At 52.0% G+C, this 248208-nt stretch overlaps 11 protein-coding genes, 3 long non-coding RNA genes and 1 other non-coding gene across 23 annotated transcripts; 13 read left to right on the top strand and 2 right to left on the bottom strand.

Moving 5' to 3' along the window:
* Nucleotides 1-8444: 8444 nt before the first annotated feature.
* On the top strand, nucleotides 8445-27810 carry GGA1 (golgi associated, gamma adaptin ear containing, ARF binding protein 1). 3 transcript variants are annotated; one of them, XM_065943550.1, is made up of 17 exons: nucleotides 8445-8862; nucleotides 12685-12797; nucleotides 14086-14161; nucleotides 15066-15164; nucleotides 16168-16291; nucleotides 16704-16804; nucleotides 17646-17726; nucleotides 18789-18929; nucleotides 19009-19090; nucleotides 20155-20262; nucleotides 20911-21063; nucleotides 23829-23887; nucleotides 24351-24517; nucleotides 24992-25185; nucleotides 26223-26392; nucleotides 26633-26743; nucleotides 26834-27810. In XM_065943550.1, exons 1-17 carry the CDS (start codon nucleotides 8689-8691, stop codon nucleotides 26942-26944), a joined length of 2064 nt encoding a protein of 687 aa, XP_065799622.1. In that variant the 5' UTR covers nucleotides 8445-8688; the 3' UTR covers nucleotides 26945-27810. The 3 variants fall into 3 exon arrangements, with proteins under 3 accessions (XP_065799622.1, XP_065799636.1, XP_065799628.1); XM_065943564.1 differs by having other exon boundaries at nucleotides 8708-8862; nucleotides 12713-12797; XM_065943556.1 differs by lacking the exon at nucleotides 8445-8862 and adding an exon at nucleotides 8988-9402 and having other exon boundaries at nucleotides 12713-12797.
* Nucleotides 27811-33520: 5710 nt separating this feature from the next.
* Nucleotides 33521-46104, top strand: SH3BP1 (SH3 domain binding protein 1). Of its 2 annotated transcripts, none has more exons than XM_065943587.1 (18): nucleotides 33521-33806; nucleotides 34888-34930; nucleotides 35162-35266; nucleotides 36199-36275; nucleotides 36722-36833; nucleotides 36934-37010; nucleotides 37497-37635; nucleotides 38172-38240; nucleotides 38379-38469; nucleotides 38848-38993; nucleotides 39784-39895; nucleotides 40537-40618; nucleotides 40705-40785; nucleotides 41333-41449; nucleotides 41998-42095; nucleotides 42410-42551; nucleotides 43734-43836; nucleotides 45917-46104. In XM_065943587.1, the coding sequence occupies exons 1-18, from the start codon at nucleotides 33748-33750 to the stop codon at nucleotides 46058-46060; spliced, it is 1797 nt and encodes a 598-aa protein (XP_065799659.1). In that variant the 5' UTR covers nucleotides 33521-33747; the 3' UTR covers nucleotides 46061-46104. The 2 variants fall into 2 exon arrangements, with proteins under 2 accessions (XP_065799659.1, XP_065799649.1); XM_065943577.1 differs by lacking the exon at nucleotides 45917-46104 and adding an exon at nucleotides 45261-45820 and having other exon boundaries at nucleotides 33548-33806; nucleotides 43734-43828.
* Nucleotides 46105-47992: 1888 nt separating this feature from the next.
* PDXP (pyridoxal phosphatase) lies at nucleotides 47993-53762 on the top strand. The gene is made up of 2 exons (XM_065943598.1): nucleotides 47993-48612; nucleotides 52454-53762. The coding sequence occupies exons 1-2, from the start codon at nucleotides 48039-48041 to the stop codon at nucleotides 52768-52770; spliced, it is 891 nt and encodes a 296-aa protein (XP_065799670.1). The 5' UTR covers nucleotides 47993-48038; the 3' UTR covers nucleotides 52771-53762.
* A 2260-nt stretch (nucleotides 53763-56022) lies between these two features.
* Nucleotides 56023-62642, bottom strand: LOC136173746 (uncharacterized). Its single transcript, XR_010664279.1, has 4 exons — nucleotides 62335-62642; nucleotides 60093-61565; nucleotides 59309-59478; nucleotides 56023-56184 (listed from the first exon to the last, which is right to left on the bottom strand). It is a non-coding gene; the product is annotated as an uncharacterized lncRNA (long non-coding RNA).
* On the top strand, nucleotides 61286-64645 carry LGALS1 (galectin 1). The gene is made up of 4 exons (XM_065943609.1): nucleotides 61286-61420; nucleotides 62729-62808; nucleotides 63930-64101; nucleotides 64441-64645. The coding sequence occupies exons 1-4, from the start codon at nucleotides 61412-61414 to the stop codon at nucleotides 64585-64587; spliced, it is 408 nt and encodes a 135-aa protein (XP_065799681.1). The 5' UTR covers nucleotides 61286-61411; the 3' UTR covers nucleotides 64588-64645.
* A 3806-nt stretch (nucleotides 64646-68451) lies between these two features.
* Nucleotides 68452-75035, top strand: NOL12 (nucleolar protein 12). Of its 2 annotated transcripts, none has more exons than XM_065943632.1 (6): nucleotides 68452-68641; nucleotides 69945-70050; nucleotides 70295-70343; nucleotides 70879-71021; nucleotides 72338-72435; nucleotides 72742-75035. In XM_065943632.1, exons 1-6 carry the CDS (start codon nucleotides 68559-68561, stop codon nucleotides 72905-72907), a joined length of 645 nt encoding a protein of 214 aa, XP_065799704.1. In that variant the 5' UTR covers nucleotides 68452-68558; the 3' UTR covers nucleotides 72908-75035. The 2 variants fall into 2 exon arrangements, with proteins under 2 accessions (XP_065799704.1, XP_065799714.1); XM_065943642.1 differs by lacking the exon at nucleotides 68452-68641 and adding an exon at nucleotides 68763-69852.
* Nucleotides 75036-83089: 8054 nt separating this feature from the next.
* On the top strand, nucleotides 83090-140263 carry TRIOBP (TRIO and F-actin binding protein). Its single transcript, XM_065943655.1, is given in 22 exon segments — nucleotides 83090-83218; nucleotides 88364-88503; nucleotides 89829-90018; nucleotides 91093-91264; nucleotides 96930-99300; nucleotides 103714-103828; nucleotides 104524-105654; nucleotides 108866-108943; nucleotides 111287-111424; nucleotides 120777-120834; nucleotides 123433-123539; nucleotides 123654-123743; nucleotides 124129-124238; nucleotides 125850-126375; nucleotides 127014-127124; nucleotides 132727-132874; nucleotides 134574-134676; nucleotides 135473-135632; nucleotides 135709-135822; nucleotides 136815-136901; nucleotides 137731-137894; nucleotides 139565-140263. Coding segments are annotated over 21 exon segments (6225 nt in total). The 5' UTR covers nucleotides 83090-83104; the 3' UTR covers nucleotides 137893-137894; nucleotides 139565-140263.
* TRNAG-CCC (transfer RNA glycine (anticodon CCC)) lies at nucleotides 99840-99912 on the top strand. The gene has a single exon. It is a non-coding gene; the product is annotated as a tRNA-Gly (tRNA).
* Nucleotides 116241-117673, top strand: LOC136160269 (uncharacterized). Its single transcript, XR_010661592.1, has 3 exons — nucleotides 116241-116260; nucleotides 117071-117184; nucleotides 117658-117673. It is a non-coding gene; the product is annotated as an uncharacterized lncRNA (long non-coding RNA).
* Nucleotides 140264-166120: 25857 nt separating the features above from the next.
* H1-0 (H1.0 linker histone) lies at nucleotides 166121-168418 on the top strand. Its single transcript, XM_065943667.1, has one exon. It carries the CDS (start codon nucleotides 166498-166500, stop codon nucleotides 167080-167082), a length of 585 nt encoding a protein of 194 aa, XP_065799739.1. The 5' UTR covers nucleotides 166121-166497; the 3' UTR covers nucleotides 167083-168418.
* A 466-nt stretch (nucleotides 168419-168884) lies between these two features.
* GCAT (glycine C-acetyltransferase) lies at nucleotides 168885-175567 on the top strand. Of its 2 annotated transcripts, none has more exons than XR_010661593.1 (9): nucleotides 168885-169145; nucleotides 170615-170745; nucleotides 172246-172347; nucleotides 172793-172939; nucleotides 173522-173676; nucleotides 173813-173895; nucleotides 174071-174242; nucleotides 174516-174967; nucleotides 175249-175276. XR_010661593.1 is itself a non-coding variant. In XM_065923724.1 (9 exons), exons 1-9 carry the CDS (start codon nucleotides 168950-168952, stop codon nucleotides 175398-175400), a joined length of 1260 nt encoding a protein of 419 aa, XP_065779796.1. In that variant the 5' UTR covers nucleotides 168885-168949; the 3' UTR covers nucleotides 175401-175567. The 2 variants fall into 2 exon arrangements, 1 of the variants encoding a protein (XP_065779796.1); XM_065923724.1 differs by having other exon boundaries at nucleotides 174846-174967; nucleotides 175249-175567.
* Nucleotides 175568-180154: 4587 nt separating this feature from the next.
* On the top strand, nucleotides 180155-181955 carry GALR3 (galanin receptor 3). Its single transcript, XM_065937048.1, has 2 exons — nucleotides 180155-180559; nucleotides 181175-181955. The coding sequence occupies exons 1-2, from the start codon at nucleotides 180201-180203 to the stop codon at nucleotides 181953-181955; spliced, it is 1140 nt and encodes a 379-aa protein (XP_065793120.1). The 5' UTR covers nucleotides 180155-180200.
* Nucleotides 181956-190571: 8616 nt separating this feature from the next.
* Nucleotides 190572-200632, bottom strand: ANKRD54 (ankyrin repeat domain 54). Of its 3 annotated transcripts, none has more exons than XM_065943688.1 (8): nucleotides 200180-200632; nucleotides 198304-198351; nucleotides 193931-194029; nucleotides 193177-193248; nucleotides 192650-192697; nucleotides 192459-192506; nucleotides 192197-192304; nucleotides 190572-191887 (listed from the first exon to the last, which is right to left on the bottom strand). In XM_065943688.1, the coding sequence occupies exons 1-8, from the start codon at nucleotides 200502-200504 to the stop codon at nucleotides 191880-191882; spliced, it is 756 nt and encodes a 251-aa protein (XP_065799760.1). In that variant the 5' UTR covers nucleotides 200505-200632; the 3' UTR covers nucleotides 190572-191879. The 3 variants fall into 3 exon arrangements, with proteins under 3 accessions (XP_065799760.1, XP_065799752.1, XP_065799768.1); XM_065943680.1 differs by having other exon boundaries at nucleotides 192459-192583; XM_065943696.1 differs by having other exon boundaries at nucleotides 192459-192583; nucleotides 193931-194024; nucleotides 200180-200318.
* A 122-nt stretch (nucleotides 200633-200754) lies between these two features.
* LOC136160280 (uncharacterized) lies at nucleotides 200755-206090 on the top strand. Its single transcript, XR_010661595.1, has 3 exons — nucleotides 200755-201512; nucleotides 204252-204371; nucleotides 204989-206090. It is a non-coding gene; the product is annotated as an uncharacterized lncRNA (long non-coding RNA).
* Nucleotides 206091-207272: 1182 nt separating this feature from the next.
* On the top strand, nucleotides 207273-227594 carry EIF3L (eukaryotic translation initiation factor 3 subunit L). 2 transcript variants are annotated; one of them, XM_065943710.1, is made up of 13 exons: nucleotides 207273-207382; nucleotides 209530-209578; nucleotides 210270-210480; nucleotides 211678-211757; nucleotides 213190-213251; nucleotides 214386-214455; nucleotides 214650-214723; nucleotides 217326-217497; nucleotides 219374-219528; nucleotides 220255-220425; nucleotides 221504-222001; nucleotides 226438-226518; nucleotides 227383-227594. In XM_065943710.1, the coding sequence occupies exons 1-13, from the start codon at nucleotides 207350-207352 to the stop codon at nucleotides 227419-227421; spliced, it is 1695 nt and encodes a 564-aa protein (XP_065799782.1). In that variant the 5' UTR covers nucleotides 207273-207349; the 3' UTR covers nucleotides 227422-227594. The 2 variants fall into 2 exon arrangements, with proteins under 2 accessions (XP_065799782.1, XP_065799789.1); XM_065943717.1 differs by lacking the exons at nucleotides 207273-207382; nucleotides 209530-209578; nucleotides 211678-211757 and having other exon boundaries at nucleotides 210272-210480.
* The last annotated feature ends 20614 nt before the right edge of the window (nucleotides 227595-248208 follow it).

Here is a 248208-nt window from a genome sequence, read left to right on the forward strand (position 1 = left end):
GGTGTTTCCTTTTTTATTTTATTTTTTAATTTTAATTGGAGGATAATTACTTTGCAATATTGTGATGGTTTTGGACACGGTATTTTCTGAAGATTGTAGAAGAGGAAACCTCTCCCCAAGAGAGAGAAAGCATTTGCCTCCACCTCCTGGCCACTAGGAGAATAGTCTAAATTAGGAAGAAAACTAGCTTGTCAAGTGCTATAAACATTTATCTCAGAAAAGAAAGAAAAGAAAAATTGACACGTATGTGATTTAAAAAGCACTTCATAAAGCTTAAAAGGGTTTTACTGGGAAAAGCAAGTTCCTCATCCACTCCAGTCTCCACAGCCACTCAGAGGCAAATACCCTTCTCCTGCTTACTTCCAGAGATACCCCACACACCACACAGGTAAAAGTGTGTTCTGCTCACTGTCTAGTATCGTGGTTTTATTCTCTTAATGTATCTGGGAGATTGTTCCACATCAGTAAGACGTTTTTGTCTTTCCAAAGGCTGTGTCTGACTAGTGAGAGATGCAACTAATGGGAAACTGAGCTGGACATACATTTAGTTTGAGCTTACTGGGTTACAAATATAAGGTTCACAGACAACTTCTAGAATATTTAGATGATTGCTAGCATCCTAGTGTAGGGAATGGTTCCCAGAAACACTCCAGTTACCCATACCCACTCACCATGCCGATTTACCTGGTGCCCTGACCTAAAGGTGGAGGGACACAGGTCAATCACTATGTCACCATGATGTAGGTCTTAGGCACCGGCCTGGGAAGATGTGGGCAGTGGAGGAGGACCAAGATCTGCATTGTACAGAGCCAGCAGCTCGTCTGTGGAAAACTCTTCCAATCCTCAGATGTATAAAATTACACGTGGAAGATTTAATTCCCACTGATCTAGTTATAGCAGATGTCCATGCCACTGGGGATACAATTAATGACACAGCATACTTAATTATAAATGTGCCATATGCTATTTTCTTTTTTTGGAAGGTGTTGGGGATCATATGCAATAGAACTGATCAGGACACTTCTGTTGTAGGACGCCAACTCCTAACAGTACTGAAATAGCAAGAACATCTGTGTATAACTTTGAATGTTTCATATATCACGACACATGGAGTTCTATCTCACATGCAACACGTTTTATTCTGACAAAATCTGCCATTCTTGGTGAAACAACACAGAAAATTTGTCTTTCTCAGATCTGACAAAATTAAACATTTCGGGTTTACATGACGTCACCGATAACAGATTGTGAAGCTGAGAAAAACTTTTCTAAAATAACAAAATAAAAAATATTTTTGATCAAACCTGCTACAAGGCTGACTTTGCTTTCTCCTTACAGAAAAGAATAGAAGAAACTCACTGCTGTATGAAAATCATGCAGCCTAAAATTACCTTAAAAATTACAAATAAAGGTATTAAAGTGACATGTCAGGTAGTTAAGTAAAAATTTCTTGTTGTCCTGACTTTATGATTATGGTATTTGTCAGATTTTGAAGTTTGTAATTTATGGGAATTAATTTTCTAACACTAAATAAATACCTGATTTTGCCTACAAAATATTATACATATATTTTTAAGAAGTCCCCAAATTTTACAAACTGCAGCCTCCACAAAACTTGAGTTCACCTGGTCCTGGTGTAAAACACATTTCTTACATTGTATCTCTGTCCCCTCTTCCCAAATAAAAAAGGTTGAAAAGCTCTGGACTTTATTTGTTATCACGAAGCTTTCTTCCAGCTCTGGAATTTTCTAAATCAGTGGGAAGTGTATCCAGTTCCCTTCCCCCAGCAGCTGCAACTCTGACAGAAAGACAAGGAAGTCCTTTCTTGGAGTTTATCCAAATCTTTCCTGCTGTGGTTGGAGTCCTTGTCCCCTGAGGCAGGGAGTCAAAATGCCAGTGTGCAAAGCTCCAAGGGAGAGTAGGGAAGACCGAAAGTCTGAAGCTATAAGCTTTGGGGGAAAGGGAAGAGAGAGGTGTAGGACCAAAATTCTAAATCTAGGGAACAGAATTGAGGGACTCTCCCAATACGACAATAGTGGTCACCACTTGGAACTTCCTTCAGCATTTACTGAGTGCACGTATATGCAGTCTTTCCCAGTGGCAAAAGTGGTAAAGAACCCGCCTGCCAATGCAGGAGACACATGAGACGCGGATTCAATCCCTGGGTCTGGAAGATCCCCTGGAGGAGGAAATGGCAACCCACTCCAGTATTCTTGCCTGGAGAATTCTGACAGAGGAGCCAGGCGGTTTACCATCCATGGGGTGGCAGAGTCAGACAGGACTGAGCGACTAACACACGTTAGTTTACTAGAATGTAAGCGCCACAAGGGCGGTGCCTTGCCCCTCTTATTCGCCCCTGTATTCCCTGACTCAGGACTTGGCACAACAAGGTGGGAGCTCAATAATTGCTTCCATGTGTAACCTCTACCTCAAAGTTGGGCTCCAAGCCGCGTCTCAGAACTCAAGAATGAACGGTACGCATCTGTCCATCAACCAATTAAGGCAGGGCAATATTTGCATATTGCCTCCCTATTGGTGAAATCCACGGTCCCTAGTTTCCTTCCAGCCAGTGGAGGGAGGGTCATAATATCGGCCTCTGTGGCCACAGTTCAGTTGCGACCCCAGGGACTGCAGCACGCCAGGCTTCCCTGTCCATCGCCAACTCTCGGAGTTTACTCAAACTCATGTCCATTGAGTCGGTGATGCCATCCAGCCATCTCATCTTCTGTCGTCCCCTTCTCCTGCCTTCAATATTTCCCAGCATCAGGGTCTTTTCCAGTGAATCAGTTCTTCGCATCAGGTGGCCAAAGTATTAGAGTTTCAGCTTCAACATCAGTCCTTCCAATGAACACCCAGGACTGATTTCCTTTAGGATGGACTGGTTGGGTCTCCTTGCAGTCCAAGGGACTCTCAAGAGTCTTCTCCGACATCACAGTTCAAAGGCATCAATTCTTCAGCGCTCAGCTTTCTTTATAGTCCAACTCTCATCCATACATGACTACTGGAAAAACCATAGCTTTGACTAGATGGAACTTTGTTGGCAAAGTAATGTCTCTGCTTTTTAATATGCTGTCTAGGTTGGTCATAACTTCTTCCAAGGAGCAAGTGTCTTTTAATTTCTTAGCTGCAGTCACCATCTGCAGTGATTTTGGAGCCCCTCAAAATAAAGTCTGCCATTGTTTTCACTGTTTCCCCATCTATTTGCCATGAAGTGATGGAACCAGATGCCATGATCTTAGTTTTCTGAATGTTGAGCTTTAAGCCAACTTTTTCACTCTCCTCTTTTACTTTCATCAAGAGGCTCTTTACTTCTTCACTTACTGCCATAAGGGTGGTGTCATCTGCATATCTGAGGTTATTGATATTCCTCCCAACAATCTTGATTTCAGTTTGTGCTTCATCAAGCCTAGCATTTTCATGATGTACCCTGCATATAAGTTAAATAAGCAGGGTGACAATATACAGCCTTGAAGTATTCCTTTTCTTATTTGGAACCAGTCTGTTGTTCCATATCCAGTTCTAACTGTTGCTTCCTGACCTGCATACAGATTTCTCAGGAGGCAGGTCAGGTGATCTGGTATTCCCATCTCTTTCAGAACTTTTCACAGTTTGTTGTGGTCCACACAGTCAAAGGCTTTGGCGTAGTCAATAAAATAGAAGTAGATGTTTTTCTGGAACTCTCTTGCTTTTTCAATGATCCAACAGATGTTGGCAATTTGATCTCTGGTTCCTCTGCCTTTTCTAAATCCAGCTTGGTCATCTGGAAGTTCACGGTTCACATACTGTTAAAGCCTGGCTTGGATAATTTTGAGCATTACTTTACTAGCGTGTGAGATGAGTGCAATTGTGCGGTAGTTTGAATATTCTTTGCCATTGCCTTTCTTTGGGATTGGAATGAAAACTGACCTTTTCCAGTTCTGTGGCCACTGCTGAGTTTTCCAAATTTGCTGGCATATTGAGTGCAGCATTTTCACAGCATCATCTTTTAGGATTTGAAATAGCTCAACTGGAATTCCATCTCCTCCACTAGCTTTGTTCGTAGTGATGCTTCTAAGGCCCACTTGACTTCACATTCCAGGATGTCTGGCTCTAGGCTGATGATCACACTATTGTGATTATCTGGGTCATGAAGATCTTTTTTGTATAGTTCTCTGTGTGTTCTTGCCGCATCTTCTCAATATCTCCTGCTTCTGTTAGGTCTATACCATTTCTGTCCTTTATTGAGCCTATCTTTGCATGAAATGTTCCCTTAGTATCTCTAATTTTCTTGAAGAGATCTCTAGACTTTCCCATTCTGTTGTTTCCCTCTATTTCTTTGCATTGATCACTGAGGAAAGCTTTCTTATCTCTCCTTGCTATTCTTTGGAACTCTGCGTTCAAATGGGAATATCTTTCCTTTTTTCTTTGCCTTTCACTTCTCTTCTATTCACAGCTATTTGTAAGCTGAAGGAGTCTTTTGGGCCTAGAAAAGAGAACAACAGTCTCAAAGGCCCCTTGCTGAATCATCTAACTTCGGAGAAAACAAAGTATATCTTTAGTTCCATCCTGATGCTCCAGGCCAGTTGCATCTATCTGGGACTTATCACCCCCTGTCCGGAAATCTACCACCCCCTACACCCGCCCAGAAGACTTATCACCCCCTGCCCAACTACAAGTGTCATCTCAACAAAAGAATACTCAAAATATCCCGCCTGATTGACATTTCCCTTATCGCTTCCACAAACCTCCCTATAAGTATGAAACCTCCCTGATTCCTTTCGGCGCTCAGCCTGGTCTTTAGGCCGACTGTCGCCCCTCCTTGCCTGAATAAAGGTAACCTACTTCTGTTGAGGTCGTCTTTCCTTTTCTGCCTTGCCGGAACTGTACCTTACATAAGCCCTCCTCAGACAACCATTTTGCTTTTTTGCATTTCTTTTCCTTGGTTATGGTCTTGATCCTTGCCTCCTGTACAATGTCTCAAACCTCTGTCCATAGTTCTCCAGGCACTCTGTCTATCAGATCTAATCCCTTGAATCTATTTATCACTTCCACTGTATAATTGTAAGGGATTTGATTTAGATCATACCTGAATGGTCTAGTGGTTTTCCCTACTTTTTTCAATTTAAGTCTGAATTTGGCAATAAGGAGTTCATGGTCTGTACCACAGTCAGCTCCCAGTCTTGTTTTTGCTGACTGTATAGAACTTCTTCATCTTTGGCTGCAAAGAATATAATCAATCTGATTTCGGTATTGACCATCTGGTGATGTCTATGTGTAGAGTCTTCTTTTGTGTTGTTGGAAGAGGGTGTTTACTCTGACCAGTGCGTTCTCTTGGCAAAATTCTATTAGCCTTTGCTGTGCTTCATTCTGTACTCCAAGGCCAAATTTGCCTATTATTCCAGGTATTTCTTGACTTCCTACTTTTGCATTCCAGTCCCCTATAATGAAAAGGACATCTTTTCATTAGTTCTAGTTCTAGTTCTAGTTCTAGAAGGTCTTGTAGGTCTTCATAGAACCGTTCAACTTCAGCTTCTTCAGCATAGACTGGTTGGGGCATAGACTTGTATTACTGTGATATTGAATGGTTTGCCTTGGAAATGAACAGAGATCCTTCTGTTGTTTTTGAGATTGCGTCCAAGTACTGCATTTCGGACTCTTTTGTTGACTATGATGGCTACTCCATTTCTTCTAAGGGATTCTTGCCCACAGTAGTAAATATAATGGTCATCTGAGTTAAATTCACCCATTCCACACCCTCCTGTAAAAACCAGTTCTTCCTACCCGCTAGTAAAGGATTTGGCTTAGAGGGATGGGAGCCGGGATGGGGTTGCTCAGACCTGTCAGTTCCCAGTCCCTTATTCTCCAATCTTGTTGGCCCACAACTCAGCCACACAGCAAGTGTGACCCTATCTGGTATATCTGAGCTCCGCTGGGAGAGGCTGATGTTACCAAGAGCTGGGGCAGGGGGCTGTAGGGGACCAGAGTCTCACTAAGTTGCAGCTGATTGTCCACACTGCAAAGTCAGACCATCGGGCTGGGTCTGTGTTACCCTAGATGGGCACACCTTGGATCTAAGGTCCTTGAGGAACCAGAGCAGGCAAACGGAGTTCAAGGAACAGGGGGTGAACTGAGCATATGATAAGGCTAACTTTGGACTGCAAATTCCTGGGCCATACACCCAGAGTCCTACTTAAACTGCCCAGGAGCCTGAATTCTACATTAGCTCCTCAGGGGATTTTGACACAGGTAGTCACTTCAGAGAAAACCACAGTTGGGTTAGTTGATTATAGCTGCTTCATGGACAACTCAGGTTTTCTTGCCCATCCCCTCCTAGGGGTTCCCCAAGTCACTTAGAGGAACACATTTGCAAAGGGTGAAGAGAACAGCTGCCAAAGGCCCAATTCCTGCATTTCCTGTGTCCTGTGTTGGTCCTCCTTCCTTTCACCATCCTCGCCATCCTCACCTTCCACACCTTCTATGCTGGCCCCCAGTCTGGGCCCAGGTCTTACCTTCACAGTCACTTCCTATCTCCCTTGCCAATCCTTGTTCTCCAGGACTTAGTGAGGCAAGCCTAGAGCTTTCATTAAAAGTAGGATCTGGCTCCCCTCACACACACACACACACACACACACACACACAACACACACTCCATGGGCAATGTAGAGCACATTCCTTCATCCTTCCATCCATAAACCTTATGAATAATAGTTTCAACTCATTCACCTATTCAATGTGTGTTGATTGAACACCTATGTGTCAGCTACTCTTTCAAGCCTTGAGGATACATGGGTGAACCACATAGCTGAGATTCCTCATTCTCACAGAGCTTACATTCCAGTGGGGGAGAAAGATAGAAAACACAACGGAAAGAAAAGAAATAGACAGTGGAAATAAGTGCTAAGGAGAAAAGTTCAGCAGAGAAAGTGAGTGAAGAGTATGTACTGGGGATTCACTTTGCAGACACCCATCCATTGAATTCTCACACCAAGTTTCAGATGAGAAGCCTGAGATCTAGGGGGTCTATGTGACTTGTCCTAGGTTACGCAGTTTAAAGAGCAATCAAGTCAGAATCTGAACCTTGGTCAGATCTATGCCATCTTTAAAAAGTGAGTCTTGACAGCGTGTATGTACCCTTAAATCAATGTGGTGAGTGCGGCTGCATTTTATTTCTGTAATAATTCATTTCAGTAATAAAAGAAACAAAGGAAAAGAGCTCTAAGCACATTTTATGTTACAGCTTTTATTGAGGAATGCAATAAACACACGTATCATTTTCCTGTACAATTTTAATGGCTGTGGGGGAGAATCTTAAAAAACATCCCAGTCTGCTGAATGGTTGAGTTTAGGGGAAAAACTGACCCAGCACATGCCTCGCAACTCCCTGATGAGGTCACCGTGGTTCTGCAAGGTGAATCGAGGTCGCTAGCTAGGGCGACGGCCAAGCAGAACCGGAATCGCCAGATTCCGTTTTGGTCTCCGCTTTAACCCTCCGGGAGACGGGGAGGTTTGAGAGGACACCATGGGTCAGTTCCCCGAAGGGCCACCAGGAGGCGACGGATCCGGGTGACCCTGGAAACCGGGCTCCCTCTGGCCGCGGGTGGGAAAAAGCAGATGAAGAGGGTCTGTGATGGAGAAATGGCAGAAAAGGCACCGAGCCTAGGAAGTCTGTTCATTCCGCCCTCCTTGATTTCAGTCACTGTCTTTCGCTCACTGTTGCCGCCTGGACCTCTCTAAAACAAAAGCCTGACTTTGTCATCACCACTCGTTGAAACTCTTTAACGACACCCCCAGCATAGTTTACAAGAAAAAAAAGCTAAACGCAGGACCTGTGTGATCTTGCCCCAGCCTATTTCCAGGCCAACATCCTCTGGAGCCGTATTAAAATATTTTTAATTATTTAACCTCGTCATCCTCTTTCTGCCCTGTGAGTCCTGAAACGTCTGGGTCCCCCCACCTGGAATACCTTTCTACATCAGGTTTACTGGGAGAATTCTGTCTTTCAGCTAAATATCACCTTCTCTGTGAAACCTCCTGACAAGACACCCCGTCCCCCAATCCCCGCCCCAGTTTGGGGTAAGGGGGTCCTTCCTGTGTTGCCATTACCCTGGGCTTCCCCCATCACGTTGTGTAATATCTGGCCTTGTCTTTCTGTTTCAGCGCCTGTCCCAGAGCAAGGCGAATACAGACTGCATGAACTGATTGCAGAATGAATGCAGGAGATAGTATAGGGTTCAGGCTCTGCCACTTGTGTGATCTCAGACAAACTATCTGGTTCATGTCGTGAGAAATAGCAAATCATTAAACAGTACTTAAAAACAGTGCTTGGAACACTGTAAGCACTCAAACGTCATTTTCACAGCGGCCAAGACGCCATTGCCCTTTTAAGGACGCCCCTCCCCACTTTTGCAGCTAAGCGGAATATCCGTTCAGGGACCCGGAAGTGACCTCAGAGCCCCTCAGAAACATGGCCCCGGAACGTTCTTCCGGAAGCGGTCATAGGCATCTCCGTGACGCACAGCGATTTAGAGCGTCCCGCAGGGTTTCCATGGTGCAACCCTCAGCCCCGAGTCCTTCGGCTTTCTCTCGTTCCCGAGCGCTCTGAACAAGGCAGGAGGCCAGTCGCTCTCGCGACATTGACGCTGCTTGGGGGAGGGGTTGGGAGAACAGGTGACGCTCTAGGCAAGTCCGTCTTCATCTCTATGGTGCCGAATGCTCCTGCGCCCCGGTCCAGCGCGTCGGGACGAACGTTGCCCCTTTAATCGGCGGAGGGCGGTGCCGAGGAGGTCCCGCGAGAGCGGCGGGGGGCGGGGGGCGGTGCCGAGGCTGGGGGCCCGTGGCCGATGGAGCCCGCGATGGAGCCGGAGACTCTGGAGGCGCGAATCAGTGAGTGTCCGGGAGGGGCGCGGGCCGGACCGGAACCGGAACCGGGGGCATTAGGCGGTCCCCTTCCCGACGGGGGCGGGGTACAGGGCGCCCCCTCCTCACGCTCCGCCCCCGGCCCGGTAAGGGGCGGTGTCCCAAAACCCATACCTCAGACCCTGGGGTGAAGAAGGGAGACCCCCACCAGCTGCATGGACCCGCAGTGGGAGCGAGTGCTACCCATCCTTCCGATTCCTGGGCCGCGACCCCCGGGGCGGAGTGAGCTGCCTCCAGCTCGGCGCCCAGAACTCCCGGGATGGAGAGCGCAGCCTACAATCTCCTCGGGCCCAGACTTATCCGCGAAGCGAACACCCAAGTCATTCCCTGGACCCTGGGAGGGAGCAGGCGAGCGTCGCCGAGGGCTGCACCACACACCCAGGAGGGAGAGACCCTGTTCCCCTTAAAGCCCCGAATCCTCCACTTTCTGGCGGTGCCTGATGGGACTCCCTTCTGTCTGTTCCTTGAACTTGCAACTCAGATTCGGTTCTTTCCCCACCCAGGAAGGTAGGACCCACTAACCCATGGAATCCCCCCAAGTTCTGGCCACATAGAACCCCCTAAACTCCACAGGCTTGGGAGGGTCCCGCCTCAGACTCAAGAAGTAATTTCAAGTTCTCTATCACTACCCTTAGTTCAGTCCCTCAGATTTCTGCACCCCCACCACAGATTCCTTTCCTGCCTCTCATCGAGTTTTCTCCAAAGCCCCGTGCAACCCTTCCTGTGTCTCCTCAGACCCAGCTTCCCATTCGTTAGGCTTCCGAGTGCTGACCCCCTCGCATGGTCCACCTGACCTCCCTATCCCACACTGCAGAAGATCCTCGCCTCTCATAACCCACTCTGGACTCTGCTCCTGAGAGCACAGCTTGCTTCTCCCTGGCCTAGTGACAGCTCTTTCTTTCCGCTCACATCTGCACCAGGGTCTCAGGGAAGCCTCTGGGTCCACCCTCAGCTTAGCCCCTTGGTCCCAGACACACCAGGGAGCCGCACAGGGTGATTTGGGATTATGGGCAACCCCTTTTAAGCCAGTCTTCTGCAGCGTTGAATCTCAGAACCAGACCATCTCCAGGGATGTTTCACAGTCAGTCTGGCCAGTGGAGGGGGAGGGCATGGAAAGGAAGCACTCAGCAGCCGTCGAGACTGTTCTGGAATGCCACAAGTGTCCAGGTCTCCACAGTCACTTGGGGGTGGGGGATGGGCAGGGCCCTGACTGACAGATCTGACTGGATGCAGGCCTTGAGCCATGGGTGGTACAGAATGGTGTCAGGTTTAGCAACAGTGGATGTTTTCTGAGAGGCCAGGGAGTTTGATCTGAGCAGCAGACAGGAGGCTGGTCTCTGATGGACTGGAGCTGAGGGTGTTTTTTTCTTCCTGTTGGTACCCTAGCAAAATTGTAAGCGCTTCCCTTGCAGTGATTGGGGGTGAAGAGTAGCTTTTGTTGGGTGAAATATGACATTGTCACCACTGTAGAGTGACAAAGTGGAGTCACACCCTGTTGTGAAACACCTCCTTCCCTGGGTGTTCTGCCCTGAGGCCTGCTGGGGGAAGTGGTCCCCCCAGGACGAGCTAAGAGGGCTGGGAGTTGAGGGCCAGCCCCAAAGAGGTTGGTCAGATCTCTTGGACCCAGAGGCCCTTGCTCTGAACCAGATGCAGAGAAGATGTCCCGTGATGCCACTGCTTCATCCCCCCTGGCTTCCGACTTAGGAGCAACTCTGGAACCAGTTACTATGTCCTCACTCAGACTCACGTGTCTCTTGACACTTTTAGGGACTTCCTGTTTTAGGTTCCCCCAGCTGGGTGTCACTGAGTGGGCAATATCCAGCCCCATGCTGTCTTTCTAACTGCAGACTGATGTTCCCCAGGCTCTCTCCATGTTGTAAGACTGGAAGGCAGAGTTGATGGGGAGGGGGGGCAGCTATTTCTGGTATTCCTGAGTGGTCAGCAGGGGCTTCATTTCTCCCAGGCACCAGAGGGCTCTGCAGGACTCCCAGAACACAGACATGTGCACAGGGAAAATGCTCCATTCAGGTCTCCGCTCAGCTGGACCTCTGAGGGCCCTCCCAGAGAGCAGCAACCCCCACAAACACACACTGTCTATACCGTCTCTCTGCTCTGAGTTTCTTTTCCTTTTTTTTTTTTTTTTAATGCTCTGTTTTTCTTAACAGCACTCTGCAGCAGTGTACAGCACCATGTTTGGTTGCTTGTCTGAGCAGTCAGTGTTTCCTATGCTGGGCTGTTGAGTTCCAGGAGGATGGGGGTTTTGTTCACTGTCGCAGGCCCACACTCAAAATATTTATTGAATAAATATGAATTGAATGATTGGTTGCCATGCTCTGAGACCCTAGGGCACCAGGCCTCCCACCACAGCACAGGACCCCCAAATAGGCAGGCAGCACATGCCGAGTCCCCAACCCACCCCTGGCCACAGGTCCCTCTGCGTCCCACCTCCTGGGCTGTTCTTCCACGGCCCCCGCTCCGTCCTCAGGCTGGGGCGGAACTGACGGGACAGGCTGGGAGGTGACGGAGAGCCAGCTCTGGCTGCCCCCGTCGTTCTCCCTGGACAGAGTATGTTGTCATCCCAAATCATTCCTGATTTCACCGTAACTTCACAAATGGGAAACGGACGTTCGGGAAGGTTCTGTGACCTACTTAATAGTTTTTTGTGTGTTTTTTTGGTGGGCTTTTTCATTTTATTGAAGTATAGTTGGTTTACGGCTGTACGGCAGCCGTTTCTGCTGTACGGCACAGTGACTCGGTTCTACACATATGTACATTCTTTTTTATGTTCCTTTTCATTATGGTTTATCCCAGGATATTGAATATGGTTTCCTGTGCTCTATAGTAGGATCTGTTGTTTATATTTAATTGTTGTTTGACCGACACTGGGGGGGGTCAGGCGGTTCTGTCTGGCCTTGTTTACCACCCCTTCCTGTTGGCCCTTTCCTAGCCACTAGCCATTCTGGATTTGAATGCCCCCAGAACCTCCCCCTGCCAGCCTGCCGCCGAGCCCGCGTCCATTCACTCATTTACTGGGGGGAGACCGACGTGTACATAAACGGCTGGGATGCGATGCAGTAGCAGACTTGGGCTCACGATGAGAGGCAGGTCTGGGGGGACACAGGAGCAAGCTGTCCTGGCAGTGCTGCCCCCAGGCAGGTATGACCTTAGATAAGGAGGAGGCATACCTGAGCTGTGCTCCTTATCACGCCCCTCACGCCCTGCCCTGCGCTGTTATCCACAGCTCTTCTCACAGGCAGCCCTTGAGTCATGTCATCCCCAGCCTGGTACTCCCTCTCGTGTTGCCCCTTCTGGGCAGCCTCCCCTGAATCCCCTCCCCCGGTTCCCAATTCCCGTGACCCTTTTGCCTCCCTCTGTCACCTTGTATTGAGAACCTAACTGCCCTTGGCCCACTTCCCAGCTGCGAAGCTCCTTGTGTTTGGAACTATGGCTTTTTTCCCCTTACCTCTGAGATCTCCTCTGAGAGTGAATTCTGTGAGAATTACAGGGACATTTTAGGAGCAGAGGAGGTGTGGTTAGACAGGCGGAGAGGCTTACAGCAGAAGTGACAGTAAGGGAACAGCCCCTGAGCACTCTCTCTGGACGTGGGGCCCTTTGGGGAGAAGCTGCGAGGGGAAGCCGGTGGCCAGCAGGTCCTCTGTGCTCTGACCTGACGGACGTCAGCGCTGGGATCTTGGGGCCGTAGGGCAGGGAGTCAAGGAGAGGCCTTTCCTTGTACTCAGTCGTACCCCAGGGCAGGAACTGAAAGAGGCAGGGGTATCCTTTCACCAGGTCGCACTAGCCCTCTCGTCTCCTCCAGACAGAGCCACAAACCCCCTGAACAAGGAGCTGAACTGGGCCAGCATCAACGGCTTCTGTGAGCAGCTCAACGAGGACTTTGAGGGGTAGGTGACTTCCCTGTCCTTTGCTCACGTGCTCAGCACCTGCCGTGCACACTCCAGACCTGGCCTTGGGCAGGGACAAGGGTGGGTTGAGACCCAGTTTGCGTTCTTAATAAGTTCCCAGATTAATGATGGCAGCAGGCACTCTGTGCCACCCTCTGAGGTGGGCCTTGCTGGACCCATTTTACAGGTGAAGAAACTGAGGCTTGGGGGACTCAGCAGTTGCCCTAAGATCTCACAGACCTGATGAGGCTCAGGGCTGCCTGACCCGTGCCGAGGCTTGCTTGGGGAGGACCTGCCGGAGAACTGCATGCTCCCCAGCTGGGGTACCCTCTGCTCAAGGCAGAACCTGAACTGCCTGCATGAGACCCACACGGTGTGCTTGTCAAAACTGTCCATTGGTGGTGCATCCAGGCTTGGACTAGACCACTCGGCAGGGAGCTTGAGGGGGCCGTTGTTAGCGGGCTCCCAGGTAGTGCTGAAGTTCGGGGAGTGCAGCCCAGTGTGCTTCACCTCCGCTGCACCCCCACAAGGATGCACCCCACCTCAGGATGCCATGGGGACAGCGTGATGTGCGTGCTCCCCAGACCAGCTGCCCAAATCCTGTCCCTTCAGTTAGGGGGTTGCCTGGGCGAGTACTGGATACCTCCAGCCCTCCATCTCTGCCACTCTAAAGTGGGGGTGATAGTGCTGCCTGCCTCAGGGGGCTCTTAGGAGCTTAGGCAGGAAAATGGAGGTGAGTCGCCTCGCACATGAAGCACTCAGTACGTGTTATCTGTTGCTGTCACTGGTGACAGGATCTGCTAGGTGATATCACCATTCTCCCAGCAGAATGTTCTGGGCACATTGTCATATTCTGCTCCCAGGCTGGGCCCCTGTAGACCGTGGGCATGTCTCTGTTACGATCTGGTAGGTGATGTCACCATTCTCCCAGCAGAATGTTCTGGGCATATTGTCATTCCTGCTCCCAGGCTGGGCCCCTGTAGACCGTGGGCACGTCTCGGTACTTGTCTCTACAGCAACCCGAGGATACAGCAGGTCATAGTTCTCAGTAAAGCCAGCCAAGGAGCTGAGCGCGTGCCTTTTCAAAGGTTGCTGGCCTGCGCTCCTGCCTGGCCCTGCCCTGTTGAGCCAGAGTCTCTGGCCCCAGTGAGTCCGAAGAGGGAGCTGGGCCTTTGCACATGCCCTGCAGGAGCGTCTGCGGACCACAGGTCCGGGGGAGGAGTGGCAGCACTCTGGGGTGCCCGGGGCTCTGTGGCTAGTCTGGCTCCTTGCTCTTCCTCTCCCCCAGGCCTCCACTTGCCACCCGGCTGTTGGCCCACAAGATCCAGTCCCCGCAGGAGTGGGAGGCAGTCCAGGCCCTGACGGTGAGAAGGAGAAACGGTGCCGACTGTTGCCTGACCGTGTGGATGGCACCAGGGGTCGGGGGGAAGACTGAGGTTTTTAGGGTCCCATCAGGCTCCTCTTTAGAGCCCAAGGGAATTATGCCAAGATGGCCTAGAATAAGGGTGTCTGCCAACCTTTGAAGGCCCCATGGCAACCAGTGAACCAATGGGCTGGCCTCCCACCCCAGACCCTGCACAGTTAGGCCTCTTGCAGGGAGGAAGCCCTTGGTCATCTGGTCCAGGGATTCCCAGCTCCAGCTGTCCCTCAGATCTTCTGGAGGCTGAATCAGGGCCCCACTCCAGCCTTTTGACCAGAACACCTGTAGTGTGTGCGTCCAGGAATCTTCATGTTTATAGAGCTCCTGGATGCATTGTGGAGCCCGACAAGGCCAGCCTGTCGATGGCCTCCAGACACAGGACAACACCAGGCACCCTTTTAGTAGTTATGTGTTTGTTTTAACGTGTTAGGGTTTGGGTGGGGTTTTTTTTTTGTCTCCTCACATAATAGTCCTGTGATTTCACATACATATAGCTTAGGATAAGGCTGAGGTTGATGGTGCCTATTTATGTTTCAAAAAAACCATCAAAGGAAAATAGTAAGAAAGTAATTTACAAGTGGTACTCAGATGTGGCCAAGCCACGGAGGGACTAGGTTGGTGATGTGAGTTGGGTGTCACCAGGCTCTCAGAGTGGCCTGGCCCTGTCTTCCGGGGGTGGTGATAAATCTCAGGGGTCTGTGAACCTCAGAATCCTTTTTTTTCTCAAGTCATTTTCTCCCTTCTCACTGCTGGTCTCTGGACTTCTGGTCCCTGGCTGAGGTGTGGGAGGGAGGCTGCCTCCTCTGACCCACCCAGGGGCCCCCGTACCTCACACCTTCCCTCCCCAGGTGCTGGAAACATGCATGAAGAGCTGTGGCAAGAGGTTCCACGACGAGGTGGGCAAGTTCCGCTTCCTCAATGAGCTCATCAAGGTCGTGTCTCCCAAGGTGGGTGCCTCTATTATATGCTCAGAACTCTGCTGTCATGGGGGGTTGAGCAGCGAGGATCCCAGATCGAGAGAGGAGGGTGACTGTCTTCCTCCTGACCTGGCACAAGCACAGACCCTTTCTCAAGGTCCCCTTCACACAGCTGGATCCAGGACAGCTGGGCTTCTAGGAAGAAGGTTCCAGGCTGCCCGATGGCTGGCTGACTCTGGAGCAGCTCGGCACTTAGGGAGGAATGACTGTAATGAAAGAACAGCTTCCCCAATGAGGGCTGCTCAGGTCTGAGCTCTCTCCCTGCAGACCTGGCCATAGCAGGTCTGGGCACCAGGGAGGGGTGCTCTGGCGCCCCACCTAGGTGTCTAGTGGAGGGTCTCCCTATCCCCACTCACAAGAGTGGCCTCCTTCAGGCCTCGGACCTGAGGCCCCAGAGTCCTCCCCTAGGTCAGGAACAGGTTTGGTGCCCCTTGTTGGGTAGGTGAGAACCCACCCCTTTCGCCCATCCTCGATCAGGCCCATCACTTGACCCAAGCAGCTGAATGACCCAGCAGCTCTTCTCAGGAGTTGACCAGTGTAAGACCTAGTTCCCTCAGCCGAGCGTGCTGCTGGGAGACTGAATGGAGCCTGGGGCCAAACGGCCCCATGCCTGCTCCTTCCCTAGTCAGCCAGGAGCCTGGTGGCTCCCCCTTCCTGAGCTCACCAGGTTAAGGCTTCCATGAGCCGACTGTGAGTGGGTGCTGGGCTCTGGGCCTTTCAGCTCTGCATCCCCAGCATGGTCCCGCTACTGTTGCCTTACTGAACAGGTGGGGGACTGGGACGCCCAGGGCCGGCTCAGCTTGGGAGCGGCAGGGCCTGGAGCTCTGCCAGGCTGGTCAGGTGGGACATGAGGGTCCTGTAGGCTGAGGTTTCTGAGGGAGTCCTGGGGAGGCAGCCAGGTTTGGGCTGGGGTCGGGGTTGCAGTGAGTAAGGCCAACCAGTGCGAAGCCTCCTCTCCCCTCGGTCCCTGAAGTACCTGGGCTCTCGGACATCAGAGAAGGTGAAGAACAAGATCCTGGAGCTTCTCTACAGCTGGACAATCGGCCTCCCCGAGGAGGTGAAGATTGCAGAGGCATACCAGATGCTGAAGAAGCAAGGTGAGGCACCAGAGTTGGGGGTGAGTGCCCCCTCTCCTCTGCCCTGGGGCTCCAGCAGCTTCAGGGCCCTGGCAGCAAGATCATGGGTGTGCCCTTTAACTGCTCAAGACCACAGAGTCAATGGGGCCTCTTTATGGCTCTGCCTGAGGCCAGATGAGCTGGAGAGAAGATGGGTTTAAGTCAGTCTTCCCCTCAGAGAGTGGCCCCCCCATGGAATGGTCTCAAAATAGAGGCTCCTAACTACGCCCTCTGCCGGCTGCTATTTGGCATGGTAGTTCAGGAGCAGGTCTTGACCCCTGAAAGCCAGCACCAGCATGCTAGAGAAACCCTGCCCTCCACTTTCCCTCCTACCCTTGCCCGCCCCGCCCCACCCCAGTCCCTGAGACAGTCTCCCCACCGCCCTCTGCTGCAGGGATCGTGAAGGCCGACCCCAAGCTGCCAGATGATGCCGCCTTTCCCGTTCCTCCACCACGGCCGAAGAATGTGATCTTTGAAGATGAGGAGAAATCCAAGGTGAGGCTTCAGGGAGCGCTGGAGGAGGACCCCAGGCCCCTTGAGGGTCAGCGGATTCCAGCCCCTGGCGGCGCTGTCCCTGGGTCAGAGGCTCACACTGAGCACGGCTGCGTGGTGGGGGTGGGCGCCAGATGGTGAGCCCTTACACACGCTGATGCTGCCCGCATGGTGCCCCGCACTTCGTACACGCAGGCCTGCGCCTGGTGGCCCTGGGGTTGGTCTGAGGGTATTTCATAGGTTGATCAGCAGGTTGCCTGTCTTTATGTCTGTGACTCTCTCAGCAGTAATTTCGTTAGTTTTTTGTTAAAGAAGCAGTGCTCATGGGCAAAAACTTAAAACAGCCCAGAGGTAAGATAAAAACCTCCTCTCTACCCAGTCAAGTCCCAGAGGGTAACTGCTGTTGAGTGTCCTGTACCTCCTTCCAGAATTCTCTTGCAATATTAATGTAATTTTTCACACCATTTGTGGAGAATTTATTTCTGCCGGGCACTGTGGAAAACACTTATGTGCAGTATGTCACTTGTCCCAGAGCCACCACATAAGATCAAGACGTCAGTAGATTCTTTTTTTTAAAAAAACATAGGATTCATTTATTTTATTTCATTGGCCTCTCAGCATGTGGCATCTTAGTTCCCTGACCAGGGATCGAACCCACACCCCATGCAATGGAAGAGTGGAGTCTTAACCCCTGGACTTCCAGGGAAGTCCCCCCTGTCAGTAGATCCTTGCCACCCCATGGAGAGCTTAGTGACTTATTTATGTCCCACCTCCAGGAAAAGGAACCAGCACAGGATGCCAGACCCAGAGAATGCCGTCACAGCGTGTCCCTCTGTCTCCACAGATGCTGGCCCGCCTGCTGAAGAGCTCCCACCCTGAGGACCTCCGAGCAGCCAACAAACTCATCAAGGAGATGGTGCAGGAGGTGATAGTTGAGCCCAGAGCTCAAGGAGGTGGCGGGAGGGGATGTTGAGCTGGGCCACCGAGGAGGGGTTGTGTGTATGTGTGGACCCACCTAAAGGGCTGTGGCAGCAGAGAAAGAGGGACTGAGTCAGGGGACCCTGTGGGCAGAGCTGGGGTCAATAAGTGCAGAAGAAAGCATTTCCCAGCAGCCGAGCTGACCTGCGCTGGCTTCTGTGAGACTGAGTACCTCTTCTATAAAAGTGAGAAGGAAGTTAGCCCTTATTGTACTTAGACAGAGTATGTATACAGAGAAGGAAGAACATAAGTGTATTTCATAAGAATGTATACCTGTGTTGGGGGTGCATGCTGAAATCTTTTTTATTGATAAGGTAAGTCATCAAAAGAATGCAGTCCAGACACCCAGAGACAGATGTTCTGGGCTATCTTAGTGTAAGCTGTGTGCTCTGACAACCCAGAGAAAGGGCAGCCCTTTTCAAGGAGGGTGACTGTATCAGACAGCACAGTACAAGCCCGCCTTTCATTCCACAAGGGAGAAGCGTGCGGGGTGAGCAGAGAGGGTGTGGGATAGCACGGTCCCTTGTGCGGCAGCCTTTCAAGGCCATGAGCTCCCTGCCACTTGCTACACACTGACAGACACCTCACGGGGTTCCGACACTAGTTTCTTTGTTGGTGACCACTCAGGTTCCCTTTCTGTCTCAAGTACAGGTACCTCCTTTCAAGGCACAGACGAGCGGGAGGGTTGTGTAGAACCACAGGTGTAGATCTAGGTCCCAGGCCTCCAGCATCAGCTGGCAAATGTGTTGGACTCACAGATTCCTGGGTCACCCCTGGAGATTCTAATGAGCTTGTGCATCCAGGGCATTGGCGAGAGGAGAGGAAGAGTGAACGCAGGGCTGGCCAAGGGCTTCTTGGACCAGAGTACCCTGTCTGGGGCCCGAGGGGCTCTTCGCCGGAGCTGATCCCACACCCAGCAGGCGCCCTCCAGGGTGGTGGGGGGCAGCATCCTGGCTCACGTCCGGGCCTGACCCGGGCTCTCTGGGGCTGTTTGCCAATGCCTCCCCAGGACCAGAAGCGAATGGAGAAGATCTCGAAGCGGGCAAGCGCCATCGAGGAGGTGAACAACAACGTGAAGCTGCTGACGGAGATGGTGATGAACCACAGCCAGGGCGGCGCGGTGGCCCGAAGCAGTGAAGACCTCATGAAGGTGCGCCCGCCCCCACCCGGCCTCCCCAGCCGCCCCAGTGCCCCCGCCGGCCCTGACCTGCTTGTCCTGCTGCCCCCAGGAACTGTACCAGCGCTGTGAGCGCATGCGGCCCACGCTATTCCGACTGGCCAGTGACACGGAGGACAATGATGAGGCCTTAGGTGAGCTGCTCTTAGAAGGAGCTACCACTAGGGGGCCCCCCTTCTCCAGCAGTGATCCTGGGCTTCTCCACTTTGAGGAAGAAGGAAGCGAAGCTGAGGGGCTGACCCTGAGACACTATGCGCCAAGCCCCCCCCCTTTGCAGACATCTCGTTTACTGCCTGTAAGCTGCACAGGAGGGAGAAGTGCTCCTTTTTCACAGTTGGGGTTCAGGGAGGGAAGTGGCCTGTCCAGATCAGAGAGCAGAGTGGTGGCAGAGCCAGGGAGGACCGGAGGCTCTCCCTCCAGACGCTGCCTCCTGGTAAGGGTGAGCTCAAAACCAAGAGCAAGTCCCTGAGGCCTGAGCGCCTGCAGAGCTGGGCCCCGTGGCCACGCGTAAGGGTCTCCCCCTTGTGCTGTGGCAGCACACGAGCCACGGCCTCCCCGGCAGCGGTCTAGGTACCATCTCAGCCTCCTGTCGTGGAGTTCCCTGAGCGCCTCCCGCGTGCCAAGTAGGCAGTGCACCCAGGAGGCTTGCCCCTCAGCTCCCTCTCAGCCCTGGCCCCCGGAGGACCTGGTTTGTGCCAGACACTGTTCTCAACCCCGGGGCCATGGCAGTGATCAAAATAAACAGAGCCAAATCCCCCAGGAGCTTTTATCCCGATGAGAGGAGACAGGAAACTGAGGGTGTGAGCCTGGCAGTTTGTTGGGCGGTGGTAAGGGGCATGGAGAAAAGCAGGGGAGGAACTGGGGGTGTGGGGCCAGAGTGAGGGAAGGCCTCCCTGAGGTGACGTGGGTAAAGACTGGAAAGCAGGAAAGGGTGAAGTTGTGTGGAGATCCAGGGGTCTCCAGACAGCAGGGCCAGTGTGGGGGCCTGGAGGGCCCGCGTCTGTGTTGAGGGGCTGGCAGGGGGCAGCGAGGAGACTGGGTGAGGGTGGGTCACGAAGTGCCTGAGGCAGAGGAGTCAGGATGGGCTGCCCCCAAGCCCCGCCCCCTCACACAAGGCTTGGGATGGATGTGGGCACTCCTCTCCCCCCGGAGGCCCCCACAGTCCTTCAGCCCAGCCCCTCCCTCCTGCCTGTTCCAGCGGAGATCCTGCAAGCCAACGACAACCTTACCCAGGTCATCAACTTGTACAAGCAGCTGGTGCGGGGCGAGGAGGTCAACGGTGATGCCACCACCGCCTCCATCCCCGGTGAGGAGGTGGCGGGAGAGCTGGGAGGGCCCACCGGCCAGAGTCCGGGGTGGGGCGCTGGTCCCAGAGCTCAGTGGCCCCTTAAGATGGGGGAGGCCCCCACTGGGAGAGCTGGGGGAGGAGTCTGTGCCAAGCCTGCAGCTGCAGGGGAGGAAGTCTGGATGCGGGGCAGAGGGAAGGGGGCTGAGGGTCTGGCAAGGACAGGCTGGAGAAAGAGGGCCTCTCTTTCATTTGACAAATCTGACGCCTGTTGTACGGACCTGGATGACATCCTGAGGCTTAGTTTAATCATCAGAAGTGCACAGGGGGGGCTTGATCCATAAACATTACAGCTCAGCTCCACTCTGGGTAGAGCAACAGCCAGGAGAGGCTAGAATGGGCCCTGTTGGGAGAGGTTGGGGGGGGGGCACTACCCGGAAACAGCAGAGTCTAAGAGGGGCCTTAAAGGACGAGAGGCAATCCGCCAAGTACTAGGGAAGCAAGAAGTATGTTCTGTGCAGAAGGGACAACATGTGCCAAAGAAGGGGCCTGGAGAGCAGGTCCCAGGCAAGGGCAGTGTGGCCAGGAGGGGGAGCTGGCTGCTCCCCAACACCCAGACTCTGTGTGTCCTCCGCCCAGGGCTGGCCTGACTCTCCTTTCCCACCCCAGGGAGCACCTCGGCCCTTTTGGACCTCTCAGGGCTGGATCTTCCTCCGACAGGCACCACCTACCCAGCTGTGCCCCCCCGCCCTGGCAACCAGGCCAGCCCGGAGCAGCCCAGCACCTCGGTTTCCCTGCTGGATGATGAGCTCATGTCTCTGGGTGAGGAAGGGGCTGGGGCTGGGGCCCGGAGCAGGGCAGGCTCAACTGCAGGTGGGGGCACATAAGGGAGCTTTCAGAATATGGTCAGGTCAGCTTGTTCCTCCTCTTCCTCCTCCTGTGAGTCCTGTGGCGAATCGGGGATGGGCATCAGGCCCATTTCACAACTGAGGAGGCTGAGGCTCAGAGAAAGGAAGGAGATCGTGCCAGGTCCTACTGTCAGGGGTGAGGCTGGCCCCACCTCTGATAAGCCAGCCACACCTAGGATCTGGCGGCCTAAGGGAAAACAAAGGGACTTCCCTATAGCAGGTTAGAGCTTAGAATTGGGAGCTACCCAGGCGAAAATCAGCAATCTCCTCGCCCTTGAGAGGAAGAGAAGGGGAGCTCTAGGCTCTGAGCACCAGAAGCTCCAGGAAAGCTGAGCTCTGTGACCTGCGCTGGTCCCAGACCAGGCCTGCAGTCACTACAGGCAAGGTCGGGGCTCCTGAGCCTGGCGGGGAAACGGGCTCACCCCTGGGGCAGAGCAGGGGTACCCACCCGGGCACACAGTTTTCGAGTTCCCAACTTTCAGGGACAGCCGCCCCATCTGAGAGCGTCGAAGCAAGAGAGCCTAGTAGCCACCTCCTCACAGTGGCCCTGAAGCTGTGACAAAATAGAGGTAGGTGGTCAGGCTCTGTCACAGGAAGCCTAACCCTGTCAGGCGTCTCAGAGGATATGTTAGGAAAGTGACTTGGAAGCCGAGTCAGACTGAGTTCTCCCAAGTTGGTTCTGGTAAAACCCACACCTAATGGACTCCAAGAAGCGATGGAGGGCCGGGTTCCCAGCGGGGCCACCATGCTGCTGTCTTAGCCCTGCTCCCTTCAGCCCAGGACACAGTGAGGCCAGCGCCCCTGGTTTACAGGTGCCAGAGCCAGGCTCCGAAAAGCTGAGCTACTTGCCCAGAGGGCCACAAGCTTTGGGTGAGACCCTCCGATTCTGAAGCCTCCCTGGGATCCTCTCTGCTGCTCTGACTCGGCCGTCAGCCAGGACAGGGAAGTGAGGGCTTGGAGTGCGGAGAGGAGACGAGGGAGACAGCGGACCAGGTCGAGGTCCCGTCTGCGGGCAGCTTCCCTGGGAGGCCCTGACCGCAGGGCATCCCGAGGCCTGCATCGGAATCCCTCCACCCGCCCCCTTTGCCTTCCCAGCCGGCGCTGGGCCGCAGCTACCTGACCTGGCGGCGGGTGTGTGAGCCCAGCCCCCACCCCACCGCCAGTCCGCGGCTGCGGCGAAGCCACCTCCCCGAGAGAGGCTCTGTGTGCTCTGCACTTCCTGTCCCCATGGTGCTTCAGCAGAGCCCTGAGCCTCCAGCTTCCTCTGCTTGCTGCTCAAAGTGAAGAAAATGTGGGAACCAGAACCCGAAGTGGCAGGGCAGGAGCCGCCCAGCTCCCCAGCTCGGGGCAGTGGAGGAAGCCTGGGACCACAAAGGGGCTCGTCCTGAACGGTTCTCTGTGGCAGGAAGGGTGCGGGGTGGGGGTGGGGCAGGCCGCCCAGGCTTCCCGTCTGCCAGAGAGGGCGTCCGGGCGCCTCTGCGTCTGAATTGTCCGATTCATTAGCAGCAGCAGTCCTCTGAGGCAGATGCTGCTGTTGTCTCGTCCTACAGACGAGGCGCAGGAAGGTTGTCACCAGCCCGGGGTCACAGCTGAGTGGCAGAGCTGTGTTTGAACGCCAGTCTTCGGGCCTTTCACTGCTCACGTCCAGACACTGGGCTTTCCAGTGGTGTGACCGTGGGCAGGTTGCTTAACTCGGAGCGCCTGCTTCCTCATCCCTAAGGGAGGCGTGAGAAGCCCACACCCTCCTTTTAAGGTTGCCTGAGGATTGAGGCCCGTGTCTGCAGTGCCTGCCCCAGGGGTGTGGGAGCTGATAGTCTCCATTGTTCGCCTTGGTCTCAGGCATGTCCGGATGAGGAGGCCCAGCAGTTGCAGCCTCCCTCACCTCTGCCCGTCAGGTAGCACGTCAGCTTGTTGTTCTGTCAGTAAGTTGTGTCTAACTCTGTGACCGCCCATGGATTGCAGCACGCCCGGCCTCCCTGTCCCTCACTGTCTTATTCAGGCTTTGCTACAAACAAGACAGAGGTCAGACTGGCTGGTGACCCACCCCCCTCTACTGACCAGCAGGCAATGAGCAGCCCCTTCCAGAGGGGCCACTGCCCTCTTTGCCCCCGTCAGTCAACCTTTTGGCACATGCCAGGGTAGACGAGGCCTTTTATATCTGCCCCGGCCATCATCCGCATGGTGTGCTCAGGGCCCCTGCGGCCCAGCCCAGGGTTGATCAGAGTCTAGGTCAGGCCTGGGCCCAGCGCCCCTCTGATGCTCAGAGGTTATCCCTCGAGTCAGTCATTGGGCGGGCACGGGATGCTGACTCCTGCAGCCTGGATCTGTGAGTCTACAGACCTCACATAGTGTCCCCCACCCCCCGCGCCAGCTCCCACCTGCCCTCTGTCGAACGAAGGCGACCTCAACCCTGACCTCAGTGGTTGAGTTGGCCTCTGAGCAGCGGGAGAGGAAGCATGTTTGGGCCGGTGAATGGGCCATTGAGATCAGTTTCTACTTCTCTCTGCTGGTTCCCTCTGAGACAGGGAGGGGGTTTGTCCCCTTTGAGCTGAACCTCTTGGAAGAGGGGGCTCAGGGGGAGGGTGGAAGCCAGGAAACCCTGACCTGACAGAGCCCCCCCTGCTGTCTTGCCTCTGCTCACAAATCCAGCTCCTTTCCCTCTGTCTCGCTTCCTTGTAGGCCTCGGCGACCCCACACCCCTCTCTGGCTTGGATGGTGCTGGGTGGAACAGCTTCCAGGTAGGAGCGGCCCTTCCAGAGGTGGGGCAGAGCAGTTGGGACAGGCAGCCTGAGGGGGCCGGGATGGAAGAGGTGGGCAGGAGGGCCCAGGGCAGGGGCGGTGGGGCTGGGGGGGCACCCATCCCAGGATGGGGGAAGGTGGGCGGGCCTCTCCTCACTTCCAACGCTTTTTGCTGAGGTCTCAGCCTTGGGTTTCCTTGGGTTGAGCTGGGGGCTCCCTGTTCCTTTCTTGTGACTCTGAGGTCCTTGAAATGGGATGGTTTCTCGAGTAGAACCCCAGATCAGACTTGGCCACCAGTGGCCCTGGAGTGAGGGGTGCAGGCCCGCGGATACATTGTCTGCACCTCTGCCGCTTCCCCAGACGTCGCCCGCCAGGAGGGGAGGGGACCTCAGGGCTGCACTGGGTGACCCAACACCTTTTCAGCGCAGCCTCACCCCCCTGCATCCTTTGTACACCCAACAGTCGTCTGATGGCATGGAAGCCCCAGCCCTGACTCCAGCCCCCAGTGTGGACAGTGGGCCCCCAGCGCAGACATCCCCACCCGCGAACAGTGGTCTGGATGACCTTGACCTCCTGGGGAAGACCCTCCTGCAGCAGTCGCTGCCCCCGGAGTCACAGCAAGTGCGATGGTGAGGGCCCACCCTGCCCAGACCCTCCCCTGCCCCGGGCCCAGCAGAAAGGGCCCTGGTGCTGGTTTGCTCAGCGAACGGCATGGCCAGAGCACCACCGCGTGCCAAGTGCTGCCCAGGGCTCGAGGGACACAGCAGTGACCAGGGCAGGCGCAGGGCCCGTCCACCAGGGCATGGACCGTATGAGACACAGGTCCGTGCCCCACTCACATGCCCTCCCCCAGGCCTGTCGGGGGAAAGACCTGTCAGGTCTTTCCCTGAGAAAGACCCAGAGGGCTGCCAGGAAGGAGGGCGCTGAATCCCCAAGTGGGTGGGGGGAGCACGAGCTGCCTGCTCCAAAGTGAGGAGACCACAGCCAGAGAGACAGGGTGTCTGAGCCAGCCATCAGGGACCGCAAGGACCCCAGCCATTCCTGTGCCCCTCATCTTCTGGCCATTGAAGACTTACCACTCGATGCACCATCCCCCCAATAAGGGAGAAGCAGCAGCCAGCCCCCCGGCTCACTCTCCGGGACCTGCAGAATAAAAGTAGCTGCAGCTTGCCCAGCTCCAGTGCCACCGGCCTGCTCCACTCTGTGTCCCCTGAGCCCCCCGGGCCTCCGCAGCAGCCCACGCCCACCGAGCTCTCGCTGGCCAACATCACTGTGCCTCTGGAGTCCATCAAACCCAGTGAGTAGGGCAGTGGCGCGGCAGGGGCCGGCCCAGCTGGGGCAGCTCCCTGCCTGCGCCCCCTTCCTCCCCCCACCTTGTGCTGTCGGGAGCTAGATCGGGGGTAGCAAGTGGGAAGATGGGCTCCCCTCCTAACCCTGCCCAGCTTGGTGGGGACTCTGGGTAAGATCTTCCCCTTCCTAGGACTTAGTTTCCTCACCGGTTCTGGAGTCACAGAACTGTATTTGAAACTCCAGGATGGAGAATTCCTTGGCAGTCCAGTGGTTAGGGCTTGGCACTTTGACTGCTAAGGGCCCAGGTTTGATCGAAGATCCCACCAGCCATGCAGCATGGCCAAAAGAATAAATAAACTCCAGGGTGACTCCAGGCGACTTCTTATGGGTGGCCCCTGCATCGCTCCCTGGGAAGGGCAGGGCCAGGACACAGGGAGGTCTGGGGGGGCTCTCTCCAAGACCACAGGGATAAAAACCCAGGTCTGAGCCTGTGCTTCTGCCCAGGAGCAAAAGAGGGGCCACTTACTGTACCAGACTATGACAAGACAGGAAGACTGGCCAGTCTTCTCGGCGCTCACCATCTTGTGAGCTCACGATGACAAGGGCAGTCCTTGGGAGCTGGTTAGTGGTCTTACACTGTCTTAGCAGCCTGGAGGACCCTGAGCTCAGAGAAACAGAGTGACTGTACCTGGGTCACACAGCGAGAGCGTGCCCACAGCTCATGCACAGCCTTCTACTCCAGCATGCCAGGAGCAGCCACACGGCACTGCATGAGCCCGACTAGGACTCAATTCCAGGGTGGGCGTCCTGCCCCCACCATCATGCTAGAAGTCCACCTGCCCATCTTGGCCCCAGATTATACCCCTGACTGCACCGCTGCCCAGGGTCAAGGCAGTATGCTGGGTCTGGGTCTTCTCATTCATTCCCAGCAGAGCAGTGAGCCCTGGGGTCAGCCGGGTATGAAGGACTGATTGGATGTGCTTGGACTCAGGCTTGGCACCCCGCCCTCTGCCCCCATCCACCTCTCCCCATCTCCCCTGCCAGGCAGCATCTTGCCGGTGACCGTGTATGACCAGCATGGCTTCCGGGTCCTCTTCCACTTCGCGCGAGACCCACTGCCTGGGCGCTCCGACGTGCTGGTGGTGGTGGTTTCCATGCTGAGCACCGCCCCCCAGCCCATCCGCAACATCGTTTTCCAGTCAGCTGTCCCCAAGGTGACATGGGTGTGCCTCCCTCCTCACAGCAGGGTGATTTGGGGCTAGATGGGGAGCCAGCTCTCCAGAGCAGGGGGTAGGGTCTCTGTCTCACTCAGGGAGTCGGGGTAGGAGGGAACCCAAGGGCAGAGCCCTAGGGCCCTCAGGATGGAGCTGACAGGAGGCTGGCCTTGTTCCTGAGGGACTGGGGACAAGGAGCCAGGGTTGGCTGTCCCCTATCTGTCCTCTGACCCTCCACAGGTCATGAAGGTGAAACTTCAGCCACCCTCAGGCACGGAGCTGCCAGCGTTTAACCCCATCGTCCACCCCTCAGCCATCACACAGGTCCTGCTCCTTGCCAACCCCCAGAAGGTGAGGGGCCCAGCTTTGACGGCGTGGCCATGGGGTGGGGACAGCCTCTTCTCCCGCTCTGACCCTCTGCCTTCGCCATCTCTGCTTCAGGAGAAGGTTCGCCTCCGCTACAAGCTCCTCTTCACCATGGGCGACCAGACCTACAATGAGATGGGCGACGTGGACCAGTTCCCCCCACCAGAGACCTGGGGGAGCCTCTAGAACCGAGAGGGCTGGGGAGAGGAGGGGCCACAGGACTGGCTGCTGCCAAGCCTAGGTGGAGGCCGTGGTGCCCTGGGACACCCTGTGTTCCCACAGCCATATTCCCCTGGGCCTGGTGCTTCTCCCTCACCCCTGCAGCCCCTGCCATCCTTGCCCCCTCCCCTACGGAGCCAAACCCAGCAGGAGGCTGGGCCTGGGTTTGCACTGGTGGGGACCGTCATCACAGGTGGGAGCCTGGAGCAGGGAGGGGCCGCACGGCCCCGGAAGGACTTGGGGTCGTGGGGGAGAAGCATGGCTGTCGGGCAAGGGTCAGGGCCTCAGGCCTAGCCCAGACCCCAGCCTGGGGAGGGGTCCTCCCTGCCTGTCTCTTATGCCTTATGGGAAGGCCCAGCCATAACTCGGGGCTGTGCTGGAGCCGGGACCAGCTCAGGCCTCCTCCATAGGAACCGGGTGACTGTGGGGGTGACGCCTGCACCCCCAGCCCTTTGCACTCTTGGGTTTGTGGTTTGATTCTCTTAGCTTTTCTCTCTGAGTGGCCCTGTGGTCACCGTCTCAGGGGGCCCAGTGCGGGGAGCCCCCCACCTGTTCCCCACTCCTCCTGGGGATCTCTACCTGCCTGGCCCCTTTGCTGTCAGGCCTCTGGGTGGGGAGACTATGGGGGTCATGTGACTGCTGGCCCAAAGGTAATGCCCCAGGGGGTGGCCCCAGCAGGGGGCTCCTGGGCAAGGGAGGTCCTACACTGGAGTTCTTGCGTGTCTCTTTCATTCATTGGGCTTTGTTCACCCATCTATCCATGGGCAGAAGTGGGGTCGGTGTGTGAGTGAGAGCAGGAGTATTTATGGAAATAAAACGTCCTTTTTCCTGGACCAGCTGCTCTTTTGGCCCTTCTGAGAGGGAGTCAGGAAGGATCCAGGCGTGCAAGGTCCCTGGGGGCTGCCCCGCAAACTTCTCTGCCTCTCCTGGGAGATCAGACCACAGTTCCCCTCCTCGTTGCTCCCGATCCCGGCACCGGAAGAGGCCCTGCTCAGGGGCCTGTGGCCACTGCTGAGTCACCAGAGAGGACCCGGGGGGCTGTGGGGGGCCCAGAGCCATCCCAGCTGGAAGTGAGTGGCTGCTTGGGCCTGCCAGGAGCCCCAGCTGCCGCAGACACTGAAGGGGAGGCCCCTGGCCACTCACTACTTCCTCTTGCTGCGCTCAGCCCGAAAACACAACTGCAGTGCAGCATCATCCGAGGCCCCTGCCTCAGCTTCTCCTTGCCAGAGGCTGCTCCCAAGGCGCAGGCACCACCAACCGCAGCCTGTTTCTGCAGAGGCCCAGGGACCTCGTGCAGGGCCCCCTGCCATTCCCAGGGACAGCACACTCCCCCTGTGTTTTCGGGGTGTTTCTCTTCACTGGGAGGCTGGGGTCCTGGCCTGAGGCGTGGCCTAGAGACTGGCAGCTGAGGGAGCCAACCAACGTGCAGCAGAGCCGTTGAAAGGCGTGGCCGGGGGCCTGCCCTGTGGCAGGGAGCCGGCTCTCCGTTCCTTCTGCGCTCTGGGGAAGCCTGCCCGCCACTTCTCTTTCCTAGAAGATGGTGGGAGTTCTGCTTTGAAGAGTTTTCACTTTTGTCTAACCCAGTGTTTCCCAAGTCTGAATTTGGGCGCTGAACACCGCCATGTACATACTGCTGGGAAGGGCTGGAGGCCAGCCCGGCCTGTGTGCTCTCCATTCAGCAAATGAGGCTGTGCCAGCCAACACTGGACGCACAGGGCAAGGGCTTCTCCACGGGAAGGGCGTGCTGTCGAGGGCACAGGAGAGGGAGCAAGGCCTCTGAGTCGGCATCTCCAGCTCCTCACAATCGGAGCCTCCTGTCAGATCCGCCTGGTGTGACCACCATCCCACATCTGGGCCTGCAGACACCCTGACCTCAGGCTCCTGGCCTCCTTCCTGTTCGCCGCCCTACTCTCTGGGCAGGAGTCTGCCTAACATTTAAACGATGCCTCAGAAAGATAATCTCTCCTTGGAATGTCCTTTTAAGAAGCATGTTATTTTACATGAGGCAAAACCCTGCTCCCTGTAGCATGCCCCTAGGGCCCCAGAAACTCCCTTCAGAGCATGTGTTCCACAGGCCATGGAAGGGTGCTTGTGGCCCTGGGCGCCAGCGTGACTGCCAGCCTGGGACCTCTGGCTGGCTGTGTGGCTTTGAAGAAGGTGCTTCCTTCTCTGACTTTTAGGTTCCTTGTTTGAAAAGGTGGGAGGGACCCAGTGAGCTGTAAGTCCCCTCTGAAGAATCCTTGGGCCAAAGGGCCCCCCCACCGTCGACTTCCAGTGACCACAGGGACAAGGAGATCTGTCCAGTCTTTTGGACCACCCTTCCCTGATCCAGTCTACCCATCAGCTGTCTGCCTGTCCGTTCCGCCAAGTGCCTCCTGAGCGACCCTGTCATGTCAGACCCCTGAGCCAGGAGCATGGCCACCGGGAGCTGGAGGTGGACTGGAGGTGTCCCATGAGCCTGCATCTGTCTGAGGGGCCAGCTGGGGTGCTCTAATCAGAGGAGGGGGCCCTTTGCCTCCACCATCTGTTGCATCATCCCCAAATACAGGGTGTCAATCTAGACCGGTTCAGAGCCTCTGGAGCCCTCAGGCTGGGAGAGGGGGACACAAGAAAGTATTTTCTGCCTTGTCAGGGGTGACCCCCACCTCCACCCCAGGAGCAGTGGGACTTCCCAGGCCTCAAAGCCACACTTCCACTTCTTTTTGTGCGGCTGAAGGCAGCTGCTTTCCTAAGAGCAAGCACAGGACACTGCTCATCCCTTCATAGCAGCCAAGAGAGCCAGAGGCCACCGCTCACCCAGAGGCTGTCTCTGCTGTTCCCTGATGCCCCTGCCCGCATCCTCCACAGGCCCCCTGGCAGGGTTCCAGGCCAGCAAGGTAGATAAGAGGGAAGCCGGCCTAACCTGGTGCCTCGCTAGGCCTGGAGCAAGCAGCCCCTCCCTCCAGCCCAGTGAAAGTAAGAAACTTGAGGCTTGGGGAGCTTATCCAGTGCACGAGGGCACATGTTAGGGCCCAAATGTGACCAGCAGTCCTGGGAGGTGACCACCCTGACTGCACATCACCACCTTCCTCACCACTGGCAAGTGCTGTCCCCCAGGGCCAGGGTTGAGGGCACACGCTCTCCAGGGCTGTCGGGACTGTGGTGTGTCCCTGACCCAGCTCCACCCAGGATTTCCTGGGAAGTCCTTTTGGCTTGAGGACATTTCTGGAGCCGCAGAAATGATGGCCACCCGCTTAGCTGCTCTAGGCAAAAGCCTCCACATGGAGGGCAGCACCGATCCAGCCACAAACACTTTGTCAAGTGTCTAAAAGGGGATGTTTTTGCTCGGTTCTGTGGCCCCACCGCTGACCCCTGCTACAGCACACCACCTCGACGCCAGCCACTGGCCTCCCTGCCCACATCCTGCTGGAGCTTCAGCAGCGGGCGCTTCCCAGGCCGTCGCAGGTTTTTGCAGACAATCTGCACTGAAGCTGCTGAGCCTTCTGAAGCAGCCACGGGAATTAAGGCGGGAGGCGGGGGCGGGCAGGGACCAGCATTTCTGGAGTCTCCAGGCAGTGCCATCTGGCGCAGCAGGAGAGCACGTGGCTGTTTTGGAGCCTGTCGAATCTGCTTCCTAACTTGGCTTCTACCATTTAGCCGGCCAGGGACGTGGGCCAGGAGCCTGGGTCTACTCACCTATAAAACCCCATGATCCCAACCTCACTGGAGAAGGTGCTAGAAGTATCTGACAATAAGTGCCATTGTTCCCACCTAGCAGGACACAGAGGGCATGGGGGCAACTGAGGCAGGAATGGGGGTTAAAGGATCTTTCCGTTCCTGACTTTGCAGGCTGAATAATAAACAGGGTCAGGAACTGTCTTATGCATTTTACATATCAATTTATTTAACACAACACCCTATCAGGTAGATGCGATTATTACCCTCAAGTGAGCAAAGGCTCAAGAAGGTGAACTGCCTCAGCTCAGGTCACCCTGCTAGTGAGAGGCTGAGCCCAGCTATCCAGCTCTGTCCACACCAGTAAGCTCTGTTCCTGCCATCTCTGGGCTGGAAATAAATGTCCATTGATGCAGTGTCTTCACTTGCCATTCAAGTTGACTGTTTGTTGAGCTCCTGTGACTGTGGCACGTTGTTCAGCCCCTGAATTCAGTGTGAGCCAGACAAGACGCAGGCCCTGGTCAGGAGGACACTCCAGCAAGTCATTGGCTGGTGACCTCTGTGGTCCCACGTATGCAGTTCTAAAACTATGATCTCAAAATTCACAGATTGAAACCTCTGTGTCTGAAAGCCTCTGATGACAATATCCTTTGAAGGAACAGCTTATGCTCCAACTATAAGGGCTTCAAATCTTTATTTGATTGTTGATGATCTGAGTGTGCTCGAGCTTAAATATACCCTAAAATATACCCCTTACCCAGCTAAAAGGTATGTCAGTGCCACCCAGGCTGGACACAGAAGAGCCAGGTGCCCTTCCTGCAAAGGCTCTTGGCTTTGGTTGGAGGGGAGTCTGAAGCCCAGAGGGGAGGCTCAGAGTTCAGGTGGCCTGGTTATACGGCTCAGTTGTTTCCACAGCAGCTGCTGCTACAGTCCACAGGGACTGAACCCTCCTCAAGCTGGAGCTGGGGGCTCAGGCTCAGGCAAAACTAGGAAGGACAGAGGTACAAGCCAGGACTTGCCCTCAAGGCCCTTCAGAACAGCTGGGGAAGTGATCAAGTCCAGGCCAGTATGGTCCGGGCCAAAGGCAAGGCTGGAACAGGGTGGGGACCCCACGTAGCCTGGAAGTTTCCCAGATGCCAGGACAGTGGCACCTGGTGTCAAGTTGCTGTCTCGGGAGTCTTCTGTTTCCTAATTCTGCACATAGCTGGTTGCAACCACTGCAGAGACAGGGGAAACTGAGTCACCATGAAGTCCAGTGGTGAAGGTGGAGAGGCTAGAACTAGAACCCAGACATTGCAAAGAGCAACCCCACATCTTAAGAAGCCAAGTCTACATTGGACTCTGATGTCTCTTTCTATCAAGGCATTTGTCAAGCCCTGCCTTCCTCGGGAATCCCCTCCTGGGGGGCCTTCCAGCTGGGAGAAGGGAAGTGGGCAAGGAAACCTAGCCTGGGATTGATCCCCTCATCCTGGCCTGAGCCTTTGATCCAACAACCTCCCAACTTCCGGCCAGGATTCCACATTCAGCTTCCCTTCGCAGCCCGTCCCCACCTTGCTAGGGCCTGCCTGCTCTCCCTCTGGAGAGTGGAGGGGCAGCCAGTGTCCAGCGCATGCCCACTGTGTGCCAGGGCCCATGCTGGGAACTGGGAATGTGTCAAGATGTGCAAATCGGAGGCTCTCCTCTCAGAAGTCCCCAGTCTGCCCTCTCACACACAGTAGTAGGTGCTTGAATAACCCTCAAAGTGAACGGAAGCTCTAACAAGACAGAGAGCAGTGAGTCAACCAGTCTACCTCAGGCCCCCCGCCCCCCACCCTCGGAGCTCTTGATGCCCAACGGGTGCAGAGGTGCAGAGTAGGGAGAGCCTAGTGCTTCCCAAAGGCGCTCATCTTGAGTTTACTAGCAGTTATGGAGCATCTCCCTGGAGAAGGACATGGCAACCCACTCCAGTATTCTTGCCTGGAGAATCCCATGCACAGAGGAGCCTGCTGGGCTACAGCCCATTGGGTCGCAAGCAGTTGGACATGACTGAAAAGTGACTGAGTCCACATGCATGGAGCATCTACTGTACGTCCAAGTCTGTTTTGGGTGGAGGGTCAAAGAAATAACTACTACTGAGTTTGGGGAGGTCAGAGCATCAGCCAAATCACTGCCTCACAAGAAGTCAGGGCTGAGGAAGTCCTCCCAAAGAAGGGACTTCATAGATGGAGGAAACTCCATGTTGAGGCCAGAAGAGAGCAGGGTGGTAGCGAGCTGCTCTGAGAGGGTCTGCCGTGGCTGAAGGAAGGTGGGCACCCCCATGAAGGGGGCGATGGGAGCAGAAACATGGGTGCTGCAGGAGCAGGCAGGGGTATCTCGTCCACCTTTCCAGGTGGGCAGGGTCTGAACAGCTGGCCCACAGGCCATTAGAGGCAGTGAGGCCAGAGATCCATGGACTGGTCCGAAGGCACACCACGGCCGGGTGGCCCCAGGACGCCAAAGCTCCAATCATCTTCCAGCAGGGGAGAGGAGGCTGACCTTTGGCTCCAGGTGGCTAGGGAGTCCTTTGGGAAATGAGTGGTAGGACAGCATCCTTTTGGGAAGCCCGGATGGACCTGTTCTTGGCCTCTGACTCCTAAGCATGGAACCCTGTGTCTCTTTTTAAGAGGGTGCCGAGGTTATTTATACCTTGGCCCGCAGGCCAGTGGGTGGGGCAGGAACCCAGGAAGCCAAGCCGAGCAGGCGCGGTGGCAGGCACGGGCTTACCTGCTTCCCGCCACCGGGGCTGGGCGGGGCGGAGCGGGGAGGAGGGGCCGCGTACACAACCTGTGGATCGCCGGACGGCCGGCGGACCCACACTCGCCGGGACCGGCGAGGGGGTGGCCTGGAGGGGCCCGGAAGACGCGAAAAGAGCGAGAAAACAAACTTGGGAGAGAGGAGTGACCTGGGGGCCGGGGGCGGAGTCGCCAGCGGGGGAGGAGAGAGCGAGCCGCAGCGAGAGCGCGGCTGGCCCAGGAAGCGAGGAGCGCCGCCCACCCATCCGGGGCGAGAGAGGCGCCGCGGGCCGAGGCAGGCTGGGCCGGGGGCTGCCGGGCCCTCGACCCCCACCGTGACCCCGCGGCCTCCAGCCCGCCCCCAAGATGATGAAGAGGCAGCTGCATCGCATGCGGCAACTGGCCCACACGGGCAGCCTGGGACGGTGAGTGTCAACTCCTTCCTCCCAGCCCCATCCTCGCCCCGGCAGGACTCCGGGGAGGCCGAGGAGAACTGGACAGCCACCACCAGCTGGACTGGCCACCTCTCCTCCTTCCTCCGAAAGCCACCCCCACCTCCAGAGCAGGAGGAGCAGGCCCTGGCCTTTGGGGCAGGGGAACCCCCAGCTCTCATTGGAGGGTGGGTGGAGGATCAAGGATGTTGGGTCTTCTCTGTCTCTAGGAGCCCCCAAGTGGATGGTCCTCCCTGACCTCACTTGTCCCCTCTGTACAAAGGGGATGTTAACCATCTCTGGTTGCCTGGGGGAGGTGAGGGTTGCTCAGGGTGAAGCAGAAGGCACAGGGTCCAGGCAGCAATGGAAGGAGGGGCTTGCCCCTGTCCTGCCCTGCGCCTCTTCCTGCCACCTCCAACCCGGAGGCCTCCTGTTTCTCTGTCTTGCTTCTGCTTTTCATAGCCTCAGGTGGAAACATCCCCAAGTCCACAAACCTCTGGGCTGGTGGGGTGGAGGCCAGAAATATAGGGAGCCCCCAGAGCTTGCCTTCTCTCCTCTTACCCCTGCACTGGGCAGGGGTCGCCCCAGGGGAGGGGACCGGGTATCCACAGACCCGCACAGATGCCTGTGCAAGCGTGGGCAGCTAGGCCACCTTTCTCTGAGCCGCAGTGTGCGCAAATGTCCTGGGCCCCTGCCGGCCACCACAGTCCAGAGTCCTGTGTGACCAGCAGCTCGGGAGTCTGAGCTTGCACACTTCCCGTTCTTGGGGCCAGCCCAACCCTCCTCTCCCCGGGTCAGCAGAAGAGAGAGACTCTTCCAGTCCCCGCTTCAGTTTCGTCCGCCCTGTCTCAGGACACAGCCCTGGGTGGAGGAGGAAAAAGCCCAGTATCCCATTCCCGCCCCCACGGAATGTGTTCAGACTGGGATTGAGCAGGCGGGCCACCCAGGGCGGGCTGACTGGGAGGGACACTGGGAGGAACTGGGGTTTAGGTGCCCTGATTGGGGAGGGGGGCAGGAGGAGGCAGGGGGTTTCCTAACTTGGGCCCGCTCAGCAGAAGCTCTCTCCCCACCGCAGCACCCCGGAGACTGCAGAGTTCCTGGGTGAGGACCTGCAGCAGGTACGTGCCTGGGCCGGCAGCGGGTGGCAGGGCAGGTCCATACAGGCTGTCTGCGGAGGCCCGGGCGGGGATGCCAGTGGGGGCCCCGAGTTGAGTCATTCCCACGCTATTGGCCATGGGGTCCCCAAGAGGAGCGAGAGAAAGATAGTTTCTGCTCTGGGGGAGAAGAGGGCAGTGGGGCATGGGGGATGACAGCCCCCCATGATCTGTAACCCCCGGACCTCCTCCCAGGTGGAGCAGCGGCTGGAGCCAGCTAAGCGAGCAGCCCACAGTGTCCACAAACGGCTGCAGGCCTGTCTGCAGGGCCAGAGTGGGGCGGAAATGGACAAGCGGGTGGTAAGTGGGGGTCCCAGCGAGGAGGGGCCTGGGCAGGACATCTCGGTCCAGTGGGACAGTGAGGTCGGGGCTGGGTTCTCCCTGCTAGTCTGAGTCTCTGGCACCAAGGGGGTGGAGGTTGCTCTGTCCCAAGGCCCTTCCGGCCCCTCACTCATGAGGTCCTATTTCTTCCCCTCCCCTTCTTGACCCCGCCTCCTCAGCGCCAATCCTCTGCACCAAAGCCAGGCCCCTGACCACCTGAACTTCTCTGTCCAGTCAGCACCGAGCAGGTGCTTTCCACTGGGCAGCCTGTGAGGGCTTCCCGAAGGAAGCGGCATTTGAACTGGATTTTGTGTTACTCACTAGTATTAATCAGCAGCCAGTATTTATGGACTGATCACGGCTAGTCTGTTGCTAAGATATGTCCGTGCCTTGCCTCACTGAATGCCGACAGCAGCCATGGGAGGAAGCTGCCTTTATTAGCACTGTCTGCAGGAGGAAATGGAGATGGAGAGGTAGAGTGACTCGTTTAAGGTCACACAGCTAGTACGTGGCGAAACGGAGATTTGAACTCTGGTCTCCCTGACCTAAACTGGTGGTGCTCCCCACAACACTAGCTAGGGACGTGGGAGGCATGTTTTATAATCAGACAACCATTCAGTATGGCCAGAGCAATAGGGAGCCATGGAGAGTTTTGAATTCCTCAGAAGCTAAGTCAGCAACAGAGGCCCTGCGGCAGAGATAAGGGTTCACTCCGAGGCTGTGTTCCTGGCTCCCCACTCCCCCTCTAACTGTGCATGGACCTCAGGCGAGCTCCATGTGCCCTGTCTTTAGTGTTCCATCCAGTGACAGGACTCGGGCTTTCCTTCCTGCCCATTCAAGTGACTTCTGGGAGGGGGCAGCCAGCAAGCATGTGCACTCGTGCTCACAGCCATCCCTGCCCCTCCCTGCAGAAGAAGCTTCCCCTTATGGCTCTGTCCACCACGATGGCCGAGAGCTTCAAGGAGTTGGACCCCGATTCCAGCATGGGGTGAGCACGGACAGGGCCCTCAGCCCTCAGCTGGAGATGCCGAGGAGGGATCTGGGCTGGGAGAAGGTCCCGATCAGAGAGGGCACCCGCCGTGGATGGATGACCAGGCTGGGGAGCAGTCCTGGGCTGGGAAGTGTCCAGGGCAGTGAGGGCAGCCAGGTCTGGAAGGGCATTGGGTTCGGTGAAGATGAAGGAGAGACAGAACAGACAGGAGGTCAGGACTTCCCTGATAGTCCAGTGGTTAAGACTCCACACTGCCCCATGTAGGAGCTGCAGGTTCGAGCCCTGGTCTGAGAACTAAGATCCCACATGCCATGCACATGGTCAAAAGAATTTTGAAAAAAAGAAGAGACAGGAGGTGATAGGGAGGGAGGAGGCCCTCAGTCTCTCCAGAGAGGGGGTGAGGAGCTGTGGGAGCCCAGGCCCATTGGGTTCTGTATCCACAGGAAGGCCTTGGAGATGAGCTGTGTCATTCAGAACCAGCTGGCCCGCATCCTGGCCGAGTTTGAGATGACCCTGGAGAGGGACGTACTGCAGCCACTTAGCCGGCTGAGCGAGGTGACCCCCCCTCCCCACCTTCTGCCCCCAGCTCCCCCAGCCCCCACCTCTGCAGCCTGCTGAACCCCCACCCCCACCTCCTACCCACACCTGCCCCCAGGAGGAGCTGCCAGCTATCCTCAAGCACAAGAAAAGCCTGCAGAAGCTGGTGTCCGACTGGAACACACTCAAGAGCAGGTGGGAGCCACAGCCTCAAGGGGGGTGGTTCACACCTAGGTCAGCCTACAGATGTGGCCACAGAGGTTCGAGACCCCTCCCCCATTAGGAGGACACTGCAGGGTCCTTAGGGGTACAGTGAGTGTCCTTGTGCACACACCTGGGGCTTAGGAAGACATATGGTGATGGTGCATGCCAGGGGCCCTCTGTGCTGCTTGTGCCTGCTGGAGGTAACCCCAAAACCTGGGACAGCCATCAACAACCCTCCAAGAACCCTGGAGGGCCCCCACCCTCCACTCTGGAGGTGTGTGGCTAGGATCACCGAGCCCACCACCAGGGGGGCGCCCCAAAGCTGTGCCCGCGCCAAGCCGAGACCCCAGACTTCTGCCGCCCTGGGATTTATGTCTATCAACCCCCAGAATCCTGTGGGGTCGGGCCGATGGAGGGGCACTTGGCTCTGGACATGCCATGGGGACAGTGACCATCCCACCTTGGGATGCTCCTCAGGCTCAGTCAGGCGGCTAAGAACTCTGGCAGCGGTCAGGGCCTGGGCAGTGGCCCGGGCAGCCACACCACCACAGCCAACAAGGTGGAGACGCTGAAGGAGGAGGAGGAGGAGCTGAAGAGGAAGGTGGAGCAGTGCAAGGTGAGGGGCACTGGCGGCTTCCTGGATGTGCGGGTGGCGGGGGTGGGTGCCGTCCCCACTTCACAGGTGACGAGAGGTGACGCGACTTGCCCCAGGCCACGTGGCTAGGAAGCAGCCGAGCCAGGATTTGGATCTGGGCTGCCAGGCTCCGGGGTCTGTGTACTCAGCCGTGACCTGGTAGCTGCTTCTGTCCGTATCATGCCTGTAACACCTGGGCAGGAGGGGACGGGGAGGAGGGCGGGAGGGGAGAATCTTGGCATGTTGGCTAAGTGAATGAATGAAGGGTGAGTGAATGAAAGAGTGGTGAGTGATACAGAGCACTGGGTTGAGGATATGTGGACACAGAAGAGGAACAGAAGAGCCCCTCAAGGGTTCGGAGGGGTTCCCGTGGACTGGCCCAGGAGCAAACCTTGGCAGAGCGAGAGCAGAGTGGACTCCGACCTTCCCGTACAACTTGGGCAAACCTCTACCCGCACCAAGCTTCCCCAGCAGGCCCCAGCCTCCCTGGTACAAGCCCTGCTCTCTTTGTCCCCAAGGACGAGTACTTGGCCGACCTGTACCACTTTGCCACTAAGGAGGACACCTATGCCAACTACTTCATCCACGTGAGTCCAAGACCAGGCTCCAGCCACCCGGAGCTCAGGGGCCACTGAGATCTCCCACGAGGTGGTGGGAGGGAAAGGTCTGCATTTGTGGCCCCTGGGGAAGACTGAGCTTCACTCAGTTCCCCCTTGTCCCCACAGCTCATGGAGATTCAGGCAGATTACCATCGCAAGTCTCTGAGCTCACTGGACACGGCCCTGGCTGAGCTGAAGGAGAACCACAGCCAAACAGGTGGGGACCTGACCCCCACCCCTGTCCCCCACCCTGCTCAGGGCCTGTTAAGAAGCTTGCACTCCATCCCGAAAGGCACTGGAGAGCCTAGGATGAGTTCTGTCCAGGGGAGGGCTCAGTGAGAGTTGTGATGGAGAGATTGCTCTGGCGGCTGCATGCAGGATAGAATGAAGGGGCAGGATGGAGACCTGTAGGCAGAAGGGAAGTGACGGAGGTCTGGGCTGGGGTGGAGGCAGTGGAGGTGGGCAGATTGGAGAGATGTGTGGGATGGTTTCAGGATGTGTCCTGTGGGTGGTCAGGAGGGAGGTGGAAGCCCCCTTGACCTGGCTGCTCAGAGGTGGGAGGACCCTGGGCCGCTGATCTATCTCGTCCCTGCAGACCCCTCCCCCTCGATGACGGCCGCCCCCTTCTCCAGGGTGTACGGGGTGCCTCTGGGAACCCACCTCCGAGAGCTGGGCCGGGACATCGCCCTGCCCATCGAGGCCTGCGTCATGATGCTGCTCTCTGAGGGCATGAAGGAAGAGGTGGGGCTCGCTGGGGCAGGTGGGGAAGGAGCATGGGCCCCTCATCCGGTCCTACCCCTCCCACACGATGCCTGGGCCCACACCTCCCACCCATGCCTGTGCTGGGGTGTAATCCCACCATTAGCGCCCAGGTGCCAAGAAAAGGCGTGGCCTCCTGCGGTTGAACTGATGCCACCTTCCCCTTAGTGATGCTCACATGGACTGGGCCCTGTGCTGTCAACCCTTTGCACTCCTTGCTCCGTTGCATTACCCCAGTAAACCTTGCAGGGAGCCCTCCATTTTTGCAAGCCCTACCTCTTGCAAAATTGGCTCCATTTTGCAAGAGGTAGACAGAGGCCAGTGGGTAGGCGTGCCCAGTGGCAGGTGAGAAGGTTGGTAGAGAAGCTGGGGAAGCCACGTGAGTCACAGCCCCATACTGCCCTTATCCATCCTATGCATCTCGGTCCTGCTAGCACATCGGCTGCTTTCCTGAGGACAGACCTTTAGGAGGTGGATCACACTTCAAAGTCAGACCTAGGCTTCAGGACAGTCCTGCAGAGCCTCTTGTCCCTCCACTTCTGTCTAGACTCCAGTCTCCTCATCACTTCCCAGCTCCTCCCAGGCTTCTCGTTTTGTTCAGAATCCTAGACCTTGAGAGTCGAGAGGAGCCACAGACACGGTGGTGTTCGCTCTGCCCACCAGCCCAGGGGGCCCCCGAGGCCTTTCCCTGGGCCGTGAGTGGGCCAGGGCCTCCCAGGCAGGGGTTCCTGCCCCCACCCCAACCCCTCCGTGACCCCCACTCGCCCCCCAGGGCCTCTTCCGTCTGGCCGCCGGAGCGTCGGTGCTGAAGCGCCTCAAGCAGACCATGGCCTCGGACCCCCGCAGCCTGCAGGAGTTCTGCTCTGACCCCCACGCTGTGGCAGGTACCTGCACCGAGGAGCCCTGGGTAGAGGGTCTTCCCCCAGGGCCCTCCCCTGAAGCTGCCTGAGATGGTCCCATGATAGTTTAGCTTAAGGCCTGATCCTCTGCCAAGAAGACACCTGAGCAGGCATAGGGATCCTTAACATGGGGTCCATCGTCAACCCCCTGAAACGTGTGTATGTTTTTCTGGGGACAAGATAACTAGGCTTCATCATTTTTTCAAGAGCGCTTGTGACCCAAAGAAACGATTCAGTTCAGTTCGGTTCAGTTCAGTCGCTCAGTCACGTCCGACTCTTTGCGACCCCATGGACTGCAGCACGCCAGGCCTCCCTATCCATTGCCAACTCCCGGAGTTTACTCAAACTCATGTCCATTGAGTCGGTGGTGCCATCCAGCCGTCTCATCCTCTGTCGTCCCCTTCTCCTCCTGCCTTCAATCTTTCCCAGCATCAGGGTCTTTTCAAATGAGTCAGTTCTCCACATCAGGTGGCCAAAGTATTGGAATTTCAGCTTTAGCATCAGGGTTAGACCTAGACATGTTAGTATGAACAAGAGCTACAGGTTCCTAACATGGAGAGAGCCAGGCACTGGGGGTAAAGGTGGGGGCTTTGGGGGCTGAGTCTGAGTCCCTGCCACCACTCCAGGTGCCCTTAAGTCCTACCTGCGGGAGCTGCCAGAGCCCCTGATGACCTTTGACCTCTATGATGATTGGATGAGGGCAGCCAGGTGAGGATGAGGGGCGTGTGCTGGGGAAGACTAGGCTGCAGATAGGCCATTCAGGACAGGCTCACCCGGTCTTTCCTCCTCCCCAGCCTGAAGGAGCCGGGAGCCCGACTGGAGGCCCTCCAGGAAGTGTGCAGCCGTCTGCCCCACGAGAACCTCAGCAACCTCAGGTAGTCCCACCCCCCACCCCACCACCCCTACCACCCCCCTCCTCCCTGGCCTCCCCAGCCAAAGCCCAGCTGGCCCTTCAGGGCTCTGGGCTGGAGTCCTCCCCCCTTGTACTAGGCAATATTTCTGAAAATACAGCTTTGATGTATTAACCATGTGTTTTTAATACTAGACGTAGAACTGAACATATAGCTTGAACCCTGAAGCCACCCCACCCGATGGCTTTAAATCGTTCTTCTGCCACCCTGTGGTCCTGGGCTAGCAATTTAACTATCTGTGCCTTGGCGCCCTCACGTGGAAGACATGGAGCATAACAGTCCCAGCTCTGTAGGGCGGCGGCGGGGTTTGCAACTTAGTGCCAGCAATGGAGGTGGTGTTCAGTAGGTCGGCTGGTGTAACTAGTAAAAAAATGTTTAAATGTCCCACGTGGTGTCTTTGCTGCTCTTTGGAAATTCTGGGCTGAGAAGGTCTCAAATCTTGGGGGCATCCATGGGTATTCATGGCCTAAGATATCTGGCCACGGGTCCAAGCCTCCTTCCCACCCCCCAGGTATCTGATGAAGTTCCTAGCGCAGCTGGCCGAGGAGCAGGAGGTGAACAAGATGACACCCAGCAACATCGCCATTGTCCTGGGGCCCAACCTGCTGTGGCCCCCTGAGAAAGAAGGGTGAGGGGCTGTGGATTGGGGGAAGGTAGCACTCTTGCCCCCCCGTTTCAACATCTGCTTATTTTTCCCCTGGGCCCCAGTTTCTCCATCCTTGGAGTGGGTTGAGCAACTTCTATTGTCAAGGCTGCTGTGAGGATCATGGGATCATGGACCCCACAGGGCTTCAGAGATAGACATTCTGGGTAATGGCTTTAATGGGATGCTTGGTGGCCTGTTGCAGGAGCCAGAGATCTGGTTCTAGCCTCACCCCCTTCAACCTTCCAGGGATGAACCTTATAAAGTCACTCTGGACCTTCATTTCTTTATTTGTAAGTTGGAGAGAAACTAGACAAACATTGAGAATTTTTTCTTTGGGAATTTGATGAGATAATAAATAGAGAAATGTATTTTAAACTGTAAAGTGTGATATGTGAGGGGTTGTAATTCACCTGGCCACGGATGGCGAAAGGATTGATCCTTGTGTCCCCAGCACCCAGCACAGGCCCAGAGAGTTGGGGTCACTAGACTTTGCTAAATGATGACTCACTTTGGCTCTCTTTTTATCCCAGGGACCTGGCCCAGCTGGATGCGGCCTCGGTCTCATCCATCCAGGTGGTAGGCGTGGTCGAGGCTCTGATACAGAACACCAACACCCTCTTTCCTGGAGGTAAAGCTCCTGTCTTTGTGAACGATCCACCCAACTTGGCGCCCTCCAGACTCCGTTTCAGTCCCTGGCAGCCCTGCAAACTCACCAGGAGGCCTGGAGGAAATGGCTTCTCCCCGCCGAGCCTCAGTTTCTCATCTGTAAAATGGGGATGATTGTGCGTGCTTTGTGGGATTGCTGTGAGGCCCACCTGGGAGTAGGAAGGCGAAACACAGTCTAGATAACATCAGGAGAAAGGGAAAGTGGTTCTGATGCCTGCCGGAGTGGAGAGGCCGGTGGAAGCTATGAAAGTTCAGACCTGCCCCCTCTGTCTGCAGATATCAACTTCAATGTGTCGGGCCTGTTCTCAGCACCTGCCCCCCAGGACAAGGTCAGCGACATGACGGCTTCTGAGGAGCTTCCGTCGATTCCCACACCCACCCCGGCCGCTGTCCCAGCCTCAGTGGCTACCAAGGAAAGGTAAGGACTGACGGGTACGAAGGGCCCTGTCCTGGCCCGAAGATGCCCAGCTAGAGGCACTATCTCTCAGGGCATCCAAGAACATTTTAGGAAATAGCATTATATTTTCCTCCCAAAGACCAGATTTCCCAGTTTGGAGTGGGTAGGACTCAGGCATATTCTTCTCAGCCTCTGATGTGTTCCCTGCTCTTTACCGAATACCTACTCTGTGCCAGGCACTTTTTCAGGTCCTGGAGATTTAGAGAACTGGGCCTTTTGGAATTTGTAAATACCATACTTTCCAGTCTTCTCTTTGATCCTTTAAACCGGAAGAAGGGCTGCGTGGTGGCATGCTGCCTCCTTAGCCAGTGGGTATTGTTCAGTTATCACAGACTGCTGGGGCCCAGAACGTGAATTTCCTTAGATGAAGAAGACAGACACAGGCTGCCCTCAGTGCTTGCACTCCAGGGGGTGGGAGACAGAATCAACCAGAATGCCGATATAACGTCAGCCCGTTACGCGTGCTACGAGGAACAGTAGAACAGGGCCGGGTGTCAAGTAGGGAACAGGGACCAAGAAAGCAGCGGTCAGGAAGGGCCTCCCCGAGGAGTAGCCAATAAAGCAGAGCCAGGAATGAGCCATGGCTTCCTCCTCTGCTTCTCATCCACTCTGCGGCTTCTAGTGGTCAAAACATCCCATGAAGATCACATGGAGGCTGGGACTTCCCTAGTAGTCCAGTAGTTAAGAATCCACCTTGCAATGCAGGTCGCATGGGTTCAATCCCTGGTTGGGGAACTAAGATCCCACATGCCCCAGAGTTGACTGAGCCTGTGAGCCGCAACTCAAGAGTGCGTGCACCTTAACGAAAGGTCCCGAGTGCCACAACTAAGATCCAACCTGGCCAAATTAATTACTTTTAAGAGCAGGTCGCATGGAGGCTGAGAGCTGAGACTTTCTGCCCCCATCCTGGCCACATGGGGGACTGTGGATACTGTCACAGTAGCACACAGCAGCCAGGGCTCAGTGGATGCAAACTCTGGCCAATGCTAGAGGATCTTATCAGACCCCAGGCCCGGCCACAGGGTGGTGGGGAACAGCTCCAGGAGGACCCAGACTCAGCCTGTTGGCTGGGAGACACCCCCGGATGCCTGGAGACCTCTGGGAGATGCCATGGCTGATCCTGACCCTCTCCTTCCCTTGCAGGGCAGAGTCCGAGGCGCCCCACAGACCAACCTCCCCCAAGGTCAGTCGGAGCCCCCCAGAGGCGGCCACCCCAGCAGAGGAGATGGCTCGGAGGAGTGAGTTGGCCATGGGAGGAGAAGGGGCAGAGGGTGGGCAGTGAGAGGGATCAACAATCTCATACTGTCCCATGTTTTCAGACAGCCAGGGGAGGCATGGAATCCAGGGGGCTAAGGGCCTGGGTTTGCTGCCTGACACTCTGGGATCAGATCACTCTGTGACCTTGAACAGGTGACTTCACCTGTCTGTGCCTCAGCTTCTTCCTCTGTGTAATGGGACAATAACCACTCCTACCTTGAAGCTGTTTAGATAATTAAATGGGGCTGCCTGGCCCATACTCAGCACCCAGTAAATGCTCCATAAGTAGTGACCGTGAGTGTTGAGGGCAGTTGAGTCCAGTCCCTCAAGAAGCCCTGGGACCACGGAGTGCAGAGGGAAGTGGGGTCTTCAAAGCACAGTGAATGAAGGGGTGGCAGTGGTGGTGGTTAGGTGGTCTCCTTCTGTGCCTCTTTGGTGCAATTACATGTTGAAGTGGCCTAAAGCCAGGCAGGTGAGAAGGTCAGGGGTTCAAGTGGAGAATCTGCCAGGGTGACTAGGACACTTGAAAGGTCCGGCCCAGGAGGCGCTAGAGTTTTCTACCTGGATGGCAGTGGATGGAGCAGGAAGCTCTGGACCGGCCGGAGCTAGCAGGTCACACAGGGACCTTCTTACAGGAGGGGGCTTCTAGCCACCTTTCCTAGTGGAATAGGTGGGGACAGATGAGATGTTAGCTCACCAGAGGACAAGATAAAGGACTGTCATAGCATCACCTGGGCTCATCCTCACAGCAGCCCTGGGAAGTCAAAGCTGTCACCCCATCTCAGCGATGAAGAAACTGAGGCTCCAGGGGGCAAGTCCCCCAGTGGGTAGACGCAGAGCTTGGAGCAGAGCCTAGCTGTCCTGGCCCCACCCAGCCCCTTGGCTGCCTTGTGAGATTGGACCATGCAGACACCTCTGAGGTGGGGCAGCCCTACCCCCACTTCTGAGCGGGGCTCAGAAGCCCTGCTTCTGAGCAAGGGGTGAGGAGGACCCAGCTGGCCGGTGGGACAGGTGGCATTTCTTTATTCAACAAATATGTACCGAACACCTACTCTGTGCCACCCATGTGCTGTGCCAGCCAGCTGGACAGAAGATGGCCTCACTTAGTCTGCATTTTAGTCAGGGAGACAAGAAGGAAGGGAGCAAAATTAAAACTGACAAGATCATTTCAGAGGACATGAAGTCCCCCATGAAGAAAATATGACTGGAAGACATGACAGTAACTGGGGCTGGGTCGGGGAGGGGCCCTCAAGCTGAGGACAGATATGGACAGAGGCCTGAGTGATGAGCAGCCAGTGTGGACCCTGTTCCCGGCAGAAGGGACAGCAGATAAAAGTTCTTGCAGTGGCATCAAGCTTGGGGGTTTGCCCCAGGCAGTATAGACGCCTAACCACCCCTTTCCTTCCTCCACAGCCAAGCGCCCAGCACCCGCCAGGCCCACCATGCCGCCGCCCCAGGTCTCTGGCACCCGCAGCTCCCCTCCAGCACCACCCCTGCCCCCTGGCTCTGGCAGCCCTGTGACCCCTCGGGCTCTGCCCCGCCGTCTGGTTGGCAGCAGCCTCCGGGCCCCCACGGTGCCACCCCCGTTACCTCCCACTGCCCCCCAGCCTGCCCAGCGTCAGAGCCGGCGCTCACCAGCTTCCCCCAGCCCGGCCTCCCCAGGTCCGGCCTCTCTCAGCCCAGTCAGCCTGAGCTCGCCTGCACATGTGGACCTGGGGGTGGCCGCTGAGGAGGGAGAGGCCCCTGAGGCTGCAGGCAGGGCCCCCACTGCCCCAGTCATGCCCCCTCAGGCCCGGCCCAGGAGCCTCGCCTCAGAGACCAACTGAGCCCACAGCTCCCCCACGACACCCCTCAGCACCCCTTCCCTCCCACCTCATCCTCCCAGGACACAGCCCTCACCCCTCCCAAGGGGGCGGGAGCCTCCAGCCTTTGCCTAAAGTGCCTTGGTGCCCGCTGGGTCGGCCCCCACGGCAAGAAGGACTCAGGACAGTCCTCCACTTCCAGACCTTTTCCTCTTGGATCACCCTGGGCCTCAAGGGCCCCTCAGTCACCTCCCTACTTTCTGGCAGGGTCCCAGGGGAGCCGCCGGAAGGAAGCAGAGGCTTGCCTGCTCCCACAGGACATTTTTTTTTCCTCTTGCCAACATATTGTTTTTTTTTGTAAGGCTGGCAAATAAATTATTTTGGACAAAACTGGAGCAGCTACCCAAATGATAGTTTTATTTTCTGTCCTTGAAATAAAGAAGCCACTTTGATAAAAGGGGAAAAAATTACTTATTCTTTGCCTCCTTTCTTTTTTCTTGTCTGAAATGGTAACAGCCAACATTTTTAGCGTTTACTCTTTGCTACACATTGTTCTTTTCTATGCATGAGTTCCATCTAATCCTCTTTTGGGGAAGTAAATCCCATTACCTCTTACAGGTGAGGAGACTGAAACTCAGAAAGTGACCAAGGTCACATGGCAAGTGAGGCATAGACCTGGCCCAGGTCTGCTTGATTCCAGAGCCTGTCCCTCATATCCTGAGCAATTGGAGTTTCCTTTTCTTCATATGTGAAATCACTTTAACAACTTCCACCACAGAAATGTTGTGAGGATTAAATGAGACACTTGTAAAGACCAAAGCACTGCCTTTGCACACAGAAGTGCCCTGTAAGTCATGGCTGCCGTCACTGTTTTCCCGCACCTGTGGTGGTCTCTGTTCCCAGGGAAGGCTCCCCGGGGAGCAAGGATGAACCTGTCTTCAAACATTCCCTGACCATGCTCTGTGCCAGACTCTGGGCTAGGCCCCAACTCATCCCTATGCCCAGGGAGCTCCTGGGAACGGGCAGAACTGACAATTAGAATCATGTGTCATGGCCGTTTCCTGGTCCAGTGGTCAGGACTCCGACCTCACTACCAAGGGTGCAGGTTCCACCCCTGGTCAGGGAACTAAGATCTTGCAAGTTGTATGGCAGGGCAAAAAAAAAAAAAATCAAGTGTCATGGCACCAGGAGCCCATGAGAGCCCACTTAGGAGCAAGCCATTTAACCCACACTGTGTGTGTGTGTGTGTGTGTGTGTGTGTGTGTGTGTGTGTGTGTGCTGGCCAGGTAGAGGAAGAAGAAAGAACATTTTAAGTGAAGGAGACCACCTATGCAAAAGGTCAGGAGCAAAAGCCCAGGGCAATGAGAAACAGAAAATATAAGCCCCGGAGGCTGATGGTGTGCCTTTTCTCGGGTCTTTGAAGCTCCAGTTGCTCCTGGGGGTCAGACCAGTCTTCAGTCTTCTCAGAGGTTGGCAGACAGCCTTAGCATTGTGACACATTCCTCATCAAGTAGGGACCAAGCTGCCTCTAGCCCAGTGCCTCTCCATTCTGGCCTCACAGTAGAATCCCTGGGTGATTAAAAAACAAATTAAAAAAAGCCAGGGCTCACCCAAAGGAATTAAAACCAGAATTTCTGGGGTCCTATCACACGTTTTAAAAAACGTTTATCAAAAGTCATCGAACTATATATACACTTAAGATCCACACATCTTACTGTATGTAAATTATATAATAAAAAAAAAATCCGTTTCCTTGGGAACTCTATGCGCAGTGTGGGAAACCACTGGTCTAGGCCAAGGGCTCCAGCGGCTGAGGGGACAGCATGTGCCTCTCTCCCCAGTCACAACCACACTCTGCATCCCAGGACTTCTTCCCGGGATTCCGCTCGGAACTGGAAGGCAGTGAGAGTTGACCTAAAGATAACATCTCCGTTAGCATTTGTTTTCCTCCTAGCAACCATCTGTCTTAAGCTTGTGATTGGCTGGGGAACGAGGAGCCGGCCTTATTTTTCTATTCGTAACTCCTTATTGGTCAAAAAGGTCAGTCCCTCTCCCGGCAGGCGGCGAGTCGGGGCTGAAGCTCTGCGGCTATTGGTCCAGAGGAGCTAAGAGGCGGGACGAAGGACCAGGCTAGGTCTTCATTGGTCCCCCTTCCCTCGGTGGAGCTCGAGATTCCGCCCTTTTCTCCAAGCTCCTGTAGCTCGCAACACCCTCGCCGCTCCTCTCCGAGACTCTCCCTCCCATTGGCTGCAGGTCAGGCCATGGCCCCGCCCCCTGGCCCTTCCGGCGCGCCGATTGGCGGGTGCCAGCAGGCCTTCTGAGGGCGAGCGCGCTGTGCCCGCGGGAAGAGAGCGGCGCGGCTCCGGTGTGCGGGCAGCCAGGCTGCTGCATGGCGCGCTGCGAAAGGCTGCGCGGCGCGGCCCTGCGCGACGTGGTGGGCCGGGCGCAGGGGGTACTGTTCGACTGCGACGGGGTGCTGTGGAACGGCGAGCGCGCAGTGCCGGGCGCCCCCGAGCTGCTGGAGAGACTGGCTCGGGCTGGCAAGGCGACGCTCTTCGTAAGCAACAACAGCCGGCGCGCGCGGCCAGAGCTGGCCCTCCGCTTCGCACGTCTCGGCTTCGGGGGGCTGCGCTCCGAGCAGCTCTTCAGCTCCGCGCTGTGCGCCGCGCGCTTGCTGCGCCAGCGCCTTCTCGGACCCCCGGACACTCAGGGCGCGGTGTTCGTGCTGGGCGGTGAAGGGCTGCGGGCCGAGTTGCGCGCCGCCGGGCTGCGCCTGGCGGGGGACCCCAGCGAGGACCCGGGCGCGGCCCCGCGCGTGCGCGCCGTGCTTGTGGGCTACGACGAGCACTTCTCCTTCGCCAAGCTGAGCGAGGCCTGCGCGCATTTGCGCGACCCCGACTGCCTGCTGGTGGCCACCGACCGCGACCCGTGGCACCCGCTCAGCGACGGCAGCCGGACCCCCGGTGAGCGCGGGGAAACAGCTGGGGGGCGGCCCGCGCTTTCAGCTCCGTGCCTGGGGGTGAGGGCTGGGGAAGGGGCGTCTCCAGGCGATAGGAGGGGGCCTGGAGGGATGTGCGGGCGGTCCCCACCCAGCAACAGCCCTGCATGTCTTCATGGCCGCATCTAGTATTTCTTGCAGCTTTCTCGCAGCTGCCATGCTGTGAGGGGCAGAAGTGGGGTCCGGTTGGACAGATGAGGACACTGTGGCTCGGGGAGTCACGGGTGCAATCCTGGGCCCCGACTCTCAACCCTAGCCTTCCTGAACCAGCCTCCATGACTCCTGTCATTTTCCCCACCCGCCATCGAAGTGAGGTGGGAGAGTTGGGGACAAAGCCCGCCATCCCCCTGCCCTCCCCCCCCGCCCCCCTCCGCGCCCCGAGAGTTGGAACAGGCGTTTCTGGCGGCAGATTGAAGGCAGGTGTGCGGAGAGAACGGGCGGTGGATGGAGTTTGACCTGAGTTCCAGCTGCAGGGCTCTGTAATCTTGTTAAATTACATAACCGTGGAGCATCTCCTCCCTGGGGGTAGAATGGGAATACTAACATGTCAGTTTTAGTTTCGCTGAGGAGAGAGTGATCAGGGCAAGTGCTTGCTCTGTAATAGGTGTTCAGATGATGTCAATTGTATCTGAGCCCTCTCCTGTTACAGAGCTTTATGAAGCACCTTGGTGTCTGTTAGTTTCAGAATTACTCTGGAGATGGAAGTTATTGTTCCATTTTCCAGTTAAAGAAACTGAGGCTAAGAGAAGGGATGTGAGCTACCCAAAAGCAAGAGGACCTGAACTTGGTGCTTGAGGCCACCTTATCTCCAGCCTCTAAACCCCACCCCCGCCATCCAGGGCACTCTTTGCTGCTGTCATCTGGGAATTTCACATCTGCAGAGGAGGCGGGAGCAAAAGAGGCTTCTACATCTTGGAGGGTTCACGTTAAACAAGAGCAGAGGGTAGCAAAGGCTAACTGACAGCAGGGACAACCAGTCAGTCGGCCGAGGGAGGGACAGACATCCATCACTTTCTCCCTGCTGGCCACTGACTTGATTGATTCCAGATCCTGGGAGGGCAGGGTGAATTTGATGGAGTAGATAGAGTATTATGATGGGTGGCAGGGAGGGCCTAGAGCTGAGGAGACCTGGGAAGGCTTCCTAGAGGAGGCATCTTGCAGGACAGGGCTCTCAGGAATGGAACAGGGCTTGGGCCATGGCAGAATCAGTTCCAAGCTGGGAATCTTAATAGTTCTAGGCCTATCTTGGTTTTGCCGCAGACCTACTTGCTGCATGACCACTTTAGTGTCCCCATAAATCCAAGGGGAGAGCACTGCTCAGGGCTTCCAGCTGCCAGCAGCTCCTGCCTGCCTGAGGCTGTGCTGTGAAAAGTGAGTTTCTCCAGAGGCCTCAAAGCTCAGGTGAAGGCTGTGGGTTCAGAAGTTCGCCTAAGGGCTCAGGAGGGTTGGTGTGGAGGTGCTGGGGAGAGACCAGGCCCTGCCCACGTGTGCCCCTTGAATCTCAGCACCCACCTGGCTGTGCCCGCCAACTGTGCTGGTCATTCCCACAGCCAAGAGGGGGAGACAGAGCTCAGGAAATACACCACTGCTATCCTGTTTGAGCATGACTGAATTGTGCAGCTTTGTGAGTGGAATAACATTTTAAATAAAGACCCCAATATGCATAAAATCTGAAATAATGTGAATTTCACCCCAGTTCCCCCTCCCATCCCTATGGGTCTGCTTAATTGTGCATTTATCTTGTTACCATGTGGCAGCCAGTTGAGCTGGCAAATAGAAAAGCCTGCTGCCTTAGGAATACGTCACCAGCAGAATATACAGGACTCTTGGATGACAGGATGTTGAGAAGACTGGGATGTGATGGTCTGAGGGCGGAGTTGCGTTCAGGCTCTCCTGCTGGGATGAGCTCCCCCAGAATGCGGATCTCAGTTTCCTTCACTGCTGTATCCCTGGTGCCCGACACAGTTGGGCCTCAGTAATACTGACTGAGGTGGGACACAAAGGGCCGAGAGTGATAGGCTCAGACCTGGTAGGAAAGGAAGACACCAATAGAGCGATGGTCCTGGAGCCAAGAAAATCCCTTTGGGATGACTCAGTTGAGCCTTTCCCATTCTGGAAGGAATTTCTAACCAAAGAGCAAATGACTTTTCCTCCTGACTCAGTTCTTAGGAAACCGAGTGGGCAAGTTCTAGGTCAGAGGTCAGGGAGACCTGCCCCACAGGGTCACTCTGGGCCAGCTCTGCCCTGATCCCAAGGAAGTTCTTCCTCCTCATCTGGGGGCCGCAGGGCTGAAGACACTTGCTGTTTGTGCACCTTCTGTGCCTTTGGCTTAATCACGTTGAATGTCATTCATTGTGAGAAGGGAGACAGGAGGCCCAGAGTGTTTGGGATCAGACTAGCGATGTACTGATAAATCTTTAAGAACCGGAAGAACCTTGATTTACACTTTTGCCAATTTCTGTGGTGTTAGTACTCCCCCCGGTGGCCGATTTCAGCCTACCAATGTGAGGTCACGTCCCATCGTGGGCTTGGGAAGGAAGGTAAGTACACACCATTCTGTAATATTTCCATCATTACGGATGTAAATAACCTCAAGAGCATAGATAATGGTGATATAATTAGGCAGTGATGAGTTTTGAGAATGTATTACCTTTGTTTTAAACATTTTATTTAAGTTCATATAAGTTGACTTTAAACAGTAGTTTTGTTTAACTACCAACTCACAGAATTCCTGAAAAGGAAACATTCAGCACTCTGGAGCCGGTACAGGCCAGCCCTCGTGTGTCTGAGTCAGACTTACCTGAATGCATATCCTTTGTCTGCCACTTACTAAGCTGTGCAACCCTGGACAAGTTACTTAACAACACTGAACATCAGCTTTGTCATCTGTAAAATGGGTGTTCATGAACTCCCGCACAACCCCTGGCACTTTAGAATGTGCTTAGTAAATTGTGATTATCATCATCATTTGTTCAGGGACATTAGTGTGAAGGTAGAACATTCTGGCACAAAGATGTACCGCTGGGACGGGCACAGTGGACTCATTGTATGGGGCAGGATGGTACTGGGCTGAGAATCAGAACCGTCCTTTTCTCAACAGCCCTCCTATTGTTCAATACTTGGGTGCGTTCCACAATTCTGCTTATTATAGTTACTGCAGCCACGGACATCTTCAAGCATGTAGCTTTTGTCTCCAGTCTGAATTCTCGCCTTGTGATCACTCCCAGCGGAGGCAGACTGGGTCAGAGGTGCAAACATTTCTGTGCCCTGCTGTTCCAAAAGAGCTGGTGCCAATTTCCGATGCCAGAACATATTCTTGTAGCAATAACCACAACTGCTGTTGGTTAAGTGCTTTTCCATTTCCAAAGCACTTGCCCCTGTGGTACCCACAGCACCTCTTTGAAGGCAAGCATCACTTGGATCCCCCTTTCCAGTGAATCCAAGAAAACTGAGAGATTGGCTTGCCCAGAGATGTACGACTGCCAGGGTAAAATAGTGAACCACAGGCAGGATTGACTGAGCCAGACCTGGTTATGTGCAGTGGCTCCATATTCGAGATGGGAAAACTGAGGCACAGGGAGGTTAATAGCTTGCCAAAGAAAAGTGGAGATGGGATGTGAACGCAGGCAGCTGGTTGCAGAATCTATGCCCTTAACCCCCACACTAAAACTGGGAAGCAGGCAGCCTTTTCACTCATTTCAGCCTGCTTTAACCCCCACGCCAAGCTGCTGCTGAGGATTCCAGTTCCCAGGCCTGGATGCCTTCCCACTGCCGCCCACGCTGACCAAGTGTCCGTGTCCCTGCAGGCACTGGGAGCTTGGCTGCCGCCGTGGAGACAGCCTCGGGTCGCCAGGCCCTGGTGGTGGGCAAGCCCAGCCCCTACATGTTCGAGTGCATCACAGAGCACTTCAGCGTGGACCCCGGCCGCACGCTGATGGTGGGCGACCGCCTGGAGACCGACATCCTCTTCGGCCACCGCTGCGGCATGACCACCGTGCTCACACTCACGGGCGTCTCCCGCCTGGAGGAGGCCCAGGCCTACCTGGCGGCCGGCCAGCACGACCTCGTGCCCCATTACTACGTGGAGAGCATCGCGGACTTGATGGAGGGGTTGGAGGACTGAGCCCACTGACGCAAGTGCAGCCGCAACCCTCCCTTACCCTGTTCCCGTAGGTGGAGGTGATGGGCCAAGAGCTGCATTAAGGGCTACCGGCTCCCGCACCCCAGTTTCTACCCGGTGGGACTGGAACCCAGGGAAGGAGTCGAGGTCCCCACACCCGCTCCCGACAGTGGCTGGGCACTCTTTGCTATCCCGGAAGCTGCCCCCTCCCCTCTTACTGGTTCACCCCGGCCTGACCCAGCCAGGTGGCCTTATATCCTGCCCTGTGACCTCCCCTTGTTTCAATCTGGGCCTTGCTGCCTTGTGAGGATCTCCCCAACCCTGAGCACCTAATTCCCCAGTTCTGCCTTGGGGCCTCTCGAGCTCTTCCTGGATCCTGGCCTGGGGTGTTGACCAATCAGAGGTCTAGGTAACCAGGAATCATTACCCTGAATGGACCAATCAGAAGGCTAAGTGATAGTGACGCATTGCTGTTGGGTCCTGAGGGGACCGGTTGGGAGCCTAAGTGACAGTGACCCTCTCGGGTCCTAGGTCCTGGGTAGACCAATCAGGACCCCAGGTAGTAATGAGCCGTTAGTCTCTTGGATCCTGGATAGAACAATCTAGAAGTCTCAGAGACCTTGGCCTCTCGACTATCTGGGTCTGACTGGACCAGCCAGGGGCCCAGATTTCTTTTCATAAATGAGGGTCCAAGTGCTGAAGACACCTCTCCTCCACAGAGGGGGCCCTTAGTGGCTCTGGAGGCTTCTGTAGTGAGGGCCCCACCCCTCCCTGATCATGGTATCAGGCCAGCGCTGATGGCGGCCACAGCGTGGCAGTGGGGCGTTTGTGCCTCTGCTGTGCTATCAGGGCTTATTGTGCCACCCCTCTCCCGTGCCCACCCCAGTTATTTATTATCGTGTGCCACTGATGGTGGGGGTGGGGGCTGAGCCTTCCCCCGCCACCTCCACCCCTGTTGTAACTAGTCCTCCGTACTTAATAAAGTGCGAGCAGGAGTGTCTGTGTGGGTTCATGTCTGTGTCCAGGGTGGGACCGGGGGAGGAGCCCCTGCCTGAGCCTGCTCTCCGGAAAACTGGCCCATTCCCTCTATGAAATGGTCCACCCCAGTTCCAGCATGTTCTCTGTGTAGAGTGGTACCTTAGCTTAATAGCACTTTATGCCTCACGGAGTCTTTTTATTTTTTAAAAAAATTTTTGGCCATGCCACATGGCATGTGGAATCTAGTTCCCTGACCAGAGGTTGAACCTCTGCCTCCTGTACTGGAAGTACAGAATCTTAACCACTGGACCACCAGGGAGGGTCCCCCTCAGTGAGTCTTTATATAACAATATGTTTCAGTCCAGAAAATTCAGCAAGCTTGCATTACTCATTCCACTTTACTCCTTGGGGAACGAGGGTCAAAAAGGTGATGTTGGCTTACACAAGGGCACACACCTAGGAAGTGTGACCACCTGAGGGGGCCGGAACTTGTGTTGGCTGACTCTGGGAGGCTGCAGCCCTGCTCTGCAGAGACTGAAGGGGGAGACAGGTCCTCGCCCTCCTCCAGGAGCTCAGGGGGAATGCAGTGCACACCCCTCCACGGGATTTCAGGCATCCTTCACACCTGGGCTGCTGCTGTGACTGTCTGCCCTGCTGGCCTTGAGCTTCCCAGGGCCTCCTGCAGAGCAGGTGCCCAGCTGGAAGCTGGCTGACAGGCAGGCCTGTCACTGATGCACTTGTCATTTGAGCTTGCACAAGCCCCCTTCCTGCTCAGCCTGTTTCCTCATCTGTAAAGTGAGGGATGGGACTTCGAGGTCTGGAAAATTCTCTTCAGTGTGGTTCTTCTTGGGAGGACAGAGTGCTTGACTGAGTCTGGCTGCATCAGGAGGTGGGCACAAATGTGCTCTTCTGGTAACTTTTGGTTAAGGCTTAAAGGAGTCTATTGGCTGCCCCAGGAGGTGGTCCAATACCCTCCAGGTGCATCCCTCTCATCCTCTCACTCTTATGGGCTTTGGATGTGGAAGCGGTTGCATCCATTATGTGATCACAAGGCATGACCTGGTATATTTCTCTGCTCTGTGACTCTGCTTCAGAAAAATGGGAAGCACTTGGGGGTATTTTCCCTAGACCTCTAAAAGTTGCAAACCATCAGAAAAAGTCTAACAGCACAATGAATACCACATGGTCTTCACGAGATTCCTAGCTAATATTTCAGGAAACCGATGACACCAACTGACGAAACAACTTCACATTATACCCCCTGGTTTCAATAGTTTCCTAGTTTTGCCTCACCCCACCCCCACCCCTGTCTGCTGACTACTTTCTTGGTGAACAGAAGCCTGAGAGATACTTTCTGTTATTCCTGCCATAATTTTTCCCTCTGGCAGTGGCTTTGAGTTAGTGGCCGAAGCTCAGACTCGCTGAAATAAATCTGAGCTTGGTCTAGCATCAGAATCCCACCCAGCATTCCCTTTTGATTTCATTTTATCTCTTACAGATAACCATAACTACAGGTCTGTAAGTTTTACTTTTTTCACAATTCCTTATGCATCCATTTAGCCGACTCCCCAGGACTTGGAGCCATGTCTAAATTCCACTGGTGACATTTACCTTTATTTATTTAATTAAAAAAATTTTTTTTAAGAATGCGCATAATTTTTTTTTTTTGCCAAGCTGCATGGCTTGCAGGACCTTAGTTACCCAATCAATCAGGGACTGAATCCAGGCCCTGGGCCATGAAATCGCTAGTCCCAGGTTTACCTTTAGAGCCATGCAGCACTGCTGCTCGGACCATGGGTGACCACGTGACCACCTAGGAATCAAAGGTTTCTCACCCCTGCCCTTTCATGCTCTCTTTTCAACCCACACATTCCTATGAGCCAGGGTCTTTGTAGCAAATCCCACTTCTCTGACACCAACTGAAAGGGAAAACTGTTTACCCACAGGATATGGTACTTCTGACATGAAAATGTGCAAGGTTTCTACATCAGGCAATTCTCCAGTTTTCTGTGAACACCACCTGGTACAACCTAATTCAATTTCGACACTACCTGGAGTCAGTGTAGACCCCACAGGTTAAGGGCTCAGCCCCCCTAGGCTTTCCCCTACTTCAATGCCAGGTCCAAGTGCCAGGTTGTTACCTATACTCTGATCAACTGGCTATAAATCAGAGGTTCCCACAGCCCGCTTCTCAGGTTGGATCATTTGTTACAACGGTTCACAAAACTCAGGGAAACTATGATTATGGGTTTATTCTATAACAAAGGATATGACAGAGCATACCGGTGAACAGTGAGATGAAGACACACACAGGGCAAGGTCCTGGAGGGCACCAAGAGAAGAGCTGCTGTCCCGGTGGGGTTAGGGTGTGTGACCCTCCCAACATGTGGGCATGTTCACCAACCTAGAAGCTCTCCACACTGTGTAGCTTGGGGATTCCTATGGAGGGGGTTTATCACGTTGGCATGATAGATCATTAGTCTCTAGCTCCTCTCCCCTTCTCGGAAGATGGGTGGCGAAGCTGAAAGTTCCAAGCTTCTGATCACTGCTTGGTCTTTCTGGTGACCAGCCCCCACCTTGAAGCCATCCAAGTGCCCACCAAGAGTCACCTCATCAGAACAAAAAATGCTCCTATCACCCAGGAAATTCCACAGGATTTAGGAGCTCTATGCCAGGAACCAGGGTCATTAACCAAATACACATTTCTTACTATGGCACACTCCCTCAGTTATTTATTTATTTTTTGACTGCACCAGCTCTTACTTGCGGCATGCAGGATCTTAAATTGCAGCATGCGAACTCTTAGTTGTGGCATGTGGGATCTAGTTCCCTGACCAGGGATAGAACCCAGGCTCCCTGCATTGGGAGTGCAGAGTCTTAGCCACTGGGCCACCAGGAAAGTCCCTAATTTACAAAAGTTTCACACCAACAGAAAAGGTGTAAGAATGGCACAATGAACACTCACGCCCTTCATCTATGTTTCCAGTTGTTTTCTATTTGTCCAAGTTGCTTAGTTGCTCTGTACGTATATTGACATTTTTAAACTGGCTTGTTCAAGAGTATGTTACAAGTATGAAGACAGTTCATCTCAAATCTTTTACATTGTCTCTCCTAAAAGCAGGGGCTAAGTGTGGATTGTGGTTGTGCAGAAGAGTGAAGACTGTCTATATGGCCATAATCCATGATCATACAGGAACCCAGATCTTTTATGATTTCACTGAGCCACTGAATTAATCTGCCCTGGAAACCTAGCTCCAGACGGCTTGTAAATTTTTCTTAATTTTAAAGTGGTTTTTATTGAGTTTTCTGTTACTTACAGCTCCAAACTCTCCTAATACACAGGTCCCAAGCATATTATAGAAAACATTAAAATGCATCCACAGCCCCCATTAAATATATTTATGGGGGGGTTACTATACATAGCTCCAAGGATTTTTATACTCTCTTTTAGACATTATTTGGCTATGGGGATCTAATGTAAGAGTGACCAATCTCTAGGAAAACTTGGACATGCTTTTGAAGAAGAAAATTCCACCCACAAAATTGTTTTCAAAGGCAATACAGTTTTTATGACTAGCAAGGGTTAGGTTTGACCAAAGTAAACATTTATTAAGTTCAGCTCTGCAGTCTTAGTATTTGGGGGCCAACACGTTTTTTTTTCTTCAAGTCTCAAATATTTTCTAAGCTCTTAAAAAGCTCTTAGCTTCCTGCGAGTCTATAATTATGTCACCCACACCCACACACACACACCAAAGAATCATTAAAAAAAAATAAAAAAGACTCATGCCTGAGCCCTGGAGGATAATGAAGGACAGGGTCTGGACCTCACCTAAACCTCATATGAGAGGAGAGGTGATTCTCCAAAGGCAAGCTGGGGCCTGTGTTCAGAGGGGGACAAACACTAGGTGGGAAGGCAAAGTGACAGAGCCCCCTGTGTTTGGGGAGATGGCTGTCTGAGCACGTGGAGCAGCACAAGCAAAGGCAGAGAGGTGAGAAAGGATGAGCAGGTAAGTGAGGAGGTGGGCTCCAGCACAATCTGCTTGGAAAAGTATCTGAAGTTGGGGGCACACCCCCCCCCCAACTAGTCCTTCTGACCCTTCATGGAACAGGAGGAAAAGATCACTTTTGAGGTCCAAGAATCCCAGCATCATGCTGTTCTTTCCTTGGCTCAGCAGATGAAAGCACTGAGCCCGAGCTCCTCCTGTGACCCTGGTCAAGCGGCCACCCTCTCTGGGTGGTCTCTGCATCATTAAATGTAGGAGCTCTGGAGCTGGCTCTGGTCACGCCCACCCTCCTCAGCTGGGCTGGTATCTCAGGGGGTCTGGCAGCCCTCCCCACCACGGCCAGCTGGAGGAGCCACAGCCTTCCTGGGGGCTGGGCGGGAGCCAGCAGTCTGGGAAGAACCATGCTGGCCTGGATCGCCTGTCTGGACAAACTCAACTCATTTCTCATAGCAGCAGCCAAGGTCCAGCCGGTAAGGCCAGCCTGCAGGATGGAGGAATTCCAGAGAACTGGCTGCCTCCACTGCGGTGAGGCAGAGGAGAATCTCTGGTGGGGGTGGGGGGGCTTGACCTTGGGGAGTGCAGGAGAGACCGTTCATTTTCAGCGCCTCTCACATCACTCCTATAACCCTCCAGGCAGATAGGTAACATTTCCACTTTCCAGGCCTGGATACAGGTTCAGGGAGGACAAGGACCTTGGCTGGAGTTACAGCCCGGTAGCCCCCAAATTAGGACTTGCCCCTCCTCTCCGATTCTGATGTCAGCTTCGCTTCAGGGCCCCAGAGCAGCTTCCCTGTGCAGAAGTTTGACCCAGGTGGCTGCTTCAGGAGGGAGGTGAGAATGAAATGAGATAATGTATGAAAGCGAGGCGCCGGGCACAGGGCCTGACAGATAAGTGGGCGCTACCAGCAGGAGGCCCTGAGACTGGGGGTGGGGGTATAATGCAGCTTGTCTCTGCCCCCCACCCCCCAGAAAACCACGGTCCCTCTTATTTATAGGTGACACTGGACTCTGTAGAGACTCCCCACCACAGCCTGGGGCAGGGGGGAATACCTAGGGATGACGTGGGGGTGAGAGGGCAGCCTCCCAGAAGTGCTGACCCAGGAAGGTGAACTCAGCCTGGGAGAAGATACAAGAAGGCAAAAACCTTCTGAGACTCTATTAACAAAAGAATCATCTATTAAGGATGTACAACAGATCTGAACTCTACCTTGAGCTAATCTTGTGCAAGAGAGCAGGGCTGCTCATGCCCAATTCACAGACAGGCAGACTGAGGCAAGCAGGGAGAAGCAACTTGCCAGGATGTCCTGGGAGGGCACCAGAACCCGAGTCTCCAGACTCCCAGAGGGGTCTTTCTGGGGCCCTACACCCCATGTCACCATCCCGCTTTTTCTCCCTACCAGCCCTCGGCAGGCCAAATGCCACAGAGGAGTAAAGCAGCCCTCATCCAACAACAAACACTTCCTGGTGCCAAACCCCATCTTCCAGGATGGGGGGAAGTGAAGGAGCAGCTCCTGAGGCCCTAAGAGCCCCACCACTGGGGAGCAGCCAGCCAGGCCCACCTGATGGCTATCACAGCAGGGACTGCATCTGAAGCATCTCTGGTTTTGGTCCAGGGCTCCTCCTGAAATACCCTCATTCCTTGTCCAGGCAGAGAGGGTGTCTGTGGGCCTCAGAGGGGAAGCAGAGGAGCTGGGCACCCCTCCCGAATGTGGAGGTTTGGAGGGAGGCCCTGGAGGAAAAAGTGAAGCACAAAAGTGGTTGGTTTCTGAGGCAGTTGGCTTGGTCTAGGAGGAGGGGTGAGGGGCTCACAGGGGGTGCCACCCAACCTCTCTGGGTCTGCCTCTCAGCCCCGTGCCCTCCCCTCTCCTCCTGTGCCAGCGTGGGCATCAGTCTCTGGAGGAAGATGGGGGCTGGGGAGGCAGCGAGCTCGGGGCAGGGCCTCCAGATGTGAGTCACCCCTGGTCCACATCTTAGCTCTTCACTGCTGGTGATTTCAGAAGGACAGTGATGTGAAGGAGGCTGATACCTCTCTTAGCAAGCCCCCCACCCCACCCACCCAGGGCTCCCCATGCTCCTCTCTCTACTTGGTTTCTGAATGTGAAGTGAGCACCCCTTGAACCCACCCTCAAGTCTGTTGCTACATTGATTTTTCCTGCAGTCTAAATCTGGTCTTACTACTCAATCTTCATATAACTTTCTGTGGCCTCCCCAGCACCCTCAGATAAAACAATGCCCAAACCCTTCCATGAGGCCCTTCATGATCCAGGTACCATTGGCCTCCCAGCCTCATAACCCCACCTTTCCCCAGCAACCCCTAAACTCCAGCCATGCCCAGGTGCTCACAGTTGCCCAGATGCTCACGGTTCCCCAGACGTGTGCTGTCTCAATTCTGTGCCCATGCTGGAATGCCAGTCCCTGCTTCTTCACCCATCCTTGAAGACCCACCTTCTGGAACTTCCCTGGCAGTCCAGTGGTTAAGACTCTGCCCATTCACTGCAGTTGGCACGGGTTCAATCCTTGGTCAGGGAACTAAGATCCCGCATGTCACGTGGAATGGCCAAAAAAAGAAAAGACCCACATTCTTCCCATTCTGGACCACCCCACCACAGTGCTTGCTCATGACTTCTCTCAGAGCCAGCATCATGCTACTTCCTAATTAGGCTCACAGTCAAATTCTGCCCCCAACATAGAGCTACTTGAGAGCAGGGACTGAGGGCTTTAACTTTGAATCCTCTGAGGCCAACTCAGGGTCAGGCACATGATAGGTGCTAGGTAAAACACCGGCTAAACGGATGGGGGGAAAAAGTTGTGCCTGGCGTCAGAGGGAGAAAGAGTAGAGGCGGGTGCACAGACCGGGGATCCCAACCCTTTATGGTCTGGCTCACCCTGGGCCTCCTTCCAGGACTGATCCTCTTGGACAGGCCAGAAGCTGTTAGGCAGGGGCTCCTGGAAGATCCACAGCAGGGCCCTCGGGAGGGCCAAAGCCCGCGGCCTGAGTCCTGAGCCTGGGCGGCAGCCTCAACCCTGGCACCGGCCCAGCCTTTCTTTAGCGCTAGTGAAGAGCTGAGCAGCAGCCGCAATCCCTGTTTCCGGGGGAGGCAGGGCTTTGTGGTTAATGGGTCCTGGGCCCTCTGCAGAGGCGCCCAGAGTGGGCCACGCCCTGGCCCCTGCCAAGGAACAGAGCCTCTTGAACCCCAGATCTAATTCTCGAGGGACGCTGCACCCCTTCAGCTGTCTTCTCTGGGTATCCCCCCAGCTCAGCCAGCTAGCCCTGGCCCTCTTCTCACTAACTCTTGGACCTAACTCATCCTCAAACTATTTTCCACTGCCTTCCCCCAATCCTTGCCACAGAACAATTTTGGGAAGGGGTAGGAGAATTGGGAGGTGGAGCCTGGACCTTGCGGGAATGGCTTAGAAGGAATGGGGGGAGGTCTCCACTCTGATTGGTCATCTCTGCTCCAGAACAGGCTTCAAAATTCCATTAACTCCGCCTCCTGTGGCCCCCATCCCCTTCCTGAGTTACAATTGGCTCAGCATCCAGGGGGCGGGACTCACCGGGGTCTGGTCCAGTTAAAAGGGTGGGAGCGGCCCGAAGCCCATTTCTCCTGCAGTCTTCAGACAGCTGGTGCCCAAGTTCCAGGAACATCCTCCTCTCTTCAATCATGGCTTGTGTGAGTATGGGGGGTCCCCCCACCCTAAGGCCCAGAGATGCTCTGGGGGTTCAGCCGGGGAGAGCGAGGGTAGATCAGGATCTGGGTTCTAGTTCCCGCGGTGCGGCCTTGAACAAGTGTCTTTTCTGGGCCTCAGTGGCCGTGTCTGTAAAATAAGGGTAGGGCCATGGTCCCCCAAGTCCTTCTCTGGCTTAAGAAATTTCTGGATTCCTCCAGGATCTGATAGCACAATTATTTCTGCCAAGGTCTGACTTTCTGCAGCTCTCTTGAGAAGTGGGAGTGGAAAGGGTGTGGCCGGCTGGACATGGCGGGGCGTGGGGGGGGGTGCATTTTCATAGGGCCCAGGACACTGTCCCTCCCCCCTCCTCCACCCCACAGAAACTCCTGTCCCCTCCCCCTCTGCAGCTGTCCCCAGTCCCTGGGCCAGGGCAGAGTCACCCTGTGCTCCAGAGAGCTCTGAAAAGTCGCCAGGATCTGAGCCACACTGCCTTGAGCCTGCTTAGGTTAGCCAGCGGCAGTGGGTGATTCTGTCCAGACTAGTCAGGCGGGGGTTGGGGGGGGTGCCGGATGGCCCATTCCTCCAAGCTAGGAGGGGTGTATGTGTGATAAGGGATATCCAAGAGGAAGCTAGAATCTTCTGCAGGCCCCTAGTGACAGGATTCAAGTTTCTGGCAGGAGGAACCACTCATACCAGTTAAGCTTTGCACTTGAATTTGTTAACCCTGAACCAGCTAGGGTGCAGGCTCCTGCCCCGGGGGCCATTCTCCCTTCTTAGAGGGGTCTAACTGTGCTCCTTGGGGGACTCCTCTCCAGCCCCTGTCCCTCTCTGCACAGAGAGGCTTGAAGGGGATGGTGGACACTGTCCTGCCCCAGGCCTCTTCCTCGCCAGCAGATGGACAGACAGCCTCACTTACCTTCCTTTGCCCCCAACTCGCAGAGACCCATGTGGAGGCTGGCTCTCTCCATCTATTCAGTGAGGCAGGCAGCACCCCACGTCCCAGGCTGCAATGCATCTAAAATCCCCAGGCTGAATGGCAGAAACTTCTAGATCCTGTCTTCTTAGAACCTCAGTGATGTTTCAGACAAGAAATGGACCCAGCTGGGAGTAGGGACTTGCCCAGGATCACGCAAAGAAGGAGAGTCTAGATATTGCAGCCGGGTTCCTCAGGCTTCAGGTCGGCCTGGTCGGAGCACCCTGAAAAGGGGACGACCCCACCCCTTCACCCCCACCCACCCCTCCTGACCACCCCCCCCCCCGCCCCCGCCCCTGCGTCCTCTAACCCGGTTGGGCGGGTCTCGTCTCCGCAGGGTCTGGTCGCCAGTAACCTGAATCTCAAACCTGGGGAGTGCCTCAGAGTGCGGGGCGAGGTGGCCGCAGACGCCAAGAGGTGAGGGGGGCGAGGCGGCGGGCGGCAAGGGGCGGGGGCTCGGCTCGAGGGAGGAGCCGGCCCGGCCAGGGGCGTGGCTGACCGGGCCCGGCCCCTCCCTCCGGCGGGGGCTGGTTTCAGGTCCTCAACGGCCGCGTCTTCTGGATGAGTCACTTCCTCCGCGGGGTCTGGACACCCGCACCACTGTCGCCCCCTTAAACTGAACCAGCTGCGGCCGCGTCATCTACCTCAGCGGGCCTTCCCCTCGCCCCTTGCTGTGGGCGGGGCCTGAGGGGGCGGGGAGAAGGGATGGAAGGGCGTCACCCTTGCTGCCCGCCTTCCGAGATCCGTTTTTTTCCCCCTCCGCTCTTCGCTTTTCTTTCTCGACCTTTCACTCCTTCATGAACTCATCATTCATTCGGCCAGTTGGCCTAGTTTCTCCAGAGTCTTGTGACCTTGGATCAGTCAACCCACCGCCTTGAGCCTTATTTGTTAATCAGTTCATGGAGGAGGGGGGTTGCTGTGTGAAGGTGCAATGCTGGATCTCTCGGTGACGATGATGACCAGCTGAGCCGCAGGTTTCATGCGCACCGCTTGTGCCATTCTTTCCAAACCCTCAGAGGTAGGCATTGCTGTTAGCTCCACTCAGCAAATGTATCATTATTATTCGTTCATGAGCCCCGCAGTTCTTGAGCATCTACCTGCTGGGTGTCACGCATCTCGCTGGGCACCAGGGCTCGAGACAGACAAGACAGATAGGACACTTGCCCTTGCAGAGGTCACCATCTGGAGGGAGTCTCTGACCTTGACCAAAGGGGCTGGGACACAAATTCATGTCTGCAAGAGTCCTGGCTGTCAGCACAGCAAGACCCTTAGGATATCCCCTTTGTGCAGCCCCCACTGTGTAGATATGGATGCTGAGATCCAGAGAGGGGCCGGGACTTGCTCAGGGGCACACAGCAAGGAGGAGGCAGGGACACAGCTAGAATCCAGGTTTCCTGCCTCTCGGCTTAGTGAGTTTCCCCAGGGAGGTGCTTTCACGTGGAGTGGGTGGCATAGACGAGAGGATCTGAGGGGGCTGTAGCCGGTAGTTGTAGCTGTAGCTTGAGGGGGCGGCCTCAAGCCCACCTGTTACCTCCTAGCTTCTCGCTGAACCTGGGCAAAGACGATAACAATCTGTGCCTGCACTTCAACCCTCGTTTCGACGCGCATGGGGACATCAACACCATTGTGTGTAATAGCAAGGACGCCGGGGCCTGGGGGGCCGAGCAGCGGGAATCTGCCTTCCCCTTCCAGCCTGGAAGTGTTGCGGAGGTGGGCTGGGGCCTGGGGGCGGGGGTTGGGATCAGGGCACTGGGTGGGCTGGGGCAGAGCTGGGTTGAGTGGCTAGAGATCTAGGTCCCACCCCTCCAGCCCCGGTCCCCCTTCCTCTCCCTTCCCATCTCCCTGCCCTTCCCTCACCAGCTGTGTGTTCCTCGGTGAGCAGTATCCCCTTCTCCCATCCTCAGGGCCTCACCCATGAAGCAGGGCTGTTGTCAGGGCTAGGTGAGGAAAGGGCTCTGGGAGGGCCTAGGACCTGCGTGCTGCAGGTGTGGCCTCGGAGTCGAGGGTCCCTGTGGGGTCCAGGTGCTCACTGCCCTTCTGCATCCCCAGGTATGCGTCTCTTTCAACCAGACGGACCTAACCATCAAGCTGCCTGATGGGTACGAATTCAAGTTCCCCAACCGCCTCAACCTGGAGGCCATCAACTACCTGGCTGCAGGTGGTGACTTCAAGATCAAGTGTGTGGCCTTTGAGTGACACATGGGCCAGCCAGCTCATGGCCCCCAATAAAGGCAGCTGCCTCTACTCCCCCTGATCCAGCCTCCTGTGTGTGTGCGTGTGAAAGAGGAGGGTTCCGCCAACTCCCCCAAGCCGTCTCTGCCCTCTCCTTCACTTTCATTCACTACCTTGATGCATACCTTTTTGGGGGGTGGAGCTCCCTGACCAGGGATGGACCCAGGACCTGGGATGGCAGTGAAAGCATCTAACCATTGGACCTGCCAGGGAACTCCCTTGATGTTATACCTCTTAAGTGGGCTTCTAACCCACTCCAGTATTCTTGCCTGGAAAATCCCGTGGACAGAGGAACCTGGCAGACTATAGTCCATAGGGTCGCAAAGAGTTAAACACGACTGAAGTGCAGGCATACCTCTTACGTGCCACTGACATCTTCTTCCCCTGGGTCCCCTGGGCTGAACAGAAAGCTCAGTACACAGTAGGGAGCTCAATACTAAATAAGCCCCAGTCACTGCCCTCAAACAGTTCCCAGCTCAGTGGACTCCTGCACACAGTAGATGCTCAAAAGGTGTTTAATAAATGAAAACAGGGAGAGAGGCAAGAACAGGCTGATTCATGCCATGGTATCGGGCAGCACAGAGGGAGGTAGAGGGAAGAATACCTGGGGCCCCCTCATTTGTCTTCATGAGCTAGGAAGCCGTCTGATTTCAGACAGTGCAGGGAAACCAGCTGTGTGCCCTTCTGGGCCTTAATTGACCTCGCTGAGCCTGTTTATTCATTTATATGATGGTGAGGATAGCACGGAGCCTCTCGTGGGATTGTTGTGAGGATGAAATGAGGTGTGTGAAGGAGGACAAGCGTAGGGCTGGCACGTGGCAAACACACAGTGGATGGTATATCCATCCCTACCCCACTATCGCTTGAGATCTTATCTCCTGAATCTGAAAGGGAGGAAACAGGCTCTGGGAGGTGACCCCCTTGTCTGTACTAGGCCCAGCTGAGCCTTCTGGGGCTCCCCAAGCACCCCAGGTTTGTGGTGCCAGACCACACCCCTGAATGCTGGAGTGTAAGGGCAACCAGGGTGCCAGTCTGGAAACTCAGGACCCTTAACCCAACAATGGGAAGATGGACTTGGGCGATGGCCCTGGCACCACCTGCTGGCCCATTTCTGATAGGAGGAATGGGGGAGGAGGAATGCTAGCCCCTGCGGAGAGCCTAGACATAGAGGCAGGTGGGCCTCCTGCTGCACACAGCCTCTTCCCTGCAGAGCAGAGGAGTGCAGGGGACTCACGCAGCTTGTGATGAGGCCTCCATGAGCCCCTCTTCTGGTTTCCAGAGGATGTGCTTTCCAAGGCAGCCAGGTTGTGTTACCTTGGAGGGCAAGGCTTCACCCAGCTCCGTCATGCTCATTTGTCACAAGGGAAGGAACAGGAGCTGATGGCTGGGCAACCCTGCACACTAACTACGCCTCTGCCTCCTTTCCTTTCTGCTCCCTGCTGTAGGGCCCCTACCTCCCTGGGAAACAGCCCCTGGGAACTGAGCCAGTGTTCCAAAAAGGCTTAGAATCAGAACCTCAGTGGGCAACCCCCAAACCCCAGGGCAGCCTCTTGAGGTGTGTGTGGGGTGGGAGCTTGGCTAATTTCAGTCTCCAGAACAGCTAGCATCAGCTGTGAAATACTGGATAGGTCTCTTTCCCCCAGCCTTAGTTTTTTCACCTGTAAAATGGGGGCTATTATTTTCAACTGGCCCCTTTGGGCGGATGACTCCCATCTCAGTGGGTCCGCTGCAGGACACATCTCTATGTGGACCACGGAGGATGGAGCGTACAGGCTGGGAGCGGCCTTGAGCCACACCCAATCTCCAGACTCTCCTGGGGCACCCAAGTGGCCACCCAGAGAGAGACAGCTTTGGAAGGCTGGCTGTGGGTGGGGCGCCCTCTGCTGGACATTAGAGAAAGTGTCTTCTTGACCGCCTTTTTCTCGCCCTACTTACTCTCCCTACACTAGCTGAACACACAATATACCAGGACTGGGACTACAGCCAGGCAGAGGACAGCTCCTGGGGAGGATTAGGAGAGAGATCACTGACTGTGGGGGAAATAAACTGGGCTTGGAGTCAGACAGACCTGTGTTCAAACCCTAGTTCCATCACTGTGTGCCCTTGGACCAGTTACATAACCCCTCTGAACCTGTTTCCTCACCGATCAAATTGCATTAATACTAGTACCCATCTTGTGTGACTGTTGCAAGGATTAGCTGAGATAATGTGGAGAACTGCATTGTGCCTAGCACATAGTAGGGGCTCTGTAAACACTGATTCCCTTCACCTCTTTTCAGACCCCGTGTGTCCCAAGAGCCTATGAAACTGGGTCCAGAGAAACAATAAGTAGAGTTCTCTGTTTAGATGACAGGGCTCTACTCAGCACCTGCTCTTCTTGTCTGTGTGACCTTGGGTAAGTGACCACACCTCTCTGAGCCTCATTAAAATGGGACTCATATCTCAGAAAAGATAATCATTTAGGGAACATGGAGGTCCAGTGGTTAAGACTCCACACTTTCACTCTAGGGGACATGGGTTCCATCTCGGGTTGGAGGACTAAAGATCCCACATGCTACATGGCACAGCCAAAAAAGAAAAAAAAAAAAAAGAAAAGAAAAGATAATCGTGCAAAGAACTAAATGGTAGCTGCTGTTATTCTTTGGCTTATCACCTTCATCATCATTTCTATTAAGAAAATGTGCCATCTCTTGCTGTGCCTGAACATAAAAATATGCTCAATGAACATAAAAATAATTTCAAGGAGAAAGTGATCCAAAAGGGAAGTGTGTTAGACTGTGAGCTCACCGCAGCAAAGGGCTCTCAAGCTTTTGGAGTCTGGGTGGGGTTGTCAGTCCCACATCTATTTTCCTGGAGTAAAGGGGACCTGGAACTCCCAGGGAAGAGTTTGAAAAAGGGCACCTGCCCGAGGTGGCGTACTTCACTCTGCGCTGGGAACTTTCGCAGATGTGGCCTCCCTGAGCCCCTCGTGGGCTGACAGCTCCAACTGGGTGGGCTCCGAGGGCCGACTGCACAGAGATCCCCACAGAGCAGCTGTCTTCTTATTCGGTTCAAGTCTCTGCAACTGACAGGAGGTTCCAGGAGGGCAGAACCATTCCATACACAGAGCAGCAATCGGGGATGACGCTGCACACCACTTAAGAATGAGCTAACTTTGTTTAAGTTACTTCCCCTCTCAGCCTCCACGGGAGCATCTTGCTGGGAGTAAGGCGGGGCGCACCACTGCAGCCAAGGCAATGCTTCTACCCAGGAGGGTGCCATGGATGGCAAGAGGCATGGCCACTAGTGGCAGTGCAGGGCCAGAGAGACAGTTGTTCATCACCCTGTTGTTCAGCTGCGGAGAGTGGGGAGCGTGGGGGCGGGGGTACAGATCCCGCCTGTTATACGGGAAGTAGAGAGGGACGGGAGGAACGCAGGGCGGCCCCTTTATTTTTTATTTTTTTAAAAGGTGTTTATTTTAAAAAAAAATAAAAAAAAAATAAAGGTGCTTTTGCTTTGTTTTGTTTTTTGTTTTATTTGTTTTGTTTTGGCCATGCTATATGGCATGTGGGATCTTAGTTCCCCGACCAGGGTTTGAACCCGTGTCTCCTGCATTGAGAGCATGGAGTCTTAACCACTGGACTACCAGGGAAGCCCCAGGGCGGCCCCCCCCCTTTTTTTAAACTTATTTTTATTTATTTGGCTGCATAGAGTCTTAGTTGTGGCATGTGGGATCTAGTTCCCTGACCAGAGATCGAACCCAGCCCCCCTGCATCAGGAGCACAGAGTCTTAGCCACTGGACTACCAGGGAAGACCCAGGGCGGCCCCTTTAAAAGGCGGGGTCCGGCGAGCGGAACGGCCGAGCGTCGCTGCGGAGCACTTCCGGAAGGTTAGCCGTCCTACAACCGGAACTGTCTTTGGTGCGCCGGATCGGCGCCGCAGAAGCGTTCCGGCTATGGGCCGCAACAAGAAGAAGAAGCGAGATGGCGACGACCGGCGGCAGCGACTCATCCTGAGCTTCGATGAGGAGAAGCGGCGGTGAGTGCCAAGGCTGAGCGGATCCCGTTCGGGCCGCCGGGCAAGGCCGAGGCCGGGTCTGTTCGCACACGCTGACGCGGAGGGCCCTTCCGGTCCCGCCCTCTCGGCGTGGTGCCGGGCCCTGGCGGGTGGAAGCCGCGCTCTGGGCCCCCAAGGCTGGAGGGATGGACTAGCCCGCCCCGCCCTCGCGTCGCTCCTCTGCCCCCTAAGCCGCCTTGTGGTGCTGTGTGCGCGGCCCGAGAGCGGGCTTCACCCTCCCCAGCCTGGCGGTCTCGCTCGCAGTTGTGTTGTTCAGTCTCTCAGACCTGTCTGACTCTGCGATCCCACGTGCTCACATTAGACTCAGCGGTTTTGGATGAATGATTAGTAAATGAAACAAAGGTCTCCGGAACTTTGAGTCGGTCCTCTAAGCCTTAGCGTCTGGCCTAGCACCCACTCAGAGTGCCACCTGGACCTATGGTAGTGGGTCAGTGAAAAGCCTGGTATTGGGCCCCAGAACAGATAGGAATGGTGCGGCCAGAACTAGGGAGATGAGAGGAGCTGAGATAAGATGGAGCGTGGGTAAGGAAGTGCTGGGGCATCGTCAGGAAACTCAGGGAGGCATCAACAAGACCTACAGACGAGTCGAGGGGCAGAGTCCTGGGGAAATGGGTATTGGCCCAATGGACAGTTTGTGGAGATCTGGGTGAGGGTGGCCTTGAAAGCCCCACTTGAAGCGGCCTAATTTACTGAGGAATAGAGTTTGCCAATGAAGAAGGGACCCTCACCTGGTCTAGGTTCAAAGGCTCTCAGCCTATGCCCACCACCTGGCCCTGTTGCTGGCAGCTGAGAGCCCAGGAGGGTAGTGAGTGGGAAGAGGCAGCACCTCCCTCTCTTTCCCTAACCTTACACTCTGACCCCCTTGGGCAAGTCATCTTACCTTTCTCTGCCTCAATGTCTTCCATCTGTAAATTGGGAATGGGTACCTGATTGAGGACAGGAGGAAAAGGGGGTGACAGAGGATGAGATGGTTGGATGACATCATCGACTCAATGGATCTGAGTTTGAGCAAACTCCAGGAGATAGTGAAGGACAGGGCATGCTGCAGTTCATGGGGTCACAAAGAGTCAGACGTGACTGAGCAACTGAACAACAATAACCACCCAATATGCATGCTGTTAAGATTACATGAGTTAATACGTTTATGTTTTTGGAATGGTGTTTAGCACATGGTGAGTGCAGTATTAGCTTTTTTCCCCCCTCTTCCTGGAGTGAGCCCTTCTTTCCTTGTGTCCTGATTGTCTCTCTTGCCTCTCTGCTGTAGGGAGTACCTGACAGGCTTCCACAAGAGGAAGGTGGAGCGGAAGAAGGCAGCCATTGAGGAGATCAAGCAGCGGCTGAAGGAGGAGCAGAAGAAGCTCCGGGAAGAGGTGCAGAGAGAGAGGGCAGGAGAGTGTCTCTAACTCCCAGGAGACCTGCAGGGCTGAGGGGAGGGGGCAGGCAGGCCTGGGGTGCAGTTTATGCAGATAGAGGTGCTGTGATCCAGGTGTGGGGAAGGTTTAGGGTGAGATCTCTTGATCTTTCCCTCCAAGCCATGGTCTTACTCATCCTGGAGGGGAGCAGTGTCTGGGCTGAGAGGCCATACTCACCATGTTGCCTTCCCTTTGGTTTCAGCGCCACCAGGAATACTTGAAGATGCTGGCAGAGAGAGAGGAGGCTCTGGGTAAGTCCAGTCCTTGACCTGACCTGGAGAATAGCCAGTCGGTTGAGTTTATTTATCCCTTGATGGGTGGAAGGGAAGGGATATAAGGGCTGCAGAGAAGCTGACATCTCTAGCTCTCGGGTTCTTGGTGGTACCCTAGGAGCCAGGGGTATCCTCAGGGACCTCTAAATGTCAGTGGATCAGAGGCGACCCAGACCTCTTGGCAAATGGATCCTGAGCAAAAAGCCCAGTTTCTGAGGCCTGGAGGGGCTGGGGGGTCGCAGCAGCTCCTGGGGTCCAGGTGGGGACCAGGGGGTCACAGCAGTTGCTGGGGTCCAGGTGGGGCCAGGTGGTCTGGAGCATGGAGGGAGGAGTTGGGTCATTTCCAGCACCTGTCTGCAGGCCAGGCTCTGGAGCCAGTGACTTCCTGGGTGCCGCTCTATAGAGTAGAGGGAGCCATTACACTCCAGGGCTGGAGTCAGGGCTGGGGTGTGTGCTGGAGCCTGCTTGCTTGCGTCCTGGGGCTGAGGCCTGGTCCTGTATCCATCCTGCACAGAGGAGGCCGACGAGCTAGACCGGCTGGTGACAGCAAAGACAGAGTCGGTGCAGTATGACCACCCCAACCACACAGTCACCGTGACCACCATCAGTGACCTGGACCTCTCAGGGGCCCGGCTGCTCGGCCTGCCCCCGCCTGAGGTGGGTCTCCCTCCCAGCCTGGGGGAAGAAGGGACACAGGGTCAGCCTGGCTTATCAAGGGGGTCAGTAAGCGCTGGTCCATTTCAAGGGGCTGGTCCATGTCAAGGATTCCAGTGCAAGGGGCTCTTTCCTCTGGGTAACCCTCCAGGGCCTGGACCAAAGCCCTGAACACTGGGGCTTCAGAGGCCAGCTCCACCACGAGCAGCTGTGGGAGCTTGGGCAGGTTTCTCTGCCTCGCCTGCTTCTTTCCTTCACCGGTACATTGGGGGTCACTGATGATAGCAGCTGCCTTGCCGGGTTTCTGTGAGGATAAAGGTGGTCAGTCCACTAGAAGCACTCAAGAGCGGCTGATTGTGCTCACTACCCCTGCAAGACAGGTCTCTCTGTTCTGACCTGTGGGGTGTGAGTCATAGCAAGTTCCAACTAGCATTTAAAAAAAAAAAGGAAACAATATCAAAAGTATCAGAAAGCATCCCAGCAAATGGTGTTTTATGAAACATTTGTTTCAGTTAAGCTTGTGTCTGGGTTGTGTAGGGATTTATGCACATGTATGTGTATAATTTGGAGAAGGAAATGGCAACCCACTCCAGTATTCTTGCCTGGAAAATCACATGGACGGAGGAGCCTGGTGGGCTACACCCCATGGGGTTGCAAAGTCGGACACGACTGAGCAACTGACAAACATGTATAGTTAGTTGCCAGGTAAACCACATCCCCTTGCGTGGGTTACAGTGTCCTTAGGTTCTAGAGCTGCTGCTTTAATCACATCCTTCCTGAGCTCACAGTCGCCTTGTGTTTGATGCTCGTTCTTCTGTTCGTTATGTGTGTGTGAAAGTCGATCAGTCGTGTCTGACTCTTTGTGACCCCATGGACTCTAGCCTGCCAGGCTCTTCTGTCCATGGGATTCTCCAGGCAAGAATACTGGAATGGGTAGCCATTCCCTTTTCCAGGAGGATCTTCCCAACCCAGGGATCGAACCCAGGTCTCCCACACTGCGGGCAGATTCTTTACCATCTGAGCCACCAGGGAAGCCCTTTCTTCCGTCTGGTCTGATGCAAAGGCTAGTCTTATCCCCATTTTAGAATTCTTTCATTTGCAAGTGTTGGAGTGTGCCCACTGTGGGCCGTGGTGGTGGAGGACTTCAGAACCCACCTCTGCCCCTGTCATTCCCGCTTCAGGGCACTTATGACTCCCACAGCCTTCTCTGAGCCCCAAGTGGGTGTGGGAGCCAGCAGAGTAGTGACTGCTCGAGAGGTAGTGACTGCTCAGGAGGCCCAGGCCTGTTGATCCGCCACTCTTGTTCTGTGCTTTTTTAGCAAGGGGCCGGGTCTGGGCCTGAAGAGGAAGCGTCATCCGTGGAGAAGCCGACCAGAGCTTTACCCAAGAAGTCCAGAGACCCTCTGCTGTCCCAGCGGTGAGCCCTGGCCTGTCCTCCCCTGTGGGCCTGCTCCTATGGCTGGAGTTGTGACAGTCACCTCCCGCTGGCCCATGGCGGGTGGTGTGGGGCAGAGTGCCTAGGGTAAAGGGCCTTTGTTGCTGTGAGCTGAGGAGCTGGCAGGCCCTCTGGGACAGAGCATGCTGCCTTTGGAATGGCATTTGGGGCCTGTCCTGACTTTCCCTGCATGAACTGGGCTCAGGCACCCCCCAACCCAACCTTCCACCCATACCTTATTCCCCAGGGTAAACCGAGGCCCAAGCCTCACCAGCCTTCCTCCCATAGGATCTCCTCTCTCACGGCCTCACTGCATGCACACAGTCGCAAAAAGGTCAAGAGGAAACGTCTCCGCCGGGCCCAGGATACCACCAAGAAGCCCCCGAGTGCCACTCGTACCAGCAAGACCCAGCGCCGCCGGCTGACAGGCAAAGCCCGGCACAGCGGGGAGTGAGCTCTGAGACCCCGGCCAGGCACCAGCCTTGTCAGCAAGGACCTGTCCTGTCTCATAATCCAGCCTCTACCCAGGCAGTGACTACAGCCCAAGCTTGGGAGACCAGCACCCCTCCAGCCTGGGGTTTGGACTCCAGAAGGTGCAGGCAGCTGAGAGCCGGCCTCCCCCAGGAGAAGCCTCCGGGGGCCAAGTTTAGGGCGTCTGCCCAAATGTGTACCTCCCTGGACCTTCATCAGATTTGTGAAACTATGCACACGTGTGGTTGGTTTGTCCCTGACCCTGATGCCACACACCAAGGGCAGGCGTTTGGGGAGGTGGAAACTGTTGGGCATGGGTCACCCTCGCTGTCCAACAGCTCTCCCTCTGGGTATGTAAAGGTGGTGCTACGCCTGGGCCCCCTGATGGGATGAAGACCAGCGCCACCCCTGGCAGACCCAGAGTCTGCCTGCTGCTCTGGAACGCCGGCCGGAGGGTGAGCAGAGATGGGCTCTGCCTTCTCCTAGCTGGGACATTGGGCCTGTCCTTCCCCTTGGCCTTTCTGATTTCCTCAGCTGACATCAAAGGAGTGAAGATGGGGAGTCCTGGAGTATTCTCACCCCCAACTTGGGCGGCTTCCGTAGGCTTCCAGCAGCTCCCAGACAGCCCAACAGAGAAAGAGTGATTAGTCATTTGTAAAAAAAAAAAAAATCTCACTGAAATCGTGGCTGGCGGGTGCTCGGTGAGGGCTGCCGATTCTTCACACTTCTTCCAGGTGCGGCTTCAGAGCCGATGGAAACCAGCCTTGTTGCAGCAGGTGAGTGACCTGTGTCACTCATACTCCACTTTTCTGATGGAGCTGGGCTGGTGGCAGGGTGTAGGTCCGTCTGCCGCAGGTGGGTGTGGTGTGAGGGTGGGCAGCCAGAGCACCTGTTCTGGAGATGCGGACCCTGCTTGTGCCGACTGGTTCCTGTGGTTGTGGACCAGAGCCCAGGAATTTTGGGTGCCACCCTGCTGAGGGGAGCTGTGTCCGGCCCTGACACTAGGACTGCAGAGGAGAGAAGGGTGAGCTTTCAGCCCCTGTGAAGCTGGTGGGCTATTGAGTGTGTGTGAAGGGGATGCAGGTTCCGCTCCTGCACCCGGCGGGGCTCCTGGAGGAAAGGGGGCAGGATCTGGGGTCTGCAGGGCAGGTCTTCCCCTTCGCTCACCATGGAGGGCCTGCCGGGTACAGTCCTGGCCCTGCACTGGGCAGGCGCTCTCCCATCACCATCAAAACCCGCCATCTGGGGCTTCCCTGGTGGCTCAGGGGTAAAGAATCCACCTGCCAGTGCTGGGGACATATGTTCGATTCCTGATCGGGGAAGATCACACGTGCCACAGAGCAAGTAAGCCTGCGTGCCACAACTACTGAGCCCCTGCTCTAGAGCCCTCTTGCTGCAACTTAAAAGCCCACGCAGCAGTGAAGACCAGTAGAGCCCCAAAAAAACCACACATCTGGTGCTGGCTGTGCATGTCTGAAGGCCACACCTGGCCGTGGGAACATGAAGCTCAGGGTTTATGGCTGGGCGGCCTGGTGACCTGGCTTCTCTGGCTCCTTCCACCTGATCTCTCTGCTGCCTTCCTGTTGTCCTCCCCACATGACTTAGGGTGGGGCCACTCGCCTCACTTGGCTGCTTCCGTCCATGGCAGAGGGCGGGGTCTGTTACTAGGCCATCTAGATGATTCTGGTACTTGACCCAGGGCAGTGAGTTTCCTCCTCACAGGCCCTCATGAGCAGGAGCAGAGATGAGCCTGGGGGCTTTGCACACATGACCAGGCTGGGATTTGACTGCTAGTTCTACTGCTGGCCCACTGTGTGATCTCCATGCTGCTGACCTCCCTGGAACTGTTACCCCCACGTGTAAGGTGTCATAAGACACCTACCTCGCAAGCCTGCCTGGAGACTGAAGTGAGACCACGTGCATGAACCACTTCCCATGGCTCCTGACGCTCCTGGGTGCACCTTCCGTGTACGCAGCTGCTGCTCAGACACCTGACCCCGCTGTCCATCCCCAGTGCCATAGGGTCTTTTCACAATTTACAATCTACATTTGTAACGTTGATCTGTATTAAATTTTCATCTGTCTCTCTCCCACCTGTGCCCTTTTTTCATCCAGCAGACCGAGGAAGTTGAATCATGGTGATCTTTGCGAATCCTATAATCGAAAGTGGTGGAGTGAGAACCGTCTGGAGAACTTTCCGTGGTCTACCTGAATTCTTTCTGTCGCTGTCCATCCATCAGGCCTTGCAGTTTGGGAGCTTTAGGAGCTTAATCAGGAAAGATTAGATTTAGCTACATATAATATGAAACAAGATTTAAAAACAACTGGCTTATGTAAAACTAGAGTTTTCAGGTTAATAGGGATGGAAGGCAGCAAGCCTGGAGCTGAGAGGGTAGACTTTTAGCTTTTGGTTTTGTGCTGTTTTCAACACGGGTTCTACCTTACGGCCTAAGATGGCTGCCTGAGCTTCAGCCATCATATCTGCCTCTCAGCTACAGAAAGGAAGAAGGAATGAAAGTCAGGTCCCTCCTAGAAACACATGATTCTTGTGTTATTAGGCAGGCAGCAAAGGCTTTAGGGCAGGAGGAGGAGGGAGCTTGTAGCCGCCAGGAAGGCCGAAGAGCATGGCTTGTTCTGGAGAACCATGTATCCACCTAAGAATTGGGGACTGTGTTGCTGAAGGGAGAATCAGTATTGGGGTGCAAACAGCAGATTCTCCCACAGGAGCCAGAAATGTAAAGGGCTGTTTGGAGGGGATCCGACTGTGGAACTAAAGCCATAGCAGAGGCTTATCTGTCCCTGTTACTACACTGAAGTTTCCTGATGGGTCAGGCCTGTGCTAGTAAAACAACGCCATGGCCATAGTTACCGGGAACCAGGCCTCAGCTCAGTAGTAGGATCTGGTTTTGGGGTGGCCTGATTCTCCCTGGGAGCTTAGGGTGAGGAGGCCAGGTGGAGCCGCCCTGTGGGTCTGGAACTAAGGAGGAGAGGGGTCGGATGTCAGGGAAGCCTTAGCTTCCTGTTCCAAAATCCTCTAGATCCTGGGACTTCCCTGGAGGTCCAGTGGCTAAGGCTCCTTGACACAAATCCAGGGGGCCCAGGTTCAATCCCTGGTCAGGGAACTAGATCCTGCGTGCTGTAACCAAGACCCCCAAGCAGCCAACTAAATAAATATGAAAAGAAAAAGGTCCCCTTGACCTTGATGTTCCCTAGACTTGAGCTGTTGGCCTCCCTTTGGCTGTGTGGATGGTTCTGGGGAGAGGTTCCCAATTCATCCTAGTGTGGGGTGCTCACTCCCTGCCCTTGTCTTAGCAAAGTCCTGTTCTGAACAAGCATCTGCCTCCTCCAGATGCTATAGAAGCGCTTTCTTTAGATGTTCACAGGCTGCCCTCAGCCTGTCCCGCTCTCCTCGGTTCTGAGTTGCCTCCTCTGGGAAGACTTCCCCGACCCCTGGGAATTAGTCATTTGTCCATCCGGGCTCCAGGCACACTTTGTGTTTCTTCCTTTTAAACACTGAGCATGTTCTAACTGGGTTCCCTCTCTCCCTGAGCCAGGCCCTGGGAAGTTTGTGTGGTCATTTCTGTGTGTCTAGCCCCGGCACAGGATCGGAACCCCTACGTTTTCAGTCGGTCTTGGCTGGATTACATTGAACTCAGTCCCCCTCCCCACCAGTGTTCTCATATAATCCTTGAAATAATCTTTTTGAGAATTTTGTTGGCCCTTGTGCCATGCTTGCCTGTCTGCAAGTTTCTAAATCTAGGTTTTTTCTCCTCTTCACCACAGTCATCTCCCTCAGGCCTTTGCTGAAACCTTCACTGTCCAGTGAACTTTGCTCTCTCCCTTCCCTCTTAGTCACCATGACTGGCAAATAATCAAAAGGAGGATAGGAAACAAATTTATCAAGCGCCTCCAATGTGCTAGTGACATTATCAACTCACAACAGTACTGTGAAACGGATACTAGCTCCATTTGACAGATGAGAAAACTGAGTCTCAAGTTACATCAAAAGTTATCCTTGTTACAACTAATAAGACATGACCCTCACATCTCATGGGGGAGACAGACACATGGAGTTCACCCTGGAGGTCAGGGTTCAACATATAGGCCCAGGGGTGGGGCACAGAACAGTGAAGAGGTGACACTGGCATGAGTCTTGAAAGATGGTTCAGCCAGGTGGATGGGAAACGGGATGGACAGGCAGGCAGAGAGCCCTTGGGAGAGGAGAGGTTGGGGAGGGGTGATGAGAGGAGAAATCTGCAGAGGCTTGAAGGGACCAGACCCTTAAGGGTTTTAGATGCTGAGCTAATGATCTGGACCCTTATCCTGTGGCCAGCGGGAGCCTGTGAGTGGGGGAGGGGGTTTAGCCTGGGGAGAGTCAAAGTCAGGGTCAGGGATGACTTTGGGGGTGACCCTGATGGCAGGGTCAGGGAACACCGGGGTTGCAAGGGAGCCTGGAAGTTCCAAGACCTTCCAGCAATAATCCAGGGGAGAGGAAATTCCCTGGTGGTTCAGTGCTTATGGCTATGCATTTCCCTGAAGGGTTCGATTCTGGCCGGGGAACTAGGATCCCACAAGCTGTACAGTGTGGCCAAAAAAAAAAATCAAGGGAAAGGTGGGCAGACCCTCCTCTCACTCACCACTCACTCTCAAACCCAGAATTTACTAAGCGCCAGTAGGGAAGTGCTTAGTTAAGCAGTATTAGGTGCTTGCTACTGCTAAGTCACTTCAGTCGTGTCTGACTCTGTGAGACCCCATCCCTGGGATTCTCCAGGCAAGAACACTGGAGTGGGTTGCCATTTCCTTCTCCAATGCAGAAAAGTGAAAGTGAAGTCGCTCAGTCATGTCTGACTCTTCTCGACCCCATGGACTGCAGCCTACCAGGCTCCTCCATCCATGGGATTTTCCAGGCAAGAGTACTGGAGTGGGTTGCCATTGTCTTCTCCAGTATTAGGTCCTTAGCACTGAGCAAAACAGAGTGGTCCCTGCCCTCCAGGGACTTACATTCCCCAAACTCTATATATGGGAATGGAGAGGAAGAGACTGGAGAAGAGAGAATACTAATAACATTTATTGAGTACTCACTGTTTCCCAGTCCCCCTTTACCTGGTTTAACTCCCTGAGTTCTCAGGGTAACCCCACAGGGCAGGCAATCACATTGAGCCCATTTTGCAGGTGAGGCACACTGAGGTGAGCGCCCCCACTCCACCCTGATATATGACAGGACAGGGCTTTAGCTGAATTCTAGCTATTCGCTGTCTCTCTGTTGGAGCTGGGATTTAAGCTGTAGGTAGTCTCTGGCTGGACACATGTACATCTCCAGGGAAAGCCCCAGAACATAAGTATGCCCAAATTGTGGGTCCTTCCTCACATAAGTCACACCCTAGATACATACGCTAACACTGCCAGACAGCTGAAGCAGGCCTGAGAAATGGGAGAGGGAGATCCAGGATCTTACCTCCAGGGGGCGCCACTCACGAGGTTGACAATGTGAAAGACACCCTAGGAGCAATGGGAGTCATGCGCAAGATCCCAGGGGAGGGAGCCCTCCCTCAAGTCTGGGGTAACTAAGGATGGCTTCCTGGAGGGGATGGCATTTAAATTATCACTTGTTGTTTAGTCGTTAGGCCGTGTCTGACTCGTTTGAGACCCCATGGACTGTAACCCACCAGGCTCCTCTGTCCATGAGATTTCCCAGGCAAGAATATTGGAGTGGGTAGCCATTTCCTTCTCCAGTGGATCTTCCCAACCCAGGAATTGAACCCACTCTCTTGCATTGCCCAGTACATCCTGAGCCAGGATGACCTGTTCAGGGGATCTTTACTGCTGAGGTACCAGGGAAGTCCTAAGTCATTGCTAATGGATGACAACCTGTGATTTACCATTCCAGAAACACTGCGTGAAAGAGAAGTCCTGAAGATTCATTTGGTGACTCACAGAGCGTTTAAAAGCAATTTGACTTAGCCATATTTTAAAAATTTGAGGTTTCATCTAAATGTTCAGATTTTCAGCTTCCAGTAAAAACAAGCCTGGTGACTTTGGATCACCACTTATTTCACAGGGTTGCGCTGGGCTGGAGCCTGCCCTGAAGACCCCTTCAGAGATTTGTGCCTTCCTGCCCCTGCTCAGTTGGGTCACAGCCCCCTTCACCTCTATCTTGCCTGTTCAGACCACATGATTCTACTACAGGCTGGTGAGCCGGGAGGCCTGGGATGACCATTCCTGCTTGAACAGTGAGGAAACTGAGGCTCAGAGGGATAGAAGAGATTAGAATTGTCACTTATTGTTCTGCTTCCCCAGATCTCTGAAGAGGTTATCTGGGCCCAGGGGAATGGTGTGAACAGAGGCGAGCAGGCATAGACTCTTTAGGGATCTGAAAGAGGAATGGGAGACTGGGGCGAAATGGTGACAAGAAGTGATGCTGCCTGGCTGCCACCATTATGCCCTGAGCCACCCCACAGAACTCAGAGTATGTTTTTAGACCAGGCACTGTCATCGAGGCACTGAGTCTGAGTTTCCCATCTATATAATGGGGCTGCAGCTGGCCTTCCCATATCAGGCCTGAAACTACCACTGTCCCCTACAGCAGGGGGCTTCCTCAAACAGCCCCCTTTGCTCCTCCCAATACACCCTTGGCTCCTCAGCCCCCTCCTCCTGCCTCCTTCCAACCATCTCTCCTTCAGGACCCTGACTGCTGACCTGACCCCCCATAGTTTCCCCTGCCTTGGAGAAGTACAACCAGGCAGGCTCCAGAGATACAGAGAGCCCCTCAGAACAGCCCACCAACCCTGCCCACTGATTCTCCCCCTCACCCCCTAATTCTTTCCACTCCAGCCTCACTGCTTCTGTCCCCTCAGCCTGAAACACTCTTCCCTGGGACCTGCAGGTCCACTCTGCCTTGTCTTCTCCAGGTCTTAGCTAAAAGGTCACTGTCTCAGAGAGGCCTTCCACGACCACCTTATCTAAGAAGTGATGCCTGTGTGGGAGGGAAGTTCAAGAGGAAGGAGATGTGTATATCTATGGCTGATTCATGTTAATGTATGGCAGAAACCAATACACTATAAAGCAATTATCCTCCAGTTAAAAAAAAAAAAGGAATAAAAATAAAAGCCCTTCCCCCAAAAAAGAAGTGACTCCCTCCCCACACCAGCCACTTCCCACCCCACCTCCACTCCAGCTTCATTTTTCTCCTTAACACTACCACAAGCCAGTACACTCCATATATTGCTTATTTATCTTGTTTGAGATCTGTTTGTCTCCACTAGAATGTAATTGCCCTGAAAACATGAGATTTGCACTTTTGTACACTGATGAGTCCTCAGCATATACAACTGACAACGCAGGGGCTCCATAAGTATTGAATGAACTGAAGTGTCAGTAGTGCTACCCTGAGTTGGCTCCTGATTTTACTGCTTAATGGTGGGTAGAGGGCCATACCTGAGCTTCAAACTCAAACCAAGCACCCACCTCAGCCCCAGCTCAGAGAGGTCAAGTAACTGTCTCAAGGTCACACAGCCAAGAAGTGCTAAAGGCCGACTACTCCCTGTTTTGCTTACAGTAATTGGGGCTGAGCAGAAAGATCATTATCCTAGTTATGAGATGTGCTTTCACCCACTCCATCCTGAGCCAGGATGACCTGTTCAGAGGTCCGTCTCTCCCACTAGTCAGTGAGTATGCCCTTTCAGAAGGAGCCACACTTTGTTCACGTTACCATTTCCCTGGTGCCCAGCACAGGCCTAGCATGTACCAGGTACCTGTAAGTGTCTGAAAGAATTAGTGACTGAAGATGCTCTGTAGTAACCAGTAGAGTCCAGACACACCAGGATTTTAGTCTTGGCTCTGCCACTTACTAGCTGGGTGACGCTGATGAGGTAATTTCTCTGATCCTAGTTGCTGTGAAATGAGGATCTTGGTACTGAATCCTTCAGGTTGTTACATCCTCACAGATGTAGAGATTTTGGAATAGGAGCTGGCACACAGTGCAGTGTCAGCTTAAAAAAGAAGGCATATTTTTTAAAAAGGAGGAGCTGGGCATTTTATGAGTGAGCTCCACATCGATGGAAGTGTGCAAATGAATGTGCAAATAGTTGAAAACTCCTGGGGTTTTCATTTCGTCCTCAACAGTTACTACTTCCACTTTATAGATTAGAAAATTGAGGCACAGAGAGATTAAGTCTCTAGCCCAAGGTATGGGCTAAAGCCAGACTAGGGAACTGCGGCGGGAATGAACCGAAGGGAAAGAGATTAGAAAGATCTAGACTCGCCAGTGCCAGCCGCCCCGAGATCCCCCTGGGAACCCTGACGCGACTGCTCCGGCTAAACGTGCGGCGGGTCCCGCACTCGGAGACATCTGGGCTCCGCCCGCCTCCGCCCCGCCTCCGCCCCGCCCCCTGCCGTCGGGTTGTCCAATCCCACACCATTTATGTAAATGAAGCACCTAGGGAGAACCTATGCGAGAGCGGCAGAGGCGTGGTCTTCGCCCACCTCCCGGGCAACGTTCTGATTCATTGTTAATATAGAGAGGCTGTGACCCTTGGCACCCCACCCCAGCACCCACTGTGTGTGGAAACCCGAGCCGAGGTTAGTACCGCGAGCGGAAAGGTGGGAAGGGAGGGGAGGCTAGTGAGGAAAGGTAGAGGAGTGAGGGACTCGGGGAGGGACTGTCTGACTAGCTGGATGGAGAGAGGTCCAGGGATCCATTCTCCGGGTGGGGCATGCATGTCCGCTGAAGGTTTCTCATTGTATCCACACCTAAAGTGCATTTTAGAGAAGGGTTCTTAACTGGTTGGGGGTGGGAGGAGGAAGCAGGATCGGTGAAGGGCACGTGTAGTTGAGCACCCCACACTCGCCCGCAGGGAAATAAGCAGCGTTCTCGTCTGAGGCTCCTTTATGTGGCGGGATCAGGAAGGAACCGCCCAGACTGGGCAAGACCGATGCGTCCCCCGCCACCCCCCACCACTGGAAGCAGGGAAGGACAAGGAGAGAGAACGGCCCTGGGTGGATTAGAGACCCCGGGGCTACCGGAGGGTCAGTGGGTGCTCCCTAGCCCCCTCAGTGCCCGTCTACTTCCCCACGTCTGATGGTCAAGGAGCCAGGAATCTTCTCCCTGGTTGCCCCAGGGGAGGATGTGAAATCCTCCAGCTCTCCGCTGAGATTGGCAACTAAGGCCAGATCCCCTGGGACACTTTGGAGGAAACTTGACAGGTATGAGCTGCTGACCTGGGGGCATGGTAAGGTGCATGTGTGCTTGGGGATATGGATTACTCTCACTCCACCCCCCTTGATGGGGGTGAGAAGAGCATCTTCAAGTCACACTGTTCTAGTGGGGCTCCCCTGGCCACCCCAGGACATGGGGTTGGAACCCTCAGTGGGGCCCAAAGGGGAAAGCCCGATGCTCCTCACAACACCAGGGTTTCTCTTTGGCTGAGCTCTGCCCGGCTTGCTGTGTGACCTAATGTTTTTCAATTTCATCCATGATTTTGTCCTCAATTCTGAAAATACCTGGCTGGCCACTTGCCTCTCTTCCCAGGGTTTCCCAGGGAATCTGTGTGAGTGGACAGTGTGATCCAGTGTCCCTCATGCCCACCTCTGAGAATGCGGGGAGACACAGCCTGGGTTTGAATCCAGTTCAGCCAATGGAACTTTCAGTGAGTTATGGAATCTCTGTGAGACTTAGCTGCCTCATCTGAAATTGGCATTCATTTTATCTACAACACATGTTAACTGTAAGGCAAGGGCACTGAAACTTTGGGGTGCATTGGAATCACCTGGGAGACTTGTATACAATGCATTGTATAAATGCCCGTGTAAGTGCCTTATCTCCAGAGATTCTGAATGGGTGGATCAGGGAAGGAATTGGGAATATGCATTTTATAAGCAGCTCAGCTGAGTCTAACGCAGGGTCCTCAAAATACACTTCGAGCAACACTGCAGTAATGAGTAGAAATCACATGTCAAATGCTTGGCAGAGTGCCTGGTGCTTAGGAGGTGCTTAATGAGTGTTTGTTGAGTGAATAAACGAACAGATGAAAGAATTGATGGATAACCTCATTTCCTTGGTCCTTGGCTGTCTGGGATTAAACCGGGGCTGGAGTTCAGGTCAGCTGGTCTTTGTCTCCCCCTGCCATTCTTCCCAGGCCCCACCATCAGACTGAAGGAGCTGCCTTGGCCTGACTCGACTGATATGGAGGGGGTGGCTGGAAATGCCTCCTGCGAACACTTTGAAGCTGATGTGCTGGCCCAGAGCTGCTGTCAGGACTGTTGCCAACCTGAGGAGGCCCACAGAGCAAGGCACCAGGTAGGTAGGCTTCCTAGAGTGGTTGGGATGCTTTGGGACAAAGGAGTCTGTGATGTGGGTGCTTGGCCAGGCCACTAACTTGCAGCTGAACCCAGACACTGACCTTCCTTGTGGTCAGAACCTCACTTTTCCCAATCTGTGCAGTGAGGCGGTGGAACCATGGTAGTGTTTCCCGAGTGCCAGTCATTCTCCTCCTGCTTTTATCATTTTTTGCTAAGCCTCATATAACCTATTTCTTGCTGTGCATTTATGTTAAGTCGCTTCAGTCATGTCCAACTTTTTGCAACTCTGCGGGCTGTGGCCCTCCAGGCTCCTCTGTCCGTGGGGATTCTCCAGGCAAGAATACTGGAGTGGGTTGCCATGCTCTCCTCTTGGGGATCTTCCTGACCCAGGAATCAAGTCTGCATCTTTTATGTCTCCTGCATTAGCAGGCGTGTTCTTTACCACTAACGCTACCTGGGAAGCCCATTACTTGCTGTATTAGTCTTTAAATCCGTACCCTTTTTAAACTTATACTATAACAAAAGTTTACATCACCACCACAAATAGAAAACTAGGATCATGTCCTTCATATAGAAGCTTAAAAGGAAAGAAAGGAAAAGGAAAAAGAAAGTCAGAAATGTCATTAAATTCTAACCAGGAAGTATTGTCATAGGCTAAAGGCTCTGAGCTTGGGACTTCCCCAGCAGCCCTGTGGTTAAGACTCTGTGCTTCTACTGCAGAGGGTACTGGTTTGATCTCTGGTCAGGGGACTAAGATCCTACATGCCAAGTAGGGTGACCAAAAAAAATTTTTTTAAAGGGATTCTGAGCCTGGGTCCTGCTGTCTGTCTGTTAAAAAGGGAGATTGCTAGGTGTTAGGCATTATAGATACCCCATACCCACTGGGGACTTTCTCCTTGAAGGTACTGGAGGAGTGAAAGGGGATGGATGGATGTGATGGATGAAGTTTTAGGCTCAGCCCTGGTCTATGTAAGCCTGGGGCTATGAGAAGCATGGGACCGTGACTCTTCAAGAGTGCTTGCCTGACCTCCTAACGACTCTGCCATTCCCAGTGCCCCTCTTGAGCCTGGTGGCCGTCTCCATGCAAGCGTTAGGCTCTGAGAAGTGGTCATTATAAGGGAGTTGCTATTCAGCTTTGGAGCCAGGCAGACCAGAGTTCCAGGCCTAGTTTCCATTCACCTGCTGTGTGACCATGAGTCATTGACCTCTCTGGTTTCACTCTCCTGATGGGTAAAGTGGGGCAACAAATCCTCACCCTCAGGGCATCCGGCCCTGCGTAGCCCAAGTCACACGTGGCTAGGTCAGTACACACTAGTTTCCTTTCTTCCATCTTCCCAACCAGAAAAATAAACCTGGGAGATTCTTTTCTACCTGTCCTGATACTGCCAAAAATAGCTCCCCAGCCCTCAACCCCAAGTTCAGGAAGCAGATGCTTGAAAGCCCTGTGAGTCCATCTCCCCTGCAGATGACCTTCTCCCAGTGGGTGGGGGGATGGCAAACTTGGAACAGGAGAAGGAACCTGGGTTCAGAACCTGAGTGCTAGTCTCAGTCCCACCCCTTCTCAGATGAGATCTTGGGCCACCTCGTGTGTTCACATGTATTGAAGAGGTGCTTTTTTCCTTCTTTTTCTTTTTTAATTTTATGGTTGTACCACATGGCATGAGGGATCTTAGTTCCCTGACCAGGAATCAAACCCTTGCCTCCTGCAGTGAAAGCAAGGAGTCTTAACCACTATACTGTCAGGAAAGTCCTGAAGAGGTGCTTAAAATGTGTCAGGCATTATGCTAGATTTGGGGAAACAGTGCTAAATAGAACAGACAGAGTTTCTAGTTCATGAGGTTTGGTGTCAAGCAAGAGAAATGGAGGCAAAGTAATCAGGCAAATAGTTGATGACGGTTGCGTGAGGGTAAATGGTAGGGCACTGGGGAATGGTACTCCAAGTAAATGGTATTTTAGCTGCCTGGTGAGGACTATGAGGGCATGGCCAGTGAAGCTGGGGGAAGGGGAGGGAAACAGTATGTGCAAAGGCCCTGAGGCAGAAAGTAGGAGGCACACTTGAGAAGGGAGAGAAGCCAAGGATGGAGAATGGGGTGGGGAAGTAGGTCTCACCAGCCTTGTGGGGACGTTAGATGTTTCCCTGAGAGGCACGGGGAACCACTAAGGATTTTAAACACAGGAGTGATGTGATCAGATTTGCATTTTCAAAAGTCACTCTGACTGCAGGACAGTGAATGGACAGCAGAGAGTGTGAATGAACCAGGTGACCAAAGCAGAAAAGGTGCAATTACTCATATCAGAGATGATGGGATGTAGGCAAATGAACACATTTCAAAACTAACTGAATAGGAGAATGGAAAGGATTTGGTCACTGAGTAAGGTGAGGGGCCAGAACATGACTGACTGCTAAGTTATTTCCTGAGGCAGGGTTCCTGGGATAAGAGGTTTGTTTGGAGTTGTTTGGGGTGGTGAGTGCGAGGTGCCTGGGGGACACAGTGAGGATGAGGGGGGTTTACTTACTATAACGAGCTCCGGAGCCAGACTCGGTAGAAGATAGAGGCTTTCAAGTCATCAGGATCTAGCACTGATGACAGCCTTGCTCACAGATGAACAGGTTCAAACATGTGGAGTCACAAAATCTGTGTGTTAAAAAAGCACCCCCCCGGCATGGATGGAGCTGTGCATTTCCCAGCTGGATCCTTAATTACACTGCAGAGCAAACTCATCCCTGAGGGGCCTGATAAATGTATCCCTTGGGGTTAGAGCCAGTTCTGACGTCTTCACCTATGTTAGAAAATGCAGGGACTCCCCTGAAATCTAGTGGTTAAGACACCGAGCTTCCAAGGCAGGAGGCATGGGGTCTGAGCCCTGGTGGGAAACTAAAGATCCCATTTGCCATGGGGCATGGCCAAAAATAGATACATTAAAATAAAATAGAGAAGTTTTTTTTTTTTTTTTTAAAAAGGAAAAGCAGAAATGGCCCCAGGTCCCAGAGCATCCCTTTCCCAGAAGCTTACTTCAGCTCCCCTAGGCTCCTAGGCTCTCTGGATGCATCTCTGCTCTGCTTCAGCTGAGTCTCCCAGGTTGAGAGGTGTGGGAGGTCTTATCCCTGGAAATCACACAGTCTTGACCAGGTCATGGCCAGGTTCTGGATGGAGGAGTGAGGGGCTAAGTGGGAGGGTCTTGCTGTGTGTCAGACTCCACACATTCCTTTTCAATGCATCTCTTCTTAAGTTTATTTAACATATCATTGATTTAACACTAATAAAATTCCATTGAATGTTTTTACATTGTTTATGATATTTAATATGTGCAGATCAGGCAGTGTTATAAGCCTTTTACACAGATTAACTGATTTAATTCTCATAACACCCCTAGGAGGTGGGTCCATTAATTACCTCCACTTTATAGATGAGCAAACTAGGCTCAGAGAGGAAAGTCACTAGGCCGAGGTCACTCAGCTGGGAAGTGGAGGCGCCAGGATTGGGCCTGCTGGCTGTCTGAGGCCAGAGCCCGTGCTGACCCGCCAGACAGGAAATCAGAGCTGGGGACTAGCTGCTGGGCCTACTCGTGCGGGTGAGGGGTACTGATGGGGCTGGAGGTAAAAGCAGGGAGCAGGCACCATGACAAAGTGGGGGTCCTGGTGGCCCCAGGTGGGCTGGGACCCCTTGACGATTCCCTGAGAGCCGCTCCCTCTTCATTCACGTGGCAAGGTCCCCAGGGCAGCCAAGGCGCCAGGCTGGGCTGCAGTTCTGACACCTCCCGCCACCGGGTGCTGATCAGAATCAGGCTCCGGGGCAGGGGGTGAAACTGAAGCCAGCTGGGCGTTCTCTGGCTCAGCTTGGCTCAGCAGACACTCCAGCCCACTCCTTGGCACTGCCCAGGTCCCCGAGGGGTGGCCTCCCTGGAACCCGGAGACTCTGTGCCCACCCTGGGGCTGCGGCCAGGCTGTGGCCTCCGCCCTGGTTCTGGGCTCCAGGGTCCCCAGGGAGCCCGTGCCCAGGCCCCCCCGCCCGGCCCGATCTCAGGTGAGCCGCGAGGATCGGGTTCCTGCGGTTTCATGTCCTGCATTGTTCTTGGCTGGGCCCCGGCTTATGAAACAGTAATGAGGGGCCCCTGCTCCCGCAGCCGGGCCCTCTAAGGTTTCCGCTGCCTCGGCCGCCGCTGCCACGGCCCAGAGTCGGGGCCTGGGAGGGAGGCAGCGTGGGGGCCTGAGCCGGAGCCCCCCGGGGACGAAGGTGCTGACAGCCGACAGCCGCCACTGCGGAGCCCGCTGCCCAGGTAACCTGAGAGGAGGCGGGGTGCAGAGTGCCGCGGCCGCTGTCCCCCCTACCGAGGGAGGGCCCTGCCACCCCAGGAGATGGGGAGAAATGGAGGGGGGCGTCCCAGAGGTGAGCAGCCGTTCCCCCCGGGTGAGCCCAGCACCTGCCTTCGCAGGTGTGGCCCTGCTCAAGGCTGGAGGCAGCGAGGAGCCGGCAGTCGGCTCAGGGGCCCCGTCCCCACTCCTGGGACCTTGACCTTCCAGCCCTGGAGCCCCAGACTCTCCTTTTGGAGGGCGTATCTTTCCTTTTCTCCAAGGTCTCCTTTCCATCTCTTCCTCCCTTAGACATTTTCCTACATTCTCTGTGCCAACTTGATCCTCCCCCTCCCCCGTAGTCCTCATCCATGTCTCTTGGTGATAGAAGACCCTTTGGGATCCTTTTGTGCACTTCACATCCTCAGGCACACACACATGTGTACCAACACACACAGGCTTGCTTGTGTACACAAATTGAGTGAGTATGTTGATGCATGTATTTATAAACACATATAAACAAACGTATATGCACTCTGCAAACAGACGCACCAGCGTACCCACCGGCCATGCACACATACATGCACATGTGAATCCTTGCACACACCGCAGGAATTTACACGAACACATATCTATACACGTGTGCGCATGCACACACCCTGTACCTCTGCCAGTCCCCAGCTCGGGTCCCCAGGGGCGCTTCCAGTCTGATGGACAGCTCTTCTTGAGAAGCGGAGATCCCCGAGGAGCTGTCTGGAGACTTCCACACCGCCTGGTGGGGGGAGGGGCTGCTCAGGGGGAGGGGAGCCCCCACGTGGGCCGTGAGCTGCCTCCTCTCCAACTCTGTCTTAGGAGCCTGGAAGGCCTGCGAGCGCTGAGGTGCCCTACTGCGACCTGCCCCGCTGCCGGCCTGCCCCTGAGGACCCGCTCAGCACCCCGACCTCCAGCTGCCAGTCTGTGGTGGGTCCAGGCCGTGGCCCAGAGCCTGAGAGGTGGGTAGGAGGACCCTGGGGCCTGAGGAGGGTTTCCTGGGGTAGGATGCCCTCACCCATCCCACCCCACGCCCCTTCCTGATAGCAGCCTCTGCCTGTGATGGCTGCTGGCGTGGGTCACATGGTCTGTCCACCTGGCCTGGGCACAGGAGCAGTGGGCATGTTCCATGGGCCCTTACTTGGGGGATGGAGCAGCCATGTACCCACCCTGCATGGGCATGGGCCAGAGTCTGCTCACATTTCCCGGGTCCCTTTGCTTTAAAAGATTAAACAGTCTCGCACCAAGGGGCACTTGTTATCACGCACCTACCTGACCATGCACTGCTCCGGGCCGTCTCCACTCTGGGGCCTCAGTTGGACTGAAGTCCCTCTTTGGGGCCATAGTGCCTTGGAGGGCATGGCTGAGAGTCTAGAAACCTGAGGTCTAGCTTTAGTTCCCTCCCCGATGGGGTGAGGGAACTTAAAAGCAAGTTTTGGCCTCTTTTTATACCTCAGTTTCCCTGTTTGTTTGTTTGTTTGTTTTTAAAGAGTTATTGAATCACATTAGCATTGTTTTGGGACTGTGTGTTCCTCTTTGTTTAAAAACAAAACAGCTCTGAATTCAAACGTTTCAGAAAGTCTGGGATAAACAAATTTGAATATCTTTTTTTTGCCGGGCTTAGAGATTTTAGTTTGCTAGCATGCGTTGTGCTTTTGGGTGGGGAAGGTAGGAGAAATATGTAATATATCTCAAACTTAGTTGATCACAGGCCTCTTTTAATGGTCGTCACCCTTTTCTATCTCGCAGGCTGATCTGTGGGTCACTCACTGGGGATAAAGCCAGCTCTAACCTACTGGCTTCTTTAAAGCAAGGCTTTCTTTACAGCCCCCTCCCTGGCATCGTGACTGGTGGCCCTGTCACTGCCCCTGGCGCCCTGCTGCCTCTCAAACCCCCCCATTAGCCCAGCACTCATCTGCCTTCTTAGTCTTACCGAGCTTGGGGTTCTCTCTTCTGCTCCAGGGACATGGTTGGGGCTGGGGCCACAGCCCTGAGTCACAATGCTTTTCTGCCTTTTCCTAGCTCTGTGACCTTGTCTGGTCCCTTGACTTCTGTGAGCCTCAGTTTCTTCATCTGTAAAATGGGAATCATTGCACTCACTTAAAAGGGAGACTTTTGGAGCTAAACGAGATAGGCCCTGTGAAGGGCGGAGCACAGACAGCTGTTGGTGTTAACTCCCTCCTCTGCCCAAACATGGGCTGTGTGTGTACCTGAGCGGTGGTGGGGTGTTACTCCTTAATTCCTATTACTTTGAGGGAAAAAGTCATGAGTCTGTCTCCTCTCCCAGGGGCCCGCCAGCAGGGCTTCTGGCAGAGGGCTTCACAGCTGCCTCCAGGAGCCGGGAACCTGAGGCAGCTCCCTACCTGGAGGGCCTGGCCTCCTCCCCATGTGGCAGCTTCAACGAGAGCCCCGACTCTGGCCCCAGCGCCAGCCCTGACTGCGAAGCCCCTGATGATACCAGCGACTCATCATTGGTGGTGAGATGGGGGCGGGAGGCCAGGGCAAGAGCAGGTGTCAGCCCCGGGCCAGCCCTGGCATCCCGCCCAAACCTCCAGACAGGGCTGAGCGTCTCACACCCGGGAAGGGAGCCCAGGTCCCCTGCAGACTTAGCCAGCATTTTGGGCTGCCCATGGAGGGGCGAGGACTCTCCAGGGTCAGTCCAGGGGGGCTGAAGGTCTGGCTATGACAAGATGGAAGCAGGCATTCCTGCTCCCGGTGAGTCACCAAAGGGCTCTGGCTGCCAAAATCTCTCAGTTCACAGAGGCTGGGATGTTGGGTGTGGTGCCCAGAGCAAGAGTGAGACTGGTCCAAGGCCCTGCCCTGGTCACACACTGCTCAGCCCCATAACCAGCCCTGGCATAGATCTCCGAGGATCAGAGGAAAGGGAGCAGGCTGGGGGGCCTGGCAAGGGTGGGGGGTCGGGGTGTGATTTAGCCGGGAAAAGGGGAGACTCAGAGGAGCTTCCTGGGACATTCAACCCTCAAAGGTCTGTCCTGGGCCACAAGAGGCAAACTATCCATGAGAACCTAAGGGAAAGTGATAAGATTCAGAATAAAATATCCCAGCCCGTGGGCAGTATCTTGGGAAGTCTTACCACCCCACTCTGAGGTAGAGACTTGCATGACCCTGACTTGGGGCAGGAAATCTGAGTCTCAGAGAAGAGAATTGTGTTACTTGAGGCCATACATCTGGGAAGCAGTGGGGCTAGATTTTGAACACACCTACTTCTCTGGGGACTCTGGAATGTCTCTGGGGTGGGGCCCCTTTACCAATGCCCTCCAATCACATGGAGTCCAACTGCCCTGGGTACGAGTCTCCTCCCATATAAACCACTTCCCAGCTGTGTGACTTTGGGCAAAGTCTTAGCGCCAGTGGACGTACCTACTGCACAGGGTCGATTGAAGATCCCAGCACAGTCCTGAGTATGCAGCAGGTGCTCTTTCAGTGTCAGTTTCTTTCCCTTCCATCTACCCATCTCACGCAGGGAGTGCTGGCCCTGGGCTCTCTCTTTTTGCTCTCCAAACAGACTTTCTCCTCCCCTTCTCTGGCAGGACTGGGACACTGTTGAGAGACGGGAGGAGGCCCCCAGTGGGGACAACTTCACCGTGATGATCCCACGGAAGTCGCAGGAGGTGCCAAGGGCTGACAGTGCCCGCAAGGCTCCTCCTCTCCTCACCCAGTCCCCTGTGGGAGGAGGAGACACTGCAGGCCAGAAAAAGGAGGGTAAGTACCTTCTGCCAGGCCAGCTTGGTCCCTGTGACCACAGGTGTGGTGATGTCCTGGGAACTGGGAGCCAGATGGCCAGGTTTCTGGTCACATGGGCCCCTGGTTACATCTTATTTTGACAGCTTGGATGAATAACAGTTAACAGTTCCCATATACTTATGGAGCAGACATAATGTGCCCTGCAACTTGCTTTAAATACATCATCTCACAACTGGTGGGTCAGGATCTTCAGGTTGCAAGTGACAGAAATTGACTGAGTGAAAGTCTAGGAGAATGACTTCAGGTTTGGCTGGATCCAGGTGTTCAGACAGCATCAGAAATCTGGTCTCTGCTCTGCTTACTTCTTTGTTGGCTTCATTCTCAGCCAGATCCTCCCCTGATGATGACATGCTGAGCAGCAGGAGTGGCAGGCTGTAGCCTACCTAATTTTCAACTCCCACAGTAAAAGGGTACAATCTTCCCTATAGATGTAGCTGTGGTCCCAGGAAGGGTTCTCCCTGGAACCCAGCATGGTTTTGTGCCCAAACTGGTGACCAGGGATGGGATCGGCCCCCTGTGCAAACCTCTGAGAGTCTGGGAGAGGAGATGGCTCAGAAGAAATTAAGGTGATGTTTCCAGAGAAAAACAAAAGACGCTGATCAGGCCAAGTCCACTGATGCCTGTTACACTGGTCAGCATCTCGCTGGTATGTGAACCCAGGATGCTGGGTCCTCCATCACCACTGCACTGTGTTGCCTCTGGGCCTGTGTCTTCAGCATCCTTCAGAGGATTGAGATGTGAGATGGGGCATCCATGTCCTAACCCCACGGGGCAGTCTGGGCTTCCCATGGCCTCTGTAGCATTCAGACATCAAACACACGAGCACTAACTGTGTGTAAGACCTTATGCTAGACACCTTGGGTGTTCAGGGGGAGATAGACATGGTCCCTGTCCCAGAAAGCTCATCATTCAGTAATGCAAACAGACAGGAGATGACGAACAGAAGCCTAGGACACAGGAAGAGCAGAAACAGCTGCGGGGATGGAGGCAGGGCAGAAAGAGCTTCATTCCAGCCCGGGAAGGACTCAGAGGAATGCCTTCTGAACATGGTGCTCTAGTTGAGAAAACTGCTGAGTACAGGCTAGGAGTGTGATGAGGGAGTATCCTGGTATGTACAGCTTCAGCAAAGAGTGGGGTGTATAGTTAGGCCAAACCATGAGGGGCCTCGAGTCGAGCCAAGGGGTTTGGACTTTCTTCTTCTCTCTCTCTCTTTTTTAAAGTGTCTCTATGTCCTTCTTTCTTTTTTCTTTCTTTTTTATTTATCTGACTGTGTCAGGTCTTAGTTGCAGCACCTGGGTGCTTCGTCGTGTTGTCATGCAGGATCTTTCATTGTGGTGCATGGACTCTCTAGTTGTGGCAGGCAGCTTCAGGAGTTGCAGCATGCAAGCTTAGTTACTCCAAAGCATGTGGGGTATCAGTTGCCTGAGCAGGGATCGATCCCACATCTCCTGCATTGCAAGGCAGATTCTTAACCATTGGATCACCAGAAAAATCCCTGGACTTTCTCCTTTAAGTAGTAGGGAGCCACGGAAGGTTTTTGAGAAGGGGAGTGATGTCATTGGTTCCGAGCCTTAAAAGAGTTTCACTAGGGCAAGGATGCAAAGGATGCAGGGTGAGACTGCAGGATGAGAAACCAATTAAAGAGACTACCGCAGCCACCATAGTAATAACTGGTTCAGGCACAAATCACTGGCTGATGCTTAATTCCTGCATGGAGGGTTGTTAGGAAACAGGATATTTACATGGCCTCAAAGTGTCACCCCTCAGATTACACATTGATTACAGAGGGAAAAGGCGCCCTTAGAATGAGGAGATCTGGCAGACACCAGCTTAACCAAGTGGTTGGTCAGCATCCTAGCATGGGGCAAACTGGCTGGGTGCTCCCGCGTGGTGCACAGGGGAGGACACAGCATCTTTTCCCAATTTGGCTGCTTAAACAAAAATCCATCACCTGTCTCTAATCCCAACAGAACATCAGACAAACCCACACTGAGGGATATTCTGCAAAGTAACTGACAGGACTCTTCATGAAAGACCAAAAAGGACTGGGGAGCTGTTCTTGAATAAAAGAGGCTACAGAGTGGGGAAAGCAAAATGCCATGTGTATCCGGGCTTGGATTCAGAATAGGAAAATAAAGAGCTATGAGAGGCATTATTGAGATAGCGAGGCAGTTTGAATGTGGACTGTGTGTATTGTATCCATGCTTTACTTCCTGAGTGTGATAACAGAAGCAGATCATCCTCACTCGTAGGAGGTACACGTGGAGGGGTTCCTTGGTGGCTCAGACAGTAAAGAATCTGCCTGCAATGCAGGAGACCCAGGTTCGATCCCTGGGTTGGGAAGATTCCCTGGAGAAGGGAATGGCTACCCACTCCAGTATTCTTGACTGGAGAATTCCATGGACAGAGGAGCGTGGTGGGCTAAAGTCCATGAGGTCGCAAAGAGTTGGATGTGACTGAGTGACTAACACTTTTCATGGACGGCTTAGAGGTGAATTGTCATGAGGTCTGTTTTTAAAAATTATTTATATATTTGGCTATGTGGGTCTTGCAGCACAGAGGATCTTCAGTCTTCACTGCAGCAAGCAGGATCCTTCAGTTACGGCATATGGGACCTAGTTCCCTGATCAGGGATCGAACTCGGACCCCCTGCACTGGGAGCTCAGAGTCTTAGCCACTGGACCACCACAGAAATCCCTCCTTACGCTTTCTGTCCAGTCAGCAGCAGTTCTGGTCAGCACCTCCAAAACACACCCAAAAATATGTCTCCTTTTTGCCGTCTCTGCCACAGCTCCCTGATCAAACTAGGGGTTATTGCCGGAGCCTCCTTCAGTCTCCGGTTCTGCCAGGCCCCTTCAGTCCATTCTCCCTCCAGCAGCTGAGCCATCTTTTAAAAACATTCATCAGATCTTGTCAACACCCCACCCCCACTGCCCTGCCCTCTCAGCCCCTGGGGAGAGGGCGTGTGGGAAGAAGTGCCTCCCCAGTGTGAACGGCCTGATCGTGGTGGGATTTTGTACTAGACATCTGCTTTCTTGCTCTTAAACACAGGGTAGTGGGGTTGGGGGGAACCCTCACCATGTGACCGGCTTGATCAAAGGCGGTCACCTCTGTCCACCTGGTGGCATGCTCCCAAATCACAGCAGGAGGCCACCACCTGGGAGGGATCAGCCAGGTGCGAGATGCTGGGAACACTTTGACATCCCCCTAGGGCTCCTCCCAGTTTGCAAACACTGGATGGAGCAGGCTGTGCTGAGCCTGGCTGGCTGAGGGACAGAACACAGATGCCCTGAGCATCTGCAAAGTCTGCCCCGTGTGCTCATAAAGGGGCTGCAGGGGTGAAGTCAGATCCTGGTTGGGCCAGGCTCAAAGGATGCGCTGATCAGGGGAAAGGGAAGGAACTGGGGCTGGGGTGCTGAACCAGCTGTGAGCCTCTGGGAGGGGCGGGAAATGCCATCTCAACCAGCACCCAGGCTCACGGGGCGGGAAGACTCCAGGACAAGGCAGAGCTCAGAGCTCACTTATGGTGTGCTAGGCACAGGAGACACAGCTGTGAGTGAGAAGGCGAGGCCCCTGCCCACAGGGACCTCAGAGGCCAGCGGGGGCGAGCAGAGCCTTGCTGGCCATGGGAAATGCCTGGGTTTTATTCCAAGTGCAGTTGGGAGCCCCAACAGTGGTTTGTGTGCTTGTTTTTAAATCTTTTAGAATAGTTGCAAAGATCGTATAGAGAGTTTCAATTATACCCTTCACTTGGGTTCTTCCAATGTTGACATCTTACATAATTATAGCCCAATTATCAAAATTAAGAAATTAACACTGGTAACAATACTGTTAACTAAACTACAGACTGTCTTTGTTGTTTTTAATGTTTATGTGTTTGACTGTTCTGGGTCTTAGTTGCTGCATGTGGAATCTTTTAGTTGAGGCTTGTGAACTCTTAGCCACAGCACATGGGATTTAGTTCCCTGACCAAGGATCGAACCTGGGTCCTCTGCGTTGGGAGTGTGGAGTCTTAGCCACTGGACTGCCAGGGAATTCCCACTACAGACTTTCTTTGAATTCACCTTTTTCCCCACAAATGTCTCTTTTCTGTTGCAGGACCAAATCCAGAATCCCACATTGCATTTAATCAACATGTCTTCTGAACTTTCTCCCATCTGAGATAGCTGAGTCTCCTTGTAAGCTGGGGTGGTCTAGCTAGGTTTGCTTTTCGAAAGGATCTCCCTGGGTAGATAATGACCTTGTGCCCGGAGTGTACATGTTGGAGGGCTATGGTAACCCTCCAGGTGAGACAGGAGGGAGACTGAGAGCGGGGAGGTGGGAAGAGGTAGATGAGAGGAGCTGGCGGATTTGGAATGTCATGGGACATCAGTTCATCAGGCAACAACCGGCAAAATAATTTTCTCCTTGGGGGCAGTGCTATGCCTGCTTCCGGGATCCTAGTTTCCCGACCAAGGGGGGGAACCCGGGCCCTGACAGTGAAAATGCCGAGTCCCAACCACAGGGCCACCAGGGAATTCCCAATGATGAAAACTTTAAGTGCCGCTCTGTGCGTGGTTCCAGTCCCCTGAAGGGTACTAGAGACTTAGGGTTCAGTGATACCATCTCAGAGAGCTTAGAGGAGGCGGAAGTTTCAAAGTAGGAGAAGAGGGATTCCTTTTTTGTTTTTTGGCCAAGCCATGCGGCTTGTGGGATCTCGGTTCCCCCACCAGAGACTGAACCCTGGGCCAAGGCAGTAAGTCCCAGCCACTGGGCCACCAGGGAACTTCCCAGAGAAGAGGGACTATGAAGCATGGCCTTTAATGAAGGTGGTCATGGCCCCGTCAAGATAGGCCACACTAGCCTTTACTTCTCTTCTGAAGCACCAACCCAGGGACATACGTGCACCGGACTGGTGGCTACCACATGCCTGGGACCAAGGAACTGAGGGGGGTGGAGCGTGACGCCACCATCATGCTGCCCCTTCGTGGGGATGGGTGTCCCTCGCTGAATAGGGAAGTTATGCGAATCCCGTAGATCAAGGCTTCTTCAACTGTGGCGTGTGTGCAGATGGCCTGGGAATCTTACTAAAACGTGGATTCTGATGCAGTGTGCCCAGTGGGGGTGGGGGTGCTGAGACCCTGCATTTCTAGCAACCCCCCCAGGTGAGGCCATTGCTGCCGGTTCATAAAAGGAAATTTCTAGACCTGTCACACAGGAGTCTCACTGGAAGGGAGGGAGGGAGTCCTGGGAATCCAATTGCAGGAAGTAGAACAGAAATGGAAAGTTGTTGGTAGCTGCTATGAGATCCAGCTCTTCCTCTCTGGGCTCACAGAGGCGGTTTTCAAAACTGCTGTTGAAGAGTGCTTCTTTTCTGAAGGTCACTATATGACCTTTGGCTCTACCACCCACCCCACTTTGACCGAGTCTGCCTGGTTTTCAATTTCAAACTCCTGACTTCAGCCTGAGGGGGTACCTAAGCCCTCCTGCAGTCTGCTTGCTCCTAGGGGCAGAGGTGTGTGAGCGCCTCCAAGGAGATGGTATGGGGTCTTCCCCAGTCATCCGTCCCAGGGGGCCAGGAAAGGTAGGCTGTGGGAGCCGCCTGGACCTCTCCACTTGCCTTGAAGCTGCCTCCTCTCTCTAGGCTCCGGAGGTGGGAACCGAAGCGCCGGACAGCACTGGGCCAAGCTCCGGGGAGAAAGCGGGTACTTCTCCTTGGAGCGATCCGGGTCGGGGCCGACCCCGGCCTCCCCCGCGACACCACAGAGCGGTCCTCGAAGTGCCACCTCCCAGGCTTCCTCTGTCCATCGCTCTGCCCCAAGGAACGCAGTCCAGGATGCTTCCCCACGACGCGGGACCTCCCGAGCCTCCTCTCCCCCCCGAATCACCCAACGGGACAACGCTGGAACCTCATCTACTCAACAGGATGCCCCCAAGACCTCTTCCACACAGCGGAACACCCCCAGAGCAACTTCTCCTTCAAGAGCTGCCCCACGAGACAGCCTCAGAACCTCGTCTGCCCAACATGATGCCTCCAAGACTTCTTCCACACAGCGGGACGCCCCCAGAGCAACCTCCCCCTCAAGAGCTGCCCCACGAGACAGCCCCAGAACCTCGTCCACCCAACAGAATGCCCCAAAGACCTCTTCCACACAGCGGGACACCCCCAGAGCAAACTCCCCCTCTAGAGCTGCCCCACGAGACAACCTCAGAACCTCGTCTGCCCAACACGATGCCTCCAAGACCTCTTCCACACAGCGGGACGCCCCCAGAGCAACCTCCCCCTCAAGAGCTGCCCCACGAGACAACCTCAGAACTTCGTCCGCCCAACAGGACGCCTCCAAGACTTCTTCCACACAGCGGGACACCCCCAGAGCAACCTCTCCTTCAAGAGTTGTCCCACGAGACAGCCCCAGAACCTCATCGACCCAACGAAATAATCCTCGGGTTTCCTCTCCCCCCAGAGCCACCCAACAAGACAACTCCAGAGCCTCTTACACCCAACAGGACAACCCTCAAGCTCCTGTTCCGACTTGTACTCCCCAGCGGGGCACCCCCAGACCTTGTGTTCCACAGAACACACCTAGAAGCTCTTCTGCCCAAAGGGACAACCCTAAAACCTCTTGTACCCAACAGGACAATCCCAAATCCTCTTCCTCACGGCGGGAAAACCCCGGAAGCACCTGTCAGGGCTGCACCCAACAAGACAATCCCAGAGCATCCTCTCCCCATCGCTCCTCTCAGTGGAACAATCCCCGGAACGTCTCTCCCCACCGTACTAACAAAGACATCCCATGGGCCTCCTTTCCCCTCCGGCCAACGCAGAGCGATGGCCCCCGGACCTCCTCCCCATCTCGCTCCAAGCAAAGTGAGGTTCCCTGGGCATCCATTGCCCTCCGGCCAACCCAGAGCGACCGGCCTCAGACCTCATCTCCTGCTAGACCAGCTCAGCGGGACTCACACCAGTCCTCCTCTGGACCCACCCAGCACAACTCACCATTCCGGGCCACTGCCACCTCCCATAACCCAGGCCACCACGGTGCCTCCAGGACGTCCTCGCCTCTGCACCCCACTCCCCATCGTGCACCCCAGACCTCTTCCGAGCCCCCCCAGCCTCCATGTGCTGTGTGCATTGGGCACCGGGACGCCCCTAGGGCCTCCTCGCCTCCTCGCTATTTACAGCATGACCCTTTCCCCTTCTTCCCAGACCTCCATGCATCTGAGAGTGAATCGCCCCACCATGATCCCCCCTATATGCCCCCAGCTGTATGCATTGGACACCGGGATGCCCCCCGGGCTTCCTCACCTCCCCGCCACACCCAGTTTGACCCCTTCCCCTTCCTCCCGGACACATTGGATACTGAGAACCAGTCCCCCCAGCATGACCCTCCTCAGTTCCCCCCACCTGTGTGCATTGGGTACCGCGATGCACCCCAGGCCTCCTCCCCGCCCCGCCATGCCCCCGAGCCCTCCCTCTTGTTCCCGGATCTCCCCAGAGCCAGCACAGAGAGCCTCATCCCCTCCATGGACTCTTTGCATGAGCCTCCTGCCATCCCCGCACCAGTATGCATTGGGCACCGCGACGCACCCTCCTTCTCGTCCCCTCCACGCCAGCCCCCCGAGCCCTCCCTCTTCTTCCAGGACCCCCCTGGGACAAGTATGGAGAGCCTGGCCCCCTCCACCGACTCTCTGCGTGGCTCCCCAATGCTGCCCCCTCAGGTGTGCATCGGGCACCGGGATGCCCCTCGCGCCTCCTCCCCACCCCGCCACCCGCCCAGTGACCTAGCACTCCTGGCACCCTCACCTCCTCCGGGCAGCTCGGGGGGCTCCTGGGGCTCGGCACCCCTGGGGGAGATCAGGCACAACTTGGAGAGGGAGGAGTACACCGTGCTGGCCGATCTGCCCCCCGCCAGGAGGCTGGTGCAGAGGGAGCCCGGGCCCCAGGGCAGCAACGGGGGCCGTACCCGCAGCCCTGGCCGCGCAGAGGTGGAGCGCCTCTTCGGGCAAGAGCGCAGGTGAGCCCAGGGCGGGGTCCAGGTGGGCTGGGGAGGAGGCTTGGCAACAGGTCAGGTGGAAAGTCCACAGGCCTAGGTTCCAGATGAGGAAAGGGTTTAGACCCTCCGCCTGCCCCTTACTGGCTGTGTGACCTTGGGCACGTCACTCCACCTCTCTGTTTCCACATGTCAAGAGTTGTTTTTGACAATTAGATGATAATGCACATAGCCTAGTAGTTAAGAGCAAAGACGAGGGTCAGGCAGGCTGGGTTCAAATCCTGGGTTAAAGCCATTCCCCAACCTATGTGATTCAGTAAAGTGATTTAACCTACTTGAGCCTCAGTTTCCTCATCTGTAAAATTGGAACTTTAATACATTAATTTAAATGAGGTCAAACTCTTCGTTGGAGAGTCACAGGTTTATTTACTTACTTTTTCCACCTTATGTGAGGGGAGAAGAAAAGAGTCCATGTTTTTTTTTCTCCCTTGGCAAACAAAACTCATGGGTCCCATACATTTCAGAAAACAGAGATGTCAATTTAAAAGTATGGCCAGGGGACTTCCCTGGTGGTCCAGTGGCCAAGACTCTGTGCTCCCAATGCAGGGGACCTGGGTTCGATCCCTGGTCAGGGAACTAGATTCCACATGCTGCAACTGAGTTCACATGCCACAACCAAGACTTGGCACAGCCAAATAAATAAATAAAAATAAATTTATTGAAAATAATATAGCCAGAGCCATATATCTTAAATAAGAGAACCCACAGGATGGCAGACTTTTTGGAAATTCAAGGTACCTTTTCTGGGACACGGTGATAGCACCTGAAGTCCAAGCCTCACACGAATCTCCTTGGTCATCGGCTCCATTCACCTGGGTGTTTAAGACCCAGCAGAGAATCTGCTTTTCCACAACCTCAGGGAGGAGAAACATTTCCTCCAGACCCGGCTGAGATTTTCATCAGCAGTTCCAGCCTCATAGTCTTTAAGGCTCAAGGCTGGAATTAATTAGTTAGGGACCCAACCCCCAGTTAGGGTCAAGAGAACCAAAAACATGTAGGTCTGAAAGTCTCAAAACTTTCGGTTGTAGAAGTCAATAGATTACAGCGTATTTACCGAGACCAAGTTGTACAACCATCAGCACAACCTAATTTTAGAACATTTCTATCACTGTAAGGAGCGGGTAATGTTTTGCAGCCACAATTCCTCTCTTTGTTGTCCCTTAGACAACATTCTCTCTTAGATTTGAATCTGCATGAAAAATCTAATCTCTTCTTCAGATTTCCTTTCCCAAAAAGTTTTATCCATTTACTACCCAGGCGACAACCTTTGTGGGCTCCAGCATCAGTGTAAAATACAACTTTTGTTAGTTTTTTATTTTTTCTAGAGAAGTTTTAAGGGTCACAACAAAATTGAGTGGAAAGAACAGAGATTTCCTGTGTAGACCCTGTTCCCACAGGTGCAGAGCTGCCTCTGCTATCAGCATCCCCTGCCAGGGTGGTCCACTTGTTACCATCCATAGGCTTATACTGACACATTATCTCCCAGAGTCCATAGTTCACAGCGGGGTTTACTCTGGCGATGCACATTCTGAGTTCAGACAAATGTTTAATGATATGTGTCTACCAGCAGCGTATCACGGAGTAGTCTCACTGCCCTGCAAACCCCCTTTGTCTTTGACCTTTTAATATGACTCTTTTTTTAAAAAAAAAAAAGATATTTACTTATTTTTAATCATTTGGCCACGCCTTATGGCATATGGGATCTTAGTTCCCCCACCAGGGATCAAACCCAGTCCCCTGCAATGGAAGGGTAGAGTCTTAACCACTGGACCACCAGGGAAGTTCCATAACTCTTTTTGGTCTAATGTCAGTTAGCATACGTTTGACTTTATCTGGTAACTCAGCAGGGTCTTTAAACCAAAAGTGAATTTTCTTTTTTTTTTCCTACTGTGATAACTTTTAGAGAGATAAAAGATTTGTTGCAGAAGTCTGGACTATGTTTATAGTTTGATTAACCATTTAATTGTTTTTACACAGATTCTTCATTTTGTTTTGCTCCCTTTGAAGTAGATTATCTTTTTTAAAAGCTTTATTGAGGTGTGATTGATATATAAAAGTTGTATATATAACATATATGTTTTGCTAAAGTAGATTATTTACCTTTTAACCAAGGTTTTACAACTCTACTAAGTAATTAACATTTTCCCTCATGTATGGTATTTTTTCCAAGTAGGAAACCATTTGTCCTCTGAAGATAAAATTTGAAAACCTATTTAAGTATCTGTAAGGGACAGGCTGAAATTCATGAACGGGTGGCTATAAAGCAATTCATTTCTTTTCTCCCATTTATTCATTCAACATACTTATCCAGCATCTACTCTAAGCATCATTCTCACTGAGCCTGGAAATTTTTCTTTAAAGGGCTATCACATTGAAACATTAGGAATTTTGGCTTGACATCTTCACTTTCTACCCTCTTAATGCCTTTGGAATCTTTTTTTTTTTTAAATTGAAGTATAGTTGCTTTACAATATGGAATCTCTTGTCTTAGAATCGTAAGGATTTCCTAGTCTCTTAAATTCAAAACAGAGCCTTCACGGAATTTGCTAGACTTGACAGCTGTTGTCCTTTAATATACTCTGCAAGTGGAAGAGCCCATCCAAGCTTTCAAAGGAAACGCATTTCCTCTGTCGCTCTTGGTGCAGCCACACCAACCCTGAGGAACAGGTGGCCCAGGGAGACACTGTTGTTTCTGCATCAGAAAGGCTGGGTCTCAGCCGAAGACTCAGAATCTTCTTGACACTTCACTCCTTTCTCCATCCCACATGGGGGGAACATCTCAGAAGGAATACTCATTTAACATGCTGAAGTTTATATGGAAAATGAACACACATTTGCCTCGCCAGCCGCACAGGGTCTTTTCTGCCATTCTCCCCACCTAGTCAGTGTTGGAGTTTCTACTTCACAGAGGCTCCTGGTGCTAAGAGAAACTCATTCTATGGTTCAGATCTCACAGAGCAAGGAACCTCTCTCACTTCAAATTGGATTAAAAAATCAAACCTGATTAGGCAGCCTTCAAGCTCAGAAACACTCCAGAGTAGGGAACTTCAGTCCCCTGTGAGTCACATGCTAAGAAGTGCTACAACAGCAAATTAGTTTATGGATCTGATTCTAATGACATTGACAAAAGCCATAACGCAAGAACAAAGCCCAAGCCCATAATTGTTTTATTCTCCAGACCTCTATAGAGTTTCAGCCTAGTCTCCAAACTAGAGGCAGACTTCAGAGCACAGGTCCTTGCTCAAACCTGAGCAGAGATTCCTCTTCCTGTTTTGATGGCTTGGTCAAGGTCAGCACCTGTCATCTTTCCCAGGCTCCTCCTGGTGTGGTTTAGCCACCAGAGACACAGTTTCATTTGTCAATTTAAATGAAGTCTGACTCTCAAACCCTCTTGCAATAAATATCCTAAATGTCCCGTGGAGTGGTTTAGGTCTTATATATGGGAGGGGAGAGATGTGCCCAGATTCTGTTCAGTGTTCCTACACTTCAACAGAGATGTCACGTTAAATATTAATAGCCGATGGCTACCAACTATTAAGCAAGACAACTAGCTGAAACTAGGGACTTAGGGGTGTTATCTTTGTTATCTTTGTTGGGTGTGGCGACAATGCCTAAAGTCTGGGTGTCTTAGAAATGACATTTGCTTGAATGGTTTTATGTTGGCCTTTCTGGAGTTGTGGAGAAGAGGAGATATTTCATTCTTCTGATCTTGCTAAGAGCACTTTTACTGATAGCTAGGATGGCTGCAAACCTGTTAGTAGTAGGGGGAAAACAGGTGGGCCTCAGAAGTCCAAAATTTACCACATGGGCAGGAAGAGGGCAAAAAGAATGGGACAAGGCTGCATATGATATTATGCATCTCTGATTGCCACCGCGTGGCTTGCAGAAGATGAGGTGAGATAGCACAAGAGCCTGGAACCCAGGAAATGCTCCATGAATGTTTGCCATTAGATCATGTGTGCACAGTGCCTGTACACAGTAGTTGCTGAATAAATCTTCATTCCCACAAGGACCAGCTGAGACTGTCTGTGGGTGAGCTGTGGGCCACTCATGGGGTCGTGGCCAGAAAGGAAGTACTCAGCGAGACAGGAGGTGGTCAAGGCCAGGGTGGAGCCCCCTACTTTTGCTCACCCCTTTTCTCACTTCATCTTCACAACAGCCCCATGAGGCAGGTAGAATAGGGCGGTGTCGACTACTATCCCCATTTTGCAGAAGGGGAAACTGAGGCCCTGAGAGGCTTCTCCCTCACTCCGGACCCTTCATCTAGCTTGCAGTGGGTCCCTGAATCTGCCACTGGGGGTGGGAACAGAGGAGCTGGGGTTCCGGGAGTGGGACAGACCCAAGGGCCCTCAGAGGGGCGGCTGCATTTGCTCATAGGAAGTCCGAGGCACCGGGGGCCTTCCAGGCCCGGGACGAGGGGCGGTCGCAGCGGCCCAGCCAAGGTCAGAGCCAACTTCTCCGAAGACAGTCCAGCCCTGCCCTCAGCAGGGAGGTGAGCACAGCCAGCCTGCTGGGGCGCCCCTCTACCCCCAAGGGGTGGGCCATTGCTTCTCCCCCTCCCCCAGATGCTGGGTGGGGGTTCTGGGAGGGAGGTTCTTTATGAAAGGGTCAAAGTCCCAATCATGGGTGTCCGGCTCCTCTCTCTCCCAAAGAGTCGGCAAAAATGAGGCAGACCCCAGTTCATCCATCTTGAAGATGGCCGTTCCTCGCTGCCCTCTTCCTTCATTAGGCATCTACCAAGTTGGGAAGTTTTCAGGGAAACCTCGCATGGGTCAGTCAAGCTCTACAGGCTATCTCTTTCAGGGTGGGGATTTGTGTGTTTAAAGTAGCTCTTAGACGGCAAGGCCCACCCAGGGGATGGGGTGTTGGTGGTGGAGATTCTGGCCCCTGAGAGCCCAGGTTGGAATCAGTATCTTGGGCAGGGGGGTTGCGGGGGAAGTTGGAAAGTGAGCAGCTCTTTGTGGAACTGAGGAAGGTGGGTGAGAGGGAAGGGCTGACACCCCCAGGAAGGGAATTCAGGGGTCCTGGGTACTCTCTGACCTGCTTTAATCCAGCCTGCTCTGAGGAGAGAGTTGCCTGCTGCAACTCCCCTGAGGCCTGGCTAGGACCCCAGCTGCCTGTCCTCCTAGACAGACCCCACCCAGCCAGGGGCCTGGAGCCTCACCCACCCCCTCACCTCATCCTCAGGTAACCAAGCCCCCCACGAAGCAGGCGGAACCAGCCCGACGTAGCTGCACAGAAGCCCATTCCAGGAGCCCAGAGAGGCGGCCTGAGGGGGACCGGTGGCTCCAGGGGTCCTCGCCGCCCCCGAGGACGTCAGCCAGAACTCCTGAGAGGGAACAGCAGACACAGAGACCTCTGGAACGTGGCCAGGCGGGCCCAAGACAGCCCGCGGGAGGGTGGCGGAGTCAGGAGGAGCCACCAGGATCCCGGAGCCCGCACAGACGCCTGGAGAGAGGCTGGTGCAGCCAGGAGGAGGGCCCAGGCCTGGGAGGCTGGCAAGGACTCGGGGAGTCCAGCCGGGGAGCTGCCAGAGCCCCAGAGGGAATGTGGAGGGGCCCTCCCAGGGAGTCTGAGGAGAGCTGGAGCCTGCTGGGTGGCCTCTCTGGCCACAGGTGGCAGTCAGAGACCTTGGAGGAGCCCCGGCACAGGTCAGCTCAGCGGGGCTGGGGCAGCCTTCAGGAGCTGTCCAGTCCTCGCCAGCCTGTGAGCCCCACAGAGAACTCCGGGGCAGGCCCAAGGGAGTTCTCGAAATCCCAGAGGCCTGAGACATCACCAGCCGTGGGCAGGGGCGCTGAGGGAGCCTGCCCACACTTGCACGACCCCGAGAGGCGACCTGAGCTTGACTGGAGGGACCTGGTGAGCCTTCTCGGGGTACCCAGGGAGGGGACATGGACCCGCTCAGAGCAGGTCACCTGCTCACCTCCCGTGAGCTCCCCGACGCTCACCTCCCGTCTTCCAAGGCTGGACTGGGAGGGCCTCCTGGAGCTCCTGCAGGCCCAGTTGCTCCACAAGGACCCAGCGAGACACTGGGTTGGCCCTGGCCAGGCTTTCCCAGGCACCAAGGGTACCCTGGAGCTGGAGCAAGATCGACAAAGCCAGCCTGAAGGAGGGGCAGGGGCTGCCCTAGTCAATGGATACGACCCCGGGCAGTGGCCCCAGAGCTCCGCCCAGCCGTCCAGCCCCGCCAGCATCTCCACCCAGTGGCCAAAGACCAAAGTGTCAAGCGAACCAGAATCCTCAGCTACGACTGGTCTGGAGGAGGGCCAGTTGGGGAGCAGGAGCCCTGCAGAGGGCCCCAGCTCGCCACAGCGGGAGGTAAGTCAGTCTCATTTCCAAGGGACAGCCGGAAAGTCAGCCCTACCCGACACAAGTGTCCTGAAAGGTCACCCCTCAGCTCTTGCATATCGTCTCCCTCCTGACCAAAACCTGTCCCTACCACCAAACTGCAGCGATAATACCCAGCCCTTTCTTTGAGCATTTACCACATGCTAAATCTTGATCTGAATGCTTTATGGTATTTTCCTCATTTATTCTCCACGACAATCTGATGAGAAAGGCAATATTTACAGATAGGGAGCCTGAGACACAGAGGTTAAGCCACTCACCCAAGATCACACAGCTAGTAAGGGCTGGGGTAGGGGTGGCCCTCTGGGCTGCTCTGTGCAGATCACCCTGAGGCCTCCCACAAGAGGCACTGACCAGGGCCTTCTCTGCTTCTGGCCCTATAATACTTGGGTTGTGTTGCGTTCTGGTGTCCTCTACCTGGCCCTGTCTGGGACTGCAGCCAATGTGGTCACGTCCCCTCCCCATGGCAGTATTCCAAGTTCCTTAAAGTCCAGGACGGCTTCACTTACCCCTCTCTGGCCCCTGCAGCACCTCTCAGGCACAGGGAAGGAGTTGTATAAATGCTTATTGGTCTGAGCTCACTGCTGAGACAGCTGCTTCCATGGGGGCCCGTATGGAAAACAGGCCCAGTGCCTGGCACATAGTAGGTACCCACCAAGTCCCTGCCTTACCTCTTTGGCCCAGGGCCAGGGTCACAGAGGCAGCGCTGCCCAGAGCGTTTATCTGAAGATGGGAAGTGTCCTAGAGACCAGAACCCCGCAACCTGGTCTCAGCTCTCCAGGGACGCAGCATATTTTGACACCCAGCTTCTCTTGGTCCTGGTCATCGGCAGTGTGGGACAGGCAGCACTGGGGCAATGTGGAGGTTCCTGCTCCTTCATACAAACGCTCCTCATCTCCATGATGTGCAGCCCCACGCTGCCTCCCCCGTGGATGACAGGGGAGGGTTCACTCCCCGGGCTGGGGGCTTTACACACTTAGCCATATGTGCCTCAGCTAGATACAGTGCCAGACGCATGCAGCCTTTGCCGTGGCTCACACATGTATGTGCTTAGTTGCTTAGTCGTGTCTGACTCTTTATGACTCCATGGACTGCAGCCCGCCAGGCTCCTCTGTCCATGTGGATTCCAGGCAAGAATACTGGAGTGGGTTGCCATGCCCTCCTCCAGGGGATCTTCCCAACTCAGGGATTGAACCAGGTCTCCCGCAGTGCAGGCAGATTCTTTATCGTCTGAGCCACCAGGGAAGCTCATGTATAAGTCAAGAGAAACGAGACCAAAGTATTGACTCCAAAGCCCAAGGTTGGTTGTTTGTTTTTTTATAGTTGTTTTACAGTGTTGTGTTAATTTCTACTGTACAACAAAGTAACATAGTTATACTCTTTTTAAAAAACAAACAACTCACTTGAAAATAATTTTTATTTGTTTCTTTTTTTTTTTTGGCTATGCTGAGGCTTTGTTGCTGCATGGGCTTTTCTCCAGTTGCAGAGAGTGGGGGCTAATCTCTAGTTGCAGTGTGCAGGCTTCTCATCGCGGTGGCATCTCTTGTTGTGGAACATGGGCTCCAGGACACGTGGGCTTCAGTAGTTTCAGCATGTGGGCTCAGAAGTTGTGGCTCCCGGGCTCTGGAGCACAAGCCCAATAGTTGTGGTGCACAGGCTTAGTTGCCCTGCAACATGTGGGATCTTCCCAGATCAGGGATCGAATCCATGTCTCCTGCATTGGCAGTAGATTCTTTACCATTGAACCACCAGGGAAGCCCTCCCTACATATATATTTTCATATTCTTTTCCATTCTGGCTCATCAAAAGATAATCAATACAGTTTTTTGTGCTATACAGTAGGACCTTGTTGTTTATCTATTCTATATATAATAGTTTGCATCTGCTAATTCCAAACTCCCAATCCTTCCCTCCCCACCTCCCTCTCCCCTTGGCAACCACAAATCATGCCTGTGAGTCTGTTTCTGTTTTGCAGATATGTTCATTTGTGTCATATTTTAGATTCCACATATAAATGATATCATGTATTGTCTTTTTCTTTCTGATCTACTTTGCCTAGTACGCTAATGACTAGTTCTATCCACGTTGCTGTAAGTGGCATTATTTCATTCTTTTTTAATGGCTGAGTAATATTCCATTGTGTGTATGTATGTGTATGTTCTTTGTTCAAGTCTCAGACCAGGTGCTCTGTCTGAGATGCCTTCCCTGCATACTCACCCCACCCCTGGGTTAGTGATATTTCCATTCTGGGCTTGGTAGTTCTGCTTCTCTTCATCTGGTCATGCTCAGTTGTTGCCATTTTTCCTTAAAAAAACATGAGCTTCATGTGGCCAGGAGCTGCACCTACTTTATCTCCATCCGCCCAGCCCCTAGCCCAGGGCCTGACACAAAGGAGGAGCTCAGCTCAGTGGCTGGTTGACCAGTGAATATATGGATGCTTGAGGGCCTACAAGAAACAGATGGAGGGTGGGTAGGTCAGTGGGTAGATGATGAATGAATGATAGATGACAGATGTGTCAATGGGTGATGGATAAATTACATGTGTTGGACAAATGAGAAAGAGATGTCAGATGGATGACAGATGGGCATGTGGATGGATGGGTGATAAATGGAACAGATGATGGGCATTGGATAGATAGATATTGCATAGATGGGTAAATGTTGTAGAATATGCATATTGGATGGTTAATGAATGTTGGTAGGATGGGTAGATGGATGTTGGATGGATTAAGGAAGGATACATGGATATAGGATGGATGAATAGATGAGGGGCTTCCCTGGTGGCTCAGAGGTTAAAGCATCTTCCTGCAATGCGGGAGACCTGGGTTCGATCCCTGGGTTGGGAAGATCCCCTGGAGAAGGAAATGGCAACCCACTCCAGTATTCTTGCCTGGAGAATCCCATGGACGGAGAAGTCTGGTGGGCTACAGTCCATGGGGTTGTAAAGCGTCAGACACGACTGAGCGACTTCACTTTATATTGGGATAATAAATGTTGGATAGATGAGTAGGTAGATGATGTAGGGTAGATTTTGGATGGTGGATGGATATATGGACTAACTGATGTTGTTTTCCAGATGGAAGTTAGATGGATGGATGATGAATGGATGGATAAGAAGTTGGATAGATGGATAGAACCTGGGAAATAGCCTAATCTAAGCTGTATTCTTTCTTATCTCCAGTTACAATCAAAGGAGCCTGAGGAATCAGAACGAAGCAGAGGCCAAGACTCACTGACTGATCAGAAGCAGGCCGACTCGGTAGTTGGGTCATTGGGTCATGGGTGTGGGTCACAGGGCGGGGAAGGGAAGGGAAATCAGGTAGGAGGTGGGCTGAGGTCCTGAGATGAGCTCTGGAGTCATCCAGACCAATGCTGGCTCTGTCATGGGGTCACTGAGAAGAGGGGCTCTAGAGGAGCTGGGCAGCAGGGCCACCTTCTGGCTTGGAGACCTGGGTGGGTGGACAGTCCTGGGGTGAGAAGCCCAGGGCTCTGCTTTCAACTTGCTAGGATGCCCTGAAAAGGTCACTGCCCTTCTCTGGGCAAATGGCAGTTTGACTCTGATAGTCTCGGAAGGCAAGGTCCACCTGGGTCTGAAGGGCTGGCCACCCTGGGAGAAAGGGTAGGCTTCCAGGAGCTGGAGCCAGAGAGGCACTGAAGAGGGCCAGGGAGGTACAGAAGTCAGCTGGGCCTGGAGCATCTCCAGGGTCCCGGGCGGGAGAGATGTGTGCAAGGGGTGGGACCCGCCAAGGCTGCTGGGAAGCCTGGCTGCAGCTGGAGCACGTGCCCTGCCCCGCCCCTCCCCACGACCTGCCAAACAGACTGTTCTCATCACCCTCAGCCTCCAGAGAGGTGAGGTCAGAGCCGAGGGCCTGGGGCAGCGGGAGGCGGGAGAGGGAGACCAGGCTGCTTGGGGCCAGTGCTTCTCTAATCCTGTGGTTCTGCAGTTTCTCCTGCTGGCTCCTGAAAAGCCGGGTGTCACGGGGTGAGGGGGTGTCTGTCTGGCCTTGCTCCTGGCCTGAGCTGGGGGGATTCTGCCCGACCCCTGACTGTTGGGCAGAGGAGGAAACGAGGGGCAGGGCAGTCATCCTGGATCATACAGCCCGTCAGTGGCGGAGCTCAAATCAGGACCCGGGACTCAGAACCCCTCACCCAGCCCTCTTGCTGCTCCCCCCGCAACACCGCTTCCTGGCTGTGACCTGAATTGCCTTGGTGGCCTCGCAGAGTAGAAGCAACATGCTAACTGCTTTGGGCCATCTGTGAAATGGGAGGTGATGGGGACTGGTCACTAAAGGGGCTTCCAGCTCTCACAGGGACCCCGGCAGCTTTGCTCTTCCTCTTTCTGTGTTATTTCTTCACACTTCCTGGGGCTGGAGTTTTGCGAACAAAGAGGAAATAGCAATACAGGGGTCCCCCTCTAGTCTCCATGAAATGGGCCTGCCCCAGCAACCCAGAAAACCTCTCAGCCCACGCCCAGGAAGCTGGACAGAATGGACAACTGCCTCATTCATTCATTTACTTACATACTTAGTGAGCATCTTCTGTATACTTGGGTGTGGGCCAGAGGCCAACTGGAGTGCCATCACGGAGCCCATGGTCTAGTGGTCAGGGCTGTGATGGGGATGTGGTGCATGGTCGGGGCCGTCCTTCCCCCCAGTGTCCTCTGGACCTGTGCTTTAATGCTTCGTGTCCCACATCCGGAGAATCTCTGGATGCTGGGGACTTGGGACACCTGGGTTCTGTCCTGCCTGTGCCAGTAGCCTCCTCTGTGACTTTGGGCAAATGCCTCTGCTTCACGGGGGCCTCAGTTTCCCCAACAAGTGAAGGTGAAAGTCGCTCAGTCGTGTCTGACTCTTTGAGACCCCCATGGACTATACAGTCCATGGAATTCTCCAGGCCAGAATACTGGAGTGGGTAGCCATTCCCTTCTCCAGGGGATCTTCCCAACCCAGCGATCGAACCCAGGTCTCCTGCATTGCTGGTGGATTCTTTACCAGCTGAGCCACCAGGGAATCCCCAAACAAGGATGACTCCAAAGGGGGTGCACATGGGGGCTCTGCTGGGTATGACTGTAGATGTCTGGGACTCATTCCTTTCACAAAGGTGAGGAGAGCAGGCAGATGGGGGACTCGGGATTAGGGGACACTTGGGTGACCTCTTGGCTCCAGAGGATTGTTGCCATGGGGAAGAGGGACCCAGAGTTTCTCCATCTTTAGATATTTCAAAAGAAGCTGGAAATATGTAGTTATGTGTTAACCTCTTGATTATTTAACACTGGAACCTAATGCAAAATAATCTGAAAACCCTATGTGGACTGAACACACATCTGTGGTCTGCATTCCCCTTCCGCTGGCTCCTTGGGGTCCAACTTGAGGGTGGAAAAGTGCACATTCCCAAGGGTGCTGAGCCCCCAGAGCCCTACCAACCAACACCATACGGGTGAATGAGTTCACAAGCTCTTTTCTTGGCAGTTCTGGGATGGAGGAAGATGGCAACTCTGGGCCTTTGAGGTGGGCGTGGCAGCATGGGCAGGGGAGGCTGTCATCAGGGACTCCCCCATCCCACCAAAGGGACCTGGGGGCCAACACTGGACCCTGTTTGACAGGCAGACAAGAGTCCAGCGGAGGGCAAGGCTGGGAGCCCACTCAAGGGCCGACTGGTGACCTCATGGCGGATGCCCGGGGACCGTCCCACGCTGTTCAATCCGTTCCTGCTGTCTCTGGGGGTCCTCAGGTGGCAAAGGGTAGGCTGGCTCCAGTGGGATGGGAGGGGCAAGGGTGGGAGAGAGAGGGGGAGGGGAGGGAGGAGGCTGGTGTTAGGCAGAGGAAAACCATAGGGGCTGAGAGGGAGAGATGTGGGACCCACACGTGAGAAAGGAGGGCTGGAAGCAGAGCCCTGGGCTCCCTTGGTCTCTGCGGTGAGGGGCCTGTCCCACCTGCAGGACCGGGCTGGGGCCGCTTTCAGCTTGCAGGGTGAAGGGTGATGGAATAATCCACACAGCTGAAAGCTCCCAATCAGCATATAGGCCAAGGGGAGCCAGGCTGGGGGGAAGGGGGAGAGGCAGAGAGGGCCTGCGAGGGGCTCTGGGATTGCAAAGTGTGTCTCAGACCTGGGCCTGAGCCAGTTGCACAAACATCTGGCATTACGTAACCCATCCTTTACCCAGAGAGGGCTGTAAACACTCAGGCCTCTGGTTCGGGGTTTCCTCAAGAGTGGGGAGAGGGGAGGAAAGGCAGCTGAGACTTGCTCTCTCTGGCCCCCGCTTCACGGTGGAGGGAGCAGGCCTGGCCACCTCCAGGGGCCACAGGCTGGCTCGTGGGCTCTCTTCTCTCAGTGACAGGCTAGTTCTTGTACTCTGATAAGCTGGGGGTCCAGCTCTAAGCTGGGCACATTAGATGCTGTAATTAGACACAGTGTACACTCAGGGAGGTGAGGTGGACTTGCCCAAGGGTGCATGGCTAGGGTTTAGAGGAACCAGCCACTTGCTGATTTTCCTCATTGATGAGATCTCTTGATGAGATTATGGCTGCAGTCAAACTCACCAAGCCTCAGTTGCCACATCTGTCTAACGGGATAAAATATATATATGCCGATGATCAGGGCTGTAGGGAGGACTGGCTCAGAGAGATCAGGATGTACAGAGATGTGAGGGGGTGGGGGACAGCATTCAAACACTAACTTTCCCATCTGCTTCTTTTCTTTTTAGTATTTAAAAAATATATCTCTTGGCTCAGTTTATTTATTTTTGTTTATTTTTTGGCCACGTGGCACATGGGATCTTAGTTCCCCAACCAGGGATCAAACCTCTGCCCCCTGCAGGGGAATCGTGGAGTCATAACTACTGGACCGCTGGGGAAGTCCCCCATCCACTTCTTAATTTCCTCTCTGCTGCTCTATGGGGGTTAAGGCACAAGGATAACCAAGCAAACACGGTTATCTAGGCAGGGTGGTATCTTTAAGTCAGGGGCGGGAGTTACCTTATCAGGTAACTAAAGGTCACTAACACACAGTAGTTCTGGCAGGAGGGAGCAGGTAAGTCCTTGGTGGGAGAGAAAGGGAAGAGAAATGGGGAAATGGACTCTGGGAAGCTGCTGCTGGTGATGATAACCAGCATTTATTGTACACCTACTATGTGCTTGGCTCTGTGTTCAGTGAGTGGCACACCTGATTGCATTGAATCCTCGCCCTTGGTGTATCAGGTATGGTTCACATTGTCCATTTAATAGATAAAAGAATGAAATTCACTTGTTCTAGGTCACACAAAGGGGAGAGCTAGGATTTGAAGCCTACTCTAGCCAACCTCAGAGCCCACCCTGTCCCCACCACCTCCGTGCATCCGTGTCTCCTTGCAGAGTCCTCCTTGCAGCCCTGAGAGTCTCTGCAGATTTTCCCCATTGGACAGATATGGCAACTGAGGCTCAATGAACTGGCGACTCTTCTCTCACCTGATGATGAGGAAAATCAGGAGCTGAGAGACAGAACTGCTAGTGGAACCACCCAGACAGTTACTTAGAGCAGTTTTAAACATTTCTCAGGCTGGATAGTGAAGTTAGTCCAAGGTCAAGAGCCAGGAAACCTAAGGCTTGAGTTCTGTCTCTGCCCCTAATTGTCTCCCTTCTCTGAGCCTCACACTGTTATCCTCAATAGAGGAACAGTCTGAAACCGGATAACCCCAAAGTTTGGTGGCTCTGTTTAAGAAGTCTTTCCTGGGTCCCTGAAGCTGTGCCATCCCTCTTACCAGGGCAAGTTGCAGTAAGGGAGTCATCGCTTCACTTGTGCATTCACTCACTGGACCAGCATTTGTGAAAAACCTGATATGGGCTGAGGCCCTGGGCTTTACATGATATAGACAGAAACCACCCTTCCTACCCACAGGGAGCTCACAGTTTGTGCTGACACTGACATAGAACTGGCCAGGACACAGCGTGGTCATCACTTGAGTTGTAGAGTGTACAGATGCAGGGAGCTCTGGACAAGGAGATTCTAAGTCTGTGCTGGGGGCACTCTGGCTTCCTTTGGACTGAGACTTGAAGGGTGAGGAGGAATTTTCCAGGCAAACAAACATTTGGAGGGAGGGGAGGGAGAGAGTAAGTGTGTGTGTGTTGAGGCATAAGAGGACAGGAAGGGAAGTGTTCCAGACACAGCACAGAACAATATGTGCCACTAGGGAGCTACAGGGGACCTGGCTTATTCTGGGACGTCCTGGTGCTTGTGCAGCCCAAGCACGTGAAATGTGTGTGTGTGTAATGATGACGGACAGCAGGCAGGGGCCATATGATAATGAACCCTGACTACTGGCACAAGAATGTACCTCTCAGCAGTGGAGAAGTGTTGAAGAACTCTGGGCAGGGGAGTGTTCTAGTCACTGTGTTGAGGGTGCTGGAAGAGAGTCCAGGGGGGCCAGGAAACCAGCAAAGAGGCTGGTGCTATCACGTGCGTGCCCCTGCCACTGTGCCAGGGTGGGAGCTGAGGTCTTCTGTTTGTTCACTCACTCTCCCAAGGACCAAATAAATGCCTGAGTGAGGTACAGGGGTAGGGTGAGAACACTGCTCAGCAAGGCCAGAAGGCCAGCGTCTAGGAGGATTTATCTGCACTCTTATTCCTCAGGCTGGAGAGAATTCCAGTGGGAAATGCTGGAAAAACTTCAGCTCCCTGGGCCTCCACTTCTTTATCTGTGAAATGGGGATAGTAATTATAATCATGACAGCAATAATTTCTGAACCCCAAAGTGAGATGGCAGAATCACTGAAATGATAATTATTCCAATCCCCCTGTGCCCCTACCTAAGGAGAACTAACTAGGGATAAAGGGGGTGTTCTAGGTGCTTTACTTAAATAAACAATCCTTACAGCAGCCTGTGAGATCATAGCATCATCTCATTTTACAGAAGGTGAAGTTGAGGCACAGAGAAGTTAAGTACTTTGCTTAAGGTAATACAGGGCTTGAGTCACAATGCTCCATAGGCCATTCCATGCACTTAGCAACAAATTCCATCACAGTCCCTCCTCAACTGTGGGTTTAGAGGAGCTCCTGCAGGCAAAGAACCTCTTAAAAACCACCAAGTGCTTTGGGAAAGAGAAACAGTATAGTCCACACCCAAGAACACAAAATGAGGTTCTTAAGCAGAGAATGACTCCCTGTGAGGAGGGGGCATTAAAATGGGAAGGCCCTATGATTCCATAACTCACTTTGTGCTTAGAGCTAAGTCGCTTGACTCTTTGCGACCCTATGGACTGTAACCCTCCAGGCTCCTCTCTTCATGGAATTCTCCAGGCAAGAACACTGGAGTGGGTGGCCATGCCCTCCTCCAGGGGATCTTCCCAACCCAGGGATGGAACCCGTGTCTCTTGTGTCTCCTGCATTGGCAGGCGGGTTCTTTACCACTAGCGCTGACCCTTACTTGTTAGGAATCCCCGTCTCTTCTTCCTGTGTGATCTTGGGCAAGTTGGCTCACCTCTCTGAGCCTTCATTTTCTCATTAGTAAAGTGGAGGCAAAGACACCCCCTGTCGGGTCTGTGGTTAAGGACGAAAGTCCACTACACAGGTAATGAAGGGGGCTGGGCGAGTGGGACGCGCTGAGTTTGTAGTATTGGGTGCTTTGCCGGCGTCGTCATCAAACCGGGGAGGCAGAGCCCTAATGGACCCATCGCTCCCGTCTGGCGGCTGGCGACTGGGTCGGGGGGAACCGTTGCTGGGCGACGAGGGTGCCACACCCCGCTGCCCCCACCCCGCACTCCCGCGCAGCGGCCCGACGGAGTCACCTGCACGCTGGGCCCTTCCTTCCTCCCAGCGCGCCTCCGGGGCCAGAGCCCGGCCCGCCCTCCGTTCCCTCCGCCCCCATCCGCCGCGCCGGGGACCGCCCCCGCTCGCCCGTCCCGTCGCAAGAGGCCCTGCCTACGGGCCTCTCCCGCGCTCCCATTGGCCCGCCCGCGGCCCCCGCCACTGTTTGTCCCGGCTACCCTGCCGCCCATTGGCCATCCCGGATCCTCCCAGGAAGTTTGAAAAAAAAAAAGTTTTATGGGCGGATGGAAGGGGCCGGGGCAGCGGCGGGGAAGGGAAGGGCCGGGAGGAGCGGCGGCTGGCGGCCGAGAGGGGCGGCGGCGGCGGCGGGATTCCCGCTCCGCTGAGCCCAGCCCGAGAGCCCTTTCCACCTTCCTGCCTCCTGCTCTCGCCGCCCCGGGTTGCCAACATGACGGTGAGTGCTCCCCGCACCGGGGGTGCAGCCCTTCTGCACCCCCAGGCCGGGAGGAGAGCGACAGCCGGAGCCAGAGCCGCGCCGCTCCCCTCTGGGCAACCCCCTCCTCACTTCCCGGAGGCGAGAAGAGGTCTCGGCCGGAAGAAGGGCGACCCCGGCCGCACTGGCCGGCTGTCCTGCCTCACCTTCCCCCGGCCTCACCTTTCCGAGCCAGGAGCCCGGGCAACCCCCACCCCGAGAAGATGGGAACTCTCGCTCTCAGGCACCACCCCCTAACTTTTGCCGGTCCAATCATGGACAGATTCGGGGTGGCCCTTTCCCCTTCTCTTCTCCAGCTCCCCTTAGTGAAAACCTGATCTGATCCCCCCAAGTTGCGCCAGATCCGTAAGGGTCTCCCAGGGTTCTGAGTCGCGGGAGGAGCGGAGATGGGCCTGGCCCGGGTCTGGGTCTCGCCAGGGGCGGGAGAGAGGCGCTCCCTTGGTTGAAATGGGTCTCGCTGGTGCGGGTCTGGGAAGCCTGTCCGCCCGTGTGGGCGCTGGGCTCAGGCCTCTGGAGCCCATCCTGGGGCTTCTGAAGCAGCAGGATACCGTGCTCTCCCGGGCTTGCCACTTCCCAGTGGCTCTGGGACCTTGGGTGGGGCAGGCCCGCGATTGGGAGTGAGGAACACGGTGGCAGGGATTTGTCTTTCTCTTGGGGATGAGCCATACCCAACCTCTATGAGAACTTGTGCCTTAATTATCATATTGCGTCCCATAGCTGAGTTCACCAATAGCCCCGTTTCACAGTGTAATAAACTGAGGCTTGGGGAGGGGTGTAGGTGAGTTGCCGGAGGTTACCCTGGGTGTAAGGGAAGGAGTAGCCCTTTTCCAGGTCACTCTGGCCCCTTGACTGTGATGGTCTGGAAGGGAGGGGCAGGATTGCTTTTGGTTTCTGGCAGGCGCCTTAGGGAGACTCTGACAGCCTGGAGAGGAGGGTTGGGGGGAGTTGAGCAGCGTGGGTGTGCGCCGGGCCCCCGCCTCCTAAGTGCGATGACCTGCTCACTGCCTGGACTTCCTCAGCCTCTGCACATCCTGCTACCTCTGCTGGCCCTTCCTGTTGTCAGCAGCCTCCCCTCCCCTGTCAGGGAGTAGAGAGGGATGTGGGGGGAGGAGCTGAGTCAGTGTCTTCCACCCCACCCCCCCATCCCTGCCTTAGGCTAGTGGAGAGTGGTTGCATCGCCTACGGGGTGCCTGCCAGGCCCTGAAGCTGGGTGCTGTCACATTACCAGCTTGGATCCCTGCAGGTTGATGGTAACTCCCCGTCTAACCGGTGAGGACACCGATGAGTTCACACTGTAGGTAGTGAACTTACATGCCCTGGGTGACATGGCCCGGCCCTGACTGAGCCAGAATTTGTAACTTGGTCTGCCCGAGTTTTGTCTCAGGATCAGATAAATGTACATAGTTGCCTTTCCTGGGGGAAGCACATGCTGAACTTGGGTAAGACGGCTGGAAGCAGCTTGTGGGGACTCATCCCTGCTGGTGGGAGGAGGCTCCCCTAGGGAAATGACCCCCTGGGACTACACGACTTTGTCAAATGGAGAGGGATGGGGGGTTGGGTAGGGGTACAGTGTGGACCAAGGCTGGTGGCCGTATTTGGGGAATGAAGTGGTGAAACGTAGAAAAAGGACTTGGAATGGAGGGCCTCAGAGGCCAGGAAGAGCAGCGTGGGCTTGTTCAGGGGCACTGGGGAGCCATGAAAGGTTATGGAGCAGAGAGGAGGCTCGTATTGACCTTTGACAGTGTTTACCGGATTCATCCTGGCTGCTCTCAGACCTGAGCCCACTCCAGGCTGGTGTCCTGCCCATTGCTTCCTCACATCCTCTTCCTCTCTCCTGGCCCCATCTCCCTGACTTCGACCTCAGAAATCTGAACGAGTAAGTGGCAAAGGTGCTATGAACGTGTAAATGCTTAGAGGCTTCAGGAAGCTGGGCCTGGAGTCAGGCTCTGGTCCACCTCCTTTTGCCTTAACCTGGTGCAGCCTTGCCCCTGGAGCTTCATCCCCAGCCGACTGCCTGGCATCAAATTATATACCTGCTCACTTGTTTATTGTCTGTCTCTCTCCAGAGTTCCACCAGGGCAGGGGCCACATCTCTTATTCACCACTGATTTCCTGGTGTAGAACAGGGCCTGGTTCAAAAAAATAAGAGAGATGAAAAGAAAGAAGGGAAGAAAGAAACTTGTATGAATGTCCTGAGTCCTAAGATCTTGGTGGGGGTGGTGAACAGCGTGTGTCCCTGATGGAGCTGCTTCTGGTCTAGCCTGTGAGGGATAAGTGAGTGGCTTCAGGACGATCACAGATGCCACAGAGGCCCTGGGAAGTCATCTGGTGTGGTGTGTACCAGAAAAGGTGCCTCTGAGGTGACGATGAAGCCAGGTCTCAAGGCATGAGAAGGGGTTTGTCTGGTTGAAGGAGGTGGAGCAGGCCTTGTGTTTCAAGCAGAGGACATAGGTGTGTGTGGAGGGCCCCAGTCCTGGTGTGTTGAGGATCGGAGAGGAAGTGTGATGACGTAAAACATGGGGCCCCCTAAGCAGGGGTGAGGCTGAGGCTTTCGGGCTGTCCTGAGGCAGCCGGACCTTGTTCTGATTCGCCCCTGAGGGTTTGAAGCGGGCCTGTGACACTAGGCCTTTTGGAGCGAGTCCTCTGCCAGAGTGTGCATACAGGGGGCGGTGTCCATGGTCCAGGCTGGCTTGAGGCAGAGTTGACCTGTGGTCAAAGGAGGGAGGGCTGCTGTGAAGTCCTATCAGTGCTCTGGAAGGAAAGGGGAAAGGGAGCTTCCTGCAGGTGGAGGGAAGGTGTCTGGGGCTGAGGAGCCATGTGTGAAGTTACAGGGGGCAGAGAGTTAAGTTCTCTGACCTTTTGACCCTTGGGGGCTTCCCAGGTAATTGCAGGACCTCGCCCGCCAGCAGGTTTAAAAACTCACACTGGTGGCCTTCTCTCCCCAAGGTCACCATGCCATCTCATGCCTGACAGCGTGTGTGTGATATGTGGGTACCAGTGTCTCTGTGTGTAGCCCATTCAGTTCTCTCATGGAACTTGGGGGAGGGCAGGACCCACCCCCCCATCATTTGCCACATCAAGCATCTGGGCTCAGGGAGGGGATGTGACTTAGGAAGGCCACTCTGCTTCCCAGGCAGCCCTCAGGGTCCCAGCCTGTCATTTCTGCCCTTCCTCAGCCTCTGGAAGCCCATGACTCTCCCAACCCCAGCTTGGCTGTCTTGATTGGCTGGGTGGTCAGCTGGTCCTTCCCAGGGGGCTCTCCCCAGGTCTGCACAGTGATGCCAGCTCTGTGGTCCATCCTAAAAAGCCTGGCTCTTCAGCCGCCAGGAGGTGGGGTGGGAACGGCCCCCAAAGCACAGGAATTTAGATCAGGGACGTAGAGGAGGGTGGATATTTAATCAGCAGGTTTCCCCTGGGGTCATAGCATGCCAGGCCCTGAGGCCACGGGAGGCCCCTGTCTGCACGTGGACCCAGATGACTTGGTGGCCCTGAGCATGGCTATTGGTCTGCAGTCTGAGCTTGGAACCACCCTGGGCAGCTTCCGGCCCACGTGGGGAATAGGGCGGGGAAGAAGAGAAAGCAGACAGGGCGTACACAGCCTGGGGTTTCCCAGGTCTGAGCAGGGCCTGTGTCCCTTCCGTCAGACAGATCTGCAGGGAGGGGCTTGATGCAGGGGTTGGGCCGCTGGCCTGCCGAGGTCCAGGGGCCCTGGTCCCAAGGCCATGGCTGGGGATGGCTCAGGATGTTCAGACTGCTGGCTCAAGCCCCTCTCAGGCCTCTTCCTCCGGTGGAGGAAGAGGAGAATGGCGCTTCCTCCAAGGAAGGCGGGTCAAGGCAGGTGGCCAGGTCAGGTGGCTCCAGTTTCCAGGTTTCCAACCATTGTCGCCGCCCACCCTGCTGAGCCATGCCACCCGCTCCCTCCACGCAACCAGACACCTTGGCCCGGTGGAGCTGTGATGCAGGTACTGATAGGTGGGCTCAGAGCCATGGCAACAGGTGGCAGCCTCCTCCCTGCCGGCCAGCTTGGCCCACCAGCAAGCAGGAGCTGAGACCCTGCAGGGGGACCGGGACTTAGACGAGAGAGAGAGGTCTCCCCAGCAGGCCTTGGGGTCTGTGGATCGGCCTGGCCAGAGAAAATGCCCAGACGAGCAGTTTTGTCCTCTAGGGGCTAGGCAGGGGGCACCTAGCTCCAGGTCCCTGTGGAACATGCTACAGCTGGGAGCCCCCAGACCCCGGGGCCGCGCCCCCCTCGGCAGCACTCGGCAGGTAGGACTTGCCAGAACTGAGGTAACATCTCCCCAGCTCTTCCAAAGAGCTAGGGGGGCCCCAGGGGTCTCAGACCACACCTGGGCCTGGCTCCATTTTTCAAGGTCTCCAGGAGACGAGGAAGGGCAGGGCTGGTTGGACCATGGGAGGCTTATTGGGTTGGGGGTGGGTAAGATCATTAGAACATTATCTGCCTGGGCCTCATCAGCGAAAGGAACTGGACAGTTCGCCCAGCCCTGCTGGCCTGGCCTGTCCACTGCGCTCTGTAAGGGTCCCTTGTTCCAGGCAGAGTTCTCTCCCTTCTTTCTCTCCCTCTCCTCCACACTCAGGTGAGGAAGCAGGCTGGTGGGAGGGGAGCTCAGAGGTCTGTGGTGGATGGCCAGTCACCCGGCCCACCTCTCAGAGGTTGCCGGGTGTTCAGGAAAGGGACCGAGGCTGCTTCAGTGGCTGGGAGCCTGCCTGGATTTGGGGGGTTATCTGGGTCCTGAACCCTCCCTTCTGGCTTCCCAGTACTCTTATAGGACTTAGAGCAGGTAGGATGAGCCCCTTTGGTTCTCGCTGAGCCTGACTCACCTGCCACCCCCTCTCCCCATAGCCTGATCTGCTAAACTTCAAGAAGGGATGGATGTCTATCTTGGACGAGCCTGGAGAGGTAGGAGGGCTGCGGTGAGGGTGGGGGGGCGGTGAGGGGTAGGGGGTGGGAAGTGGGGTTGTTGCAGGGCCCTGTAGGGTCCTGGGGGCTGCCCAGGTGGCTAAGCAGCTTCACTGGCCTGTCTAGCCATCTAGAGACCCTGGCTTCTGGGTGGAGGGGTTGGAGGGTGAAGGCCAGAGGGGGAACCCTGAGGGGGATGTTTCCTGTTGGAAAGAAGGCCCTGGGCTGCGGGGTGGAAGGGCAGAGGCTGCTAGTCATCTCAGCTTTGTGAGGCAGCCTGCCTTATGTAAAGGTCTCCAGGATGGCGGCCTCCTGGCTCTTCACCCTCCACCCCTGTCCTCTCTTCTCACCAGGAGCCCCTCGGCCATCCCACCTCTTGATGACCCTGGCTGGGTGTCTGAGGGTCTGGGATGGAGGGGTTCGCAGAGATCATCCTGTCTGAGATTATACAAATTCCCAAAGGCTCAGCCATGCAACAGCTCCCCCCAACCTTGGGGTGGGGGCTCAGAGCACATTCCTTGAAGTCTCACCAACCTGGGGCCCCATTGAGCGAGTCACAGCTTCTTCCGGCCTCAGAGGCTTCATCTGTGAAATGGGCATGCTGGGTAGTGAGAATTCTTTCCAGGCTGGATAACAGAGTCATAGAGGTCAAGCACATAAAATGTTCCACAGAGCCCTCAGTGCCTGCTTGGGCCTCAGCTAATCACCCTTCCCTTTCTCTACTGTGTGCATCCTTAGAGCCAGAAGGGACAGTAGCTTTTCACCATTCTACCCTTCTGGCTGCCAGGCTGGAGGTGGAGCTGGCCTCCTGCCCACCCAGCCTGGGAGGGGACGTCTCCCTGCCCGGGTCCTGCATGCGCCCGCGGCTTGGGTCTGCGTGCAGCCCGCATGCCACGGAGGGCTTGGAGCCAAAGGGAATCTCATTGTGTTCTTTATTCCCTCTATCTAGCCCACAACCTTCCGAACCCGCTGCCTGCTTGCCAGCCCCCTGGTGGCTGGGCTCCAGGCTCACACAAGGCCGGGCATCCCGCCAGTGACCCTTCCCAGCCTCCCCACCCAGGGTCTCTGGAGGGCAGAGATTATGAGCCCCACCCAGAACTGGCCATTACTCATTCTCTTTCACAGGGTTTTGGAATGTCCGAGCTGGAAGGGCCCTGGGAGTTCAGCTAGCCCAACCCCTTGGTGCACAGACAGGAGACAGGCCCAAAGGGCTTTGATCTCTTCCAGGCCCAGCAGCACCTTGGACAAACGCAGGCCTAGAACTTGGGGCTCCTGAGGCCCACAGAATCCAGCCAGCTGCCATCGCAGGCAGTCATAGACCAGGCCTGGAAGGGCCTAAGAGATCTTTTGGCCCAGAACCCCTGCCCCACTTTACAGAGGAACAGTTGTCCTGTCCAGCAGCTCGGGTCACCCAGAAGAGCAGCGTGGTTCTAAGAGGGCCAGTCTCTCTGAACAGTCCCCAACGTCCTTGTGCCTGACCATGTGCCAAGTGCCATGAGAGACACTCCGGGGAGGGTTAGGAATTTCTGACCTCACCAGGAGGCTTAGGGACTACTTAGCCCTACTTTACAAGTCAGAAAACTGAAGCTCAGAGAGGTTGAGACACATGACTAAAGACACACAGCTAGCAAGGGATAAAATAGTTGTTACCCTGGTCTCTTGGATGCTAAAGTCCTATTTCTCAGGGGAGGCAGTGTGGAAAGAAGTAGAAAGTATCATCCTGGCATATCCTTGAAAACTTACCATCTTCTTGAAGAAAGAAAACTAAGTACTTGAAGTATTAACCAGAGCTTGGTGATGCGGGGGAGCTGCAGAGGACATGGGCTGACCCTGGCAGTGGGTGGATCTTGACTGGCATTCTAGTGAGTGGCCGGAAGCCCGGATGTGAGCTGAGCTTGGCACTTTCATATCAGGCTGTTCTGATGCCCCCACCCCTCTCCCATGTGTTCTGCCAACCTAACCCCATCTGCAGCAGAGAGAAGCATTGCATAAAGGTGCCCACATCGTAAATGTACAGATAATGTATTCTCATAGCTGCATGTATATGTAACCAGCACCCAGATCAAGAAACAGAATATGACCAGCTCTCAGACACTTCTCCCTGGGCCGCTTTCTGGTCCTGCTCTCTGGGAGACTTGTCCTCGGCTGTTGGGGTGATCAATCTGGGAGTAGCATAAGGAAGAAGACTTTGAAGTCCTGACCCCTGGCTTGCTAGGCAAATGCCCTTACACAGGTCACAACCCCTTCCTAGATTGCACTGGGCAGGATTTGCATACAGGACCTTCGATGATCTTGGTGGAAAGGATCAGGAGGCCTATGGAATTGTCAACAAATCAGGGAAGGGCTCTCAGAAAGAAAGGGAGGATGAGGTTAGTGAGGAGAAGCCAACCCATTTCACAGATGCTGCTACTGAGGCTCAGAGAGGGAATGGAGGGGCTAACTGCAAATGTGGATTTTGTGACTCTGCACTGTCCCCTGCCCCCCGCACCTCAGCCCAGCTGGTGAGAGTGCCAGGCACCTGCTGCAAGCAGAACAGTTGACCTGGCAGCACCCAAGATGCCTGTGGAATGACGCGCACACACACACACACTCATTCCATGCCCCTGACCCTTACTCACTGCCATCTCTCCTTTGCAGTGGAAGAAGCACTGGTTTGTGCTGACCGACTCAAGCCTTAAGTACTACCGGGATTCCACCGCTGAGGAGGTGAGACAATGAAGTGGGAGCGCTCCTTCCCCCATCAGGTTCCAGGGGACCCCTGGAAGGGGTTCGGGGGGGATCACTGTAGTCCATGGACCATCATGAGTCCTCCTGCTGCAGGCGGATGAGCTGGACGGTGAGATTGACCTGCGCTCCTGCATGGATGTCACCGAGTACGCAGTGCAGCGCAACTATGGCTTCCAGATCCACGTGAGCCTGCGGGCAGCTGGGAGCTGTATCCCTGGAGGGCCCCCAGAGGAGGTTTGGGGGTGGAGCGTGGCTCCCCAGACTGGCTCCCATCACTCATTTCCCCAGAGACCTTGTCCTCGGAGCCAGCGAGAAGCTCTGCTGCCAACACTGAGCTTGTCTGGGGCAAGCCCGGGTATCACTGGCAAGCCGATTCGAGTGTTGGAGAGACTGTGGAGGCGACGGGGCTCTTCCGAGGCTAGGAGGGGAGGGTGTGCATCCTCTGCCCGCCTCCAGGCTTAAGACCTGAGATGCCACCCCCTGGGAGGGAAGGGCACCTCCCTGGGGGAGTGGGGAGGGAGCAAGGAAGCTGGTCAGGTGGCAACCTACCTGTGGGGTGGACTTGCAGACCAAAGATGCTATCTATACCTTGTCGGCCATGACCTCGGGCATCCGGAGGAACTGGATCGAGGCTCTGAGGAAGACTGTGCGTCCCACCTCAGCCCCAGATGTCACCAAGTATGTGCTGGGCTGGACCGGGGCCTTCGGGGAGGCTCTTACCACCCCCTGCGCCCCGCATCCTGAATGGGTATCTGGTGCTCACCTGAGGGCCCTGGGCCTCAGTTTCTCTACCAACAAAACAGGGAGAGGGAGGGGGCAGTGGGTATCTGTGGCACTCATCCAGAAATACCTTGAGGTTTGGAGGTTGACTCTCATCCCATCCTGAAAGGGTGGGGAGAGGCCTCGGCTCTTTGGAGGTGTGGCCGATTGTGTGCTGAGGGGCCTGGTCTGAGCCTGTGTCAGGGAGAGGGGATGGCTACTTAGTCTGGGTGGGGGACTCACTCCCTGTGGAGGTCACTGTGGGGAGAGGGCCGGGAGGGTCGAGTGATCTGGTGGTAGAGCCCCCACACAGTATAAACCCCAGATGTGGGACTTGCCTGGCAGTCCAGTGGTTAGGACTCTGGGCTTCCACTGCAGGGGGCCATGGGTTCGATCCCTGGTGAAGGAGCTAAAAATCTCCCATGCCACACAGCACGGCCATAAAGTAAATAAAAATAAATTTAAGTAAGCATCTTTTTAAAGAAACAAATACAAAAAGCCCAGATACCCGTGAGGGTTGGAACAATGGCTGTTGGGTGACAGAAACTGAAGTGTGGTGTTGAGGGGGCACGGACTGTGTGTCCGTCTGCCTGGCCACTCCCTGACTGTCAGCCTTAGGCCAGTTGCTGTCTGGACTGAGTTTCAGATTCCTCACCTGTCATGCCAGGTATCGTGTGAGGATATGCACAGAGGCACTTTATAAACTCTTGCCTACTATGCAGCTGGACTATGATTTACTGTATAGGCTTCGCTGCTATAGCAAAGAAACCCCAAACACGGGTTCACACAAGGCAGAGGTTTATTTCTCACTCCAGCCCGGACCTGGCGGGACTGCTGTGTGGCCCCTAGCCCCCAGCCTTGCCTCTGGGCCAAAGCACTGCTCACATTCTCACGGGTCCAAGCCAGGAGGCAGGCCAGGGCACACCTGTCCTTTGAAGGGTGCCGCCTCTCACTTGCACTGGGCAGAGTAGTCACACGGCCACTTGTAGCGGAAAGGGACACTTTAGTTTTTGGCCAGGTGACCACATACCCAGTGTTGCTATGGAAGCAGAGGGGAGCTGACAGTTGTTCTGAGTCTCCACAGTTTGTGCCTATGCAGCCAGAGGCCACTGTTCACCTCACTTGCAGTGACCCTGGGCATCTCCCCTGTTCCACTATGAGCCTCTTGAACCCAGGGCCTTGTCTCCCACCACACCCTTAACACTAATGCTGCCATCACCATTCGCAAAGGCCTTCCTGGTTGCTTTGAACACATTAAGTCATCTAGTCCTCACGTCCCTCCTGTAAGAGGCATTGTTGTCCCATGTTGTAGATGAGATGACTGAGGCTTAGAGAGGGTGGCCAGGTTCCCTGGAAGCGGTGGAGCTGGGATGGTTTCCAGGATCTGTTCATGATGGAGCTGTAGTTCTAACTTGCTTCCCCCACTGGGGTCTGTCCCCAGGCCCCCGCACACGGGTCACACTCCAGAAGTGCTTGTTTTGGGACTGTGCAGGCCAGGTCCTGCCTGACGTGGCTCTGCTGGCCCCCTAGGCTCTCGGACTGCAACAAGGAGAACACGCTACATGGCTACGGCACCCCGAAGGGCTCCCTGAAGGCGGGGGAGCAGCGGGTGGGCTCTGAGGTCATCAGCCGGAGCGGCCCCCGGAAGGCAGACGGGCAGCGGCAGTCGCTGGACTACGTGGAGCTCTCCCCGCTGACTCAGGGCTCCCCGCAGCGGGCCCGCACCCCGGCCCGCACCCTCGACCGCCCGGCCAAGCAGGAGGAGCTGGAGCGGGACCTGGCCCAACGCTCCGAGGAGCGACGCAAGTGGTTTGAGGCCACAGACACCCGGGCCGCAGAGACACCGGCAGGCGAGGGTCCGCGCCGGGTCCTGGGCGCCCCGCTGACCGAGGACCAGCAGAGCCGGCTCAGCGAGGAGATCGAGAAGAAGTGGCAGGAGCTGGAGAAGCTGCCCCTTCGGGAGAACAAGCGGGTGCCTCTCACCGCCCTGCTCAATCAAGGCCGCGGGGAGCGCCGGGGGGCCCCGAGCGACAGCCACGAGGCGCTGGAGAAGGAGGTAGGTGGGCAGGGCTGGCCTCTGGGAGCGTCCTCACCCCACCAGCGCCCTTGACATCCCTGCAGTCACGCTGTAGCGTTAGTTCTTGCATACCTACAGTGACAGGGAGCTCACCCCCGAGCCACTGACACTTCAGATGCCTTGTGAACTGGAGACTGCTTTCCTGGACCTTGGGGATCTTTTGTTTTTGTTTGTTTTTCCCCATCTTTGTTCTGTCCTCAGCAGTCCCAAAGAAGGGAAGGGGGAAGAGAAGGGAGAGACCATTTATTGAGCAACTTCTGTATACCAACCCTTGTGTTAGGCCCTCCTTACTTACATGCAGGCTCATGCAGTCCTCACCTGGTCACATGGCAGTTTCATGGTCCCTTAGGGTAGACCGCCTCACTGTTTTACTGATGGGAAACTGAGGCTCCAAGAAGTTTCCTCCTACCTATATAATAGGTAAATATCTCTGACTGTGGTGTCCTGCTCCCAACCCTGTTGAACCTTCTTCTCTGGGCCAGCACTCTCCTCTGGCCATCCAGGAAGCATCTGGAACGTGCCCCTTGCTCACGTTACCACACCAGGGCCACTTCATCCCGCCAGCTCCATTCCCCCTTTGAGGCCCTCAGTGACCTCGCCTCCTCCTATCCCCTTAGGTCCAGTCCCTTCGTGCCCAGCTGGAGGCATGGCGTCTCCAAGGGGAGGCTCCTCAAGGTGCACCCAAGTCCCAGGAGGACGGCCACATACCCCCCGGCTATATCTCACAGGTAAGACCATGGAGCTGTTGTGTGGGGGCTGGGGACAGGTTTCTGGTTGCCATGTTTTGAGAAAACAGCTGATATTCTGGGAGTCCTTCTTGTACCAGAGTGGAACCTGGGTGAGGCCTTTGATGTGTACCATCTCACTTAATCTCCCCAGAGGGTGGACGTGAGCACTGTGTCCATTTTGCAGACAGGGCCACTGAGCTGTGAGAGGGTATGTGACTTGCCTGAGGTCAGCTGGCCTGCAGATGTCAGAGGTGGGATTTGAACTCGGGTCCAGCCGACCGCAGAGCCCATGCGTGAGCCCCCATGTGACCTTATGTATGTAGACCCCGTTTCCCTGTACTGCTCTGGGGAAGAAGGGCCTGATGGAGCATGGGACCCTCAGTGGGCAGGCCTCTGGGAGAGTGAAAGTTGCTCAGTCATGTCCGACTCTTGGCGACCCTGTGGACTATACAGTCTGTGGAATTCTTCAGGCCAGAATACTGGAGTGGGTAGCCATTCCTTTCTCCAGGGGATCTTCCCAACCCAGGGATCGAACCCAGGTCTTCCACATTGCAGGCGGATTCTTTACCAGCTGAGCCATCAGGGAAGCCTAGGCCCCTGGGAGTCACTCCCTAAACACTGGGAAATCATGCCAGGCGGAGGCCCTGCGCAAGGTGGTCTGCAGGACATGGGTGCCTCCAGTGGCCCTCGGGGGACGCACGGCCTGCCTAGGACAGCGACTCTCAACAAGGGTTGATTTTGTTCCCCTGGGGACATTTTGGCCGTGTCCAGAGACAGTTTTGATTGTCATGTCTGGGACAACTAGTTCTCCAGAAAAAATACATGTGCATATACACACTGACACACTTATATGTGTTTATTGTAAATTTTACCGATATAGAACATGTTTAGTGTGCAACTTACAAATAAAAAAATATGTCATGCTTCTATTGTGAATTCCATATTGCAAACTGATGTTTCTCAGAGTACTCTCACTGATTTCTCCAAATGCTCGTATCCACACCAAACTGACAAACGAGTGTCATTCTAACGTGAATGTTGGTTGGCATTTTTTTGTGTGTGAATGAGTAAGACAGCCAGAGATATGCCTAAACTTTACTTGGTCAATGTCATGAGCAACTTCTTTGCTGAACTGGAAAATACTTTACTGTTGAGACTATTTGAAAATATTCTTTTAAGGACATTTCTTGGGTTTTTGTTCTGTGTACAATGTGGCAGTCAGAGCTGGCACACACTTTGAAGTTTAATCTGTACTGTGAGCGTTAATAGCTTTTTCTCATCATTTGGTTAAGTCTGAACAATCAACAAAACAGTAAATCAAGCTCTGATTTGTAATGTTTACCAGTTTCCATGGTGTAAATATTCCTGCTATGGCCACTGTCCCTGAACAGAGTTGGGAAGCTATGCGCCGACCATCATGTGGCATTTCCACCCTGCAGATACAGGACATGTAAATAACCTCAGAGCGTAGCTAATAATAAAATGCAGTGAAATAATTAGGAGGTAATGAATCTTGAGTATCAGCTTTGTTTTTTTAACACTTATTTGCTTTTGGCTGCGCGGGTCTTAGTTGCTGCTTTCAGTCTCTTCATTTCTGTGTGCCGGCTTCTCGTTGCAGCTCACAGCTTAGCTGTCCCTCAGCATGTAGGATCTTAGTTCCCCTACCAGGGACCAAATCCATGTTCCCTGCATTGGAGGGCAGATTCCCTGGACTGCCAGGGAAGTCTGTCACCCCTTTTTTTTTAATGTAACTAATTATAAGTTTATATAATTTCTAATAACAGCTATGCTAAGTAACTGCACCACAGAATTCCTAAAAATTTGACATTGCTGTTCCCCAGCTAGCACACCCTTGCCTGAAGCAAAAAAAAAAAAAAGAAGGCTGGGGTCCCAGGCTCTGGGCAAGGAGGCCTTCTAGAAGTTCCAAGGGAGCGTGGGGCTCTCATGAAGTGTTCCTGGAGCTGGGGGTGGGAGCGGGGGCTGAGGCAGGAGGGGGAGGGCCACTGGGTGTTTATCAAGGAGACGCCCACTGCCAAGCTGAGGAGCTGGGATGGCAACCCACACACCTGAGGAAGTTTGGGGTCTGGGACTCGACATCAGGAAGGTGGGGTTGGCGTGCAGGGGGCCTGGGAGGGATCACGGCCAGCACCAGCACCAAGAGCTATGACGATGCTGAAGGAGCGGGGAGGGAAGAGGGTGTGGAGGGGAGGGGAGCTTCATGGCCGGGAGCTGGGGCTGCCGTGCAAGGCTAGGGGCCATCTGGGGCTGAATGGTTCTGTAACATTCAGCTGAAGGGAGACCAGGGCTGAGGGGAGTTGGGGGTGTATTGTGGAGGGTGAGCTTGGGGATCACCTGACGTGGGGAAGGGGAAAGGGAGGGCCCAGTTGTTGTCAGGGCTCCCTCGAGGCCAGAGGAAGGTGAGGCATCTCTAGACAGGGTGGGGTCCAGCACCATCACCTGAGGCCTCAGGGAACCTCAGAGATGCCCCCAACTACCCACCCCAGAGGGCTTCAGACTGAGCTTGGTGGACCCCTTGGACACCCCAGAGGCTGCATTTTTTGGGTGGGTCCATCCACAGCTGTTGGTCCTGAAGCAGCACCGTCTTTGACTATTAGAACCTGCATTAGTTTCCCTTTGCAGGAAGGTTTCTGTCACTAAAATGAAGTTGGAAAAGCACTGCTCTGACTTCTCAGGGTACAGATGGGGAAACGGAGACCCAGAGAGGAGGCGAGTCCTCTAAGCTGGCGGCAGACCTGTGTCTGCAGTCCTGGCTTCCTGGTCCCCAGGCGCCTGCTGGGCTCCCCAAGGCTGTCAGCGTTTCATCCTGTTAGATCGGGGTGGGCAGGGGTAGCAGGTGGAATGGGGGGTGAGAAGGGCATAAAGGGGAAACAGCCCAAGACAGGGTGGGGGAGGGTACCCGAGAAGAGGAGCTGAACCATCTGTGTCCCCTCCGGCCCCGGGGGAGGCAGCTGGAGAGTCAGTGGACCCTGGTGAGGTGACGGCAGGTCAGGGATTCCCAAGCCTGCTGTCTCAGGCTGAGGGGGTGCCCCCCTTCCAGCTTGTGGGGTTTGCCAGCACAGGACAGCAGCCAGGGGCCTGGGGCCACAGTGCCTCTGCAGGAGGGGCCATAGGCACTTCTTTACCTACTTGGATCCACGTCAGTGGTGGCAGCCGACACACTGGGCCCTCAGGAAGGCAGGTCAGAGCGCCTGGCCTTCTAGGAGCCCCTCCTTGTGGGCTAGTGCCCACGTCCTGACATCAGCTCCTGGATGCCCTATTGGCTGCCGGGTCTGCCGGCCTGATGGGGCCCTATAAGAACAGCAGTCCCATCTCCTGTAGGCTCCTGTCTTTCCAGGTGGGTGATCTCTACAGTGAACGCTGACTTAGCTCAGGGAGCCTTGTGAGTTGGTCTTATGGGGTCTGTATTACAGATGAGGAGATTGAGGCTGAGAGGGGAACGGGCTCGTTCGGGTTCACTCCACTCCATGGTACAGCCAGGACTAGGACCCAGTCTGTGGAACTCCCAAGGCCATGTTCTGTTGCCCCACATGAGGGGACACACAGAGGACAGGCACAGAGGCTCAGTGAGACAGGTGTCCCCTGCCCACTGCTCAGGACACCTGGATCCAGGGGACCTGGCCCGTGCAGTCCCCCAGATCTGGCTGCTGGTGAGGCGGGGGTCATCCTCCCTCCCCAGCCATGAGGTGCCCTGTGCCTTGGGGGAGGGCTCAGCCTCTTATCTGCATTGGGTCTCTTATCCGCGCCTCCCTTTCTTCCCCTTCCCTTGGCTCTTCCCCTTCTCTTTTGAATGATCTTAAACATATTTTAATCATGTAAGAAATTTGTTTACATTTTCAAAAATAATTTCAAACAAATCTAAAGGTTAGAAACAAATGTGTAAACTCTCCTTCCCCTGCCTGCTTCCAGCCCCAGGGGTCACCTGGGTTACCTTTTAAGCATATCTGTATAGTCTCCTATTACAGCTATAATGAATTGCCAGAAACATAAGTAACACACATTGATCATCTCACAGTTCTGTAGAGTAGAAGTCTAACGTGGGTCTCCCCAGGCTGTTAATAAAATCCAGGCATCCACGGGATCTCGTTCCTTTCCGTAGGCTCTGGGGAGGCTCCATCTCCTCACCTTTTCTAGCGTCCAGCAGTCGCCTGCGTTCCTTGGCTCGTGGCCCCTTCCATCATCTTCAGAACTCATACAGGAGAGTCCGGTCCTTCTTACTTCCCACTGGGCTCCTGCCTTAGTCCCTTCTCCCTCTTTCTGCTCTGCTGCTCCTCTTCCACATCCAAGGACCCTGTGATTACTTTCAGCCAAGAGGATAATCTAGGATAATCTCCCTATTTTAAGGTCAGCTGATTAGCAATCTCTAGTCCCGCAGGCTGTGTTAAGGTAACTCATTTGCTGGTTCTTGGAGTAGGGCATGGACATCTTCTGAGGGTCATCCACTCTACTTTCCAGGGTAGCCTTCCACACCTTTTACTATGTCGTTACACAAAGGTACTCAGACCTACAGCTCTTAAGTGTTTTTGGTCCATGACTGGGGTCACACCATGTGTTTTGTCAGAAACCAGCTTTCATGCCCTAACTTTCGAGACACCTTTCCATAGCAGTCTGCGTGGGCAGCTCTGTCTTTTAACAGCTGCCCGGATCCTTTGTAAAGTGCATTCCCATAACTTATTTAAGGGCTTCCCTTTTAGGTACTTAGCTTGTTTCCAGTTTTCATCTGTTACCAACCTGCCCTCAGGCAATACTCTTGTCTAAGAGTCTTTGTACATGCGTGACTTTCTGTGGGGTCATTCCTAGGAGTGGACCTGCCAGGTTAAAGGGTCATTAAAATTTGATGACGCCACCAAACTGCCCTCCACACACCCGGTTGCAGCTGACTCTCTCAGCAGTGGGTATTATCAGTCATTTAAAAACTTGCCGGTCTTGTCTCCACAGCCCCATTTTGTGCTAAGTCATCAATTTCAGTTTGCTTACTCAGCATCTGCCACAAGTCAGGCCTGGCCTAGACCCCAGGGACTCTGAGCTATATCAGATCTTCTTTGTTTGGGGGTGAAATTTATAATCTGGCAGAAGCAGAGCCTTTAAAAGCAAGGAAGAGGCTGACCAGTGTCAGAGCTCGGAGGATATTTAAGCCAGGCTACAGGCCAAGTGGATTACCCAGGAAGGGAAAGTTGTAAAAGAATGTTCCAGGCAGTGGGAATAACATGAACTAAAGCTCAGAGGTGTGAACATGCCATGAGCTGTTTTGTTTTGTTCTTTTTTAAATAACTGTGATGTTCCTTGGTTGGGGAGGGCTTAGGTGGAGACCATCAGGGTTGGCAGACACTGGAGCAGGGACTTGCTCTGTGGGATGGGAAGCCCAGAAGGGTTTGAAGCTGGGGGAGGTCTTCAGACAGGCTGGGGGTTGTGGGTGGCAGGGAGCAGGGGCAGATACAGGCTGATGATGCCAGGGTCTTGGGGGGGAGGCAGTGAAACCTGGACCAGGGTAGGCCTGCCCCCGAGGCTTCTTGCCTCAGGCTGGGAAAGGGGCATCGCCCAGGCCATGGGGGCAGCCCGTGACAGCCTGGCCTCCCACCTGCAGGAGGCATGCGAGCGCAGCCTGGCAGAGATGGAGTCTTCGCACCAGCAGGTGATGCAGGAGCTACAGCGGCACCACGAGCGGGAACTACAGCGGCTGCAACAGGAGAAGGAGTGGCTCCTGGCTGAGGAGACGGCGGCCACGGCCTCGGGTGAGGACCCCGGGCAGGAACGACACAGCATGGCCTGGCCCCATGACCCTCCCAAGCTCTGGCTCCTCCTGACTGGAGGTCTTTAAATAAGAGATGAGGGTCTGGTGCCAGACTTGGGGTGGGGAGTCAGGAGCTCCTAGATATGGCCTCTAACCCTACTTGCAAAGGGGAAACCGAGGCAGTAATAGATTTCCCCTTACATACAGACCATGGGTTAGTGTTAGAGTCGTCTCTCTCAGGGGCCTGTGGCTTGGAGGCCCACGTCAAGCCACATACACACACACACTGAGCTGCAATTCCACAGCCAAAAATCCATGCCATGTACTGCAGAGAGACTGGTCAGCGACAGACTCTGCTCTCATATGAGTGCCGTCTCACTGGGCCAGTGGGCTGGACCCAGGGGAGAGCAAGGAAAGGTGTGAGCATTTAACCAAACCCTGTTACACACATGAGCAACCTTAGCCCTTGCAGTGCGCCAGGAAGTGAACCCATTTCACAGATGAGGAAACTGGGGCTCAGAAGGTAGCAACTTATCCCAGATGACATAGCTTGGAGGTATCAGAAGATGGAGCTGGAGCGCAGAGCACTCTGACTACAAAGCCCTTCCCTCTGCTCTTCCAAATCGGGAATAGGTATACCCAAGATTCTGGCCAGCTCTCCCTCTCTGTCCTCTGCAGACCTGCTGTGTGTGTCTGGCACAGCCTAGACACTTCCCTGGGGTTTGCAGAATAATAGAAAGAGGTCACGTGATTTGGAACTTGCCACCTGCCAGTGTTCAAGCACTCAAACTGAAGGCCCCTCGCCCCAAACCCTGGGGTCAATGTGTTTTGCATTTTAGGATGATAACCCAGGATATCCTCCCCCAGCAGGGTCTGGGTTTCACCCTGAAATCTAGCACTAAGATTTTGCAGTGAAATTTCTGGGTTGCTCTTAAGTGGGATAATAATGACCAGAAATAGCCTTGGGTCTGTTCAGGTTGGGGATTGCACCAAGAGAGTTATGAAACACTTTCAGTGTTCAGAGCTTTTGGATTTTGGAATTATGGATAAGACTATGAATGAGGACTTGTTTAATCCTCACAACAACACCGTGTGAGTGTGAAAAGAGACTCAGTCCTTGGGGGCTTGCAGACTGAAAATAAACCAGTGGGGACCAGTGTCTGAGTACTGCCTCTGTACCAGGCATTGTTCTGTTCTGCATGCTCTATGCACATCTCCCAGTAACCCAAGAGAAAAGGCATTTTTGTTATCCCTGTTTTCTAGATAAGGATTCAAGGCCCAGAGGGGTTAGGTCCCTTGCACAAAGTCACACAGATTTGTACCAGCCACAGAGCCAGTGTTCTTGACTACTTGGCTGGGCCAGGCAGATGGACCTTGTTAAAGAACCTCCCAGGCTCTGCAGGGAGGACTGTGTGGAGTCTTATCCAGAAATCATGAATAAAAAGAGGTACTGGTGGTCAGACACTGAGGTGTCTCCGCAGCAGAGTCCTTCAGACAGATTCTGTCATCCTCCCGTGGTAGACAGGCTCAGAGAGGTTGAGCAGCTTACCCAAAGCCACTCAGTCCATGACACAGCCCAGCCCAGTGCTCTTTACTTACCATTCTCTGCTCCTGTCTCCATGCGGAGTCCCAGAGGAAGTGGAACTCAATGCTTGTGACCCCTCCCCAATCTCCCTTCTACCTCTCTGCCCTGCTTCCAGCCATTGAAGCCATGAAGAAAGCCTACCAGGAGGAGCTGAGCCGGGAGCTGAACAAGACACGAACTCTCCAGCAGGGTCCAGACGGCCTCCGGAAGCAGCACCAGTAAGAGGGCGATGGGGCCCTGCAGCCTGGGGGCAGGGGCCCCCTCTGAGCCAGGGGACACAGCTGTCCACCCTGCTGGTTATGAGTGAGGGACCTGTGCTGAGACCCCTGGGCAGGGGTCCATGTCTGTTTGCCCCCAGTTGAGATTCCTGTTCCAGTCATGTGTCACAGGGAACAGATGCAGTAGGACCCCCCACACCAGTGCACACAACTGTTCTCAGGCCCCTTCTTGTCTATACAATCTCAGTCTCCACCCTCTCTTCTCCTCTTTAGTGTCCGCTAGAGCTGGGCTTAGGGTCTTCCCTGGTGGCTCAGATAGTAAAGAATCTGCCTGCAATACTGGAGACCTATGTTTAGTTCTTGGGTCAGGAAGATCTCCTGGGGGAGGGCATGGCAACCCATTCCAGTATTCTTGCCTGGAGAATCCCATGGACAGAGAAGCCCGGCAGGCTACAGTCTGTGGGGTCGACAAGAGTTGCCCACGACTGAGTGACTAATACACACACAGAGCGGTGCTCCAGTAGAAGCCTGTAGGTGTCCCTCCCTGTCAGAGCACACTCTGGAATGCTGGGGCTACGGAGGCGTTAAGAGATGGGCTCCTCCAACCCACCCCCCTCACAGAGGAGGTGCCTGCAACCCAGAGAGGCTGACACCAGTTCACAGCCCCACAGTGGGCCGAAGGCAAAACTAGGGCAAGAATCAGGAGTCCTGAACTGCTTCAAGTCTGCATGACCTGACCCGGCTTGGCCCGAGGGCCAGAGAACCCGGGCCATCCTCCCCGACTCTATCCTGGCAGGTCAGACGTGGAGGCGCTGAAGCGGGAGCTGCAGGTGCTATCAGAGCAGTACTCGCAGAAGTGCCTGGAGATCGGGGCCCTGACGCGGCAGGCCGAGGAGCGCGAGCACACACTGAGGCGCTGCCAGCAGGAGGGCCAGGAGCTGCTGCGCCACAACCAGGTGGGCCTTGGCCCCCCCCCCGGGGATGGGGGCGGGCATCCCAGCACCCCCGCACTGACCATCCCACCCCTTCCAGGAGCTGCACACCCGCCTGTCCGAGGAGATTGACCGGCTTCGCAGTTTCATCGCCTCTCAGGGGACGGGCAACAGCTGTGGTCGCAGCAGCGAGCGGAGCTCCTGTGAGCTGGAGGTGCGCCTGCACCCCCCACCCCGTGCCAGGCCTCCTAGCTGGGGCGTGGGGCCTGAGCCTGGGGAGGGTACCTGGACAGGCTGGGCCTGCCCTGCAGTGGGGAGAGGGCAGGGCAGCTTGGAAGGAGGCCTGCTGTGCACCCAGCACTCCTGGGCCAGCTGGGTGAAAGCTCTCCACCTGAGTCCTACCACCTACCTGCTGTGTGACCGTGGCAAGTCACCTCCCCTTTCTGAGTCCTAGTGGCTCATCTGTAAAATGGAGCTAGCCCCTCCCTTATTGAGAAAAGCCAGAATGAGAAAATGTATGTGTGATCCCAGGATCACCCTCGTCTTTGGTTGTATTTAACAAAAATTTGTACACAGCTTTACTCTCCACCTGGCATTTCTATAAGCCCTTATATCTGCTAAATCATTGAAGCTTCTGGCAGTTTTATGAAAAAGATGCTGTTGCTGTCCCCATTTTACAGTTGAGAAAACTGATACACAGGAAGTTCAAGTACCTTGCCCAGGGTCACGTGGCTTGTCAGTGTGGGAGCTGGGATTTGAACCAGGCAGCCTGGCTCCAGAGTCTTAGTCTTTTAAGTCTCCCTCGCCCTGGCTCAACCTGTCTCCTTCTCAATCAGGTCAAAATAGTACCTGCTCATCAGGGTTTGTGGAGGGGTTAATGAGGAAGCCCAGCCCTCTCTGGCTCACAGTAAGGCCACACTGTGGCTTCTTTTCATGATCTTCGCCCTCAAGTTGAGGGCCTGGTGCTGTGTTGTGATCAACAGCGGGGGTGACCATAAGATATCCACTCACATGATACAGATGGGCTGAGAGAGCAAGCAGAAATCAGAGAGGGCTTCCTGGAGGAGTCTTCCCCCAGGGACCCTGGTGCAGGTCGGGAGTTGCCTTCTAGGGGCCCAGAGCAGAGAGAAGCCAGGCTTTGGGTTGCGGTGGGCCAGGGTAGCTCTGAACTCTGGCCCCAGGTCAGCCTGGAACCTGTGACCTCAGGTGCTGCTGCGAGTGAAGGAGAACGAGTTGCAGTATCTGAAGAAGGAGGTGCAGTGCCTCCGAGATGAGCTCCAGATGATGCAGAAGGTGAGTCCCGGCCAGCTGAGGTGGGATGGCAGAGGGGTGGGGAGCCCCTGGATCCAGCTGTGCCCCCATCCTGTGAGTACCTGTTCTGTGCCGGCCACTCCTGGCCTCATCAGGCCCTCCCCGTGCCTCCCCCATGTAGGGGTCAGTATTCCCATTTACAGACAAAGAAAGTGAGGCTAAGAAAGGGTAAGTGATTTGCTCCAGGCCACCCTTGTTTTCATTGGGTTGGCCCAAAAGTTCTTTTGGGTTTTTCCATAACATCTTACGGAAGGCACCTGAATGAACTTTTTGGCCAGCCCAGTATTTAATCAGAAAATATTTATTAGTACCTACTACGTGCTCAGCACTATACTGGGTGCTGGGTGACTCACTGTGGACAAGATCAAAATGCCTGTTCTTGTGGAGTATGCATTCCAGTGTGGAGTATGCGTTCCCAGAAACCTGTGTTTCTGGGAGCTGGGGGGCTGAGATTTGGGGCCCGGTCTGACCCACCCTTGGTGCCGTGTTCATGTGTCTTTGACAACCCTTTGTGTGTTGGTGGTCCTGGGAGATTCCTGGAAGGGGCCCAAGCCCTGGGCCAGGCTGACCTGCGCTCCCAGCCACTCACTTGAGTGTGTGGCCATGGACAGAAGTTTCACCACTCTGAACCTCGGCTCTCATCTTGAATGGGATGAAAATGATGCCGAAACTTGTGTCACTGGGTGGAGCGGGGGAGCCTTCTGGGGAGGCCACCTAGGGGGGCTTGGAGAGGCCTGGCTGTTTGTGCCGGCAGGTGGGCGGGGCCAGGAGGGAGGACTCCCTGCCCTTACAGTGCCTCCCCGGCCCCCAGGACAAGCGCTTCACCTCGGGAAAGTACCAGGACGTGTACGTGGAGCTGAACCACATCAAGACGCGGTCAGAGCGGGAGATTGAGCAGCTGAAAGAGCACCTGCGCCTCGCCATGGCTGCCCTGCAGGAGAAGGAGGCTGTGCGCAACAGCCTGGCCGAGTAGAGGTGGGCGCTGCGGGGTGGGTGCTGCAGGGCGGGCAGGGGGAGGCCGTCATGGGCGCCAGGCCTGGAGGTGTGACCTTAAGGCTCACCTGCACCTGAAAACCCGCGCCACCCCCTGGCCCGGGGCACTTCCTTCTCCCAGCCTCCGTTCCCCTGTCTGGGTGGGGGGACAGTGACACTGGCAACTTGGGGCTGTCCCCGGGATCTGTCAGACTCACCCAGAGGCTGCTCTGTGACCTGGAGCACATTTTCTTCAGAGGTGGGCCAGCCAGTAAGTCTGTGATTATCGGCCCTGTCCCTGCATTGTGACAGTGGGAGCTTCTTAACACGGAGCTGCAGCTGCAGCCCTACACCATCCACGCCCCTCCTCAGGGCCGGCAGTGCCCTTGCTGATCAGCCTGGGCTTGGGTGGCAGATCTGGTGTGGGTGTGCCTACCTCCTCATCAGACCCAGAAACACAGCTCCCTCGTGTGTGTGTTAATCACCCACAGGTTCCTTCCTCTGAGCTTCAAGCCCCAGACATCACTGGAGGCTGTGTTCTGTCCCAGAAAACAAACTTATGGTTACTTAGTCTCACAGTCGTCCCTGACTTAGCAGGGTCTGAGACTTTTTTTTTTGTTGCATTGAGTCTTAGTTATAGCATGTCGGATCTAGTTCCCTGACCAGGGATTGAACCCAGGCTCCCTCCATTGGGAGCACAGACTCTTAGCCACTGGACCACCTGGGAAATCCCTCTGAGCTATTTTTATGATGCCTTTCCTCTTGCCCTATCTACCTGGAGCTTCCTCTTTCTAACACGTCCTTGGGGACTCCTAAGGCACTCGGGAGAGGCCACCCTGCGGGCCAGGCGTGGGAAGAAGCCTGGAGGAGCAGGTCTGGCCTAGCCTTTGGGGTCGAGAGGCTTTAGAAGGATCTGCTGGTCACACTTCCCTGGCCTTAGCCAGATTCCCTTGCTCTATTTATTAAATTGAAATGCAGTTTATTTACAGTGTTTACAGTGTTACAATTTACCACGTTGTTTTAGTTTCTGGTGTATAGCAGAGTGATGCAGTTATATATACTGGGTTGGCCGAAAAGTTAGCATTTTTCTATAAGGTGTTATGGAACGAACTTTTTGGCCGACCCAATAGAAATACAGATATGTTCTTTTTCAGAATTTTTTTCATTATATTTTATTATAAGATATTGAATATAGTTTCCTGTGCTATACAGTAGAACATTATTATTTATCTATTTCATATATAATAGTTTATATCTGCTAATCCCAAACTCCTAATTTATTCTTCGCCCACCCCCACTTTCCACTTCGGTAACCATAAGTTTGTTTTCTGTGTCTGTGAGTCTGTTTCTGTTTTGTAAATAAATTCATTTGTATCTCTTTTAGATTCCACATACAAGTGATATCATGTGATATTAGTCTTTCTCTATCTGACTTATTCCACTTAGTATGATAATCTCTGGGCACATCCATGTTGCTGCAAATGGCATTATTTCATTATTTTTTATGGCTGAGTGATATTCCATTGTATTAATACATGTATACTTTATCCATTCACCTGTTGAAGGACACTTGGGTTGCCTCCATGTCTTGGCTATTGTAAATAGTGTTGCTGAGAACATTGGGGTGCATGTTTTTTTCCTAATTCACAGACTCCCCCACTCTTGTCTTCTAGGTCCTCGTGGTCCAGCCCACTGCAGACCCCCCAGTCCAAGGAGACCAATCGCCTTCCTTCCCTGCTGGACGGACATCAGAAGCCAAGCTTTCTCCCCACCCTCTGTGGGCTCACACCCACGTGCACTCACACCCACCACACACATGCACACACACACACACATACACAGCAACACACACACATACACATGTACACTCTCTGCGTATCTGAGCGCGCCCCTAGCACTGGGTCTTACCTTGCACCTTCTTCAGGATTTTATATGTGAAGAGATTTTTATATAGATTTTTTTTTCCTCCAAAAACACTTTATACTTTTTAAAAAGCAATTCCTGGTGGCACGTGCCTCCAGCACCAGCCCCCACTCTGTCTCCAGCCACTGCTTGGGCTTCTGGGCCCGTCTCCCCGTCCGGAGTCTAGTGGAGGGCCAGCAGTAGCTGTGGCAGGGTGGACTCGGTGGGAGAGGCAGGGAGCCGGCCACCCTCTTCCTACCCTACCTCCCACTAACTACTCCCTGCCCTGGGGGGACCCACTCCCTGGGACTCTGGACAGAGGGACAGATGGACAGAGGGAGCCGGTAGCTGTCCCCACAGCCCCGCCCCTCCACTGAGGGGGTGCCGGGCATGGATCTGTGGGAGCCGCACCATGCAGGTTTTTCTCTCCTGCTCCATGAGCCTTCTTAACTTAATAAAATGTTCTGGCAGCTCTGCTGTCCTGGATGGCCTATACAGGGTGGGTGGCAGAGATTGGGGTTTCTTTTTTTTTTTAAATTAGAGGATTATTACTTTACAATATTGTGATGGTTTCTGCCATATATCATCATGAATCAGCCATAGGTACATGGGGATATATAGGTATATCTATCCTATATGTAGTCCGCCAGACTCCTCCATCCATGGGATTCTCTAGGCAAGAATACTGGAGTGGGTTGCCATGCCCTCCTCCGGGGGATCTTCTTGATCCAGGTATTGAACCCTTGTCTCTTACATCTCCTGCATTGGCAGGCGGGTTCTTTACTCCTAGCACTACCTGGGAAGCCCATGTAGGCATATATATATAGAGAGAGAGAGGCATCCCATAGGTCCCCTCCCTCTTGAACCCCCCTCCCACCTTCCTCCCCATCCCACCCCTCTAGGTTGTCCCAGAGCACCAGCTTTGGGTTCCTTGCATCATACAGAAGATTGTCTCTATGGTCGAGGTTTCTTAAAGTGGCTTCACCACCCACACCCTCCAGCAAGCCACCCTTCCTGAAGGAGCGGCATGTGGGCTTTGAGGGTGGGGTTGAGAATCTGGTTTCTCCACCAGGCTTTGCAGCTCTATGTGGGGTTTGCAGGCCAGCAGGAGCAGCTGTGATACCCGGGAGCTTGTGAGAAACCCCAAGTCCAGGACCCACCCTGACTTCTTAAGTCAGAATCTGCACTTTAACAGCTCCCCCCACCACTGACCCCAAGGGATCAGGGGCATCTCACTCTGAGAAGCCATGAGTGGGCGCTGAGCCAGCCTTGGAGGAAGGACCGGACCTGAGGCTTTGCCCATGACTGACCTTGGTCAAGCCATGCCTCTCTCTTAAGAGCCTTAATTTGCTTCTCCATCAAATGGGTATCTTTCAACCCCAGTCCCATGTTGACGCTGTGCCCAGAGGTTTTGTCCAGCCTGGCAGGGTTAGGGGCGGGGAAGTAGAAGCCGTCACCCCAGGCCACCACGCTGGGGCCCTCATCTCTGTTGGCTGTTGTGCTGACCATGGATGGCCCCACCTGGGGCTGGGAAGAGGCCTCCTTTCTGAGATGCCGCTAGTCCAGCCTGGGCTGTCCAATGTGCAAGGCTGTGCCAAAGGTGATGAAGATAAGCCGGCCTCACCCCCCGTAGCCATTCCCATCAACCCTTGGGGCATCTCTGTGCTGAGCACCGGGTGTGTAGAGTTGAATAAGAACTGGCCCTGCCCCTGACTGGGGCCGCAAAAACAGGTCACATAGGGTGGGTCCCTGAAGGCTGTGGGAACCCAGGGGAGACCCCCCCCCCAGCCCACAGGTGGAAGAGGGTTTTTTGGGGGTGGCTTTGGAATATAATTTTTCTAGATGGAAAAAGGGGTCCATGGAGTCACAAGAGTCGGACTTGACTGAGCGACCGAAAAGCAACAAGATGGAAAAATCAGGAAAGCTTTCCAATTCCAAGGGAAAAGCATGAGCAAATGCCCTGTGAACCTCCTTAGTGTGTTCAGGGGAGCAAGCTTGTGGGGTGTGGGGGAAATGTGCCACATTCCCTTGTAGTGATGGGTTGAGGAATGGGCATGGGATACAGCTCCAGCCAATGAGATGGCCCAGGAAAGTCTTGATTGGGGTGGAGGGCTGGAGCGGGTCATCATCAGAGGTCTTCCTTACTCTTAGAAGGGCACAAGGAAGGCAGGCCTCTCTCTCCCAACCTTTGGACAGTGCTGGGTGAAGTCCCCATGTTGCCACCATTTTGCCTCATTAATATGCTAAAGATGGTGGAGCAGAAAGAAGAACCAGGATCCCTGAGCCATCAAATCACCCAGGCTTCATGCTGCCCTGATCCAGGACTTCCAGTCTCATGGGGTAAGGAGCATGCCATGGGCAGCCCCAGCTACCAGACAGTTGAGTCCAGGGCCCTGCCCATCCTCACCAGGCCCTGTTGCCCCAGACCAGCCCCTCCTGGACATCATTCTAGTCCATCCCCTGCCTCCGTGACTCTCTCAGCCCATCTTAGGCTGCCCATGTGGCACCTGGGCTGTGGCAACACCCTCTCCGCAGGCAGGGCTTCCTAGGCAAACTAAAAAATCAGGCCAACCTATGAACAGGTGCCCCACCTCAGCCACTGCAAAACAATGAGATATCCCTCCCCACCCCACCCACTAGAATAGCTCAAATCAAAAGAACTAACGATACCAACTGTCTGAGGATCCGAAAAACTGGAATTCTCACGCAGGGCTGGTGGGAGTATTCTAGGTACCAGCACTATGAGGAACTGTTGGCAGTTTCTTATAAAGTTAAAAACACACCTACCTGTGACCTCGCATTTCCACTCCTGCGTGTACACCCAGGAGAAATGAGTGCTGACGTCTACGAAATAACTAGTACAATAATATTCATGTCAACCTTACTCATAGTCGCCCAAATCTGAAAACAGATTTTTATGTCTGTCAACAGCAGAATGGATAAATTATGGTGGCAAATTCATACATTAGAATACAATAGGGAAATAGGAAAGAATTACTGCTACATGCAACTGCACAATGAGTCTTCTAGACATAATGTTAAGTGAAAGAAGCCAGTCACAAAAAGGCCCACGTTGGAGCTTCCCTGGTGGTCCAGGAGCTAAGACTTCAAGCTCCCAAGCAGGGAGCCCAGGTTTGACCCCTGATGAGGGAACTAGATCCCACATACCACAACTTAAAAAAAGATCCCACATACTGCAATGAAGGCAGAAGATCCTGCATGCTGCACTAAGACGACGAGGTCAAATACTTTTTTCAAAGAAGGTCCATGTTGTATAAGTCCATTTATAGAAGTTCAGGAACAGGCAAAACTGTCACTATGTAGATAGTTGTCAGAACAGTGGGTACCTCTGGGTTCCAGGTATGGTAGAACACATGGACTAGTGGTTAGGCACAAGGCAAATTTCTGGGGTGCCACAAATGTTCGGTATCTTGACCAGGGAGGTCACATGTAAAAACCTACCACGTTGCACACAATGGTTTGTGCATTTGACTACATGAATTGTGTCTAATTTTTTAAAAAAATCCAAGTTTCTAGCAGGTACCCAGGTGAAGCTCCTAGGAAAACCGCAATAACCTGTCACACCAGGAATTTGGCCAAAGCCACATGGTTTGGCTGCTAGGTCTGGTCTCCTCAGGCAGCCAAGCAAGTGCTGTGGAAAGAGCACAGGGCAGGGTATCAGACACACCTGTCTGGGTTCAAACCCCAATTGCTACCTCCAGCAGGTTACGCTACATGAACCTCACGAAGTCACGTCCCTCTCTGGGTTTATTTCCCCATCTCTCTCTTTTTCCCCTTAGAACAGGGGTCCCCACCTCCTAGGCCATGGACCTTTTAGGAATGTGGCTGCACACCAGGAGGTGAGTGGCAGGAAAGCCAGCGAAGCTTCCATCTGTGTTTACAGCCACTCACCATCGCTTGCATTACCACCTGAACTCCTCCTCCTGCTCAGCAAATTCAGTCAGTGGAATCCACTTGAATCAACTCCCATGTCCTTGGGGAAATTATCTTCCTACAAAACTGATCCCTGTTGCCAAATAACTTGAGAACCCCTGCCCTAGGCATGCAAGCCCAGTGTTTTTATTTACTTACTTAGGCAAAGTCTCTCGGCTTGTGGGATCTTAGTTCCTTGAACAGGGATCAAACTTGGGCCCCCAGCAGTGGAAGCGAGGAGTCTTAACCACTGGACCATCAGGGAAGTCCCTATTTCCCCATCCTCTTAAGTGGAGATGATAATGCCTGCCACAGAGAGTTATTTGGGTATTGAATTACCAACTGTTTCAATGTTCTATTGCTATGTAATCAACTACTATAAACTTAATGGTTTAGAAAGTTTTATTATTACCACACTTGGTCCTGTGGATAGACTGGGCTCAGTTGGGCAGTTCTCTTGCTGTCTGTTTTGCAGTTGCTGTCAGTGGTGGCAGGGCTGGAGTTATCTGAAGGGTCACCTGGGTTGGCCATTGTAGATGGTTTCTTCACTCATATCTGGGCTTCAGCTGGGATGGTGGTGATAGCAGAGGTCATTGGACATCTCTCTTTCTTTCTCCATGTGGTCACTTCATATAGCTAGCTTGGGCATCCTCATGACACGCCAGTCTCCGGGCAGTCTATAGTCTGACTTCTTACATGGTGGTTTACTTCCCTAGGGAGTTTCAGATGATGCTGGAAGCATCTACATGCCTCTTAGGACTTAGGCTTGGAAGTGCTGTGACACTGCTTCCATCACAGGGCCAGTCCAGACTCAAGGTGGCGGGACAACACCAGGGCATAAGTGCTGGGGGTTGGTTCACGGGGAGCCAGCTTTTCCCTCTGAGTTCCTGCTTCTCCACCTAACTCTCCAGCTCCTCTTTCTCAGTCTCCTTGTGGAATTCTCTTCTGCTATCAGCCCTCTAATGCTGGGGTTCCCCAGAGTCTGACCTCAGCTCTCCTATCTTCTACACGTTCTCCTGTGACAAGTTTGCTCTCTGTCTTTGATCTCTAGTCCTTGGCTCTTGTCTGTATCCAGTCCAGACCTTTCTCAGAAACTCCAGACCTGGGCAGCCTCAATCTCAGGGCTGCTATCAAAGTCCTGTCTTCCCTCCAACCCACTCCTTTTCAGCTAATTACAAGAACGTGCAGTCAGCACAGAGGATGCAGCAAATCCAGCCTGGGAGGTCAAGGGAGGCTTCCTGGAGGAGGCGGCCCTGGAGCTAAGCCAGAACTAGCTAGGAGAAAGTATTCCGGGTAGAATGAACACCAAGTTCAAAGGTGTTCATCAAAGGTACTAGATGGGAGAAGAAGGTATATATATGTGTGTGTGTGTGTGTGTGTGTGTGTGTGTATGGGTCACTTTGCTATACAACAGAGATTGGCACAACATTGTAAATCAACTATACTTCAATAAAAATAAATAAATAAAAATTTCAAAGGCACTCGATGAGACTTTCCTGGTGGTCCAGTAGTTGAGAGTCTACCTTCCAGTGCAGGGAACACAGGTTCAATCCCTGGTTGGGGAACTAAGATCCCATATGCTGCATGGCATGGTCAAAAAAAAAAGAAGAAGAAGATACTAGATAGAAAGAAAAGTCCCTTCAGGGACAGAGCAGCTGTATTTGGATTGAGATTGGCATATATAGAGGGATCCAAAATGAGGCTGGAGGAACAAGCCAGACCTGGAATTCAAACTGCAAGGAGGGTGGGTACCATGGGTCCAAGCTCTAGCTGCATTCTTACCCCGTGGGGAGCCACTGTGGAGTTCTGAGTGGGCACCGCCCTTGTTCAGGATGTGGGTCTGGGCAAACATGGGAGTGTGTGCAACCCCTTCAGCGCACAGGGTTGGTGAAGGCTCTGAGTTGGCCTTAGGGGTGGCATGTACTAGGGGTGGGAGAGGAGGACAGGACCCCAAGGAAGAGCAGTAGGTAGGTTCCCAACAGCCCCAGGGAGCGAATGCTTTGAGAAGGAACTGGCTGACGGGCTGGGAGAAAAGGCCCACCAAGGGCCCATTGGATTTCCTCAGGCCACGGAGGGTGGGGAGCTGTGTGGGGGACGGGGGCTAAGGGGAGAGGACAAAGTTTTGTCACTTCCTTACCACCTTCACTCTTTACACCTTGTCAGACTTTATTCTGCCGCTCAGCTCCAGAGACCCGCAGCTCCTCTGGGAAGAGCGGGGCAATGTCACCTCAGAAGGCACTAGTGACTCAGCCTCTCCCTTCCCCCTCCTATGATGCCCGTGGGAGGCAGGATGAGGAAGGAGTAAGAGCCCAGGTCTGTGGCAGGGGCAGGGGAGTAAGGGGCCCAGAGGGGCCTTCAACCGTATCCTAGCTCCTAGGCAAACTTGGGCAAGTTATATAAATTTTCTGTGCCTCAGTTTCCTCATATGTAAAACGGGAATAGTAGTACATCCCCCTCAGGAATGTTGTGAAGCTCAAAAACGAGCCAAAAGATGTAACATGGTGAGAAAAGTGCCTGGGATCTAGTAAAATGCAATAAAAATGTTATTATTGCCGTGATTGTTATTGTTATGGGGTGGTTGTAAGGATTAAATGAAATGATGGAAGTAAAACGCATGGCATGGGGCCCACAATACAGTATTTCAAAAACAGGAGCTATTATTTTTTTATTTTTAGTCAGAGGTCAGCCGACTGCCCCTGCCCCCTGCCATTTCCAGGAGATCTGGTTGAACTTGGTCCAAACCCCAATTCCATGGCCTGTGAGAATCCAGGCCTCTTTATCCCAGCTGTCAGGTTCCCACTATCACTTTTTCAGGGCATCCCGAGACTTCTCCTGGAAGTGTGGGGGGGGGGGGGGCAGTGCGGGGCGGATCTGTTGCCATGTCAGCCACGCCCATCAGGGGCTCTGCGATAAATCCTCTAGAAAGGAGTCCTGTTAGCGCGCTCTCACCATTTCGTCCCTGCGCCCTCTTGACCCCAACAAGTAGGGGCAGCTGGCAGTCTGGGAGGAGCCCGCCTGGCCGTGGGCAGCTCCTGGCCTGCTCCTTCTTCCTTGCTAAGCCTTGGGGTAGCTGACGACCTCTTCACCGCCCTTGAATACTGCTGCTTATCTTCGTCTGCAAGCCCATGATTCGTTCTGCGTCCTCCCCTGTCCCAACGACTGGGACCTGAGTCACCTTCTTCCCTGGTCCGCAGCCTCTGGTTTTTCCCTTCCCATCCAATCCACACACCTCCAGCGTGGGTTTTCAAAAACACAATTCTCCCTTTGTGAGACCCTGCCCTGAGCCCCTGCCATCCTTAGGATTGAGTCTTGGCACATGAGCCCCAACCCCAGCCTCCTCTCCTTGCCCCTTCAGGACCCTGGACCCTGGGATTCCACTCCACAAAGGTACCTGCAGCTCCCAAGCGTGCCCACCCAGGCACATGTCTGTCCTCACCCCTCTCCTCCATTTGCACGTGCCACTCCCCGCCCCTCCCTTGGTAGGCCCCCGGCAGAGTCAGCACGCAGATTAGTCATCACTTGCCACCGCCAAGAAGCCCGCCCAGATTCCCCCAGGTGGGGCTAGATGCCTGCTCAGGCTGCCACAGCCCTTCCACCTGACATGTTCTCTCTGCATGGCTCACTCAGTCTGGGGGCCCCCTGAAGCCAGGGACTAGCTCTCACTCACTTCTGTTTCCCCAGCGCCCAGCACAGAACACTTGGAGTCTCAGCTGGATTCTTGTTTGTTGATTGACTCCCTGACTGACTGACTGGAAAGGAACGACTACCCAGTCAGGCACCCTCCAGAGAGGGCACAGACACAGCCTCAGCCACACTCCCACGCCCAACGGCAAAGGGTGAGGTCTCCCCATAAAACAGCTGGGAAGCTCAGCAACCAGCCGGAGGCGCTGGGAGCTAATGGCAGTTTCCTGTACATGAAAGGGCCTGGGCTGTAACCGTGAGTCATCTTGTCATCCCCGCCTCCCCTTCTGGATTTTATGAGGGCCCCCTGGGCTCTGAGGCCCAGGGAAGGAGGAGCTCACATTGAGGGAGCTTCTGCTGTGAGTGGACTTTCAGACAACACCTCTTTGATGTGTGGTCCCCATTTTCAGAGCAGGAAACAGGCTCAGAGAGGGGTCAGGACTCACCAAGGTCAATAACTTAGTGTATCACATCATAGCATGTCTGGTTCTAGAGTTCAAATCTTCTTACTCAGGCTACCTGTCGAAAAGAAAACTTTCTACCTTTTGTGGAGCACTAACCGTGTGCCAGGTTCTAGAATAAGCATTTGCATTCATCGTCTCCTTTAATCCCCAGAACAGCCAGTGAGGGAGATGCATAGTCACCTCCATTTTATTTTTTTGTTTGTTTTGGGGTTTTTTTGTTTCTTTTAAAAAATTGTTGTTATTGTTGTTATTGCTGTTGTTACCGCCATTTTATAGGTAAGGGGCAGGGACCCAGCAGCGCAAGAATCAGAGAGCTTCAGTCCAGGTCAGTGGGTCTCATACCACGGGGGGCTTCCCAGGCTGACCCAGGTCTTCTTACTGGAAACCACCGACAGACCACATGCCTTGGGTCTCTTGTTTGGGACAAAGGTTTGCAGGGAGATAGGGGCTCACCTCTGTTGGGCTGACTTGATGAGCCACCTCCACACTCCTGCCTCAGTTTCCCCAGTAAAGCAGATCAAGAGAGCTTCCTCCCAAGTGGGCTAGGAAGGCTAGGGCCCTTGGAAAGGGCAGGAAGGGGCCTGCATTGTTGCTCCTTCACCATCCCGCAGCTCCAGCCTCACCCCATGTCAGTGAAAGTGAAAGTGTTAGCTGCTCAATCATGTCCGACTCTTTGCGACCCCATGGACTGTAGCCCACCAGGCTCCTTCGTCCATGGGATTCTCCAGGCAAGAATACTGGAGTGGGTAGCCATTCCCTTCTCCAGGGGATCTTCTCAACCCAGGGATCGAACCTGAGTCTCCTGCCTTGCAGGCAGATTCTTTGCCGTCTGAGCCACCAGGGAAGCGATCTGGGTCGGGGGGCTGCCAAACATACTTTTTTCTCAAAACTCCTGAGATCTTGCAGTGTGGCTCCCTGCCTGGACCTCCAACCCCACTCTGAACCCCCATACCAGACCCTTCCTGGCTCTGGGCACACTGGACCCAGCTGGCCACTCTCTCCAAGTGCTCTTGCATTTCCTTGAGATCATGGTTCACCGAGGTCAATGGCCATCTCTGTGTCTCCATCTCCGCCATCAGGGCAAGGCGGGGAGCCTGCGTCCCAGAGATGCTCATGTGGTGTGGCCACCCATGGGTCCTGCCACCTGAGCGAGGCATCTCCAGCTTCAAGAGATGGGGGCAGCTGGCCAAGCGGGCATGAAAGGTGACTCATGGTGGACACACCTCACCGGCAGTGAGACGTTGCTGCGTTGCTGAGGAGGAGCCGAGGGGATCCTGCTGGGTGACCTTCACTGGGACCCAGCCGGCTGGGACTCTCAGGGCTCCAGGAGATTCTCATGTTCTCCCATTTCCTTAGGAAGACAGGCTTGGAGGTACCTCCAACTCCACACTCAGGGTCCCCCCATAACCCAGGCCCCAACCTCAGGCATCATGTCACCCCTTCACTGAACCATTTATTAAGTCAAATTCTGTGCCTGTACAAGGACGTTCATTGCCACACTGGGAATAGGAAGTGGTTAATAAATTCCCCACCACATGCGTCAAGCAGTTATAAAAAGCAGTGAGGGGACTTCCTTGGTGGTCCAGTGGTGAACACTCAGCCTGCAAATGCAGGGGACACGGGTTCAATCCCTGGTCTTGGAAGATTCCACATGCTGTGGGTCACCTAAGCCCATGAGCCACAACTACTGAGCCCGTGCTCTGGAACCCTCGAGCCAAAACTACTGAAGCCCAGGTGCCCTAGAACCTGTGCTCTGCAAAAAGAGCCGCCACCTCAGTAAGAAGCCCAAGCCCCACAACTAGAGAGTAGCCCCCACTTGCTGCAACTAGAGAAAGCCCGCACAGCAATGAAGATCCAGTGCAGCCAAATTAATTAATTAATTTAAAAAGAATTTTATTTATTTGGTGGCACTGTGCAGCGTGTGGGATCTTAGTTCTCCACCAGGGATTGAACTCGGGCCTCTGGCATTTAGAGCACGAAGTCTTAACCCCTGGACCATCAGGCAAGTCCCCAAATTAATTAATTAATTTTTTAAAAGTGGTGAGGAAGTTCTTATATGCTGATGTGGAGAGATCTCCAAGATGTGAAGTAAAGAAATCAACAGGCAAATCCAGGTGTGGGGTGTGCCACTGTTTATGTAAAGAAAGAAAATATAACAGGTATGGTTGGCATATGTACTTAGAGATGCTTAGAACCTCTCTGGAAGGAGATACACTCATGCGCATGCACATGGAGGGAAAACTCAGGGGGAATATGGCCCTGGCCATGCAAAAACCTGGAGCAGTGGTTGCCTTGGGAGGGGTCAGGAAGGGTGGGTGACAGGGGGAAGGGACTCTTATTTTGAAGTTGTAGACTTTCCCGGGTTTTCCCAGGTGCACGTGATAGCTATTCCCAAATAAATAAAAGCTTAAGTAATAAAATAGAGGACTTCCATGGTGGTCCAGTGGCCAAAACTCTGTACTCCCAAAGTAGGGGGCCTGGATTCCATCCCTGATCAGGGAACTAGATCCCATGCCACAACTAAAGATCCCATGTGACACAACTAAGACCTGGTGTATACTAAAAATAATAATAAAAGAGCCCCAAAGGAGCACACCACGGGAACCACAGAGCTAAAGCCAAGCCTGGGGTTCAATTTCTGGTCCAGCCAAGTACTTAACTTCCTTCTCACCTGGCATGGATCGATAAACAGGATTCAGTGAGGTCATGGGGGCACCGCCCCTGAGCACGCTTGGCCACAGGGCCCGTGCTCACCAAGGGACAGCTGTTGTCATGGCTGTTAATGTCCTGGCCAGGCGCGTCCCAGGCACCTGGGTGACACAGATGTGAAGGATACACCCTCACCCCCAATGAAGACAACACCAGGGAGGGTAGATGTTGCAACTGCCTCAGCCAGAGGAGTCAGGGCCGCGTGTAGGGAGAGGTGACGCCTACACTGAGTCTCTGGGGACTTGGGTGTCATCAGGAGACCAAGGCAGAGAAGGGCACTCCAGGCTGAGGGAGTGGGCAGGGACACCTGGAGCCATACCATGTAAACAGAGCTGAAATAGACGCATACAGTCGAGAACAGCTATGCCCACGGCCACCCCATCCTCTGCACTCTCAAACACGCTCCCCCGCCCAAACAGCCAGCATATGCTCCAGGGCCTTGCAGGCGGGCAGCTTGGGGTGCAGGCTGGGGACAGACCGCTGAACATCTGTGTGACGGCAGGCAAATCACTTAACCTCCCTGGGCCTATTTCCTCACCTCTCACCTGGGAATAACAACAGTACTGACCTTGTAGGAATGTGGTAAGGATTAAATGAGGCAGTTCCTGTAGGGTACGGAGAACACTCTTCAACAGATATTCATTGATATGCATGTGAATATGTATCCTAACACACTCAATGATACATTAATATCATTATATTATGTGTTCATATTTCATAGACTGTTAATATTTCACTAAATGCATGCCTAGAGGGTTTATATTAATACATATTTTATATATACATACACAAAAGCCTGTAAGCACACACCACACATCTCATGTACGCCTACAAACATGTTCGTATGTGTGTTATACACACACCCTCAAACACACACGTGTCTGCACACAAGCATCCTCTAAAGGTGCCCACTTCACCTCTGCCCTCTCTTCCCAAGCAAAATATGCACACAGGGCAGTGAGGCAGGTGGTCTGAAAGGCTGCCCCAGCCTGAATCAAGCCAGTTCTCCAGGCCCCAGCCACCTTCTTGGACTCACCAATAGCAGACCCAGACTGATAGGGGGCCAGGAACCACATTCCAGAGGCACTGAGTCAGAGGCTACTACTCAGAATGCAAAGAAGGCTCCAGGGTATGTGTTCTCAGCCTGGACCCCGTTGAGGGCTGGCTGCATCTATGTTCTTGTACCCAGTACAGTGCCTGGTGTTGAGCAGAAGGCCCATCTCTTGGCAAGAGTTGACTATATGAACAAATGGCTGCCTATTGTATGAAACTGAGACTAGAATTGTCCTGGGATTATCTATTTCATCTTTGTCTCCACCCCCCGCCCCACACCCACAAACTGTGAGTGTCATGAAGATAAAGCTCATGTCTGATTTGTCTTTGTTCCCAAAACCCAGTCCAAATTCTGGTAAAGAGAGTCATCATTGAGTGAATTACTTAGGATATATTCAGCTATGAGTGGCCAAACTCACATATACTATATACAAGCTTATACAAACATATACTATACAAGTTTAAACAAGAAAGATATTTATTTGTCTTATCGAGAAAAGTCTGAAGGAAGGGATCCCAAGCTGAGCTGAGTCACAGTGTCTGGGATCCAGCTTCCTTATACACTTATATCTAGGACCTACACCTCATCTTAAACAGCAGGTCCATTCACAAATGCACCTCATGGTCCAATATGGCTGCACTAGTTCCAGTCAACACATCTGCATCCCAGGCAGGGGTTAGGAGAAGTGAAGTGAAGAAGGGGCAAAGGGCCTCTGCCAGCTTTCTCTTAAGGAAGCCCTAGCACAACGCTCTATTTATATTCTTTTGGCTAGAAATTGGTCACATGGCCATTTTTAATTGTAAAAGAGGGTGGAAAAGGCAGCCTCCACTTTGGGTGGTCACATGCCCAAGCCAAACATCGGAGACTACATCACTGTGCTCCAAGGGGGACATGCGTATTGACTCCACCATCATCAGTAGTTACCAAATCAACTGCCTAAAATTCAGACAGTATGTTGGGAATTCTTTGCCAGGCTGGGAGCACATAAACTGTAGTAAAAAAAAAAAAAAAAAAGGACTCTAGGTGTACCCCAGCCTGTACTGCCTGCGCAGAGAAGGGCTGGCAGTGTCTTCCAGCCAGAGTTCAGAGGAGCGAGAGAGGACCACTCGATGGTTACAGGTGAGCGCTTTAGAGTCCAGCATGTTTGGTTTTGGCTCCAGGGCCTTTCAGTTGTGTGACCATGGGCACATTCCTTAACTTCTCTGAATCTCAGCTTCCTCATCTATAAAATGGGAAATATCATTCCTGCCTCAAAGGAAGATCTTGAAGATACATTGGTATCATGAACACAAGACGCTCAGCACAGTGCCCTGAGGAGATTCTCAGAAAACCACCCCTGAGAGGAGAGGAATGAGATCATCTGATCCGGCAAAGGTCTAGGGGAATTGGGATGGGACTGGGGCTCAGCCACCAAGGGACCTGGAGTTCTTCGGATATAGCAGGAACCAGCTTTTTGGACACTTTTATTTTGTCCCCTATAAGTTTAAAACATTTACTATACAAGTGAAGTATGTTAATTTTTGAAAGTGAGCAAAAGCAGATGAGCTAAAAGAAGAATCAGCAGTAAACTTACCACTTAGAAGCAAAACTTTATGAAGTTGAATATCCTGTCAGACTGTTTTGTAACCCTATGTATACATATGACCAAGTGCATTTATATATTTCTTTTAACGTAAAATGTATATGCTTTTCATGGAATCACACTATACATAGGCTACTTGAAAACCACAAAATGCTAAAAATGCTCTGTTGAAATCTTTTAACCTCTTGACACCTCAACATCTTTTCATGACAACAAACTGGAGAGCTACACCATCATTCTTACTGGCATGAGATAAGACCAAGATTTACTCCACTATTATTCTGTTTCACATAGGAGTGCTTTCCATTTTTTTAGGGTTAAAAGTCATGAGGCAGTGAACATCCTCATGCAGAAATATTTGTGTGACTTTAAGGGTCATTTCATTAGATTGGATTCCTCTAAGTGGCCCTCTTTCATGTTTTAAAAATTCTGGTCTCTCAAACAACCTACATTCAGACAAAAAAGATCTCTACATTTAAAAAAAAATTAAGGAAAGCCATATGGAACTGCCAGTCAGAGCTTTGGATCAGCAGGAGCAAATCCACTGTTTCCACACTGAACTGACGCACATCTCAGCCAAAAGTAAAGACACTTAACACATCTGTGAGTCTTTCCCACCTTATTGTGGGTAAACACATCATTTCCGTCCAGGTGATGAAATACCAACAATGATGATAACAGCTAATGCTTAAAGTGTGCTGAGTATGTGTCAGGCATTCTTCTAAGTAATATAGATATAATCATATCATATTATAATATAATAATATTATAGATGTTAGGTTAAATGACATGTAATTTACTATAAACATATTATATATGCACATATGCGTGCATGTTCAGTTGCTGTCTTGTCTGACTCCTTGCAACACCATGGACTATAGTCCGCCAGCCAGGCAAGAATACTGGAGTGGGTTGCCATTTCTTTCTCCAGGGTATCTTCCTGACCAAGGGATGGAACTGGAGTCTTCTGCATTGGCAGATGAATTCTTTACCACTGAGCTACCCGGGAAGCCCAAATACACATATTTATCTATACACATATATACACATTCAGTCTTCGTGAAAACTCTATCAGGGAGGTGCCACTATTGTCTCCAGTTTACAAGGGGGAGGAAATCGAGACACAGAAGTATCAGCTTGCCCAGAACTCATATCTGTAAGTGGTAAAACTGGGATCTGAACCCAGACAACATGAATCTATGGTGCTTGGACCTCATCTCCAGGCTAGACTTTGTGGACTTCTAGTGGGTCAGTGAGATCTTTCTTCCCAACCCTGGTTTTATAGGAGAGAGCACATGAGCCCAGAGAGGGTTAGCAAACTATTTTAGGTCACACAGCAGATTCAGGTGCTTCTCCCACCCAAGTTGTCTCCCAGTTGTGTTTAAACACCTTCAGCGCCCATAAGGAAAGGCCCTGAACCTTTGCAGAGATGCCACAGAGACCTGGAGTTTTTGCCCACCCCTTCCTGGGAGCAGCATTTTGCTCTCCAACCCAGCCAGCACCAAAGCATGTTTTGAACACTTGCAGGGAGTGATGCCAGCTATGTGAGGGCTCCAGTTGGGCATGGCTCTCGCCAGAGAGCAGCTGGACTCAGTATGCAGGCCTCCTCGCCATCCTGGGCATCCCAGTCTCGCTTCCAGGTTCCTTTAGCTGCTGGCGCTGGTCAGAGTACTAGTTATGGTATCTGAGAGTGTGGTGCATGGAGTAGAAAAACTGTATTTGCCCATCCGTCTAATCACTTTCCAGCTGTAAGAGGTTGGTGCTTTTTGTTGTTGGTTTTGTTTTTTGTTTTTCATGTGGCACTTGGGATTTTAGTTCTCTGACCAGGGATCAAACCCCTGTAGTGCAAGTGTAGAGTATTAACCACTGGATTGCCAGGGAACTCCATCTATAAGAGACTGTGAATCTAATATTTAAGAATTCTAACTAAGTGAGAATTCTAATATGAGGACCGAATTCTTGGCTTCCACAATTTCTCTGAATTCTTTGATTCTAGAATCTTTGCCCTTCACTCCCAAAAGCTAAGGCCAAGGAAGGCCAACGGTCCTTCCTCTGGGCAGTCAGGGAGTGGCTGCCTGGAAAACATCAAAGAGTTGACAGGCAGCTGGTTTCGGTCTCTCAGAGGAAAAGGGCCACGACCTGTGTACTCTGCCATTTTTTCCCAGAAACTCTGGTTTTGTTTGTGTTGTGTGTTTGCAAGACACCCTGGTTCCCCTGCCTCTAGCCAGGGACCCCACTTTATTTCCTCATCCAGGCGGGCTCTTACTCACTGGAAGGGCCCCAAGGTCAAGCCCAGCTGACCACTTCAATAGCAGAGCATGTGCCCCGAGGTTAAGGAGAACAACTGCTGCTGATGTTGGGTGTTGCTGATTTTTGAAAATACAAAATCAAACAGACCCTCCACCTGTCCTAGGCTTCCACAAGGCCCACACTGGGGTGGCAGAAGCAGGGCCTCAGATTTGGGATGGGGTGCTCCCAGCTTCTCCCAGGAGACCCCCACTTCTGGGGGCTTCCATGACCTTCCAGGCCATGGCTGCCCATGCAACACTTGCTGGAAAAGACACACGTCCCCAGTGTTAGGGAGGATGGACAGGCAAGTCCAGTGAGTAAGTGGTCCCAGGGCAGCATGCGGGGGTAGACGAGGGCAAAAGATCACAGGCAGAGGGAGAGCTGAGCTTAAGGTCCTAGTTTGGCCTCATCCTGGCCGTGGGATGAGGGGTTGAGGAGAAAGAACTGGCTCGGGGTCTGGAGTGAAACCAGGGTGCAGTAGCAGCACGTGGCATGAACCTCCAGACAGGTCTGCAAAGGGTCTCCAGCCCGGAAGTGCTGAGGGCTGGGACCCGAAGGACATGGGAGAACAGGAGCAAGCTGGGGGGTGCTGAGACCAGTGCCAGGGTCAGCCCCACCAGGCTGCACATCCTGCCTGTCACTCAGAAGCTGAGTTGAGAATGGGCTGTGCCGCTGGACTCACTTGACCTTGAACACTTGTACTCCAACTTATTCTGTGCATTTTCAAACCTACAGACGAGCTGCAAGAGAAGTTCAATAGGGAGACTTTCCTGAGGTATCCAGGGGTTAAGACTTCGCCTTCCAATGCAGGAGATATGGGTTTGATCCCTGGTCAGGGAACTAAGATCCCCACATGAAAACTAAAATCCTTGCTGGGACTTCCCTAGTGGTCCAGTGGTTAAGCCTCTGTGCTTCCAGTGCAGAAAGCACGAATTCGATCCCTGGTCAGGGATCCCACATGCCGTAGGGAATGGTCAAAAAGTAAACAAGACAAACAACAACTAAGATCCTCCTATGCCGTGCTGTGCAGCCAAAAATAAATAAATAAAATTTTACCAAAAAAGATAAAATTTTACCAAAATGTATCCTTTGCCCAGAGACCAACTGTTGAGATTCTGCCACCCTTGCTTTCTCTCTTGTGTTCTCTATTATAGATGTCAAATCTATAAACCATATCTTTGTCTAAATACTCAGTGATCTGGGTTGCAGACATCATAACACTCTCTCAGCCCTTCAGCATCCATCTCTTAAGTAAAAAGACATTCACTCACAAGACCACAATCCAATGATCATATTTAGGAAATCGAACACAGGTGCAATGCTATCTAATATAGAGCCCACATTCAAACTTCCTCAACTGTTTCAATAATGTCTGTTAGAATTTGTTCTCTTTTAGATCCAAGGTCCATCCAGAAGCACATATGGCATTTAGTTGGGTCTCTCTTGTCTTCTGTAATCTGGGACATGTCTCTGACTAGTTTTTCATGACTTCAATGTTTTTGGAGGATCCAGGCCAGTCATCTTGTAAATGTCCCTTGGTTTGTGTTTGTCTGGTTCTCGTCTCATGATTAGATCCTTGAACAATTCAAGGTGCTTGAGTCCTAGCAGCAAATTGTTATCCAAACATGTTGATCTAATGTCCTCTCCCACAAGCAGGGGAAGGATGTGCCTGACTCACTCCCAGCCCTGTTACCATTTGTAAAAATCTTAGGGAATTCCTTCACGGTTAACACTATGATTTCACTTCCAAGGCCCTGGGTTCAATCCCTGGTCAGGGAACTAAGGGGACCTAAGATCCTGCAAGCTGTGTGACCAAAAAAAAAACCCTGAAAGGTGGAAAATCTGACATTCCTCTGTTTAATGCTGCACATCTTAGCTTATATATGAGATCAAATGAGCTATTGGTATTTACTTGTCTATAATTTATCTGTTTATGTACTATCTCCCACTGTGGCGTGACCATTTTTCTCCCAAGGACTTGTGACATTATTTTATATGCTTTGGACATTTAATGTTCATCATATTTACTCTGAAGCAGTTTTTTAATATTATTTTTTGCCTTTTCTTCATATGTATGTTTCTGACATTATGAGGATTCTTTATTACAAAAGTAATGCATGCTTATTATTTTAAAAATTAAAACAAAATAGAAGTATAAAAGTAAAAAATAAAGCCTGCCATGACCTAATTCTACTCCTCAGAGAAAACTGGCAATAATAACATGGATGTTCACACACATATCCATAGCCCACTTGTTCAGCCTGGAGAATGACCTACTGGTCACTGCTCAGCATGTGTTTTGTTTTTTTTTAAGTTTTTATTAAATTTGTTACAATACTGCTTCTATTTTATGTTCATTTTGGTCAAAAAGCATTTGGGATCTTAGCCCCCCGACAGGGATCGAACCCACACTCCTTGCATTGGAAGGTGAAGTCTTAACCTCTGGACGGCCAGGGAAGTCCTGTGGTTGCTTTTTTTAAAACCATCTGTCATGAACCCGCACGCATTTATTGGTAAAGAGGCCCAGCGTCTCCCTCTTGAGGTCTCTTCCAGAATAGCCTGAGATTCCCAGAGCTCACTGGATTCTAAGGCTAGACCCACTTCCATAGCTCCCAGCCTGGCTGTTGCTGGCCCCAAGGTTCATACCAGGAGCTCAATTCTTGAACCCTGAAATGGGAATGATGCCAGAAGGTGGGGTCGCGGTTGGAGGAGAGCATGGTTTCCCATCCAAGCCACATTGTGGTGTCTGCCTTCCCACAGAGTGACTTCCCTCTTCGGGGCATACGTGTCTTCTTTGCCAGATGACCTTAGTCAGGACTGTTTCAATGGGTCAGATGGCAGCTAATCTCAATGACCCGTATAAGAGAGGGCTTGGTGCCCGGAGCTCTTTCCTTCCAGGGCTCACAGGGACAGCCACAAATTTGCCCTCCTAGTCCCCAGATTAAGAGAGGGGAAGTTTGTTTGTTTGTTGTTTTTTAATATGCATTTGTTTTTACTTATTCATTTATTTGGCTGTGTCAGGTCCTAGTAGTGGCATGCAGGATCTTTTTAGTTGCAGCATGCAGGATCTTCTACTTGTGGCACCCAAACTCTTATTAAGAGAGGGGAAGTTTGTTTGTTTGTTGTTTTTTAATATGCATTTGTTTTTACTTATTCATTTCTTTGGCTGTGTCAGGTCCTAGTAGTGGCATGCAGGATCTTTTTAGTTGCAGCATGCAGGATCTTCTACTTGTGGCACCCAAACTCTTATTGCAGCGGGATCTAGTTCCTCAACCAGGGATTAAACCTGGGGCCCCCTGCACTGGGAGCACAGAGTCTTAGCCACTGGACCACCAGGGAAGTTCAAAGAAGAGGAAGCTTTGAGAGTTGATTAGAGCATGGAGTCAGACCCCTTTGGACAGCTTCCTTCCCCATCTGTCAGAGGAAGTGACAATAACAGAAAAAGGTCCAAAGACACTGTTGTTGTTCAGTTGCTAAGTCATGTCCGACCTTTTGTGACCCCATGGACTGTAGCATGCCCAGGCTTCCCTGTCCTTCACTATCTCCCAGAGTTTCCTCAAACTCATGTCCATTGAGTCAGTGATGCTATCTAACCATCTCATCCTCTGTCACATTACTACCTATCAACAGAGCAGATAGCCCTCAGCACAATGCTGGTCACACAGTAATAGCTCTATAGATGTGAACTATTACTATATCCCTGGTTCTGAAGTGCCCTATTTTATAAAAATTAGATTCCCACACAAATTTTTCTCAGTCTGCTTTTCTGAATCGGTGTACTATAGACACCTCCCAAGTCTGCACGTACAGCCTCCTCTCCTGTGGAAAAGTCACATGGGTTCCCAAAGGATGGTGCCCATGCAGGAGATTAAACTGTTTCTAAGAATCAAAACCCTCAGTCTTTGCCTTGGTGATGTCTTTCTGCTTTAAATCTTAGGAAATTAGTTAAAGTTTAATTCAGCTAGATTAGTTAAAGTTTAACGGTGAAGCTATCACCTGCATTTTCATTCCTTTGTCCTGGTAGTGTGTGTTTATCTTTCTGTCCATCATTTGGCTCTCAAATCACATGGGATTTTGATCATTTTCCTAACTTGGGAGAAGTGGGTGAGAGGTCAGCTTCCAAGGCATGAGGTTGTAAAGGATGAGAAGGGACCAGGAGAGCCGCCAGCGAGGGTGGGAATGGGGATGCCCTTGAGGAAGGGTCCTAGTATCAGACTTCCAGCCATCAGCATCTCAGGTTCCACCACCATCCTTGCTTCTGCTCCAGAACTTGGGACTCTTTCTGGTTGCTCCCTCACCTCTAACAGGGAACCCTTCAGGGAGTCCTGTGGACTTGTCCTCCTTAGTATTTCTCACATTTGACCCTTCTTCCCACCTCCACTGTCACTTCTCACATCTAGCTCGCTGAGATGGCCCCTAATGGTCTCACCATCTTCATCCCGCCGTTCCCCAAATCAGCCAAACTGTAGCCAAATCAGCCAACTGGAGCAGTTGCCTCCACCTGGTAAAGCTAAGGCTGCGCAAACAGCAACATTATCTAGAAAGTAAGAGACTGGAAACAACCTAAATATCCAACCCAAACAGTAGCATATCAATTTCCTAAGGCTGCTGAAACAAATTGTCTCAAATTTGGTGGCTTGAAACGACATAAATTTATTACCTTACAGTTTTAGAGGTCAGAAGGTCAAATAGGGTCTCACTGAGCTAAAAGCAGGCTGTCAGCAGGTGTGTGTTCTTCCTGGAGGCTGTAGGGGAAGATCTGGATTCTGCCTTTTCCACCTTCAAGAGGCAGCCCGCCTCTTGGCTTGTGGGCTCTTTCCATCTTAAAAGCCCACAATGGTCAGTTCTTTCATGATACCATCTCTCTGGTTCTTACTCTTCAGCCTCGCTCTTCCTCCCCATAAGGACCTTTGTTACATTGGAGTCCCTCTGGATAATCCAGGGTAATCCTCCATCTCAAGGTTGGCAAACTACTCCATCTGCAAACTTGCCATGTGACAGAACAGCACAAGTTCCAGGGAAGAGGATGTGGACAGGTCTGGGAGCCATTTATCACAAGCAGCATGAAGCGAAACTGCAGCTTCTTCCTACAGGGGAACATACCACTTTCTGGGATGGATTCACTGTGAAGCTGCCTCAATGAAAGTTCTCTCCCTTGTGCAAGCCCCTTGTACAGCCGTGAGAGGGATCCTAGCAAAGTGGGTCAAACAGTGCATCAGAAAAAATGTATTTCTGGATTTTATGACCTTTGTGATATTTACCAGGTTTTTCAAAAAAAATTTAGGATTTGTTGTGAGTTCTTTTCTCACTCGAAATATAAATTCACTTGTTACCTAATATTCTATTACAATTTTGTGTTTTTTTAAAAGGACTCTAAAAATTGTATAAATGTCAGGTCCTACACAACCAGTATGTGCTCTGACCACCACCGAGCTACAGCTGCCTGCACCAATGGGATGACTCTCAAAAATACACTGAATAAAAGAAACAAGTCATAGAAAAAAATACTCATTATATGATTCCATTTGTCTATGGTCCAAAAACAGGCAAAACTAAGTTATACAGTAGTGTATGGGGTTAAGTACACATATGGGGAAACCATAAAGAAAGAAACACAAGAGAATTGCTTACAGAATTTCAGGAAAAATGTCATGGAGAAGTGATCAGGGAGAGCAATAAACAGGGTTTCCAATGGACTGATGATGTTCCTTATGTTAACTTGAGCAAAAGAAACAGTTGTCTCCATATTGGTTTTAGAACTGAATATACATTGCATACTCTCTTGCATGGGTGATGTATGTCATGATTTGAATTTTTTATTTTAAAATAACTGGGTTAATTATTTTAAGAAACAAAATTTTAAGCTTAAAATTCTGCAGCAGCTTCTGACTGCACTCAAAGCAAAATCTACACCTGTTGCCGTGGCTTAAAGCCCCACGTGCTCCAGCCGGCTCTTCAACCTGAGCACATCTCCCATCACACTCCCCATCCTGCCCCCATCTAACATGGCCTCCCCTGGGGCTTGATCTACAAAAGCCCACCTGTGACCTCCTTCCCAGGTCCTGGTTCTCAGCCTTATCTACGCTTGACACAATCAGTTTGCAATGATATCAGTGCCATCTCCCCAGTGGCCTCTGAGCCCAGTATGACCAAACCAAGTCTGTTTTGTTCCCACCTGGCCAAAGTAGAGGGTCTTTAAATGGGAGAAAAGGAAGGTAGAAGATCTCTCTCCCTAAACTCCAGACTCAGGTTCTTCTATTTACCCGCCTTCTCAGCATTTCTACTCACACATCTGGGAGGCATTTCAAACCTAACCCAGTCAGAACTCTGAAACCCTCAGTCTTTCCTGCCTCACTTAATGACAACTCCATCTTTGCTTGTTCAAGCCAAAATCCACAGTGCCCTCCTGGGACCTGACAACTTTCCGTCCCCTCCACTGCTGCCCTATGGACCAAACTGCCATGATCTTTCACCTAGATTACTGCAACAGACTCCCTACCCTGCTTCTGTCCTTGCCCTCTGCAGCTTCTCCACACAGCTGCACCAGGTGACTGGTTGGCTACTGCCTGGGTCCCATCATGTCCCTCCTCTGCTCAAAACTCTCCAGTGGCTCCCATCTCCCTCAGATTAAAAGCCAAAGTCCCTACAACGGTATCCCAAACTATGTGACCTGTGCCTCCTTTGTTTCCCAGACCTTTTTTTTTAAAAAAAAACCTCATCTCCCCTTACTGTCCTTCTTAATTCAGCCACCCTGTACATTCCTGCCACAGAGCCTTTGCACTGGCTATTCTCTCTGCTTGAAAGATTCTTCCTCCAAGAATAAAAATGGCTCCCTTTCTCACCTCCTTTGAATCTGCTCACACGTCCATTTCTTAATGAGTCCTTCTCTGACCACCCTATTTAAAATTGCAAACATTCTTCTCTCAGCACTCTTAGCTCCCCCTTACCCTGCTCTATTTTTCTTTTTTTTTTTTTAATTACCGAACTGGGTCTTTGTTGTGGCGCATGGTCTTCTCACATAGCACAAGGGCTTCTCTTCTTGCGGAGCACCTGCTCCAGTGGTCCCAGGCTCAGAAGTTGCTGCACCTGGGATTCGCTGCCCCACAACATGTGGGACGTTAGTACCCCAAACGGGGAGAGACTGAACTTGTTTCGGCCAGATTGGAAGGTGAATTGTTAGTCACTGGACCACCTGGGGTGTCCCCCTGCTCTAATTTTTGTCTTTGCAATCATGGCTCTCCAACATACCATACAACGGACTTCTTTGCTTACCTAGCTTCTCCACTAGAAAGTAGTTTCATAAGAGCAGAGATCTCTTGTTCACAGCCGTACCCCAGGGCCTGGCACATCCAAATGAATACCTTAGTTTTCCAAAGACCAGAATGAGTTCACATCTGAAGCGGGAAAGTCATTGGCTTGAGAGTCTGTCACCCGTCACCCTCCTGGTTCACCCACCTTGGACAAATCATTTAGCCATCACAGACCCGCTCTCTGAAAAATGATGTTATGTATGACTTGAATATACTCAGTAAACTTACGGGCACATTCACCCAGGCATATTAGTAAAAACAAGACCCCCGCATTCTAGCTCGATTTACCCTTTTCCATACAGGATTTCATTTCACCTTCACACCAACCCCAGAGGTAGGTAGAGCCCCATTATGATAAGTGAAAACACCAAGGGCCTTTTTTGACAACCGAAAAACTGCAGGGAGGTCTGGGCCCCTCCCTAAATGAATGGACAGGCGAGGTCTGCCCCCCTCCCCACGCTTGGGGCGGCCCCGCAGTTCCGAGGCTCGGGAGGTCCCCGGCGGGTCGCAGTGCGGGGCTGCCACCCGGGGACTACATTTCCCAGGAGGAATTGCCCGCAGCTCGGCGGCTCCCGAGTTTTTAAAGGGCTCGCGTTAAATGAGGTGGAGGGAGTTCCGCCTTCTGTCGGCCAGTAAACGACTCGAAGCTTGGTGGAGACCGAGTGTACCCTGCCAGGGTAGGCGGGTGGGACCGGGTCGCGGTCTAGAAGACCCCCAGACTCTGCAGTGTCTGCGAGGCGAGGTGAGCCCAAGCCAATCTGGAGGCAGCCTGTTCTCCTCGTGCCCACCTCGGTCTCGGAGTCTCGGACTCTATGCCCAACTCCGGGGAAACCCCTGCCACCCCCCCACCCCCCGCCCCACCTTCCTATCCAGTTCTCCCTTACAAGGGGAGGGGCAGAGAATCTCGGCGCCTGCAGGGAGAAAGGCTATCCGTCGGCGGCAAAGCTCCCGAGACCCCTAAGCGACACCTCCCTCCGTTTCTGGCTTCAGGACCAGGAGAGAATTTACCGGTTGCTGGGATGGGCGGGGATTCGAGATGTAGGAACTACAAAATGAAGTGAAGGCGTGGGGAGCTGAGCCTCACAAAGCGCCTCCACGTCCATCCTTCCTAGTCCCGTGACCTTCACCCCTTCACCGTAAAATGGGAGTGATGGGGAGGGGGGAGTGATGGCGTTACCTGCTTCCCCAGGCAGGAGGTGCGAAGGATCAAGAAACGGGTGGAGAGCGCTGTGCAAATAAAATTATTTCATCATGGTGCCACTGAATTCATTCAGGCCTTATTTTGAGACACGCGGGGACCTGGGGTGGGGGGATGACATGTCTGTAGGATCGCTGGGTGAAACAACATCTCGGACCTGTGGCTGTCACGTGGATGCCTATTTTCCCAATCCAGATCTTAGTGGGAACCGGAAGAACTGTCTTTGACAATAACCAAAGCAAACCCATCAGAATGTTGTGTTTTCAAGCCAGGAGACTTCGGGGGTAACTGACAATATCCAAATAAGAAGGTTGAGCTTTTGAACTAACCTGGCCCTTCCTGGTTTCTCTTCCTCATCTGTGCCACCAAGATAAGCCGCGGAGAAGGTATCCCATACCGATACAGTCTCAAGACTCTCCCTCCCCGTTCCCAATCATTTGGATTAATCCAGCCCTTGGTGTGTGTGTGTGTGAGGGGGGGAACCCATTAATTTCCCTGTCCTCAGAGACTCCCAAGTCCAGTAGGAGCCTTCCCCCCCCCCCCCAATCCACACACACCCCTCCCAATAGCGACCAGTTTTCCCTCTCTTCCCCCATCTAAACCCTCCAACCCTTCCCCGTCTACAGCTGATGTCTGCAAACACCTCCTGGACCTTACTACCCAGATACCTTCATCATTTTGACTAGCTATAAATCCCCACCACCAGGGTATTGTTTAAGCTAAGAGTGACAGCTTATTTGCTTGGAGAATAAAAGCGGATTGTTGCGGGAGGGGGCTCAGAGAGGGAGCATTACAGAATCTCAACCTAGGACCCCTGCCAAGAGGGACCCTGCATGTGAATATAGGACGTCTAAGGCAGACAAGACGTCCCAGGAACGCTGCGCCTCTGACCACTAAAGCCCCTCTGAGCCCCCGAGGCTCCCCACAGACGGTGGTACCCCTTGTTTTCCTTATCTGTACCTGCCAAGCAGCAAGGGAAAGATACATACATTTTAACAAAGACATCGCATCTTCCGAGCAAAATGGAGGTGGTCCCGGCCAGGGCTCCCTGAACAACTCACACTTTCTGAAGATCACTGAGTACTCAAGCAATATGACCCTCTCCTCGACCTCCCCGCCAGAGCCCCGTTTTCCCCAAAATCCCAAAGTTCTCAGGGCTTCTCCTCATCCCAGGGGTCCCCAAGACAGTCTTTGATTAGAGCCTTCTGAGCAGCGCCTCCATTGTGGACCTCCCTGCGCATCGTCTTCAAGGAGTCCTGGGAGGGGGACTAGACCCCCAGGCTGGGTCCTAGGAGTGGGGGCAGCAAGCTCTGTCTCTGACACCCCAAAACTCCTAGGCTGAGGAAGGACTATAAATGAATTCCCAGGTAGGATACATGGAGAATGGGGGGGGGGGGGGTCTTTGAGGAGAGGAGGAGACCTGGGAGACCCCTCTTCATTCCCTCAGGGACCCAGGCAGCATTCGGGGTTCGGCCTCAGAAGAGATCCTCGATGCAGATGTCGGGGGCGCGCTGGGGGAGCGAACACAGAGGAGGGGGAAGGGACAAAGTTTGAACGTGCCCTTCCAACTCTTCCAGGGAAAGTTTACTTCGGGGTCCCAAGGACTGAGAGATGGTAGAGGTGCGGGGGGCCCGGTGGCAGGATGACCCCCGAGAGGTGACCGGACCCCGGGGGAGCGACCCCTCCCCCCTGTCCCAGCTCGGCCCGGCTGGGAGTCGCCCGTCTCGGGGCCGCGTGTGTTAGTTGGGGCCGCTTTCGGGCCGCTCTGCTGGGCTGGGGGGTCCCGCGGCGGGCCGGGAGTGGGGTCTCCGGTAGCCCCAGGGGGCAGCTTTCCTACGGGGGTTTTCAAGCAGCGGGACTCCCAGGCCCCGCAGAGCCAGCCCCCCGCAAAGGGGAAATGTGCCGGCGCGCCACCGGTCCTCAGCGCTGTTTGGGGCGCGTGGCGGGCGCGGGGGGCGGCGGCCGAGGGAGCTGGACGCCTGGCGGAGGAGTTCAGAGAGCCAGGCAGCGGCCCGGAGCGGCGGAGGGGAGCAGGAAGGCCCGGGCAGGGGGGAAAGGTCGGATTTGCTCGGCGGAAGAAACACAGATGGCGGCGGCGCGGCGCCATTCCCGGCCGGGAGCAGGCAGCCAGCAGCCCTGTCCTCACCGCGGTCCGCCCGCCGCCGCTAAATACCCGGATGCGCCGCCCGAGCGCCAGACGCGGAGCTGGGAAAAGGGAGGCAGAACAGGAGGAGGCGGAGGCAGAGGCAGAGGCAGAGCCGGGCGCCGAGACCGACCGAGCGAGAGACCGGCGGGGCTGGGCCACGCAGACACGGCCCAGTGAGCCTTCCCCGCGACCCGAGCCGGCCCCCGAGAGTCGTCCTCTGGACTGGCCTGGGAGCCAGAGGCTCCAGAGCAGATCCCGAATCAGGCTTTCGTCGGCTGCCGACGAGGGCTGGCCCTTTGGAAGGTGCCGTCTTCAACAGCAGGACCAGGCAGGCCACCATGACCGAGAACTCCACGTCCACCCCTGCGGCCAAGCCCAAGCGGGCCAAGGCCTCCAAGAAGTCCACAGACCACCCCAAGTATTCAGACATGATTGTGGCTGCCATCCAGGCAGAGAAGAACCGCGCTGGTTCCTCGCGCCAGTCCATCCAGAAGTACATCAAGAGCCACTACAAGGTGGGTGAGAACGCGGACTCCCAGATCAAGTTGTCCATCAAGCGCTTGGTCACCACTGGAGTCCTCAAGCAGACCAAAGGGGTGGGTGCCTCGGGGTCTTTCCGCCTGGCCAAGAGCGACGAGCCCAAAAGGTCCGTGGCCTTCAAGAAGACGAAGAAGGAAGTCAAGAAGGTGGCTACGCCAAAGAAGGCAGCCAAACCCAAGAAGGCTGCCTCCAAAGCCCCAAGCAAGAAGCCCAAAGCCACCCCAGTCAAGAAGGCCAAGAAGAAGCCGGCTGCCACGCCCAAGAAAACCAAAAAACCTAAGACTGTCAAAGCCAAGCCAGTCAAGGCATCCAAGCCTAAGAAGGCCAAACCAGTGAAGCCCAAAGCCAAGTCCAGTGCCAAGAGGACCGGCAAGAAGAAGTGACAATGAGGCTTTTCTTGTGGACACTCCTGCCTGTCTATTTTCTGTAAATACTTTCTCCTTCTCTCTTGGTCTCATTTGCCATCCTTTGCCCCTTTCCCTTCTGACTTTGTAAAGAGACAGAATTTGTATTTCTCAGAAATTAGGGAATAATTCATTTTTCCTTAACCAACCATGCAAGGACAGCAACAACAAATATCTCTGTAATGATGAGAATGTACTTATATTTTATTTGTTACTAATCTGCCTGTGGGTTTGGGAATTTGGGTGGGTTTGTGTGTTTTCTTTAGGTGGGTGGTTGGTTCACTCTGAAGGTAAAAGACGGTGGGGATGGGGGGAGGAATGGGCAAGGTAGTTTGTTGGGGCTAGGTGACAGGGAGCCCAGGAACTGTAAGATTTGTAGGAGTTCCTCAGAGACCATCAAGCTTTAAGTTGAGCACTCCTTGTGAGAGTTTCAGAACCTTGGTGCGGAGTAGAGAGGGATGGCAGCAGCTGGACGGCAAAGGAGGTAGATGGGGGTGGGGGGGAAACCCTCTCTTGGCTGTCTGCCACCTTCCTGTGGTGAGAGTGGGACTTCCAAACCCAGTTTCCTTCTCACTTCTGTTAGTTTGTCCGTGTAGCCTCTCTATTGTCCTAGGGAACGGGAGGGAGGGTTAAAGTGACAGCTGGTCCTAGAAACTAGCTTTTCAGTCAGCTACAAACTAGCCATTGGGGGTTTCTGTGGATTCAGAAAGTCTCATTAAATGGGAGTAGAAACTTGGGAAGGGTGAGGAGTGTCAGCCAAGTGCCTCAGTGTGCCCCTGTTGAAACTTGGGTTTTTCCACACAATTGTATTGTTTCCTAGGAGGACCTTTTTCCTTTCACCCCTTATTTTTGGTTCCTCTTGTACAAGAGGTGGCTTTGCTTGGCAGTCCAGTGGGGCTTCAGCCCTACCACTCACCACTTAAAAACCTCCTGACCTCTTTACTTTTTTTAGACGTAGTGGTAGACGGGGGAGGAGGGGAGGGCGGGGAGTGGACAGTAAGACATACTGCAGTCGACTTTGAGTTGCTAAGTAGTTTTACAGAGCTAGGTCTGGGTGTGTGTGTGTGTGTGTGTGTGTGTGTATGTATGTATGTATATATACATACCTAGGGCTAGTACTTAACGTTTCACACCCGGGAGCTGGGAGAAAAAACCCTGTACAGTCTTTCCTTTTTTTTAAATAGGCGCGCTTGCGCTCTTCCCACCCTCCTCGCCCCTTTTTGTTTTTAAATAAGTGTTCCTTGTGCCTGGAAGAATTTGCTGTCTTTGTAATTTTCAAACTTTAAAATAAAAGGTAAAAAAAAAAAGGAAAAAATCTGAGCAGTGTGTTTTTCCATACTTCTAAAACTGAAGGAGAATGCGGAGTAATAGGGTGGGCGAAACCTGGGGGCGTTTGCACCTAAGCACTAGGGAAGAGTTCCAAGAGCGCGACAGAACCCAGGAAACCTTAGGGCCGGAGCATATGGAACGTGCCTCAGCCTGCTTCTAGGCGCCGGCGTCCAGAGGGCGTCCCTACCTTCCGGAAGATGCGTGTGTAGGCAGGGCATGGGAATGGGGTGGGGGGGTCTGGTGGGTCTGGCCCTGATGTGTCTTCCAACCCCCGTCGCCTCCTCTCCCCCAACACGGACAGCTCCAGTCTCAACTTACATACAAGTCACTCCACTTTCGTCCTCTGCTGATCCCTTCAGGTCCCGCCCTCCTATCCCTAGGTCCGCCTCCCTTGCCTTAGAGCGGAGCCCTTGTCACTCCGATTGGCTGCCGGGGTCCTGCCCCCGCACGTGATGACGCCGCTGCCTTGGTGCGCAAGGACCTGAGCGGGCAGTCTAGCTCGGGTGAGGTGGGCAAAATGTGGGCTGGCCGCGTCTTAAATGCTCCGCTCTCCGGGGCCTCCCGCGGCCGCCGGGCGCAGTCGGCGCTGGCTCAGCTGCGTGGCATCCTGGAGGAGGAGCTGGAAAGCATCCGTAGAGCTGGCACCTGGAAGAGCGAGCGGGTCATCACGTCCAGTCAGGGGCCGCACATCCACGTGGACGGCGCCCCGGGAGGTAACTCCCCCTTCCTGGGAATCGCCAGACCTGGACGGGTGTTCGGGGGGCCGTCCTGAGGGTTTCTCTGAAATGGAGATCCTGGAGGCAGTGAGCGGGCCAGAGCACGGGCACACGTAGCCACTGCTGGACCGTTTCCCATCTGTCAGGCCGACTTGCCTTTTCCCACAGTTAATTCTACCCTGATTAGACCTGTTCCCCCAGAAGAAGGTAATTTGTCCTTTGAGCACTTTTTTGATTTAGAGACCAGGGCTCGATCCGATATCCAGCCTGTGAGAACGAAAGGAAGAAAGCGAGACAGCCAGTTGGCTCCCACCATAGGGATTTAAGAAAGGGTAATGGGAAGGCAGCAGCAAGAAATCCCACATTTCTAGAGCTGCTGGTTTGTTCAAATTTCTGCTAACTGCTGCGCCTGCACTCCTGCAAATCTCAAAACATGGGCATGACTGGTCCCATTTACAAACGAAGAGAAGCTGATGCTCATAGATTTGAAGTGCCTTACCCATAAACCCCCAGCTAGCTGCAGGAAGAGCTGGGTTTTTAGGGTAGGTCTTCTGGTATATTGGCGCAGGAAGGTCACCTAACTGTCCATAGAGACCAACTTTCTGGCCACAATCACTGTTTGAGCAAGGGGCTTGAGGGCTGCCCCACAAGTCATACTGTGAACTGGCCCACCAGGCCTCCCTGGTTTCTGTCTCATCTGTGGTCACCGCTCATCTTGTCTGTGCCAGGACCCAGGTGGGTGCTGGTTACCAATAGGCCTCCAAACCTGCCTTCTGCCCAGGAAATAGGCCTGGAATACTTGGTGCTATTGTGCTTATTTGTAAAACAGAGGTCTCTCTCCTCCTCCAGGGAACCTTGGAGCAGATCAAACAGTGGGAAATTAGGAGACCCAGGTTCCTATCCTGTTTTGCCTCTCCCAAACTGAGTAAACCTTGCCCTCTTGGAGTCTTAGTTTCCTTCCTGGGTCAGCTGTGTCCACTTTGGGCTTTAAAATGCAAGGGTCAAGGTCTCAGAGAGGCCACCCTCCTGGGCATACAGTTCTGTACCAGGCAGGAAAGTCAACTGTGTGGAGTTTGGAGACCATTGTAGGGCTCTGTGATGCCCTCTTCTTTTACCCAGGAAAGAGCCAAGGGCCAGATGAGGAGTTACTGGTTGTCTTCAGAGATAGAAGAAGCCAGAGAGGAAGGGCTGTGGGTGAATGTGATCCAAACCTTCTCCTTCTCCAAAGTGCTCTTCTGGGAGTCCATTTCTGCCCCTCCTTCTCCTGTAACTGTTGAATTCCGTGCCTCCTAGGGGCTCCCTGCTCCCCAGCCTGGCCTCTGCTCCAGAACAGATCGTATTGTATGGTTGTTGCCTCTTCAAGGGTGACTCAAGGTTCATTTCCTCTCTTGAGTTCCCAGGGCCTGGCACCTTTAAGGCCCTGATTGTCCTGAGTTCCTGTGTCTATCCCCTATCCTCCATCTCAGGAATTATTAACTTCTGTGCCAACAACTACCTGGGCCTGAGCAGCCACCCTGAGGTCATCCAGGCAGGTCTGCAGACCCTAAAGGAGTTTGGAGCCGGCCTTAGTTCTGTCCGCTTCATCTGTGGCACCCAGGTACAGCGAGGGTGTGGCCGGGGGGGGGGGGGGCAGGGAGGACGGGGTGGCTGGGCACTGACTTCAGATGTCTGCTTCTGCAGTCAGCAGGACTGGTTTAGGCAACTCAGCTCATCCCAGAACTCTGGGCCCATGCTTAGCCCCAGTGCTGTTCACTGGAAAAACTGGGTTCATGCTTCTGTTTTGCTGTGAAGCCTTGGGCAAGAAATTTAACCTCTCAGAGTATCCATTTCCCCACCCACAGAACAGAGCTTCTTACCTGTTCCTCTTCAAGAAAGGAAGAATAGAAGGCAGGGATTGAAATAGAGGTTTCTGGAGCTATTCTGCCTGAGTTTGGTTTCTAGTACTGCCATTTATTGGTTCTGTTACTATGGGCAAGTGTCTTTAACTTGTCTGAGCATCAATGCCTTCATTGGTAAAGTGGGAATAATAATACTTAATAAGATTACCCCAAATTAAAGGGTTAATAGTGAGTTGGCAAAAAAAGTTCGTTGAAGTTTTTCCGTAACATCGTTCGGAAAACTCTGAATGAACTTTCTGGCCAGCCCAATACATGTAAAAATGCTTAGAACAAGGCCTGACACACAGCAGTGCTCAATAAATGTTGCTTAATAATTTTATTTTGTATATGCTACAAAATGAACTCTTTATACATGAAACTTATAGTGCTTACTATGTATCATGTGCTATTTTAAGAACATTGCAAATTACTTCTTAATGCAGATAATAATCCCAAGTTCTAAGTGTTATTCTTGCCCCTGTTCTAGAGATGAGGACACTGAGGCCCTGAGAAGTTAATTGACTTGCCCAGAGCACACAGCCTATTGTGGTGGAACTTGAACCTATATGGCCTTGCTCAAGAGTCAGTGCTTCTGAGTCCTCGTGATTATTATTACTTGTCCTCTCAGAAAGGTGAAGGTGAAATGAATGGAACTTTTGACTTCCAACCAGGGCAGGTTAGACTGGACAGCTTCCAAATCTAACAATTGGAGGCCCAAATGAACCTAGAGTTACTTATGTAATCCTCCTTTTTGCCATTAAACAGCAGGAAAAGGCACTTAGGGACTTGTGTCATGATCCAGTGGTTAAGACTCTGTGCTCCCACTGCAAGGGGCGCAGATTTGATCTTTGATCCCTGGTCAGGGAACTAAGATCCTGCATGCTGTGTGGTGTGGCCAAAAAATAAATAAATAAAAGGAAAATAAAGAAAAAAGAAAATAGAAAAAAAGGGTACTCAGTTTAATAGAGAAAATATCTTCCTTTGCCATTAGCATCCGTAATTCTACCATCAGACCCCCATTGTAAAATGAAAACCCAACCAGGAAGAGGGGCACCTAGTGGGCCCCTAATGCTTCAGATTCCTGTGTTAGCTCTGGGTGAACCCTTGTGGTGCAAAAAGAAGGGGGGAGGATCTGTTTGTGGCCCTCTAAGCCTCTGTCCCCAGGACTTGTCCCATGTGGCCCCAAAGGCATTAATATGTGTTTCACTCCTTTACTTCAGAGCATCCACAAAGATCTAGAAGCAAAGATAGCCCGCTTCCACCAACGGGAGGATGCCATCCTCTATCCCAGCTGTTTTGATGCCAACACCGGCCTCTTTGAGGTGTGTGACACCACGGGTGGAAGTTGGTGAGGCCTGCCAGGCTGTGCAGGGCTTGGGAGTGTGCAGTCTGGAGCACTTGGCAGGACACCAGGGCCATGTCTAGAGGCTCCAGTGGGCCAGTATGTCTCCAGGAGGAATTCTGGGGCTTACAAGGAGGCCAGCTTCCAGGGCATTTGGGAGGTAACCTACATCAGCTGGAAGGCTGAGGGTGTTAGGGGCCAGGCATTCACCAAACATGTTGTCACTTGCTTTTGCTAGAGCAGGGTCTCTGATTCAGCCTGTCCTGGAACCCCTGGGGATCAAGATAGAGGCAGGGGGGTTCTTGCCTCCCTGCCCAGAATAATGCCCTGGTTGGCAGTGAAATATTGATTCAGGGGGAGTCATGAGGGAGGGTGAACCCCATGGTGGTTGGGTGATGGCTGTAATTCTGACTGCCTTCCACCAGGTCCTGCTGACCTCGGAGGACGCAGTCCTGTCGGATGAGTTGAACCATGCCTCCATCATTGACGGCATCCGTCTGTGCAAGGCCCACAAATACCGCTACCGCCACCTGGATATGGCTGATCTGGAAGCCAAGCTGCAGGAGGCCCAGGTGCGGCAGGGTCTTGCGCATCCAGGGCCAAGGTTTTATCCTCAGCCTCCCCCGCAAACTGCCCCCTTCCCCAGTGAAGGAAAAGAGGCTTGCAGAAGCCATCTCCTCACTCACAGGCAAATAGCCTGAAAGTTTGAAACAGCCAAGATCTGAACCCAGATCCTCAGACCCAACACAACTTGGCAACTAAACAACAACAATCTTAGACCCAAAACTTTATCCCATGGCACAATGCTGTTTTGAGTTCGAGGAAGCACCTTATGTGTGGCAGGCCCCTGCCCAGCATCAGAGTGGGATAAGCTTATGGACACAACTGACCCCACCCCACCCTGCCCTCTGGAGAGGAGACTGGGAGCATTCTCACTGCCCAGTGGCTAAGCATGTCTCCAGACTGCCCTGGAGGAGATGGGGAAGGCCCAGAGGAGGCAGAGGATGTGCCAGCCTCAGCACGAGGGTACCAGTGTGCTCATCTCTGTTCTGGGCATGGGCAGAGTGAGCCTTTAGAGCGCCAAGCAGCAAAGAAAGGGAGTGACTTGGTCTAACTCGTGATACCAGCCACTGCCTTCCGCATCTTCTCTGCAGAAGCATCGGCTGCGCCTTGTGGCCACTGATGGGGCCTTTTCCATGGATGGTGACATCGCACCCCTGCAGGAAATCTGCCGCCTTGCCTCTCAATATGGTGCCTTGGTCTTTGTGGACGAAAGCCACGCCACTGGCTTCCTGGGGGCCACAGGACGGTGGGAGCACACAGCCCCTGAGGCCTTGGGTTGGACTCATCAGGGTGGGTGGGAAACAACAAGGCCAGCCCCCACACCCAACCCATGAGCCTGGGTGCTCAGGTGGCTGTGGTGGTAGTGGCAGCTTCCCTTGCAGGGGCACAGATGAGCTGCTGGGCGTGATGGACCAAGTCACCATCATCAACTCCACACTGGGGAAGGCACTGGGTGGAGCATCAGGTGCCTGCTGGCTTGGGCCCTTGGGCTCCCTTTATCTGCACGCACGGCCCTGGAGGGGTCTTGAGGGAGGTGGGGAGGGGAGACCTGGGGCTGCAGGGAAGAAAACAGCATGAACTGTCCTCTCAGGAGGGCCATGGGGTAAGCTCTGGCTCCTTGTGCTCACCCTTATTCTCAGGGGGCTACACGACCGGGCCTGGGGCCCTGGTGTCCCTGCTACGGCAGCGGGCCCGGCCCTACCTCTTCTCCAACAGTCTGCCACCTGCTTCTGTCGGCTGTGCCTCCAAGGCCCTGGACCTGCTCATGGAGAGCAATGCCATCGTCCAGTCTATGGCAGCCAAGACCCTGCGGTGCGGTCCTGGGCAGGGTGGGGCCGGCTGGGGCGAGGGAGCTAGTGAGGGTCTGCCCTGCATACCTGCACAGGCCCATAACTCTCTGCCTTTGCATCCTGCCTCTGCCCACCTCCATGTCCCCAGCGGGTTGCACTGGAACTTGGCTCTCTTAACCAGGGGCTACGTGCTTGCCCCCACCCTCTTCTCTCTGTCTTTTTCTTCCATTTCTTGGTACATTTCATATATGTTTATTTTTTTTATTTTTTGGCCCTACTGCCTGTGGGATCTTAGCTCCCCAACCAAGGATCGAACCCACGCCCCATGCATTGGAAGTATGGAGTGTTAATCACTGGACTCCCAGGGAAGTCTCCCCGGTGCATTTCTTTGCAAATGATCCTGCATTCCCCCTTCTTGTACAGTCCTGTCTTTCTGCCTCCCTAACTGGTCTTCCTGTTCCTCTGCCTCTTTCCCCATCTGCTTCTCTGGGTCAGCATCTCTGTCTTTGTTGGTCCCTCCTGCAGACTTGGTCACAAGCCTTGGGTCACATCCTTGTCTATCAGGGGTGGATGTGATTACTCCACAGTCCCCCAACTCCCAGTAACACCCAGCTCATGCCCACAGATTCCGCAGTCAGATGGAGGCTGCTGGCTTCACCATCTCAGGAGCCAATCACCCCATCTGCCCTGTGATGCTGGGTGACGCTCGGCTGGCCTTAAACATAGCAGATGACATGCTTAAGAGAGGTAAGGAGGCGGGGCTTGAGATGTGGCTGTGGGTCCTAAAAGAAAAGGAGGGAGCCCTTAGACTGTGAATATCCCCTCTTCCCCCAGCCCTACTACCCTTCTTAGATCAGATGTCTGTCCAAGCTTGAAAACCCTAGGCCATGGGGCAGTCCCAGGTTTGAGAGACCTTTGATCGCTCCCTTGCCCTCTGTAGCCCCCAGAAAAGTAAGAGCTATCTGTCATGCCCCCTAGAACCTGCCTGGTTATGGTGAGCCCCAACTTGACCCTCTCTACCCTCGCAGGCATCTTTGTCATTGGGTTCAGCTACCCTGTGGTCCCCAAGGACAAGGCCCGGATCCGAGTCCAGATCTCAGCAGTGCACAGCGAGGAGGACATTGACCGCTGTGTGGAGGCCTTCGTGGAGGTGGGGCGACTGCACGGGGCACTGCCTTGAGTTCTGGGTAGTGACTAGCAGAGCCGAGGTCCCCCTCCCAACACAGTGAAAAGGGGGGCCTCTGATCAGCCCAGGCCAGAGGCTCTGAACTCTGTCATTCCTGGCGCCAGGCTGGCATGAGGCCTGTGCTTGTGGGTGTGAGGTTAAAGCAACAGTGTGGAAATCGGCTGTGACGTACTGGTCTACTTTATTCTCTTGGAGCAGCCCCAGTCCTGCAGCTGGTTGAAGGATCAGGCAGGAGCTGGGACTTTGAGGGCTGTGATAGCTCTCAGAGTTGATCACTTCTTTGAAATTAAGATGGGACCCAGGCAGGTGGGATGACACCATTTGGCTCAGTTGGATGCTTTCCTGACGTAGAAAGAAGCTGAGCACCAGCTCTACAGGCCCCTTCCCATGCCACCCGCCCCCCCTACTCCACAGCCTCCAGAGTCTAGCCCTGGTGAACCCCTCGTCCTCTGCTCCCCACCCCAAGGATGGCCTACAGCTGCCCAGATAAGAAGGGGCTGGACACCCAAGTCCATGTTTGGGAGAAGCAGAAGATTGCGCCCCAGAGGAAAGAATGTCTGTCACTATTGGAGAGGCCCCGAGAGACTGGAACCCTATATTCTAGCCCCACTTTGTCCCTGCCTTTGTGGCCTTAGGCAGCCCCTGCCCCCGTGTGTGCCTCGGTCTTCCCTGCTGTACCATGACTGGCTGTTACATTGGTATCTGGAGCCCTTCCATCTCCATATTCCGAGGGCTCACTGGTCTAGTCAGAGGAACCGCCAGGGGGCGCAGTGAGCTCAGCTTCTGGCTGCTATTTTCCAGCCCCCTCTAGACTTCAGGCCTTGGACAGGCTGTTTTTACAGCCCCACAGTCAAGGCCCCATCCCCACTGCCCCCCCCCCCCCAACCCCCGACAACGGCTCACTGCTCCCCTGCTAGAGATGACAGTCCCCTTCCCATCGTCGCAGCCCTTCTCTCTCCATAGCCCTCCCCACTCAGCCTTATGGGCACCTGGTAGGGTAAAGGATGGGTCTGAGTCACACAGCTCCAGCCTCAGCATGGTGTGGCCTTGGGAGCTGATAGTCTGCTGGCGAGAGGGCAGGGAGGATGAAAAAGCCCTTTTTCATTAAAGGTGGGCGCCACGGCTCTGGTACCCCACACCCCCAGGCCTCCCTTCAGCCTGGGTGTCTAGAGAGGGACAGTCTGGGTGAGCTCTGGTCCCAGCCAGCAGGGTCTTAACGCTGGGATTCTGAGAATCCTAGCCTGTGATCCTGGGCAGCTTGAAGCTGGGGGTCCAGGAGTTTGGGGTACTTGGGGATGCAGCCCCAGGGAAGGGGGCTGCAGTGGCCACGTTCGGGGCCCAAACACAGGGTAGGGCATCTAGCGCCAGGTGCACTTCAGCAGCAAGTACCCACCGCCTGGTGCCCAGCGCCTGGCCAGGCCAGCAGCTTGTGTGTGGTCTGCTCAGGCTGGCAGGTCATGGCAGGTGGCCATGAGCAGCCACGGGAGGACGGGTCACAGTTGGTGATGCCCAGATAAGACAGCCGTAGGTGAGGTCCACCCACCAGTGGTACAGAGTGTGTGCTTCTTCCTCCTACAGTTTCCAGGCACCACCAGCTGCTGACGTTGTGTGCCTGGGGACAGACCAGCACTGTGACGCTGTGGGCCAGCTTGTCGCAGTAGGGCGCCAAGTTTTCAGCCAGCTCATGGTTCAGCATGTGACCTGTACTGGCCCAGGTTCACCATGGCGCGGGTCTTCCGCAACTGTCCCCAAGGGGTCAGAAGAGGTGCCAGCAGGCACAGGGGCACCTCTGGGCACACATGCTTGGGCTTAGCACATACTGGTCATTGCCAGAGGCCAAGACAGGCTATAGGGCCAGCCACAAAGTCGCACTTTCACATCTTGCAGGGCCCAGATCTCCAGGGACTGCTCTCAGGGCGCACCATCTGTCCTCTACATTGGGCGCAGGGTTCAAGGCCACAGCCACCAGAAGCAGCAGTTGGAACAAGGGGAGGTGTGGGTGCCCGGGGCCCACTGGGCTCAGGCCATGGTGAGGTGCCCATTCTGCCTGCCTCACAGGTGGTCCTGCTCTGGTTGCCTCGATCTTCCTCTCCTCGGCTGTCATCACAGCTCAGCTTAGCTGCTCCTGGGAGCTCTTTGCCCTAGAACTACTCCAACCCAGCCAGAGCCCAGACTCTGGCAAGGAGGGCCATAGCTGGCTTGGAGCTCCCAAGGGGAGGGAGGGCAGTGTGTCAGGGTTTTCAGGGTCCAGGCCTGCCACATTTGTGAGTCAAGGCTTCTGGGCATCTCACAGTGCATTCCTTCCATATAAGATGGTTGTGGACCCCCAAGTTCTCAAATCCCATCACTCTAAGTCTAGATCCTACAGTTCTGCTCTTCCGAGATCACAAGATTCTACAATTCTAACTCCTTAATGCAATTTTGATAGCTCTGAATTCAGGTTTGCAGAATCTAGGGATGATCCCTAATATTTTCAATTCAGTGAGTTTCTGCTTCTAAAAGTTCGGGGATGTTCCACATCTGTGTTGGGTGGCATCAGGCTTTAGAGGAGCGTGAGCACTGGTGAACATCCCAGGGCCTCAGGAAGCCAGTTCTGAAGAGTCTCGTCCCAGCTCCTCAGGCCTTGGTTGCAAGTCCTGGCTTCATCAGCATCCTCTCAGGCTCTTTTCTTTCTCTTTGCACAGACTTCTTGACATTCACCCCACCCTCCCAGCTTCTAAAGACTACACAACCCCTACCGCCTCTCTTCCCCTTTCATTGCAGACTGCCTTCTGCCCCCACTACATTTGTCTAGTAACAACAATTTGTTGTTAAATCCAATGCATCTTGTCCCACTGGCCTCTAACACTCTGGAAGATGTGGCCATGTGGTCCACTCCTCCTCCAAGAGGAGGTCCAGACCAGATCCCCATGACTGAATCACCAGTCATTCACCAAGACCTGGTAACCTCTTTGCCTGGAGGAGAGGCTTTTAATGGGTCACTCATTAAATCACTCCCCCTCTAGCCATTCTTTCAACCCCAGGCCATAATAAGCTAATTACAAAATAAATGAGCAGGTCACGCCCCTACTCTAGAATCTTCTGTAGTTCCCCACTGCCCTAAGACTAAAAGTCAGACTCTGGACATGCACATAGACCCTTCAGTCTTCAGGCAGACTGAAGCCCTGGAATCAGCTTAGGGAAGCTCATGGGTCTTGAAATTCTCAGGGCCAGGAGGAATCCTAGTCTGCAGAAAAGGAGACTTTTATCTGGTTTCCTAGCATTGGACACTCCATTCAAGACTAGAAGTCCTGGGACTTCCTTGATAGCTCAGTGGTCAAGACTCTGCACTTCCAACGCAGGGGGCTCTGGTTCGATCCCTGGTTGGGGAACTAAGATCCCCTATGCCATGTGGCAAAAAAAAAAAAAAAAGACTAGGAGTCCTTTCTGAACTTGGGTTGGAGCCCTTCTTGGAGCAGGGAGCAGAGAGGATGTGGAGTGGAGTGAGCAAGCAGGACCACGGGAGGTGAGAGGACCAGGAATGGACTGGGCCCTGGGCACAGAGGGGTTAACCACAAAGCGAGAATCTCAGAGAGCGAGATCAATGGGTTACTCGCTGCAGAAAGGCAGAAGCAACGCAGAGAGGCGGAGGAGAGGAGAGCCAGGCAGAAGAGCATGCCACCCGGGGAAAATCAGGGACTGAGGAGGAGGTGGCTACTTCTTCGGAGGGAGAGGAGAGGCCTTGAAGGAGAAGAGGGTGCAGTGGGAGGCAGAGCTGTACCTGCAGGTAGGCACCAAGGGGCAGCCACTGAGCCAGGAGGCAGCTTCAGCCCGGTCAGTTTGCCCAGGGAGAGCAGGAGCCCAGTGCCCAGGACTGAGGTCTGTGTCGCCCATCTGGGCTTGGCGGCGGGGGTGGGGGGTGGGGGCGGGCTCCTGCATGCTGGGATGGGGGGTCTCTAAGATACCACCTTTCTTTCCTCCTCCCTGCTCGGCCCCCTTGCCCTTCATTCGTCCAGCTACCCCAGAGGTCCAAACATGCAGGGAGACCCACAAGTAGCAGCTGATGTGGACCATGGGGTGCGACAGAGGTCAGGTGACCATATCTTACATAGATGTAACACACACACAGACACGCACACGCACGCACACATGCAGGTTGTCAGGGGCACCGCCTATTACAGCTCTCAGATGAGTGCTCCAGCCTGGGAGTCGGTACCAGGGTCGCAACAACCTCAGATCTCTCAGAGTGTGATAACTAGGTTCCCAAGTCCCCTCTCTGAGCCTCAATTTTCTCATGTACAAGAGTGGGCAGTGACCTATATGGTGCTCCCAGTTGTGCCGTGTGGTGCTCTCACTAAGCTGGACTATCCAGTGACTCAGGATGTCACCCCAGTTTGGTTGAATTTGACTAATATTCAAAAGTCTTCCCTGTATTTCAGATCCCCATTGAAAAGTGAGGAAAATACACCAGATCCTGGGGTTGGAACTGCCCCTCCCCACACCCCACTTTGCATATGTCTTTACCTGCATCATTGGTTGAAGGTGTCTATCCACTACCTAATCAGTCCTTCACGCCCTGGGATGTTTCCTAGGAAACTGAGAAACCCACCTTAGACACCAGTGAGACTGCCAGGAGCTTGCACAGTGGGTCTCAGGGATAAGTTTTGTCTCTGTCTGCCCAACATCCCTGTCCCCCACAAACCTCCACCCCAGGAGACTTGGCCAGGCCTATGGTGGGGGAACTAGACCCCTGAATTGAGTGACCAGAGCTGAGGACTCCAGCTTTTCTTCCTCAGGTGCCCATCTGTTGGGAAGATGGCTGATATTCAGAACATTTCGCTAGACAGCCCGGGGAGTATGGGGGCTGTGGCAGTGCCCGTGGTCTTTGCCCTCATCTTCCTGCTGGGCACGGTGGGCAACGGGCTGGTGCTGGCAGTGCTGCTGCAGCCTGGCCCGAGTGCCTGGCAGGAGCCGGGCAGCACGACGGATCTATTCATCCTCAACCTGGCGGCGGCTGACCTCTGCTTCATCCTGTGCTGCGTGCCTTTCCAGGCCGCCATCTACACGCTGGACGCCTGGCTCTTCGGGGCCCTGGTTTGTAAGGCTGTGCATCTGCTCATCTACCTCACCATGTACGCCAGCAGCTTCACCCTGGCGGCTGTCTCAGTGGACAGGTGTGCTGGGCTGGGAACGTGGCCCGGTCTGGGGGAGGGGAAGGAGGGAATGGGGGACCGAAAAGGGAGGGGGAGGGAGAAAAAGAACAGCTGTCTGGCCCCCACCAACCAGTCTCGGGGCATACTGCACCGAGTATACTGCAGGGCATACTTGAGGGGGGTCATCCTGCTCTCACCCCATCTTCCCTGGAAGAATCCAGAGAACATTTCTGTGTTCCAAGTGTCAGCACAGGGCCTGGCACTTAGTCCGTGCTCTGTAAGCATGAAATGAATGGCAAAAGGAACACACGAATGAAATTCATCAGCTATTTTATTACCGCCCACATCTGGCCCGAGTTGTGGTCAGACCGGCTTTCAGGGCTTGAAACTTGGGGTCAAACCTAGGCTCACTCTCTAGTTAACTCGTTGATGACCTTGGGCCGGTTGGTCTTTTCTCGCTGAGCTCTGCCCCAGCCTCGGTAGGTGCCGGGCGCTGGTCCAAGCGCTTTGCGCGCTAACTCCCTTCATCCCCACAACCTCCCTGCGAGCGAGGCCCGGCGCGACCGCGACAGTTCAGAGGCGGGCGGTATCCAGGCCGCCCGCCCGCCGCCGCGCTGACGCCGCGCCCGCCCGCAGGTACCTGGCCGTGCGGCACCCGCTGCGCTCGCGGGCCCTGCGCACGCCGCGCAACGCCCGCGCCGCCGTGGGCCTGGTCTGGCTGCTGGCGGCGCTCTTCTCGGCGCCCTACCTCAGCTACTACGGCACGGTGCGCTACGGCGCGCTTGAGCTCTGCGTGCCCGCCTGGGAGGACGCGCGCCGCCGCGCCCTCGACGTGGCCACCTTCGCCGCCGGCTACCTGCTGCCCGTGGCCGTGGTGAGCCTGGCCTACGGGCGCACGCTGCGCTTCCTGTGGGCAGCCGTGGGCCCCGCGGGCGCGGCGGCCGCCGAGGCCCGGCGCAGAGCCACGGGCCGCGCGGGGCGCGTCATGCTGGCGGTGGCGGCGCTCTACGCCCTCTGCTGGGGCCCGCACCACGCGCTCATCCTCTGCTTCTGGTACGGCCGCTTCGCCTTCAGCCCGGCCACCTACGCCTGCCGCCTGGCCTCGCACTGCCTCGCCTACGCCAACTCCTGCCTCAACCCGCTCGTCTATGCGCTCGCCTCCCGCCACTTCCGCGCCCGCCTCCGCCGCCTGTGGCCCTGCGGCCGCCGCCGCCCCCGCGCCCGCTGCCCCCCGGGTGGTGCCCGCCGCGCCCTCCGTCGCGTCCGCCCGGGATCCCCTGGCCCCGCCGGCTGCTCCGGGAACGCCCGGCCTCGCGGGAGGCTGCCGGCGGGCTGCGACTGGGGCGGGGGGCGGGGTCCAGAGCCCGCAGGTGGTGGAGAGGCGTGCAGGGCCCTACATGCCAGAGGACCAGAATAAACCTTGTCTGCCTCCGCTCTGCCGGGTGTCCGTCTGTCTGTCCTTCCTCTTCCAGGGCCGGGCCGTACTAGGGGATGGGGCCAAAGCCAGGAACCCTCTGAGGAGAAGTGGACACTCAGTCCACTGAGTGACACCCCTGGACGGTGAAAATGGTTCCACGCAGCCAAGCGCAGGCCCCCAGGCCAGGCAGCCTGCAGACTATGTCCATAGCAACTCTGGCAGGAAGAAGGGTTGTCCCTCTGCCCATTCCTCCAACTCTGTTAGCGTCTTGGAAGCCCTGCTTCCTCTACCAAGCCCCTTCTTTCGAAGCCCTGTCCTGAGTAACTTAATAGCGTAGTGGTAGTGCTGGTCGCTCAGTCGTGTCCGATTCTTTGCGAACCCAAGGACTGTAGTCCAGTCAGGCCTCTCTGCCCTTGGGATTTGCCAAACAAGAATACTGGAGTGGATTGCCCTTCCCTTCTCCAGGGGATCTTCCCAACCCAGGGATGGAAGCTGGGTCTCCTGCATTGCAGGCAGATTCTTTACCGTCTGAGCCATCAGGGAAGTCAGAGTAACTTAATACTAACAGATAGAAAATAAACATAGCAAATACTTATTAAACACTTTGTGTGTATCCCATAAGGCTTCCCTGATGGCTCAGCTGGTAAAGAATCCCCCTGCAATGCGGGAGACCTGGGTTTGTTTCCTTGGTTGGGAAGATCGCCTGGAGAAGGGAACAGCTACTACAGTGTTACATTCTTCAATCTAATTACAGCTTTGCAAGGTAGATATCATTCGTTCCTCTTTAAAGATGTAGACATCAGGTATCAGAGGGGTTTAGCGATTTGCCACACAGCTAGTGTTTGGGAGAGTCTGGATTCAAACCTACTGCTGTTTACCTTTTCTACTTAGCAGAACCGACTTCTCCACTACTGGGACCTCTGTTGTCAGATCCCATGGTTTCCAGTGTTTCTCTTGGTTCTTCCTCATTCTGCATCACCTCTCTTCCCCAAACCTATAGCTCCCCATACTCAACTGGCTGCCCTGGAAACCACAGAGGGCCCCCACCCCCCTGCTATAGCAGAATTCTGTTTAGGTACTCAGGACAGCGGGTCTTGATGGGTGTGCCCCAGCCGTCAAGTCCTAGGTCCATTGCCTGACCCAACCCCTCACATTATTCCTTCAGCCACTTGAGGCTCCTGGCTCAGGGGAGACACTGAGCCACACTCAGACCCCAGCTGGCCTTCCAGCAGCCCTGATTACCCTGTGGCCCCCTCCCTACCTGGCCCTACACACAGCTGGCATAGTCTGGCTGTGGAAATCTCCTAATTAACCAATAGATCAGTCCCAATGGTGTGGAGCTGCCCACTTCCTCCCTCACCGTAAGCCAATATTGTTTATTAGCTTCTGGCTGAGACCTTCCAATTCTCTGTCTCCCCGGCACACACACCCCAGCTGCTGGGCACCCTGGAAAGGCCCTCCTTGACACTGGGCAGCTGCTGAGACCTCCTCACTGCCTGCCACCTGCCACAGACCCAGGGATCAGAGTGGCAGTCAGCCTTCTCAGGGGGAGGCTGAGAGCCAGCTGGGGAGCCAGTGCTGCCAGGGCCCAGCACCAGGGCTGACACCTGGTCCCCAGCTCTTTCTCCCCGGACTCTGCCAAGATGTCCCCGACTGACTCAGGCTGCAGCAGTGGGAGAGTTTCCTGGAGGGCAGGGGCTGTGATGCTGCCGCTTCTGCAGCCCCCAGGGTGGCCTCTGTCTCCCCACGGCCATCACTCACACCTCCCCTGCCTCATCCGTGCCTCGCACCAACAGGCAAGGGATATGACTTCCATTTGCAGAAGTGAAAACTGAGGCTCGAGACGAGGTACTTGATCATAGCCAAGTGGCAAAATTGAGGAAGAGCCAGGATCCTAACTGGGCGAGAGGAATGGCTCCCGGGGCAGCCCGGGAAGTGTTGGAAAAACATCTAAGAGCATCTGACAAGATTGCTACACACAACAATGGTGAGAGCCCGCGAAGCCGAAGTTCGGAACAAAATCTCCCAGGGTGACCTATGCTGTGGTTGGTCCAGCCACCCAGGTGGGCTGGTACTCCTCCACAGTCACCTCTGTGGGCATGGGCAGGTGACCCACTGCAAACAGAATGGGCAGGAGACAAGCGCCCAGCCAGGGAGTGACTGAGCCAGAGCCTGAACTGGCATGAAACTCCAGGCCTGGGGGAGGGGTCCGTCAGTGAAAGCCCTGCATGGCGGCCTGGCAGAGGGACAGTCGTACAGCCCAGGCCCTGTCTGGACCCTGAGGCCTCCTGTTTCTGAATGGGTCTCCCTGGCCCATTGGAGCTAGATAAAGAAGCCCAGACACCCCGACTAATGGAGGGCCATACAGCCTGGCCCAGAGTAGGCGCACAGCTGACATATGATACAGGAGGACAGAGGTGCCAGGGAAGGCAAGGCGTGACCCTTTCTTCCTTCTTTATCCCTCGAACATTTGAGTGCCTGCCTTAATCTAGCCCTTGAGAGGAAGTCAGAGATGATGTGAATTTGGCCTGGCCCCTGCCTTCTGGGAGCTCTTAGTCTAGCTGGAGAGCCAAAAATCAAAAGAAGAAAGGATAGCACTGTGTCATGGGGCCATAACAGAAAAGTACACAGGGCCCAGAGGAGGAAATGCCTGCCTTCGTTGGCGAATCCAAGCAGGATACCCAGAGGAGATGACATTTAATATGCATTTTCTTGGGAAAAGATGGGACAGGCCTGCCAGGCAGAGCAAAGGCCAGGGCAGGTACAGGTGGGAGCAGTAAGTGGGTTTGTGTAGCTGAAGCAGAGTGGGATAGGGTCGGGTGGGCTCTGGGGAGGCAGGGAGGGTGGGTGCAGTGAGGTTACATGTACCTCCTAGGTCAGCTGGCGGGGGGGCAGGAACTCCATCCTTTCAAGCAGGCAGTGATGCCACTGGTTTTCAGGAAGGGAGGGGCCCTGGGTTGCTGTGTAAGAGGCTGGGTTGGAGGTGCCAGGCTGGCAGCAAGGACCCAACCCAGAGGCTGCTCTGTGAGCCCTGGGTCAGGAAAGCTACCACCAAGGGCCTGGCTTGGGGCTGGGAGATTATTTTTGCCATGGATTTGGCAGGAAGATTGATGGCCTGATGCTGGGCTTAGGCTCAGCCCCTGAGGCCCCTGGGTCTGCTTCAGGAGGCGAATGAAATGAGTGGAAGAGCAGATGGTTATAATACTTTGGTGGAAAGAGTTGAGTCCTGGAGGACCCCAGGCAGGCAATCTGGCTGTCCAGAGGCTGAATGAGCCCCGGCCACTGCCCCTAGGGCCCAGGAGAATCCACCTGACCTCAGCCTCCTACGAGGTCTCGAGCCAGCCTAAGAGGATGGAGCTCCTCTTATTTGGAAGGAGATTTGAATTATGTAACCCTTTCACCCTCCCATTTGTACCAACCTGTTAGGGATGATCCTGCAGCATTCAAGTCTGAACACCTACTCATTACAGAGTTCTCCTGCAGGAAAGCAAGACAGAAGCATGGGGGATTGTGGGAGCCCAGAGAAGTGTCCTACCCAGCTTGGAGAAGCAGAGAAGATTTCCGGCAGGAGGTGATGCCCACGCCAAGCCCTGAAGTGCGAGTCAGGGCAGATGTAGAAGGGAGAGACGGGAGAACATGTGCACAGGCCACCCGGAGTCCTCCACCCGGACTCAGGCACAGCACGATGAGCCCAGGGCCTGGGACGGGGTACATGGAGCCCCAGCAGGAGGTGAGGTGGGAGAGGTCAGGGGAGGCAGCTGCAAAGGATTCTCTAAATCCCGTCTGTAACCAAGACTGTACTTTGTCCTGAGGGCAGGGGGACTCATGGAAAGGTTTTGAACAAAAGAGTGACCGGATCAGATATACTCTCGAGGGAACTCTTTCTGGCTGCAGGGCAGACTATACCTGGGGAGGGAGAGCAGAATGAGGCTGAGGCTGGGCAGACTAGTTAAGAGGCTAGTGTGAGAACCCAGAGAAATGAAGGCATCCAAGACGTGGCAGTGGGTAGAGAGATGTGGACAGATGGGACAACCACATACGAGGTACAATTGCTGGAGCTAAATAGTGATTAAATGTTATCGGGTGGGGGAGAGCAATGTCCCAGATAACACCCAGCCTTCTGGCTTAGGCTACTGGGGGCGGCAGTGGGGGGATGTTGAGCTTGGTGGGAACCCATTGAGACGAGGGGCCTGGGGGACATGGTGAGGGTGTCTGTGGGGCAGTGGTGAACTAGGCACCTGTTGTATTTCAGACCTTGTACTTGGCCCTCGAAGATGTGTGTCATCTGCTTTCAAGTTTGAATTTGGAGAAACTGAGGCTCAGAGAGATTAAGTCACTTGCCCAAGATCGCAGAGATAGTCCCAGACAGAGCTGGGGTCTAATTCAAGTTGGTCTGATTTCAGTTTCATGGTCTTTGGGGAAGAGGAGAGGCAGGTAGGAGCTGTTTTTTTTTAAGGGGAGGGAGGAATTTGAATGTGCAATGGTGACCCCCACCACCAGCCCGCCCCGTGTAGCAAATGTAGCCAAGGTGAAACTCAGCCCTGGGCAGGGTGGGCAAGGTGAGGACCTTGGCACAACCATCTTAACCAGTCTCTCTCCCTGCCTCCGGCTGACAGGAACAGCACCATCTATCAACTTCAAGGTGTGTACCTGGGGACATAAATACCAATTAACCACCCCGAGTTTCCCTATGAATGAACATTAGTCCTTAGCCTGGATGCAGGGTTCATTTGCAAGTTGCCGGCTGGATCCAAGATGGCACGAAGCCAGAAGGACCGGCTGTGGGGGTGGAATTGTTTCTGACTTAAGAGGACAAGACTGATTTATTGAGGCATCTGCTTGATGCCACCTTGCTTTAGCAGCTTGGGCTTTGCGTAGGGTTGAGCCTGAAGCAGGGGGAAGGGTTGTGAGGAGGGGTTAAGGGGCAAAGGGGTGCCAGTTGGGAGTTCCTGGGGGTGCTCTGGATGGCTGTGGTTCTGGGGAGGGTGCTGGGCTGGGCATGGTCGGCCTGTCAGGTCAACTCAGAGAGGCGGCGCAGTGTAGGGGTCAAGGCACGGACTATGAGCCACATCACCTGGTTTGAATCCTGGCTCCTGCACTTTGCAACTGACCTCTTAGGACTATGGAACTGAGCCGCCTAAGCTAGGCTGCGATGCAGGCACACTGCGCAGGTTGCTTCCTGGCTGCCGCCACCTATGTGAGAGGTTTCTAGGGCTCTCCTGGGCAGATCCTTGCCTCCATCAAAACCCTAAAAACCCTCACAATCTGAGACTTCCCTGGTGGTCTAGAGGTTAGGATTCCAAGTTTCTACTGCAGGGGCTGAGGTTCAGTCCCTGGTTGGGGAACTAAGATCCCACAAGCTGCATGATGTGGCCAAAAAAAAAAGAAAAGAAAACAAAGCCCCAAGAACAATTACAATCCAACTGAGGAGGCTCAATTCACCTGCCTCTGCCTCCTCTGCACATGCTGATGGCCAAGGGCATTTAACAAACGTGCCATCCTCCCCAGCTTCCAAAGTGGGAGTACGTCACTAGGCTGGCATGGGCCAGTCACAGAGACAAGGGACCACTCTGGGCCCTGGTCTGGGGCTTTGGACAAGACTCCTTTGCTGCCTTGAGTTCGTTTCCTCAACTGTCAAGTAAAATGATCATATCTCCCTGCAGGTACGGGCCTCAGTGTTTGCTGGAGAGTCGGCTTCAGGGGCTTTGGGCTCTCATTCCCTATAGCTGGGGGGTCTGGGGACTTTGTTGGATTATCCAGGTATGTATCAGTCCAGTGTCCTGTCCTCCTGACCCTGGCTTGGGCTCGGCATCTGAAGCAGTTTGGGGATCTGAGGGGAGGGGTCTTTTCCCCGGAGCTCATGGTGATTGCTCTAGGTAAGGGCGCTTATGACCTCAAGGGTAGAGGTGACAGCTTGCCTCACCTGCTTTCTGTCGCCAGAGCAAATCTTCTGACCTCAGGACCTCTGCAGCCTGGCCTCACCTCCCTCTCTGACCAGCCCCTCATGCTCCTGGGCCCCACATTTTCCATGCTATCTCCTGGTCCCACAGCCAACTTGTGTCCGTCCATCTGCCAGGCCTGGCTCACGCTGCTCCCAGCTCTCTGACCACCTCAGAAGGCCTATAATAGTTTGGGCAGCCACCAAAGATCGGCAAAGACCATTCCAGACCCAGCTCAGTCCCATAACTCCGCCCTGTCCTCTCTTCCTTCGGTGGCCAGGTGCAGGCCTTGTATACCAGGCACACTGCGCCATGTGCTCAGTGAGGAAGGGCCCACCCCTCCCCACACAGGGAGAGATATTTACTCAGTAAGGTCCATGGGTGTCTACTGTGTCTTATGAACATTGGGGAGATCGGCACTTTGGGAATTCCTGGACTGGGCTGGGTCATGTGCTGCTATCTGACCTCAAGCAAGTTCCTCTCTGAGCCTCAATCTTGTGCATCTATAAAATAGTGAGCAAGGCTGCTGGCTACCCTTTGACTGCAAACACTAAATCAAAGGGCTTGTATGGGCCTGCTGGCACATAGCAGGAGGTCAACAAATGTTGTGGCCCTCAGTTTTAGGAAACTGCTTCTGAGAAGACTCTGACTTCAGGCGTGGTGGAAGCATGAGCTTTGGGGGGTGAGTCCAGGTTCCAGCCCAGCTGCACGGTTGGGTCACTCTGGCAAACAGCAGGAAGGCCAGCTATCTCGTGAATATCCTTCTCCAAGCATTACCACCATTTGCATGGCAGGGATTTTGTGTTTTCTTTCCCTGTTATGTTCCCACCTGGAACATCGGTGAGTGTAAAGCGAGTGCTGAGAGGCATTTCCAATATGAATGAAATGGGAGGTGTAGAGAAAAGGACCCTACCCAGAAGGTGAAATCAACAGACGTGGATTTTTTTTCTTCCTGCCACCACCGCTCTCCCCACTGCTTCCCCCACAAACTTGGTTAATTCCCCGAGCAGCTAGTAAGAGAGCTGACTCCTGTGTGGGCAACCTCCGTCAGGTTCTCCATCTTGCCCTGCCCCGCTCAGCCCTCTCAGGGCGCACTTGCGTGTTTTCTCTTCTTTTTAAACATATTTACTTATTCATTTGGCTGGGGCATGCGGGATTGCCACTGCATTATCTACCTTCCTCTCTCCCCAGCCTCAGGGAGGGTACCTTCCCCAGCTCTGGCAACCCGATGGGGCTTGCAGCTTCCTACTCCCAGTGCCCAGGAGGCAGCCCCCCGCCTGAATCTCACCCCCTGCCTCCCCCGAGGTCCTTTCTTCTTTCAGTTCAGTTCAGTCGCTCAGTCGTGTCCAGCTCTTTGAGACTTTTGAATCGCAGCATGCCAGGCCTCCCTGTCCATCACCAACTCCTGGAGTTTACTCAAACTCATGTCCATCGAGTCGGTGATACCATCCAACCATCTCATCCTCTATCGTCCCCTTCTCCTTCTGCCCCCAATCCCTCCCAGCATCCGGGTCTTTTCCAGTGAGTCAACTCTTTGCATGAGGTGGCCAAAGTATTGGAGTTTCAGCTTCAGCATCAGTCCTTCCAATGAATACCCAGGACTGATCCCCTTTAGGATGAACTGGTTGGATCTCCTCGCAGTCCAAGGGATTCTCAAGAGTCTTCTCCAACACCACAGTTCAAAAGCATCAATCTTCAGCACTCAGCTTTCTTCACAGTCCAACTCTCACATCCATACATGACCACTGGAAAAACCACAGCCTTGACTAGACGGACCTTTGTTGGCAAGGTAATGTCTTTGCTTTTTAATATACTATCTAGGTTGGTAATAACTTTCCTTTCAAGGAGTAAGTGCCTTTTAATTTCATGGCTGCAGTCACCATCTGCAGTGATTTTGGAGCCCCCCAAAATAAAGTTTGACACTGTTTCCACTGTTTCCCCATCTATTTGTCATGAAGTGGTGGGACCAGATGCCATGATCTTAGTTTTCTGAATGTTGAGCTTTAAGCCAACTTTTTCACTCTCCTCTTTCACTTTCATCAAGAGGCTTTTTATTTAGTTCCTCTTCACTTTCTGCCGTAAGTGTGGTGTCATCTGCATATCTGAGGTTATTGATATTTCTCCCGGCAATCTTGATTCCAGCTGTGCTTCTTCCAGCCAACTGTTTCTCATGATGTACTCTGCATTTAAGTTAAATAAGCAGGGTGACAATATACAGCCTTGACGTACTCCTTTTCCTATTTGGAACCAGTCTGTTGTTCCTTTCTTCTTTGGAGTCTGGGGAACAGCTAGGTCCCATAAGTTCCATTCAGATCTGATCAAGCTGGGATTTGGGAGACAAACTCCCCACTTCCTGAAAAGCAGCCAGGACTCAAGTCTGGCAAGAGGGAAAGTGGGGCAGAGCCAGAGCAGAACCGGCACTGACAATTTGGGAAAAGTCTATCTTAACTCCCTAGTTAAATGTTTTCTGGGAGACAGCTGGGTCTGGCAGGCCTTCCCTTCAGGCTTCCCCGCTGTGGCAGATCCCCGCCAGGAGGGGGCGCTGCCTTTTGCATCTCTGAGCCCCAAGGGGAATGTCGACTTCTGCCAGGGTAGAAGTTGCTGGGTTGTGAGTTTTTGAGCCTTTACTAGCATATTAGTTTCCCTTCACTACTGCAACAAATTACCACAAATGTAGTAGCTTAAAACAACACAAATTTATTCTCTTACAGTGCTGGCAGTCAGAATTTGAAACCTGTCTCTCTGAGCTAAAATCAAGGTGTCAGCAGGTTGGTTCCTTCTGGAAGTTATGAAGGAAGAATCCATTTCCTTGCCTTATTTTTTAATTTATTTTTTGGCTGCACTGGGTATTCATTGCTGTGCTCGGGCTTCAGTGGTTTCGGCACGCAGGCTTAGTTGCCTGGAGGCATGTGGGATTTTCCCAGACCAGGGATCAAACCTGTGTCCCTTGCATTGGCAGGCTGATTCTTAACCACTGGCCCACCAGGGAAGCCCTCCTTGTCTTTTCCAGCTACTGGAGGCCGCCTGTATTCCTTGCCTTGTGACCCCCGCCTCGCAGTTACTATGTCCTCTACTTGCTCTCTGAGCTGGTGCTTCCTTCTAATAAGGATTCATGTGATTACAACAGGCTTGCCTGGATAATCCAGGATAATCGCCCTGTCTTAACCTTAGCTTAATGACATCTGCAAAGTCCCTTTCGTCATATAAGGTGATGTTCACTGGTTCCTGGGATTAGAACGTGGCCATCTTGAGGGCCACTCCTCGCCTACTACAACTAGGCTGCAGAAAGGCTACACGCTCCTGGTGTTTCAGTGACTGGGGAAAAAAGGGCCGAGGATTTTCTGCTTTGGGTTCAGCTAGGTCCTCCCTAACCTTGTATTTCTAAGGTCTAGGCTTCACCAACCCCCTGACCCCTTCCAAACCAAAGAAACTAGCTGCCATGTCTCCTTGCAAGTCCGGTGATGAGCCTGACTTAAGTGCTGGTGAGAGGTGCAGGGTCAGCCAAGAAGCCCCCAGGCCAGAGGGTGCCTGCCCTAAGCCCACCCGGCTGGCTGCAACAAGCCCACGGCCGGGAGGGGACTCAGAGGAGGGTCTGGGGCCTGCCGAGGGCACAGGGAGGCTGTGGGACAAGCGAGGCCTGTGAGGAGAGCACGTGTCAAGTCAGCCAGGGCTGAGGCGTGGCTGTGGTGCTGCGGGAGCCACAGGAAGAAGCTGGGGGCTGTGGTGTCGGCCCACGGACACAACAGAGACCGCGGCTGGGAGCAGCACTGAGGTCAGTGAGAGAAGGCCTCTGCCTCCAGCAGCTGGGATGAGGCCTCAGCAGACCGGGTCCCAGGCACCAGGCCTTTTCTTTGTGACGAGAGGGCAGCGGGCGGGGCGGGGCGGGCAGCAGAGCGGGACGGCAGGGAGCCTCTCTCGCTACCTCTTCTCCATGTTCTGCATCTGCAAGCTGAGGGAGGTGAAGCTGGCCAGCAGGTCGGTCACTTCATCCACCTGCGGGAGGAAACCAAGGCTCTGTGAGGGGGTGCCCGGGTCTCCCCCCACAGCACCACAGGCGTGGAGGCAGGTACTGTCTCTCCTCCCAGAGGCTGTGAGGGCTTCACCCCGGACTATGGGACAGCTGTCCAAGGGTGAATCCTCGCTGCCCCAGAGAGAAGGACCCAGGCCGCTTCCAGAGAGGTAGACAGAGGCTCTGAGGCCCACAGAGGACGGCAACCAGCAGCCACGCCTCTCTCTCCAGCCTCAGAGCAGGGACCGGCTGGCCCTGAGGCTCCTCAGCTCCTGGACCGCAGCTGCGCTCACCTGCTCGCGGGTGCTCGTCATCTGGAGGCGGGTGCAGAGGTCGTCCAGCCGCTCCCGCTGCTCGTGCCGCCCGAGGCGCTCCAGGTACTCCCTCAGCATCTGGATGATCTGAAACCAGAGGGCAGGCTGAGGGTGTGCCGGCAGGCACAGAGCAGCCCGAGGCTGCTGCCCAGGGGCGCACTGGACCCGGTGTCCGCTGGGGTCCACATGAACTATGAAGTCACCGCTCAGTGCTGCAGGCTCAGCCGAGCGGGCTGCTCACCTGCTTCACCTCCAACCGCACGGCCTCCAGGCACTGGGAATGGCCTTCCTGCAGGATGTTGAGCTTGGACTTAGCCAGGTGCAGAGGCGTGCGGCCCGCTCGGTCCAGGGCATCCACCCGGGCCCCTGGGGGAAACAGGCAGTGGTGAGCCTGCTGAGGGGGGGGGGGGGTAGGGAGAGGGGAGCACTCACCTCCTCGCAGCAGCGTGGTGATGACGGGGACGTGGTTGGTGCAGGCCGCTGAGGAAGGAGAACAGGGACTGAGAGTTCAGGACCACGAGAGGCTTGGTCCTGGGTGCCCGCGGGAGGGAGCAGGACTGTCTCTGAGGGCTCAGGTGCCAGATCACTCCCTAAGACGCATCACCGAGGCAGCAACTGGGGGGACTCAGCGATCAAACCCAACTCCCTCCCTACACAGCTGGGGAAACTGAGGGTGGGAGGCGGGACCCGCCTCACCACAAGCCATGGTGAGAGTTGGCCGCAGGGGCGGGAACGTCCCCTGGCAGAGCTGCAGCTGAGCCAGTTCAGGTTGTGAAATCAGCTCTGCTTGGGGCACAGCCAACCAATAGTGGACGGGGACAGCCATGGACACAGCCCAAGGGGAGTGCGGCCCCGGGGACTCAGGCTCTCCCCAGGAGACAGGAGAGCCTGCTGGGGGTCTACAGGACCCCAGGCTCTCCATCAAAGGAGCCTATCTTGGCAGCTCGCCAGGCACTTACCCAGGTGCAGTGGCGTGTTCCCCAGCCCATCTCGCTGGTTGGGGTCGGCTCCGTGGTCCAGAAGCAGCTGCACTGGAAACAGGAAAGCCCCAGAGGAGCCACTGGGGGCTTCTACTGGCAGCATCCTAGCCCCAACCCCTCCACGGAACACTGAAAGCCACTACACTGCCCTGCGCGGTTTCACTCCCTTGCTCACTCGTGGGGCTTGTGCGCAGGACGCTGAGCACCATGAACTAAGGCTTCTGGGAGGGTCCCTGAGCCTCTGGAGGTATTAAGGGACTGAAGTTTTAGGGTTAAAGAAAGTTCTCCCAACAGCTGTGACTGCTAGTGAAGGCTCTTAAGGGGCATGAGACAGGATGCCGTGCGCTGAAAAGATTCTATATTTTGATCCAGGAGGTGGACACAGCGGTGTAAGGACACAGAGACTTCACTGTTTGCAAGTTATACCACATCCTAAAAAGACTTCTGGGAAAAAAAAAATTGGGTTTGGGGGTGGGCTGTCCCACTGCTGCCCTTAGCACTGGGTAAATGTTGCCTGAATGTCTGGAAGGTTCGGTCCGACCTTGGGGTCGATCTCATTCTTTCCCCAGTGGGCCCCGCCTTAGTCTGGCAGCGCCAGTTCCACAGGCCAGAGGCGTGGGAGGGTCTGGCCTTCCTCACCTCTAGCAGGCCCCCACCCCCGTGTGCTGTCCCCCAGCGCCTCTGAAGGGAGAATACTCGCCCAGCCCCCGTCCCCCTCCTCCCCTGGACTCACCAATCTGGTCGTTGCCATTGCAGGAGGCAAAGTGCAGGGCAGTGCGGCCCTTGTCATCAGCTGCACAGGGGTCCGCGCCATCCTCCAGGAGCTGCTGCACTGGCACCGCCAAGACAGAGGGAGCAAGCAGGCAGAGTGGCGGCGTCAGCCAAGCTGCGGCCCCGGGGGTGGGCAAGGGTGCTGAGGGCCCTTTCCAGCAAGGCATCCATAACGTGTGGGAGAGCTAGTCCCTCCGGGATGTGGCCCCCTCAAGGACTGCTGTGACGAGGGACTTGTTCTCCTGAGGGCACAACTGAGCACCATGGGTGCTGGGTGCCCAAGTACGTGTCTTGGGACAGAACATCACAGAAGGATCTCCGCCCTCAGGGTCAGGAATTCTGGAGTCGTGGAAATCCCCAGTATTGATTTTGGTCCTGCCCCTCTACCTGAGTCTGGCTACACATCCATCCAGCTGGGACACAACTGTGGGCTGATGCTCACTTAGCTCCCAGGAGGCAGCCCAGGACAGAGGCTGGGCTCTGCCATGCAGACCAAGTCCCAGACTGAGCTGAGCAAAAAGGAAAGGAGTTCATTGCTAACAGCGTGTGGCAGTGGGAAGAGCTGGGCTGGGAGCAGGAAGGCTGAGATTTGGGCCCCCATTTACCAGCAAATGGGAGTAATTTCTGCCCAGCCAACCTCTAGAGCTGCCATAATGAGAATAATGGATATGAAAGTCCTTTTCTGAAAAGTCTGGAGCCACTATAAAATGTGAGGCATTATGTACTGCGTGCCCATGTCCAAACTGAAATGCAGAAATTGCTGCCAAACATCATTTTAGAGCAAGCAGTGAAATGCCCTAGCAATCCCCCAGTCAAAGCCCAGATAATCTCCTGCTCCATAAATCTCTCCCGTCTCCTAAAGGTGAATGAGTCCCTCTGGCCCCCACATCTCTGTCGTGCCCTGTTAATCCTGCTACTCTCACATTAACAGGCTGAGCTCTTTCAGAGTAACTGCCTGTACACCAAGCACCAGCCAGGCATCAGGTGCCTGGCTGCCAACACCCTCCAACACTCGGTATGGTGCCAAGTCCATGCTACAGACTAGGAGACAGACTCCAGCCCAAGCCAACAGGAGGGCTGGGATAGCAACCCAGGTTTCTCCTGCTCAAGAACTTATACCTCTCCAACTAAACACATGACTTCCCTTTCTCTGGGTTTTTTCTTTTTAGAAATGGTGTCACTTTATACTCTTCTTCTCCAGCAATACTGTAGGTTTTTGTTTTGTTTCTTAATATCCTGGACCGAGATATGACTTGTCCTGTTCCACAAATGTGGCCAACTGACTGCATAAATGAATGAATGGTTTGGGAATGAATGAATGGGAAAGGTTTATAAGAGTGGAGAAGAAGGAAGAGCTTCAGGTCACCTCGGTGTTCATCAGTGCAGTCACCAAAAGAGAGCCAGCATCCCTGAGATAAAGTAAATGGTTCTATTTTTGTGATCTGTACAGCTAAGTCTTTATGGAAAGCACTTTAGCGACACCTATCAGAAGCCATCAAGATACATGTATCCTTTGATGTAGAAACCCCATTCCTAGGAAATTATCTTAATAGTGAAAAACCAGTGTGCAAATATGTGACTAACTAAATAACTCTTGCTTTGTCCCTTTGAAGGCATCGTGTGCATCCATTACAAACTGTGGTTATAGCTGGGGAACAGAATTACAAGGTAATTTCTGCTCTTTACAAGCTTTACAAAAATTGCACAGCTATGTATTCATTCTACAAATAAGAAAAATGACACTTCTGTTTTGAAAAAAAATGGTTATGAAGACTATGGGAAATGTTTATGATACATAAAGCACTAAGCAGGCTGTAAAATTGTGTATACAGCACAGTCTGCAAGCTCATCAAGAAAATTCCTCTGCACAGGAGAAAGGACAGGAAGGATAGTCACCAAAGTATTAACAAAGATTAGTTCCTTTCCCAACATTAAAAATGTTTTTCTTGCATATTTTTCTAATTTTTAAAACATTTTAAATGCATATATTATTTTCACATTTAAAATCTTTTCAATGGGCCTTCCCTGGCAGTTCAGTGGCTAAGACTCTGAGCTCCCAACATAGGGTACCCAGGTTCACTCCCTGGTCAGGGAACTAGATCTCACATGCTGCAACCAAGAGTTAACATGCCACAACTAAAAGATCCTGCAGCTAAAGATCCCCCATGCTGCAACCAAGACCTGGTGCAGCCAAAAAAAAAAAATCTTTTAAATGATTATGAATTCACAGAAAGGTACTTATAATTTAACGATAGCAGGGTGGAAATTTTACATCCACTATAATTGCCAACCTACACCAAAAGACCCAACAAACGTGGAGCAAGAAAACAAAATGCTAACCATACAGTAAAATGGAGTGAAAAGGCTAAACTATAGCCAGTTTCTCTACCAGAGTCCTGCAAGAGCCTGGTAAATCTAAGAGCCATGAGCCAATTAGATTTGAAGATGGGTGTGTCACAGATGCTGAATGGAAAATTACAGCATTTCCACCAAAATAATGAAACCAGCATGTGGACACCTGATTCAAGATAAGCTAGACACTAGCTAATGATTGTGAAAGCTGATAAACATCTTTTACTGTTGTGAAAAAGAAAGATAAGCTAGACATAAACTCACAGGCATAGAGAACAAACCAGTGGTTACCACTGGGAAAAGGGGGCGCAATATAGGGGTGGGGGAGTAACTATTAGGGGCAAACTATTAGGTATAAAACAAGCTACAAGGATATATTATACAACAGGGGGAATACAGCTAATATTTTGTAACGACTATAAACGAAGTATATAATTGTGAAGTAAAAATTGTGAATCACTATAATGTACACTTGTAACTTACATAATATTATACATCAACTATACTTGGATTTAGAGAGAAAGTAAACCTATTAAAAAAGATAAACTAGACTTTCTGTGGAAGGGAAGTATAATTAAAATATTCTCTGGTCACACACTAGAGGTATTAAAAAGAGAATATATCATTTTTCCTTGAAAAGCCATATAGGTCACTACCCAAATATTCCACAATATTAAAGCTCATGGAAGAGATGAAATTGGAGAGTGCTGAAAAGCCCTCCAGTTTCTAGGCCTGCTCACTATGCTCTGCCAGCTGGGTCCACTCAAGGCCCAGCTCCCTAAGGGGAGCAACCTCCTCTCCATGCCTGCTCTCCTATTCCATGACCCTTTGTCCACACTTACATTTTATCTGACCACAGCATCCCACTCTCAAAATAGAATGATGGCCACTTGAGGTAGGCGGAATCACAACACCCAAAGGTGCCACTGACAAATAGCCAGAATTTATGGATAGGCCACTTTACTTGGCAAAAACGGACCTTGCAGACAGGATTAAGGTTAGCAACCTCTAGCTAGATTATCCTGGATTTTGCAGGCCCAATCTAACACATGAGTCTTAAACATCAGAGAACCTTTCCCATTGGTAGAACCAGTGTGCAGACTCAGTCTACTATTGCTGACTCTGAAGATGAAGGGAGAGAACTATGAGCCGAGGAACGTGGGCAGCCTCAGGAGCTGGGAAAGGCAGGGAAATAGATTCTTCCTGGAGCCTCTGGCAAGAAATACAGTCCCGCTGACACTCTTGATTTCAGCCTGATGAGACCTAAGCTGGACATCCGACCTTCGTAGCTGTATGATGACAAACTGGTGCTGTTCTACACAACTATATCTGTGGTAATTTGTTACAGCAGTTACAGAGAACCAATATACCACTTTTCCCTGATTCACAGAATGAATTAAGTCAGTGGATAAAATTAAATCTTTTTTTTTTTCTATAACTTGTCTTGTACCTTTGATGCTGCTACTGCCCTGTCAGCTAGAAAAGGATGAAGAGCAACAACAACAATAAAAAACAGAGCGGTGTCCTGCTAGGAGCCCCACCCCTGCCTTTCAGATGTTCTGTCAACTTAAGTTTGAGAACCACGAACCCCACTACCACCAAGCCTCAGGGAGCAGTTGAAGGGCTCTACGCAGATGGTGGCTCTCTTGGTGGTTCAAGTTGACGATTCACTCCTTTCAGCCAGAAGTTCCCAAATACTCCTACTCTGTGGCTGGGTGCCAGGGATACAAAAGTTCCCTCTGTGAGGTGGCTCACAGGGTAATGAACACTCTGACATCAGGAAGGACAGGGTGGCAGGGAAGCATGGGAAGAGTAAGCATCTGAACCAGACTTGTCATCTGTAAGGTGACAGCAGTTATACAATAGATACAGTGGTCCCAGGGGTAAGCTGGCAGAATTCAGCACCGTCTTCCCACGTACTGGCTATGTGGCCTTTTCCTTCCCTGACCAGACCATGGAGCCGGACTCACTCTGCACACTCACCTGTTTCCACATCGTTGGCATTGGCTGAGTCCCTCAGCCTTTTCAGAGCTGTGAAGAGAATAAGAGTGCCAGTTAAAAAAACAGACAAAAAACCCAACAATGGCCATGATGAAGCAGAAAGTGATGGCTTCCTGGAAACTTCCTGGCAGTCCAGTGGTTAAGGACCCATGCACTTCCACCACTGGGGGCATGAGTTTGACCACTGATCGGGGAACTACGATTCTGCGTGTCGCACAGCACTGCCAAAAGGGAAAAAAAAAAAGCATCTAAAGGGAAAGAGAGGTCCCAGAATACAACCAGGAGAAACCTGAAATGTGACACTGCTCGTGCAAAAGCCACATTTTGTAGCAAATCCTCCAAGGCCTTTGCAGCCAGTTCTTGGCTCTGCCACTTGGTGACCTTGAACAAGTTAGTTAAGCCCCTGGGCTTCAGATCTATCAAGTACAAACAAGGTTGAGCTCTGTCCTGACAGTCCTGAGCTGTTGCAAAAGTCAAATGAGATGATTTACACAAAGCTCTTTGTGAGCTGGTTACACATATAATCTTATACTCTCCTTCAAAACAGACCACTCCCAAATGGCATATTTAAATTTGATAATCCCCACACAGAAACTTTTTTCTCCACAATGACACTACTTCTATATTAGAGGCTAATAGAAAGCAATACTTTTATGATCAGAGAAATGAACAAAAATTACAATTCAGATATATAATGATTCCTTACATTTATACAGCACTTTCAAATTCTCAATTAATCCTGATAACACCACTAAGATATGGGTAGGTCCTAGAGGATCTAAAAGTCCCCATTCTTAAATCTTTCAAGGTGTTGGTTTCCATGGCATCCATAAAATGTAAAAGACAATATGGAAGAAGTATCAGAGCAGGAGTTCTAATAACAGCACAAACAATTTCTACTGATGTGACTTAGAGCAAGACAATTTCTCCGAGGCTCAGTTTCATCTTCAGTAAAGTGGGAACAGTATCTGGATCTTGATGAGTTATTATGAGGATCAAAAACCGTCACAGGGCTTCCCTGGTGGTCTAGTGGTTAAGAATTTGCCTGCCAATATAGGGGACACGGGTTTGATCCCTGGTCCAGAAGATCCCACATGCCTCTGAGCAACTAAGCTCATGTGCCACAACTATTGAACCTGAGTTCTAGAGCCCAGAAGCTGCAGTTACTGAAGCCCGCGTGCCTAGAGCCCATGTTCTGCAATGAGAAGCCACCACCATGAGAAGCCTGCGCACCGCAATAAGGAGTAGCCCCCACTCACCAGAACTAGAGAAAGCCTGCGCTCAGAAAAGATGGCCCAGCAGAGCCCAAAATAAATTTAAAAATCTTAAAAAGAAAAGAAAATGACCACATTATCACCAACAGTGTCTGGCACACCTTGAAGGCCAAATATTGACTATACATTCCCTACTTTACCTCGTCAACATTCCCATTCTACAGATAAGAAAACTCCAGCTGAAAGGGTCTGCAGTTTGCCTAAAGCCACCATGAGCTAGAAAAGTCCAACCCAGGTCTGTGCATTTAAAGAAGCTGGTACGACCTGGCTTTGATACGAAACTATTCTCCACTATCCGCGTATTATCTACACCTGGGGCTAGGAATCCGTCTCTACTCAGGAACTACCAAATGTGAAAAGCCTCCGGGACTGTTTCTGAGCAGGAAGACTACTTTTTTTTTTTTTTTTTTTTTTTTTTTCAACACTCATGACTCTTAGCAGTCATACGACTACTATTCCTACTGGAAGGGGACTCAGGGGTCACTGTCACTCCAGGTCCGTAGCGCAGACGTCGGAGGACTCCATCCTGAGCGGGCTGGGGAGATCAGCCGAAAGCCAGCCCCGCCTCCCGCCGCGCTCCTCACCGTGCACCTCCTTGCCAGTGGGCCCAAGCCGACGGTGGGGCCTGGCGGCGCGCCTCAGCCTGCCCGCGGGGATCTTACAACGCAGCTCATCGCGGGGTTCCGCGTCCTGCTGCCACAGGACGTGCAGGTACCGCAGCGGAGACTGGGCCCCGCTGGACGCCCGGCCCGGGAGGCCCGCGCCGCCGCCCAGCGCAGACCCAAAGTCGGCGAAGGAGAAGAGGCCCTCGGGACCCGTCAGCGGCTCGGGCGCCACCGCGCACTCGCCGTCGGAGCTCGAGCGGCCCGAGCGCGACTCGTCGTCCGCGCCCCCGGCGGCGGCTGCCATGGCAACGGCTCCGCGCCGGCCTGGCCGCCGGAGGAGCCTCGTGCCTGACGGACCAACGGACCCGCTTTCCTCCGCCCTAAAGGCTCGCTGTCAGCGGACGAGCTGGCAGGCCGGGCCTGCAACCACGGCAACCGGGTGGGGGGGCGGGTTCGGGGAGGGGCGGGCGCGCGAGCGGGGCCGTTCCGGACCAATGAAAACCCTTCCAGCCGCAATAGACTTGGTTTCCGGCAGCATGACTGATGGGTATAAGAACCAATCATAAATTTGAACTGTTCTACCGGAGCCAATAAAATAGCTGAGTTTAGGACACTTTTTTTTCGGATGAAGGGAAAGATAACGGGCAGATGCCCTAGCCAATCACGTTAAGATTATTTGCAGCCAATCACAAAGGAAAGTGAAGAAGCCAGAGGAAAAGGAAAGGAAGAAAATGTTTAAATCAATGAACGTAAAAAGAAAAAAAGAACTTCCTACAAATATACAGTGTTAAGTAGGAAATAAGAATATGCTAAAATGTGGGGATAGCAACACAAACCGTGTAGTAATAGCTTCTAAAGGCGGTAGATTCCGTTCGTTCTCTCCGTAACCCTGGCGTTGATCACTAATTTACAAAGAAACGAATTCTGTAATTCAAGGACTTTCCTGTGGCTCAGACGTTAAAGAATATGCCTGCTATGTAGGAGACCCGGGTTCGATCCCTGGATCGGAAAGATCCCCCGGAGAAGGAAATGGCAACCCACTCCAATATTCTTGCCGTGGACAGAGGAGTCTGGCGGGTTCCAGTCCATAGGGTCACGAAGAGTCGGACACGACTGAGCGACTAACACTGTAACTCAACATCATTACAGGAGAGAGATCAACATTTGAGTCCGAGAGCCAGTCACTGAGCCAGCAAATTCTCTGTGCTAAGTCCTGGACACAGAATCAGACTGGGTACGCTCTGAGAGGCTCACGTCGGATGGGAGAAGTCAGAGCCGGAAGCAAGGAAACGGCTTCCGCAAACGGCTAACGGTGAGCTTAGCAACCCCTCCCAGTTACCCTGCTTTGTAAGAATTTTCACAACCCTGAATCCCGCATACACTTCTGTAAAGTGGGCAAAGAGGACCACCGCTACTTCATAGACGAGGGGCTGAAACCAGAGAGATAAAGGACTTGTTCACGGATGCCCAGCTGTCTTGAGAGGAAGACTGTCCTGGCAAAAGTTGTTCCTTGTTATTCAGCACAGTGAAAATGTAATCTTTTTCAGACAGTTGAAAAGCACTTTCAGATTTTGCAGTGTTCTCAGAACACCACTATAAAGTTTATCATTGTAACATATGGAGAAAAATGTTTATTATTATTCTCCTCCTCTGCCCCATGCAGGAGAAGGGCATATGACAACTTCATTTGTATCTAGAAAGAAACATTGAATGGGTACCATTTACCGAGTGCTTAATATATATGATGCCATTTAGCTCTCCTTCACAAGAGGCTTAGCAGGTAGATATTATTATACTGACTTAGCAGAATAGGAAACTGTAGTCTTGAAATGTCATATGAATCAACCAGGGGTATGAGACTAGAAAGTTGGAGAACTGGGATTTAAACATAGAAAATCCTCTTTCCATCACACTGCTCTCTCCTATTGGAAACCTGCCTCCAGAGAATATAAGCGACTTCTGGGTGTTTATACCTCATTCCTGCCAAGTGTACCCTGAAATAACTTTATTATTCATTCCTCAACTTTTTCCATGTAATAACCTCCAAAATAATCTTCATCCCTCCAGTCTCTCTTTGAAGAATCAAGGTGTACTTGTTGTCTAAAGCACAATTCTCTTCATCTCCTACTAGTGGGTCTGGTCTTCAAGCCATCTTGGTCTCCTAAGAAGTTTGCATGGTCTGAAATCTTTTAATTTAAACAGGATCCCTAAACATCTAGAGGTTGCTGTTACTTCTAAATTTTAAGTCAGCTTTGTTAAAGTACGAAGCCCAACCCTTTGTGTGTTGCAAGAACCACTTGTTATTTGGATTGGAAGAATGGGATGTGGGTTGGATGTGGACCCAGTTAGCCTAACCAGCTGAGATTTGAATGGAACTTGGGACTATGAAATTGTATTCCCTCATAATGCCTGGCTCAGCAACTGGAGCAAGCATATTGTAACTATTTGACTAACTGACTGGTTGAATGAATGAATGCATGAGTAAAGAGAACTTGTCCCAATGGTTAAGACCATCAACGATGGACCAAAAATATGTAGTTTTATGGCTCTAAGTAAGTGACTTTCCTTCTCGTCATCAATTTCCTTAGCCACAAAATAGAAGTAAGAGTAGTCCCTATATCATGTGTGTGCATGCTCAGTCACTCAGTCATGTCCAACTCTTTGGGACCCCATGTACTGTAGCCCACCAGGCTCCTCTGCCCATGAAATTTTCCAGGCGAGAGTACTGGAGTGGGTTGCCATTTCCGGTTTCAATGATCTTCCCAAACCAGTGATCAAAGCCAATGATAGAAGAACCTAGTACAGAGTGTGGTACAGTTATTGCTCAAAGTATGATAGTTGTTGTTCTTATAAAGAAGCTTAGGATGCAGGCTAGGGCCCATGCAGTTCAGTTCAGTTCAGCTGCTCAGTTGTGTCCGACTCTTTGTGAGCCCATGGACTGTAGCACGCCAGACTTCCCTGTCCATCACCAACTCCTGGAGCCTGCTCAAACTCGTGTCATCAAGTCGATGATGCCAGTGAAAATCCTATGCAATTGTGGGCATATCACACTGGCATGAACTTGATCTAAGGGGGCTGCAAGCATTCATATGCAAGTCATTATGTTTGGTCAGTTAGCAAATAGAACATGAAGCACTTAATGGGAGACAAAGTACGTAGGTCTAATGTTGCCTTGTGGGAAAAGCTTCTGCTTGGGAATCCAGGGGCTTGTGTTCTAAGACCTACTCTGCCATGACTCACTTCATAATTTGGGGACGAGTGTTTCCTTTCTTTGGGCTTCAGTCTTCACATCAGAAATATCGTTCTAGGTCAGATAATGACACTGGCTCAGGCTGGCTTGGCTTTCCCTTCATTCATTCCTTCATCCTGTTGGCCTACACAGTATTTTAGAGCAATTTGAACTAGTTGCCAACATTAAAAAATTTAGACCTTTCCCACAAAACTTTTATTTCCAGATTCTTTTAAAAATAAGACAGTATAGCAATGCGTGACCAACTCTCCCACCTGGCAATGGTTGGCTGGAGCTGTATAGCAACTTTCCCCTTTAGGCGGGGCATGATATTCTGGTTTGCCACAGTCGCCACCACTCCCTGTTACCTCCATTTGAGGCCTAAAGGCAGTTGCCATTTGTCCTCATACCTGTGATGTTTTTTTTAATGGAGCTAACAGGAAATTAAAATATCACTTGTCTCCATCAAATGTGAAATAATGAAAATTAGTGTGGAGGAAATTATTTAGCACGTAAAAGCATGATGTACAGTGATTGTGTGACTTCTTAATGCCATTCTAGAGAATTTCTAATCAATTTACATAAGGGACATCTGACTCTCTGGGGAAATTTAACTTTGACTAACAATTGACTAGGACTCAGTGATGTTTTTTATAACTCTGTAAAGTTAGAGGTTAGCTTGTAGGAAACTGATAAGGTACAGTGACTTTTGTACATCCAGTAAAGAACATAACACCAGAGTTATGGTTTTGTTACTCTGGAGTGCAAGACACAGATTTGGATCTAATTTAGCAATCATATTTCTATTTTTTGGCTGCACAGGATCTTCATTGTGGCATGCAAGTTTCTCTAGTTGCACATGTGGGATCTTAGTTCCCTGACCAGGGATTAAACCCATGTCCTCTGCATTGGAAGGTAGATTGTTAACCACTGGACCACCAAGTAAGTCCCTAGCAATCATATTTCAGCATTTCTTTGCCCGTTCTAGTGCATGTGTGCTCAGCTGTGTCCGACACTTTCTTTGCCCATTGACTATTCTCAAATTCTTTTCAGGCCATGTCTGTCATACTGTTGTTTCCTTCATTAACAAATAAATAAGCTCACTCTTTATTGGTATGAGTATTATGTTTTTAACCTCTTAGTGGTATTAATCTTTTACCTACTGTGGAAGTTCCAAAGATTTTTCATTAGTCATTTGTTGTTAATTTTACTTTTAATTTTTAAATGAAATTTACTGAGGTTTAAAGTATATACAAGAAAATTCCCACGTTTTAACACAAGGCTGGTCATTTCTGATAAATGTATACACTCAGGTGACTTATCACCTCAAGATATGTAGCATGACAAAGAAATATATATATGAGCATGCAATTATATTTTTAACAATTTGAGAACTGCTATTTTAGATTGTAGAAAGAGAGCCACACCCTTTTCAGAAAAGTAGGTAAATATTTATTTGCAGGCAAGAACAATAGTCTTCAATAGTCTCCATCAAAGAAGGCTACAATTTAGCATATATTCAGAAACAGCGCGCTACTTTTTGTTTTTTTCCTATCTAGTGGACTCCTGTACCAGATGATCCCTAAAGATACTTCTACTTCTGATTTATGAAGACTCAGCTACTTGTCTCTCAAGGCCTACATACTACTGCCCCAAAGGGCAGTGAGCAGAGGCTTCTGAGATCATTTCAGGAGAATGAAACAAACAAGATAATACATCAACTACAAACAAACTCAAGATTCTTGGGAAGTGGGGCTTGACATGAACAGAGCTGAAGAGCCCAGGATGACTATTAAATATAAATAATGGCTTTCCTGCGTCACAATTTCCTGCCTCAAATCCCAAGTGAAAGAAGATCAAGAAAACAGGCTAGCTTTTCAGCTCCTAAATTCTCTCAGTAACTCTCTCAGGTAAAATTATTCCAGGAGATTTGGTCTGCCGCCCGTTTCTTTCCCTTTGAAGTACTGGTTTTCCATTAACAAGGGAGCCTTGCAAAATCAAACACTCTGTGATCAGACATTTCATAGTCTACAATGGGGGCCCGGTTACTCTTAGGTCAAAGTTGGATTTCTTTCTTTTCTAAAAAAAATTGTCTTCTTGGGTCTTAATTGTGGCATGTGGGATCTTCACTTGGGTGCATGGATTCTAGTTTAGGGGGCATCTGGGCTCCATAAATTGTGGCACATGGGATCTTAGTTCCCATCAGGGATGGAACCTATGTCCCCTGCATTACAAGGCAGATTCTTCACCTTACACAAAGAATAAAGAACAGAAAATAACAAACCAAAAACAAGAGAGGAAAGAGATTTATTTATTTAGAACGAAGGAACACAATGAAAATTGTAGGAGAAATCTTGCAATTATAATTTACAATTTGTAATTTTAAAAAGCTAACAACACAATCATCATGAAATCCAGAAATGAAGCCATATTTTTCTTAAACACCTCTATTTTTTCTTTTTAAAGGTTTAATTGACTTTGATCACTTTATATAACAATTTTGTATCATTTCCCACAATTTTAATGGAACGACAATTTAGTTTTTCCCTCAGCATGTCAAACCAAAAATTTATTCTTGTAATTTAGAAAAGTTCCTTCTTACTTTGCAATTCTTTTTTAGTAACGTCATGAACATTTTGAGAGTTGTCAAAGTTGAGGGCAACCTGTATCAAATTTTTGTCATATACTAACTGTAAGATTTTGGGAAATTTGAAGCTTTCTAGTTGCCCTGACTACCCTTAAATACTTACTTCATTGAGGACCCGCCGTGTGGGTGTACATTACACACGCAGGGTCAACAGTAACTATTCACACAAGAGTATCACATAAACCTATCATACTAAGCTCAAACGTTCCCAACAGGATTTCCTCTAGCAGAATCCCAAACGCCACTAGACACAAGAGGAAATGTGATTGGGAGGAGAAATCGGAATAGAAAGAGCTTCTAACCGACTGCAATAAAAACATTACTCTTAAAAAATTTTCAAAACCATATGACTATGTGACCACGGTGCTCGGTCCTCTCCTTAAGCCAACGAAGGGTCCCGGGGACTCGACGGGCCCTTAAGCTTAAGCTTAGTTCCATGCTGGCATCACCTTTTGGTAACCGACGACGCAAAGCAAGAACGCGGGACAAGGAATTGGGGCGAGGCACTGTTATTGTAATGGCTAAACTAAGGCCCTTCACCCACACACCAGTTTGTGTTGGTTTGTTTTATAACCCTGTCCCTAACTCTAGAGTTTCATCAGGACTCGAATTCATTCATACGCCCGCTGGTGAACACCCCTCACAGCGTGCAGTGCGGTAGGCGAGGGTGGGTCCTAGGACTGCCTCCTCCCTCCACAGCTGGCTTCATCTTTGCCTGCTTCAATATTAATGTCCAAAGTTGGCCGGGGGGGGGGGGGGGGGGGGGCTTTTCTCAATACCTTCGCACTGCATTGGACTCTTCCATTTTTACACTCGATAAGTTTAGACTTTGGAGAGCGGAACATTTGAAGACCGTTTTTTCGCCTTAGGCAAACTTCTAGCACCTAAATCCACATTCAGGCCCCCCCATAGCCAAATGACCCATCTCGCGAGACGACGGCCGAGGAAGCTGTCAACCATACTTTGAGGGGGATTACTTCTGGTTTCTTTTACCTTGCCCATTGTTTATTACCCTAAACTACTTAACGTTATTATTTATAAAATTTTGCAAGTACTGTAGAATCGCCTTCCTTGTAGAGCCTCTATTTGAAGAAGGAAGACTAATGGTGTTTACTTGCGCCCTTCCCAACATGGCTACCTCAACTTGCCGGTGGACCCAGAAAAGCTTCCGGTTTCCCGGCAGCCTCTTGGGAGGTTGGACTTCCGGCTCCCAGACGGAGGCGAGGCCTCTTTTTTCCGCTCTCTCCAGGTTGGGTTCGCGGCCGCTGTAGCCATGTCGTATCCTGCTGATGATTACGAGTCTGAGGTAACTTGTCCTTGACGTGTGCCGGTCTCCGCCACAGGGGTAGGGCTTTTGGGTTACTGATTCCTAAGGGGAAGTGGTGTCCGCGCCTCTCTGGGAGCCCGCGCCAGCCTCGCCGCGTGCGCGTACTCATTTTGCTGCCACGCACAGCTCCGGACTCCAGATCAGCCGGGTCTCGGCCCGCCCACCTCGTGTGTCCGGTCCCCTCGTCCTCTCCTTTTCAAGCCCGGGGGCCGAGGCTGGATTTAAAGGGTTCTCTGTTTCTGTAACTGAGCTCTGACTTCTTATGATTTGGGTTCAGTTCCGTCAAACCCTGCTGATTCCCACAGCCTCTTGTGCTTTGCTCTTATTGCGGCCGTAACGAGGTACTGTCATTGTCTATTTATTCTCCCTTTTCTCACAGGCGCATGAGTCGCTCGAAAGCAGGGACTGTGTCTTTTTGTCTTTGTGTTTTTTCAGTTCAGGTCAGTTGCTCAGTCGTGTTCGACTCTGCGACCCCGTGGATTGCAGCACTCCAGGCCTCCTTGTCCATCACCAGCTCCTGGAGCTTACTCAAGCTCAAGTCTGTGGAGTCTGTGATGCCATCCAACCGTCTCATCCTCCATCGTCCCTTTCTCCTGTCTTCAATCTTTCCCAGCATCCGGATCTTTTCCAATGAGTCAGTTTTTCACATCAGGTGGCCAAATTATTGGAGTTTCAGCTTCAGCGTCAGTCCTTCCTGTGAATTTTCAGGACTGATTGCCTTTAGGATGGACTGGTTTGATCTTGAAGTCCAAGGGACTCTCAAAGGCTTCTTCAACACCATAGTTTGAAAGCATCATTTCTTCTGGGTTCAGCTTTCTTTATAGTCCAACGCTCATATCCACACAGGACTACTGGAAAAACCATAACTTTAACTAGATGGACCTTTGTTGGCAAAGTAATGTCTCTGCTTTTTAATATGTTGTCTAGGTTGGTCATAACTTTTCTTCCAAGAAGAAGGTGTCTTTTAATTTCATGGCTGCAGTCACCATCTGCAATTATTTTGGAACTCAAAAAAATAAAAGTCTCTCACAGTTTCCATTGTTTCACTATTTGCCATGAAGTGATAGGACTAGAGGCCATGATCTTTGTTTTCTGAATGTTAAGTTTGAAGCCAGCTTTTTCCATTCTCCTCTTTCATCAAGAGGCTCTTCAGTTCTTCGCTTTCTGCCATAAGGGTGGTGTCATCTGCATGCCTGAGGTTATTGATATTTCTCCCGGCAATCTTGATTCCAGGTTGTGCCTCATCCAACCTGGCATTTAACATGATGTACTCTGCATATAAGTTAAACAAGCAGGGTGATAATATACAGCCTTGACTACTCCTTTCCCAATTTGAAACCAGTCTGTTGTTCTATGTTCAGTTCTAACTGTTGCTTCTTGACCTGCCTACAGATTTCTCAGGAGGCAGGTCAGGTGGTCTGGTATTCCCATCTCTTTCAGAATTTTCCGCAGTTTGTTGTGATCCACAAAGTCAAAGGCTTTGGCGTAGTCAATAAAGCAGTAGATGTTTTTCTGGAATTCTCTTGCTTTTTCGATGATCCAGTGGATGTTGGCAGTTTGATCTCTGGTTCCTCTGCCTTTACTAAATCCAGCTTGAACATCTGGAAGTTCATGGTTCACGTAGTGTTGAAGCCTGGCTTGGAGAATTTTGATCATTACTTTGCTAGCGTGTGAGATGACTGCAGTTCTGGGGTAGTTTGAGCATTCTTTGGCATTGCCTTTCTTTGGGATTGGAGTGAAGACTGACCTTTTCCAGTCCTGTGGCCACTGCTGAGTTTTCCATATTTGCTGGCATATTGAGTGCAGCACTTTCACAGCATCATCTTTTAGGATCTGAAATGGTTCAACTGGAATTCCATCACCTCCACTAGTTCTGTTCATAGTGATGCTTCTTAAGGCCAACTTGACTTTGCATTCCAGGATGTCTGGCTCTAGGTGGGTGATCACACCATCGTGGTTATCTGGGTCGTGAAGATCTTTTTTGTATAGTTCTTCTGTGTATTGTTGCCACCTCTTCTTAATATTTCTGCTTCTGTCTTACTCGTCTTTGTGTCTTTAGGAACCTAGATCGAGCATGTTGGATTCACAGACTGGTGACTGTTTCTCTGTGTCTCTTTTGTTAATAGGCAGCTTACGATCCCTATGCTTATCCCGGCGACTATGATATGCACACAGGTGAGTCTATGGGTATGGCTAGCTGGGTGCTTCTGAGGATTGGCACCTTTTTGAATGTCTCACAGCTGCCCTGAGGGCACCTGTTTAAAACTAGTTGTTGATAATCCAGGTTTGGAGTCAGTTATTAGCTCTGCGCCAAAGGGTGGTACAGAGCCTATTAAACCAGGCTTTTTTCATGGTCCACATCAAAGTCTCACAAAGGAAGGATGCTTGTCCTGGTTGTGGTTTTCCTTGTTTAAACTATTACCTGAAGAACAAAATCTTGTTGTGAAAAATTAAAAGTTTCATTGTTTGCATTATGTCATATTGATAGAGAATGGCAGTTGGTTATCTATTTAAAAAATGCTAAGTGCCTACCACTTACTCTCTCTTAACCACAGTCTCCACTCCCTTCCCAATAACTGTCCCAAGTTCTCAGGGTAGACCTGGGTACAAGACAGATAGCGTTCTTGCTGTCATAGACTTTAGATTCTTGTGGGAGAATCAATAAGCAAATAAATTACTTTAATAAATAAAATGAGTAGTGGAAAATGTGAAGAAAGAGGCCAGTGGGGATTGGGAGTGACGTGGAGAGTGTTTAAAAAGGAATTAGACCTAGTTTTATAGACGTGAGTTTAGTTTTAAGAGTGGCCTTCCTTTTTTGTTATGTTATACATTTGGATTTGAAGTGTTTATCATATCCAACCTCTAGGAGATCCAAAGCAGGATCTGGCTTATGAACGTCAGTATGAACAGCAAACCTATCAAGTGATCCCTGAAGTTATCAAAAACTTCATCCAGTACTTCCACAAAACTGTCTCAGACTTAATTGACCAGAAGGTGTATGAGCTACAAGCCAGTCGTGTCTCCAGCGATGTCATTGACCAGAAAGTGTATGAGATTCAGGACATTTATGAGAACAGGTATGGGCCATTGGCTGAAATGATCTCCTATTGGGAGACTGGCTGAGTAATGCAGTCTGTAAAGGGGATGATATTTATTCATTACTCTGTAAGTTACTGAGAGTGCCCCAGAGTTTTCTGTGATTCTTTGGGGGATATAGACATTACTTTGTTGGACTCTATACCAGAACTTGTAATAGGCCTAAAATAATACCATCAGTGTTAATAATTATAATAGTAATTGCATATGTGATCAATATAAATTAGTGTCATGAGTGCTTTTCTTGTATTTACTCATGTACTCTTCACAGTAACCTTGTGAAGTAGGTACCATTGTTTTCCTCATTTTATAGGTGAGAAAACAAAGCACAGAAGGAATAAGTCATATAGTGGATATTCTGAGTTTTGAACCTGCGCAGTCTGTCACCAGAGCCTAATTTCTAAATTGTGCTGTCCAACTTCTCAGTGCATAATAGGGTGAACTGAGCTCTTGAGTAGTTGCTTCTGGGTTTTTTTGTCTTAGTTCCCACCCCCACCTTGTTCATGCCATGTGACTTATGGGATCTTAGTTCCCTGACCAGGGATCAAACCCAGGCCACAACAGTGAAAGTGATGAGTCATAACCACTGGCCCACCAGGGATTTCCTGATTGTATCCTAGTTTTGAGGGGACTGCCCTTGTGTAATGGGCTTTAGAAGTGAGACAGGTCAGTCAGAGCTGGATAGTCAGAAAAGACTTCAGGAGGAAATAGGGTCATGAAGCATCTTGGGCAGCATTGTTTGGGTTGGATCCTCTAGGGCTGTTGTGGCATCAAACTGCAACAAATAGTGTTGCTGCCATGTTTGGAGAAGAAGAGCACTCTTGGAAGTGGAAAGGGGGAAAACTAAGGGAGTTGTGTGGGGGTGTCTGAAAAGTTCTCAAGTCAGGAAACAGTAAGCAGTGAAATACAACTCCAGAGTTGATGACACAGGGGCAGGAGATGATCTTGAAGAGCTTGGTGGTTGCCTAATTGATGTAAAAGAAATGTTTCACTGTATTAAGAGAGGTTGGGGTGCAGAGTTGGGTTGAGGAAAGTCACAGAGTTGGAGGCTCTGCCCTGTCTCTGGTTCTGTGACTTCTTTGCTTTACTGAGCTTGGGTACTTATCTATAAAATGTGACAGATCCCTAAAACAGATCCTTCCTGTTTTGTACTTACAGAGTATTTGTTTGGTTTTCAGCTGGACCAAGTTGACTGAAAGATTCTTCAAGAATACACCTTGGCCTGAGGCTGAAACCATTGCTCCGCAGGTTGGCAACGGTAGGTGTCCTGGGTGCTGGATGGGATCCTATGACTGGAAGTCATTAGAAAGCTCAGAATGGTCTGTGTCTGTTTTGTTCTTCATTTTATTTCCCCAGGGTTTGGTGCATAGTAGATGTAACTCGTTGAATGAAAGCTGAATAAATGAAAAGAGGACAAATTTTTCATATGTGGTGAATGCTGAAAGTGAGATTTTTGTCTTGACTGATTTCCTTTTCCCTGTGTAATTTTTGGGGTCATTACAGTTGCTCCAGAGTGGGCTTTCTGACCTCCTCACATTTCACCTTCTGATGGAGTCTTTTACATATAGTGTAAAGTAGGAAGAGCCAACCTCATTCTTTTGCATGTGGATACCCAGTTTTTCCAGTACCAGTTATTGGAAAGACCTTTTTTTATTGAATTGTCTTGACACCCTTTTTGGAAATTGGTAATCATATAAATGTAGAGGTTTATTTCTGGACTCTCAACTTGACTCCATTGATCTTTTATGCCTGTACCAGCCACACTGTCTTAACGATTGTAGCTTTGGACAGTTTTGAAATTGGGAAGTATAAGTCCTCCAACTTTATTGTTTTTCAAAATTGCTTTGGGTCTTCTGTGTCCCTTGAATTTCCATATTAATTTTAGGATCAACTTGTCAATTTTAGGATCAGCTTGGATTTTGATAGAGATTGTGTTGTATTTGAGTATCAATTTGAGAGAACCTCAGTTTGAGATTCTAACAGTCCTCTCTAGTGGAGTCACATGGATTGTACTTCATTCCTTGAGCAAGGAGTCGTGACAAGTTGTCTACCATAGCAGCTCATTACAGACTCAACATGTACCGAAATTCCAGACTCCCAAAAGTAAAACAGGTATTCAGTGTAAAACATGTTTGTACAGACAGTTTAAGGACATGAGACCATCCCCTATCGGGTTGGTGGGAACCCTTCTGAAACCTTCAGATGCCAGTCAAGGAGCAGCTTTACTACCAGACCTAAGGATAATAGTCTCAGACCTGTATGTGAACTCTGCACAGCATCAGTATCTGAAGAGCTTCCCCACATCTATCTTTTTCATGGTTGCATCATATCAATAGGATAAATTCCTTAAAATAGGATGTATAAGTCAAAGATCCCCTTGCACTTGCAATTTCAATAGTTAAATGTCATGTTATCTTCCTTGGAGCCGTTATTATGTCCTGGTTAAGCAACTGGATGGCAGCAATAACTAAACGGTGAAGGGATATGGGCCTGAATGAGGTTAAGATGAATTTGAAAGAGTAAAATGGGAAATGAATTTTCTTGTCGCATGTATTCTTGGAGTGTGAGTGTTAGAAGTTTGATGTTGTTTAATCTCTGAAATCACATTTACCCTGTTACCTCCCACCAGGGGCTAAAACTGACTAGTTGTTCAGTGGATTCCTAAAGCACCCCTCTGCCATCTCTTTCAGATGCTGTCTTCCTGATTTTGTACAAAGAATTATACTACAGGCACATATATGCCAAAGTCAGTGTGAGTATCTAAATGTTGCTGGCAGTTTTTTAACTCTATGCCATTTTTGTCCCTGGAACACAATTGCTCGTTTAATTTCTCCACCTCTTAATAGTTCTCCTTGACTGGGCTCGGGCAGGTAGTAGTTTCAGTGAAAGAGCGTTTACTGTATTAGGCACTTTACCTTCATAATCTCATTTTTCAGAGAGATTAAATACCTTGTCAGACCCCCTGGTTAGTAAGCTGTGGGACTAAGACTCCAAGGTAGTGTTCTTTCTAGTCCATCAAAAATACACCGTTCATCATGTTGTTCCCCAGCTCAGACATCTTTAGTGGTACTCATTAACCAGCAGATGAAGTCTAGTTCAGGGCTCAGCAGCCTTCTACGTACAGAGCCAGGTAGTAAGTGTCCTGGGCCTCTTTCAGAGTCTGTTCACCTGTGTAGCAGCCATGGACAGTGAGTACACGTGGCTGTGTTCCAGTTGAGCTTTTTATTTACCGAAACAGGTGATGGTGGATTTGCTGAACCCCTGGCTTAATTCTTGTTTGGCCCTAAAAGACCTCTGCATTTCTGGCCTATTGAAGCCCAATGTAGCATTGTCTGCCTTACTCCCCAGCCCTCAAGCACCATACACAGTTTTATCTCTTTGCCTCTGTTAGTCTTCTTCTTCCTGAAACACCTTCCCTTTGCTCCTCTGCTTTGCCGGATGTGCATGCCTGCTCTCTAAAAGTCAGTTAAGATTTTTGGCATAAAATTTGACCCTTAGGGTCAGATACTCAGGATCGCTTTGGACTGCTGTAGCACTTACTGTCTTCCCTATCACTGGAGTGCTCTTTACGTGCTAAGAAGGGGAGAGCAGACATCAGTTCTCATGTATGTTTGACCCCTGAACAACACAAGTTGGAACTATGTGGGTCCACTTACATGCAGATATTTTCAGTAAATATACTACAGAGTTGAGTCTGCAGATACAGAAAAACCACGTGTATGGAGGGCTGACTGTGCGTTATACATAGATTTTTGACTGGAGGGTTGGCACCCCTGACCCGCGTGTTTTCAAAGGTCAGCTGTATTTGTTCTCCGCTGTCAATGGCAGGCCATGAGTAGAGGGCGTTGGGTTAAATGTGTCCTCCTGTCTTCTGCTTTCTTTACAGGGGGGACCCTCCTTGGAGCAGAGGTTTGAATCGTATTACAACTATTGCAATCTCTTCAACTACATTCTTAGTGAGTCTGAGGTTATGATGAGACCTATTTGTCTTCATCTCTTTTTAACAGGATTTTAACATGCAGGTGGGAAGAGCGGAAGCCTTGAGATTCATAGTCCTTTTAAGAGAGAAATTAGAAATTGTGTTCTGCAGCCTTGCTGAATGGGCGTAGTCATTGACTTTAGTCTGACTTTTCTGTGGTCTTCTGCACAGATGCTGATGGTCCTGCTCCCCTTGAACTGCCCAACCAGTGGCTCTGGGACATCATCGATGAGTTCATCTACCAGGTAGCTGGTCAGCTTTGGCTTAATTTGAAATATTCAATAACTGGTCCAAACAAGGAATAGCTGTTAACCATTCATGTTATTAAAAAGATACAGGACATTCTCTATCCCCCTTCTGATGTCTATGTCAGAAGGTTTTATCGTCCTTTTACATTTTAATAAAACTCTGCTACACACACACACACACACAGAAAAAGGTACATTATATAAAACCGTCCCAGTATAGTGAGAAATAACCCTGTCACATTGAACTCCATGTCGTGGTTTTCTGAAGAATTCAGTGAAGTCTGAGAGCTCCATTCTGAACTTGGAAGTCAGGAGAGTTGAGTTCCAGACTTCCAAAACTTTCTTGCCTGACCCTTAGAGGTGGTCTGATGGGAAGAATACAGGTTTCTCAGGCTTTGGAGTCAGCTAGAAGTGGGGTCTTGCCAGAGCGTGGCCAGCTGATAGCTCTGTAGCAATGACATGTGTTTTCAGCTTTCTGAGCCTCACTTGCATCACCTAAGGTCAGGAAGTTTTTATATCTTGATTGTGGTGGTGGTGATGTGAATATATTCTGGATCAGAGTAAAACAGGACATTTTTATCAAAGGGGAAATATTACCTAAGAGTGCTGTTACTAAAAAAAGGATGTTGAACTTGGGGAAAAATTTTTTTCTTGTATTTTACTGAGATAGCATAGTTCTTACTGGGTATTTCAGGAAAAATTGGTTTGTTAATAAAGCTCTTATTTGAACTCCATGGATCAAAGAGACTCTAAATACAAAGCGCTGACACGTGTGATTGGAGAGCTGAGGAAACCTTCCTCAGGCCCTTTGAGAAAGAGGCCTCTTGCTCAAGGTAGGCTTCAGTGCCTTTGGGCAGTGAAGGCCACAGAGCACACCGGCCTTATTTGCCTTCTCTGGCTCCTTGGCTTGTTTTGTTATTGTTGTTTGTAATTTATTCATTTGGCTTTACCTGCTGTTAGTTGCAGTTCATGGGATCTTCACTGTGTCATGCAAACTCTTAAGTTGAGGCATGTGGGATCTAGTTCTCTGACCAAGGATCAAATCCAGGCCCCCTGCTTTGACCACGAGGGAAGTCCGTCCATGGCTTATTACTTGGCATAATTTTAGAAGGTTGGCCATCCTGTTGACTCACAGCAAGTCAGAGTCTGTGCTAAGGTTCTTCATCCGACTAAAGATAATCCTAATTCCCTGGGCTTAACTGGTGCTCTGTTAACAGGTTTAAGTGCTCTCACTTCTAACAAAGACTCCCACTATGGGCTAGGTGTGATTCCTCCAGCCAGTCTTTGTGAGACATGAGAGTGCTATAAGCCGCTTAAGAAATGCCAGCTATATACCTTATGGGGTGAGTAGCTCCTCCCCATCACTCTTTATTGTTTAAAAAAATTTTTTTTATTATTGTTGTTCGTTTTTTCTTTAAAAAAAAAAATTTAAAAGGAAGTGTTTATTTTTCTCTTTATTCCCCACCACTTTCATTTATTTGTATTGATATAGTAATAACATGAATTTGTTATTACTGAGTGTTTTAACTACAGATAAAGTGAAAGTGTCTTCCTGCCTTGCCTTTGCAGAGATATCAATTAGTATCTGCAAAGATAATCATCGTATAAAGACCTGCCTTGTTCTTTTGTACCATCCACATGATGTTACCAGTCTTCTGGTCTATGTGTTACACATAAGTCTGTTTCTGGAGATGACTGGAAGTAGGGTTGTCGGCTGAAGGATATTTACTTCTTAAATTGTTTTAAATCAGGTTTATAGAGTCATAAATTGCACACAATCAAATATACCGATTTTAAGAGTATAGTTGAGATCTGACAAATATATACACAACCACAATCAAGATATAAAACATTTTTGTCACTTCAAATTTTAAAAAATAGTAATTACTGCTCTCTTAAAGGGCTGTGTCAAATTATACTACTACTATCAGCATTCAAAAGCAAGTTTTCTGTATTGGATGTTATTGGTCTAATTTTTGTCAATTTGATAGGGAAAAAATGGTAGTCATTTTAATTTACGTTTCTCTGAAAAGATTGAGCATTTTCTCTACTAATTGACCAGTCCAGTCCTGTTCACATTAATTATCAGTATTCTTTGCCTGTTTTTCTGTTGGATGATCTTCCTCTTTTTGGCTTAATGAGAATTCCTTCTACATTCTGGATACTATTCTTTGTTTATTGTAAATTTGGAAGCATTTTCTCCTGCTGCTTAGAGGAAGATGATATTTTACAGTTGAAGAGTGGTCTTAGGTCATCTAGAACTTAGCTTCTAGGTCACTGAAACCTGTGTTTGGAACCAGGTTCTTACGGCCAGCACTGTGCTGCCCGGAGACATTAAGTAACTTTAGGCTGTGTTTGACTCCAAATTGAATGTTTTCTTTTTCCCACAAACTACTTGTCATTTTAGAGATAGTTACTTCGCTGTGGAATAAGTATATAGTAATGAACAGAATTCACAGCTTTATCAAAGCTGGCTTTCAGAGCACCAGTAGTCAGCGCGCAGATTGTTGTGGCAGAAGCCACAGCAGTAGCATTGTGCGCTTGCGCTGTCCCTTTGGGTTTTATGCCCCTGCTGCATCTTTCCCTTCCTCCTCAACAGTTTCAGTCATTTAGTCAGTACCGCTGTAAGACCGCCAAGAAGTCAGAGGAAGAGATCGACTTCCTTCGCTCCAATCCCAAAATCTGGAATGTTCACAGTGTCCTCAACGTCCTTCACTCCCTAGTGGACAAGTCCAACATCAACCGGCAGCTGGAGGTGTACACGAGCGGAGGTGAGTGCTGAGCGCTGCCCGCCATCTGGTTCTCAGGCATGGTGGCCGTGGGTAGTGCTAAGGAGCCGCCGTCTCTCGGGTGATGGACTGCTCCTCCGGTGTCTGGGGGTGAGTAGGAGCTGAGTGCTGATCTGGAAGCTGCTGGGCTTGGCCGTCTGTTGGCTGACAGAATGAACCAGTACTTCCTAAGAGCTGTGTTTGTAAACATTTCGGCTGCCTCTCTAGGGCCTTTGTTGAGATAAGCACTTCTCAAACATTTTGGTGTGAGGACCACTTGACACTCTAAAAGATTAAGAATCCTAAAGTTTATCTCTATAAGCATTTTGTTCCAGTGAGAAGAGCAGTGGTTTTGCAAACCTCTTTAAGTGTGGCTCTGTGGAAGAGTGCTGGAGGAGTCTTCTGCCTCTTCCCTCAGTTTGTGGCAAGATGCTGCTCTGGGTGATGTATCTGAGGAGAATCTGGCCTCACACAGAGATTTAATTGGGACAGGGAAGAGAAACTTTAACAGCCTTTTCGCATAGCCCAACTCTTCTCTGATTCTACAGCAGAACTTGACCATGGTGGTTTCTGTCTGTCTTTTTTTTTTTTTTTTTTAAATCATGGTAGTTTCTATAGGTTAGTTGCAGTGTGGAATCTGAAACCTTATCAGTAAACTTGTACTTTGTTATGTTAAGGTTTACTAGTCTCTCCTGCAGCCTGAGTGAATTTTTTTATCCGTGCATGATTTTGTAAAATGAGCTAGCAAGATTTTCTGAAAGTTGACACATTTTATTATACAGTTTTTTGAAACCACATCTGTTACTTTGACCATCAACCTCATCAGATAAGTCCTTATTTTGGGAAGCTGTTGTTCATAGTACCAGATAGAAGTTTTATGAAATTCTAATTTTTACTTAAAAGTTGATAAGTAAGTTCATTGATACTTAACAGACATTGGAATCTTAACAAGTTCTCTGCACTCATTTTTGAGAAAATGTCTGCTAAATACCCATGTCTGAATAGTCAATAGTTTGTATATCAGTTATTCTTTTACGTAACAGTGGGGTTTTGTGAAAAAAGAGTGGCTGGCTCTTTCCCTGCAGGTGAGTGGTGGTAAAGGACGCCGCTAGGTAATCAGTTAGTGGTACAGTCTACTCGGAGCCTCCAACTCCAGAGCCAGGGCTTCCTCTGGGTTGCTCAGGGCCTCTGCAGGGATCTCTTGGTGCTTCTGCTTTGGCTGACACTAGGCCCCGCCTATTTTCACACCCTAGCTGGGATGAATTGGTCTTAAAATTCATGGATGCTGCTTCTGCCTCCTTCCACAGAGCATGTATTCCCGTGTGCCCGAGTGCCAGGTTACCACATACTATTATGTTGGTTTTGCATATTTGATGATGCGTCGCTACCAGGATGCCATCCGGGTCTTTGCCAACATCCTCCTCTACATCCAGAGTCCGGTGCCGCTGTCTGACTGATGCTAAGTGGTCCGTAGTTTTACGCACATTGTTTTTGCACCATTGATGCAAATGCCAACTCAGTGAGAAAGGCACGTGGTATCTCAGTGTTATTAGGAAGATAACTTTGATCTCATGGACATCCTGAAAGGGGCCTTAGTGAGGAGCTCTTATTGATGAGAGGGGTCCTTTTGTGTTCTCAGGTGTATGAGGGGACTGGTACCACCCCCCCCCACCACCAGGTGACTTAACTGGTGAATATAAGATTAGCATAAGGCAGGCATGCTTCTTCTTCCTATTCCTTCGAAGGCAGAGTTATTTCCTTTTGCAGAAAGCTTTAGAGACTGGCAGTATGTTAAGAGTTTACTGAGTGACATTCAAGGTTCAGGCCTGCCCTTGTTCCCAGCCTCTCCTGAAGTGTACACTGTCTGTCTGTCTCTCAGGTGACCCAGAGAGTGTGGCCGGGGAGTACGGACGGCACTCCCTCTACAAGATGCTCGGCTACTTCAGCCTGGTGGGCCTTCTGCGACTGCACTCCCTGTTGGGGGATTACTACCAGGCCATCAAGGTGCTAGAGAACATCGAACTGAACAAGAAGGTAATTCCCTGTTTCCTCAGGCCCACATTCGCAGGGCCTTAAGAGAATCTCTGATTTATTAGGACAGATTTCAAGGAGAAAAAATGAGGAATCCTCCCCAGGGATCATTGAGACAAGAATTGGGAAAACTACTGCAGGGAAAACCTGAATCTGGACAGGGTGGTTTCTCTTTGATGCTTAATAACGCCTCAGATATTCACCTCTTCTATTGATACTGTTTTCAAACCAGAATGATTAGGCAGATTTTTACCTTTCAGCTTTCACCAAAGAATTAACAAAATACTTAGAAAGTTCTGAGGTGGTTGAGATAATGGTATGTTAGCAGTGGTTGTTTGCCTCACCATAGAAACATAATACCTTTTTTGTTTGATGTGTGTATCTTATCTGTCTGTTCCTTTATAGGGCTTATTTGGAAAAGCAAGAAAGAATGTAAAAGTGAGGTGTAGAGGATTTTAGAGTTGAAAGAAATTTTAGGGTTACCTAGTCCAGTCTTTTTCTCTTAGAGCCAAGAAAATGGAGTCTTCAGGTCACATAATCAGTTAGTGGTACAGTCTACTCGGAGCCTCCAACTCCAGAGCCAGGGCTTCCTCTGGGTTGCTCAGGGCCTCTGCAGGGATCTCTTGGTGCTTCTGCTTTGGCTGACACTAGGCCCCGCCTATTTTCACACCCTAGCTGGGATGAATTGGTCTTAAAATTCATGGATGCTGCTTCTGCCTCCTTCCACAGAGCATGTATTCCCGTGTGCCCGAGTGCCAGGTTACCACATACTATTATGTTGGTTTTGCATATTTGATGATGCGTCGCTACCAGGATGCCATCCGGGTCTTTGCCAACATCCTCCTCTACATCCAGAGGACCAAGAGCATGTTCCAGAGGACCACGTACAAATATGAGATGGTAAGGAGACCTCTGACCAGCTGACACACCGGTGCCCACAGTTTTTGGGTAAACACCTTCCAAAATTTTGCTATTTTGCCTGCTTTTTCAATAGGATGATTTCTTAATGGCTAGCCTGAATTTATTTTGTTAGGCACATTTCTTTGGATCATTAACACCTTGATGATCAGGACAGTAGTATCTTTTCTTTTACTTTTATCCTCCAGCAGTACGTAGGTTGTTCACTGGGCTGTGGGCACTTAAAATCAGTTAGATATGGGTACTGCACTCAAGCAGTTTGCCTGGAGGACAGTGGATCCAAAACATGCCTAGAATTGAAATGATGATGTGAGTGATTGAAACACAGGCGTGTGTACTCAGTCACTCAGTTATGGCCGATTCAAGACCCCATGGACTGTAGCCTGCCAGGCTCCTCTGTCTGGGATTTTCCAGGCAAGAGTACTGGAGTGAGTTGCCATTTCCTTCTCCAGAGGATCTTCCTGATCCAGGGATCAAACCCACCTCGGCAGGCAGATTCTTGAGGCTGAGCCACCTGGGAATCCAGAATTGGAGGAGGTTTCAAATAAAGCAGAGGTGTTAAGACTTGGAAGTATGATCATGTAGCAGCGCAGTAAACCAGTTGGACTGAAAGGCAGAAGAATAACCAGACTGGGATGTTAGATTTTGCGATACCCTTTACTAGTCAGCTAAAGTATTTAATCTATATTCTATAGGCGTTAAGTACCATCAAAGATTTCTAGATATTATAAGAAACAACTAAAATATTTTTCCAAAAAAAAAGCCAGATTTATAGGTGGCTTGATCATAGTTGGTGTAGGAGGATTGCCCTGCCAACGGTACACAGGGTGGACTGTGAGACAGAGACAGGGGTACCAGTGAAGAATCCAGGAGACAGGGAGGACCTGGAACCAGGCGGGAAGTTTGGTGGAGCTAGAGGGAGGACTGGGAGAGACAGTGGGAAACTTAGCAGCTGGATGTAAGACAAAGGGAGAAGTCCGGAGGTCTGAACAGAGAGTGTTTGGGAGGGTACAGGGTCCTTCTCATGGGACCCTGCAGCAGCCTCTCCCCCCACGCCCAGATCAACAAGCAGAATGAGCAGATGCACGCGCTACTGGCCATCGCCCTCACCATGTACCCCATGCGTATCGACGAGAGCATTCACCTCCAGCTGCGCGAGAAGTACGGGGACAAGATGCTGCGCATGCAGAAAGGCGACCCGCAGGTCTACGAGGAGCTTTTCAGCTACTCCTGCCCCAAGTTCCTGTCGCCGGTGGTGCCCAACTATGACAACGTGCACCCCAATTACCACAAGGAGCCCTTCCTGCAGCAGCTGAAGGTGTTCTCTGATGAGGTGCAGCAGCAGGCGCAGCTCTCCACCATCCGCAGCTTCCTCAAGCTGTACACCACCATGCCCGTGGCCAAGCTGGCCGGCTTCCTGGACCTCACTGAGCAGGAGTTCCGAATCCAGCTGCTTGTCTTCAAACACAAGATGAAGAACCTGGTGTGGACCAGTGGCATCTCCGCCCTAGATGGAGAGTTTCAGTCAGCCTCCGAGGTTGACTTCTACATTGATAAGGTACGGCTGGCCCCCTGCCACCCCGCCAGGCTAGGGTCTTAGGATGCTCACTGTTCTGTTCATTGGGGACATATTGAACAAAATCAACAAAGATTTCTGCCCTTGTGCTGGTATTCTAGTGTTCAAAAAGTAGGTGGTAAACATTATCATTAAGCAAACCATGTGATAGCTTAGACGTTGCCACTTGCTATGGAGTAAGTCAGGTTGGTGGTAATAGAAGACACAGGTTGCAGTATTAAATAAGATGATCTGAATAGACTTTGTTGGGAAAGGGAACTTGCGGCTGAGACTTGAAGGAGGTGCAGAAATTAGCAAGCAGATACCTGGAGGAAAAGCATTCCAGGCAGAGTGAGCAATTAGAGCAAAACTCCTGAGGCCAGAGCGAGGCCAGATAGCTGCAGTGTGGTTGGAGTGGCCAGAGAGGAGGCTGTGGTGGGGGAAGAAGGGGGAGTGGCGCTTTGTAGACTGTTGGAAGTAACTTACCGGATGGGAAGCCATTGTCCTGACTTGTATCACCCTAGATCGTTGCTACCTGGTTTTGAACTTCTTTTTAGGGAATTACGCAGGATGTGCTCTTTTCTGTCTGACTTCTTTGACTCGACATTATAGTTGAGAGAAATCACCATCCAGCATTGTCATATGTAGCAGTAATTTAGTCATGTTTATTCTGTGATGGTGTGACATCTACTGCAATTATTGACTGCAGTGTTTCCATTCTTCTGGTAGACGTTTGGGTGGTTTTGGCAGTTGAACGGTACACATATGATTTTATAGAGTGGCTGTCAATCGTCCATTTAAGTTTTTTTTTTTTTATGATATATATGTTTGAGTGTGCAGAGAGTCATTTCTGGAAAGATGCACAAGCAAAATACTTTATGAGAAAGGCGAGGAACATTGTTAGTGTTTGTTTTTTAATATTTATTCATTTATTTGGCTACGGCAGGTCTTAGTTGCAGACTGGAAAACCTTCCCTGTGTCATGCAGGATCTTTCGCTGTGGCTCGTGGGCGTCTTTGTAGCTGTGCTATGGGGCACTCCGGAGCTCACAGGCTTAGTAGTTGAGGTGTGTGGGCCCAGCTACTCTGCAGGTTGTGGGATCTTGGTTCCCAGACCAGGAATCAAACCTGTGTGCCCGGCACTGCAAGGCGCATTCTTAACCACTGGACACCAGGGTAGTCCCTTCCTGTTACTACCTTCAAGTTGAACATTTTAATGTACTTGTGAGTTTTTTTTTTTCCTAAGTTGTTTTGTTTTCTTAAGTGAGTTTTTCCAGACTTAAAATGCGCTGAACTTCTCAGATTGTTCTTTGCATGAAATATCACCTTCCCCCTGTTTGTTTGCACCATATACATAATACTCAAAAATGAAGAAACATTTTTTTCCCTCCTCTTTTCTTTTTGAGCTCGTAGTATCTCAGTTCTCCAACCAGGGATTGAACCTGGGTCATGAAAGTGAAAACCCAGAATCCTAACGACTAGGCCACTAGGGAACTCCCAAGGAAACATTCAGACATGTTTGGAACCCTGATAAAGACTTAAAGAATCTTTTAAAAATTAGTGGATCAGTATCTTTCATCTCTTCTGGAATATTCTTAGCCAGTAAGTCTTAGGTATTGTTTCTGTTCTATTCTCCTTCTGGAATTCTTTAATCTACGTTAGACCTCTATCCTTCATGTCTCTTAAACCTTTCTTCACCTTTTTGTCTCCTCTATTCTGGATACTTTTGATTAAAAACATTCTGTACCTGTTCATCTATCTCTCCAGCTCTGTTTCTAGCTTTCTCTTTTAAAAAGAAAATAATAATAATGATGCAGTGTTTCCATACGTACTTTTTTTTATTTTTTAGCTACATATGGTTCATTGTCCTTGAAAAAATATTTGTTGGTATTTCTTTGAAGCAAAGGATGAACATCTGTTCCTGTGAAGGGAATTTGTTTTTGCCTTCACAAGGTGCCTGGGAATATTCTTGGTCTGGGACCACCGTAGACTGAACTCACTAGACTGAGGTTCCTGGGACCAGCTGGGTGACGAGGCCAGGCGGTAGACTGTCAGAAGAGTATGTCTCAGAGAGGAGTCTCTTTTATGCTTCTTCCCCCACCCTTGGCAGGGTTTGCTGGTGTCAGGAGTGGGATGGCAGTTCACTTCTGGATCACTTGTAGCTGAGGATGCAGCTCTTTAGGATCTCAGCGTTACAAGGATGGTCTTCTGTTAGACTGGCCTTCTGCCCACGTTTTCTAGGATTAGCAAATCCCCTCAGTGCAGAAGGGGCTTCTGTGTTTTCCTTGCAGAACAGTTTGTTTTCTCTTAAATGATTCTTCATTCTCTTGTCAGCTCTTTGCTGCTATGAGGCAGTTTTTAAAAAAATACCCTACATTTTTGGTTGTTTTCAGAAAGTATGTTTGTCTGCAACACACACACATATGCACCTCTTAGAAATGCACAACCCTCAGACAGACACCTCCTGAGAACTAGGCTGCATGTGTGTGTATCCATTGCCGACAACTGCTTTTTGTTTAAACATTCTATTTTAAAAGTGTATTTAAGTATAATTGATTTCCAATGTTGTGACGTTGTGTGAATCTGTGCTGGACAGCAGGTGATTCAGTTACACGCATGTATATATTGCTTTTCATATTCTTTTCCATTATGGTTTATCGTGGAATTTTGAATATAGTTCCCTGTGCTGTCCAGGAGGACCTTGTTGTTTATCCATCCTGGATGTAATAGTTTACCTCTGCTAATTCCAAACTCCTCATCCATCCCTCCCATATCCCCCTCTCCATCTGTGAATATAACAACTGCTTTTTAAAATTAACTCTTGGACCCATGTTCCAACAAAAATAACCAATCAACACAATATACAGAACTTACTTTGAAACTGTCAGATTAAAAAAATAATCATGTTCAGAAAACTAATGTGTCATTTGACCCACTCACCTTTGTGGATATTGCAATACTCATCCTTACAAAAGGCAGAAAATCAGCTTAGCACAGCTGAGGTGGGGCTTGAGGGGTGAAAAGGGGAAGAAAGTGTGTTGGTCTAAACATACTACTTTTTGCTAGCAGTTTTTAAAGCTAAAATTAATAACAAACTTCACTTTACTGGGTAAAATTCCATGACTAGTTAGTATATTCACTGTGTTGGGCAGCCATCTCTGCTCTAATCCCACAATATTTCTGTCATCCCAAAAAGGAATCCTGTCCATTAGCAGCATTCCCAGTTCCCCTGCCCCCACAGCCCCTGGCAGATCAGTTAATTTGCTTTCTGTCTCTCTGGATTGGTCTGTTCTTAATATTGTCTGAAAACTAGAATCATGAAATGTGTGGATTTTTGTGTTTAACTTCTTTTATTGAGCATCTTTCCAAGTTTCATCCAGGTTGTAGTGGGTATCAGTGCTTTATTCCTTTTTATGACTGAATAGTATCTCACTTTTTGGACACACCACACTTTGTTTATCCATTTGTTAGTTGGTGGACAGTCCAGCTGTTTTCACATTTTGGTTGTTATGGGTAACACTGCTGTGAATTTTTGTGAACCTGTTCTCTTGGGTTTATGAACCTAATTCTAGAATTGCTTGGACAGTTTGGGTAGTTTGCTTTTGGAAGCTTACTTTGCTAAACTAGATCCTCTCATTTTAGACTTCATGGCTTTTGGGAAGGTTGGTGTTCAGCAGAACTTGGCTATCCCTGCCATGAACAGACTCACCCAAAGTAGAAACGTGTCAGTAGTGAAAGTTTTAAGTTGTGTGGGTTTTGTTTTTTGTTGGTGGTGGTGGTGGGAAATTTTGGGGGTTTTTTGTTTGTGCTTTTTGCCATGCAGCTTGCTGGATCTTAGTTCCCAAGTCATGTTTTTAAAAATCAAAACCGTCTACCCCCTGTGGTATTGCATCAGCTACCTAAAATTCTGTTTGAATTTATTCCCAATGCCTTCACTTGGGCCGTATCAGTCACTTGCTACGTTCCTTTTAGTGAGCAGCTGAACTAGTCCCAACTATCTCTGGATTGTCTTCTCCCAAGAGTTAGCAAATTCTTTTTTTTTTTTTTTTCATTCTTGACTTGAAAAAAATCAAGAAATTCAGGAAGTTCTTGGGTCTTAACCTAGATTATGTACGAATTTACAAGTAAACAGTGCTCAACAAAATATTTTGAGCTAAAAAATCATTTAAAATCTAAACTAATTTGCCACTTATAAACAGTATATGAGAATAAAATGCTACGTTTTAAATGTTACTATTGGCAACAGATGCATGTTCATTAAAAAGACCAGAAAATAAATGAGTTAACATGAAGAAAGTAAAAATCAGCATGTATAAAGAGCGGCTCCTAGCTGTTAATGTGCCCCCATGGATAGGGGTTTATCTGGCACTTGGCACCACTGGTGTCTGCAGAGTCCGTGAGTGACTCTCCCTCACTGCTCCTCTGGCTGCTTTTCCCATAGGACATGATCCACATCGCAGACACCAAGGTCGCCCGGCGCTATGGGGATTTCTTCATTCGGCAGATTCACAAATTTGAAGAGGTGAGAGGTGTGGAGACTGGTGTGGGGGCTGCAGATGGGAGTTGGGAATGGAGTGGGGAGTTTTTAAGTCTTCTGTTTCTCATTTCTATTTTCCTTTTTTTTTTTCCTCTCATTTCTATTTTCAAGAAAGCCTGGAATTGGCCTTTGAAGTTTCTGAGCTAGACAGGCTGGCTGCTTGGGGTCTGGAGGGTGGGGCTGGGCCTGTAGGAGTTGCCGCGTCAGCCTTCTTTGGAGCATCTCTTCCCAAGATCTCTCTCTGCGGGTGGCCTGCTCTCGCCTCCCTCCCTGTTATTTCCTAATATGGGTGGATTCACTGCCTGCTCTTACCCGTCCCTCCCCATCTGGCAGTTAGTTACTCTTCAACTTAGACAGGTCTGGCCAGTCTCTGCAGGCAGAGACCCTGAAGCTCTGTTTTGACATACGTGGTGCGATCCACGTCCTGCCCTCAGAGAGGCCTCGTGGGTCACTCTGTGCCCATAGCTAGAGCCTCAGCGTCCCGGTGCTTTGAGGCCTCCAGCAGAGGTCACTGCTGTGCTGTGGGCCGTGCCCCTGGAGTCCTGCAGGACAGTAACAGGCCTGGCAAGTCTAGCCACCCTGAGGCCCTTTCCTGTCTACAAAAGTACTTGAGCAGTATACAGTGTGTGTGCAGTGTGAAAGGCAGATAGCATAAGCTGCGTGGCCTGTGCGGCACTGTGAGAGTGCCGGGTGGGGGACCTGACACTGATAGTAGATGCTGTGTCAGTGATCCCGTGACGTGTCTGCGTCAGAGGGGTGGCTCGGGAGTGTGGCCTGGTGATCATGCACACCGTAGGAAAGGTTTGGTGAAAAAGCCATTATCTGACTTGACTTTTCTTTCTCTTCCAGCTTAACCGAACCCTGAAAAAGATGGGACAGAGACCCTGAGTATATTCACACTTGACACTACTCAGGAACTTATTTTGATGTCATTGTAGGTGGTGTTCTGCCACCATGAAGCCTTTACCCAGCTCAGCCATTGGCCAGTCACTTGAGTTGAAGTTTTTTGAATCAAGGACTGATATGTTTTAAGTAGTTCTTAATAAAGGATCTTCTTTGGAGTCAGATTTGTCTTCTTATTCTTGTTGGGGAGCGTCTGTGAACAAGAATACTATATGTAATTTCCCATGTGTCATGAGATACATGTGTCCGGATGCATTAGTTATTAATGTTTAAGTTGAATTACTTAATTCCTGCATTCATAAAGCATTATACAATATACAGGACATTTTCTTATTTAGTATCTTATCTGCATCTCAAAGGAATCTTGTGAGCATTAATGACCTGCCAAAATTTGCATGCATATTTGTGCAAGTGCTGGGTTTTTGGAAGGAACTCCTGAACACATCCTGCCAGGACTCTGCTGAGGAATCCAGGTACACTGCCTACACTGGACAGCTTGGGTTTGGGAGTAGGGTCCCCATTTTGTCAAAGAGGAGACAGACCTGGGGAGTTAAGTGACTTCATCGAGGTCATGCAGTTATATTGGGTTGAGCAAAAAGTTTGTTTGGATTTTTCTATAAGATGGCTCCAAATTCTACTGTCTTATGCTGCTCAGGTCTTGTGATTCTTCCCACGGAAAACTTATGTTAAAAAAACAAATTTCTGCAGTGGACAGCTTCTCCCACCCCCAGTGAGTTTGAAACTACTGCTTGTCTGCCAGAATGAACGTCACAGCCAGTCACTACAAATCTGTGTCTGCTTTTCACATTCTTTCCCATCCCTCCTGTAAACGACCATATGGGATCTACCATCTTGGAGACTTCTTTGAGATGGCATCTTCGCCTCAAAACCTAGCAGCCCACACTATTATCAGAGCCTATTTTTAATCTTATCTTTTGTAATAGTTAAAGCACAGATCATGTAGATCTATGATAATTGAAAACTTCATTGAAGTTGTCTCAGGTAGCTCACCTAACCTACACAACAAAGATCAAGTGTTCCTGGATCTGTAGAAATCTTGTATTCAGGGGTAAGCCCTCAGAATGGTCTACACACCATTTATGCATTATCTTACTCCAGAGATGTGGAATCCTGAACTTACTGATGAGGCTCCTCTGTCTATGGGGATTCTCCAGGCAAGAATACTGGTGGGTTGCCATGCCCTCCAGGGACTCTTCCCAACCCAGGGATCAAACCCAGGTCTCCTGCACTGCAGGCAGATTCTTTACCGTCTGAGCCACCAGGGAAACCCAAGGAAAGTGAGGCTTAATTAAGTAGCTTGCCCAAGTCAAAGATGGTAGGTAGTGAAGACTGGTCTTTCATTCCCCAAACTTGTGTTTTTATCTTAGAAAGTCCTACCCTAAGACTGATAGCAAGAAGAGCTTACCTGGTGGCTCAGTGACAGTCTGCCTGCCCATATAGGAGACGCAGGTTTGATCCCTGGTCCAGGAAGATCCCACAAGCCACAGAGCAACTAAGGCCTTGACCCACAACTACTGAGCTTGTGCTGTAGAGCCCAGGAACCACAACTACTGAAGCCCAAGCAACCTAGAGCTCGTGCTCTGCAACAAGAGAGGCTACCACAATGAGAAGCCCTTGCATTGCAACTGGAGAACAGCCCCTACTCATTGCAGCTAGAGAAAAGCCTGTGCAGCAACGAAGACCCAGCACCACCACCAACAAATTAAGTATAGAGCATCTTATCCTTAAAAAAAAAAGACTGGTAGCAAGAGGTTAAATAGCAGTAGCTATATCATCAAGATCTGCAGGGTCTATATATATCCCCTCCAAAGCAATTTCCTAGAACTTGGGAGCTCCTCCCCGCCACCCAGCGACAAGGTGTTTGTGAATTTTGAAGCTAGACTTTGGGCTCACTTGGTACATGGCTGGTTCCTTTTAAGTTTTCTGGTTATAAGGAGGCTAGAGAACATGGAAGAACCACTGTTTTGAAGGCATGACACCTGGATTCAAGTCTGAATTGTGTCACTAATTTACTGTGCAACCTCTGGGCTGGTAGACTTATCTGAAAATTAAGATCTGCCTGCCCTCTGTTGAGAGGGCATCTGCCATCTCTCTGCTGAGAGATGAAATGAGGATGATTGGGCTGTGTTCCTCACTGCTCTGCAGCCCACCTGAGGATCCCTAGAGACTGCAGCTGGGCAGATCTGGACCTGTTCCATGGCCTCAGTGTTGGGATAGCGGTGGCTGGAAGTGGTCAACTGGCTTCCTTATCTGGGATGTCACCTGTCACCCTGGGGTGGATACCTGTATGGCTCTTGGGGTGGAAGCTCCTGCTCGAAGGTCGGTTCATCACTGAGCACTGTTCCTTGCTTGTAAATGAGGATGTTGTGTGTTAGTCGCTCAGTCGTGTGTGACTCTTTGCAACCCCATGGCCTGGGGTTGTAGCCCACCAGGCTCCTCTGTCCATGGATTCTCCAGGCAAGAATACTGGAGTGTGTTGCCATTCCCTTCTCCAGGGGATTTTCCTGACCCAGGGATTGAGCCTGAGTCTCCTGCATTGCAGGCAGATACTTTATCATCTGAGTCACCACTGAAGTAAATGAGGATAGAATCTGCTTTAATGGGGAGTCAGGACTAAATGTGGAGAAGGAAATGGCAACCCACTCCAGTGTTCTTGCCTGGAGAATCCCAGGGACGGCGGAGCCTGGTGGATTGCCGTCTGTGGGGTCACACAGAGTTGGACACGACTGAAGCAACTTAGCAGCAGCAGCAGGACTAAATGAGATGCTGTTATTCCCTCCCCCCCCCCCCCTTTGAATTCATAAACTCTTCTGTGTCCTTGTTTCCTATTGATATGAATGCTGGTAGTTCATGCGGTAGTTACTGAATGCTGGTACTGGAAAAGATACACCCATGTCCTAACCCCTGGAACCTATCAGTGTGATGTTTGGAAAAAGGTCTTCACAGATGTGAGCTAAGTATCTCAAGATGACTTGCCCTGGATTATCCAAGTGGCCCTTAAGTCCAATGACAAGTGTCCTTAAACTCAGAGACACACAGGGAGGAAGGGGGCCTCAGAAAGGTAGAAATTAGAGAAAGGCAGCCACAAGTTAAGGGGCATCTGGAGCCACCGGAAGCTGCAAGAAGCGAGGAAGCACTCTTTACTAGAGCCGGTACCTTGATTTTGGATTTTCAGCCTCCAAAACTGTGAGAATAAGTTTCTGTCCTAACCAACTTTGTGGTAATTTGTTACAGCAGCTCTAGGAGTCTAACACAATGCCTGCTGTGTATCAGGCCCGTTGCAGGATTTCATGCACAGAAGATTGGATCCTTTTTCCTCCAAGTGAGCCAACCAGGTGTTGCTAGGCATGAAGGGAAGGAAGTGGGTAAAAAAGCAAAACCCCTAAAAGACAAATAATTACTTGTAATTAAAAAGAAAAAAACCAAGTCCCTGTCCTCATCTTAAATTCTAATGGGTGGAGGCAGATTATAAACCATGCAGAGCATGTTGGATGTTGATGTATCTTACAGAGAAAGATCAAGGATAGGAAGGAGTTAACTGTTTTGAACTGGATGGTCATCACCCTGATTGGCATTATCTGGGCAGAGACCCAAGGGGCAAGGAGGCAATGTTGCAGATACCTGGAGAAAGTGTTAGGAAGGGAAAACTTGCAAGTGCAAAGGCCCTGAGGCCAGAGCATGTTTTGTATGTTGAGAGAATGTAGCGAGAAGGCGAGTTGGAGCAGAACTAGCAAGTGGGAGGGAGGAAGAGGTTCTGGGTCATATATAGGCCTTGTGGAGACTATTAAGGCTGTGGCTGAGTCTGAGCTGGGAGGTCTTTCTCCATCAGGGAAGTTACATGACTTGTCCAAGTTCCAGGAGCTAAACAGGACCGAGGACAGAATGCAGGTCAGCCCAGTTCGAAAGCCTGTGCTGTCTCTGAGATGCAAGGAAAACCAAAGGCAGGCTCTTTGTTAATATGTAATAAGTCCAAACATTCATAGAGCTCTTGGTAGTTTTCCAAACACTTCATCTGTTAGCTTGCTGGATTCTAACAAGTGGCAGAGTTGGGACCCAGTGCCAGCCAGGCCTCCTTACCACCCCCCTCCCTGGGGTGGTAACCTCCATTCTCTGGTTCCCTGGCCTTCTTAAGGAGGGCTCATGCAACGTCATCTCTCCTGTACCCACCACCGGTCCTGACACTGGGCACTGGTGGCTCATAGGATACAGACCCCCCCTGGGCGCCCCTGCGTTAACTTGTTTTGAATTCACCACCAGAGATGCATAGTTCATGTCGGAGTCTCCCGTCTCCATCACTGAAATTATGCCAGGTCAAGGTGTGCCGTGTCAGCGCTCTTCTTACCAGGAGACAGGCCATTTCAGGAGCCCAAGGTCACACAGAGCCACTGTGTAAGCGCCTGGCTTGGGCCGCTTCCCAGTGTCTTGGCCCACGTCCAGCCGCAGTGCTGGGCAGCCGGCAGGCCTAGTGGGGAGGCAGGCACAGCTGAACTCCGCCTGGTACTGCCTGAGGAATGCAAGGCACCAAGCAGCTGCAGTCAGCTCGCAAGCCTTTTATTCCAGCTCGTCTGGAGTGCAAGAAGCAGGCTCAAAATCCTCCCACGTGTAACGGGAGTGAGGGTTTTTTTGTTTGTTTTTAAGTTTAATTGACTGCACCAGGTCTTAGTTGTAGCACACACAATCTTTTTGCTGTTGTTGTGGGCATGTGGGATCTAGTTCCCCAACCAGGGATTGAACCCTGGCCCCCTGCATTGGGAGCGTGGAGTCTTAGCCACTGGACCACCAGGGAAGTCCTGATGGTCCAGTTATATGGTTTTATGAGCCAGGAATGGGGAGCTCTGGGTGGTGCCAGTTACCAAATCTTCCTGTGCCAGAAACAGAAACTTTCCTGCCCAGCAAAGTGTGTGGTCTCAGGCTTGGTCAGACCTGGGTTTGAATCTCAACTCCACATACTAGCTGTGTAACCGTGCCCCAAGTTACTTAGCTTCTCAATACTTTATTTGCTCATCTATAAAACAGGAGGTAGTAGCTCTTCCCTTAATTAAATTATATGACATACTTAGCACAGCACCTAGCCAGCATGTGCGATGAACGAATGAAGTCCATTGTTATTAGCTGGTTAGCTGGCAATGACCTTGGAATTCAGAGTCATAGATTATGTGGATAAGCAAGGCTGTTTCCTGGTAGAGCTCAGACTCAGAGACTACTGACTCACCCAAGGGCTTTCTCTACTCCCTATTCCTGGGTGGACCCAAGACAAGTCTGTGTCGAGACAGTGTTGAGGCCAGTTCACAGAGAGGCTGAGGGGCTTGTCTAGAGTAGCCCAGCCATAGAGGAGCTCTTGCGGGGTGGTGACAGGGGAAGGGAAGGAGATGCCCAGTCCTCTGGCTTTTGCAGCTGGGGAGACAGTAGAACCTCCTTTGAGATGGGGGTGGATGGGGCAGTTTGAAACAGGAAGCGTGTGCAAGTGGGTAGAGAACTGGGTTCAGACATGAGCTCAAGGCCCTGTGAGACGTTCAGGTGGACATGCCCAGGGCATAAGAACTTGGGCAGCGGCCGTGAACAGCTGGGGCCGGAACCCTGATCGTCAGATCCCAAAGCTGCATCTGGTTTCTCGCTGCACAGACCAGCCTCAGGTGGCCTCGGCTCCTTGTCCACAGGTGGACTGGGCTGCAAGCCTGAGATGGGGCTGCTCTTCTTGGGAAGGTCTTGGCCTTGGGTGGATGCTGACTATCTCCTCATCTGCAAAGTCAGTGGGACCGGCTGTTGTCCAAAGGCTGCAGCCCTACAGTTTTAGAATTCTGGGTAAGACTGTGGGATCTAATGGGCCAAGACCTCCCCTGAATACCAGAGAAAAGGGGGCAGCAGTGGGCTTTGCCGTAAAGAGAAATAGTTGGATGAATGAACGAATGGTGAATACACGAGGAAGTGAGTGAATGAGGCTTAGCAAATGAAACAACATGAGTGTGTCAATAAGTGATGGAGTGCTTTAACTCCTTTCCAGAAGGCAGAGGCATAGGATGAATAAATGCTAAATGTATTCACTTTCTTCAGCAACGGAGAGTGTGGGTGGGCCTGCGCTGTTTCCTCCTCTCTGTGGCCTTTCCTCCCCACCCCCACCTGCCCTGCACACTGGAGAGGGGCTGGCTTGGGCTGTTGCTTGGAGTCAGGAGCCAGACTTTGGGATGGAGGAAGGGCATCAGGAAGAAGCTGAGAGGGAGGCAGGGGGTGGCCAATTTGAAGATCCTGTCAACTACAAATTGACACCGGCCAAGAGAATTTGCCAGCAACGGAACAACAACAATAAGGGCACTTGCCATCTGCCTCTGAGGAGACTGAACCCTGTGTTGCTGCAGCTGAAGGCTTTTAATACCCACTGAGGGAGTTCAGGATGGAGTGAGGCCCTCTGTGTTCCAGGGAATCTGGTGGGACAGGGCTTTAGACAGATATTTTCAGGAACCGATTTCATGATCCCAATCTTTGCATCTCTTCATATCTTTTGCTGTTCAGTCGCTCAGTTGTGTCCACTCTTTGCGACCCCATGGCCTGCAGCATGCCTGGCTTCCCTGTTCTTCACCATCTCATGGAGTTTGCTCAAACTCATGCCTGCTAAGTTGGTGATGCCATCCAACCATCTCATCCTCTGTCGTCCCCTTCTCCTCCTGCCCTCAATCTTTCCCAGCATTAGGATCTGTTCTAATGAGTCATTTCTGTAATCAGGTGGCCAAAGTACTAGAGTTTCAGCTTCAGCATCAGTCTTTCCAATGAATTTTCAGGATTGATTTCCTCTAGGATTGACTGGTTTGGTCTCCTTGCTGTCCAAGGGATTCTCAAGAGTCTTCTCCAACACTACAGTTCAAAAGCATCAATTCTTCGAGGCTCAGCCTTCTTTGTGGTCCAACTCTCACATCCATACATGACTATTGGAAAAACCATAGCTTTGACTATATTGACCTTTGTTGGCAAAGTAACATATCTGCTTTTTAATGTTGTCTAGGTTTTTCATAGCTTTTCTTCCAAGGAGTAAGCGTGTTTTAATTTCATGCCTGTAGTCACCATCTGCAGTGATTTTGGAGCCCAAGATAAAGTCTGTAACAGTTTCCATTGTTTCCCCATCTATTTGCTATGAAGTGATGGGACCAGATGTCATGATCTTCGTTTTTTGAATGTTGAGTTTTAAGTCAACCTTTTTACTCTCCTCTTTCACTTGCATCAAGAGGCTCTTTAGTTCCTCTTCACTGTCTGCCATAAAGGTGATGTCACCTGCATATTTGAGGTTACTGATATTTCTCCTGACAATCTTGATTCCAGCTTGTGCTTCATTCAGCCCAGCATTTTGCATGATATACTCTGCATATAAGTTAAATAAGCAGGGTGACAATATACATCCTTGACATACTCCTATCCCAATTCGGAACCAGTCCATTGTTCCATGTCCAGTTCTAACTGTTGCTTCTTGATCTGCATATAAGTTTCTCAGGAGGCAGGTAAGGTGGTCTGGTATTTCAATTTCTTTAAGAATTTTCCAGTTTGTTGTGATCCACACAGAAACCACATTTAGAATCAAACCTCTTACCTGCCAGAGACACTCAGAGGGCACAAACAAAGCCTTGTGTGCACCAGGACCCAGGGGCCCCACAAGACACTGAGCCAGACCTGTGTTTGAGTGTCTCCTGTGGAGGTATGGGTCAGCAGTGGCCTGCTGTGGGCACAGGGGCTCTGGCTGCAGCAGACCTGGGAGACGCGGCGTGTGGCATAAGTCCTCTTGGAGGAGGTCGCCATTAGCCCCACCATAGAGTTGCCGAGCAGACAACCCACAAACTGCAGAACAATTATACCGAAGAAGCTCTCACACTGTTGCAAAACTTCTAGGGCCCACAGCAGATTTCCCAGCCTGAAGATCCAGCAAAGAGACTGAGAACCTCCAGGGAATTTGACTTTGAAGGCCAGTGGGATTTGATTACAGAATTTCCACAGGACTGGGGAAACAGACTCTGGAGGGCACAAAATAGAGCCTTGTGTTCACCAGGACCGAGGAGAAAGGAGCAGGGTTCCCATAAGAGGCTGAGCCAGACGTGCCTGTGAGGGTCCTGGAGTCTCAGCAGTGGCCTGCCACAGGGCCAGGGGCACTGAATACCACAGTCCTGGGAGCCCCAGTGTGCTGGCTTAAGTCCTTTTGAAGGAGGTCACCATTACTGCCATTACCCTTACCATAGTTTCGCCTCAGGGAGGGAACTATAGGGAGGGAACACAGCCCCACCCATCAACAGAAAATTGGATAAAGATTTACTGAGCACAGCCCCGCCCACCAGAGCAAGACTCAGTCTTCCCCACAGTCTGTACCTTCATATCTAGAAAAGCACTAAATCACGTCATGATATCAGCTCCTGGTGATTAGCAGAAAACCTCTTGTAAGGAAGTGCTCGATTGCATTGAACGCCCTCTTTACCAAAATCTTATATACTGACTTTTCCCAACTGCCTCTGTGGAGCAGTCTCTCAGAGCCATCTGAGGTGCTGTCTCCTGGGATGCAGTCCTCATTTTGCCCCAAATAAAACTTAACTCTCAACTATCAAGTTGTGCATCTTTTTTGTCAGTTTAGACAGTTACAGTGATTGACAAAGTGACCCAGTGGACTTCCCTCCTTTGCCTGAACTCCATGAGGAACCAGATCTTTGATACCAGCAGTGGTGCGCCCATCCGCCTTCTTGGGGAGTGCAGATGAATTTGGGTAAGTCGGTGCTGGTTCTCAGATCTCCTGTATTGGTTGTGATTGTGGGTTTTATTTGGTGGTGGAGCAGGTTACTTACCTGCTCTCAGTTGAAAGATATGATACTGGGGTTGGGGGGGTGCGATTGAAATAAACTGGGGCATACCCCACTCACAGACACTGAGTAGGGCTAAGCTGAAAGATAGCAGGGCAACAATACCCACCGAGTGGAAAGGTACTGGGTGGGCAGGGCTCGACTGAAAGAAATCCAGGAATACCTAGGACTTGGCTGAAAGATACTGAGGTTGCTCTGTTGTAGGGGACTGAGTGGTCTTGGCTGAGTGGTTAGGTAAGAGCTGATCTGACACTTTCCCTCAATTCTTTATAGAATTTGTCAGGATAAAAGCGAGGCGATTATATGAGAGCCTTGCTCCAAAGAAAAGGGATGATTCCTCTCAGCCAGTTATGGTTTTCTCAGGTGACTGAGAAATTTACAGGAGTGGTAGATGCCGGGACCAGCCAGAAGATTTCGGCGAGCAACAAGACGCGTTCCTTTAGGCTAAGAAATAAAGACACAGAACAGATGGGGTCGAGAGGATCGCTGTAGTCAGCGATGATTCTTTATTTCTCAGGGTTACATTTATACTAAACCAAGAAGAGAATCTTAAGAAGAGAAAATATTTTTCCATAAACATCACTTTGAGATAACAATCACCAGAACTCTCTGATAACGTCAAGGGATAAGAAGGGCATCCCGTTTATCTTAAGGGTGGTCGTGAAAGGTTTATCCATCTGCGTCATGTGTGCATTCAAGGCTTACTAGTGTTCTGTTTAACTTTGGATAGTAAATTCCAGAGGGGTGGCGGGACAGAGAGCTGTGTCCTTGAACAGACCCTTGATAATCAATCAAGGCAGCTCCCAGAGTCAGCTCTTTCAAGCCGCTCCCCGCATGTAGAGGAAAAGTCCTAATACAGTGCAGTGGTCCCATAGAGAATGCATGCATGCTGAGTTGCTTAAGTCATGTCTGACTCTTTGTGACCCCATGAACTGTAGCCTGCTAGGCTCCTCTGTGCATGGGATTTTCCAGGAAAGAATACTGGAGTTGGTTGCCATTTCCTTCTCCACCCATAGGGAAGTTAGTTAAATCGCTCAGTTGTGTCTGACTCTTTGCGACCCCATGGACTGTAGCCTACCAGGATCCTCAGTCCATGGGATTTTCCAGGCAAGAGTACTGGAGTGGGCTGCCATTTCCTTCTCCAGGGGATCCTCCCGACCCAGGAATCGAACCCGGGTTCCCTGCATTGTAGGCAGACGTTTTACAGTCTGAGCCACCAGGGAAGTCCCACTCATTAATTAAAATACTTGATCATCCGGGGTCACAAAAAGTATTCAGTGACCTGAGTAGCCATGGTGGTCTTAAATTGCTGGAGGCAGAATCTGAGACACATAAGGGGAGCTGAAATGACTCTGGGGTGACTCCTGGAGGAGTTAAGCTCACAAACAACACACAGGCCCATCACACAATTTCACTAATGACTTTTATCCCTGACAGAGTCAGCTTAAAAAGGGAAACATCTCAAAAACAGAAACGAGGGGTGTCAGAAAGCCAATCTCTGACTAACACTCCAGCCAGATCTATGTACAGTCTGTACAGAGTTCATATTTGCAAGTACTTAGTTAATTGGGGAAATTATAAAAAAATAATTGGGGAAATCTTCTAAAGAAGATCTTAACAAAAGTGTCCAAATTGGAGTTCTTTTGATATTCCAAAGCTGATACTTTTGCATGCACCGTTAGAAAAAGCCAGGTGTAAGATCAAGCAGACTGAAAGGAATGCTTACTTTGGTACCTAGAAGGTTCTACAAGAGGAAGTGATAGGGTAACTTCTTTGCAGGAAACCAACGAGAAATTGCTTGAAAGTATATCAGAACCAAAAAATGCTGCTAGCACTGACTCCGCCAGGTTACAGGTCTAGTGGGACTGGGAAGTCACGTTTGACATTTTTGCCATTTGGCTTTTGATTTCTGGGCATCTCTCTGCCTTTTATTTTATTTGGAATGTGACTTCTGGCTGGTGAGATTCTGGTTTGGTTTGTGTGCACAGACATCTAGTACAAACTGCTCAAGTTAAAATGGGAAGCGCTTCTTCTAAGGTTCCACACCACACCTGGGAATCCCTTGCAACAAAGTTTTAGATGACTGGTCAACCTATAACTATGATCCAAGGACAAAGGAAAATGGCCTAAAAATATTAGATCTCTATTGCCACAGGATGGGAAAATGAACTGAAGTTCCCTGATGTCCAGGACTTCTCTCCTATAATCAAATAGCTTGGGGCTGATCAAACTAAGACCTCATTTCCCCAGAGGAACAATCCTTGCTGGGACTAATCTGCCCTGGTTATCAGGGTCAATTTGAGCACTCAGTTCAGTTCAGTTCAGTTGCTCAGTCGTGTCCGACTCTTTGTGACCCCATGAACTGCAGCATGCCAGGCCTCCCTGTCCATCACCAACTCCCAGAGTTCACCCAAACCCACGTCCATTGAGTTGGTGATGCCAACCAACCATCTCATCCTGTCGCCCTCTTCTCCTCCTGCCCTCAATCTTACTCAAAGTCAGGGTATTTTCAAAACAGTCAGCTCTCTGCATCAGGTGGCCAAAGTATTAGAATTTCAGCTTCAACATCAGTCCTTCCAATGAACACCCAGGACTGATCTCCTTGCAGTCCAAGGGATTCTCAAGAGTCTTCTCCAACATCATAGCTCAAAAGCATCAATTCTTGGGCGCTCAGCTTTCTTTATAGTTCAACTCTCATATCCATACATGACTACTGGAAAAACCATAGCCTTGACTAAACGGACCTTTGTTGGCAAAGTAATGTCTCCGCTTTTTAATATGCTTTCTAGGTTTTTCATAACTTTCCTTTCAAGGAGTAAGTGTCTTTTAATTTCATGGCTGCAGTCACCATCTGCAATGATTTTTGGAGCTCAAAAACATAAAGTCAGTCACAGTTTCATCTATTTGCCATGAATTGATGGGACCAGATGCCGTGATCTTCGTTTTTTGAACGTTGAGATTTAAGCCAACTTTTTCACTCTTCTCTTTCACTTGCATCAAGAGGCTCTTTAGTTCTTTTTCACTTTCTGCCATAAGGGTGGTGTTATCTGCATATCTGAGGTTATTGATATCTCTCCCAGCAATCTCAATTCCAGCTTGTGTTTCTTCCAGTCCAGTGTTTCTCATGATGTACTCTGCATATGAGTTAAATAAGCGGGGTGACAGTATACAGCCTTGACGTACTCCTTTTCCTATTTGGAACCAGTCTGTTGTTCCATGTCCAGTTCTAACGGACAGAGTACTGTTGCTTCCTGACCTGCATACAGGTTTCTCAAGAGGCAGGTCAGGTGGTCTGGTATTCCCATCTCTTTCAGAATTTTCCACAGTTTACTGTGATCCACACAGTAAAGGCTTTGGCATAGTCAATAAAGCAGAAATAGATGTTTTTCTGGAACTTTCTTGCTTTTTCTTTTTTTTTTTTTTCTCTTGCTTTTTCTATGATACAGGGCATGTTGGCCATTTGATCTCTGGTTCCTCTGCCTTTTCTAAAACCAGCTTGAACATCTGGAAGTTCACAGTTCACGTATTGTTGAAGCCTGGCTTGGAGAATTTTGAGCTTTACTTTACTAGCGTGTGAGATGAGTGCAATTGTGCAGTAGTTTGAGCATTCTTTGGCATTGCCTTTCTTTGGGATTGGAATGAAAACGGGCCTTTTCCAGTCCTGTGGCCACTGCTGAGTTTTCCAAATTTGCTGACATATTGAGTGTAGCACTTTCATAGCATCATCTTTTAAGATTTGAAATAGCTCAACAGGAATTCCATCACCTCCATGAGCTTTGTTCGTAGTGATGCTTCCTAAAGCCCACTTGACTTCACATTCCAGGATGTCTGGCTCTAGGTGAGTGATCACACCATCGTGATTATCTGGGTCATGAAGATCTTTTTGTATAGTTCTTCTGTGTATTCTTGCCACCTCTTCTTAATATCTTCTGCTTCTGTTAGGTCCATACCATTTCTGTCCTTTATTGAGCCCATCTTTCATGAAATGTTCCCTTGGTATCTCTAATTTTCTTGAAGAGATCTCTAGTCTTTCCCATTCTATTGTTTTCCTTTATTTCTTTGCATTGATCGCTGAGGAAGTCTTTCTTATCTCTCCTTGCTATTCTTTGGAACTCTACATTGAACACTATCTGGTCTAAATTTTGGAAGAACTTATCTCTTTAGAATTCTTGTCCTGTGGGAATAGCTCCTTTTGGAGCTATAGCTCTTGTATTGGCCTTGATACCAGAGCTCTCTGAATCACTTATCTAGACTATCTCTAATTCCTGAAACTGAAGGGGGGAAAAAAGGGAAAGAAGCCTTTTTACAAATTTCTTATTCCAACTGTTACTTGCAATTGGTGAACTTTGTATTGTGAAGTCTGATGCGTAACTAATGTAGGAAAACAAAGCTATGAGATCTCTTGTGTCTGTTTGAATACATGTATGTCTCAGTATGTGTCTTTGTCTGTGGATAATATTGCTGATTGCTGAGATTAGTTTGTAAATGAGCTCTAATCTAATTGGCCTAAAGAAAATTGTTGTTCAGTTGCCCAGTCCTGTCTGACTCTGCTTTCCTGCCAAGAAGTGGTCGTCTTCTAATTTCATGGATGCAGTCGCCATCCGCAGTGATTTTGGAGCCCAAGAAGAGGAAGGAACTCTGTCACTAGAAAGAAAAGTTGCTGCTGCTGCTGCTGCTGCTAAGTCACATCAGTCGTGTCTGACTCTGTGCGACCCCATAGATGGCAGTCCACTAGGTTCCCCTGTCCCTGGAATTCTCCAGGCAAGAACACTGGAGTGGGTTGCCATTTCCTTCTCCAATGCATGAACTCAAGGTCATATATGTAACGAATTAGAGAAAACTCCAGCCAATCTAACATTGATGTGAACTTGATGAGTCAAGAGCTTGATTAGAGTTCATCTAATATAACACATTTGATGAACCATAAAAACTAAAATAAAATATAAATATAATATAATAAATATTATAAATAAATAAATAAATATAATATAAAAAAATCAGATTTCTGCCTTAAGTGACCCATTCCCTAGTCTTGATGGTCTTTAAAAACAAACAAACAAACTGGCTTGGTATGGGAGGCTCATAGCTGAAATATTTACTTATAAGTCCACTAATGTTATTAGCTATACTGTGTGTATCTTGTCTGATTTACAAGATTATTCTTTCCTGTTTTATCAGGTGTATGACTGAGCCTCCCATGAAAATAATGATGAGTAGACTCAACGCAGTTGATCAAATATGTGATCCATGGTAATAGTGTAACTCTAGATATGGGAAGATGCAATTGAGGGGGAATACTTTCCTGAACCGTAACTAGAAGACAGGTGTCCAGAGATCTCTGACTATTAAGACCTACTCCAGTAATAGCACGTTGAGTAGTCTATCAGCAAAATCTTCTCCAGAACTAGGAATGGGCCTTCCCAGCAACATGGGACAAAATAGCCATGAAATGCCTCCTAAAGTATGGTCAGATTTATGACCATGAGGGGGCCCTATCAACTACAGATTGGCACTGGCCAAGAGAATTTTCCAGCAACTGAACAACAACAAGAGAATTTGCCATCTGCCTCTGCAGAGACTGAGCCTTTTGCTGCTGCAGCTGCTGACCTTCGACATCCCCTGAGGGAGTTCAGGGTGGAGTGAGACACTCTGTGCTCCAGGGAATCTGGTGGAACAGGTCTTTGGATAGATATTTTCAGGAACTGATTTCATGATCCCAATCCTTACATCTCTTCATAACTGGAAAAGTATTCAATCCCTTCATGATGACATCAGCAGAATGGTGACTGGCAGAAACCCCTTGTGAAATAAGCAGTTGATTGCATTGAATTCCCCCTTCGCCATGGGCTTCCCTGGTGTCTCAGAGGGTAAAGCGTCTGCCTGCAATGCGGGAAACCGGGGTTTGATCCCTGGGTCAGGAAGAGCCCCTGAAGAAGGAAATGGTAACCCACTCCGGTACTCTTGCCTGGAAAATCCCATGGATGGAGAAGACTGGTAGGCTTCATGGGGTCTCAAAGAGTCCGACAGGACTGAGCAACTTCACTTTCACTTTCCCCCTTCACCAAAATCTTATATATTGACCTTGCTCCACTACCTCTTTGGAGCAGTCTCTCAGAGCTGAGGTGCTGTCTCCTGGGATGCAGTGCTCATTTTGCCCCAAATAAAACTTAACTAGCAACTGTGAAGCTGTACTTTCTTTTTAGTCAAGAATCCAAAGTCTGACCAGCAACTTTCCTGATTTTTCCAGAAGGTGGTGGATAAGGAAAGCAGCAAGTCAGCCGGGTTCCTATGACTTCACATTCCTGTCAAATCTGCAGCTGAAAAACCCAGCTCTCTGTATTTCCAGCCTCGCTCTTGATTAGTGTACCTCCCTTCTGTTCCCACCCCCACTCCTATATCTCTCCCTGGGGCTAATGGACCTAGAGGGTGGACTTCTCCACTCTCTGGTCAGGCGGGGGGCCCAGCTAAACATGTCCTGACACTGCCCTCCTAGAAGTTGGGAGATTTCAGGCAGGTTGCTTAACTTCTCTGGGCCTCTGCTTCCTCATCCATCAGTGGAGAGAATAGTTCTCCCCCACTGCCTCCCTGGGCCCTCTAAGCCTCAGCATGTGGAGCTGTAGAGAAGGACACCAGGGTTTGCTGTTACTCTTGTCCGTCCCAGCTCTGTTGTGTGGTGAGGTGTGCTCTCGCTAACATGTTCTAATTACAGGAGAAAGAAGTTGCTCAGAGCTTCGGCAGAAAAGTCTCACTTTCTGTTTCAGACGGGAAGAGCTGCCTGGCTCACAGTTTGGTGTAGACAGTCAGGTAAGCAGGAGACAAACCGTCCTTTTCTAGTGTCTGACAGCCTTGGCAGGGGATCTGACCTTCTGGCTGACTGAAATCTCTCCAGCCTGACAGCCCCTTCCTTGTCACTCGGTCCTCAGAGGCCAGATGACCTTCCAGGGTCAGGAAGTCTCAGAAAATTTCCCACCCTGCCTGCTTTTCACTAGCAAAGCCGGCCAGGTTGATTCTCAGGGGTAGCCGAGAGGGCTCCAGCACCCTGACCTCTACTGTAACCCCCAGTTACCCGTAGAGTCCAAACTTAAATGGGGACTGGCTTTGCAGACCCAACTATAAGTCAGGCCCTCTGACCTCCCACCCCCCTCCTTCCTGACAAATTTCTGTCCCCAAGCTCCACTGCAGAGTCACAGGAGCCCAACTCTTAGGGCCTAGAACATTCCATTTGCATCCAAGCACCAAACTTATTAGCCTTCATGAAGAACTCCAGTACCAGTCCCATTTATTGCTGTCAGAAGTGAGTTGGAAGAGCTGCTGGGGGCTGTGGAGGGTTCTTGCTCAAAAAGCTCACTGGTACATAACAGTGAATGAACTTTCATTGAAAATAATATGTGCAGAGGTTATGTGCAGACCTGACACAAGGCAGGCCTCAATCCACCAGCGGCACATCCTTGCGGTGAAAGTTTTTTTTGAAGTCAGAGAGAGCCAGACAGAGTCCTGACCACCTTTTGACAGCTGTGTGGCTTCAGGCAGGATTTACCTCTCAGAGTCTTACTCATTATAAATGGGGATCACGTGAAGCTCACAGAGTTGTGAGAAATCAAAGAGGGGATGTACATCAACAAGAAAACACCCCCCCCAACAACACACACACACACACACACACACACACACACACAATGTCTAGCATAAGGTTAGTGCTCAATAAAGATTAGCTATCAATATTCTTAAGGATCTCACAGCCCAATGGGGAGAGAGACATATACACAAATAAATGCCACATAATGTAAGCCACTGTTCAAATGCCACTTTCTCCACGCAGCCTTCAGGGACGTATCCCCAACTCCTGGACAGGAGAGGAGAAGCTCCTTGTGGAAGTACTATAGCACTTTGTCCATTTCTATATCACCTCCCTTGTCTTGTCTTTCTGTGACTGTTTATTGTGATTATTTACATTCTGTCTCCCACATTGCCCTGCCAGTCTCTCCAGGGTAGGCCTGTGAAAAGTCCTCTCTGATACTGGCAAGGATATCCCCTTTAGTTTCCATCTAATTCAAGGGTGAGATTCTGTAAGAAGACCTGGAGTTGTGGCTTCTATCCGGGTCCATCACGGAAGGCTTCAGGGAGGAGGTGATATCTAGGTTGGGCCTTGATGGCTGTGTAGGATTTGGAAAAGCAGCAACAGGCATTTCAGGGGAAGCCAAAAGAGATGAGTGACAGTGTGGCAGGCTGAGACCTCGTAGGCAGTCTGTAGCTTGGAGAGCGAGGGTCAGGGGGATGGGGTTTAGCCCCAGCCTCTCCTCGATAGCTTCTACCACCTTAGGTGAACACCTTTCCTCCTTGGCTCCAGTCTCCTGTATCCGGAAGGGCTTCGCTAGATCCTACCTGGGGGTCCTTTCCAGCCTGGGTATTTCAGTGGCTTCTTTGACCTGCCTCCCCTCCTACAAACCCAGAAGGCAAAGTTTTCCCAGCTCAGAGAGAACCCTCCCAGTGATGGGCAGGTCTGGTTCTTTCTACTCTGGAAGGTTTAGCTTCAGAGTTACTTCATTTTGGAGTAAGGATGCAAACCTACTTGCGCAATCCCAGACAGATTTTCCAGAAAGTGTCTATGTGGGGAGCAGTAGGGCCTGTGGAGAACGGTTTGGAGTAGCTGCCTATGCTAGACATTGCTGGGATTCTATGGGACTCAACTCATCCAGGTTGGCTGGGGTGGGGACGCAGGGTGCTGTCCTGACATGCTCAGGGCATGCCTCTGGCCCAGCGAGGATGAGGAGAGCTACGAAGAGGCTGCCACTCCTGTCTCCTGAGCTTCCCACATGCCTCTCGCTGCCCCCAGGCCTTGGCTTCCAAGGTTCCACAATGCTCCTATTGTCCACAGCTCTGCCAGGCTGCCCCCTGGAGAGCAACTCAGAGCCAAGGGCCTGGGCAGGGCCCTGATGCCTGGAGTCAGATCCACATGGATCTTGGAATCAGAGAAGCTTAGAAAAATGAAATCCTAGAATTGGAAGCTCACAGGTGCCGGGGCTCTGGGCGGCCTAGACTGAAAGAGTGGCCTAGTTCCTAAAGTCCTGCTCTGTCATCTGTTCACTTTTTCATGATGAAGTTATGCTTGTTCTACCTGACTTACCTGGATTTCTTGTCTTCCAGTGATCTCCTGCGGCCCTGGTGCTGTGTGAACAAATTTCCTCTTGCTCATTTGGGACTGATTTTGTTTTAAAATTGGAGCCCCATTTGTTTCTGGTACCATTAATTAAACTGCAAAAAATGTTGTGTTGGTATGGGAAAGTTCTTTTGTTTTTTCAAGTGACTGGTTAAGATTATGACCACAGCAAGAATCTATAAATTACTCAACAAATATTGGATGATTCCATTTACAGGAGGTACCTAGAGGAGTTGAGGGCTTCCCTTGTGGCTCAGCTGCTAAAGAATGTGCCTGCAATGTGGGAGGTGTGGGTTCGATCTCTGGCTTGGGAAGATCCCCTGGAGAAGGGAAAGGCTACCCACTCCAGTATTTTGGCCTGGAGAGTTCCATGGACTTTATAGTCCATGGGGTCGCAGAGAGTCAAACATGACTGAGTGACTTTCACTTTCATTTTCAGAGGATTTGAGGGCTTCCCTGGTGGCTCAGTGGTAAAGAAGTTGCCTGCCAACGCAGGAGATTTGAGTTCAGTTCCTGGATTGGGAAGATCCCTTAGGAAAGGAAATGACAACCTACTCCAGTATTCTTGCTTTGGAAATCCCATGGACAGAAGGAGCCTGGCAGACCCGGAAGTCTATGCTATGGGGTCATAAAAAGAGTCGGACCCAACTTAGCAACTGAACAACAACAGAGAGGAGTTGAATACACAGAAAGTAAATATTGGTGGCCAGGGGCTGGGCAGGGGGGTTGGGGAAAGGGCATTGGGAATCAGTACTAAATGGGTACAGAGTTTTGGGGTGATGAAATTATTCTAAATAAAATAATGATAATGGTTGCACAACTCTGTGGATATACTTAAACTCGCTGAATTGTACAGTTCACAAGAGTAAATTTCATGGTATGCGAATTATCTCTCTAAGCTGTCATTTTAAAGTTATGCCTGCTGTTGTTACAAATTCAAACCATAATGACGTGTAAAAAGTGAGTCTACCACTCCCCTATCTCACTTCCAGAAATGAACCACTGACAGCATTTGGTTAGATTTTTTTCCTTTCTTCTTGATATTTTAAAATTCCATGTATCTGCACATGTAAATGTTTATATACATAAACATATATGATATATATATATATATATATTATATGGGCTTTGCTGCTGGCTCAGTCAGTAAAGAATCTGCCTCCAATGCTGGAGACCTGGGTTCGATCCCTGGGTTTGGAAGATCCCCTGGAGGAGGGCATGGCAAGCCATTCCAGTATTCTTGCCTGGAGAATCCCAGTGGACAAGAGGAGGCTGGTGGACTAAAGTCCATGGGGTCCGAAAAGTCGGACACAACTGAGTGACTAAGCACACAGCACAAGAGGTTCCCCAGAGGCAATGATATTATTCTTTTCCCCTCAGCCGCTCCAGGTCCCCTCTATGGCAGTTCCTCTCCCCTTCATCTTTCTGAAATTTACCTTGAGATTTGCATGTGAAAATAAATGCAAGCTGGGGGGACTTCCCTGGTGATCCTGGTAGCTAAGATTCCGAGTTCCCAATGCAGGGGGGCTGAGTTTCATCTCTTGTCAGGGAATTAGATCCCACATGTTGCAACCAAGAGTTCACCTGCCACAACTAAAGCACCCGCATGCCACTGGGAAGATCCTGAGTGCCACAACTAAGACCCAGAGCAGCCAAATAAACAAATACATGAAATAAATATTTTTTTAAAAAATGTAAACTATAGGTCCTGATCATGCACTCACTCAGCCATTCCCATCAGTGCTCATTCTACATTAGCTCCCCACCCCTTGGGCTTTTTTTTTCATCCTCCTTTTATACTCCTTCCTTCACAGCCCTCCTACAAAGCAGGCTGGAAGGAAGAATGGGAAGTAAAAAGCATTGCACCCTTTCCCAGACTAGTCAGAGTCCTCCTTTAGACTGTTCTTCCTTAGGGGTTCCTTTTTCCTTGCCCCTTATGCTGGACAAAGTGTATTCACTAGTCTGTCTCACTCACCACACCAGTCAACGCTTCCCTGCCTAGATACTGCCTGGAACTGTTACTGGGAATTTTTAGAAAAATTCAAACTACCTGCAGTGACATCGCTCACTGGCTTGCATTTGACTTGCTTTCTTGGGGGGATGGATATCACTCAGCTCAAATGTCCCCACCACAAGGAGGACTTGCCTGGCTGCCGGGACTGTTTCCATGCCAAGCCCCTTTCACCATCTGAAATGATCCTCGCTGATTTACTTGTTCCCTGCCTGTCTGTCTGCCCCACTAGAACATTAGTTCCATGAAGGCAGGGATCCTGTTTTGTTCACACCCCATCTCCCCTTGAGCCCCCCAGTCAAGGAGCAGGTGCTTAGTCAAAATCTGTAGGATTCATCCAATATAAAAGCATGCACAGGGCCTGGAAGGTTTGGATTCAAACTGACAACCACTACATCATAGGAGGGGACTGGGGTTGAGGGAGTCAGTAATATAGGAACCCTAGCTTTATTTTGTTTTTAAATTTTTGATAAGGAGAATGTATTTACTTAAGTGATAGTTAAAAAAATAAATGCACCAGATGAAGGGCCCAAATGCCTCAGTCCTAATCCTGAAATTGTGGTATGATTTGGGCCCATGACCTGACTTGTGTAACTGTCTGTGGCTTCTGACCTCACTTGTAAGCACAGTCCCACCTCTCACCTGAATCCTGGATTGACAGTCTGCACAGCATTTCTATATTCATGATCTCACCTGATTACCCACAACCCTGGGATGCAGGCAAGGCAAAGATTATTATGTCAATTTCATAGGGTAAGAAA

This window comes from Muntiacus reevesi, chromosome 1 (assembly GCF_963930625.1).
Source record: "Muntiacus reevesi chromosome 1, mMunRee1.1, whole genome shotgun sequence".
NCBI lineage: Eukaryota > Metazoa > Chordata > Mammalia > Artiodactyla > Cervidae > Muntiacus > Muntiacus reevesi.

Bases quoted from the DNA above. Each gene is read 5' to 3' on its own strand.
- GALR3 (XM_065937048.1), top strand. From the start codon at position 180,201: ATGGCTGATATTCAGAACATTTCGCTAGACAGCCCGGGGAGTATGGGG. The intron at 180,560-181,174 runs GTGTGCTGGGCT...GCCCGCCCGCAG, and splicing joins GCGGCTGTCTCAGTGGACAG to GTACCTGGCCGTGCGGCACC.
- LGALS1 (XM_065943609.1), top strand. The intron at 62,809-63,929 runs GTGAGGGGGGCG...GTTACCTCCTAG, and splicing joins GTGGCCGCAGACGCCAAGAG to CTTCTCGCTGAACCTGGGCA. The intron at 64,102-64,440 runs GTGGGCTGGGGC...CTGCATCCCCAG, and splicing joins AGCCTGGAAGTGTTGCGGAG to GTATGCGTCTCTTTCAACCA.
- PDXP (XM_065943598.1), top strand. From the start codon at position 48,039: ATGGCGCGCTGCGAAAGGCTGCGCGGCGCGGCCCTGCGCGACGTGGTG. The intron at 48,613-52,453 runs GTGAGCGCGGGG...GTGTCCCTGCAG, and splicing joins CGACGGCAGCCGGACCCCCG to GCACTGGGAGCTTGGCTGCC.
- SH3BP1 (XM_065943577.1), top strand. From the start codon at position 33,748: ATGATGAAGAGGCAGCTGCATCGCATGCGGCAACTGGCCCACACGGGC. The intron at 35,267-36,198 runs GTAAGTGGGGGT...CCCTCCCTGCAG, and splicing joins CGGAAATGGACAAGCGGGTG to AAGAAGCTTCCCCTTATGGC. The intron at 36,834-36,933 runs GTGACCCCCCCT...ACCTGCCCCCAG, and splicing joins CACTTAGCCGGCTGAGCGAG to GAGGAGCTGCCAGCTATCCT.
- NOL12 (XM_065943632.1), top strand. From the start codon at position 68,559: ATGGGCCGCAACAAGAAGAAGAAGCGAGATGGCGACGACCGGCGGCAG. The intron at 71,022-72,337 runs GTGGGTCTCCCT...GTGCTTTTTTAG, and splicing joins TCGGCCTGCCCCCGCCTGAG to CAAGGGGCCGGGTCTGGGCC. The intron at 72,436-72,741 runs GTGAGCCCTGGC...TTCCTCCCATAG, and splicing joins GACCCTCTGCTGTCCCAGCG to GATCTCCTCTCTCACGGCCT.
- H1-0 (XM_065943667.1), top strand. From the start codon at position 166,498: ATGACCGAGAACTCCACGTCCACCCCTGCGGCCAAGCCCAAGCGGGCC.
- EIF3L (XM_065943710.1), top strand. From the start codon at position 207,350: ATGTCGTATCCTGCTGATGATTACGAGTCTGAG. The intron at 209,579-210,269 runs GTGAGTCTATGG...TCCAACCTCTAG, and splicing joins CGACTATGATATGCACACAG to GAGATCCAAAGCAGGATCTG. The intron at 217,498-219,373 runs GTGAGTGCTGAG...TCTGTCTCTCAG, and splicing joins GGAGGTGTACACGAGCGGAG to GTGACCCAGAGAGTGTGGCC.
- ANKRD54 (XM_065943680.1), bottom strand. From the start codon at position 200,504: ATGGCAGCCGCCGCCGGGGGCGCGGACGACGAGTCGCGCTCGGGCCGC. The intron at 194,030-198,303 runs GTGAGTGTGCAG...TGGCGGTGCCAG, and splicing joins TGCCAACGATGTGGAAACAG to TGCAGCAGCTCCTGGAGGAT. The intron at 192,584-192,649 runs GTGAGTGCTCCC...TGTTTCCCCCAG, and splicing joins CACCACGCTGCTGCGAGGAG to GGGCCCGGGTGGATGCCCTG.
- GGA1 (XM_065943550.1), top strand. From the start codon at position 8,689: ATGCTCCTGCGCCCCGGTCCAGCGCGTCGGGACGAACGTTGCCCCTTT. The intron at 8,863-12,684 runs GTGAGTGTCCGG...TCCTTTCACCAG, and splicing joins GACTCTGGAGGCGCGAATCA to GTCGCACTAGCCCTCTCGTC. The intron at 25,186-26,222 runs GTGAGTAGGGCA...CTCCCCTGCCAG, and splicing joins TCTGGAGTCCATCAAACCCA to GCAGCATCTTGCCGGTGACC.
- GCAT (XM_065923724.1), top strand. From the start codon at position 168,950: ATGTGGGCTGGCCGCGTCTTAAATGCTCCGCTCTCCGGGGCCTCCCGC. The intron at 172,940-173,521 runs GTGCGGCAGGGT...TCTTCTCTGCAG, and splicing joins CCAAGCTGCAGGAGGCCCAG to AAGCATCGGCTGCGCCTTGT. The intron at 173,896-174,070 runs GTGCCTGCTGGC...CCTTATTCTCAG, and splicing joins GGCACTGGGTGGAGCATCAG to GGGGCTACACGACCGGGCCT.